The sequence below is a fragment of the Oryctolagus cuniculus genome, chromosome 11, assembly GCF_964237555.1.
Source record: "Oryctolagus cuniculus chromosome 11, mOryCun1.1, whole genome shotgun sequence".
Lineage (NCBI taxonomy): Eukaryota > Metazoa > Chordata > Mammalia > Lagomorpha > Leporidae > Oryctolagus > Oryctolagus cuniculus.
In genome coordinates, this window is record NC_091442.1 from 52,058,062 (window position 1) to 52,298,798 (window position 240,737).

General features: G+C 45.4%; 6 protein-coding genes, 3 non-coding genes and 3 pseudogenes across 34 annotated transcripts; 4 read left to right on the forward strand and 8 right to left on the reverse strand.

Moving 5' to 3' along the window:
* The first annotated feature begins 9,334 nt into the window (after window positions 1–9,334).
* Window positions 9,335–9,570, forward strand: LOC100349140 (CDC42 small effector protein 1 pseudogene; annotated as a pseudogene).
* A 26,563-nt stretch (window positions 9,571–36,133) lies between these two features.
* Window positions 36,134–37,069, forward strand: LOC100355528 (olfactory receptor 8S1). Its single transcript, XM_002711087.1, has one exon. The coding sequence runs from the start codon at window positions 36,134–36,136 to the stop codon at window positions 37,067–37,069; it is 936 nt and encodes a 311-aa protein (XP_002711133.1).
* A 22,876-nt stretch (window positions 37,070–59,945) lies between these two features.
* Window positions 59,946–99,218, reverse strand: LALBA (lactalbumin alpha). Of its 5 annotated transcripts, XM_051844878.2 has the most exons (6): window positions 92,266–94,644; window positions 91,811–91,934; window positions 64,048–64,199; window positions 63,270–63,428; window positions 62,386–62,461; window positions 59,946–60,279 (listed from the first exon to the last, which is right to left on the reverse strand). In XM_051844878.2, the coding sequence occupies exons 3-6, from the start codon at window positions 64,178–64,180 to the stop codon at window positions 60,222–60,224; spliced, it is 426 nt and encodes a 141-aa protein (XP_051700838.1). In that variant the 5' UTR covers window positions 64,181–64,199; window positions 91,811–91,934; window positions 92,266–94,644; the 3' UTR covers window positions 59,946–60,221.
* LOC127491264 (U2 spliceosomal RNA) lies at window positions 73,095–73,207 on the forward strand (annotated as a pseudogene).
* LOC127491007 (small ribosomal subunit protein eS12-like) lies at window positions 95,211–98,848 on the reverse strand (annotated as a pseudogene).
* Window positions 99,200–121,531, reverse strand: KANSL2 (KAT8 regulatory NSL complex subunit 2). 4 transcript variants are annotated; one of them, XM_070052185.1, is made up of 10 exons: window positions 121,388–121,531; window positions 120,635–120,893; window positions 119,705–119,883; window positions 119,183–119,297; window positions 114,956–115,119; window positions 114,225–114,391; window positions 112,395–112,491; window positions 106,037–106,188; window positions 100,787–100,906; window positions 99,200–99,914 (listed from the first exon to the last, which is right to left on the reverse strand). In XM_070052185.1, the coding sequence occupies exons 2-10, from the start codon at window positions 120,883–120,885 to the stop codon at window positions 99,783–99,785; spliced, it is 1,377 nt and encodes a 458-aa protein (XP_069908286.1). In that variant the 5' UTR covers window positions 120,886–120,893; window positions 121,388–121,531; the 3' UTR covers window positions 99,200–99,782. The 4 variants fall into 4 exon arrangements, with proteins under 4 accessions (XP_069908286.1, XP_002711238.1, XP_069908285.1 ...); XM_002711192.5 differs by having other exon boundaries at window positions 105,935–106,188; window positions 121,388–121,530; XM_070052184.1 differs by having other exon boundaries at window positions 121,038–121,415.
* Window positions 100,130–100,265, reverse strand: LOC127491231 (small nucleolar RNA SNORA2/SNORA34 family). The gene has a single exon (XR_007919820.1). It is a non-coding gene; the product is annotated as a small nucleolar RNA SNORA2/SNORA34 family (small nucleolar RNA).
* LOC127491230 (small nucleolar RNA SNORA2/SNORA34 family) lies at window positions 112,164–112,300 on the reverse strand. The gene has a single exon (XR_007919819.1). It is a non-coding gene; the product is annotated as a small nucleolar RNA SNORA2/SNORA34 family (small nucleolar RNA).
* A 2,888-nt stretch (window positions 121,532–124,419) lies between the features above and the next one.
* On the reverse strand, window positions 124,420–157,337 carry CCNT1 (cyclin T1). 2 transcript variants are annotated; one of them, XM_002711000.5, is made up of 9 exons: window positions 157,039–157,336; window positions 155,361–155,442; window positions 145,207–145,335; window positions 141,439–141,499; window positions 139,598–139,660; window positions 136,246–136,291; window positions 134,721–134,884; window positions 134,482–134,552; window positions 124,420–130,376 (listed from the first exon to the last, which is right to left on the reverse strand). In XM_002711000.5, the coding sequence occupies exons 1-9, from the start codon at window positions 157,197–157,199 to the stop codon at window positions 128,976–128,978; spliced, it is 2,178 nt and encodes a 725-aa protein (XP_002711046.1). In that variant the 5' UTR covers window positions 157,200–157,336; the 3' UTR covers window positions 124,420–128,975. The 2 variants fall into 2 exon arrangements, with proteins under 2 accessions (XP_002711046.1, XP_017197315.1); XM_017341826.3 differs by lacking the exon at window positions 134,721–134,884 and having other exon boundaries at window positions 130,198–130,376; window positions 157,039–157,337.
* Window positions 138,018–138,124, reverse strand: LOC127491282 (U6 spliceosomal RNA). Its single transcript, XR_007919853.1, has one exon. It is a non-coding gene; the product is annotated as a U6 spliceosomal RNA (small nuclear RNA).
* A 2,847-nt stretch (window positions 157,338–160,184) lies between the features above and the next one.
* ADCY6 (adenylate cyclase 6) lies at window positions 160,185–225,630 on the reverse strand. Of its 18 annotated transcripts, none has more exons than XM_070052174.1 (24): window positions 224,625–224,791; window positions 222,514–222,689; window positions 218,656–219,508; window positions 215,146–215,295; window positions 214,623–214,744; window positions 214,398–214,509; window positions 214,114–214,241; window positions 213,477–213,635; window positions 213,253–213,394; window positions 213,019–213,147; window positions 212,740–212,765; window positions 212,445–212,592; window positions 212,156–212,253; window positions 211,887–211,974; window positions 211,602–211,718; window positions 211,242–211,400; window positions 210,831–211,009; window positions 210,277–210,312; window positions 210,064–210,193; window positions 209,509–209,772; window positions 208,592–208,826; window positions 207,753–207,877; window positions 207,382–207,543; window positions 205,142–206,384 (listed from the first exon to the last, which is right to left on the reverse strand). In XM_070052174.1, the coding sequence occupies exons 2-23, from the start codon at window positions 222,642–222,644 to the stop codon at window positions 207,418–207,420; spliced, it is 3,657 nt and encodes a 1,218-aa protein (XP_069908275.1). In that variant the 5' UTR covers window positions 222,645–222,689; window positions 224,625–224,791; the 3' UTR covers window positions 205,142–206,384; window positions 207,382–207,417. The 18 variants fall into 18 exon arrangements, with proteins under 18 accessions (XP_069908279.1, XP_051701351.1, XP_069908277.1 ...); XM_051845387.2 differs by having other exon boundaries at window positions 208,622–208,826; window positions 224,625–224,789; XM_070052178.1 differs by lacking the exons at window positions 205,142–206,384; window positions 207,382–207,543 and adding an exon at window positions 160,185–160,472 and having other exon boundaries at window positions 224,625–224,793.
* On the forward strand, window positions 169,228–218,510 carry SPMIP11 (sperm microtubule inner protein 11). Its single transcript, XM_051845401.2, has 5 exons — window positions 169,228–169,571; window positions 196,281–196,403; window positions 204,204–204,348; window positions 204,725–204,796; window positions 211,864–218,510. Exons 1-4 carry the CDS (start codon window positions 169,493–169,495, stop codon window positions 204,771–204,773), a joined length of 396 nt encoding a protein of 131 aa, XP_051701361.1. The 5' UTR covers window positions 169,228–169,492; the 3' UTR covers window positions 204,774–204,796; window positions 211,864–218,510.
* Window positions 225,631–240,737: the final 15,107 nt, after the last annotated feature.

A 240,737-nucleotide genomic window follows, 5' to 3' on the forward strand; every position in this document is an offset into this window, starting at 1 on the left:
GACCTACCATATGATCTAGCCATCCCACTCCTGGGAATTTATCCAAACTAAAATAAATCAGTATATGAAAGTTACCTATACTCCCATGTTCATTGCAGCACAAGTAACAGTAGCAAAGATAGGAAACAAACCCAGATATCCATCAACTGTTGACTGGATAAAGAAATTATGGTATTTATACACGTTGGAGTACTATTCAGCTGTAAAATAAAAATGAAATCCTGTCTTTCACAACAAGATGGCTACAACTTGAATTCATTATACTTAGTGAAATAAGCCAATCCCAAATAGACAGATATCATATATTTACTCTGATCTGATGTAACTAATAGAATACCTGAAATATAATGCATTGGAATAAAACAGACACCTTGAGATTCTTCCATTAAGGAACCGTGTTTGGTTTGGTTTGGTTATCTTTTCTTTCACACTACTTATTGAGCTCCATTACTTAAAGTAGAGTTAGGTATATGATCATTAAGTATACTGAAAATAGATCATGGTAAAGGTAAAAAAAAAGTTGTATCTGTTAAAACAAATAAAAATTTTTTAAAAACTCAACAACTGAAAAACCAATACAGTTCAGAAATGGGCAAAAATACCTCAAAAGAAAGTTATCAAAAGAAGAAATACAAATGGCCAACAATACCAGCCATTAGGAAAATTCAAATCAAAACCACAATGAGATATCACTTCATGCCCATTAGAATGGCTTTTATCAGGCCAGCGCCATGGCTCACTAGGCTAATCCTCCGCCTGTGGCGCCAGCACACCGGGTTCTAGTCCTGGTCGGGGAGCCAGATTCTTTCCTGGTTGCCCCTCTTCCAGTCCAGCTCTCTGCTATGGCCTGGGAGTGCAGTGGAGGATGGCCCAAGTCCTTGGGTCCTTCACCTGCATGGGAAACTAGGAGAGGCACCTGGCTCCTGGCTTCAGATCAGCGTGATGCACTGGCCGCAGAGCACCAGCCACGGTGGCCATTGGAGGGTGAACCAACGGCAAAAGGAAGACCTTTCTCTCTGTCTCTCTCTCTCTCACTGTCCACTCTGCCTGTCAAAAAAAAAAGAATGGCTTTTATCAAAAAGACAACAGAAAGTCATAGATGCTGGTGAGGATTTGGGGAGAAGAGAAATCTTATAGACATTTGGAAAGAATGTAAATTAGTACAGCCACTGTCAAAAATATTTTTGAAGATCTCTTTAAAACTAGAAATAGAGGGGTCAGCGCTATGGCACAGTGGATTAACACCCTGGCCTGAAGCACCAGCATCCCATATGGGCACTGGTTCTAGTCCCGTCTGCTCCTCTTCTGATCCAGCGCTCTGCTGTGGCCTGAGATGGCAGTAGAGGATGGCCCAAGTCATTGAGCCCCTGTACCAGCATGGGAGACCTGGAAGAAGCTCCTGGCTCCTGGCTCCTGCCTCCTGGCTCCAGATCAGCTCAGCTCTGACCGTTGCAGCCATCTGGGGAGTGAGCCAGTGGATGGAAGATCTCTCTCTCTGTCTCTACCTCTCTCTGTAACTCTGTCTTTCGAATAAATAAATTAAAAAAAAACTAGAAATAGAACTGCCACATGATCCAGTAATCCCACTCTTGGGTATAGATCCAAAATACATGACATGACTTTATCAAAGAGATGCCTGCTCTACTATGTTTATTGTTCACAATATCCAAGATATGGAGTCAGCCTAAGTGTTCATCACCAGATGAATAGATAATGAGATTGTGTTGCATTATTCAGCCAAAACTGAATGAAATCTTGTGATTTGCAGCAGACTCGAGGGAAATGGAGGACATTATGTTAGGTGAAATAAGCCAGACATAGAATGCCTGATATCACACATTCTCCCTTATAGATGGAAGCTAAAAGGACCATCTGACCATAGAAGTGTGACTACTAGAGGCTTGGAGATACAGGAGGGATTGAGGGAATTTAGATAATGGATACCAAATCAGAATTAGATCAAAGGAATAAGTTTCTGGTGTTACTCAGCATAGTAAGGAGACTATGGTTCACCATAACCTAGTTATATATTTTTACAAACACTTAGATGATAGTAGCCCCACGCCTCTAATCATAAAGCAGTATAAAGGAAGGTGGAATATTGATTATTATTTTGCTTTGATCAGTACACATTTTACACATGTATTTAAATGTCACACTCTAGTCATTAAATAGGTCTGATTAGTTTTTATTTTAAAAATTTTAAAGACCATAAAATTTTTTTTATCTTTTATTTAATGAATATAAATTTCCAAAGTACGACTCATGGGTTACAATAGCTTCCCCCCCCATACCGTCCCTCCCACCCACAACCCTCCCCTTTCCCACTCCCTCTCCCCTTCCATTCACATCAAGATTCATTTTCGATTCTCTTAATATACAGAAGATCAGCTGCTTAGTATACATTAAGTAAGGATTTCAACAGTTTGCTCCCACACAGAAACATAAAGTGAAAAATAATAGATGATTTTTTTTACATGATGATGAAATCAGATCAGACCTATTGTCATGTTTAATCCCAGTGAGAGTCAAGTTGGGAATTGATAATTTCTTTTTTTTTTTTTTTTACAGAAGACCAGTTTAGTGTACATTAAGTAAAGATTTCAATCGTTTGCACCCCCATAGAAACACAAAGTGAAATATACTGTTTGAGTACTCGTTATAGCATTAAGCCTCAGTGTACAGCACATTAAGGACAGAGATCCTACATGAGGAGTAAGTGCACAGTGACTCCTGTTGTTGACTTTACAAATTGACACTCCTGTTTATGGCATCAGTAATCTCCCTATGCACCAGTCATGAGTTTCCAAGGCTATGGAAGCCCCTTGAGTTCACCGACTCTTATCTTGTTTAGACACGGTCATAGTCAAAGTGGAGGTTCTCTCCTCCCTTCAGAGAAAGGCACCTCCCTCTTTGAAGACCTGTTCTTTCCACTGGGATCTCACTCACAGAGATCTTTTTGCCAGAGTGTCTTGGCTTTCCATGCCTGAAATACTCTCATGGGCTTTTCAGCCAGATCCGAGTGCCTTTAGGGCTGATTCTGAGGCCAGAGTGCTATTTAGGACATCCGCCATTCTATGAGTCTGCTGAGTATCTCACTTCCCATGTTGGATCACTCTCCCCTTTATTTATTCTATCGGTTAGTGTTAGCAGATACTAGACTTGTTTATGTGCTCCCTTTGACTCTTAGTCCTTTCATTATGATCAATTGTGAACTGAAATTGATCACTTGGACTAGTGAGATGGCATTGGTACATGCCACCTTGATGGGATTGAATTGGAATCCCCTGGTATGTTTCCAACTCTACCAATTGGGGCAAGTCAGCCCGAGCATGCCCCAAATTATACATCTCTTCCCTCTCTTATTCCCACTCTTATGTTTAACAGGGATCACATTTCAGTTAATTTTCAACACTTAAGAATAACTGTGTGATAATTACAGAATTAAACCAGTCATATTAAGTAGAACAGACGAAAAAAAATACTATGAGGGATAATGTATTAAGTTGTCCATTAGCAGTCAGGGCTATGCTGATCAAGTCACCATTTCTCATAGTGTCCATTTCACTTCAGGAGGTTTCCTTTTTGAAAGACCATAAAATTTAAGAATCCTCTTCTGTTGAGTACTTCTAATCCTTGCTTATTTCACTTCAACACTTATGAAGTAGTTGTTCTAAACAGCTTTCTTCTTTCCTTCTCTTTTCTTCCATCCTTTTTATTGTTTCTCTTCTACTTTTTAAACTTTTCCCAGAGACACAGAATTGAATTGACATCACTATCTCTATCTCTCCCTCCTTCCCTCCCATCCTCCTTCCACTCCTCCCTTCCTCCTTCAGAAATAACATAAAAAGATACTCATTTCAGTGTAATAAACATAGGATGAGATGATACTTGAGATAAGCTAAATCCTTGTTATCTGAAATATGCTACTAGAAAAAGTGTTCTTATGTTGTCATTCCATACAACTAGGAAAACTAAAATTCCCATCAGGAGCAACATTCTAAGCTAACTTCTAGCTTGGTCACTCCTCTCTCCTTAATAATTCAGGACACTCTTTCTCCTACCAGTCTGGTTGCAGGCTCTGTTATCCAGATTTCAGTGTGAACTTCCAGAGGGGTAAGTGAACATAAGGAGAACAAAAAAATTATATGTGGAAGAATTGAAGTACTTACCTGTCTAATACTCAGAGAAAATTCCAATTCAAATTGCTTATTTCCTTGAAACCAGTGACCTCAATTTGCTGTTTTTCGTTTTTGCTAGTATAAACACCAAATAATTTATTTTCTTACAATATGATGTGATAAATTCAGAGATAGAAGTCTTCTCAAAAATTTATTTATACAGTATTTTTACAGTTGTTCCCCAGAAACACTGAATTATGGTTGATTTAAACCATTTAAGCTGCACACTAACTGTTAGGAAAATGGCACAGTTTTATCTATGGCGTGATCTACACGCTGATTTACATCCCAAGCTCTAGCCCCCGCCGACATTGCTGGAAGCCAGGTGGCCACATGGCCCAACTGCTGTTGTCAAGCTCCACCCCCATCCTAATGGGATTCGCTGCTCTCACCTCCCTGCCCACCCTCGGGCAAAGTTTTAAAAGGACCTGTTTGTGAACACGTGGCTCTCTTGGCTCTCTCTCTTGGCTCCTCTCTCTTTTTTTAACTTTTATTTAATGAATATAAATTTCCAAAGTACAGCTTATGGATTACAATGGCTTCCCCCCCCCCATAACTTCCCTCCCATCCGCAACCCTCCCCTTTCCCTCTCCCTCCCCCCTTCCATTCACATCAAGATTCATTTTCAATTCTCTTTATATACAGAAGATCAGTTTAGCATATATTAAGTAAAGATTTCAACAGTTTGCTCCTCTCTCTTGGCTCTTCTCTCCTGCTCACTCTCTCCAGCCTTCTCTCTCACTCCCCTCTCTCCTCTCCACTCTCCTCTTTCTCTCTTACTCTCCTTCTCCCTCTCTGCCCCTTCCCTCCAGTCTGCTGGATTTCCCCCAATAAACTCTTTCCCTTACTCCGGTGTTCGGTGTGTTTTGTGATGGCTAACAGAAATATATAACACTAGCCTAGTAGGAAAATCTTATATGTTAACTGATTCTAAGAAATTCTCGGGGCTGGCGCTGTGGCACAGCAGGTTAATGCCCTGGCCTGAAGCTCCGGCATCTCATATGGGCACCAGTTCTAGTCCCAGCTGCTCCACCTCTGATCCAGCTCTCTGCTATGGCCTGGCAAAGCAGTAGAATATGGCCCAAGTCCTTGAGCCCCTGCACCCGCATGGGAGACCTGGAAGAAGCTCCTAGCTCCTGGCTTCAGATGGGCTCAGCTCTGGCTGTTGTGGCTATTTGGGGAGGGAACCATCAGATGGAAGACCTCTCTCTCTCTCTCTCTCTCTCTCTCTCTCTGCCTCTCCGCTCTCTGTGTAATTCTGACTTACAAATAAATACATAAATAAATATTTAAAAAAACAAAAGAAATTCTCAGGGCTGGCATTGTGATATAGTAGGTTGACCCAAAAACAAAGAGGGAGAAGACCCAAATCAGTAAAATCAGAGATGAAAAAGGAAATGTAACAACAGATACCACAGAAATAAAAAAGAGTCATCAAGGATTACTACAAACAGCAATCTACCAACAATCAGAAAATCTGTGGAATACTACTCAGTGGTTTAAAAAAATGAAATTTTGTCTTTTGCAACAAAATGGATGACATCTTTATAACATTGAGTCCTCCAGTTTGCAAATAAGTTATAGCCTTCCATTTAGTTAGGTCTTTGCAATTTCTTTCAAAAAAATTATATAGGTTTTATTATATAATTCTTGGACATCTGTTTTCTAAAGATATATTTTATTTATTTGAAAGACAGAGTTACAGAGAGAGAGAAGGAAAGTCTTCCATCCACTGGTTCATTCCACAAATGGCTGCAATGGCCAGGAGTGGGCCAGGCCAAAGCCAGGAGCCAGGAGCTTCATCCCTGTCTCCCATATAGATGCAGGGGCCCAAGCACTTGGGGCATTCTCCACTACTTTCCCAGGCTCATCAGCAGAGAGCTGGGTCAGAAGTGGAGCAGCTGGGACCCGAACCAGCTCCCATATGGGATGTTGTCTCTGCAGGTGGTGGTTGAACCTGCTACTCATAGTGCTGACTCCCTTGTACTTTGTGAAATGTGTTGTTAGGTGTAATTCATTTACTAGGACCAGCATAGCAAAGTACCACATACTGATAGCTCAAACAACAGGAATATTTTTAAACACAAATCTGGGTAAGCTATAAATCAGACTCCAAAAAGCAACAGCCTTAATTCTTCAAAATGTGAGATGACCCTCAGAAATTGTGGAAATGTTACTCCTTCTCATTCTTCCTCCCAAACTTACCTCATTCTTTCTGTTCCAGTTTTCTGCACTAATTACTCATGATCAGGTCACATCAGAGAACTCAGGTGGTACAATAAGGTCCTAAGAAAGCACACTTTACCCAGCACCACAGCAGGAACCAGGGAAACTAATAGAGGAATAGAAAGAACAAGTTGCTTTGAAAAATTAAGCATTATTTTTTGGAGAAGCTATAATTAAAAGAAATAGGAATTTTTCTAGCAATGTAAGATGATTTGTAGAATCATCTAAATTTAGAAATTGTTGCCTTTGTTTTTGAAACAAAAAAAATTAATGTAAAATGAAGCCATTTTATCAGTTCCCTAGAAGACATAGTCAGACACATAAGCCAAAAGGTCTTAAAAATGGAATTAAAAGGAGCCGGCGCTGTGGTGCGGTGGGTTAATGCCCTGGCCTGAAGTGCTGGCATCCCATATGGGCGCTGGTTCTAGTCCCAGCTGCTCCACTTCTGATCCAGCTCTCTGCTATGGCCTGGGATAGCAGTAGAAGATGGCTCAAGTCCTTGGGCCCCTGAACCCACGTGGGGGACCTGGAAGAAGCTCCTGGCTCCTGGCTTTGGATCGGTGCAGTTCCGGCATTTGCGGCCATCTGGGGAGTGAACCAATGGTTGGAAGATCTCTCTCTCGCTGTCTCTCTGTGTAACTCTCTATCTCAAGTAAAAAGATAAATAAATCTTTTTAAAAAAAAAAGAAAAGAAAATGGAATTAAAAGATAACATGTATTTTCATGAATATTTTTGGAGATGTCCAAATATTATACATATATATATTTACCATATACATGGTGAACAAATGTCACGTATTTCATATATATAGATTTAATAGCATAATGATACTTCCTACCTCCCTCCCTCCCATTCTCCCACCCTATCTCCTCTTTCCATTCTTATTTTTATTTTAATTTTTACAATGACATACTTTCTTTTTTTTTTTTTTTCAAAAGAAAGAACTGGCAATATAGTGACTAATGAGGAAACCAGGATCAGAAAGAATCCAAGAACTCAAAGAAATAATAAAATATTCAGAAGTGCTTTTGTCCCGGAGACAAGAACAAGGTAAGTGTGTTTAACCTATGACTAGGAAAATGTGGGTGCAGCAAACCCCAGAAAGCCCTGCTTTTGCTTGGAGTCAAAGCTTGCTTCACACACAGCAGGCAATGGTGTTCTAAGAAACACAACAAAAGGATTCCATTACACTGTTTCCTAGTCATGGACTTCCCTGTATTAGCCAACCACTTATGCTGAAAATGACAACATGGGAGGAAACAGAAAGGCCAGCATATAATTCCTTCTGTTTTCAGCCCTTTCTTACTCATAGGTAAATTGAAGGTGGTGACAGACTATGCAGATACCGAGAAGTAACATAAATACAGGCAAGCTGTAAAATAGGAATTGTCATTTCAATTATTCCACACATGAGTTGAATGCTTTTGTATCTACATTTTAAGCTGATATTCTACAATGTAAAATTCATGCAAGTAATTTAAGTTATTCATTACTTAAAATAACATTAATAGCAAGTTAAAATGCCATGATCTATCAACCAATGAGAAAAAAGCTTCATACCTTATAAATATTATATTCGTAAATGTTCCTGTTAAAAGGTAAACTAGATACAAAAATCTTTATATTTTATCTCAATAGCACTTTTTCAGGCTTTTTGAATAAGGAGCTCCATGCTCCATTTTGCACTAGAACCCACACATTATCTAGCAAACTCTATAGCTAAGATTTTATCCTAAATAATGAGTATAAATTGTAGGTTATACACAAGAACACCCTATGATCTGAGTTGCATTTTTTTAAAAGATGACTCTGATTGATGTACATAGAGTGAAGATTAGGAGGTTAAAGAGGAAACAGGGTAGGAGTTAAAGCCTAAATACGAGGGAAATATTTTGGTGACTTGATAAACGTGTTTGCTTTAGAGACATAAGTGGACAGGTTAGATACCTTATGGATAGCTAATCTAATCTTGGAGAAAGCTGTCGGTTTTCCAACTTCAACACTGGGGCACAGCAGTGCCTGAGAGTGGAAAAACTGATAAGAGAGAGATTTCAAGAGAAATGATTGGTTTAGCTTTGAACGAGTGATATCCAGATAAACAGTGTGCAGGTTTTTGACAGAGCAGTTTTGACATAGCTCCCATGCCATGTCAGAGTGCTTGGATTCAATTCCTGGCTATGCTCCTGACTCCAGCTTCCTGCCAATGCACACAGCCTGAGAGGCAGTGGCCATAACTCAAGCAGCTGAGTCCCTGCACCAATGTGGCAAACCTAGAATGGGTTTCTTGGCCCTAGCATACAGCTGTTATGGGTATTTAGGGAGTGAACCAGTGCATTGGATTTCTCTTGCTCGCTGCCTCTCAGATAAATAAATTGTTTAAAATAACTAAATAAGCTTTTATAAATACTTATCAAACGGACATTCTGGGGAATCAAATATTCTGAGGAATCAAATATTACATTAGAATATTAGAAAGAGAAAGGAAAGAAGTAATAAAATTTGCTCAGAGCCCAGAGGCAGCTGTGCGCTCCGCTCCCAGCCGCATGCGTTTTGTAATCTCGTTGCCCCCCATTTCTGCCCTCAGCTCCCCACACCGCACCGAGAGCCAGCCCAAGAGCCCAGCACTGGCTGGCACCGAGCGGGAGCCCCCCGACCGGCTGCAGCTGGACGCCTGAATGCCCAAGAGGAGCTGGCTTCCACGCCTGGTGAAGACACAGCCTGGTACTTGGCTGCCCTGTTAGCCTCTCGGGGTCTCAATTACTGACTGCGTGGCGAAGGGTTCCAAGGATCCCACTATCTCTAAACCTGTCCTGCTGAGTGAACCCAGGGTTTCTTCGCACCTGGGGCCAGCGAGGAGTGGGTGGTCCCAGCACCAGGGCTAGAGCTGTGTGGGGTTAGAAGATGGAAGCTGCAACCATCAGGTTACATGAATGAATTTTGGCACAAACTGTGTGATAGAGAAACAAACCCCATCCCCCCAAGAAGAAGCAAAGGATTGACGGGGCCATGATTGGAGAACCAATGAATTTTGTCCAGGTGATTCATATTGGCTCTGGCGAGATGGGGGCTGGAGACACACTTATTATGGCAGGTGCTGTTCAGGAGCTGATGAGAGCCAAGGGAAATCAGGAAAGGCTATGGAGCAATCCTAGGGGCTTGTAGCTCCCAACAGGAATGTTCTGCCATCTTGAAGTCGCCACTCTGTGTCCAGCCCAGAAGAAATGCTACCCCCAACCCAGAACCCTCCTAGAAACAGTTACCCAAAGGCCTCTTTGTCCCTATCTGCTGAACAGGGCCTCAGAGGCTAGGGGGCTGGACTCCCTGCACTCCCTGTGGCTTCAGGCCCTGCTGGAGACAGGGTCCAGGCAGCAGGAATGACCAAGCAATTACTGGTTGGCCAGAGGAGCTCAGCAGTTACCCTGCATACCCTCAGATCTGAGAAAGGAGTTCTCTGGGAACTGCAATGCATTCCTGTTCTCCTGAAGGGTGGCCTGGGTGCCACTATTTTTTAACTCTTAACCTGGAACTCCCTTAAACTGGGTAGGTCATCAAGAATACCAAAGCTGAAGCCAGCTTTGCGGAAAAGCTCCCTACCTCACCGGCCCTCAGTTTGCTCCTGGAATGAGCAGACATCATATGGGGGCTTGGTGGGTGACCACCCTCTCCTCCACTCATTTGTCTGTAGATTTCAGAACTTAAGCTCACAGCCCCTTAATCTCTCTCTGTCAATCCCAGGGTCCTCTCTAGTTAAGTGTTTAATTCTGTTCCTGCATCATTGCCAGCTTCCCAGCACCTGTTCTTTAAAAAAAAATTAAAAGTTTAAGCTCTCTTAATTACCCCCATCCTACTACTGCCTCTGTGCTTAACCCTCCCCATCCTTGTTAGGAGCCTTATTGTTGCCCGTTGAGTAAGAGTTAAAGAGGTGGATCTTAACCTGATAACACTCCATTTAAGTCTTGGGGACCCTGACCTGCCTCTGCCAACCTCCCCACTGGCCTGGGTGAGAGTAAGAGGAATCTAGAGAGAAGTCCTGAATGCAGCAAGACGGGATTGGACTTCCTGGTCATTGAAGATGGGAAAAGATGGTGAAATACACAGGTGATGTGAATTTAGGGGTCTTAAGATCCTCACAGCATGAGAACAGGAGGCAGCTCTAAAACAAGGTTGCTCAACCTGAACACTTTGGATATTTGGGCTGGATAATCCTTCCTTCCCTTCCTTCCTTCCTTCCTTCCTTCCTTCCTTCCTTCCTTCCTTCCTTCCTTCACAATGCTTTCTAATGGAGGCTGTCCTGTACGTTGCTAAATGTCTTCTAAGGGCAAAATTGCCCCCACTTGAGAGCTGCAGCTCTGGAGCTCATACACTCTGAAGGGATTTCCATGCCCTGCCTTACACTCTCATCCACATTAAGCCTGAACCATGGATGATCTAGGACTCCTAGTCACATAGCCTCAATAGGGCTGCATATATATCTAAACAGTTACTCAGTGCATTGCTCAGGTTTCCACAGGTTCGTGTCAGATAGACATGCACCATGTTTCTCCATTCTTGCTCTCTAGAGGAAGGGGTCCCTGCGGGGCAGACACAGAAACAGCAAATGGTGGGAATGGGAGAAAAGAAGATGAAAGCATTAGAAACACCCCTATCCAGAGCCAGGAGCTTCTTCCAGGTCTCCCACGCAGGTGCAGGGGCCCAAGGACTTGAGCCATCTTCTGCTGCTTTGCCAGGCCATAGCAGAGAGTTGGATCAGAAGTGGAGCAGCTGGAACTTGAACCAGCGCCCATATGGGACGCTGGCACTGCAGGCAGTGGCTTTACCCACTATGCCACACCACCAGTGTGTTTTTGTTCTCTTTTGTTGCAGAGTAATTTAATTAGGAAGGCAAAACAAGACAGATGAGCTCTTGCCTGCTCCAAAATAAGAGGGCGGTAGTGTGTCTGTCTCATCAGCTTTGTAACCGGAAGCATCCTGTTTTACAGTACTGGGAGGGGATCAGGAACTGGGGAACTGGGATCCAGTGTGTTGACTCCACCATCCCTCCAGTTCATCCCCACTTACAGTGACTAAGGTTCTAAATTTTTTCAAATTTCAGTGTGTTTCCCTATTGTTTTGCAGCAGCTAAAATTGGACACAGAGACACATTCTTTAAAAAAAAAAAAAAAAGAAAGAAAAGAAAAAAGGTTTATTCAGCACTCTGGCCTCAGGATCAGCCCTAAAGGCATTCGGATTTGGCTAAAAAACTCATGAAAGTATTTCAGGCATGGAAAGCCAAGACTCTGTGGCAAAAAAAAAGTGGCCTAAATGAAAGATCTCTGTGAGTAAGATCCCAGCGGAAAGAACGGACCATCAAGGAAGGAGATACCTTTCTCTGAAGGGAGGAGAGAACCTCCACTTTGATTATGGCCTTGTCTAAATATGATCAGAGTTGGTGAACTCAAGAGGCTTCCATACCCTTGGCAACTCATGACTGGAGCATAGGGAGATTACTGATGCCATAAACAGGAGTGTCAATTTGTTAAGTCAACAACAGGAGTCACTGTATACCTACTCCTCATGTAGGATCTCTGTCCTTAATGTGCTGTACATTGAGATTTAATGCTATAACAAGTACTCAAACAGTATATTTCACTTTGTGTTTCTATGGGGGTGCAAACTGTTGAAATCTTTACTTAATGTATACTAAAATGATCTACTGTATTTAAAGAAAATTGAAAATGAATCTTGATATGAATGGAAGGGGAGAGAGAGCGGGAAAGGGGAGGGTTGCAGGTGGGAGGGAAGTCATGGGGGGGGGGGAAGCCAATGTAATCCATAAGCTGTACTTTGGAAATCTATATTCATTAAATAAAAGTTTTAAAAAAAAGAGTCAAAGGGATCACATAAACAAGACTAGTGTCTGCAAACACTAACTGATACAATAAAAAAGGGAGAGAAAGATCCAACATGGGAAGCAGGATACAGAGCATACTCATAGAAGGGCAGATGTCCTAAACAGCACTCTAGGCCTCGGAATCAGACCTTAAGGCATTCAGATATGGCTGAAATGCCCATGAGAGTATTTCAGGCATGGAAAGCCAAGACACTCTGGGGGAAAAAAAAAAACTAAATGAAAGATCTCTGCGAGTGAGATCCCAGTGGAAAGAACGGGCCATCAAAGAAGGAGGAACCTTTATCTGAAGGGAGGAGAGAACTTCCACTTTGACTATGGCCTTGTCAAAATAAGATCAAAGTTGGCAAGCTCAGGGGGCTTCCATGGCCTTGGCGACTCATGACTAGAGCCTGGGGAGATTGCTGATGCCTTAAACAAGAGTGTCAATTTGTTAAGTCAACAACAGGAGTCACTGTGCATTACTCCTATGTAGGATCTCTGTCCTTAATGTGTAGTTCAATGTGAATTAATGATATGACTAGTGCTCAAAAAGTATTTGGCAATTTGTGTTCTGTGTGGGGGCAAACTGATGAAATCTTTACTTAATATACTGAATTGATCTTCCGTATATAAAGATAATTGAAAATGAATCTTAATGTGAATGGAATAGGAGAGGGAGCAGGAGATGGGAGGGTAGCGGGTGGGAGGGACATTATGGGGGGGGCTATTGTAATCCATAAACTGTACTTTGGAAATTTATATCTACTAAATAAAAGTTTTAAAAAATTAAGGCCGGCGCCGCAGCTCACTAGGCTAATCCTCCGCCTTGTGGCGTTGGCACACCGGGTTCTAGTCCCGGTCGGGGCACCGGATTCTGTCCCGGTTGCCCCTTTTCCAGGACAGCTCTCTGCTGTGGCCAGGGAAGTGCAGTGGAGGATGGCCCAAGTGCTTGGGCCCTGCACCCCATGGGAGACCAGGATAAGTACCTGGCTCCTGCCATCGGAACAGCGCGGTGCGCCAGCTGCAGCACACCGGCCGCAGTGGCCATTGGAGGGTGAACCAATGGCAAAGGAAGACCTTTCTCTCTCTCTCTCTCTCTCTCTCTGTCTCCCTCTCTCTCTCACTGACCACTCTACCTGTCCGGAGGAGGCTATTGTGGTCCATAAGCTGTACTTTGGAAATTTATGCTCATTAAATTAAAAAAAAATGTGTAATTGGTATTATATTTAGTATACAATATGTTTACATTGTTTAAAAGAGTTGGTATATTAGCGTGTTTCATCAAATAAATTGTTGAGTCAATTTAAAAAAAAAAGAGGTGGGGGGAGCCTGTCGCTCCCCCTCTTCATGGAGGAACAACACAGGACCCTGCGTTGTTCATTTGTCTGCTTGGCCCTCCCCAGGTTTGCTGCTGGTTCTTCCCGGGTTGGCTGCCATCCCTTCCACCTCCGTGGAAGGGCGGTTCCCCCTGGCCACTTTCCCCACTTCCGCAGGGGAGCGGCACACCGCCGGCCGGCTCTCTTGGGGGCTGCACAGGTGTTCCTTCAGGTAGATGTTCCCCTTAGATGTTCCTGGTGCATGCCGTCTCTCTCCTCCTTTATAGTCCTCTTCCACCAATCCCAATTCTGCTACCCACACGCCGAGTACGCTGCTCTCCTCCAATCAGGAGCAGGTCCTACAGTTTATTGGTTGAACTGGAGGCAGCTGTGTAAAAGCTGCTTCTCCCTTCTCAGCGCCATATTGTGGGAGAGCAGATGCATAGAATAAGTCTTAATTCCAGTAACTTAGTCTAGTCCGGGTTGCTCCCCACAGAAGCCAAGATGGCAGAATAGTGAGGGCATGCACTGATAGTCCGGGAAAAGATAGTTTAATAAAAGTGGAGTTACGGTAGCCTCAGGAAAAGGATCAGGGAAAAATTGCAGATGAAACTCTTCCGGATCTAGTGGCTGTGACTCGGAGGACCTACGGGGAGAGCAAGGTCGCCCACCGCGTGGAAGCCAAGCCGTGGGAGCCACCAGGGCTGCTGGGGCTGCCAGACCCGCCGGACCCGCCGGAGGTGCAGAGTCTGAGCCCCAGTGCTGGAAGGGGAGGTGAGACAAGGACCTCTCGGTAACCTCAGACATTGGCAGGGAAAGGCAGAGAGATCCTGTGGAGAACGAGACCTGAAACCCCATTGGGGAAAGTACACCAGGCAGGCTGGAAGAGAGAAAAAAATTGAATAAATAAGGGGAACCAGCACAGACATTTAGCCTCTCTCTCCACTCACCTTACAAAGCCGAGCAAGACAAAGGGCAGGCGCCATTTTACGTAAGTAAAGCAGTGCGCGCCATTTTGCATATGTAAAGCGGGTACCCCTCATTAGCCAAGCAGAAAAACCTGACTCTGGTAAGCAAACAAATACCCACAGGGGCCAGATTTCATACATCAACTACTCTCAATTCCATTCAGCTGTGTGGAATTACATGCCAACTGAGTCAAAAAAAAAAAAAAGAGAGAGAGAGAGAGAGAGAGCAAGAGAACAATCAGGGTGAATCACCTTTGGCACACCCAAACCCTGTAGAACCAGAGCTCTCTGGCCACACCCATAACAGCCTCTAAGGATCCATCAAAAGCAGACAGTCCTCTTAATCTAGAGTCACAGTATAACGAGAAAAAAAAACAAAGAATATCTCCAATATGCCAAACAAACACAAAAGCCGAGGTAACAAGAACAAGGAAGACACTATGACGCCCCCAAATGAAATAGACACCCCAATTCAAGATTATGAAGATGAAGAGATAGAAGAAATACCCTCCCAACAAAGAAAAGCCCAGGACCAGATGGATTCACTGCTGAATTCTACCAGACATTTAAAGAAGAACTGACTCCAATTCTTCTCAAACTATTCAGAACAATCGAAGAAGAGGGAATCCTCCCAAATTCTTTCTATGAAGCCAGCATCACCTTAATTCCTAAGCCGGAAAAAGATGCAGCACTGAAAGAGAATTACAGACCAATCTCCCTGATGAACATAGATGCAAAAATCCTCAATAAAATTCTCGCCAATAGAATGCAACAACACATCAGAAAGATCATCCACCCAGACCAAGTGGGATTTATCCCTGGTATGCAGGGATGGTTTAATGTGCACAAGACAATCAATGTGATACACCACATTAACAGACTGCACAAGAAAAACCATATGATTATCTCAATAGATGCCGAGAAAGCATTTGATAAAATACAACACCCGTTCATGATGAAAACTCTAAGCAAACTGGGTTTGGAAGGAACATTCCTCAATACAATCAAAGCAATCGATGAAAAACCCACAGCCAACATCCTATTGAATGGGGAAAAGTTGGAAGCATTTCCACTGAGATCTGGTACCAGACAGGGATGCCCACTCTCACCACTGCTATTCAATATAGTTCTGGAGGTTCTAGCCAGAGCTATTAGGCAAGAAAAAGAAATTAAAGGAATACAAATTGGGAAGGAAGAACTCAAACTACCCCTCTTTGCAGATGACATGATTCTTTATTTAGGGGACCCAAAGAACTCTACTAAGAGACTATTGGAACTCATAGAAGAGTTTGGCAAAGTAGCAGGGTATAAAATCAATGCACAAAAATCAACAGCTTTTGTATACACAGACAATGCCATGGCTGAGGAAGAACTTCTAAGATCAATCCCATTCACAATAGCTACAAAAACAATCAAATACCTTGGAATAAACTTAACCAAGGACGTTCAAGATCTCTACGATGAGAATTACAAAACCTTAAAGAAAGAAATAGAAGAGGATACCAAGAAATGGAAAAATCTTCCATGCTCATGGATTGGAAGAATCAGCATCATCAAAATGTCCATTCTCCCAAAAGCAATTTCTACATTCAATGCAATACCAATCAAGATACCGAAGACCTTCTTCTCAGATCTGAAAAAAATGGTGCTGAAATACATATGGAGGCAAAAGAGACCTCGAATAGCTAAAGCAATCTTGTACAACAAAAACAAAGCCAGAGGCATCACAATACCAGATTTCAGGACATACTACAGGGCAGTTGTAATCAAAACAGCATGGTACTGGTACAGCAACAGATGGATAGACCAATGGAACAGAATTGAAACACCAGAAATCAACCCAAACATCTACAGCCAACTTATATTTGATCAAGGATCTAAAACTAATTCCTGGAGCAAGGACAGTCTATTCAATAAATGGTGCTGGGAAAACTGGATTTCCACGTGCAGAAGCATGAAGCAAGACCCCTACCTTACACCTTACATAAAAATCCACTCAACATGGATTAAAGAACTAAATCTACGACCTGACACCATCAAGTTATTAGAGAACATTGGAGAAACCCTGAAAGATATTGGCACAGGCAAAGAGTTTCTTGAAAAGACCCGGGAGGCACAGGCAGTCAAAGACAAAATCAACTATTGGGATTGCATCAAATTGAGAAGTTTCTGTACTGCAAAAGAAACAGTCAGGAGAGTGAAGAGACAACCGACAGAATGGGAAAAAATATTTGCAAACTATGCAACAGATAAAGGGTTAATAACCAGAATCTACAAAGAGATCAAGAAACTCCACAAAAACAAAACAAACAACCCACTTAAGAGATGGGCCAAGGACCTCAATAGACATTTTTTAAAAGAGGAAATCCAAATGGCCAACAGGCACATGAAAAAATGTTCAAGGTCACTAGCAATCAGGGAAATGCAAATCAAAACCACAATGAGGTTTCACCTCACCCCGGTTAGAATGGCTCACATGCAGAAATCTACCAACAACAGATGCTTGCGAGGATCTGGGGAAAAAGGGACACTAACCCACTGTTGGTGGGAATGCAAACTGGTCAAGCCACTATGGAAGTCAGTCTGGAGATTCCTCAGAAACCTGAAGATAACCCTACCGTTCGACCCAGCCATCCCACTCCTTGGAATTTACCCAAAGGAATTTAAATTGGCAAATAAAAAAGAGGTCTGCACCCTAATGTTTATTGCAGCTCAATGCACAATACCTAAGACCTAGAACCAACCTAAATGCCCATCAACGGTAGACTGGATAAAGAAATTATGGGATATGTACTTTTTAGAATACTATACCGCAGTAAGAAACAACGAAATCCAGTCATTTGCAACAAAATGGAGGAATCTGGAACACATCATGCTGAGTGAAATAAGCCAGTCCCAAAGGGACAAATACCATATGTTCTCCCTGATCGGTGACAACTGACTGAACACCAAAAAGGAAACCTGTTGAAGTGAAATGGACACTATGGGAAACGGTGACTTGATCAGCATAGTCCTGACTGTTAATGAACAACTTAATACATTATCCCTCTTAGTAGTTTTTTTGTCTGTTCTACTTAATATGACTGGTTTAATTCTGTAATTATCACACAGTTATTCTTAAGTGTTGAAAATTAACTGAAATGTGATCCCTGTTAAACATAAGAGTGGGAATAAGAGAGGGAAGAGATGTATAATTTGGGACATGCTCAAGCTGACTTGCCCCAAATGGTAGAGTTAGAAACATACCAGGGGATTCCAATTTAATCCCATCAAGGTGGCATGTACCAATGCCATCTCACTAGTCCAAGTGATCAATTTCAATTCACAATTGATCATAATGAAAGGACTAAGGGTCAAAGGGAGCACATAAACAAGTCTAGTACCTGCTAACACTAACCATAGAATAAATAAACGGGAGAGTGATCAACATGGGAAGCGAGATACACAGCAGACTCATAAAATGGCAGATGTCCTAAATAGCACTCTGGCCTCAGAATCAGCCCTAAAGGCATTCGGATCTGGCTGAAAAGCCCATGAGAGTATTTCAGGCATGGAAAGCCAAGACACTCTGGCAAAAGATCTCTGCGAGTGAGATCCCAGTGGAAAGAACAGGTCATCAAAGAAGGAGGTACCTTTCTCTGAAGGGAGGAGAGAACCTCCACTTTGACTATGACCTTGTCTAAACAAGATAAGAGTCGGAGAACTCAAGGAGCTTCCATACCCTTGGAAAATCATGACTGGAGCATAGGGAGATTACTGATGCCATAGACAGGAGTGTCAATTGGTAAAGTCAACAACAGGAGTCACTGTGCACTTACTCCTCATGTAGGATCTCTGTCCTTAATGTGCTGTACATTGAGGCTTAATGTTATAACGAGTACTCAAACAGTATATTTCACTGTGTGTTTCTATGGGGGTGCAAATGGTGGAACTCTTTACTGAATATATACTAAACTGATCTTCTGTAAAAAAAAAAAAAAAAGAAATTATCAATTCCCAACTTGACTGTCACTGGATTAAACATGACAATAGGTCTGATCTGATTTCATCATCATGTAAAAAAAATCATCTATTATTTTTCACTTTATGTTTCTGTGTGGGAGCAAACTGTTGAAATCATTACTTAATGTATACTAAGCTGATCTTCTGTATATTAAGAGAATTGAAAATGAATCTTGATGTGAATGGAAGGGGACAGGGAGTGGGAAAGGGGAGCGTTGTGGTTGGGAGGAATGGTATGGGCGGGAAGCCATTGTAATCCATAAGTCGTACTTTGGAAATTTATATTCATTAAATAAAAGTTAAAAAATAAAAAATAAAAAAAATAAAAAACTAAACAAAACAAAAAAAAGAAGAAATGCAAAAAGCAGATCTCAAAAAATTCGTAAGAACATTAAGAAGTTCTCAAAAACAAATTCTCAAACCACAGAAATCCTTAATGGACAAGATAGAAAATGAAATATTAAGGAGGAATCAAAATGAAATGAAACAACTAGTAGAAAATGAAACTGTGATAGTCACGAGAAATCATAATGAAATGAAGAATTCAATAGATCAAATGGAAAACACATTAGAGAGCCTTAAAAACAGAATGGGTGAAGCAGAAGAGAGAATATCAGACTTAGAAGACAGAGAACAGGAAAATATACAATCAAACCAAAGAAAAGAAGAGGAAATTAGAAATCTAAAAAATATTGTCTGGAATCTACAGGATACTATTAAGAAACCAACATTCGGTTTCTAGGAGTTCCTGAAGACATGGAGAGGGAGAAAGGATTAGAAGTGAGATACTACAAGAGAACTTTCTGGGTTTGGAGAAGGACAGAGACATCCTAGTACAGGAAGCTAACAGAACCCCTAGTAAACATGACCAAAAGAGATCCTCACCACGACACGTTGTAATTAAACTCTCCACAGTGAAACATAAAGAAAAGATCCTAAAATGTGCAAGAGAGAAACGTCCGATTACTCTCAGAGGATCTCCAATCCGACTCACAGCAGACTTCTCATCAGAAACACTACAAGCTAGGAGGGAATGGCGAGACATAGCACAGGTGCTAAGAGAGAAAAATTGCCAGCCCAGAATATTATATCCTGCTAAGCTCTCATTTGTGAATGAAGGTGAAATAAAGACCTTTCATAGCAAACAGAAATTGAAAGACTTTGCCGCCACTCGTCAAGCCCTGCAAAAAATACTTAAAGATGTGCTACACTCAGAAACACAGAAACACGGCCATCAAAATGAAAAAAGGTAAAGGAAGAAAACCTACCAGTAAAAGAGCATAGGAAGCTCAAAGCATATACTATAAAATATCTCCGGGAAAATGGCAGGGCAAAGTCACTATGTATCAATAGTCACATTAAACGTTAATGGACTTAACTCTTCAGTTAAAAGACACCGATTGGCTGATTGGCTTAAGGAACACAACCCAACTATTTTCTGCCTACAAGAAACACATCTCTCTAACAAAGATGCATGCAGTCTGAAAGTGAAAGGTTGGAAAAAGATATTCCATGCCAACAGAAACCAAAAAAAATCAGGTATAGCCATATTAATATCAGACAAAATAAACTTTAACACAAAAACTGTTAAGAGAGACAAAGAGGGACACTATATAATGATTAAGGGTTCAATTCAACAGGAAGATGTAACTATTATAAATGTATATGCACCTAATTACAGGGCACCGGTCTATTTAAAAGATATGTTAAGGGACTTAAAGGGAGACTTAGATTCCAATACAATAGTACTGGGGGACTTCAATACCCCACTCTCAGAAATAGACAAATCAACAGGACAGAAGATCAACAAGGAGACAATAGATTTAAACGACACTATAGCCCAAATGGATCTAACAGATATCTACAGAACTTTCAATCCTACAGCTAAAGACTTCACATTCTTCTCAGCAGTGCATAGAACCTTCTCTAGGATTGATCACATACTAGGCCATAAAGCAAGTCTCAGCAAATTTAAAGAATTAGAATCATTCCGTGCAGCTTCTCAGACCACAGTGTAATGAAGCTGGAAATTAGCAACTCAGGAAACCCCAGAAAGTATGCAAACACATAGAGACTGAACAAGATGCTCCTGAATGAACAATGGGTCATTCAAGAAATCAAAAGAGAAATCAGAAACTTTCTGGAAGTAATTGAGGATTACAACACAACATATCAAAACTTATGGGATACGGCAAAAGCAGTATTGAGAGGCAAGTTTATAGCAATAGGTGCCTATATCAAGAAATTGGAAAGGTACCAAATAAATGAGCTTTCAGCACATCTCAAGGATCTAGAAAAACTGCAGCATACCAGACCCAAATCTAGTAGGAGAAGAGAAATAATTAAAATCAGAGAAGAAATTAACAGGATTGAATCAAAAAAAATTACAAAAAATCAGCCAAGCAAAGAGCTGGTTTTTTGAAAAAATAAACAAAATTGAGACCCCATTGGCCCAACTAACTAAAAAAAGACAAGACCCAAATCAATAAAATCAGAGATAAAAAAGGATTCATAACAACAGACACCACAGAAATAAAAAGAATCATCAGAAATTACTACAAGGACTTGTATGCCAGCAAACAGGAAAATCTATCAGAAATGGATAGATTCCTGGACACATGCAACCTACCTAAATAGAACCATGAAGACATAGAAAACCTAAATAGACCCATAACTGAAACAGAAATTAAAACAGTAATAAAGGCCCTCTCAACAAAGAAATGCCCAGGACCAGATGGATTCACTGCTGAATTCTACCAGACATTTAAAGAAGAACTAATTCCATTTCTTCTCAAATATTCAGAACAATCGAAAAAGATGGAATCCTTCCAAATTCTTTCTATGAAGCCAGCATCACCTTAATCCCTGAGCCAGAGAAAGATACAGCCTGAAAGAAAATTATAGACCAATATCCCTGATGAACATAGATGAAAAAATCCTCAATAAAATTCTCGCCAATAGAATACAACAACACATCAGAAAAATCATCCACCCAGACCAAGTGGGATTTATCCCTGGTATGCAGGGATGGTTTAATGTGCACAAAACAATCAATGTGATACACCACATTATCAGACTGCAAAAGAAAAACCATATAATTATCTCAATTGATGCAGAGAAAGCATTCGATAAGATTCAACACCCTTTCATGATGAAAACTCTAAGCATTGGGTATAGAAGGAACATTCCTCAATATAATCAAAGCAATTTATGAAAAACCCACAGCCAGCATCCTATTGAATGGGGAAAAGTTGGAAGCATTTCCACTGAGATCTGGCACCAGGCAGGGATGCCCACTCTCACCACTGCTATTTAACATAGTTGTAGAAGTTTTAGCCAGAGCCATCAGACAAGAAAAAGAAATCAAAGGAATACAAATTGAGAAGGAAGAAGTCAAACTATCCCTCTTTGCAGACGATATGATTCTTTACTTAGAGGATCCAAAGAACTCTACTAAGAGACTATTGGAACTCATAGAGAAGTTTGGCAAAGTGGCAGGATATAAAATCAATGCACAAAAATCAACAGCCTTTGTATACACAAGCAATGCCACAGCAGAGAAAGAACTGCTAAGATCAATCCCATTCACAATAGCTACAAAAACAAGCAAATACCTTGGAATAAACTTAACCAAGGACGTTCAAGATCTCTACGATGAGAATTACAAAACCTTAAAGAAAGAAATAGAAGAGGATACCAAGAAATGGAAAAATCTTCCATGCTCATGGATTGGAAGAATCAACATCATCAAAATGTCCATTCTCCCAAAAGCAATTTCTACATTCAATGCAATCCCAATCAAGTTACCAAAGACATTCTTCACAGATCTAGAAAAAATGATGCTGAAATGCATATGGAAGCACAAGAGACCTTGAATAGCTAAAGCAATCTTGTACAACAAAAACAAAGCCAGAGGCATCACAATACCAGATTTCAGGACATACTACAGGGCAGTTGTAATCAAAACAGCATGGTACTGGTACAGCAACAGATGGATAGACCAATGGAACAGAATTGAAACACCAGAAATCAACCCAAACATCTACAGCCAACTTATATTTGATCAAGGATCTAAAACTAATTCCTGGAGCAAGGACAGTCTATTCAATAAATGGTGCTGGGAAAACTGGATTTCCACGTGCAGAAGCATGAAGCAAGACCCCTACCTTACACCTTACACAAAAATCCACTCAACATGGATTAAAGAACTAAATCTACGACCTGACACCATCAAGTTATTAGAGAACATTGGAAAAACCCTGAAAGATATTGGCACAGGCAAAGAGTTTCTGGAAAAGACCCGGGAGGCACAGGCAGTCAAAGACAAAATCAACTATTGGGATTGCATCAAATTGAGAAGTTTCTGTACTGCAAAAGAAACAGTCAGGAGAGTGAAGAGACAACCGACAGAATGGGAAAAAATATTTGCAAACTATGCAACAGATAAAGGGTTAATAACCAGAATCTACAAAGAGATCAAGAAACTCCACAAAAACAAAACAAACAACCCACTTAAGAGATGGGCCAAGGACCTCAATAGACATTTTTCAAAAGAGGAAATCCAAATGGCCAACAGGCACATGAAAAAATGATCAAGGTCACTAGCAATCAGGGAAATGCAGATCAAAACCACAATGAGGTTTCACCTCACCCCGGTTAGAATGGCTCACATGCAGAAATCTACCAACAAAAGATGCTGGCGAGGATGTGGGGGAAAAGGGACACTAACCCACTGTTGGTGGGAATGCAAACTGGTCAAGCCACTATGGAAGTCAGTCTGGAGATTCCTCAGAAACCTGAAGATAACCCTACCGTTCGACCCAGCCATCCCACTCCTTGGAATTTACCCAAAGGAACTTAAATTTGCAAACAGAAAGCGGTCTGCACCCTAATGTTTATTACAGCTCAATTCACAAAAGCTAAGACCTGGAAACAACCTAAATGCCAATCAACGGTAGACTGGATAAAGAAATTATGGGATATGTACTTTTTAGAATACTATACCGCAGTAAGAAACAACGAAATCCAGTCATTTGCAACAAAATGGAGGAATCTGGAACACATCATGCTGAGTGAATTAAGCCAGTCCCAAAGGGACAAATATCACATGTTCTCCCTGATCGCTGACGACTAACTGTGCACCAAAAAGGAAACCTGTTGAAGTGAAACAAACACTATGAGAAACCGTGACTTGATCAGCATAACCCTGACTGTTAATGAACAACTTAATACGTCATCCCTCTTAGTATTTTTTTGTCTGTGCTTCTTAATACTACTGGTTTAATTCTGTAATTAATACACAGTTATTCTTAAGTGTTGAAAATTAACTGAAATGTGATCCCTGTTAAACATAAGAGTGGGAATAAGAGAGGGAAGAGATGTACAATTTGGGACATGCTCAAGCTGACTTGCCCCAAATGGTAGAGTTAGAAACATACCAGGGGATTCCAATTCAATCCCATCAAGGTGGCATGCACCAATACCATCTCACTAGTCCAAATGATCAATTTCTGTTCACAATTGATCATAATGATAGGACTAAGAGTCAAAGGGAGCACATAAACAAGTCTAGTGCCTGCTAATACTAACCATAGAATAAATAAAGGGGAGAGCGATCAACATGGGAAGCGAGATACACAGCAGACTCATAAAATGGCAGATGTCCTAAACAGCACTCTGGCCTCAGAATCAGCCCTAAAGGCATTCCAATCTGGCTGAAAAGCCCATGAAAGTATTTCAGGCATGGAAAGCCAAGACACTCTGGCAAAAAAAAAGACATAAATGGTAGATCCCTGTGAGTGAGATCCCAGTGGAAAAAAACGGGTCTTCAAAGAAGGAGGTACCTTTCTCTGAAGGGAGGAGAGAACTTCCACTTTGACTATGACCTTGTCTAAATAAGATAAGAGTCGGTGAACTCAAAAGGCTTCCATAGCCTTGGCAACTCATGACTAGAGCCTAGAGAGATTACTGATGCCATAAAAAGCAGTTCAATTTGTAAAGTAAACAACAGGAGGCACTGTGCACCTACTCCTCATGTAGGATCTCTGTCCTTAATGTGCTGTACATTGTGATTTAATGCTATAACGAGTACTCAAACAATATATTTCACTTTGTGTTTCTATGGGGGTGCAAACTGTTGAAATCTTTACTTAATGTATACCAAACTGATCTTCTGTATATATATAGAAAATTGAAAATGAATCTTGATATGAATGGAAGGGGAGAGAGAGCGGGAAAGGGGAGGGTTGCGGGTGGGAGGGAAGTCATTGCAGGGGGGAGCCAATGTAATCCATAAGCTGTACGTTTGAAATCTATATTCATTAATTAAAAGTTAAATAAAACATATTCAAAAAAGAAAAAAACAGTAGACTGGATAAAGAAATTATGGGACATGTACTCTATAGAGTACTATACAGGAGTCAAAAACATTGAAACCCGGTCATTTGCAACAAGATGGAGGAATTTGGAAAACATCATGCTGAGTGAATTAAGCCAGTCCCAAAGGGACAAATATCATATGTTCTCCCTGATTGGCGACAACTAACTGAGCACCAAAGGGGAAACTTGTTGAAGTGAAATGGACACTGTGAGAAACAGCGACTTGATCAGCTCTTGTCCTGACTGTTGATGTACAATGTAATACTTTATCCATTTTAGTATTTTTTTGTTCTAGTACTATTGGTTGAACTCTGCAATTAACACACAATTATTCTTAGCTGTTTAAATTTTAACTGAAAAGTGATCCCTGTTAGGAATTTGGAAAACATTGTGCTGAGTGAAATAAGCCAGTCCCAACGGGACAAATACCATCTGTTCTCCCTGATCGTTGACAACTAACTGAGCACCAAAAAGGAAACCTGTTAAAGTGAAATGAACACTATTAGAGAAACGGTGACTTGATCAGCCCTTGCCCTGACTGTTGATGAACAACTTAATACTTTATCCCTCTTAGTATTCTTTTTTGTTTGTTCTACATAATACTTTTGGTTGAATACTGTAATCAATACACAGTTATTCTCAAGTGTTGAAACTTCACTGAAAAGTGATCATTGTTAAATGTAAGAGTGGGAATAAGAGAGGGAAGAGATGTGCAATTCGGGACATGCACAAGCTGACTTACCTCAAATGGTAGAGTTAGAAACATACCAGGGGATTCAAATTCAATCCCATCAAGGTGGCATGTACCAATGCCATCTCACTAGTCCCAGTGATCAATTTCTGTTCACAATTGATCATAATGATAGGACTAAGAGTCAAAGGGATCACATAAACAAGCATAGTGTCTGCAAATACTAGCTGATAGAATAAAAAAGGGAGAGAACGATCCAACATGGGAAGTGAGATACACAGCAGACCCATAGAATGGCAGATGTCCTAAACAGCACTCTGGCCTCAGAATCAGCCCTTAAGGCATGCGGATCTGGCTGAAAAGCCCATGAGAGTATTACAGGCATGGAAAGCCAAGACAAGACACTCTGGCAAAAAAAAAACTAAATGAAAGATCTCCGTGAGTGAGATCCCAGCGGAAAGAACAGGTCATCAAAGAAGGAGGTACCTTTCTCTGAAGGGAGGAGAGAACTTCCACTTTGACTACAACCTTGTCTAAATATGATCAGAATTGGTGAACTCAAAAGGCTTCCATAGCCTTGGCAACTCATGACAAGAGCCTAGGGTGATTACTGATGCCATAAACAAGAGTGTCAATTTGTTAAGTCAATAACAGGAGTCACTGTGCACTTACTCCTCATGTAGGATCTTTGTCCTTAATGTGCTGTACATTGTGATTTAATGCTATAACTAGTACTCAAACAGTATTGTTCACTTTGTGTTTCTATGTGGGTGCAAACTGTTGAAATCTTTATTTAATGTATACTAAACTGATCTTCTTTATATAAAGAGAATTGAAAATGAATCTTGATGTCAATAGAAGGGGGGAGGGAGAGGGAAAGGGGAGGGTTGCGGGTGGGAGGGAAGTTATGGGGGGGAAGCCATTGCAATCCATAAGCTGTACTTCGGAAATTTATATTCATTAAATAAAACTTTAAAAAAAATTAAAAAAGAAAAGAAAAGAGAGAGAGAGAGATTTTCCATCCACTGGTTCACTCCCCAACTGGCTGAAACAGTGCTGATATGAAGCTAGGAGCTTCTTTCCGGGTCTCCCACACGGGTGCAGGAGCCCAAGGACTTGGGCCATCTTCTACTGCTTTCCTAGGCCATAGCAGAGAGCTGGATTGGAAGAGGTGCAGCCGGGTCTCGAACTGGCACTTTATGGGATGCCAGCTCTTCAGGCCAGGGCATTAACCCGCTGTGCCACAGCACCAGCCCCAAGATACATTCTTAATTTACTCCGTCAAGCTTGTTGCTGTGAAGGCCCATCTTGTTGCCCTACCAAAGCTCAGTAGCCTGATGGATCTAGGGAGCTAAGAGGTTGGCAGGACAGGGCAGAATGGTGGGAGTCTCTTGGGATCTGGTCACCCTCATCTTCAGCCTCATTGTAATGCCGATTCTTTAGACCCAGTCTCCCCTTTGGTGCTCTTTCCCTTTAGCTACATTATACTGTCACTTTAAGAACAAAGTAATAGGAATGGTCAGAGAGTCATAATTTATATTAAAAAATTGTTGGACTTCTGAATACATTTTTAAATAAAAAATGGAAGCAAAAAAGTGCTCAAACACATACATGAGGATACTGAAATTCTCTAACAAAAATATTGAGAATATGAAACCCCAAATAAGAAAGGGGAACACTTACAACTGCTGGTAAGAATGTAAGTTAGGCCGGCGCCATGGCTCACTTGATTAATCCTCCACCTGCAGTGCTGGCATCCCACATGGGCGCTGAGTTCTACTCCCGGTTGCTCCTCTTCCCATCCGCTTCTCTGCTGTGGCCCAGGAAGGCAGTGGAGGATGGCCCAAGTGCTTGGGCCCCTGCACCTGCATGGAGACAAGGAGGAAGCACCTGGCTCCTGTCTTCGGATCGGCACAGCACAATGGCCATAGCGGCCATTTGGGGAGTGAACCAGCAGAAGGAAGACCTTTCTGTCTGTCTGTCTCTCTCTCTCTCTCTCTCTCACTATATCTCTACCTGTCAAATAAAAAAAAAGAATGTAAATTAGTGCAGCCACTGTGAAAAACAGTAGGGAGATTTCTTTTTTTAAGATTTATTTTATTTATTTGAAAGAGTTACAGAGAGAGGTAGAGATAGGGAGAGAGAAGTCTTCCATCCTCTGGTTCACTCCCCCAAGTTGCCATAATGGCCAAAGGTGAGCCAATCTGAAGCCAGGAGCCAGGAGCTTCTTCCAGGTCTCCCACGTGGTTGCAGAGGCCCAAGGACTTGGGTCATCTTCTACTGCTTTCCCAGGTGCATTAGCAGGGAGCTGGATTGAAAGAGGAGCAGCCAGGACTTGTACAAGTGCCCATGTGGGATGCGGGTGCTGCAAGCAGTGGGAATTGGGGAGGAAAGAGGAAGAAGGGCAGGAGTGTGGGTGGGTGGAAGGGAGGGTAGCGTGGGAAGTACCACTATGTTTCTGAATTTCTTTCTTTTTTTTTTTTTTTTTTTTTTTTTGACAAGCAGAGTGGACAGTGAGAGAGAGAGAGAGACAGAGAGAAAGGTCTTCCTTTTGCCGTTGGTTCACCCTCCAATGGCCGCCGTGGCCGACGCCCTGCAGCCAGCGCACCATGCTGATCCGAAGCCAGGAGCCAGGTGCTTCTCCTGGTCTCCCATGCAGGTGCAGGGCCAAGGACTTGGGCCATCCTCCACTGCACTCCCGGGCCATAGCAGAGAGCTGGCCTGGAAGAGGGGCAACCGGGACAGAATCCGGCGCCCCGACCGGGACTAGAACCCCGTGTGCCGGCGCTGCAGGGCGGAGGATTAGCCTATTGAGCCACTGTGCCGGCCTGTTTCTGAATTTTTATTTAGGAAATACATGAAGGGGCCAGCACTGTGGTGTAGTGGGTTAAGCTGCTGCCTGCAGTGCCAACATCCCATATGGGTGCTGGTTCGAGACCTGGCTACTCCACTTCCCATCCAGCTCTCTGCTATGGCCTGAGAAAACAGTAGAAGATGGCCCAAGTCCTTGGGCCCCTGCACCTGCATGGGAGACCCAGAAGAAACTCCCAGTTCCTGGCTTCAGAAAGGCACAGCTCCAGCCACTGCAGCCAATTGGGGAGTGAACTAGCTGATGGAAGACCTCTCTCTCCCTCTGTGCCTCTCCTCTCTCTGTGTGTAACTCTGACTTCCAAATAAACAAAAATCTTTTAAAAAAATAAAATAAAAAATACATTATATGTATATCTTAAGTTTTTTAAAAGTTGATCTAAATTGCATGTGTGAAATGCATGAAGTCTGTACACCTTAAATAAAAGGTTTCTAGGTTAAAAAACAAAAAAGTTGAATGTACAATTAAGAACATGTCATTCCTTCTAAGATCTCTTGTCTCTTTTCATCATTTGGCACTTCTTACTCAAGCAATGTTGAATGAGTGTTTGATTGACTCTTGCATCTCTTGAATTAAATTATTGTGGTAATTAATAAACAGACTTTAAAAAGTAATGTTTATGAACAAAATTGACATTTTAAGAGTTGATTATTGTTTATAGCCCTTGTCTATTCTCTGGAAGAACAGTGGGGTTTTTTTGTTTGTTTGTTTGTTTGTTTTACTTACTACTGTTTGAATTCTTTATTTAGTGGAGAGCTGAGCTTGTGACTATAAAATAAAATTAAAGTATATCATGGTAAAATTTTTAAAAAATGTAAGAGGGGCCCAGTGCTGTGGTATAGTGGGTAAAGCCACTGTCTGCAGTGCCAGCCTCCCATATGAGCACCAGTTGGAATCCCTGCTGCTCCACTTCTGATCCAGCTCCCTGCTATGGCCTGGGAAAGCAGTGGAAGATGGCCCAAGTTCTTGGCCCCTGCACCAATGTGAGACACCAGGAGAAAGTTCCTGGCTCCTGGCTTCAGATCAGCCTAGCTTTGGCCATAATGGCCATTTGGAGAATGAACCAAGAGATGGAAGACCGACCTCTCTCTCTCTCTCTCTCTGCCTCTCTGTAACTCTGCCTTTCAAATAAATTTTTTTAAATTTTTTTTAAAAAAGGTAATAAATGGAGGAGGGAGGTGGGATGGAAAGGATTGTTACAATCTTGAATCTGTATATATGAAATACATGAAATATGTTCATTTATACAGACATTTTTTAAAAAGAAGAATAAGTCCTCTGTGTTTGCTATTTATATGTTAACTCCACTGAAATTATGACTCCTCTCTGCCTCAAATAATAAATGAAAATTTTTGACATGGATGCTTTTAACAGTATGAACTATTAAAAGTAATTTATGGATGCCTTCATTATTTATCTCTTTAACAAATCCTTAAAATTCATCATATGTTCAATACAGAAACTCTACAACCTCAGGGCTCTATAATTTTCCTGCAGCGGAACTATCTCCTCTATTAAATCATAATGGACAATATTGTTATAAAAATAAGGAAAATGCAAATGTACATAAGAAAATGACCAGGAGTTCAGTAATCTATCACAGTCTCACTCCTTTGACAATTCCTAAAAGACATTTTCAGTCCCAAATTGCCATGATGAAAATGAAAATTTTTCAGATTAATTTTTCTTTAAATCCTTCTCATGTTATTTGGTATATATAATTGGCTCACTGAATTATAGATGTCTGACACATGACAATATACCCTTTTTTCCCCAATTGATAATCATTGTCATGAACCTGACATTCTGTGATGTCAATATTCCTGTTTTTGAGAAAAAAGTGAATATGTATATAATATCTATATATGAAGTGATTATTTCAATGTTAAAAATTGTTAGAGCTTAAGATATTAAAAATAGGCTGGCGCCGCGGCTCACTAGGCTAATCCTCCACCTGCGGCACTGGCACTCCAGGTTCTAGTCCCAGTTGGGGCGCCGGTTCTGTCTCAGTTGATCCTCTTCCAGTCCAGCTCTCTGCTATGGCCCAAGTGCTTGAGCCCTGTACCCACATGGGAGTCCAGGAGGAAGCACTTGGCTCCTGGCTTCAGATCGGCGCAGCGGGCCAGCCTTGGCGGCCATTTGGGGGCTGAACCAGCGGAAGGAAGACCTTTCTCTCTGTCTCTCTCTCTCACTGTCTAACTCTGCTTGTCAAAAAAATAAATAAATAAGTAAAATGTTAAAAAAATATATTTAAAATAAACACAATTGAAAAAATAAAATAAATTCCCTTATTCTCCCATTTTTCAGCCCCCTGAAACCCAACAGAGTTCTCATCTATGATTTAAATTATTGCCTTCACTTAGAAATGTTGTTACTGCTTTAGACAGAGTCCCTTGTGCCTCAAAGTAAGTTTAGCTTCCCAGTTAACTGGAAGTTTTGCAGTTGGCAAGTCCAAGGCTTGGCTTCAGGCTGAGACTGTAGGGAATACAGGATGTTGGCCCAGCTTCCCTTGGGGACCCAATCCAGCCCATGACTACTGGAGCACAGATAACCTGCTGGTTAGCTGTGTAGGAGAGCTCCTTTTTAAGATGACTTTAGAAAAGTGTTCCAAATCACAGAATAAGAAATAGAGAGCACATTACTGCATCTGAGATCTAATTAGAAGGTTTTAAAGAAATTACACGTAGTATTCAGAATACAAACTTTGTTAGAGAATATGACCCTAACTTTTTTTTTTATAGTGTCCTCCATTGCAGTGCAACATCAGTACAGGTTAAGGTGTTCAGAAGAATAGCCCTGAGTCTGTGACATATCTGCTGCTTACAGAGCTCAAATTATTCTGTGTTCTTTTCTCACTGACAAGAAAGAAAAACTGTCTACTCCAATAATCAAACTTCTGGAACAGGGGTTTAAGAAGACTCTACCCATAATAAGCTTGGGAAAGACAGAATGTGTACAGCTGCATCCTCCAAGAAAAGCCAGGAGAATGGTAAGAACCTCTAAGGTGGCCGGCGCAGCAGCTCACTTGGCTAATTCTCTGCCTGCGGTGCCGGCACCCCGGGTTCTAGTCCTGGTTGGGGCGCCAGTTCTGTCCCAGTTGATCCTCTTCCAGTCCAGCTCTCTGCTGTGGCCCAGGAAGGCAGTGGAGGATGGCCCAAGTGCTTGGGCCCTGCACCCGCATGGGAGACCAGGAGAAGCACCTGGCTCCTGGCTTCGGATAGGCTCAGCATGCCAGCTGTAGCGGCCATTTGGGGGGTGAACCAGCGGAAGGAAGACCTTTCTTTCTGTCTCTCCCTCTCACTGTCTAACTCTGCCTGGCAAAAAAAAAAAAAAAAACTCTAAGGGGATAACGGTGGCTACTGGAGGCCGGCAGTGTAGGGGAGGGAGGGAATGGGAGAGGTTTATCTGACACTGTGTTAGAGTTAGATATGCCTGAAAAGTTCTTGTGTTTGTTCCACAGTATACTGTATAGTTCTCTTTTTAAAAAAATTAAAAAGGATCTTTTAAGTTTTCACCTTAAGTAAATTTTAAATATTTGGGGAAATGAATACATATACCCTGATTGGACATTATGCGATATATACATTGTACCCCATAAATATCAACAAGTGTGACACATCAGTTAAAATTTTTTAGAAAGAAAAGGATCCATTACTTGGAAAGAACACATTTTATTCATCCATTGATCTGTTGATGGTCGTTTGGGTTGTTTCCATCTTTTGATTTTAAATAATGCTACTGTGAAATATTTGCATATGAGTTTTTGTGTGCACATTTCGATGTTTGTAATTTCAATGAAAACGAAATAAACTTCTAGTGAAAGATGCTAGCATTAACTTCAAATACCTGGGAATGTAAAATAGGCCAATGCTTGTCTCATGCATGCATATATTGCATAAGATAATATATAATGCATATATTGTCTCTGATAAGTAGGAGAAAATGTATATATATATATATATATAATATATATGTAACTCTGGATGCCATATTATGTGGTATATCCATGTTGTCTTCATTGAATTATACCCCTAACATACTAATATTTCCTCATTTTTTATATCCACACTGTTCTTTGTGTTTGTACTTCCCTGATCCTCAAACTTCCCAAATCTTGTTATTTGGATGTTTCTCTTACATATTGCGTACAGTTGGTGTGAATAATGTGAGAGAGCACGGGCAAGCACAGCTCTGAGAACAATTTTAAGTAAATGAAGTTGGGTTTTAGCCCTAATTTCTCCCATGTCAGATTGTTCCTCACGCACCAAGGGTCTGAACATTCACCCTCAACCCCCTGCATCCTTCAGCCACTGTGTGCTGGCTGGCGTTCCACACACATCCTTCCCTTACTCCTTCTCTGCAGCAAGAGCTTTCAGCCCCTGTGTGGGAAGGCTCTGTGCCAGGCCCTGCTGCGTCCCTAGTTTTATAGAAACCAGCCATCAGGTAGCTTTCCCTTTAAGCGACATTGGGCAATGAAGATTCGTTTCCCTCAGAGCTGTTTTCAGCTCTGGGCTTGATCCTTCAGGCAGTGAAACAACTACATGATTTTCTGCCTTAACATTTAAATTAGGGAAGATTATTATTTTAGTGGACTTTCTGAGAGTCACAAAATCATACCCATACCCAATATTCTACCTCATCTCTGTAAGGGTAATTAATAAAAATGACCAAGTGTACAACAGAAAAGAAGTGTCTGTGTTGGCAGAATGGTGAACTGGGAGTTTATCTAAGACAACCTAAAATTCTCTTTGGCGTCTTCAGCCCTGCCATGATCAACTTAATTGTCTTTCCCTTTCTTCACTTCCTGCTGTTATCCCATATTCTAAATCTGACACCTTTTATACCTCAGGATTACATTAAGCCAATCATTGTTATAGTCCATGCCTGTATTCCCACTGAACTAGGGTCTTTTGACTTTTAACTCATTGAACTGTTTATTTAGTGCAACATTAAGACACTGACCACCTTCCCTTCTGAGGAGCAACTGCAAGGTTGAATTTTTTATGCCTACTTGCCCTAGGATTTAAATTAAAACATTTTTCACTAAAGAAATCACCAACATTTGTTTGAGGTGATGGTCAGTGATGGAGGGATAGGGAGATGTCTTTATGAGAACTTGAAAACCAAGTGAGATAAGTCGCTGCCGACTTTGTTCATATGAAATGCAGATGAAGGGCAGAGGGAAAATGGGTTTCCAGCAATGCCACCATGTACTTGGAGTGAGCACTTGAAGCCCCTGTGGATGCGGTGGTCAGCTTCTCCTCGTAAGTGAAATTGCAAGAATGAAAGGAATTTTCTGCACAGCTCCAACCACAAATACTTTGAAATACTCAAAAATTTAGATAGAACATTCACCATTTGACTCTTCTGGTCCAGATTCCAAATGAAAGTGTTTGCTTTCCATTATGTTTACAATGTTTTCCGTGCAGGGTCCTCAAAAGTAATTTCTCAGGCTGACTGCACTTCACCATCGCAGGGTCTAAGCTAACACCCTGCAGGCGAGCCCAGGCGGAACTGCCCTGTCTTTCCAGCCACACAGGTAAACTAAACGTGGTTCTAAGATGGATTTGTGCTTGGACTGCTGGTTTGTTAAAGGGATCAGAATCTAAGCTTCTCTTGATGAGTTAACACCTGGCCACAGATTACTGGCGAAACCAGAGGGTCAGAAATAAGACTTTCTCAATGAACAAGACCAAATATTTGCATAGAAACAGAAGACTGTCATGGAAAAAGTGTAGGGGGCAAAAAAATAAAACTAGTAAATTAGCATGAAGTAAGTCTTTACCTAGGACAATGACTTACTGTATAACCCCATAAATTCAGGTTCAAAATGGGTTTATATATAGAATCATCATTAATATAAACTGTTCACGGTTCTGCCCCCTCTGACACTCAGCTGATACCTAGGGCAAGAGGATGCAGGACAATTTTAAAACAGAACTGTAAGTAATAGATCGTAGTTAAAAAATAAGAATGGGAATAGGAGAGGAAGGAGGAAGAGTGGTGGGAAGAATCACCATGTGCTTAAAATTGTAATTATGAAATGTATGAAGTTTGTATTCCTTAAATAAAAGGTTTCTGGGGGAAAAAATTTTAAAAATAGAACTGTAAGAGAGTTTTCACCACGTAACATAAAGTAACTGAGAGCAGGAAGCCAATGACTCGAACAGAGAGCTGTGCTCAGCGAAGGGAGCAGTCAAAACAGGCTATAAGAAAAAGCAGGTTTACAGGCGAAATTAGAAAGCCCATGAAAATTTGGGTTGGTGGAATTAAGGGGAAGATATTTTTGAAAGAAGTGAAGCAAAATCATAGGGAAAAAAATGGGTTTTTTGTTATCAAAAGTGACCAAAATTGGGGCAGGTGTTTGGCACAGTGGTTAAGGTCCTCCTGAGACACCCACTTCCTATATCGGTGTGTCTGGTTTCAAGTCCAAGCACCACTGATTCCAGCTTCATGTTAACTCACACCCTGCAAGACAACAGATGATGGCTCAAGGGCTTGGGTCCCTACAACCCATGTGGGAGAGATGGATTGAGTTTTGGACTCCTGATTTTGGTCTGGCACAGTGCCAGCTGCTGAAGGAATTTGGAAGTAAATCAGCAAGTAAAAGCACTCTGTCTCTGTCTCTCTTTATGCCTTTAAAATAAATGAATTTTTTTCCAAAAAAAAAGTCACCAAAATAACTGAAAGATTAAGGGTATATGAGGAAGAACTCTAAATGTCAAAGTTAGAAAAGTGTTGCTTTCCACTACGGACCAAGCCTGGACATTAGACTGATAAATAGGAAAAATGTAATGTATTTCTTGGTTCTTCAACTCGTCAACATGACATTGCAAAATATCCCTGAATATCTGGCTTCTCATGAGAAAGACAGGGATAAAATTCCCTATCACAGGTATAAGAATTTTGTGATAATTCTCAGAATTACTTGGAAACCAGTTGAGTTAGTGACTGAGAAAATGCTCTGTGTATAATAAAGTTCTGTTAAGTTAAATGTGCTGTTTATGAAGTAGGGAGCAGGGCCACATTGTGACTTCTATGAGCATTATATAGTTTTATCTTTGTGAGCCCCTTTTCTCACAAAAATTAAAATTCACATTTTACTTTTGCATTGTTACATATATAATTCAGCCTACATTATAGTCAATTTTTCTTCTGAGCTTAAAAGAAATAAAAACATTTCAATTGGCCATCAAAGACTTGTGGCCACAGGATTTGTGCTCTACTATGCCCAATGGGAGTCAGCCCTACTAAGGAGCCACTGGACGATTTTGACAAAAATAAAAATGATGACTGATAAATTAGAAAGAGAATGTTTACAGCTCCACTGTATGTAAGCACTAGAATTCTTAAGACTTCTGAACTATAGGAAGAATACAATAGAAGTTAAATACCATGAGTGTTAGGAGAGTCAGAGATACCTATTTTTCCATTAAATCCCAGTGAAGGGGAATAGAATTCTCAAAAGTATGTGAACATTGTGACCCAAAATCACAGAACAGGACAGAAACTCTTCCTGAGACATAGGAGCACAGAGTCTAGACAAACCAGGGGGACAAATGAGAAGAAGGGGACAGAACAATTAGATTTCAGACTTATTTCTGGTTTATTCCAAAGGAATATTCTCCACAGATGGCCCCGAGGAACCACAGCACTGTCGAGGAGTTCATTCTGACTGGGCTGTCCGAGGACCCGCACGTCGAGGCTCTACTCTTTGTACTCTTTCTGGGGATTTATCTCCTGACCATGACAGGGAACTTGATGATGCTTCTGGTGATTGGAACCGACTCCCACCTCCACACCCCCATGTACTTCTTCTTGAGTAACCTGTCATTCCTGGACCTCTGCTTCTCCACTGTCACTGTGCCCAAGCTGCTGAAGGACCTCTTGTCTGAGAAGAAAACCATCTCTGTAGAGGGCTGCCTGACTCAGGTCTTCTTTGTGTTTATCACTGCAGGGACTGAAGCCTTTCTGCTCTCAATGATGGCCTATGACCGCTACGCCGCCATCTGCCACCCGCTGCTCTATGGCCAGATGATGAGCATAGAGCTCTGTGTGAAGTTGGTGCTGGTCTCCTGGGGCCTGGCCTCTCTTAACTCAGTGGTCATTGTGCTCTTGGCGGTCAATCTGGACTTCTGTGAGGCACAAACCATCCACCACTACACGTGCGAGCTGCCCTCTCTCTTCCCTCTGTCTTGCTCTGACATCTCCATCAATATAGACATCTTGATCTGCTCCACCTTACTTCATGGGCTTGGAACCTTCCTCCCAATCTTCTTCTCCTATGCCCGCATTGTCTCCACCATCCTGAGTATGCGCTCCACCACAGGCAGGAGCAAGGCCTTTAACACCTGCTCCTCACACCTCCTTGCAGTGGTCCTGTTTTTTGGGTCAGGTTTGGTTCGCTATCTTATGCCCACTTCAGGCTCCTCCCTAGATTTACTGTCTTCCTTGCAATACAGTGCCGTCACACCCATGCTGAATCCCCTCATCTACAGCCTAAAAAATCAGGAAGTACAGGCAGCAATGCAAAGGACATTTGGGAAGTACCTACATTATTTTAGGTAATGGACAAGGACACAGAATAGGAAATGAGCTTGTGTTGCCAATTGCTTGGATGTAACGTAGAATTTGGTGTCACATATCTCTCTCTCTCTCTCTCTCTCTCCCTGGCTATATTGACAACGAAAAATAAATATACAAAATTATGTCCAGTTTATATATGTAGGCCTATAGTCTATTTTTCCTTTATTCTTCTCTCTCACACCACCACCACTGCTTTCTTTCAAGGAAGCATAGTTAGATGCTGTATCTCCTAAATTGATCATATATGTATCGTGTCTGTTAGTACTTAGTCTTTTTGTCTTAATGGTCTACTCTAATACATGTGCTACCCAATTTATTGTCTCCTGTAGTATTTAGACATCTGTGTTTCTGCTTTATTATTTTAAATAATAATCATAAACCTGTATTTATGAAATTCAAGTTTACCAAAAGATGTGTGGATACCTCCCATGAAATGTTATACATTTTCTTTACTCTGATACTTCAATTCTCCCTCCTGCAAACTTTTTCTACATTTTTGTACTTTTTGTTTCTGGAGTGCATCAAAAAGTTATTTTCTCTACATTCTATAACTGTTGAATCAATTAAATTCTAGATTCTAACTATAATTTGTATAGCTATTTAAGCTTCACTCTGTGTTTACATTTATTTAACATTCCTTCTGGCCAGCACCACGGCTCACTAGGCTAATCCTCCGCCTGCGGTGCTGGCACTCGAGTTCTAGTCCCAGTTGGAGCACCAGTTCTGTCCCAGTTGCCTCTCTCCCAGTCCAGCTCTCTGCTGTGGCCTGGGAAGGCAGTGGAGGATGGCCCAAGTGCTTGGGCCCCTGCACCTGCATGGGAGACCAGGAGGAAGCACCTGGCTCCTGGCTTTGGATCGGCGCAGTGCACTGGCCGTGGCGACCATTTATGGGGTGAACCAACAGAAGGAAGACCTTTCTCTCTGTCTCTCTCTCACTAACTCTGCCTGTCAAAAAAATAATAACAAATAAATAAATAAAAAGCATTCCTTGATGCTCCATTCACTGTATATTTCCCCATATTTACTTCCCGTTTGCCATAGTACAGTATGATGGTTAGAGCTGTAGTTCTAAGACACCAGTTTCCTTGGTTCATAACTGAGTTTGTCCATATATTTTTTAGGATTTTGGTAAATTAATTAACTGTTCTGTGCCTCAGTTTCCTAGAGAATTAGGATTAAAAATAACACCTTTGGAGGTACATATGGGGAACATGAATACTAACAGTCACCATTTGAGTGTTACCGATCATTATTCATGAGTTCTGTACTTATTCTGGTTTTACTTGGTTGGAATATCTGCTTTCTTAGATTTTTGGAGGGAAACAAGCATTACATCATATTCCAACACATTGCATATCTGAAAATTGTTTTATTCTAAGTCAATATATGGATAAAAAATTTGCCCTAGACATAAAATTTTAGGATCCCATAATTTTTATCTGTATGTATTGTATATTATCATCTGATATCTAAGGTTCTTCAGAAGTCACAGTATGACATTTTTAGGGGGAAACCTATCATTTTATTTTTTATTGTACGTATCTCATAAATACAATATTAAGAACATAGTAATTCTTCCCACTGTACCCACCCTCCCATTTACTCCCTCCCCCTTCCTCCTCCCTCTCCTGTTTAGTCTGAGAAAGGAAAAAAAGAGGGGCAACCGGGACAGAATCCGGTGCCCCGACCAGGACTAGAACCTGGTGTGCCGGCGCCGCAAGGCGGAGGATTAGCCTAGTGAGCCGCGGCGCCAGCCAGAAAGGAAAAAAAAAAAAAAAAAAAAAAAACAGAAAGAATGATAAAATAAAGAAATAATGGAATAAAAAAACTAAGAGAACTGTTCCTCAACAGTCTAGATAAGGCCTGTTCTATGTTATTGCTTCTCAAATGTGATTTCGCTTATTTTTTCCTTTCTTTCCTCTCCCTTCTTTCCTTTTAGAAAATTAATTGTCTAGATAGAATTAAAAAGGAGAGAATGATCCAACATGGGAAGCAGGCCACATAGCAGACTCATTGAACGACAAATGTGCTAAACAGCACTCTGGCCTCAGAATCAGCCCTTAAGGCATTCAGATCTGGCTGAAAATCCCATGAGAGCATTTCTGGCATGGAAAGACAAGACACTGTGGCAAAAAATTATCTACACAAATGATCTCTGTGAGTAAGATCCCAGTGGAAAGAGGGGCCATCAAAGAAGTTCTCTCCTCTCTGAAGGGAGGAGAGAACTTCCACTCTGCTTAAGGCCTTGTCTAAATATGGATTTGTGTATTCAAAGACTTCCATAGCCTTGAAAACTCATGACAAGAACCTTGGTTGATCACTGACATCATAAATAAGAGTGTCAATTGTTAAATCAGCAACAGAAGTCACTGTGCACTTACTCTCCATGTAGGACCTCTGTCCTTAATGTGTTGTACTATGAGAATTAATGGTAAAACTTACCTTCAAACAGTACTTTATATTTTATGTGTCTGTATGTGTTTGTATTCAAACTGTTGAAATCTTTACATAGTATATAGTTAATCTTTTGTATATAAAGATAATTTAAAATGAACCTTAATGAAGAACAGGATGGGAGAGAGAGTAGGAGGTGGGACGGTGTGGGGGTGGGAGGGTGGGTATGGGAGGAAGAACTGCTATATTCCAAAAGCTGTACCTATGAAATTTGTATTTATTAAATAAAATATTTCTTTAAAAAAAAGAAAATTGCCTTTAAAGAAGAACCCAAGGACGGTACATCTCTTGTGAGCTCTTAAGCACAACTTTAACTTATGAGACATAGCATTATCCTCCTTTTAATACACTAAAAGGAAGTGATTCTTGAGAACAAATTTTACTATGAAGTCTCACAATACAGCTCTTTGGGGACAGAGGTCCTGCATGAGAAGTTAGTGCACAGTGACTCTTGCTGTTTATTTAACAAATAACACTCTTATGTATGACATCAGTGATCACCCAAGGCTCTTGACATGAGCTGCCTCAGCTATGGAAGTCTTTTGGATACACTGACTTGACAAAGCCATAACCAAAGTGGAAGTTTTCACCTCCCTTAGAGAAAATGACCTTCAGAGAAATGACCTTCTTTTGTGGTCATTTCTTTCCACTGGGGTCTCACTCACAGGGGTCCTTTATGTAGGACTTTTTTTTCCAGAATATCTTGGCTTTCATTGCCTGCAATGCTCCTCCTGGGCTTTCCAATAAGATTGGAATGCCTTTAGGGCTGATTCTGAGGTTAGAGTGCTACTTAAAGCTATTGTCATTCTATGAGTCTGCATATGGACTGCTTCCCATGTTGGAACCTTCACTTCTTTTTAATTCTATTATAGTTTCCAAACACTTAGTCCTATTTATGTGATATCTATATGGTCACCTTACCACTTATTCCTACCTATTTGATCTTTTTTTTTTTTTTTGACAGGCAGAGTTAGACAGTGAGAGAGAGAGACAGAGAGAAAGGTCTTCCTTTGCCGTTGGTTCACCCTCCAATGGCCGCCGCGGCCGGCGCGCTGCGGCCGGCGCACCATGCTGATCCGATGGCAGGAGCCAGGAGCCAGGTGCTTCTCCTGGTCTCCCATGGGGTGCAGGGCCCAAGCACCTGGGCCATCCTCCACTGCACTCCCTGGCCACAGCAGAGGGCTGGCCTGGAAGAGGGGCAACCGGGACAGAATCCGGCGCCCCAACCGGGACTAGAACCCAGTGTGCCAGCGCCACTAGGCGGAGGATTAGCCTAGTGAGCCGCGGCGCCGGCCCCTACCTATTTGATCTTTATAACATTTAGGCTGCTATTTTTATCAGCCAGCTTATGGGACTTTGAGGTCTTATGACTAGTTGTTAAGCTGTACCCTTAGAAGTAAGTCCATAGGAATTTATAGGACTATATTGCTTTGCAGTTGCAAGCTTAATATTTTACCATTACAGCTTTAGGATCTTGGTAATTCTTCCCACTGTATCTGCCTTCCCACCACCCTTCCTCTTCCCTTTCTTATTCTAACACTTACTCTTTACTAACATCTGTTTACATTTAACTTTTTTGAATATTTATTTATTTATTTGAAAGAGTTACACAGAGCAAGAAGGAGAGGCAAAGAGAGAGTGAGAACAAGAGCAAGAGCGAGAATGAGAGCGAGAGAGAGAGGGCTTCCATCCACTGGTTCACTTCCCAATTGGCCGCAATGGCCAGAGCCAAGCCAATCCGAAGCCAGGAGCCAGGAGCTTCTTCTGGGTCTACCATGAGGGTGAAGGGGCCCAAAATCTTGGGCTGTCTTCCACCACTTTCCCAGAACATAGCAGAGAAGTTAAGCAGCCATGACCCGAACTGGCACCCACATGGGATGCTGGTACTGGAGGCAGCAGCTTTACCCACTGTGCAACAGCGCCAGCCCCATACATTTAACTTTATACATATGTGATTAGCATTTTGTTAAGTATAGCATTCAATAAATTGTATGAAACACAATTTTTATCACCCCCCCCAAAATAGGAGAGGCCAGTGCTGTGGCTTACCAGGTAAAGCCTCCGCCTGCAGTGCCAGCAACCCATATGGGCGCCGGTTAGAATTCCGGCTGCTCCACTTCCAATTCAGCTCTCTGCCATGACATGGGAAACCAGTAGAAGATGACCCAAGTCTTTGGGCCCCTGCACCCATGTGGGAGACCCAGAAGAAGCTCCTGGCTCCTGGCTTTGGATCGGCGCAGCTCTGGCTGTTGTGGCCACTTAGAGAGTGAACAAGTGGATGGAAGACCTCTCTCTCTCTCTCTCTCTCTCTCTCTCTGCCTCTCCTTCTCTCTCTGTGTAACTCTGACTTTCAAATAAATAAATTTATTTTTCAAAAAAGGAAAAAGCACCAAGTAAAAACAGTAAAAGGAAATAACTTCACAGGAAAATACAAAAGTATGTATAATATCATACATATATTATGTGTACATATACAATTATATACATAATGCATGTAAAGATAATGAGAATATAAACATCAATTGAAAGAAAAAAGTTTGAAGATTAAGTCAGACAAAATCTATAAGCCATACACAAAGATTTCAAACAGAGTGTCTCTTGAAGATTGAGAGTGTTTAAAAACTGTGCTAAGATCTAAACTATAAAATGTATATGAACAGAAAGAAGTTGGTAAGATATAGCACTGCAAAACTGAATTCAAAACAAAATATAGGTAGGCCGGCGCCACGGCTCACATGCTAATCCTCTGCCTGTGGCACCAGTACCCCAGTTCTAGTCCCAGTTGAGGTGCCAGTTCTGTCCCAGTTGCCTCTCTCCCAGCCCAGCTCTCTGCTGTGGCCCAGGAAGGCAGTGGAGGATGGCCCAGGTCCTTGGGCCCTACACAGGAGGAAGCACCTGGCTCCTGGCATTGGATCAGCGCAGAGCGCCGGTCGTAGTGGCCATTTGTGGGGTGAACCAATGGAAGGAAGACCTTTCTCTCTGTCTCTCTTTCACTGTCTAACTCTGCCTGTCAAAAAAAATAGGCAAAGAATCTAAAAAAATGACCAAGCATGTAGTAGGCTCAAATATTTGCTGATGAGATTCCAAAATGGCAGCATAGGGAACAACATACTAAAAAAAAAGTGTAGGAAGTGCTCTCTCAGGGGAGAAGTAGAAAGAAAACCACACTGGAAATTCTATGAAAGGAAGAGGAACACCGTGGACCTGTATATAAGATGTGGATGCACAGCACGAACACGGGCACAGCACACAAGCACAGCACACGAGAGCAAATGCTGGCAACAGCTTTGAGACAGAGGTGAGACCAGACTGCAGCAACCCGTGGCAATATAGTCAGAGGGAGAGCATAGCATGAGTCTGGACTGGAGCCCTAGGGACTAGTGATTACTAGCAGTTACCCTCAAATCCAGTGGAGGCAAAAAGGGGCATGTTTATCTCACACCAGCCTCCCCACAATAGCACCTGCTGCCTGGCTAAGAAAGGGCAGGCGCCATGTTGGGCTTCGATGGCTGCTGTGGAAGCCTTTGTGCATGCACATAGCAACTGGCTGAGACAGGACGTCATCTCCTCAGCAGTACTGGCGGCAGTGGCGGGAAGAGGGCAACATCTGGCCACTGGCTCTTGTATAGGCATGTGATCCGAAGAATCCAGCAGGGGAAAAAATCTAAAGTCCCCACTGACTTTTAGCCTGGCTGGGAGGATTGACAGGTATCTGGGCACCCCCATAGGATGGTGAGGTGCCCCCAGACTCCCAGCATGCCACAGCTCCAGGGCTCAAGCATCTAGGCAGAGCTCATTCAAGAACATCTGCCTCTCTGTCCACTGGACAGGCTGGCAGGGCAATCAGTTGGTGCAGCTCCACACTCTAAGAGCTCCTTGGTTGCCTGGGGCAGGTCATGGCAGCAGGAGCTGCTCAGAGCAAGGACTGTACAGATGATTTGTACAGTTCATACGGTGGCACAGATGAATGCTAAACCCACAGAGGGCTAACCCTGGGCATTGCTCAGCTTGGAGGAGAGGAGGTGAAGGGGTGATCACACCAACAGAGGTGACCATTCCTCTCTTCTGTTAACAAAAGGAGATCTACCACAGACAACTTAGGTGCAACTCTGCAAAATCACCCCACCCTGGAGCACTGAACAGAGCTCTCTGGCCACACCCAACACACATATTTGATATCTCCTGAAAGTGCAGACATTCAATTAAAGCACAAAGGGGCCAGCGCCATGGCTCAATAGCTAATCCTCCACCTGCGGCACCAGCACACCAGGTTCTAGTCCCGCTCGGGGCACTGGATTCTGTCCTGGTTGCCCTTCTTCCAGGCCAGCTCTGTGCTATGGCCCGGGAGTGCAGTGGAGGATGGCCCAAGTGCTTGGGCCCTGCACCCCATGGGAGATCAGGAGAAGCACCTGGCTCCTGCCTTCGGATCAGCACGGTGCACCAGCCACAGCACACTGGCTGCGGCAGCCATTAGAGGGTGAACCAGTGGCAAAGGAAGACCTTTCTGTCTGTCTCTCTCTTACACTGTCCACTCTGCTTGTCAAAAAAAAGCACAAAGGCATAGCTCAAAGATAAAAGCAATCAGAGGAAAAAACAAGTAACTCCACAAATGCCTAAAAATAAAAGCAGAAACTCAAGAAACAAGAATAAGGAAGACAACATGACCCACCCAAAAGGAACACAGCAACACTATAATATTAGAATCTGAAGATGAAGAGATTGACAAAATGCCAGAAATGGAATTCAAAATTAATCATAGGATTACTCAAAAGCAGTCAGAAGCAAATCCATGAATTAAAGAAAACCATACATGACATGAATGAAAATTTTCCCATGAAATTGAAATTTAAAAGAGAAATCAAAATGAAATATTAGAAATACGTAATTTAATAGATCAAATAAAAATGCAGTGGGAAGCCTTAACAACAGACTTCATGAAGCAGAAGAAAAGATATCAAAACTAGAATACAAATCTTTGGAAATCTTTCAGTCAAACAAAAAACAAAAAGAAATTAGAAAATTTGAAAAACAGTGTTAGAGATTTATGGAATACTATATAATGACTCAATATATGGGTTTAGGAGTTCCTGAAGGCATGGAAAGACAAAATGAATTAGAAGGCCTATTTAGTGAAATAATTACAGAAAGCTGGAGGAGGCAAGATGACGGAATAGGAAGGGAGCACACTGATAGTCCGGGGAGAGACAGTTTGATAAAAGTGGAGACACTGCAGGTTCAAGGAAGAGTAGGGGAGGAAACAGCAGAAGAAACTCTTCCGGAACACGTGATTCACAGTGGACATGCGTGGAGAGTGTGGGAGCCCACAGTTCGGGACACCAGCGGCAGACTCAACACACCAGCGCTGGAACGCGAGGTGAGCCTAACCTCAATAGCCTGAGACACCGGCAGGCAAGCAGAAAGAGGAGACTAGAGGGAATGAACCTGTGGGGGAAAGTTCACCAGGCTAACTGGAAGAGAGAGAGAGAGAGAAAAAAAGGTGACTGGTACGGACACGGGTTTCTCTCTCTCCGCTCACCTCTCAAGGGCGAGCAAGACAAAGAGCAGGCGCCATCTTGGACATACGTCATAAGCAGAGCGACCTCAGGTCTGCACCGGCCCTGAGCCTAGCAGAAAAACCTGACTCTGGGCAAGGCAAATTAACAGGAGATTAGGACCTAGTAAATTTGTGGTGCTACTGAACTGAGACTGTGAAAAAAGAGACGGTGGGGGAGAGAACTCACGGAATTCACGTGAGTACTCTCCAGAGACGCTACACTTCCGTAACTTTGGCAACCCAGTGGGAGACTGAAGGAGAATTTGAGCCCACTCTGAGGGCAGAACAGATTCCCTGTGGGGTCCTTGGGAAAGAGCTTCCGATCTCTGGCTCCTGAGGGTATATCATTTGCCTGCTAACTACCTCCTACTTCGTTCAGCTGTGCGGAATTACTTCCCTTTTGAATCAAAAAAAGAAAGAAAGAGAGAGAGATCTACCACGCCTAACCTGGGAGTGTCACATTTGGCACACCAAACAGAGCTCTCAGGCCACACCCATCTCAAGCCTCTAAGGCTCCATCAAAAACAGACAGTCCACTTAATCTAGAATCATAGTATAACAAGAAAAAGCACCACAGTGAAGAAACTAAATATCTCCAATATGCCAAATAACAAACGCAAAAACCGAGGTAACAGAAACAAGGTAGTCACCATGATGCCCCCAAATGAAAAGGACACCTCAATTCAAGATTATGAAGATGATGACATAGAAGAAATGCAAGAAGCAGATCTCAAAAAATTGATAAGAACATTAAGAAGTTCTCAAAAACAAATTCTTGAACTTCAGAAATCCTTAATGGACAAGATAGAAAATCTCTCTCGTGAAAATGAAATATTAAGGAGGAATCAAAATGAAACGAAACAACTAGTACAACAGGAAACTGGGATAGTGACGAGAAATCATAATGAAGTGAAGAATTCAATAGATCAAATGAAAAACACAATAGAGAGCCTTAAAAACAGAATGGGTGAAGCAGAAGAGAGAATATCGGACTTAGAAGACAGAGAACAGGAAAGGATACAGTCAAACCAAAGAAAAGAAGAGGAAATTAGAAATCTAAAAAATATTGTCGGGAATCTTCAGGATACTGTTAAAAAAAAAACAACATCCGGGTTCTAGGAGTTCCTGAAGGCATGGAGAAGGAGAAAGGATTAGAAGGCCTTTTTAGTGAGATATTAGCAGAGAACTTCCCAGGTTTGGAGAAGGACAGAGACATCCCAGTACAGGAAGCTCACAGAACCCCTAATAAACACGACCAAAAGAGATCCTCACCATGACACGTTGTAATTAAACTCTCCACAGTGAAACATAAAGAAAAGATCCTAAAATGTGCAAGAGAGAAACTTCAGATTACTCTCAGAGGATCACCAATCAGACTCACAGCTGACTTCTCATCAGAAACCCTACAAGCTAGGAGGGAATGGCGAGATTTAGCCCAGGTACTAAGAGATAACAACTGCCAGCCCAGAATATTATATCCTGCAAAGCTCTCATTTGTGAATGAAGGTGAAATAAAGACTTTTCATAGCAAACAGAAATTGAAAGAATTTGTTGCCACTCGTCCAGCCCTGCAACAGATGCTTAAAGATGTGTTACACACAGAAACACAGAAACACAGTCATCAATATGAAAGAAAGTAAAGGAAGGAAACCTCACAGCAAAAGATCACAGGGAATTCAAAGCATATATTAGAACTTATATTTGGCAAATGGCAAGGCAAATTTACCACTTATCATTAGTCACATTGAACGTAAATGGCCTGAACTGTCCAGTTAAAAGACACCGATTGGCTGATTGGGTTAAGGAACAAAACCCATCTATTTGCTGCTTACAAGAAACACATCTTTCCAACAAAGATCCATACAGACTGAAAGTGAAAGGCTGGAAAAAGATATACCATGCCAACAGAAATGAAAAAAGAGCGGGCGTAGCCATCTTAATATCGGACAACATAAACTTTACCACAAAAACTGTTAACAGAGACAAAGAGGGACACTATATAATGATTAAGGGATCAATTCAACAGGAAGATATAACAATTATCAATGTATATGCACCTAACTACAGGGCACCGGTTTATCTAAAAGATTTGTTAAGGGACTTAAAGGGAGACTTAGACCCCAATACAATAGTACTGGGGGACTTCAATACCCCACTCGCAGAAATAGACAGATCAACAGGACAGAAGATCAACAAGGATACAGTAGATTTAAACGACACTATAGCCCAAATGGATCTAACAGATATATACAGAACTTTCAATCCTACAGCTAAAGATTTTACATTCTTCTCAGCAGTACATGGAACCTTCTCTAGGATTGACCACATATTAGGCCATAAAGCAAGTCTCAGCAAATTCAAAAGAATTAGAATCATACCATGCAGCTTTCAGACCATAAAGGAATGAAGTTGGAAATTAGCAACTCAGGAATCCCTAGAGCATACGCAAACACATGGAGATTGAACAACATGCTCCTGAATGAACAATGGGTCATAGAAGAAATCAAAAGAGAAATCAAAAATTTTCTGGAAGTAAATGAGGATAACAGCACAACATACCAAAACTTATGGGATGCAGCAAAAGCAGTGTTAAGAGGAAAGTTTATATCAATAGGTGCCTACATCAAGAAATTGGAAAGGCACCAAATAGATGAGCTTTCAATTCACCTCAAGGATCTAGAAAACCTACAGCAAACCAGACCCAAATCTAGTAGGAGAAGAGAAATAATTAAAATCAGAGAAGAAATCAACAGGATTGAATCCAAAAACACATTACAAAAAATCAGCCAAACGAGGAGCTGGTTTTTTGAAAAAATAAACAAAATTGACACCCCATTGGCCCAACTAACTAAAAAAAGAAGAGAACAGACCCAAATCAATAAAATCAGAGATGAAAAAGGAAACGTAACAACAGACACCACAGAAATAAAAAGAATCATCAGGAATTACTACAAGGACTTGTATGCCAGCAAACAGGGAAACCTATCAGAAATGGATAGATTCCTGGACACATGCAACCTACCTAAATTGAACCAGGAAGACATCAAAAACCTAAACAGACCCATAACTGAGACAGAAATTGAAACAGTAATAAAGGCCCTCCCAACAAAGAAAAGCCCAGGACCAGATGGATTCACTGCTGAATTCTACCAGACATTTAAAGAAGAACTGACTCCAATTCTTCTCAAACTATTCAGAACAATCGAAGAAGAGGGAATCCTCCCAAATTCTTTCTATGAAGCCAGAATCACCTTAATTCCTAAGCCGGAAAAAGATGCAGCACTGAAAGAGAATTACAGACCAATCTCCCTGATGAACATAGATGCAAAAATCCTCAATAAAATTCTCGCCAATAGAATGCAACAACACATCAGAAAGATCATCCACCCAGACCAAGTGGGATTTATCCCTGGTATGCAGGGATGGTTTAATGTGCGCAAGACAATCAATGTGATACACCACATTAACAGACTGCACAAGAAAAACCATATGATTATCTCAATAGATGCCGAGAAAGCATTTAATAAAATACAACACCCGTTCATGATGAAAACTCTAAGCAAACTGGGTTTGGAAGGAACATTCCTCAATACAATCAAAGCAATCGATGAAAAATCCACAGCCAACATCCTATTGAATGGGGAAAAGTTGGAAGCATTTCCACTGAGATCTGGTACCAGACAGGGATGCCCACTCTCACCACTGCTATTCAATATAGTTCTGGAAGTTCTAGCCAGAGCTATTAGGCAAGAAAAAGAAATTAAAGGAATACAAATTGGGAAGGAAGAACTCAAACTACCCCTCTTTGCAGATGACATGATTCTTTATGTAGGGGACCCAAAGAACTCTACTAAGAGACTATTGGAACTCATAGAAGAGTTTGGCAAAGTAGCAGGGTATAAAATCAATGCACAAAAATCAACAGCTTTTGTATACACAGACAATGCCATGGCTGAGGAAGAACTTCTAAGATCAATCCCATTCACAATAGCTACAAAAACAAGCAAATACCTTGGAATAAACTTAACCAAGGACGTTAAAGATCTCTACGATGAAAATTACAAAACCTTAAAGAAATAAATAGAAGAGGATACCAAAAAATGGAAAAATCTTCCATGCTCATGGATTGGAAGAATCAACATCATCAAAATGTCCATTCTCCCAAAAGCAATTTATAGATTCAATGCAATCCCAATCAAGATACCGAAGACCTTCTTCTCAGATCTGGAAAAAATGATGCTGAAATTTATATGGAGACACAGGAGACCTCGAATATCTAAAGCGATCTTGTACAACAAAAACAAAGCCGGAGGCATCACAATACCAGAGTTCAGGACATACTACAGGGCAGTTGTAATCAAAACAGCATGGTACTGGTACAGAAACAGATGGATAGACCAATGAAACAGAATTGAAACACCAGAAATCAATCCAAACATCTACAGCCAACTCATAATTGATCAAGGATCCAAAACCAATCCCTGGAGTAAGGACAGTCTATTCAATAAATGGTGCTGGGAAAATTGGATTTCCACATGCAGAATCATGAAGCAAGACCCCTACCTTTCACCTTACACAAAAATCCACTCAACATGGGTTAAAGAACTAAATCTATGACCTGACACCATCAAATTATTAGAGAGCATTGGAAAAACCCTGCAAGATATAGGTACCGGCATGACTTCTTGGAAAACACCCCAGAAGCACAGGCAGTCAAAGCCAAAATTAACATTTGGGATTGCATCAAATTGAGAAGTTTCTGTACTGCAAAAGAAACAGTCAGGAGAGTGAAGAGACAACCGACAGAATGGGAAAACATATTTGCAAACTATGCAACTGATAAAGGGTTGATAACTAGAATCTACAAAGAAATCAAGAAACTTAAAAAGATCAAAACAAACAACCCTCTTAAGAGTGGGCCAAGGACCTCAATAGACATTTTTCAAAAGAGGAAATCCAAATGGCCAACAGGCACATGAAAAAATGTTGAAGATCACTAGCAATCAGGGAAATGCAAATCAAAACCACAATGAGGTTCCACCTCACACCAGTTAGAATGGCTCACATTCAGAAATCTACCAACAATAGATGCTGGCGAGGATGTGGGGAAAAAGGGACACTAACCCACTGTTGGTGGGAATGCAAACTGGTGAAGCCACCTTGGAAGTCAGTCTGGAGATTCCTCACAAACATGAATATAACCCTACCATTCAACCCAGCCATCCCACTCCTTGGAATTTACCCAAAGGAAATTAGATTGCCAAAGAAAAGAGCTATCTGCACCTCAATGTTTATTGCAGCTCAATTCACAATAGTTAAGACCTGGAACCAACCCAAATGCCCATCAACAGTAGACTGGATAAAGAAATTATGGGACATGTACTCTATAGAATACTATACAGCAGTCAAAAACAACGAAACCCAGTCATTCGCAACAAGATGGAGGAATTTGGAAAACATCATGCTGAGTGAATTAAGCCAGTCCCAAAGGGACAAATATCATATGTTCTCCCTGATTGGCGACAACTAACTGAGCACCAAAGGGGAAACTTGAAGTGAAATGGACACTGTGAGAAACAGTGACTTGATCAGCTCTTGTCCTGACTGTTGATGTACAATGTAATACTTTATCCATTTTAGTATTTTTTTTGTTCTAGTACCATTGGTTGAACTCTGTAATTAACACACAATTATTCTTAGGTGTTTAAATTTTAACTGAAAAGTGATCCCTGTTAGGAATTTGGAAAACATTATGTTGAGTGAAATAAGCCAATCCCAAAGGGACAAATACCACTTGTTCTCCTTGATAGGTGACAACTAACTGAGCACCAAAAAGGAAACCTGTTAAAGTGAAATGAACACTATGAGAAACGGTGGCTTGATCAGCCCTCACCCTGACTGTTGATGAGCAGCTTAATATGTTATCCCTCTTAGTATTTTTTTGTTTGTTCTACATAATACTTTTGGTTGAATACTGTAATCAATACACAATTCTTCTTAAGTGCTGAAACTTAACTGAAAAGTGACCGCTGTTAAATATAAAAGTGGGAATAAGAGAGGGAAGAGATGTGCAATTCAGGACATGCTCAAGCTGACTTACCTCAAACGGTAGAGTTAGAAACATACCAGGGGATTCAAATTCAATCCCATCAAGGTGGCATGTACCAATGCCATCTCACTAGTCCCAGTGATCAATTTCTGTTCACAATTGATCGTAATGATAGGACTAAGAACCAAAGGGATCACATAAACAAGCATAGTGTCTGCAAATACTAGCTGACAGAATCAAAAAGAGAGAGAATGATCCAACATGGGAAGTGAGATACACAGCAGACCCATAGAATGGCAAATGTCCTAACAGCACTCTGGCCTCAGAATCAGCCCTTAAGGCATACGGATCCAGCTGAAATGCCCATGAGAGTATTTCAGGCATGGAAAGCCAAGACACTCTGGGGGGAAAAAAATCTAAATGAAAGATCTCCATGAGTGAGATCCCAGTGGAAAGAATGGGTCATCAAAGAAGGAGGTACCTTTCTCTGAAGGGAGGAGAGAACTTCCACTTTGACCATAGCCTTGTCTAAATATGATCAGAGTCAGTGAACTCAGGGGGCTTCCATAGCCTTGGCAGCTCATGACAAGAGCCTAGGGTGATTACTGATGCCATAAACAAGAGTGTCAATTTGTTAAGTCAACAACAGGAGTCACTGTGCACTTACTCCTCATGTAGGATCTTTGTCCTTAGTGTGCTGTGTCGCTCCCCCTCTTCGTGGAGGAACGACACTGGACTCTGCGCTGTTCTTTTGTCTGCTTGGCCCTTCCCGGGTTTGCTGCTGGTCCTTCCTGGGTTGGCTGCCGACCCCCCCACCTCCGTGGAGGGGCGGCTCCCCCTGCCACTTTCCCCCACTTCCACGGGGGAGCGGCACACCGCCAGCCGGCTCTCTCGGGGGCTGCTCAGGTGTTATCCGGATGTTCCTGGTGCATGTTGTCTCTCTCCTCCTTTATAGTCCTCGTCCACCAATCCCAACTCTGCTACCCACACGCCGAGCATGCTGCTCTCTTCCAATCAAGAGCAGGATCAGCTCCTGCAGCTTATCAGTCAAGTTGGTGAGAGGCAGCTGCGTTGAAGTTGTTTACTCCCTTTCAGCGCCATATTGTGGGAGAGCAGATCCATAGAATAAGTCTTAATTCCAGTAACTTAGTCTAGTCCAAGTTGCTCCCCACAGTTCCCCCTTTCTTTTTATTTTTGGCGTTGATACGCGCCTGTCTTCGGTGCCCCACGGCACACACTCTGTTCTGCTTGCTAGAGTTGCCCACAGGTGCTTACAAGCCCTACCAATCAGGCAAACCGAATCCGGGTCCTCTCTTAGCCATGTTGTAAGGAGGTTTTTAGGCGCTGATGCGTGCCTGTGTTCGGTGCCCTGCAGTGCATGCTCTGCTCGAGCTGCCTGCAAGTGCTTATCACCTTACTAATCAGGCAGGCCGAATCCGAGCTCTCTCATTGCCGTATTGTGGGGAGACTTATTGATGTTGATTCGTGCCTATCTTCAGTGACCTGCGGCTCATACTCTGCTCGAGCTGCCTGCTGGTGCTTATCGCCTAATCAGGCAGACCGAATCCAAGCCCTCTCATTGCCGTGTTGTGGGGAGGCCTTATTTTTCTCTATTTCTCTATGTCCAGGCATTCCTATTTCTCTTATTTTACTTCTATCTGCCAGCATTCCTATTTCTCTCATTTTACTTCTATACTTCTGTTTCTCTTATACCTGCGGCTTCCCGGCGCCCGCCCCGAGGTGGCTTCCCAGCTCTGCGCGGCTTCAGCCCACGCTTCTCTCATCTGCGCAGCTTCCTGGCTTCGCGCAGGCTCCGCGGTCTCCGCGCCCTTCGCGCCCGCACCACGGCCTCCGCGCCAGCCCTGCGCTCTCCTATCTACTCACGCCCCATGCGCTCTCTCCGCTTGTGCCCCGCGCGCTTTCTCTGCGCTCGGCGGCTTCCGCGAATCACGGCCTAGCTCACGTTTCCGCTACCGGTCTTCAGTCTAAGTTCCCCGGGCTAACCTGACGAATTCCAACCTAGCTTATGTCTCCGCTTTTCGGTTTGGCTTCCCGTCTTTTTGCTCCCCAGGCTAATCTGACGGATCCTAATCTAGCTTACATCTCCGCTTCCAGTATAGTTTTTTCGCCTTTTGCTCCCCGGGCTAACTTGACGAATTCCAACCTAGCTTACATCTCCACTTCGGCCTGCCCCGCAGCTTCACTTTCCCTAGCTTATATTTTTCTCTACCCGGTATATTTCCTTTCTTCCAACAATATTTCTCTCTTTTCTCCTAGCTTCTCCCCACAGTCCATATCCGAGTCTGTTTCTTCTAGCTTTCACTTTCACTTTCAACCATAGATTTCTCCTAGCTTCCCCCCGTAGTCCGTATCCAAGTCTAAGTTTCTTCTGGCTTTCACTTTCAATCTTAAATTTCTTCCGGCACTTTTTCCATCCGGCTTTTCCCTAGGCTCTCTCTAATCTCTCTCCAGTATTTTCCCACTTTTTCCTGCTTCTTCCCTCCTAGGTTTCCTATCCGAGTCACGGCACCATTATGTCGCTCCCCCATTTGCGGAGGAATGACAGTGCTGTACATTGTGATTTAATGCTATAACTAGTACTCAAACAGTATTTTTCACTTTATGTTTCTGTGTGGGAGAAAACTGTTGAAATCTTTACTTAATGTATGCTAAAATGATCTTCTGTATATAAAGAGAATCGAAAATGAATCTTGATGTGAATGGAAGGGGAGAGGGAGTGGATAAGGGGAGGGTTGTGGGTTGGAGGGACGTTATGGGGGGGAAGCCATTGTAATCCATATTCTGTACTTTGGAAATTTATATTCATTAAATAAAAGTTAAAAAAATTAATTACAGAAAGCTTCCCCAATTTGGAGAAAGATAGGGATATCCACATACAGGAAGCACAGAGAACTCTTAATAGACATGACCAGAAAAGATCTCACCACCACACATTGTAGTCAAACTTTCAACAGTAAAACATTAAGAAAAGATTCTAGGAGCAAGAAGATGGTGGAATAGGGAGGGAGCTTACTGCTCCAGTCTAAGGGAAGATGGTTTTTAAAAAGTGGAAAGAGTACAGTCTCAGCAAAGAGGGATAAAACAACAAAGAAAAATTCATGCAAACTAGAGGGACACTGTGGACCTATGTAGAGGGTGTGGATGCACACAATTCAGGACCCCAGCAGCCAAGAGCCTCAGCACCAGCTTTGGAGAGTCTGCAACAGCCAAGCCACTGGCAATAAAGCTGCAGGAAGAGCCTGGCCATGGGCCTGGCTTGGAGCCCCAAAGGGGACAGTGTACCTGCCAAATTAGAGGAGAAAAAAAGGAGAGGCTTGTTTCTATCTCCCCAACTACCCTGCAACCAACATGCTGTAACAAGCCAATAGAGGATGGGTGCCATTTTGACATACATAACAACTGCACTGGGATATGTACAGCATGGAATATTACACACCAGTAAAAGAAAAATGAAATCTGGTCATTTGCAACAAAATGGATTAAACTGGAAAACATCATTCCTAGTGAAATAAGCCAGTCCCAAGGGCACAAATACCATATGTTCTCCCTGACCTGTGAAAACTAATATAGCACCTAAAAGGCAATCTGTAGAAGTGAAATTGACACTTTGAGAAGCCTACTTTGAACAGCCCTTATCTCAACTGTTGAGGAACAGTTTTTTTATACTGTTTATTGAACTCTTTACTTAACATAGAGTTAATCATATGTATATAAAGTTAATTGAAAATAGATCTTAGTAAAGAATAACAGAGGGAGGAGGAAGGGGGTGGAAGTGTAGGCGTGAAGGCAGGCATGGTGGGAAGTACAATCATGTTCCTAAAGTTGTAATTATGAAGTGTATGAAGTTTGTAGCTGTAAAGCTGTATAGTTCTGGATACACTCCTATGGACTTACTTCTAAGGGTACAGTTTTAAAACTTGCCATGGGACCCCAAAACCCCTTAAGCTGGGTGGCAATAATAGCATAGGATTAAGTGTTTGATAATAATAACAGATACAATTAAAAAGGAGTGAATGCTCCAACATGAGGAGAAGTCCATACAGCAGGCTCATAGAATGGCAATCACCTTAAGTAGTACTCTGACCCCAGAGCCAGCCCTTAAGGAATTCTGGTCTGGCTGAAAAGCCCAAGAGAGCAGTTCAGTCATGGAAAACCAAGACACTGTGGCGAAAAGTGTCCTACATGAAGGACCTCAGTGGGTGAGATCCCAGTGGAAAGAAGTTGTCATCAAAGAATGATGAACTTTTCTCTGAAGGAAGGAGAGAACTTCCATTTTGCCTATGGCCTTGTCTAAACACTTACCGAGTTTATGGAATCAAAAGTCTTCCATAAAAAAATTTAAAAACACTCATACTGAATAAAATCCTTAAAAACTTAAAAAAAATAAAATGGAGGAGGGGCTTCCATAGCCTAGGCAGCTCAAGTCAAGAGCCTCAGGTGATCACTGAGGTCATACGTAAGAGTGTTAATTGTTAAATTAATGACAGTAACTTCCTATGCAGGACCTCTGTCCTCAAAGAGTTGTATTATGAGAGTTAATAGTAAAACGTGTTCTCAAAGATTTCCTTCATTTTAGTGTATTAAGCGGAGGATATTCTTATGTCTCATAGTTGTGTCTAAGTGCTCTCAAAAGATGTATAATTCTTGGATTCTTTAAGTTTATTGTTTCTCAAAAGAAGAATGTTTTAAAAAAAGAAGTGAAATTAACTTCAAGATACAACATTGAACAGCCCTTATCTCAACTGTTGAGGACCAGGGTTTTTTTCATACAATCTGTTTAACTCCTTACTTAGTATAATCTTCATGTATAAAGTTAATTCAAGATATATCTTGGTTAAAAAGTGAGACTTTGAATAGGAGAGGTAGGAAGAATAGGGGTGGGAGTGTGGGTGGGAGGGCAGGTACGGTGGGAAGAATCACTGTGTTCCTAAAGTTGTATTTATGAAATGCACAAAGTTTGTATTCCTGAATTAAAAGTTTTCTTTGGGGAAAAAATAAAATAAAATAAAGAAATCTATCTTTTAAAAAATGCATATGTGAAGTATGTTCCCTTTATAGAGGTTTTAAAATTATTTTTTTAAAAAGGTGATCTTTTAAAATATGTTTTATAAATAAGAAGAAAAAGAAATCAGATGGGTCTGGTGCTGTGGTACAGTGGGTTAACACCCTGGCCTGAAGCACTGGCATCCCATATGGGCACTGGTTCAAGACCCGACTACTCCACTTCTGATCCAGCTCTCTGCTATGGCCTGGAAAGCAGTGGAAGATGGCCCAAATCCTTGGGCCCCTGCACCCACATGGGAGACCTGGAAGAAGCTCCTGGCTCCTGGCTTCGGATCAACACAGCTCCAGCAATTGCAGCCAATTGAGGAGTGAACCAGCGGATGGAAGACCTCTCTCTGTCTCTACCTCTCTGTGTAACTCTGTCTTTCAAATAAATAAAATAAGTCTAAAAAAAAGAAATCAGAAGGATCCAAATTTTCACTGGTACATGCTTAAAGATTTCACATCAAAAAACTGCAAAATGACCCTTACTTGATGAGAAGAATGGGAGCATTGTCATGGTAGAGAAGGAATCTGGTGAAACTTTTCTAAGCACATTTCTGCTAAAGTTTTGGCCAATTTTCTCAGTCTCCTAATAGCAGGGGTTAACATTCTTAGAGCTTCCAGAAACTCTATTGCCATGACCTTTGCTCTTGACTGGTCTGGTCTTGTTTTGGCTGACCACTTCCACCTCTTTGTAGCCATTGCTTTGGTTGTGTTCTGTCTTTGAGAACACCCTGGTAAAACTATGTTTCATCTTCTGTTCCAGTTCTTTGTAAAAAAATGCTTCAGCATTCTGATTCCATTTCTTAGAAATTTCCATTGAAAGCTCTGATCTCTGCAGCAGTTTCAAACACAACTGTTCTGGTATCCACTGAGCAGAAAGTTTGCTCAACTTTAACTTTTCAGATTTATGTAAGCTGGACCAACTAAGATGTTTGTGGCATTGGTTATTGTTTCTCCTGTAAATCATTGATCCTCTTCAATGAGGGAATGAATTGGACTAATTTTTTCCTTGAAAACGGATGTGGATGGTCTGCCACTGTGAGATTCCTGTCTTTTTATTACAAAAAACAGGCTTTTCCTTCAACATCACCCTTGTCACTCCTCAAAACGAGTTATTCATTTGCAAACCGCTTTTCTGAGACATTATCTCCATAAACTTATAAAGTATTAATTACTTCACCATTGTCTCCAACCTTCACCATAAATTTGATGTTTGCTCTTGTTCCAATTTTGCTAGAATTTATGTTATTCTAATAAAGAGTCTTTTCAAACTGATGTCCTTTTTCCCTGTTATTAGATTTCACATTTAACTTTTCATCATATTTTTGCCTCAAATCTCTTTTTAAAAAATTGAACGATTACCACCATAAGTAATATAAATAATACTTCGTCCTTTTTACAACTATCAAGCTTTTCCTTATTCTGACATTATGAAAGAATCATATTTGTTGTTCTTTTACCTCATCCTTCTTAGTGCCTCAAACTGCATCTTTTCAGCCATGTTACAACAAGTTAGTACAAGTTTATTTGGGTACAAAGGAAATATTTAAATCTACACAGAGTTTTTCATAATACATGATTTCCATAAATTTTTGGAAACCATATATATATATATATATATATATATATATATATATATATGGTGGAGCAGAAGATATTTGTAATGACTAAAACTGACAAAAGATGAGCCCTAAAACTCAAATGCAAAAGAATGCCAAAACAACAAAGGGGAAAACAGACAAAGGATAAACAGTGGTATATATGCAAGAGAAAACTCACATAACTGAAGAATATATGGAGCCAGCACTGTGACATAGCAGTTAAAGCTGCTGCCTGCAATGCCAATATCTCATATGGGCGCCGGTTCAAGTCCCAGCTGCTCCACTTCTAATCCAGCTCTCTGCTATGGCCTGGGAAGGCAGTAGAAGATGCACCGAGTCCTTGGGCCCCTGCACCTGTGTGGGAGACCCAGGGGAAGCTCTTGGCTCCTGGCTTTGGATCAGCACAGCTCCGGCTTTTGTGGCCATGTGGGGAGTGAACAAGCAAATGGAAGACCTCTCTCTCTCTCTCTCTCTCTCTGCTGCTTGTTCTCTCTCTGTGTAACTCTGAGTTTCAACTAAATAAATAAATCTTTTAAAAAAGAATATATGGAAAGATACTCAAACTCATTAGTGATTAAACAAATGTAAGGTTTTTTCTTTTTTCAATATTTTATTTCTTTAAAGTGAACAAATTTCATGTATTTCATGTATACAGATACCTGGTAAAATATACAGACGCTTCCCACCCTACTTTCCTCCCACCCACACTCCCACCCTTCTTCCTCGTCCCCTTCATATTCCCTCTCTTAATTTTTACAATGATCTACTTTCTGTTTACTTTATACTCATAAGATGCACCCTATACTAAGTAAACAGCTCAATTTTATCTTCTGAGCACTTAACGTATCACAGCTATGCCTAAGTAGATTCTAAAATTTAACCAAACCATAATCCAGTTGAACAGTTTAAGCTGTCTCATTATTCATCTCTTTCCAGAGGCCTTGTTTTCTCTTCCTCCATTACCACACACTCAGTCAAGGAAAAGGAAGACAGTCCCACAGAGAAGGTGGCACCCATTCACAGGGTCCCAGGTCTGCAAAAAAAAAAATATATATCCTCAGGCCCTCACTAGCCATTTCTATACTTACTGCTTTTTCCTTTCATTATTATACTTTCTATTATCCTCTTCCCACTCTTCCTCTCCTATTACTTTCATCTATGCACAAAGTGTAACTCAACCTAGCAAAGGACCAGCAAACCTACCAAACCATTTTGGCCAAAGATATAGTTACAGAGAGAGGTAAAGCCACAGAGAGAGAAAGAGGTCTTCCATCCACTGGTTCACTCCCCAGATGGCCGCAACAGCCAGAGCTGAGCTGATCTGAAGCCTGGAGCTTCTTCCAGGTCTCTCATGCAGGTGCAGAGGCCCAGGGACTTAGGCCATCTTCTACTGCTTTCCCAGGTGATAACAGAGAGCTCGATCAGAAGTGGAACAGCCAGGAGTCAAACCGGAGCCCATATGGGATGCAGGAGCCACAGGCCGGGGCTTTAACCTGCTGCACCAGAGCACAGCTCCAACTGCACAGATTCTTAAAAAATTATTGAGCTGAGTATAAGGTCCCTGTTCTATCCCTGGTTTCCAGAAAGAGTTCCTTCCACAGTTTGTCATGAGGATAAGGAAACACCTCAACTCTCTCAAGCCACCAGTTCAGGATTTGGGGTGCCCCTGCCCCTCCTGTTCCTTTCCCATCCCACACCTGTCAAAATCTCACCCACACTTCAAAACCAGCTCAAATTTTACCTCGTTCATGAATCCCTTATTCATCCCTTTTTCCACTTCTCCAATGAACATGAAGTATGTTTCCTCTTAGGAAGGATCATGGCACATTTTACCACTCCCATGATGCTTATGATACTATTCTTTATAACCATCAACAGCTTTCTTATCTCCCCCATTAGTCCTTGAGGAAGCAAGAATTTGACATTTTAGCAAATTTGGATCCCTCTATTGTTCCTCGAACACACTGGGTAATCAATAAAAGTTCGTTGAAGTGGTGCAGAAAGCAAACTGCTCCTCTCCCTGGTAAGGTCTTCAAGAGAGATGAACGGTGACCTTGTCCTGTGTCCTTGGTGACCACCCATTTACCCCGTTTCCTCCCTTCCCTCAAAGAAGAAAATACAACGGACCACTCCATATGAGGCCCTTTATTCAGTACAGAGGTGGGATCTGCTGCTGTAGTAAGAATGCCATCAAGGGCACTTAGCTGTAGTCTGAAGTCCAGTGCACCAATCACACATCATTGGAGAAGAGTTCGAAAGAGTCCAGTGGTACACTACAATGCTCAGGGATCAGGGACAAATCAGCTTTGGGGGGAGGGCAGGGGAGAAAAGAGGCCAACTGAGGTAGCATTAGGGAAGTGGAGTTCCAGGAGCATAGGTGGCAGGAGCGGCAAAGACAGCAGGAGCTCACTTCTTACAGACCCACTGTTCCAGGTTCTCAGAGCAGAGTGGTTTATGTGCCAACCTGATAATGGAGAAAGGGACAAGGTAAGTTGGTTATCTGCATCTTAGGGGGAAATTTCCATCTAGCCTCATTCTCAGAAGGGCTGAGTTGAAAGAGTGTGGGTGATAATGGATAAAAGATTTGCCTAGCCAAGTGGTGCTCTGAGCCATCTAGTGGAGTAGTCTCTGTTAAAAACCCAAGAAAAGTGTACAACTAGAAAAGGTGTGCAAAGCAGAGAGTAGCTAACCCTGACAAGGTTGTAGACAAAGGAGAACCTGTATACACCTATTGGTGGGACTGTAAATTAGTGTGTGCAGACACTGCGGACAACAATGTGGGCATTTCTCTAAAAACTAGAAATAGACTTGCCATGTGATCCCAAAAGACCTGAACACAATGTATCTAAGAGATACCTACACCACCATGTCTATAGCAGCACTGTTCACAATAGCCAAAATTTGGAATCAACCAAAGTACCCATCATCAGATGAATGGATAAAAGAAAATGTGGTACACATACACAATGAATATTATTCATCTATTTAAAAAAAGAACGAAATTCTATCATTTGCAGCAAAATGCACACAACAGGAGGATATCATGTTCAGTGAAATAAGCCAGACCCAGAGAGACAAATGTTGCATGCTTTTCTCTTATATGTGGGAGCTAAAATTTAAAAAGCAAACAAAAAAGTAGAAGGAAAGAAATGTCTATATGTATCAGTATTAGTAAAAATATGGTTTTGTAAAATTTTGTTTTATACTTCTGTCAAACCAATGGTTAAGAATGTTAAACTGGGGCCGGCACCATGGCTCACTTGGTTAATCCTCTGCCTGCAGTGCCGGCATCCCATATGGGCGCCAGGTTCTAATCCTGGTTGCTCCTCTTCCAGTCCAGCTCTCTGCTGTGGCCTGGGATAGCACTGGAGGATGGCCCAGGTACTTGGGCCCCTGCACCCGCCTAGGAGACCAGGAAGAAGCACCTGGCTCCTGGCTTCGGATCAGCGTAGTTCCAGCCGTAGCAGCCATTTTGGGGGTGATCCAATGGAAGGAAGACCCTTCTCTCTGTCTCTCTCTCTCTCACTGTCTAACTCTATCTGTCAAATTAAAAAAATTAAAATACTTACTAAAAAAAGAATGTTAAACTACCGTGGTTTAAGCCAGCGCCGTGGCTCAATAGGCTAATCCTCCACTTTGCGGCGCCGGCACACCGGGTTCTAGTCCCAATCAGGGCACCAGATTCTGTCCCGGTTGCCCCTCTTCCAGGCCAGCTCTCTTCTGTGGCAAGGGAGTGCAGTGGAGGATGGCCCAAGTTCTTGGGCCCTGCACCCACATCGGAGACCAGGAGAAGTTCCTGGCTCCTGGCTTCGGATTAGCACGGTGTGCCAGCCACAGCGGCCATTGGAGGGTGAACCATCGGTAAAGGAGGACCTTTCTCTCTGTCTCTCTCTCTCACTGTCCACTCTGCCTGTCAAAAAAAAAAACTACCATGGTTTAACGATTTGTGATTACTTTAAAATTTACTGTCTCTGTGAAATGGTCATTTTTTCCATTCAATTATTGTTTGTAGCCATTGTGCATATTCCCTGCTAACCTAGGGTCTTTTTGCTTTTCAGTTGTTAAACATCTAGTTCTATGAAGTATTAAGCCTTTTTATTGTAATGTAACTTTAAAATATGTTATCTGAAAAATCTAAAAAACAAAAAGAAAAGGAGAAGGAATGAGGATGGGAAGAAGGGGGGAAAAAGGAGGGAGTGAAGAGGGAATATCATTATGTTCTTAGAACTGTACCTACAAATCACAGTGAATCTGTTAGAAACTAATTAAAATTAAAACAAAAAAAAGTGCAATGATACAAAGGGCTTGAAGTAGGAGATGAGACTAGATGCCAGAATTGTATGTCCAAAGCCAGGTAAAGGGAGGTCTGGGTCTCAGCCCACCATTAGAGACCTGGAAGCTATGAGATCAAACAGGAAACTTAAAAATGAAAAGCTGAGTCTGCGAGAGGCATTTTGTTTTGGATATTATGTTCTGTATTAAATGATAAGGAGAGAAGAAAGTGGCACTGGGCCAAAGGGGTAAGAGGAAGGAGAGAAGGACAAAGTAAAAAAAAAAAATGAGAATTTACCAGTGGTCAATCCCTTCTTTATCCAGGATCTTCATGGCACACTTTACATCATCAGTAAGGTTATCATCCAAGAAATCTGGCAGGAGTTTCAGGGAAAGAAACCAAAGAGCTTAAAGGTGTTACCCAGAAAGGTTGTGGGTGCCCCTACTCCCTAGACCCAGTGGGTATGGGTCGTCTTTAAATTGAAGGCTTATGCTTATCATCTTTCTACATGAGAAGACCGATACGTGAATGCCTCTTGTGGGGATAAGACATTTGGTGTAGCAGTGATGAAGCCCACATTCTATATAGATGTGCTTGTATTTGAGTCTCCAACCCATTTCTGACCCGGCTTCCTGCTACTGTGCACTCTGAAAGGTAACAGGTGCTGGCTCAAGTGTTCAGGTCCTTACCTATAGTGAGTTTCAGGCTCTTGGCTTTGGCCTAGCCCAGTCCCAGCTGTTGCAGGAACTTGGAGAGTGAACTGGGAGATGAGATATCTCTTTGTCTCTCCCCTCTCCCTCTCCTTCTCCCACTTCCTCTCCCTCTCTCCTTCTCATCTCTCATCTTGAATTTTTTAAAAATACAATAGTTCCTTCCCCCGAGGAAGGGGCTTCCTTAGCTTCCCTAGGACATCTCTGGAAGAATCATCAACTTCCATGAAAATACAGATTATCAAACTTCAAGACTCTCAGTTCAGAATGCTTGCCTTTGAACTTCAGTGGGGACTATCTGGGGATTTGATCATGAAAACTCCAAACAGGTTCTTACTTAGCACTATAAATTCAAGTCCCAAGATTTTTGTAGAGTCCAACCAAATAATGAAACCAGAGGTGTGTTTGACACCAATAAAAGGAGATCATCGCCGGGAAAGGTCCCAAGGGAATAGGGCAGAGGCTGCTCACTTTCACAGGGGGTGTCACAGATGTTCTTCGACTGAGGGTTCTGTTTGCTCACACACCACAGCTTATCGCTGATCTGGAAGATTCCATATTCTGTGCTGCCATTGTTATTGACTGTAATCTTTGTGTCAAGGCCGCTGGTATGAAATAAGGTACATATCCCTGTGGAGAAAATGAGAAATATATATGACAGAGATGCCCAGAATCAGCAAAGATGAGGAAGTGTTGTTCCTAGAGAGAATGAGCCTTTCCAGCAAACCTCCAAAGATGGCAATACATCTAGGGTATTTTTATAATGCAGAGTTCCAAAAAGGATTAAGCAACTGAAGAAGAGAACAAATGGAATAAAAGAGGGGGCCAGCACTGTGGCATAGTGGGTAAAGTCACCTCCTGCAGTGCCGGCATCCCATATGGACATCAGTTCAAGTCCCAGCTGCTCCACTTCCGATCCAGCTCTCTGCTGTGGCCTGGGAAAGTAGTGGAGGATGGCCCCAGTCCTTGGGCCCCTGCACCTGTGTGTAAGACCCAGAAGTCCTGGCTCCTGGCTTCAGATCGGCACAGATCCGGCCATTGCGGCCAACTGGGGAGTGAACCAGAGAATGGAAGACCTCCCTCTCTCTCTCTGGCTCTCCTTCAATCTGTGTAACTCTCTCCAAATAAATAAGTAAATATTTAGAAACACACATACACAGATAAGCAGGGAATACAATATCCTTAGACAATTAACTGGAGAAGGGAAACAGATAAGGAATGCAATGAAACAAAGGAGCAAGGAACTCACACTCAGACATAGAGATATCTCTGTATCCATCCAGCTCCTTCAGCTTCTCAGTCAGCTCACACCTCGTCAGTTGTGTAGCCTGGATGCCGGGGAAGACGATGCTCACCAGGAGCAGAGGGACAAGAGGCATCATTCTGGCTGTCTCCAAGAACCTGAAATACGAGCTCCATTCAGTTGTCCCTCCTTTTATTCATGAAGAAAGCCTCAGGGGCCCTGGCATCAAGCCCTACGTCCAGGAAGAAGTTGAAGAGAAACTAGTCGTGCCAAGACAGAGACATAGAGCCTGCCAGTTTCCTTCCATCATTTCACCCTACTTTTCCTTCACCGCCTCCAACATCTAGACCATATCAGGTATTCTTCTCTGCCCAGAGACTTCCAAGCACTTGACCTTGTTTATATCTTTGTTTATTGTATGGTCAGTTCTCAGAAGCAGGATGTGCACAGCCCACTCTAGGAACAAAAGCCTCAGGGGCAGTGCAGGGGAGGTAACCAGAAAACACACTGAGAGTCCACAGCCAGCTCCATTTTCCCCAGGAAACACACACAGTGTGGAAAAGGAGTGTATGGCATCACATCTCAGGATGAGAATTGGCACTTGTCCAAAGAACCTATGGAACAAGGTCCAGAAAAGTCCCTTAATATAATGGTTTATGAAGATTCAGAAACAGGAATAAAATATGGGAACATAGACTATAAAAATCAGATGCAACTTGGAAATTTCTAGCATCCTATGAGCTGTTACCAAGTTTCCCACTTCAATTACCACTAGCATAAATATCCAGATACTATTTTGGCATTAAGATGTTATGTAAATACAAAACAACTAACTTGTAACAGACTTGTTTCTGGGTAGAATAGCTTTTATACAATCTCAGAACTGACCACAGAAAGTTGGAAAGAAGGTATATATCTGGATTTATCTGGAATCTTCTGATTGAGTCATAAAGTCAGTGGCCCTCAGCAAGTAGAGTTGAAGGTACTAGTCCAAATAATTGCTCTAATTTGCTGGCATCAGTTCTGATGTTACTGTGCCTATAGATGCTAGCCTCCTTCATGACAAGGCTCACCCTCTATTTTCCAACCTCTAAACCTTATGTCTTACATTTCGGGGATTATCTGTCCCAGCCAAAGTATTCATGACTTAAAAACTGAAGGTATGGCCGGCGTCACGGCTCACTAGGTTAATCCTCTGCCTTGCGGCGCCGGCACACCAGATTCTAGTCCCGGTCAGGGCGCCAGATTCTGTCCCTGTTGTCCCTCTTCCAAGCCAGCTCTCTGCTGTGGCCAGGGAGTGCAGTGGAGGATGGCCCATGTGCTTGGGCCCTGCACCCCATGGGAGACGAGGAGAAGTACCTGGCTCTTGCCATTGGATCAGCGCGGTGCACCAGCTGCAGCGCGCCAGCTGCAGCGGCCATTGGAGGGTGAACCAACGGCAAAGGAAGACCTTTCTCTCTGTCTCTCTCTCTCACTGTCCACTCTGCCTGTCAATAAATAAATAAATAAATAAATAAAAACTTAAGGTATTCCAAGTTAATATCCCCTCCAAGTTTTCAGTGTCAGGAAAGAATCCTGCCACTTTAATCCTGTCTTCTACCATCGACAAGCAGTGCAGGAGCTGGCATGGGTGAAATAGTGTGAAAGGACTTCATGTACCAAGGGAGGAGCAGAGCTATGTGTTCTGAAACAGCCAAAGCTCTGCCCCTGCATTTCTCTTCCTCTGAGTCCACTCAGAAGCATTGGGAGGGAACATAACAGGAAGGAGAATTCTAACAAACATGGGACGTGAAGATGACTTTGAACCATGTGGGAGAGGACAGTTAAGGAGGGCTAGTCCCGAAGACTTGTCTCTTCAGTAATGAAAACTTGGGTTAAAACGCCCCCCTTGACCAGTGCTAAGGAGCCAGTTCCTATGACACAGTAAAATGGTGGGTCAGAGTACCAGGAATCTCAGGGGCTTTCTACCTTCAGCCCAGTCAAGGCTTCTAGGGTAGCAGCCTGCTTGCCTGTAACTCTGCATCTCCCTGTAAGCAATAAAAAGCAACCTTCAATCAACTCTTCCCTGATTGATGGCTATTGCTACACGCAAGTAAAGTCTGGGCTTTTATTGCACAGTAAAGTGAAAGTAGATAGGGGCCAGTACTGTGGCATAGCGGATAAAGCCACCGCCTGCAGTGCCGGCACCCCATATGAGCGCCGGTTCAAGTCCTGGCTCCTCCACTTCTGATTCTGCTCTCTGCTATGGCCTGGGAAAGCAGTGGAAGAGGGCCCAAGTCTTGGGCACCTGTACCTGTGTGGGAGATCTGGAAGAAGCTCCTGGCTCCTGGCTTCAGATTGGCACAGCTCCGGCCATTGCAGCCATCTGGGGAGTGAACCAGCGGGTGGAAGACTCTCTCTCTCTCTCTCTCTCTCTGTGTGTGTGTGTGTAAGTGACTTTCAAGTAAATAAATAAATCTTAAAAAAAAAATAAAGCAGATAATGTTAATTTACCGCAAATTTCACTCATAAAAATAAACTACAAGATGGAATTTTTGGATGTTTTCACCATAACGAAATGTTAAATTCTTAAAAGGATAAATATATTTACACATATTTAATCTGATTAGACATTACACACTGTGTACATTTAATTAGACATCACATAATACCTCCATAAATCTGTATAATTTTAAATAACTGTTAACTTTTTTTTCAAAAAAATTTCAATAAAGGAACATTCAATTAGGACTCACAGCTGAGCACAGAAAAATAATAAATGAGCCTCATGTAACAGGAACCATCATTTCCCTGGAAATGTTTATAAACTAGGGTACCTGGGGAACATCTGAAAAGGGGGATGGAACATGTCTAATGGGAACAATTGCAAAATTCAGAGAAAGATACAGATTCTTAGAGATGGCCCAACAGTGAACAACAAACAATGATCACAGCCTTGAAAGAGGAAGTATATGGAAAAATGCAGTCACAGCTCATGGAGGAAAAGTAAGCAAGTGGTGGTGCAGAGAGAAGAACCTAGGGTCACCATTTGTAGACAACACCCTAGCACCAAGAATATCAGTCATGACTTCTGACAGTTAATATTCTTAGTTCTACTTCCTCTCATAATTCAGAAAAATTATCACCAGGTAGACAATGAGGCTAGATCTTGAACTTGAAACCAAATTTCACACAAGCACGTAATTGAATTAGAGACTTAGTTAAAGCAATTCTTTGAAGAGGCAATGGTTTCTACTGACATTTTCTTTTTTTTTTTTTTTTTTTTTTTTTTTTTTTTTTTTTTTTTTTACAGGCAGAGTGGACAATGAGAGAGAGAGAGACAGAGAGAAAGGTCTTCCTTTGCCGTTGGTTCACCCTCCAATGGCCGCTGCGGCCGGCGCACCGCGCTGATCCGATGGCAGGAGCCAGGTACTTATCCTGGTCTCCCATGGGGTGCAGGGCCCAAGCACTTGGGCCATCTTCCACTGTACTCCCTGGCCACAGCAGAGAGCTGGCCTGGAAGAGCTGCAACAGGGACAGAATCCGGCACCTCGACCGGGACTAGAACCCGGTGTGCTGGTGCTGCAAGGCAGAGGATTAGCCTAGTGAGCCGCGGCGCTGGCCTCTACTGTCATTTTCTTTTCTGGTTGTTCATACAAAGGTCTTCGCAAAGTCACTTAGTGCTCTGGATTAACATTCTGCATCCACACTGATGGCCAGCTCTCAATTTATATAGGGTTATTTTGAATTGTTCAGGCAATCTCTCAATACGAATGTCCAATTTTTGATTTTTTTTTTTTGCTTTATGTTAGTTCAAAGACACATACTCAGTAGAAACTGTTACTTCAGTTTTTGAATTTTGATCTTTCCTAGGCTAGTGATATCCCAGTATGATATTGCTGGGCTACAGCAACAACTCTCAGTTCTCAGGCATCCACGTGACCATGAGAGTAAACAACCAATAATCCATAGTGCACTGTATTGCTAAGCTATGCTGTTCAGTAGGCTAGCTGTATTAATGCATTCTGGATTTATGATATTATCAACTTATAGCAGGTTTATTAGACATAACACCATTGTAAGCCAAGAAGAACCTGTATTTGCATTACCACTTTTTTTTTTTTGACAGTTAGACAGTGAGAAAGAGAGACAAAGAGAAAGGTCTTCCTTTTGTTGGTTCACCCCCCAAACGGCCGCTATGGCTGGAGCTACACCAATCCGAAGCCAGGCGCCAGGTGCTTCCTCCTGGTCTCCCATGTGGGTACAGGCGCCCAAGCACTTGGGCCATCCTCCACTGCCCTCCCGGGCCATAGCAGAGAGCTGGACTGGAAGAAGAGCAGCTGAGACTAGAACCGGTGCCCATATAGGATGCCAGTGCTGTAGGTGGAGGATTAGCCAAGCGAGCCATGGTGCCGGTCCCTGCATTACCACTTTTAAAATTGCATTTTTACTTAAATTGAGAGCAGGCCATCAGTGTGGATACAGAATGACTGATATTCTTGGTGCTAGGGTGTTGTCTACAAATGGTGACTCTAGGTTCTCTCTCTGCACCACCACTCACATACCAGTTAGAGGGTTTTGTTTTGTTTTGTTTTGTTTTGTTTTGTTTTGTTTTGTTTTGTTTTTGACAGGCAGAGTGGACAGTGAGAGAGAGACAGAGAAAAAGGTCTTCCTTTGCCGTTGGTTCACCCTCCAATGGCCACCGCAGCCGGCGCGCTGCGGTCGGCACACCTCGCTGACCCGATGGCAGGAGCCAGGTACTTATCCTGGTCTCCCATGGAGTGCAGGGCCCAAGCACATGGGCCATCCTCCACTGCACTCCCTGGCCACAGCAGAGAGCTAGCCTGGAAGAGGGACAACAGGGACAGAATCTGGCGCCCCGACCGGGACTAGAACCCGGTGTGTCGGCGCCACAAGGCGGAGGATTAGCCTAGTGAGCCGCGACACCAGCCACCAGCTAGAGTTTAATGTGAGAAATGTGTTCTGAAGCAGACACTGCTGATTCTCTGACTCCTGGAAGTCCTCCAAAAATTGATTAACTTTTATGAACTAGGAATAGTATCAATCAAAAATGCAAATGTTAATAAGATAAAAATAATGTTTAAATATACTAAAATGAATTTTAAATTTTAATTGAATATTAACTAAAACAAACTGTAAACAAAGCCACCACCTGCGATGCTGCGTCCCATATGGGCACCAATTCGAGTCTTGCTGCTCCACTTCCGATCCAGCTGTCTGCTAACACACCTGGGAAAGCCGGAGAAGATGGCCCAAATCCTTGGGCTGCAACATCCATGTGGGAGACCTATATGGGAGTTCCTGGTTCCTGGCTTTGGCCTGGCCCAGCTCCGGCTATTGCAGCCATTTTGGGAGTGAACCAGTGAATAGAAGATATCTCTCTGTCTCTCTCTGTCTCTCTCTCTCTCTCTCTCTAACTCTGTTTTTCAAATAAACAATAAATCTTTTTTAAAAAACAAACTGAACACAAGTAATTATCAAGAAAAAATAAATGTGCAAATGTGTGTACAAGTTTATCAATATATTTTTCATTTTTAATTGATAATTTTTTATTTTTAAATGAACACATCTTTCTATAATTTCACACCTACATTTATTTGATAGAATCTCACATCCTTTTTGTTAATGTTACTTTTTTTCTTTCCTTACTAGATCAATTTCCCCCTTCTTAATTTCTTCCCTGACTGCCATCATCCAATTAATTAACATTAACAGTAAACCATGTATATGTCTATGTTTCTATCAATTACTGTATTTGTCTACATTCATATCATTTCTCCACATCCATTTTAAAATTTTGAATCCACTTAGATTCATTTTTCATCTCAGCTGATCATATTTGCTTATTTGAACACAAATATCTCATTGACTTCACTGCAGTGGGGCTTTTTGCTATATTCTGCTATCCAGTTTGATAAATATTCTTTGTTTTCTCTTCTTTTAGAAGATTCAACTTTGGGGCTTGGTGCTGTGCTATAGCAGGTAAAAGCCACTGCCTGTGACACCAGCATCCAAATGGGCGCCAGTTCAAGTCCTGACTGCTCCACTTCAAATGCAGCTCCCTGCTAATGTGGCTGAGAAAGCAGTAGAACATGGCCCAAGTGCTTGGGCCTCTGCACCTAAGTGAGAGATTTGGAAGAAGTTCCTGGCTCCTGGCTTTTGCCAGGCCCAGCTCCAACCATTGTAGCCATTTGGGGAGTGAACCAGCAGGTGGAAGATAACTCTCTTTCTGTCTCTTCCTCTCTGTGTGTAACTGAGTTTCAAATAAATGTTTTTAAACAAAAGATTAAACTTTGTATTGTCAAAAAGAATTCAAGGGGCAGGCATTTGGTGCTGCAGTAAAGGTGCCATGGATGCTTGCATCTCTGGGTTGGAGTCCTGGCTGCACTCTGTTTTGTTTTGTTTTTTTTGTTTTGTTTTGTTTTTTGGTTTTTTTATTGTTTTTTAATTTTATTTAATGAACATAAATTTCCAAAGTACAGCTTATGGATTACAATAGCTTTCCCCCCCCATAACTTCCCTCCAACCCACAACCCTCCCCTTATCCACTCCCTCTCCCCTTCCATTCACATCAAGAATCATTTTCAATTATCTTTATATACAGAAGATCAATTTAGCATATATTAAGTAAAGATTTCAACAGTTTGCACCCACACAGAAACACAAAGTGTAAAATACTATTTGAGTACTAGTTATAGCATTAATTAAACACCTAAGAGTAATTGTGTATTAATTACAGAGTTCAACCAATAGTTTTAAGTAGAACATTTAAAAAATACTAAAAGGGTAAAGTATTAAGTTCTTTTTTTTTCTTTTTTTTTTTTTGTTTGTTATATAGTTTATTTAATAAATGTGAATTTACAAAGTGCAACTTTTGTATTGTTGTGGCTTCCCCCCCCCCAACCTTCCTCCCTCCCGTGGCCCTCCTCTCTCCCACTCCCTCTCCCATCCTGCCCTTCATCGAGTTTCATTTTCAATTACCTTCATATACTGAAGATCAACTTAGTACATACTAAGCAAGGATTTCAACGGGCTGCACTCACACAACCACACAAGGTATAGGGTATTGTTCGACTAGTAGTATTGTCTTTTAAGTTTCATAGTAGAACACATTAAGGACAGAGATCCTACGTGGGGAGCATGTACCCAGTGACTCCCGTTGTTAACAATTGGCACTCTTATTTATGACGTCAGCAATCACCCAAGACTCTTGCTATGAGCTGTCTAGGCTATGGAAGCCCCTTGAGTTCACCAACTCTGAACTTGTTTAGTCAAGGCCGTATCACAGTGGAGGTTCCTTCCTCCCTTCAGAGAAAGGCGCCTCCCTCCTTGATGGCCTGCTCCTTCTGCTGGGGTCTTGTTCACCAGAATCTTTCATTTAGATTTTTTTTGCCACCGTGTCATGGCTTTCCATGCCTGTGAGACTCTCATGGACCTTTTACATCTTTTGCCTTTTTTTATAATAGTCATTCTAACTGGAGGGAGATGGTACTTCACTGTGCTTTGGATTTGCATATCCCTGATGGTTAGTGATAATGAACGTTTTTCATGTATTCATTGGCCATTTGTATTTCTTCTTCTGAGAAATGTTTATTCAGTCAGCCCTTAAGGCATGCGGATCCGGCTGAAAAGCCCATGAGAGTATTTCAGGCATGGAAAGCCAAGACACTCTGGCAAAAAAAAAAAAAAAAAAAAAAAAAAAAAACTAAATGAAAGATCTCCGTGAGTGAGATCCCAGTGGAAAGAACAGGTCATCAAAGAAGGAGGTACCTTTCTCTGAGGGAGGACTTCCACTCTATGACCTTGTCTAAGTATGATCAGAGTCGGTGAACTCAAAAGGCTTCCATAGCCTTAGCAACTCACGACAAGAGCCTAGGATGATTACTGATGCCATAAATAAGAATGTCAATTTGTTAAGTCAACAACAGGAGTCACTGTGCACTTACTCCTCATGTAGGATCTCTGTCCTTAACGTGCTGTACATTGAGATTTAATGCTATAACTAGTACTCAATCAGTATTGTTCACTTTGTGTTTCTATGTGGGTGCAAACCATTGAAATCTTTACTTAATATGTGATAAATTGATCTTCTTTATATAAAGAGAATTGAAAACGATTCTTGATGTGAATGGAAGGGGAGAGGGAGCAGGAAAGGGGAGTGTTGTGGGTGGGAGGGAAGTTATGGGAGGGGGGGAGCCATTGTAATCCATAAGCTGTACTTCGGAAATTTATATTCATTAAATAAAAGTTAAAAAAAAAAAGAAATGTTTATTCAGATCCTTTGACCATTTCTTAACTGGATTGGTTGTTATTTTTTTGTTGAGTTAGTTTTCTGAATTCCTTCTGAGTGTTAATCCTTTGTCAATTTGAAAAAATTTTCCATTGTGTTACATGTCTCTTCACTCCATTGATAGCTTACTTTGCTGTACAGAAGTTCCTTTGGTTGATATAATCCCATTTATCTATTTTCTTTTTTTATTATCTGTGCTTTTTGAGTCTTCTCCAAAAAGTTGTTGCCTATAACATTGTCTTAAAATGTTTCTCCTAATAGTTTCATAATTTTAGGTCTGAAAATTTTCAATCTTTTATCCATTTTGAGAGATTTGGAATAGAATGAGAGGCATAAGGTGAGAGGTGGGGAGACATTCTTGTTTCAAGTTTTGCATATAGATACCCAGGTTTCCAGGACCATTTGTTAAAGAGACTGCCTCTTCTCCAGTATATGCTTTTAGTTCTTTGTCAAATAAAAGTGATGTAGATGCGTGGATTGGTTTCTGGTTTCTGTTCGGTTACACTAGTCTATGTGTTTGTTTTTATGCCAGTGTCATGCTGTTGTGCTTAGAACAGCTTGAAATCTGGGATTGTCGTGCCTCCGGCTTTATTTACTTACTTACTTATTTATTTATTTATTTATTTATTTTGTTCATGATCACTTTGGCTATTCACAGCCTTTTGTAATTTCATATGAATTTTAGAACTGTTTTTTCTAGTTCTGTGGAGAATGTCACGGGTATTTTGTTGGAGTCGTATTGAACTTTGTATTGCTTCAGGTAATCTCTTCTTGGCCTTTTGGCTAAGATCAAGTGTAGTAAACAGCTTTGGGAAATATGAAAATTTCAATAATATTATTAATGATTAATAATATTATTTCAACATGTGAACACAGGTGTTTCTAATTTTTTTAATTCTGTTCAATTTCTTTTAGAAATGTTTCATAATTTTCATTGTAAAAGGTCTTTCACATCCTTGGTTAAATTTACTACAAGGTACTTTTATGGAGTGGTGAATAATATTGCTCTTATAATTTCTTTCTCAGCAAGTTGATTACTAGTGTATAAAAATGCTAATAGTTTTTGAATATTTATTTTGTACCCTACAACTTTACTGAATTTGTTTATCAGCTCTAATAGCTTCTTGGTATAGTCTTTTGGTTTCTCTCTATGTAGAATAATGTTATCTACAAACACAAATCATTTGACTTCTTTCTTTGCTATTTGTATGCTTTCTCTTGCCTAGTGGTTCTAGGTAAAAATTCCAGTATTATATTGCATAAGAGAAGTGACAATGGACATCCTTGTCTGGTTCCAGGCCTCAGAGGAAAGCCTTTCAGCTTTTCCCCATATAATATGATGTTAGCTGTGTGCTTCTCCTGGTCTCCCAAGGGGTGCAGGGCCCAAGGACCTGGGCCATCCTCCACTGCACTCCCTGGCCACAGCAGAGAGCTGGACTGGAAGAGGGGCAACCAGGACAGAATCCAGTGCCCAGACCGGGACTAGAACATGGGGTGCCGGTGCCGCAGGCAGAGGATTAGCTTATTGAGCCACAGCGCCAGCCCTATTTGTATTTCTGCGCATTGTTTTACTGGATTCCAGACATTACAGATGTTCTGTGTGGTGTGTCTTCATTTTGTTATCTTTCTTTGAAGAGTTTTGGCTTTGCACCGTACACAGCCATTTGAGGTTCAATTTAACCTTTTCAAAACTTGTTTTAAAGCTTTGTTGCTGGCACCGCGGCTCAACAGGCTAATCCTCCGCCTTGCGGCGCCGGCACACTGGGTTCTAGTCCCGGTCGGGGCACCGGATTCTGTCCCGGTTGTCCCTCTTCCAGGCCAGCTCTCTGCTGTGGCCAGGGAGTGCAGTTGAGGATGGCCCATGTGCTTGGGCCCTGCACCCCATGGGAAACCAGGATAAGTATCTGGCGCGGCGGCCATTGGAGGGTGAACCAATGGCAAAGGAAGACCTTTCTCTCTGTCTCTCTCTCTCACTGTCCACTCTGTCTGTCAAAAAAAAAAAAAAGCTTTGTTAAAATGCATCTAGATTGAGTCTGGCTTTGTGGCACAGTGGGTTAAGCCACTGCTTGTCATGCCAGCATCCCACACTGAATTGCCACTTGAAGTCCCACAAGTCAGAGATGGTGGAAATATTTGGGCCCTTGCAGTTCCAGACTCCTGGCATCAACCTGACCCAACCCAAGCTGGACCATTTGTGGAGTGAACAAGTGATGGAAAATCTCAATCTCTTTCTCTCTCTCTCTCTCTCTCTCTCTCTCTCTGCAACTCTGCCTTTCAAATAAATGAATGAATCTTTAAAAGAAAGTCAGAGTTACACAGAGAGGAGAGGCAGAGACAGAGAGAGAGAGAGGTCTTCTGTCAGATGGTTCTCCAGATGGCTGAGACAGGGAGAAAGAGAGAGAGAGAGAGAGAGAGAGAGGTCTTCCATCTGCTGGTTAACTCCCCATACGGCCACAATGGCCAGAGCTGTGCTGATCCAAAGCCAGGAGCCAGAAGCCTCCTCCAGGTCTCCCATGCAGGTGCAGGGGCCCAAGCACTTGGGCCGTCCTCTACTGCTTTCCCAGGCCACAGCAGAGAGCTGTGGATCAGAAGTGGAGCAGCCCGGTCTCGAACCGCTGTCCCTATGGGATGCCGGCACCTCAGGCCAGGGCGTCAACTTGCTGCACCACAGCACTGGCCCCATTAAATGAATCTTTTAAAAAAAAACCTAAATATTGGGCTGGCGCTGTGGCATAGCAGGTAAAGCCGCCGCCTACAGTGCCGGCATCCCACATGGGTGCTGGTTTGAGTCCTGGATGCTCCACTTCTGATCCAACTCTCTGTTATGGCCTGGGAAAGCAGCAGAAAATGGCCCAAGTCCTTGGGCTCCTGCACCTGCATGGGGGACTCAGAGGAAGCTCCTGGCTCCTGGCTTTGGATTGTCCCAGCTCTGGCTGTTGCAGCCATTTGAGGAATGAACCAGTGGATGGAAGACCGACCTCTCTCTCTTTCTTCCTCTGCCTCTCTGTAACTCTGCCTTTCAAATAAATAAATGAACCTCATAAAAAACTAAATTAAATATTTTTTGTTTTTAATAGCAGAGTTGTTGCATTTTACATGAAGTATAGTTATATTTTTTAACCATGATCCAAGACTAGTTTTGGAAGAAAATTGACCAGGCTATCTAATCTTCTTCATGAAAGATAGTTATTTCATGGCCGGCACCATGGCTCACTTGGCTAATCCTCTGCCTGCAGCACCGGCACCCCGGGTTCTAGTCCCAGTTGGGGCACTGGGTAATAGTCCTGGTTGCTCCTCTTCCACTCCAGCTCTCTGCTGTGGCCCGGGAAGGCAGTGGAGGAGGGCCCAAGTGCTTGGGTCCCTGCACCCACATGGGAGACCAGGAGGAAGCACCTGGCTCCTGGCTTCGGATTGGCACAGCTCCGGCCATTGCAGCCATTTGGGGAGTGAACCAGCAGATGGAAGACCTCTCTCTCTGTCTCTACCATTCTCTGTAACTCTGTTTTTCAAATAAATAAAATAAATCTTTTAAAAAAACAAATATGTACTCTGCTAACCAATTTGTGTTGCTCACTGCTCTATCTCTAGAGTATAAAACAGGTAAAAACATTCAATGAGTGCATTCAATTAACTAATGCTATGATATTTGTTTATACAAAAACATAATTTAATGCCTAAAAACAGTATATGGATCCTTCATGTATACTTTAAACTCATACATAACTCCTCAGAAAAAGAGCTGATAGGGCCAGTGTTGTGGTGTAGCAGGTAAACCCGCCGCCTGCAATGCCAGCATCCCATATGGACACCAGTTCAAGTCCCAGTTTTTCAACTTCCAAACCAGCTCCCCATTAATGTGCCTGAGAAAGCAGATAGCTCAAGTGCTTGGGCCCTTGCACCCTTGTGGGAGACCTGGAAGAAGCTCCAGGCTCCTGGCTCTTGGCTTTGGTATAACCCAGCCCTGGCCATTGCAGCCACTGGGAGAATGACCCAGAGGATGGAAGATGTCTCTTCTCTCTCTATCTCTCTCTCTCTGTCCCTTCCTTTCTCTGTAACTCTGCTTTCAAATAAATAAAATAATTTCTTAAGAAGAAAGAGTTTAAATTAAAATAAACCTTTAAGCACAAGTTGGATATTTTTATTACACTTATTATATGTTCTAAGTCAATAAATATTGACCTACCTAGAAAAGATAGAAAAGACTGATTCGTTCTCTCTCTCTCTCTCTCTCTCTCTCTCTCTCTCCTGGTAGCTCTCTCAGGCTCTTTACACAATGTAAGATCTAGGTTGGGGCCAGCATAATGCATAGCAGGTAACCACCACCTCCAGTGCCCACATCCCATATGGGCTCCAGTTCGAGACCCAGCTGCTCCACTTCCAATCCAGCTCCCTGCTACTGTATCTACTGTACCTGGAGAAGTAGCAGAAGATACCCCCATGTGGGAGGCCTGGAAGAAGTTCCTGGCTCCTGGCTTCAGCCTGGCCCAGCCCTGGTCATTGCAGCCATTTAGGGAGTGAACCAGCAGATGGAAGAGTTCTCTGTCTCTTCCTGTCTCTAATTTTGTCTTTAAAAAGACTTAGGCCTACACACTTTACTTTTAGCTAACGCCTTTTCTAACACATGCTAATTATCCCTTGCTGGTCACTTTTCCTCATCCAAGCCTCTCCACTCCTCTTCTGCTGAGGTGAGACCCTTGCCCAGTCCCTTTCAGAAAGGTCCATCCTTGTCTGCTGCTAGGAAAGCCAAGCCCCACCCGGACCCGTTCCTTCCTGCTCAGGTCTCCTTCCCCATGGAAGGGGTGTGGTGCTGTGCTCCAGTGGGAGGGCTCCTTGTTATACTTGTCATCCAGCTTCATTTTACTATCTGGACTTGGTTTATGCTAGTCTGGGCTGTTGGACTATTAAACCCAAAATAACTAACGGCAGCACAGAGCAGTCTCCTACTGTCTCTTCGTTGCTAAGAGCTCAAGAAGGACCCCAAGTCCTACATCACGCCAGAGTAAGAAGACTGCTAATCCAGTCTTGGAGCACAGACTTGGTTATCCACCCCAGTGCTCTAAGAATCAAACAGTTATTAAACAAGCTAACATTTGCATTATAAAGTGTTACATAAATATTGACTTTATTACTCTTGAGTCTTGTCAGCATTTCCCTGTCTCATAAGCGGCAAGTCACTAGATTTGAGTGAAACACCTGGATGTGGTCCCTGTGGACTAGAACATTCCCCTGGAATATAACATAGATGCAGCTGCTCCATTTGACTCTAAGTCACATTTCTTCTCCAAGGAGGCTCTTTTCCAGGCCCCAGAAGGAAGGGAGGCTATCTTGCTTTAGGAAAATCTTTAGCATCAATAACACCACAAACAGAATGGGGACCAGAGCCTTTTATGAGCACCATGCGGGTGGGGGGACCAATGACAGAGAGACACCACAGGGCTATCGGATGGCAGAAGAATAGAGTCCCAAGGTAAAGACATTCTAGAGAACAGTTCAATCTGAGCCCAGAGCAGGTCAGGGCCCCACACCACTGAGTATATGGTTCATCTGGGTCAATACTGCCCTCTGCTGTCTACAGAGAAAACCATCTCCAACCCAATCTAAATATATACAGAAGAGAATTTAACATTCTTTCAACACCCGTGTTTGTCCCATGAGGGTACAATGGAAGAGGTCCTTATTTGCCAACAAATCTCTGGAGGCCTGAAGAATAAACTCCATTTCCCACACTCTGACCCTATTCCCCGAACCTCATCCTAATTTCATACCCAAAAATAATGCTGTATGGAGCAATAGCTAACCCCTCAAGAAGGACCTCCAGGAAAACCAGAGATGGGTAGCCATGGATTCTCTGCCACAACCCACTTGATCCCGATTCTGCCCTCTGAAATACTGAATATGTGATCTCTATTTCTCATAAGAGTTCCTCAAATTTATGGAAATAAGTTTGGGATCCTTCCCTTTGCTTTCACTTGTCCAGACTTACAATCCTCATATTTCTTTATTTTTTTACTTTTTTATTTACATAAAGAGAAAAAATTTCATTTATTTTTATATATACAGTTTTAAGGGCATAATAATACTTCCCACCCTACTCTCCCTCCTCCTCCTTTTTTAATTTGTTTTTTTACAACTAACCATAACATGCAACAAGTAAAAAGTAGGAAGACTGGTGGAGTGCGGCAAGATGGCGGAATAGGAAGGGAGCACACTGATAGTCCGGGGAGAGACAGTTTGATAAAAGTGGAGACACTGCAGGTTCAAGGAAGAGTAGGGGAGGAAACAGCAGAAGAAACTCTTCCGGAACACGTGATTCACAGTGGACATGCGTGGAGAGTGTGGGAGCCCACAGTTCGGGACACCAGCGGCAGACTCAACACACCAGCGCTGGAACGCGAGGTGAGCCTAACCTCAATAGCCTGAGACACCGGCAGGCAAGCAGAAAGAGGAGACTAGAGGGAATGAACCTGTGGGGGAAAGTTCACCAGGCTAACTGGAAGAGAGAGAGAGAGAGAAAAAAAGGTGACTGGTACGGACACGGGTTTCTCTCTCTCCGCTCACCTCTCAAGGGCGAGCAAGACAAAGAGCAGGCGCTATCTTGGACATACATCATAAGCAGAGCGACCTCAGGTCTGCACCGGCCCTGAGCCTAGCAGAAAAACCTGACTCTGGGCAAGGCAAATTAACAGGAGATTAGGACCTAGTAAATTTGTGGTGTTACTGAACTGAGACTGTGAAAAAAGAGACAGTGGGGGAGAGAATTCACGGAATTCACGTGAGTACTCTCCAGAGACGCTACACTTCCGTAACTTTGGCAACCCAGTGGGAGACTGAAGGAGAATTTGAGCCCACTCTGAGGGCAGAACAGATTCCCTGTGGGGTCCTTGGGAAAGAGCTTCCGATCTCTGGCTCCTGAGGGTATATCATTTGCCTGCTAACTACATCCAACTTCGTTCAGCTGTGCGGAATTACTTCCCTTTTAAATCAAAAAAAGAAAGAGAGAGAGAGAGATCTACCACGCCTAACCTGGGAGTGTCACATTTGGCACACCAAACAGAGCTCTCAGGCCACACCCATCTCAAGCCTCTAAGGCTCCATCAAAAACAGACAGTCCACTTAATCTAGAGTCATAGTATAACAAGAAAAAGCACCACAGTGAAGAAACCAAATATCTCCAATATGCCAAATAACAAACGCAAAAACCGAGGTAACAGAAACAAGGAAGTCACCATGACGCCCCCAAATGAAAAAGACACCTCAATTCAAGATTATGAAGATGATGACATAGAACAAATGCAAGAAGCAGATCTCAAAAAATTGATAAGAACATTAAGAAGTTCTCAAAAACAAATTCTTGAACTACAGAAATCCTTAATGGACAAGATAGAAAATCTCTCTCGTGAAAATGAAATATAAAGGAGGAATCAAAATGAAACGAAACAACTAGTACAACAGGAAACTGTGATAGTGACGAGAAATCATAATGAAGTGAAGAATTCAATAGATCAAATGAAAAACACAATAGAGAGCCTTACAAACAGAATCGGTGAAGCAGAAGAGAGAATATCGGACTTAGAAGACAGAGAACAGGAAAGGATACAGTCAGACCAAAGAAAAGAAGAGGAAATTAGAAATCTAAAACATATTGTCAGGAATCTTCAGGATACTATTAAAAAACCCAACATTCGGGTTCTAGGAGTTCCTGAAGGCATGGAGAGGGAGAAAGGATTAGAAGGCCTTTTTAGTGAGATATTAGCAGAAAATTTCCCAGGTTTGGAGAAGGACAGAGACATCCCAGTACAGGAAGCTCACAGAACCCCTAGTAAACATGACCAAAAGAGATCCTCACCACGACACATTGTAATTAAACTCTCCACAGTGAAACATAAAGAAAAGATCCTAAAATGTGCAAGAGAGAAACGTCAGATTACTCTCAGAGGATCTCCAATCAGACTCACAGCTGACTTCTCATCAGAAACCCTACAAGCTAGGAGGGAATGGCGAGATATAGCCCAGGTACTAAGAGAGAAAAACTGCCAGCCCAGAATATTATATCCTGCAAAGCTATCATTTGTGAATGAAGGTGAAATAAAGACTTTTCATAGCAAACAGAAATTGAAAGAATTTGTTGCCACTCGTCCAGCCCTGCAAAAGATGCTTAAAGATGTGTTACACACAGAAACACAGAAACACAGTCATCAATATGAAAGAAGGTAAAGGAAGGAAACCTCACAGCAAAAGATCACAGGGAATTCAAAGCATATATTAGAACTTATATTTGGCAAATGGCAGGGCAAAGTTACCACTTATCATTAGTCACATTGAACGTTAATGGCCTGAACTGTCCAGTTAAAAGACACCGATTGGCTGATTGGGTTAAGGAACAAAACCCATCTATTTGCTGCTTACAAGAAACACATCTTTCCAACAAAGATCCACATAGACTGAAAGTGAAAGGCTGGAAAAAGATATACCATGCCAACAGAAATGAAAAAAGAGCGGGCATAGCCATCTTAATATCAGACAACATAAACTTTACCATAAAAACTGTTAAGAAAGACAGAGGGACACTATATAATGATTAAGGGATCAATACAACAAGAAGATAAAACAATTATCAATGTATATGCACCTAACTACAGGGCACCGGTTTATCTAAAAGATTTGCTAAGGGACTTAAAGGGAGACTTAGACCCCAATACAATAGTACTGGGGGACTTCAATACTCCACTCTCAGAAATAGACAGATCAGCCGGCGCCGCGGCTCACTAGACTAATCCTCCGCCTTGCGGCGCCGGCACACCGGGTTCTAGTCCCGGTCAGGGCACCGGATTCTGTCCTGGTTGCCCCTCTTCCAGGCCAGCTCTCTGCTGTGACCCGGGAGTGCAGTGGAGGATGCCCCAAGTACTTGGGCCCTGCCCCCCATGGAGACCAGGAGAAGCACCTGGCTCCTGCCATCAGATCAGCATGGTGCGCCGGCTGCAGCATGCCAGCTGCAGCAGCCATTGGAGGGTGAACCAATGGAAAAGGAAGACCTTTATCTCTCTCTCTCTCTCTCACTGTCCACTCTGCCTGTAAAAAAAAAAAAAAAAGAAAAAAAAAAAGAAATAGATCAACAGGACAGAAGATCAACAAGGATACAGTAGATTTAAACGACACTATAGCCAAATGGATCTAACAGATATATACAGAACTTTCAATCCTACAGCTAAAGATTTTACATTCTTCTCAGCAGTACATGGAACCTTCTCTAGGATTGACCACATATTAGGCCATAAAGCAAGTCTCAGCAAATTCAAAAGAATTAGAATCATACCATGCAGCTTCTCAGACCATAAAAAATGAAGTTGGAAATTAGCAACTCAGGAATCCCTAGAGCATACACAAACACATGGAGATTGAACAACATGCTCCTGAATGAACAATGGGTCACAGAAGAAATTAAAAGAGAAATCAAAAATTTTCTGGAAGTAAATGAGGATAACAGCACAACATACCAAAACTTATGGGACGCAGCAAAAGCAGTGTTAAGAGGAAAGTTTATATCAATAGGTGCCTACATCAAGAAATTGGAAAGGCACCAAATAGATGAGCTTTCAATTCACCTCAAGGATCTAGAAAACCTACAGCAAACCAGACCCAAATCTAGTAGGAAAAGAGAAATAATTAAAAATCAGAGAAGAAATCAACAGGATTCAATCCAAAAAAACATTACAAAAAATCAGCCAAACGAGGAGCTGGTTTTTTGAAAAAATAAACAAAATTGACACCCCATTGGCCCAACTAACTAAAAAAAGAAGAGAAAAGACCCAAATCAATAAAATCAGAGACGAAAAAGGAAATGTAACAACAGACACCACAGAAATAAAAAGAATCATCAGGAATTACTACAAGGACTTGTATGCCAGCAAACAGGGAAACCTATCAAAAATGGATAGATTCCTGGACACATGCAACCTACCTAAATTGAACCAGGAAGACATCGAAAACCTAAACAGACCCATAACTGAGACAGAAATTGAAACAGTAATAAAGGCCCTCCCAACAAAGAAAAGCCCAGGACCAGATGGATTCACTGCTGAATTCTACCAGACATTTAAAGAAGAACTGACTCCAATTCTTCTCAAACTATTCAGAACAATCGAAGAAGAGGGAGTCCTCCCAAATTCTTTCTATGAAGCCAGCATCACCTTAATTCCTAAGCCGGAAAAAGATGCAGCACTGAAAGAGAATTACAGACCAATCTCCCTGATGAACATAGATGCAAAAATCCTCAATAAAATTCTCGCCAATAGAATGCAACAATACATCAGGAAGATCATCCACCCGGACCAAGTGGGAATTATCCCTGGTATGCAGGGATGGTTTAATGTGCACAAGACAATCAATGTGATACACCACATTAACAGACTGCACAAGAAAAACCATATGATTATCTCAATAGATGCCGAGAAAGCATTTGATAAAATACAACACCCGTTCATGATGAAAACTCTAAGCAAACTGGGTTTGGAAGGAACATTCCTCAATACAATCAAAGCAATCTATGAAAAACCCACAGCCAACATCCTATTGAATGGGGAAAAGTTGGAAGCATTTCCACTGAGATCTGGTACCAGACAAGGATGCCCACTCTCACCACTGCTATTCAATATAGTTCTGGAAGTTCTAGCCAGAGCTATTAGGCAAGAAAAAGAAATTAAAGGGATACAAATTGGGAAGGAAGAACTCAAACTATCCCTCTTTGCAGATGATATGATTCTTTATTTAGGGGACCCAAAGAACTCTACTAAGAGACTATTGGAACTCATAGAAGAGTTTGGCAAAGTAGCAGGGTATAAAATCAATGCACAAAAATCAACAGCCTTTGTATACACAGACAATGCCATGGCTGAGGAAGAACTTCTAAGATCAATCCCATTCACAATAGCTACAAAAACAATCAAATACCTTGGAATAAACTTAACCAAGGACGTTAAAGATCTCTACGATGAGAATTACAAAACCTTAAAGAAAGAAATAGAAGAGGATACCAAGAAATGGAAAAATCTTCCATGCTCATGGATTGGAAGAGTCAACATCATCAAAATGTCCATTCTCCCAAAGGAATTTCTAGATTCAATGCAATACCAATCAAGATACCGAAGACCTTCTTCTCAGATCTGAAAAAAATGGTGCTGAAATTCATATGGAGGCACAAGAAACCTTGAATAGCTAAAGCAATCTTGTACAACAAAAACAAAGCCGGAGGCATCACAATACCAGATTTCAGGACATACTACAGGGCAGTTGTAATCAAAACAGCATGGTACTGGTACAGCAACAGATGGATAGACCAATGGAACAGAATTGAAACACCAGAAATCAACCCAAACATCTACAGCCAACTTATATTTGATCAAGGATCTAAAACCAATTCCTGGAGCAAGGACAGTCTATTCAATAAATGGTGCTGGGAAAACTGGATTTCCACGTGCAGAAGCATGAAGCAAGACCCCTACCTTACACCTTACACAAAAATCCACTCAACATGGATTAAAGACCTAAATCTACGACCTGACACCATCAAGTTATTAGAGAACATTGGAAAAACCCTTCAAGATATTGGCACAGGCAAAGAGTTTCTGGAAAAGACCCGGGAGGCACAGGCAGTCAAAGCCAAAATCAACTATTGGGATTGCATCAAATTGAGAAGTTTCTGTACTGCAAAACAAACAGTCAGGAGAGTGAAGAGACAACCGACAGAATGGGAAAATATATTTGCAAACTATGCAACTGATAAAGGGTTGATAACCAGAATCTACAAAGAGATCAAGAAACTCCACAAAAACAAAACCAACAACCCACTTAAGAGATGGGCCAAGGACCTCAATAGACATTTTTCAAAAGAGGAAATCCAAATGGCCAACAGGCACATGAAAAAATGATCAAGGTCGCTAGCAATCAGGGAAATGCAAATCAAAACCACAATGAGGTTTCACCTCACCCCGGTTAGAATGGCTCACATACAGAAATCTACCAACAACAGATGCTGGCAAGGATGTGGGGAAAAAGGGACACTAACCCACTGTTGGTGGGAATGCAAACTGGTCAAGCCACTATGGAAGTCAGTCTGGAGATTCCTCAGAAACCTGAAGATAACCCTACCGTTCGACCCAGCCATCCCACTCCTTGGAATTCACCCAAAGGAATTTAAATTGGCAAACAAAAAAGCGGTCTGCACCCTAATGTTTATTGCAGCACAATTCACAATACCCAAGACCTGGAACCAACCTAAATGCCCATCAACAGTAGACTGGATAAAGAAATTATGGGATATGTACTCTTTAGAATACTATACCGCAGTAAGAAACAACGAAATCCAGTCATTTGCAACAAAATGGAGGAATCTGGAACACTTCATGCTGAGTGAAGTAAGCCAGTCCCAAAGGGACAAATACCATATGTTCTCCCTGATCGGTGACAACTGACTGAACACCAAAAAGGAAACCTCCTGAAGTGAAATGGACACTTTGAGAAAAGGTGACCTGATCAGCATAGCCCTGACTGTTAATGAACAACTTAATACATTATCCCTCTTAGTAGTTTTTTTTTTTTGTCTGTTCTACTTAATATGACTGGTTTAATTCTGTAATTAATACACAGTTATTCTTAAGTGTTGAAATTTAACTGAAATGTGATCCCTGTTAAACATAAAAGTGGGGATAAGAGAGGGAAGAGATGTACAATTTGGGACATGCTCAAGCTGACTTGCCCCAATTGGTAGAGTTAGAAACATACCAGGGGACTCCAATTTAATCCCATCAAGGTGGCATGTACCAATGCCATCTCACTAGTCCAAGTGATCAATTTCTGTTCACAATTGATCATAATAAAAGGACTAAGAGTCGAAGGGAGCACATAAACAAGTCTAGTACCTGCTAACACTAACCGATAGAATAAAAAAAGGGGAGAGTGATCCAACATGGGAAGCGAGATACTCAGCAGACTCATAGAATGGCGGATGTTCTAAACAGCACTCTGGCCTCACATAAACAAGTCTAGTACCTGCTAACACTAACCGATAGAATAAAAAAAGGGGAGAGTGATCCAACATGGGAAGCGAGATACTCAGCAGACTCATAGAATGGCGGATGTTCTAAACAGCACTCTGGCCTCAGAATCAGCCCTAAAGGCATTCTGATCTGGCTGAAAAGCCCATGAGAGTATTTCAGGCATGGAAAGCCAAGACACTCTGGCAAAAAAAAAAAAAAAAAAAAAAAAAAAAAAAAAAAAAAACTAAATGAAAGATCTCCGTGAGTGAGATCCCAGTGGAAAGAACAGGTCTTCAAAGAAGGAGGTACCTTTCTCTGAAGGGAGGAGAGAACCTCCACTTTGACTATGACCTTGTCTAAACAAGATAAGAGTCGGAGAACTCAAGGGGCTTCCATAGCCTTGGAAACTCATGACTGGTGCATAGGGAGATTACTGATGCCATAGACAGGAGTGTCAATTGGTAAAGTCAACAACAGGAGTCACGGTGCACTTACTCCTCATGTAGGATCTCTGTCCTTAATGTGCTGTACATTGAGGCTTAATGCTATAACGAGTACTCAAACAGTATATTTCACTGTGTGTTTCTATGGGGGTGCAAATGGTTGAAATCTTTACTTAATGTATACTAAACTGATCTTCTGCTAAAAAAAAAAAAAAAATTATCAATTCCCAACTTGACTCTCACTTGGATTAAACATGACAATAGGTCTGATCTGATTTCATCATCATTTAAAAAATCATCTATTATTTTTATGTTTCTGTGTGCGAGCAAACTGTTGAAATCTTTACTTAATGTATACTAAACTGATCTTCTGTATATAAAGAGAATCGAAAATGAATCTTGATGTGAATGGAAGGGGAGAGGGAGTGGGAGAGGGGAGGGTTGCGGGTGGGAGGGACATTATGGGGGGGAAGCCATTGTAATCCATAAGCCATACTTTGGAAATTTATATTCATTAAATAAAAGTTAAAAAAGGCCGGCGCCGCGGCTCACTAGGCTAATCCTCCGCCTAGCGGCGCCGGCACACCGGGTTCTAGTCCCGGTCGGGGCGCCGGATTCTGTCCCAGTTGCCCCTCTTCCAGGCCAGCCCTCTGCTGTGGCCAGGGAGTGCAGTGGAGGATGGCCCAGGTGCTTGGGCCCTGCACCCCATGGGAGACCAGGAAAAGCACCTGGTTCCTGGCTCCTGCCATCGGATCAGCGCGGTGCGCCGGCCGCAGCGCGCCGGCCGCGGCGGCCATTGGAGGGTGAACCAACGGCAAAAGGAAGACCTTTCTCTCTGTCTCTCTCTCTCTCACTGTCCACTCTGCCTGTCCAAAAAAAATAAATAAATAAATAAAATAAAATAAATAAAAAAAATTTTAAAAAAGTTAAAAAAAAAAGTAGGAAGACTACAGTTCCATAGGCATTTAGCAAAGGATAAAAGTGACAATCATATCACAAGATGTCTGTTTCATTACTATGCATTTTTTGTATTCTATACTAATTGGCACATACGAGAGAAAACATGATATTTGTCTTTTTGATACTGGCTTATCTCATTAAGGGTAATTGTTTCCAGTTGCATCCATTTTGTTGCAAAAGACAAGATTTCATTCTTTTTTATGGCTGAGCATTTTTAGAAAGCTTTTTTCAAAACACTTTATCAGGCCAGCGCCGCGGCTCACTTGGCTAATCCTCTGCCTACAGCGCCGGCACCCCGGTTCTAGTCCCAGTTGGGGCGCTGGATTCTGTCCCAGTTGTTCCTCTTCCATTCCAGCTCTTTGCTGTGGCCCGGGAAGGCAGTGGAGGATGGCCCAAGTGCTTGGGCCCTGCACCCCCATGGGAGACCAGGAGGAAGCACCTGGCTCCTGGCTTGGGATCGGCGCAGTGCGCCAGCCAGAGTGGCCATTTGGGGGGTGAACCAACGGAAAAGGAAGACCTTTCTCTCTGTCTCTGTCTCTCTCTCTCTAACTCGGCCTGTCAAAAAAATAAAATAAATAAAATAAAACAAAAATAAAAAACTATTTATTTATTTGAAAGACTAACAGAGAGACAGGTATCTTTTTTTTTAAGATTTATTTGTTTATTTGAAAGGCAGAGTTACACAGAGAGAGAAGGAGAGGCAGGGAGAGGGAGAGAGAGAGAGAGAGTCTTCCATTTGCTAGTTCACTCCCCAATTTGCCGAAATGACCGGAGCTGTGCTGATCCAAAGCCAGGAGACAGGAGCTTCCTCCAGGTCTTCCCACATGGGTGCAGGAGCCCAAGGACTTGGGCCATCTTCTACTGCTTTCCCAGGCCACAGCAGAGAGTTAGATTGGAAGTGGAGCAGCTGGGAATTGAACCGATGCCTATATGGGATGCCAGCACTGCAGGCGGTGCCTTTTCACACTGCACCACAGTGCCAGACCCAAAGAGAGAGATATATCTTCCATCCATTGGTTCACTCCCCAAATGGCCAAAAAGGCCAGGGCTGGGCCAGGAAGAAGCCAGGAACCAGGAGTTTCTTTCAGGTCTCCCACATGGGTGGCAGGAGCCCAAGCACTTGAGCCATCTTCCACTGCTTCTCCCAGACCATTAGCAGGGAGCTGGACCAGAAGTGGAGCAGCCGGGCCTCAAACCAAAACCCATATGGGGTGTCGTTGCAGGTGACAGTTTTACCCACCACATCACAATGCTGGCCACCATTTCTAGAAATCTTACGTTGAGTGACATTGGCCTCGTGGCTTTATGGGATGAAAAGAGAAGTTAAGACATCAGGGGTGGGCCGGCACTGTGGCGTAGCAGGTAAAGCCTCCACCTGTGGCACTGGGAGCTCATATGGGCAGCAGCTCATGTCCCAGCTGTTCTTCTTCTTATCCAGCTCTCTGCTATGGCCTGGGAAAGCAGTGGAGGATGACCCAAGTGCTTGGGCCCCTGCACCTGCATGGGGACTCAGAAGAAGCTCCTGGCTCCTGGCTTTGGATCAGCCCAGCTCCGGCCATTGTGGCCATTTAGGGAGTGAACCAGCAGATGGAAGACCTCTCTCTCTGTCTCTCCCTCTCTCTATAACCCTACCTCTCAAATAAATAAATAAAATTTTTAAAAAAATACATCAGGGGTACAGACTCCTGACAACTATGGCCAAGGGTATAGGGAAGCTGGAACAGACACTCATTCAGAAGATACTTGACAGCAAGTAAGCATCTGGTCAAAAGATCTTCGACATCATCCATTAGGAAAAAACTAATTAAAACCTCAATGAGATATCACCATACATCCTTCAGAATAGTTCAAATTAAAAAGACCAACTTTTCCAAATGTTGATGAATATGTGGAGAAATGAACTCTCCTATACTACTGGTTCTTAATATTAATAATATTAGGAGGGCCGGCTCTGTGTAGGTTAATCCTTTGCCTGCGGCACCAGCATCCCATATGAGCGCCGGTTCTAGTTCCGGCTGCCCCTCTTCCAATCCAGCTCTCTGCTATGACCTGGGAAAACAGTAGGAAGTGGCCCAGGTCCTTGGGCCCCTGCACCTGCATGGGAGACCAGGAAGAAGCACCTGGCTCCTGGCTTCGGATTGGCGCAGCTCCGGCTGTTGCGGCCATCTGGGGAGTGAACCAACGGAAGGAAGACCTCTCTATCTCTCCCTCTTACTGTCTTTAACTCAATTTGTCAAATAAATAAAGAAAATCTTTAAAAAAAAAAAAAAAACTTTGGGAAATAATTTTGCAGGTGTTTTAAATTTTTTGCATTTATTTCATTTTTACATAAAAGGCAGAAAGGTGAGATCATCCACTCAACTGGTTCACTCCCCAAATGCCAACAACAACCCGGGATGGGCCAGGCTGAAGCCAGGAGCCCAGAACTCAATCCAGTTCCAGCTACTCAGCTTCTGACCCAGCTTCCTGCCCATGCGCCTGGGAAGCAGCAGATGACGGCCCAAGTACTTGGGCCTCCGTCATCCATTGTGGGAGACCAAGAGGGAGTTCTGAGCTCTTCTTGGCTTTGGCCCAGTCCAGACTTGACTGTTGTGGTCACTTGAAGAGGGAACCAGTGGATGGAAGACCTCTCCCTCTCTGCCACTCTGCCTTTCAAAATAAAATTAAATAGATGAAATCATAAAATTTATATAAATGGTTACCTATAAAGTGCAAGAGAAAGAGAGAAAATAGACTAGAAAAAAGGGGTGGAATTTATTTGAGGATGCTTTATTTTATAGCTTTGACTTTGGAACAATGTAACACTTTATATAATTTTTAAGCAATCCCTAAAAACTCAATAAAAATAAATGCACCTCAGTGTTTATCTGAAAAAAAATCACTCAGGAAGTAATCATGTCAAAGTGACTTTAAAATACAGTAATTACAGTGATGTGGGTGGGTGTTGTGGCACACCAGGTTAAGCTGCCTCTTGGGATGCTGGCATCCCATATCAGAGATTCAAGTTCCAGCTCCTCCACTTCTGTCCCAGCTTCCAGCTAATGCACCCACAAAGCAGTAGACGATGGCCCAAGTGCTTGTGTTCTTACCACCCCTGTGTGATCCCAAATGGAGTTGCTGGCTCCTGCCTGCTGGTTTCAGCTTGGGCCAACTCTGACTGTTGTGGGCATTTGGGGAGTGAATCAGTAGTTGAAAGATCTGTTACTCTGCCTTTCAAATAAATAATCAAAAATATATAAATATATAAATAAAATACCGTAATTTTGCTGAGTATTCCCCTTGGATTCTACCCTAAGGACAGAAGATCTCAAAAAAAAGATGTTTTGGGGCCGGCACTGTGGCTTAGCAAGTAAAACTGCCACCTGAAGTGCTGGCATCCCATATGGGCACCGGCTGCTCCACTTCTGATCCAGCTCTCTGCTATGGCCTGGGAAAGTAGTAGATGTCCCAAGTCCTTGGGTCCCTGCACCCACGTGGGAGACCCAGAGGAAGCTCCTGGTTCCTGGCTTCCGTTCAGTACTTGAGGCCAACTAGAGAGTGAACCAGCAGATGTAAAACCTCTCTCTCTCTCTCTCTCTCTCTCTCCCTCCCTCCCTCCCTCTCTCTCCTTTTGTGTGTACCTGTTTCAAGTAAAATAAAATAAACTTTTTAAAAAGATGTTTTCACTGATTTAATTTCTTTAATTTATTTGAAGGGCAGAGAAACAGACACAGAGTGATATTCCATCTACTGGGTCATTCCCCAAGTGCCTCCAACAGCCAGAGCTGGGCCAGGTCAAAGCCTAGAGCATAGAATTATATCCAGGTCTCCCACATGGGTGGCAGGGAACCAGTTACTTGAGCCATTGCCCTTTGTCTCCGAGGGTTCACATCAGCAGGAAGCTAGAATTGTGAAAGAAGGCGTGACTCAAACTGAGGCACTCAGATATATATGAGCACCCTAAGCAGCATCCTAACCACTATACCAAATGTCTTCCCCTTTATTGATCTAATAATCAATTTTGATGATTGTGTTATTTTGAAACTGTCGTGCTTATATGGTATAATAAATGAGCAATTAAGTTATATTCTAATTCTATCATCTTCGGTGTCCTGGAAATGGAAATGACGAGCATGACAAAAGAGAGCTGTATGGATGTAAGATAAAAAAGGTTCAGGTGAAATCCTTTAGTCCTTATGAAACCATGGGGCAGCATATCACAGCAACTGTTACAGTAGGAATGGGCATCCCTTGCACTCAGATTGTGAAACACGGCTTCCTATTAGAAAGGAACCAGGGGTGGGGAGGGAAGCTTGGCATTTAGCTCTGTGGCTGGAATGCCCACACCCTAAGTTAGAGTGCCTGATTCAAGTCCCAGCCAGACTTCCTGCTTCAGCTTCCTGCTAATGTACACCCTGGAAGGCAGCAGGTGATGGCTCAAGTACTTAGGTCCCTGTCACCCAAGTAGGAGACCTGCATGGAGTTCCAGACTCTTGGTTGGGGCCTCACACAGACACACCTGTGTGGGCATTTGTGGAGTAAACCAGCAGATGGAAATCCTCTGTCCCTCTGTCTTTCAAATAAAAGGTAGGTAAGTAAATAAATATGTACATAAATGGAATCAGTGTCACTTCTAGAAATGAGTGCTTCTGGACTTGGAACAGGAAATAAACAAAATGAACCCAAACCATCTTGACATACAAATGGCAAAGAAACTATCCAAGATTCTCAAGGTCACATGGAAAGACTTAGAGGCTAATTTAGAGACTATCCCTATGGCCAAAGCTAGGCTAACTTAAGTACTAACAAACATCTTCAGCGTAATAGACTGAACCATATCAAATACACTTAAATTTGTTTCAGAAAAACCTGGCATAGGAAACCAGCTGTTGAAGGTGGAAGTTACCATGAAACCAAAGAAAGAGGCGGACAAATCCAGGATTACACACAGTGCAGTTTATCAGAACCCTGTCCCAGGCAGTGGCAAGACCAGAGGAGCCCCACACCAGGAAGCACGAGAGAAGGGTTTTATAGAGAAAGGGGGTCTGTGTCTCACCAGAATGTACCTTAACTTTCTCAAGAAACATTAACATTCCAGGCGTCAGGCAGGAGACATTCCAAGATCAGATAAAAGTATCCAGCTATCCTGATGACTTTATCTGTAGGGTTTGGGATGACTGTGAGCACCACCTAGAGGGCAAGAAAGCAGCTGCAGCCAAGAGGACCGCAGCCAGACCAAGCCACATCCACGCACATTCACAAGTCCTTAGCTGTAATTTTTAAACTCTGATTACTTTTGAAGGATGCTAATAACTCACTGTTTTTTAAAATAGCAAGTACAGGAAAAGATTTAATGGGCATGCTCTGGGAACAGCAGTTAAGACACCACTGGGGATGCCCACAGTCCACATCAGAATGCTTTGGTTCGAGCCCCAGTTCTGCTTCCAATTCCAGCTTCCTGTTCACGTGCACCTGGGAGGCAGCAGGGGATGGCTCAAGGAATTGGGTCCCTGCCACTTACATGGTAGACTAGAACTGAGTTCTGAGCTCCTAGGTGCAGCCTGGCCCAGCCTGATTGCAGACATTTGGGGAGTGAACCAGTAAGTCGAAGCACACGCTCTCTCTCTCGCTCACTCGCTCTCGCTCTTGCTCGCTCGCTCCCCCCCTTCAAAGAAAAATGAAAATAACAGATGTTTTAAAATATTTGAAGAAAAATAATGAAGCATCATTATGGTCTGAATACCTGTGTTCCCTCCCCCACAAAATCCATATGTTGAAATCCTAATCTCAGAGGTGATGGTATTTCAAAGTGGAGCCTTTGCAGGGAGTGGCTGAGTTGGAGGGGAATGAGATCAGTGCCCCTGTTAAAGAGACCTAGAGAGTGACTAGGACAGAGCAAGAAGGTGCCCTCAGCAGACACTGTATGTGAGTGCCTGTGAGGAAGAAACGTGCACTGTGTATAAATCTCCTAGTGTGTAGTATTTTAACACACCAACCCAAAAGGACCAAGACGGGCCTTTATCCTGACTCTCCTATACCACTGGCTAGCCAGATCCAAGGTAAGGAGCAATTTCCCTTCATAGAGATTGTCCAGATGATAAATGAGGGACAAGTCATCAACTTGGAAGATCACCATTTTACAACTCTGGGAGTATCACTCCTGACAAAAGCAGACATCAGCACCCATGAAATAAACCTCTCAAAATAAGGAACTGGAATCTGCTCAAGGCTCTAAACCCAACTGCTGCATGGTGGTCAAGCGATCAGCCAAATTCAGAATGAAAATTCCACAGCCCACCCCATTTCCTTCAGGACAACAAAACAGGAAGAAGGGGAAAAAGTAACGTATAAAGAAACTCATGTTATCCACCGATCATATTGTGTAAACCTTTTACAATAAATTCAACTTTGAATTCCACTTTCCATGAACTTGTTTTTGCAATTATTTATGTCTTTGAGATGGGGGGGGGGGGGATCTTCCATCCACTGGTTTACTCCCCAGGTGACCACAATGGCTGAAGCTGCGCCAATCCGAAGCCAGGAGCTAGGAGCTTCTTCCGGGTGCAGGGACCCAAGGACTTGGGCCATCTTCCACTGCTTTCTCTGGCCATAGCAGAGAGCTGGATCAGAAGTGGAGCAGCCAGGACTCGAACTGGCACCCACATGGGATGCTGGCACTGCAGGTGGCAGCTTTACCAGCTACAGCACAGCACCGGCCCCTGAATGTCATTTTTAAAATCCTGCATCTATTAGGATGGTTATGATTGTTTAACTTCTGTGTCGAAAGATACAACAACATAATAATCTTTATTTAGTATAAAGAATTGCTATTCCGCATTAGAGAACCGAAAGGTCACAAGTGGACATTGCGATTTCACAGAATAATTGCAGGAAGCAACTAGCACCTAAAAGGACCCAGAGTTTGGATAATGGAGCTCCTTAGCTGCTACCACTGCCTCCACTGAGGGACTGTGCACAGGCTGACACAATGTATCTAAGAGGCCCTAGGAAAATGTTTCTGGGAGTGTGCAAACTGGAACCCACTGCATCTAGTACAATCAACTGATGTTACTGTCAGGGTGAGAAGCCACACTGAGAGAATGCTAACTGGGTGACTGGAAGAAGAAGCAAACAAGAAGGAAAAGTGTCCCACTTTCAGTCCTACAACCTGCCTTTCACAGCTCTCCTGGGTAGAGCCCACGGGCAGCTGGCCAGCTGGCAAAAGAGGAACATGGCTTATAGAATTTAGAAACAAGCATAGGGTCCGGCACTGTGACGTAGCAGGTAAAGCTGCCACCTACACTGCCGGCATCCCATATGGGCGCCAGTTCAAGACCTGGCTGCTCCACTTCCGATCCAGCTCTCTGCTATGGCCTGGGAAAGCAGAAGAAGGCCCAAGTGAACCAGCAGATGAAAGACCTCTCTGTGTGCCTCTGCCTCTCTGTAACTGCCTTTCAAATAAATAAATAAATCTTAAAAAAAAGAAAAAAAGAAAAGAAACAGCTGAGAATTCCTTAAAAGGAATCAAGTAGGAGGATTTTTCTCTACCAAGAATCAATACTTATCATAAAAAAATAGACAAAATTATGCCTGCACAGTAAGAAAGACAGTGTAATATGTAGCCATATGGGAAAATAAAAAACCATAAACTTGAACCCTTACCTCCCTAATAGAGTACACAATAACAAACTCTAGATGAGTTAAACCTAAAAGACAAATCTATAAAATTTTCAGAAGTTACATGGGAGAATATCTTTATGATTTCAGGGTGGAGAAAGATCAGACCCAAAAAGTACTAAACATAAAAGGAATAGCTGATAGACTAAATGACATTAAAATTAAGAAACTCAGTCCCTAAGAAATAAAACTAAGTTTAAAACGAAGCACAAAATGGAAATAATCCACAAAGGACTATACTCCACTATATATATATATATATATATATATATATATATATATATATATATATATATATATAAGAATTTCTACAAGTGATGAGCCAGGGCCCGGCACTGTGGTACAACAGATTAAGCTGCAGCCTGCAACTCTGGCATCCTATGAGAGCGTTGGTTCGAGACCCGGCTGCTCCACTTCCAATCCAGCTCTCTGCTAATGCATCTGGGAAAGCGGTGGAAGGTGACCTGAGTGCTTGAGTCCCTGCCACACAGATAGGAGACCCAAATGGAGTTCCAGGCTCCTGGCTTTGGCCTTGCCTAGCTCCAGCTCTTACAATAATTTGCAGAGTGAACTCAGCAGATGGAAGGTATTTCTCTCTCCACCTCTCTACCTCTCTACCTCTTAACTCTCAAATAAAAAAAAATCTTTAAAAAAAGAATTAGCTACAATGCCCTAGTAAAAACTAAGGAAGTACTTCTGGAACTGGATTTTGAGGGTGCTTGAACAAGGAGACAAGAAAGAACAGAAGACTGGGTAAGCAAGTCATTGGCTGAGTCATGGGCTACATAGGATTTAACATCCTGGCAAGGACACCTAGAAAAAGTGGTGCTAACACTCAGCAAAGAGGGAATTCCTGGAGCTCCCTGGCAGAAGTCAGAGTGAGGAATGAAAAAGGTATATGGAGGGGGCAGGCCGTGGTGGGCATTTGTCAGAACAATTAAGATGTCACTTAGGATGACTGCGTTTGAGCCCCAGCTCCAGCTCCCCATTCCACTTCCTGCTTAATTTTTTTTATTTTTTTATTTATTTTTTTATTTTGGACAGGCAGAGTGCACAGTGAGAGAGAGAGACAGAGAAAGGTCTTCCTTAAAAAAAAAAAGAAAAGAAAAAAAGAAAGGTCTCCCTTTTGCCGTTGGTTCACCCTTCAACGGCCGCTGCAACCGGCGCACTGCGGCTGGCGCATCACGCTGATCCAAAGCCAGGAGCCAGGTGCTTCTCCTGGTCTCCCACGGGGTGCAGGGCCCAAGCACTTGGGCCATCCTCCACTGCCTTCCCGGGCCACAGCAGAGAGCTGGCCTGGAAGAGGAGCAACCAGGACAGAATCCGGCGCCCCGACCGAGACTAGAACCTGGCAGAGGATTAGCCTATTGAGTCGCGGCACCAGCATCCACTTCCTGCTTATGCAGATCTGTGCATGTGTGTGGGCAACTTTAAAAAATGTGTGTTTGTATGTACACACACATACATATATACATATTTTCTTTTAAAGGTATGGCGTTGTGGCACAATGAGTTAAGCTGCCACTCCCGGAACCTCCACTTTTGACCCAGCTTCCTGCTAATGAGTCCTGTGAGGCAGTACATGATAGCTCAAGTGACTGGGCCTCTGCTACCCACGTGGGAGTTTCTGCCAGTGCAAGTTAAGCCACAGCCTGCAGCACCCCTGCATCCTATGTGGATGCTAGTTCAAGTCCCAAATGCTCCACTTCCTAGCCAGCTCCCTGCTGATGTGCATGGGATGGCCCCTGCACCCACATGGGAGACCTGGAAGAAGCTTCTGGATCCTGGCTTCAGCCCAGCCATGCCCTGGCCATTGCAGCCATTTGAGGACTGAACCAGCAGATCGAAGCTGTCTCTCCTCTCTCTGTCCTCCTCTCTGTAACTCTTTCAAATTATATTAAAAAAAAAAAAAAAAAAAAAAAAAAAAAAAAAAAAACCACACATCAGGAATGGAAGGTAGGTTCACACCATCAGGTAAGCTCCAGACCTGTCATCACTGACAACAAAGACCTGAAGGAATTTTTTTTTTTTTTTTTTTGACAGGCAGAGTGGACAGTGAGAGAGACAGAGAGAGAAAGGTCTTCCTTTGCCGTTGGTTCACCCTCCAATGGCCGCCGCTGCAGCCGGCGCACCGCGCTGATCCGATGGCAGGAGCCAGGAGCCAGGTGCTTTTCCTGGTCTCCCATGGGGTGCGGGGCCCAAGCACCTGGGCCATCCTCCACTGCACTCCCTGGCCATAGCAGAGAGCTGGCCTGGAAGAGGGGCAACCGGGACAGAATCCGGCGCCCCGACCGGGACTAGAACCCGGTGTGCCGGCACCGCAAGGTGGAGGATTAGCCTATTGAGCCACGGCGCCGGCGACCTGAAGGAATTTTTGAGTATTTGGTGGAGGAGGGTATTGACTACCAGTTGTGGTTCCAAGACAAACAGCAGCAAAAGGGCCTGTAATTCATCCTTCTAAATTTCTCCTAAAGCAGATCTCTTAGGAGTCATGGAATTCATGGAACCGGCAGCCAAGGCAGTGTGCCACCCAGACTGCTTCCAGAGGAACCAGCTCCCTCGCAGCTCCCTCACAGCACAGACACATCCCCTCAGGCTGCTGTCAACAGCGGAGCACAGCAGGGATACAGGTAGCCTTTGCTTGGGCCAAGACTCAGCAGCAAGGTGCAGTCTGAAGTCCATGTTACCCAGTGCTTGTCTTCCCTGTGCTGACGTAACCTTTAGAAAATGTTTGCTGTGGGTAATCTCCACTCGCCAGCGTCTGCAAGAATTTTTGCAGTACTGAGTACAGGTTCCCCGGCCTCCAGCCCTCAGAAAATGTTCATGGCCTGTTACTTGATTTAATCATTTAGAGCATTTTGTTAGAACTTAAGCAATTCTTCTTGAAGGAGCACTCAAGTTCTTAACACATAGTGGTATTAATGTTTGTCTCAGGGCCAGCGCTGTGGCTCACTTGGTTAATCCTCCGCCTGCGGTGCCGGCATCCCATATGGGCGCCGGTTCTAGTCCCAGTTATTCCTCTTCCAGTCCAGCTCTCTGCTGTGGCCCGGGAAGGCAGTGCAGGATGGCCCAAGTGCTTGGGTCCCTGCACCCACATGGGAGACCAGAAGGAAGCACCTGGCTCCTGGCTTCGGATCAGTGTAGTACCAGCCGTGGTAGCCACTGGGGGATGAACCAACAGAAGGAAGACTTTTATCTCTGTCAAATAAATTAAAAAAAAAAATGTTTGTTTCTGGATGACATTGTATTGCAGCAGGTTAAGCCACCCACCTGCAATGTCAGCATCTTATATTGGCACCAGTTCAAGTCCCAGCTGCTTCACTTTCAATCCAGCTCCCTGCTAATGCACCTGGGAAACCAGTGGAAGACGGCCCAAGTACTTGACCCTCCACCACACTCAGATGAGAGTTCCAGGCTCCTGGCTTCCAGTGGCCCTGTCCTTTCAAATAAATAACCAAACCACAAAACTGGAGCAGCAGGAACGACACACTGATCGCTATCACTCGAAGACCTATCAGAGGCAACCTCCCCAGGAATTCATCTGATGACCTTCCAAGAGTTACATTTTTGTGTGTGAGCCAAGTTTTCATTTGTTCATTTCTTGTATTTGAAGTTTTCTTCAAGGAGATCCTTGGCCTGAGATTCTTCACCGTAATCCCTAACCACTACACAACTGCAACTGACCACCTTACGGGGTCCCCCCTCTTGGTCAATCTCAGAGCCCTACCCATTCACCAAGTGTCTTGTCATCAACCTTAATGAGGTTGACCTGGGGTTCAGCACAGAGCCTCCCCCTGTAACGGCTCACCATAGTTAGACACAAGCATGCAAAGACAGGCTTGGTGCGTGTCTGAGGCTTTGGTGGCTCACGAATTCCACGTGCGAGGCCACTGTGGATGAGGGTGGCCTTCAGCACCTCTTGTAAAGCAGTATCAATGTCCATTTCATAGAATCTTTCAGCTTCCTGGTTATAGTGCACTGCAGAAATAAGAATTTGTAGCACAGCTACCTTAACCTTAACTGCTATTTTAACTCTAAGATGAAGCAGCAAAATATCTTGACAGTTCAGGCCCTATCTCAGTAACCTAGCAGCAGGCCCAATTTCTATGGATATCATACGTATATTCCTAAGTCCTGAAGAATTCTGAGGGGCACATTTTGCACAAACTTAAAGCACCACTTGGGACGCCTGCATCCCACACCACAGTGCCCAGGTTTCTGTCCCAGTTCTGCTTCAGTTCTGGCTTCCTGCTAGTTGCTCAACTCATGAGGTAGCAGATGATGGTTCAAGTCCTGGGGTCCCTACAGCTCTCATGGGAGACCTGGGCTGAGTTCTGGGTTCCTGGCATCAGCCTAACCCAGCCCTGGCTATGTGGGGCATTTAGGGAGTAAATCAGCAGGTACAAGTATCTGCCTCTGCCTTTCACAGAAAGTGAATATATTTATAATGCATAATTTAAGAAATAAAAATTTTTGACATACAACCAGGCATCAATTCTGAGAGGGAAACAAAGGGTACGGAACACACACTAGAGGGTGAACAGGAGGCTAAGTGGGACTGGTTAGCTTGAGTAAAGACGCCCCATACCTCTTCATTTATTATTTCTTCCAGGTGTTTACCTTATCCTCAAAACCAAAACAACAACTATTGAATTTACTTACTTCTTAGGCTGGGCCTGTATCTAATTTTCCCTTTCCCATCAGAGACAGCTCTCTAAAACCAAGGGGAAAAAAAAAAAGACACTCTCAAATACAAACAAAATATGCATTCAGGTCAGGTGACTGTTTTACATTTTCGTAACATTTAATAGAAACTATATACAATAAAGTTTTACTATATCTTACATAAGATAAATGACCACAGAAATTGACATAGGTTAGGAACAGATGGATAGTTAGGGAGAGCCCAGACCCGTGAGCCGTTTCCTCGGAGGAGGAGGTGTCAGATGGCCCAATTCAGCTGAAGAGGAAGGGCTACAATCCCCTTGGCCTCAGAGACAGCCAGGCATTGGGGCCACCAGTACTTCAAGGGCACCATCCATAAACAGTCCCCACCTGCGTGGATTCCTGACTGTGACTTGAGAAACCCCATTACAGACATGCATTCACTCCCAGAAGCTTTGACAAGGGATCCTCTTACTCCTTGCTCTTCCTTGCCCAGGGTGGGAAGAGCCCCACAACTCTGACAATACTATTCCACTCTCCCCAGATCTGGTTTCATGTCTGACTGCAGGACTTAGTAACCCAGAAGAAAACCAAGGTAGTCTGGATTGCCATATATAGTGAGAGATGATCAGAGACATTTTTCTGAAGAAAGGGAAATTAAAATCCACCAAAGTCAAATGGTTTTCAAAGCAAACTGTCAACTGATGGACGTAGGTTCTGGCTTCCCATTTGCAGTAGCCAAGCCACTCTGAGGCAACTGTGCAGAGGCTTTCTCAGGATTTTGAGATCCCTGGGATCTGCACCCTTCTCCAGCCATCTGCATCTGGCCCTGTTAAAACAAAGAAAGGCACTGTGGTTAGAAATTCATTAGTTCATTATGAAACATGAGCCTGACGTATCAAGGCCCATTTACAGCAGTAAGAACAAGACAATAGAAATAAAGCAACTCTGCGCAGTTCTCCGGTTCTTAGCTATGCCTGTCCCTTAAAGCCAGTTACTACTTACAGCATTCCTGAGGCTCTCCCACTGGGAGACAGAGCTATGGTTTGTTTCTTCTGAATCAAACAGCCATTCTCTGCCAAGGTTCCAGAGCAGCCAGCAGACACAGAAAGACCATACTTTAGGCCTCTGCTTGAAACCAACAGCCAGAGAGTAACTGCTGGTCTTCAGTCAGGGCCACTGGTACCCCACCCACAGCTCAGAGAGAGAAGCCAAATCATTCTATAGTCGGAACAGGCTCAGAGCTCAATTCCCTTAAATGGCACGATTTACCTAGATCCACTGTCTCAACTTCTTTCTGTTCAGTTAATACATAATGAATTTATTATTATTGTGAAGTAATCAAATTTTATCCTTCAATTCTAACTTCAAATACACTGACAATGAATAGGTAAAACTCTTTGGGTCTGTACTTATTTGGACTCAACCTTTTACTTCAATTCCTACTCTGGAATGAGGATTGGAGGCACCAGGTACTCTAAGGGCCCATCTGCAGGATTAGAGCAACAGGACACTCAGCAGCAGAAACAGGCTTTTTTTCAAGTACCTGCCTCCCATGGAAATTCACTGAGTGAAAGCCACCTTTCCAGGGCATCTTTATGGTCTACTTGTGATGACACCCACTTCCTGCCAGCCAGCACGGAGCCCTCTGCCTAACTCAGTCTCTACATGAGGGAAACTTGGCTGGGACTGTTCACTTGCCAAGATATCCGCTGGGCCTCCAGCCATTTCTTTGATTGAGTGATCTTCAAGGGCGAGTGAAGGATCAAAAAGCAGAGGTGACGGAGGGCACTGCATACCATCACCCACAACATCCAAGTCCTAGGGAAGAGAGAGAAGCTCATGAGCAACCAGAGGGAACCAAGAAGCCAATGCTGGCACATTCTGCAGCAAACTTCACAGCAACTCCACGGTCTCACCAACTCTCGCCAACTGTCAAGCAAAAGAGAATTTTACCAGAATGTCCAACAAACAAGATCCAAAATCACTGAGAACTTTTTCTTGCTGCCAAGTATAAAAGCAAAACCATTACAGTGACTTAAAAACAGCAAATCCCTGGGGAAATTCATAGTGACAAAGTAGAACAGTGTTTGCCAGGGACTGGTGGACAGGAGACAGAATTATTATTCAATCGGTATAGTTTTTCTGTTTGGGTTGATGGAAAAGTTCTAGAAAAGGAAGAGTGGTGATGGTTGCAGACATCGAAATTGTACACTTCAAAATGGTTAGAACAGGGGCCAGCAGTGTGGTGTAACGGGTAAAGATACAAGCTGCAGCACCAGCATCCCATATGGGCACCAGTTCAAGTCTCGGATGCTCCATTTCCAATCCAGCTTTCTGCTAATGCACCTGGGAAAGCAGTGGAAGATGGCCCAAGTCCCTGGGGTCCTGCACCCACATGGGAGACCCAGATGAAGCTCCTGGTTCCTGGCTTTGAATGGGCCCAGGTCCAGTAATTGCAGCCATTTCAGGAGTGAACCAGCAAATGGAAGACACCCCTACCACCCACCCCTACTTTCTCTCTGCCTCTGTGTCTCTGTAACTTTCAAATAAAATATATATATATATATATATTTTTTTTTTTTTAAAAAGGTTTAAACAGTTAAAGCAGTGTTATATATTTACCACAAAAAAGTTTTTTAAGAAAGCATATTCCCGGCCAGCACCACAGCTCAATCAGCTAATCCTCCACCTGTGGCGCCGGCACACTGGGTTCTAGTCCCGGTCAGGGCGCCAGATTCTGTCCTGGTCGCTCCTCTTTCTGTCCTGCTCTCTGCTGTGGCCCAGAAGTACAGTGGAGGATGGCCCAGGTGCTTGGGCCCTGCACCCGCATGGGAGACCAGGATAAGCACCAGGCTCCTGGCTTCGGATCAGCACAGTGCGCCAGCTGCAGCACACCTGCCACAGCGGCCATTGGGGGGTGAACCAACGGAAAAGGAAGACCTTTCTGTCTCTCTCACTGTCCACTCTGCCTGTCAAAAAAAAAAAAAAAGAAAAGAAAAGAAAAGAAAAGAAAAGAAAGCATATTCCCTCTGAACTGAACTACAGCCTACATCTAAGTTTACTAGTTGTGAATCTACCATGGACCAGCATGAACATAAATTAAACACTGCTTAAAACATTAGGCACGGCAAGATTGTCTGAGTAACACCCAAATAGCCAAAAGGAGACATGCCTGGGGAAGGAAGGCGTGCAGATCAAAAACTCAAGTTCCTCTGAATGGCCAACATGATTTTGGTTAAGTCCTTATCCCCTCAGAAAAGTCAGAAACCAGCTGGGACTCCTACCCACCAGGTAACTGAGAAAACATTCCTATCTAACAAGCGGGCAGAAAAATGCTGAGGCACACACCCCGACCCAAGTGCTATGCTATAAAATTGGGAAGGGAACCCCAAAACCCAGTTACTCCCTGTGAAGGGAACCAATTCTAAGGTTCCCCATGACTCACTGGGAGCTCAAGGATTAGACACAAGGCCTCTGTACCACAGAAATGGCAGAACACCTGCAGGAAACACCCAGGACTTCACCCCCAGAAGCAACTCCAAAAAAGCAAAGACCCAGGTTTCCTTGCTCACAACTTGCACCCCAACTTTATAACTTCCTCTGGGAGCAGAGGGATCTGGCATATATTTCTCTCTTCAGAGTACAGGAAGAACCATTTCCAGAGGCTTCATCCCCCCCACCCCCCCAGGAACAGTGAAGAGGCTTAAAAAGCACAGCCGTCCTCACTTACCAGCCACCTCCATTCCTGTCCCAGCTGCTCCACTTCCTATCCAGCTCTCTGCTATGGCCTGGGAAAGCAGTACAAGATGGCCCAAGTCCCTGGGCCCCCGCATCCGCGTGGGAGACCTGGAGGAAGCTGCTGGTTCCTGGCTTTGGATTGGAGCAGCCAAATGGGGAGTGAACCAGAAGATGGAAGACCTCTCTCTGCCTCTCAAATAAATAAATACATCTTTTAAAAAAAAAATCACTTATTTACTTAAAGTCAGAATTAGAGAGAAAGAGAGAGATCTTCCTTTCACTGGTTCACTCCTCAGATGTCCACAACTGCCTGGGCTGGGCCAGACTGAAGTCAGGAGCCAGGAGCTTCTTCTCAGTCTCCTACATGGATGGCAGGGGCTCAAAAATTTAGACCATCTACGCTGCTTTTCCCAGGCCACCAGCAGGGAATTGGATCAGAAGTGAAGAAGCTAGGCACAAACCAGCACCCATATGAGGTGCCAATGCCGCAGGCTTTACCTACTACCACAAAGCTGGCCCCATGTTTTGTTCTTATCCCAAAAATGACCCAAAAAGAGCCAGTAAAAGCTCAAAGTAATGGAATTAAGGAATTATGTTGTTATATTTGCCAGTCATTCTTGGATCAAAGGATAGAAAACAGCAAATATCCAGAATGAAAAGCCATATTTTTAGTATTTTTACCTAGAACTGTTCCCTGGTCTTCCCACAAGTAAAAACTTGCAGAACAGAGAGTACTTAAATTTGCTTGATAGGCCGGCGCCGTGGCTCAATAGGCTAATCCTCTGCCTTGCAGCGCCGGCACACCGGGTTCTAGTCCCGGTCGGGGCGCCGGATTCTGTCCCGGTTGCCCCTCTTCCAGGCCAGCTCTCTGCTATGGCCAGGGAGTGCAGTGGAGGATGGCCCAGGTGCTTGGGCCATGCACCCCATGGGAGACCAGGAAAAGCACCTGGCTCCTGGCTCCTGCCATCGGATCAGCGCGGTGCGCCGGCTGCAGCGGCGGCCATTGGAGGGTGAACCAACGGCAAAGGAAGACCTTTCTCTGTCTCTCTCTCTCACTGTCCACTCTGCCTGTCAAAAAAAAAAAAAAAAATTTGCTTGATGATATCTAGATAATTCAAAAAATTATTTTTCTAACAAGATTTATAACAAGTATATCCCGAATTTATGAGTACAAAAATTACCATAAACTGGATTTGTTTTAACATTTTCAGAATTATCCTCAAAGATTAAAACTGTGCTTTTTAATGACCAATGTGGCTTATCAAAAAGTACATTCATATGAACATACAGATGACCAATTACAAATAGATGATTGTCATTTTTAAACTTATAACAAAACTCCACTTAAAAACTCACTGGATTCTCAAAAATAAGGTTACTTCTCATACATTCATGCTGCAAAAAAGGTTAACTAACTTGATGGCATGTTTTTACAGTAAGATTCCTTATTGTCAGGAAACTGCACACAGAAATATCTCACATTCCTAGCTCTCCTTAAACATCCTCTAAAGAATAAACATGTCAGCCACTGAACACAACAGTCATACTTCTTAAAATCTGGATTCTCAAAGATTGGAGAAAGAAAACATCATTTAAAACTACAATGGCAAAAGTACAAAACTGTTTACATATAGCAGGTGGTTAAAAACTGGTGAAACAGGAAAAGTAAAAAGGTCAAAAAAGAAATGGCTCTAGAAATTATCAGAAAGGCAGCTAACTAGTATGTGTATATAAAGACTACAAAACATGCGAGTTTCCACACATACATTAGTATTTGAAGAAAATCGCTATTTTAACACTTAAAATCACTAACTTGGGCTATACACTTACTCTCTTCAATATAACCTCACTGGAAGTTTGGGAAGCACTGGAATATGTCACCTCAAAGGTCCTTTCTACTTCTCAAACTTGGTCAATCTATGAAAGAAACTTTTTCTGTTTAATTATTTGAGACAGAGAGGGCTCTAATCCTCTGGTGCACTCCCCAAATGCCTGCAACAGCAATGACTGGGCCACATCAAAGCTGATAGTCAGAAACTTAATCCACATTTCCCACATGGATACCAGGGACCCAACTACTTGAACACCTCCCAAGGGTCTCCATTAGCAGGAAGCTGGAGTCAGAAGGTGGAGTCAAGACACAAACCCAGGTACTCTGATATGGGATGCAGGCATTTTAACCAATATCATAACCTAATGTTGCTCACTCCCCAAATGGTGTCAATAGCCTGGCCAAAGTCAGGAGCCAAGAACTCCATCCGAGTCTCACATGTGCTTGGCAGGGACTCAAAGTTTCTGAGCCATCATCTGCTGCTTCCACACATATCTCAGCTCCACTGTCAACTCCAGCTTTCGCTAGTACACAGTCTAGGAGGCAGCATACGGTGGCTCAAGAATGTGGGTCCCTGCACATGCAAAGCTCAAATGGAGTTCTGAGCTCCTGGCTACAGCCTAACTCAGCCTGGAGAGACTTGGACTGAGTCCCCAGCTTCCAGCTCCAGCTCAGCCCAGTCCCAGCTGGCGTGGGCATCTGGGGAAGTAATCAGCAGACTGGGGGAAGGGGTGCTCTCTCTACCCCTCAAATAATTTAAATGTTAATTAATTCAGCCACAAAAAAAAAAAAATGAATGATATACTGACACACACATGGATAAGCCTTAAAATAATGCTAAGTCAAAGAAGCTGGACAAAGACCATATTTATACACCGCCCAGAATAGGCAGGCTTACACATGAAAGGCAACCAGTGTGCTGACAGGGTACAGGGGAGGAGAAATGAGGAGCGACTGCTAATAGGCTTTGGCTTTCTTTTGGGGGTGATGGTTGCGTAGCTTTATGAACATACTTTAGAACACTGACTCATATGCTTTCAAAGAGCAGACTTTATGGCATCTGATTATATCTCCAAAAAGGTAAGAAAACAAGCAAGAAAAAGTCAGAAGAAAAAGGATAGGACAGAACTCTCAAAATGAGCACGTTAACATACAAATATAACCACACATCTTATCACTTCAACTCTCCTGACCACAAAAAAAACCACCTTACTCTCACCACCAATAAATAAGGCCTTGTCTCCAGGGCCAAGCAGAGCAGAGCTTCTCTAACTTACATCACTGAACTCCAGAGGTAAACTCTCAGTGGGCTGAAGCTCAGAAGCACTCAAGTACAGATCCGTGGGGCCGGCTTCCAGATCGTCTGGCACAGACAGTACCTGCTCGGGCTTATACATCTGAGGAGGCAACTGGAAGTGCAGTGGGCAGCAGGGATCCTCAGAGAGGCTTACAGGAACCGGCTTGTTGCAGGGAACCTCTTCAGATCCCTGGCAGCATTTGAAGAGAACCTGATTCGTATCCTGACAGATATCTGGAGAAACGGTCAAGGGAAATAAAACAGGATCTATGAGAGGTACAAAGTAAGACAGAGTTGTCTACCCCTGTAAAACTCAAGGTCTAGACTACAGTAAATAATTTCAAATACATCTGATACAGAAAACCAAATGCAACTGATAATTTTCAGTTACTTCTCAAAACACAACTGTCATTTACTAGCACTTAATTCTCAATCAGTCCTCAATCTCATTAAATCAAGGACATCATACCTGTTCTCTCTTAGGAGAATGTTAGGTAGGGCTAATCAAACAGCACTAGTGCTCCTAGGAAAGTTAAGAGCTATTCAAAAGAATGACATTGTGGCAAATGTAAATAGCTTACATAAATCAACAGAAGATGGCCCAAGTGCTTGGGTCCCTACCACCCATGTGGAAGACCAGTATGGAGATACTGGCTTCAGACTTCAGCCTGGCCGGGTCCTGGCCATTGTAGCCATTTGGGGAGAAAATCAATCTCTCACTCTCTCTGCAACTCTGCCTTTCAAATAAATAGATAAATCTTCAAGAAAAAACAAAAGGAAAAGGATAAATATGCTTATAAGGGCCATAGTACTCCAGAACATTCAGTTAAGAATAGTTATATTTCCAAGATGGCAAAGAAGCTGTTAAGATGAATCAAAATTGAGATAATTGAAGTTCAAGTTACTCTACAAATATTTCATGCAAATGTTAACATTTCCCAAAAGCTTACTACATAGCTATTTTCCCTAGCTTACTAAATGGTATTTTACTTAAACTTGAAATTATCTTTAACTACAAAACACAATTTTCCACAAACTGATTATATAAGGATTGCAGAATTATAAATTTCTTCAAAAAAATTTTAAGGTAATGTTGCTCCTGAATATTTATTTGAAAGGCAGAGTGAGACAGAAAGATGTCTTCCGTCCACTAGTTCATTTCTAAATGACTGCAACAGCCAGAGCTGGGCCAAGCCGAAGCCAAGAATCAGGAACTCAATCCAGGTTTCCCACGTGAGTTGTAGGAACTCCAAAGGTACTTCAGCCATCACTCACAGCTTTCCAAGCACTTTAGCAGGGAGCTGAATCATAGCAGACTCAAATTGGCACTCCAATATAAGATGCAAGCAACAGCAGGTTTGCGCCAAGGTCTGCCCCTTTAAAATCACTTTTACAAATAAAAAATCAGGGCTGGCGCTGTGGTGTAGCAGGTAAAGCCACCACCTGCAGTGCCAGCATTCCATATAAGAGCCGGTTCGTCCCAGCTGCTCCACTTCCGATCCAGCTCGCTGCTATGCCCTGGGAAACCAGTAGTAGAAGATGGCCCAAGTCCTTGGGCCCCTGCACCCACGTGGAAGGCCTGGAGGAAACTCCTAGCTCCTGGCTTCGGATCAGCGCAGCTCCGGCCGTTGCAGCCAATTGGAGAAAAAACCAGCGGATCGAAGACCAGACCTCTCTCTCTGCCTCTCCTTCTCTGTGTAACTCAGTTAAGAATAAATAAATAAATCTTTCAAATAAATTAAAATAAATATCTTTCAAATAAATAATCTTTCAAATAAATAAATAAATATTTAAAAAGAATAAAAATTAAAAATCTAGTGTAATTCTAACTTTTAGACCAAATAAACCTACTTAGGGCCAGCACTGTAGCACAGTGGGTTAAGCTGCCACCTACAATGCTGGCACCTCATTATGGGTACTGGTTCAAGTACTGGCTGCTCTACTTCCAATCCAGCTCCCTGCTAATGTGCCTGGGAAATCAGCCAAAGATGGTCTAAGTCCTTGAGCCCCTTGAACCCACATGGGGACCTGGATAGAGCTCAAGGTGCCTGGCTTCAGTCAGCTGTTGCAGGCATTTGGGAAGTGAACAGGCAGATGAAAGACCTCTCTCTCCTTTCGTCCCTCTCTTAACTCTGCCTTTCAAATAAACAAATCTTTCTGGGGGGGAAAAAAAAGCCTTCTTGAACAAAGCTATTTCTTTCAATCCATACTTAAAAATAACTAGCCACTAAAGCAGGATTGCACAGTGTGCCACACTGACACTGGACACCAGGAAATGCTGTGTTGCATGCAGGCTGTTGGCAGCGTCCTTTTCTCTGTTCACCACATTGAATAGCCCCTACTCAAATTAGGACAGCCAAAACTTTGTCCACAATTGCCAAATGGCAGGCAACATAGCCCGAAGTAGACAATCACTATGCTGAAGGAACAGCAGACAGTCCAAAGTATTTATTCCTTAAACATTTGAACCTAAGAGCTGGCATGGTTGCACAGGGGGTTAAGCCACCGTCTGCAACACCATATCCCAAATGAGTTTGCCAATTCGAGTCCCAACTGCTCCATTTCCAATCCAGCTCCCTGCTAACGGGCCTGGGAAAGCAGCAGAGGATGGCCCAGGTACTTGGGCCCTGGCTACCCATGTGGGAGACACAGATGGAAGTTCCAGGCTCCTGGCTTTGGCCTGGCCCAGCCCTGGCCATTGTGGGGAGTGAACCAGCAGATGGAAGGTCTCTGTCACTTCCTCTAACTTTGCCTTTTAAGTAAATACATAAATCTTTTTTAAAAAAATACATATGAATCTATTAGGAACAGAGTTGTGCTCTACAGGCTGAAGAAAACTTAAGCATTATCTAATATATTAAGAAGCCTAGTTTTATATAAATAATTATTAGTATTTAAAATGCCAATCCACTGAATTCAATGTTTCAATCCAGGGGCCAGTGCTGTGGCATAGCAGGTAAAGCCACTGCCTACAGTGACTGCATTCTATATGGCTGCTGGTTTGAGTCCCAGCTGCCCTACTTCTGATCCAGCTCTCTGCTATGGCCTAGGAAAGCAGAAGAGGATGGCCCAAGTCCTTGGGCCTCCGCACTCACATAGGAGACCCAGAAGAAGCTCCTGGTTCCTGCCTTCAAATCGGCCTAGCTCCAGCTGTTACAGCCATTTGGGCAGTAATACAGCAAACATCAGAGCTCTCTCTGCCTCTGCCTCTCTGTAACTCTGCCTTTCAAATATTTTTAGAAATCTTTTAAAAAATGTTTTAATCTGAACTTTTTTCATAGGACTTAAAGGACTCACAAAAATCTCTTATTTAACACCACAATGGCCTGGAAAAACCCTTTCCCCATCTTCCTCCACCTCTTTTCCTTTCAGAAGGGGACAACAGAGACAAAAGGAAGGGAATGGTTGACCTACAACTAAGAGTCTGGGTCCTTCACTTTCAGTCCAGTGCTGTCTCCATTAGACCAGAATATATACAGGTCACCAATGGCAGTCGAGTCTTTCTCTGGGATAAGGACTTAAGGAAGGGTAAGTGACTTAGGCAACCATGGAGTGGAAAAGAAAAGAGCATAAAAGGAAAAACACTCCCCTTCTCTTTTCAAATTTCATTTCCAACTTTGCTTTTTAAAATATTTACAACCTATTTGAGCATAGTACTTTAAGAAACATTTAAAATTATACTTAAAATCTGTAGACTGTGTTTTTTCCTTTATAAAATTCAAGCCACCTTAAAAAAGAAAACCCAAGAAGTATTTAAAATACAACAAAAATAGGGTATTCACAACCCCATCATGTAAAAATAGTCACACTCATGTTACATTCCTTCCCAGTATTTCATTCCATGTAGTTAGCAAAACCTATTCCCAGGGCTGGAGCTGTAATGTAAGTGGCTAAAGCCACCAACCACAATGCTGGGAGCCCATATCGACGCCGGTTCATTACAATTTCCATCCAGCTCCCTGCTAAAGGCCTTAAAGCCCCAAAGGATGCCCCAAGTGTTTGGGGCTCTGCAACCAATGAGGGAGACCTGAATGAAGCTCCTAGCTCCTGGCTTTGGCCTGGCCCAGTACTTGGCTGTTGCTGCCATTTGGAGAGTAAACCACAGGATGGAAGATCTCTGTGTGTATGTGTATGTGTGTGTGTGTGTGTGTGTGCGTATGTGTCTTTCTCTTTCAAATAAATAAAATTTTTAAAAAATCTACTTTACAAAATCCCTATCCTATTTTTGTCACTGTAATTTTTCTGCTATTAAATTTTATAAAATATGCCCCACATTATGCGGTGCCATGATTTACTTCCTATTCCCATCTCTAAAAGTGTTAAGGCTGTCACTAGTTGGAAAAATTATTTTATGTAAAAATATTGATCTACAAACAACCATCATCTTAAATTTCCAGCGGCGAAATTACCCTATTGAATGATGTACTTTCAAACTGCTTTCCAAATAGTTTGCATCAATTTATATTCCCACTGGCAGTCTTACCCACCTTTGAAATTCACTCATTAAAAATTAAACTTGGCGGCATGTGTTTGGCCTAGTCAAGATGCCTACATCCCTTATCAGCACAACTGAGCCAAGAGTCCCAGCTTCCAGCTGAAATGCCCCCTGGGAGGCAATAATGGTGGCTCAGGTAGTTGAGCCCCAGCCACCCACATGGGAAGCCTGGATTGATTTCCCAGTTCCCAGCTGTGGCCTCAAAACTGTCCATTTTTGGCATCTGGGGAGTGAACCAGCAGAAGGAAGCTCTCTGGTTTTTTTAAATATATACTTATTTATTTGAAAGGCAGATTTGCAGAGAAACAGGGACAGAGAGACAGCTTCCATCTGCTGGTTCACTCCCCAAATGACCGCAATGCCCAGGCTGAGCCAGCCCAAAGAGCCAAAAATTCCAAGTCTTTGTGGGTACCAGGAGCCAAACACTTGAGCCATCTAGCACTACTTTCTTAGGCACATTAGCAAGGAGCTAGATCAGAAGTGGACTCAGCCGGCGCCACGGTTCACCAGGCTAATCCTCTGCCTGCGGCACCAGCGCTCCGGGCTCTAGTCCCGGTTGGGGCACCAGATTCTGTCCCAGTTGCTCCTCTTCCAGTCCAGCTCTTTGCTGTGGCCCAGGAAGGCAGTGGAGGATGGCCCAAGTGCTTGGGCCCTGAACCCGGATGGGAGACGAGGAGGAAGCACCTGGCTCCTGGCTTCGTAGCGGCCATTTGGGGGCTGAACCAACAGAAGGAAGACCTTTCTCTCTGTCTCTCTCTCTTACTAACTCTGCCTGACAAGAAAAAAAAATGTAAATGTTCAACAAAATTTTTTTTTAATTTTTAACACCTAAAATATAAAATACTTGGTATCTCGTTAGACAAATGATTTCTGGTAAAAGTTATGCCTCTCTAACAAAAGTCATCTATTTAACTACTAATAATGCTTTTACTATGCAAAAATTCTTAATAAATATCCACAATAAAGATGTACTTTCGGGGCCGGCCGTGGCTCACATGGCTAATCCTCCGCCTGCAGCGCCAACATCCCATATGGGCACCGGGTTCTAGTCCCGGTTGCTCCTCTTCCAGTCCAGCTCTCTGCTGTGGCCCAAGCAGTGGAGGATGGCCCAAGTGCTTGGGCCCTTGCACCCACATGGGAGACCAGGAAGAAGCACCTGGCTCCTGGCTTCGGATTGGTGCAGCGCCGGCCGTGGCGGCCATTTGGGGAGTGAACCAACAGAAGGAAGACCTTTCTGTCTGTCTCTCTCATTGTCTGTAACTCTACCTGTCTAATAATAAAAAAAAAGACTATTTTAAAAAAATATGTATTTTCACAATAAACAATTCAAAAAGTTTTGCAGCCCAATGATAAATACAGTTCTAGAGTAGAATCAAGAGATGTTATGGGCAGTTCAAAGGCAAGTTAAATTTACGAAGAAAAAACAGCATCTTATTTTTTGAACCATTGTTACTAATTTGAATGAAGTTTAAAATACATAAGAGTCTTGATCATACAAATTTATAATAATGGAAGTTCACAATGCAATATCAACATCATCATTTTGTTTTGGGTAGAAAACCCACCATTCACATTTTTTTGCTAATCATAATTTTACAGCATTATAATCTGATGAACAAGTTAAATCAAGAATCCAAAGATAAATACAAATATTTTAGAATCCCAGTACAACGACTAAAAATAAATATTAGCCCACATCTATCACCAACAACTCCATTGTTTCTTCCCAATGAATTGACCATTACATTTCAGAAGTTCTGAAATGGTCAACAGACCATAGAAAGACATTTCTTTAGGCTCCTGCTTGAAACCAACAGCTTCAGCACACTGCTGGTCTTGATTCAGGGCCAAAGTAAACAAGGAGCTTCAATTAAACAAGCCAGCAGATTCCCACTAGCTCTCAGTCTAGCAAGCAAATCACAGCCTGAACACAGTAAAAGGATACGAGTAAGGCAGTGTCTGGTCATAGGAAGAGACTGATTGGAACAGCGAACATCATCCACAAAGGCCAAACACCTCTGACTAGAACGAGTGGTATGCGCCTAAAATGGAAAAATTAGATAAACTCTTCAAAGAACATACAACCAATTATGATGAAAAGAATTATAAAGTACATCTTCACAGGGTAGAAAATTCAACATCTAATAAATGAATACACCAATATTACACATAAGAAAAAATGCAGAGGGTGGGCATTTGACATAGCAATTAAGACACCTTTTGCGTTTCCCACACCCCACACTGCAGTGCCCAGGTTTGTATCCCCCACTCTGCTTCCAATTCCAGCTTTCTGCTAATCTGCACCCTGGGAGGTAGCAGGTGATGGCTTAAGTGTTTAGGTCCCCCAAGCCCACATGGGAGATTCAGAAAGAGGTTTGGGCTCTTGGCTTCGGCCTTACCCAGCCCAGGCTGTTCAAACCATTTGGAGAGTGAACACCAGCAGATGGGAGATATCTGTCTTGCAAATAAAATCAAAAATAAAATTTTTTTAAAAAATAACAAATTCAAGAATGATCACGGGCCAGCGCCGCAGCTCACTAGGCTAATCCTCTGCCTGCGATGCCAGCATCCCAGGTTCTAGTCCCAGTTGGGGCGCCGGATTCTGTCCCGGTTGCTCCTCTTCCAGTCTAGCTCTCTGCTGTGGCCTGGGAAGGCAGTGGAGGATGGCCCAAGTGCTTGGGCCCTGCACCCGCATGGGAGACCAGGAGGAAGCACCTGGCTCCTGGTTTCAGATTGGTGCAGCACACCAGCTGTAGCGGCCATTTGGGGCTGAACCAACAGAAGGAAGACCTTTCTCTCTGTCTCTCTCTGTCTATAACTCTCTCTCTCTCTCACTGTGTAACTCTGCCTGGCAAAAAGAAAAAAAAAATGATCATGGGCCCAGCACTGTAGCACATCTACCCGCTGTAGCACAGTGGGTAAAACTGCCCCATTCAGTGCCAGCATCCCATATGAGCACCAGTTTGAGTCCCAGCTGCTCCACTTCCAATTCAGCTCCCTGCTAATGCACCTGGGAAAGCAGAAGATGGCTCAAGTCCTTGGGCCCCTGCACCCACATGGGAGACCTGGAAGAAGCTCCTGGCTCTTGACTTTGGACTGGCTCAGCTCCGGCCATTGCAGCTATTTGGGGAGTGAACGAATGGATGGAAGACCTGTCTTCTCTTTCTCTAACTCTGGTTTTCAAATAAGTAAATAAATCTTAAAAAAAAAAAAAATCACTTCTTATAAACCTAACTTCCTTACATTCAACTGCTTCTGTTCTATTTTCCCACTCTTTATAACAAGATTGTCAAGCAAGTTAGGCTTAACCTATGCTTACTTCTGAACTGAAGATTAGAGATCTATCCCAAATAATAAATCTGCAGATAAGTTAAGCTATTATGTGATCACAGGAGTAGTCAGAAGGGGACTAAGATTGGAACCCATGTCTCCTGACATCTTGGTTAGGTGCCTTCATTACAATCTAAGTCTAGTGAGTGAGATTACAGAGCCAGGATTGGATATAGTATTTTGACAACACTCCAAACTTCATAAATAAAGGGGCTATATATATACCTTAAAGCAGGAATATGGAATACTTGGCCGCTAAATAGCACCCACTAAATCATTTGGTCTGGCCTTGTCAAGGCAACTATATGTGGGACTCAAAATTGAGTAAACCTACAGCAGACTTAATTTTTAACTGGATAATTTTGGATGGCCCACAAATGACGTTATAAATACCAAAATGGCCCTTGACAGAAAAAAAGGTTCCCCCACCCCTACGTAAAATCACCTGTTGAGCGGCCCCATCTGTGGCTAGCATTCTGCGTTCCTTCAGCTGCCTGTGTAGTAACGCTTCGACTCCATAGCGCTGGCGATACCGCCGCAGACATTTTAATCGTTTCAAATTCTCACGTTCTTTGGCCAAAAGTCCCTCTGGGCCAGTCAGGAGACTACCACCTGGGAAGTCCCAAGAGTCAAGATGTTATTTGCCAAGCAATCCACAAAGGATATGTCTGCTAATCAACAAGAAAAGAGGAAAATCTTGGGACCAGTGCTGTGGCACTGCTATCTGCAGTCCATATGGGCACCAGCATGAGTGCCAGCTGTTCCACTTCTGATCCAGCTCGCTGCTGATGTGCCTGGGAAAGTAGCAGAGGATGAAGCAAGTGCTTGGGCCCCTGCACCCATGTGGGAGACCAGGAAGAAGCTCCTGGCTCCTGGTTTTGGCTTGACCCAGCCCTGGTCATTGCAGCCATCTGGGGAGTCAAACAGCAGACAAAAGATCTTTCTCCCTCTCTCTGTAATCTTTCAAACAATAAATAAATCTCTTTAAAAAAAAAAAAAGAGAGAGAGAGAGAAAGAGAGAGAGAGAGAGAGAGAGAGAGAGAGAAATGGCTATAAGATAAGCAATCCCAAAAGCAAATTCTCCCCCACTGCAGGTACTAAGACAGAAATAAATCTAATTACTACCAAATCCAAATGCTGAATCCACAACATCTGTGGTACTGGCATAAGACTTGCCTAGGGCTTCATGTTCCACTTTGCGGTTATGTAAGTACCGGCGCTTCTTCTCCTTCAGCAGATGCTGAAGTCGTTTAAACTGGTCGATGTACAAAGACTGCAAACGAATCAGCTTCTCGCGCATAATCAGGGCCACTTCTTCAGCTGTGTAGACACCAGCATGTCTGGAATAAAACAGAGATTCCAGCAAAGCATAAGAAAACATTGTAATAAAAACCTAAGCTTAGGAGCCAGCATTATAGCACATCAGGTTAAGCTGCTGCTTGTAACCCCAGCATTCTGTATCAGAGTACCAAGTCAAATCCCAACTGCTCAGCTCCCAACCCAGCACCTTACTATTGTGCATGGGGGCTGAGAATGGCCCAAATATTTGGCCCTGCCACTCACATGGGAGTTCATGCCTCCTGGTGTTCATCTGGCCCAGCCCTGGTTGTTACAGCCATTTGGGGGAGTGAACCAGTGGATAGAAGATCTCCTACCCACTTCTCTTTCAAAAAATAAATAAATAAATAAATCTTTAGAAATAATCAAAAAAGTGAAGGCGTGAATCCATGGTTGCAGTGCTTTAACCATTTAAAATAGAATAATCTCTAACAAGTCAGGACATCTTAAAGTGTAGACTGAACGTCTACATACGCATCAGTATACTTTAATTAAAGTATAAAAGATACCAATAACAAATGATTGGAACTTCTGATTTTTCAGAAAGCCTATCAGACAGGGCCGGCGCTGTAGCATAATAGGTTAAACCTCTGCCCGCAGCACCATCAATCCATATGGGTGCCAGTTCGAGTCCCAGCTGCTCCACTTCCAATCCAGCTCTCTGCTGTGGCCTGGGAAAGCAGAAGATGGCCCAAGTGCTTAGGCCCCTGCAGCCTCATGGGAGACACAGAAGAAGCTCCTGGCTCCGGACTGACTCAGCTCCAGCCATCACAGCCATTTGGGGAGTGAACCAGCAGATGGAAGACCTTTCTCCCTGTCTCTCCCGGCCTCTCCCTCTCTCTGTAGCTCTACCTCTCAAATAAATAAAATCTTTAAAAAAAAAAAAAAAAAGCATATAAGATACTTGAGCTATCACAGACCCCTAACCAACAATCAAAATGGCCTACAAACTACTCAGCAGTTTCTTGACAGTATCCCAAGTCAATCCTTAATAGCCAAATCCACAAAGGTCCATATCAACTTTAAACTTTGCTGCCAATTATAAACAGAACTTCAAAGCATGCCAGTAACTGATGCATTGAAAACTATGTCCTATTTCTGATTTTTAAACCTCAAAATTAAAAGATTAACTTCAAATTTTAAAGGTCTTAGGTTAACCAAGTCTTATCAGGCCATTACACTAACAGAAAACTTAAGTTCAATATACACCATACCTTAATACTAAGTTTCATATTTTCAGAGAAAACATTTCCTTTATTCAAAATTTGGTAATACAAAAAAATCACATACCTAATTAATTTTAAGTTAAAAAATTATGTTCTCTTAAAAAATAGCTGTTAAGTCACCAGAATACACAAAGCAAAATTAACTTTAGGACTGAAATCAAGTTTCTGCCAAAATAATTTTTATAAACGGGAGGGGGCCGGTGTTGTGGTACAGCAAATTAAGACTACTTACAATGCTGGCACTCCATACTGGAGTGCCAGTTCAAGTTTGAGTCCCAGCTGCTCTGCTTCCAATCTAGCTCCCTGCCAATGCACCGGGGAGAGCAGTGGAAGACAACCCAAGTACTTGGGCCTCTTCTACCCAACATGGGAGATGAGAACTAGATGGAGATCCAGGTTCCTGGCTTTAGCCTGGGCCAGCCCCAGCCATTTCAGCCATTTGGGGAGTGAACCAGTGGATGTAAAACCTGTTTGTTCCTCTAACTGTGCCTTTCATATAAACAAAATCTGTACAAAAGGGGGCAGGGGGGGCGGCACAGTGGCATAGCAGGTAAAGCCGCCGTCTGTAGCGCCGTCATCTCACATGGGCACCGGTTTGAGTCCCGGCTGCTCCACCTCTGATCCAGCTCTCTGCTATGGCCTGGGAAAGCAGTGGAAGATGGTCCAAGTCCTTGGGCCCCTGCACCTGCGTGGGAGACCCAGAAGAAGCTCCCGGCCTCAGATCGGTGCAGCTCCAGCCGTTGTGGCCATCTGGGGAGTGAACCAGCAGATGCCAAGACCTCTTTTTCTCTCTCTGCCTCTGCCTCTCTGTAACTCTGCCTTTCAAATAAATAAATCTTTTTTAAAATGTCCAAGGAAGAAAGGAATCAAGAACACATAAAGAAAATAAAAAGTACTTCATTAAATGAACACACTACTAATAAGCTAATAATGTCAACATATTAATTTATAACATTTAACAACTCGATGTACATCCCAAAATTGCATGTATTTAGTGGATCAAATTCTTTTTGGACAACCTCACTAGGAAAATTAAGCAGAGTCTATATAATTTAGTTGCCTAACAGTTAAGAATATTTGGAGCTTTATTTTCCCTTTTGAGTGTCTTTCTTCTTTGAGACTGCTATCAATTACCTTAGTCCTTTTGGCATTTTTACTTCTCATAAAATTGACTGATATTCTGGATTATACAGCAGTCTCTTGTGAATTAATGTATAAGAATGTGTCCCCTAGAGACTAAACCACTCTCCTGACAAAATCAAATTTCTGGACCTTCAAAGCTTAGTTTATTTACTGCATCAAAGGTCAGGCATTTTCTGACTGCACAGAGCACACACATCTGTAAAGCAAGTCTGGCCGCCCAGAATAACAACGGGGGCAAAAACATGTTCTATCTAATTACTACTGTGAAAGAATCCTGCTAGGAAACATTCTCTTTCAAACAACTTAGATGGACTTTCTAAACTAGTACTTCCTGAATAGCTGACTACCCTAAGATTACTCAACAGAAATGAAAGAAATCATTCTACTCAGAAAATGTCACCAGGGGCAACACTGTGACGCAGCAAGTTAAGCCACCACTTAAAATGCCATCATCCCGTATCACAGTGCCAGGATAAGTTCTAGCTACTTCCCATCCAGCTCCCTGCTAATGGCCTGGGAGGGCAGCAGAAGATGGCCCAAGTGCTTGGGCCTTGGCCACTCACATGGGAGACCCAGATGGAGTTTCTGAGCTCCTGACTGTTGCAGTCATCTCTCTCTTGACCTGCCTGCCAAATAAATACATATTTTTTAAACAGGAAAGAAAATGGGGCTGCTGCTGCAGTATAGCAGGTTAAGCCTCTGCCTGCAATGCCAGCATTCAATCTGGGTGCTGGTTCAAGACCCAGCTGCTTCACTTTCCATCCAGCTCCCTGCTAATGCACTTGGGAAAGCAGCAGAAGATGGCCCCAGTGCTTGGGTTCCTGCACCCACATGCAAGACCCAGAAGAAGCTCCTGGCTTCCGTCTAGCCCAGCCCCTGTCGTTGAGGCCATTTAGGGAATGAATCAGCAGATGGAAAATTGTGCTTCTCTCTCTTTCTCTCCCTCTCTGCCTTTCAAATAATATCTTAAAAAAAAAAAAAAAAAAAGAAAAAGAAAAAATGTAAGCTGGGTCAGGGGTTTGGCACAGCGGTTAAGACGGCCACATCCCATATTAGAGTGCCTGGGTTCAATTCCTGGCTTCACTGTGTCCAGCTTCCCCTGAGAGGCAGCAGGTGACAGCTTAAGTATTACTTGGGTCCCTGCCATCCTCCTGGGACTCCCAGATCAAGTTCCTGGCTCCCAGCTTCAGTCTGGCCCAGCCTCAGCTGTTGCAAACATTTGGGGATTAAGCCAGGCAGGGAGATCTCAGTCTCTTTGTCTTCCAAATAAAATTTTTTAAAAATCCATAAACACAGAGTTTTACAAAATAAGTAGTTATTACTCCAGTAGAATCACCTCATTATTCCTGAGGTTTAGGCCAAAAATCTGTTCACACCCATCTTCTCTTCTCTAATCCACACTAAGAATTTCTCAACCCACCACCCACTCTCATGAAATTTCCTCTTTTCTCCCCTCTTTTCTTATGTACAGAATCTAGTGTTCAAATTTTTTTCTAAATTACAAGACTTCTAAAAATGAATTTCATCCTGCCTTGAAGCAAGATGGTGATGAACCACGATATGCGAAGCTATCACTGCTCACAACAGCCATCTTGCCCCCCTCCTAAGGTTATTAATGAATTAACAGCATGCAGCACTACATTCCACATACTAACTAGATAAAACATTCAAAAGCTTTTGTGGAGTTACAACTTACTTTAGGGGATCTTCTTGATCACTGTCTATGCTATCAGCTTCACTGTCAGGGTCACCTCTCCATGTCTGATCCACAGTAATGGGTTCCTGCTCCCCATCACTCCAGCTGTCTTCATCTGAGGCAAGGGAGGGAGAGCAGCCATAAGACTTCCCACCTCTGTAACTCCACCACACAAAACTAGGTTACTTAACATATCAACTCAATACACAGGCACTGGCAAATAAAAACACAAGTATAGAGTGCTGATAAGATTATTTACAACTCAAGAGGTCCAAAAAAGTCAACTTAAAAAATTATTATTCTTTCCTGAAATAACCTAGCAAAGTGCTGAGCATAAAAACAGCAATGAAGGAAGAGTCACCAGCTCAGGAAAACAAACCAAAAGCAACACTATTTCAGATTTGAAAGAGTTGGTGAACATAGCAATCCTGGAATTCTCACCAGATTCCCAATAAATTAACAATACTGCCAGCACATTCAAGGCACTACCTTCCCTTTTCCACTACAGGGAAAGGCCCTTACCCAGGATGCGGCTGGCTTCACTGCGGCTACTTTCTGGAGTCTGGGAGCCCAGCTCCGACTTGGCATATGAGCTCAGCTGGCACAGGAGTGTTTCACCCACAGGCCCTGGGTTGGTCTTCTTCATCTGAGCATGAAGCGCCAGGGCATTCCTGCGGGCATGTTCCGCACAGAAGGACACCCTAAGGAGACAAAATACCAGTATTTCACCATAGTCCTTGATCCTCAAAGCATTTTTAAGCAATTCAAAGGACTATTTTATTCACTTCAAAAAGCCAATGAGTCAGAGGAATTTAACTGGCCCGAGATCAACTTAATTGTATTAAAGGAAAATGCAGATAACATAACCCAGCATTCCAACCAGCAAACAAAACATTCCAACTATAAAAATGTTGACATCATCTAGAAACAAATCAAAGAGATTCACTTTTCATCTTTCAATACTGGTTCCGGAAGGCACATTTTAATGCCAATCCACTGCAGGTTAATAAGATGTAACACACAGTTTTAAATTAGAGAATATATACAAATGAACAACCCCAGTTATATTTTTGCAGGGACGCCTCTGAAGTCATGAAGCCTCTTCCAGATTATACACACACACACACACAATTCGGCATATTATTTAACAAAGTTCACAGACACACCAAAGAGCCATACACCCCAAAGTAACAGTAATTTTCAGCATCCCTTCATTTTCAAGAAAAGGGGAAAGACTCCCTTCATTTTCAAGATAGATTGAAAGTAATTTCAATAGACTGAAAGATCCAAATTGAACTAAGTGATTCCAGTGTGTTTCCGGTTTTCACGATTTTAGTAATTTTCCAAGGATATATGCATAAGCCCGGTTTCACAAGGGCGTGACCGAAAACTCCACAGCTATGCAGAAGCCAACATCCCAGCACATTCCCTAAGAGGCACAAGTCTGCATACCCATCCTTCTTCTCTGGTTTCGGGGCAGCATTGGGACATCTTTTCCCATTCTTGGTCGAGATGTAACTGCACTGCTTGAAGGGCGCATTCTTGTCTTCAAGGATGTGCTTAATGCAAAATTCCTGCCCTTCCAGACGAGGCTGAGAGCACGGACGATGAGTGAACGAGCAAGACAGGGGCTCCTGAGACCTGGGCACCGGGGTGATCCTACCCCGACTGGTTGGCAAGACGTGAATCCGAATCCTATTCATACCAAAACCTGTAGGGTCACGCACAAGATCCAAGAGCCCTCAGCGCTCCTGAAAACTCCTGCCGCCGCCGCCCCCCTACATCCGGACGGACCACGTGCAGTCACTCCGCCTCGCCGCCCTCCCTCGGGCCTCCCGGGCACTTGCACACTTACCTCCCCGCCGAGTTCTCCCTCCAAGCCCGGCCCGCACCGCGCTGAACGCCTGTCCACGGCTCGCACGGCGGCAGCACGAGGCGAGCTCCGCAGGTTCGCGCCCGCCCCGCCTCCCCTGCGCACCGCCTTTGTCCAGGCCCGCCTCACAGCTCCCGCCCGGCCCCAGCGCCCATACAAGCGCCATTTTGTCCTAAGACCCTGGGCACCGGAGAACCAGGCTCCTGGGAGCCTACAAGAAAGGGGAAGGGTACAGACGCTGATACAGACGGGGCACCATGTCTGGGCCCACAGAAGGGGGTCTGCAGCAGCCCTCCGACGGGCACGAAGACCCAACAGCGCCGCCATCTTACCTCCACTGCCGCACTCTCCGGAGGAGCTCACCCTTCTCTGGCCGCGCCAGCCGCTCCTACCTCGGCCCGGCTCCTTTCCTGGCTCCCAACCGTTGATTGGCTACTGCTCCGCTGTAGCCGTGTCGCCATTGGCCGAGGCTCACTACCTATCAAGCCTGGAGGGGGCGGAGCGCTGAGAAAACGCGCGCTTCAGATGGCTGAGATGAACTGTCCGTCAGCAGCACCGCCCCAGGAGAGTTGCCCTGCGGCTGGCTGCAGCGTCCGCTGGCCGCGACTGTGGATTTTCTTTAAGACATGGGCCGGCCCCTGTGCTTGTGGTCTTAGGCTGCCGCTCCCTCAGCTTCCTTACACGGCGGGTGTAAAATCGGACAGAAGGACTCTTAGTATTTATATATGACAGAACTAGCTTTCTTTTATGAGTTCAGTACACGTACACGATGAACCTGAGGAAATTCAAGTATAAATTCATTTTCCAAAGCAGCCCTAAGGAGCAGAGGACCCAGGAGCACAATGGGCTATCTGAACCCAGCTATCCTGCGTTTTACTGCCTCTCACATGGTGGTGTGGAGCACTGGACCGAGAATAAGGAAACAGGAGTTTGGGGTTAAGCCTTGCTTCTCCTAAACTGTGCCCTGATAGCCTACACACCTTCCACAGGCACATGTTAAGTAATTCAGGTGTTATAGAAATGACACAACACCTGCTTCCCGCACACATGCTCGCTCTCTCCAGATCTTTCTTCCTCACCCAGTCTCCTGATCTCTCTCTCTCTCCACCGTATCAGACTTCCCCCATCAATAAACCCTTTCCCTTAACTCTGGTGTTTGGTGTGTTTTGTGGCGGCCCTACATCAACCTTTAAGGATTTTTATTAAAAACATCACATGTATCTCCATAACTCTTGTAGAAATGACCCAATACTGGAGGCCAATGCTGTGGCACAGCATCCCATTTGGCGCTGGTCCAGCTCCCTGCCAATGCACCCCGGGAAGGCAGGAGTAGATGGCCCAAGTGCATGGGTCCCTGCCACCCACATGGGAGACCCAGATGGAGCTCAGGTTCCTGGTTTAAGGCTGGCTCAGCCCTGGTCATTATGGCCATTTGGGGAGCAAACCAGCAGGTGGAAGCACACTCGCACTTTCTCTCCCCTCAACTCTTTAAAATACATCCTTTTTTTTAAAAAAAAAAAAAAATCAGTTTCGAGACAAGGAATGATTAAAACCAAATTGAGGAGTTGTGGTGAAATTGGATGGTGCTGTTTCCAGAGAGCAAGGCAGTCCTAGAAGGTGGCCTTTTCCTGAAATTCACACAACAAAGATTGTATTGAGCACCTAAGTGCCAGGCACTAGGGATACAGGGAAAACAACAAAACTTTTTTTAATCCTGCACTCTTGAACATTCTAGAACAGCTTAGGATTCTGAATACAAGTATCAATAGCGGTAATGATCTATATACAGAACAAACACTCCACACCTCAGAACGGGTTCAAAGATGTTTGTTACATACCCCCTTATAACTCAACCCTAGCTGGAGGCAGAAAATTCAGGAACCAGAATCTGCAACAGGGGCGAGTGGTGGGCTTTAAGCTGCTGCTTGGGATGCCAGCATCCAGTATCAGAGTGCCTGGGATTAACCCCTGCTTCCACTTCTGATCAAAATTCCTACCAAATGTGCCTGAGGGACAGCAGATGATGGCTGAGGTCCCTGGGTTCCTGCCACCTGCAATTTGCCCTGGCCCAGCCCTGGCAGTTGTCAGCATTGGGGCAGTGAACCTGTGGATGCAAAATCTCTCTCTCTGTGTCACTTTGACTTTCAAATATGTATTTTTTTTTAAATCCGCAAATATCCGGCCAGTGCTGTGGCATAGCAGGTTAATAAGCCTCTGCCTACAGAGCCAGTGGCCCATATGGGATCCCTGCTAACTGTCTGGGAAAGCAGAAGAGGATGGCCCAAGTCCTTGGGCCCCGGCACCCACGTGGGTGACCTGGAAGAAGCTCCACGGCCCTGGCTTCAGATCAGCCCAGCACCAGCTGTGGCTGCCATTCGGGAAGTGAACCAGCTGGTGGAAGACCTCTCTGCCTCTGCCTCTGCCTCTCTCAACTCTTTCAAATAAATTAATAAAGACTTTTCAGTATCAACTTTTTTCCTTTTAAACCCTTTAGACTACAACTATTGGTAATTTTATATAGTTTGGAGTACTTTTCATTAGAATTCTTTCCCTTTAAGCTCATAATCTTTTTTTTTTTTCTTTTGACGGGCAGAGTGAACAGTGAGAGAGAAAGGTCTTCCTTTGCCATTGGTTCACCCTCCAATGGCAGCTGCGGCCAGCACACCGCGCTGATCCGATGGCAGGAGCCAGGTACTTCTCCTGGTCTCCCATGGGGTTCAGGGCCCAAGCACTTGGGCCATCCTCCACTGCACTCCCGGGCCACAGCAGAGAGCTGGCCTGGAAGAGGGGCAACCGGGACAGAATCCGGCGCCCCAACCGGGACTAGAACCCGGTGTGCCGGCGCCACAAGGCGGAGGATTAGCCTAGTGAGCCGCGGCGCCGGCCTAAGCTCATAATCTTTAAGACTTGTTTTTTTGTTTTCCTATTCTAGGAAAAGAATGGGTATTCACTATCAGTTCTTCCAGGAACCATCAAGAAATTCTTTCTTCTAAAATGTTATTTTCTTCTGAATACATTGCTATACCTAACATTCCACGTTTTTCAAAGAGCTAGATATACAATTATGAATTATGTTGATCATGCTGCTATGTAGGCAGTGCCTGTTGTCAACTCTTGGAGCTATTGTATTTTTGTTGTTTATAAGTCACTCTTTCAAAGTATTCTCGCAACAATATAGAACGAGGGCTCTCCCCCACAAAACAACTACTAGGGTCACTGTGATGACCAAATCTTAGGTCTTTCCAATATACTCAAATTCCCACAGGATCTTGCACACTGACAACCTAGCACTAACACAAGTGAGAGAAAACTGTTATCAATAAAATGGCAGTTAAAGGCTCAGGACATATAAACAACAATCAGATAAGTGTTTTATCAGTAATATTTATTGATGGGATGGATAAATACAGAGAGAAACATACTTGACAGCAAGATATCAAACTGATAGCCAGACTATAAAATGTATACAATATCCTTTTTAAAATTTTTTTAAATTTTTAATTTTTTTTTTTACAAAGAGCCCTTATTATTACAATGGTCACTTACGTCCTATCATTCACTTAACAGCAGTAGAGATCCCAGGGGTAGCATCCAGAATTGAGGTGCCCCAAGGAGGACAGAGGCAACAGCACATAATTTGCTGACAAAGGACTCTTAAGAGCTATACAAAGAAAACACAAAATCTCACCACAAAATTGTACCTGAGTGACGTAGATTGGTAAAGTGTTTTACTTTTTGTTTTTGTTTTTTTCCTTTTTGCTCTTTGGTCTGATAAGAAAATGGACAGGTTCAGGTATATGAAGTAGGACTGGGGAAAAGGTCAGTTTCAAGTTAGAAATCTCGGTTAACACTAAGTTAGGCTGTTGTATTCTTTTCTTTGGGTACTTCAGCCAACTAGCACTTTCACTTTGTAACCAATTCATTATGATCAACGACTAATCAGTTCTAGTTACTCAGCTTTCAACCGAAGAGTTCTTGATGGAGACATACTTGCTCTGGCTTCAATTCGCATGCTGTCAAGCATCCCTCTCCACGCTTCCACGTGGCAACACAAAACCCGAGTCTTTCTCTTCTTTCCATTCAATCATGAATACACACTCATAAAGGAGAAGAGTAGACACTGCTTTTTTAATGAACATTCTTTTTCTTTCCCTCCCTTTTCCAATGCCAAGTTCATAGTTAAAAATTTAGACATTAAAATGGAGCGCTCCCACTTAAAAAATAATTCTTTGCAGATTACTCTGTAAGGAAGGATTACAGTACTGTGATGATTTCAAACTCAACGTTCACAGATAAAAAGGTAAAATAAAACTTGACTGTGAGGCAACATGAACATTTCCTAAACCATCAGAAACAAACACTCAGTTAAAAGCCGGGTGTTAGCAAGCAACACAGGAAATCTGGAGAGACATTAAAGTCACTGAAAGATTAGTGGGACTGCAGAAGGCTATTTGTCACCATCTGATGGCTTGCGCAGACTAAGCTCTCCCAAACCCAAGAGAATACTCGTATTCAAACTTCTATATGTCCTAGATACTCCCTTTTCCTAGTATTAGTATCAAAGTAACTCATCAATAGAAAATTTAAAAAAAGATTAATCAGTTCCCAAAGTAAAGGAAACACAGATATATTTGAAGTTCAACTATACTGGGATAGATATGGCCTCCCTAAATGCCTTTGTCCACAAGTAAGGTTTGAGAAGGATCCATTTTCAATATGAGGAATTAGGTAGCAGAGGCTTAAAGAAACCCAGCAGCGATATTACCATGATTTTATTTCTACAATTTAGCCCATTGCTGTTTGCAACTGGAGATTGAAATTTTTTTTCTATCAACACTGGTGAAGCCAATTATACAGAACTATATAGGATACACTAAATAAAACACTTAAGATGATTTTTTATGTGAAAAGGAAGGATCTGAAATATGGAAACACATTGATTCATGAGTGGAAACACTAGACTACCACCTAAGAATTTTCTAAACCCAAGAAGCATAACTGATAACGTCAGAAGATGAAATTGGCTTTCGATTCATGCTTCACTAGAGTTCAGCTAACAGCAACACAGATATCTGATTAAAAGCCCTAAGGACAATCCACAGGTATTTGTTTTTTCCAACATGAGAGTCAAACGAAGTATTAGGAATGAGATTTACAGAACTTGAGGCTCTAGGCCTGTTTATCATCACTTTCTTAACAGGCTCAAAGAAGAAACAAAAAGCCATGTTTAGTAGACTAACTTTGGCTAAATAAATCCCATTCTCACCATATGAAGGTGGGAAGGTAGGGAAGACACAGAGCTTAGAAACCACACAACCCTTAGAAACCTTATTAAGTTTATGGAATGTGGATGATATGCACGCTAATTGACATGCACATATGCTAACCCAAAGATAATGCAGCAGCTTCATGGAGAGTCCACAAGGAGTTTCAAAACATGTAAATCTACAGACAGACATTGTTGGTTATGTCAAGATAGTACCAGTAGGCATTAAAACACAAATGTCACAAAACAGACCTATTTCAGCAATGATCTATTTAGTGCAAAGGCCAAACAAAGCATTAGACCTGAATAAGCACTTTTTTTCTAGTTCATTTCTGACAAAGGTCTAAGAAAATTAACTACAGTCCTGTCAAGGAGTACTACTGTGAGACCAAGGAGTATGCTGATGGATATGTGCCTCTGTGGGGAGGGAGTGCACGTGATTAGGAAATATGTGACATTTGATGAGAATAATTAAAACACAACCAAATCAGCAACTATCAATTCCACAAAGATACACATGTAAACTAAACGTCGCATTCCCTTTCAGGAGATCGGGAAGGAAAGCGCATTCCACCTAAAGAAAGCTAAAGGAAAGCCTAAAATTTCGCAAACACAACCACACAGTTACCAGTTTACCTGGCACAACACAGAGAACATCAAGAAAGAGGAAATTATCATCTATTAAAGTGAAATGACACTCCAAGTATTACTGTTTACAGTCAGCAGAGAGCTCCTTATCTTACACAGCAATAGCAGGCAAGTACAGAGATGCAGGACGCTAATCCACCTTCCTACAAACTGCTTCCCACATTAGGCCAGCGTATCATCGATCCCTCTTGCCTCCGTTTCTTCCCCCAGCCTGATCCTAGAGCAGCAGTGCATGCATAACTTCCATCTGCCCCATAACTTCCAATGAAAATAATTTAGTTTCTCCCTACAAACTATTTGGCACACAGGAAGCTGCATTAAAAATGATAAATTCAAACAGTACCACCTTTTTCACCACAAGAAGAAATCTCACGAAGACCAAAGAATATGCCATCAAATTATCTGTAGGTAGGTGGCGCTTTCAGTTAGACAGCTTGGTCTCGAATTCTTTCTAGCCAAGATTTCCTTCATGATCAAAACTGTTCACTCCTAGTATCTGGTGTTAACGGAGTTCTCGTAACAGCACTCCTGGCCTGTTTAAGAAAAACTGTTAGAAATATCCTTACAAGCCTGTCTAGAATCTACAGCCACCACAAACTATACCTAACAGCGACCTGTTAGCAAAGTTCACTCATTCTCATGGCACCAGTACTCTTAAATAATTCACAAGCTCCAACCTCTGAAGTCATATTGGCTACAAAACATTAGGATGAAGCTGTTTCCCTTCAGATACACAAATAAAAAGCAAGTCTTACATTCATAATGCATTTTAAGATGTAACACTCTAAAAATTCTGAATCACAATTTCATTGCTTTTAATATCCTCTGGCTCTACAGCTTCTCCCAGAACTACTCTCATATATGGTCTGGGCTTTCACTTGAGGGATATATATCGCACATCTCCTTCCTTCCGGAGACCCTGCAACTGTTCTTACCTGAACCTTTCCCAAAGCCCTATCTGAAAAAAAGACACACCCAATTCTATAGGGCAGAAGCTGGCCCTGCTTGCCCAACCTTCCTCAACCCTATTTTTTGTTCTGCATCAAAATGAAAAATGGGGTGAAAACAAAGTTTTCAGTATGTAGCTAACAGTCAAGCCACCGGCTGCACTTACGGAAAATAGAAATAAGAGGAATACTGCTCAATTGCAACATAAAGGAAGAAACAGCCTGTCAGATAAAGGCATCATCTTTCCTTTAGGATCCCAAGGCCAGCCCTGTTCTCTCTAGTAGTAGACTGTTGGTAAGTGAAAAGTGGTAAGGGAAAGGGAGGGAAAGATCAAACATGATTTTCAGACACACACACTTAAAACACACACATACTCACACTTGCAGACGTACTTAAAGGTTTCAACACTTCAAATGGCCTGAGCCTATTTCAGAACTCTTAGCCAAAAGCCTACCCTCCCACCCACCCTGAACACATTCCCACCCTCCAATCCCACCCCGCAAGAGTTACTGCTATGTATCTCTTACACACAGCAAAATCTCAATCCCCTCCCCAATTATATAAAAAAACTAAAGATAACTTACTTTCTTTAAATTATTTAAAAGTCTTTTAAAAGATTTTGATGTTTAAATACTCCCTCTCTTCTGATATATTAAACACCAAAAGGATCCACAATTGCTTGATAAAACAAACTTTCCATATTTCAGTTCTGGCAAGAAGAGGGAAGATATCAACTCCAATCAACCTAATCAGGAAGTGGAGAGGCCAAGAATGGAGAAAGTGTTCTTAATCCTTCACAGCTTGAACACATTCCCACCCCTCTTATACCAGTAAAAACTAGAATGAAATAGTGAAAACGTAGGAGGCAGCACATATAATAACCAAGGCCACCCACCACCTTCCCACCTACTTCTCAATATCAATTTATTCCCTAGTCAAAGAAGGCTGACATATTTCATAAGGGAAGTAATTTTCTTAGTCCAGAATCAGTAGTAGAGAAAAAAAAAAAAAAAAAAAGCATGTTTTTGAAACAAGTTTTTTTCCTCCTTTTTCCTTCTTTACTTAGGAAGCGGTGGAAGTGGTGGAGGAGGTTCCGATGGCAGAGGTGGTGGCCGGGGTTTGTCTGTATTGCCAGCTCTGGAGGATATTCCACTAGCTCGTGGATTCAGATATTCACCATAAGAATGCACAAATTCAAATGGGGGTTGCGCAGGCTGAACACCCTGGGCACTAAGCAGGGAGTTAAGCATATTCACAGTATCTTGATAGTCTATTGTCTGAGCTGTATTGTGTCCATTGGCCCCAGTAGGGCCTTTATCCAGTTTCATATGAGGAACTCGAGTTTTACAGCTGGGCTGTGAGAAGGGAAGGCCACTTGTGTCTGAGCTATGCCCAGGCAGTTGGGCCATCGCAGGAAGAGGAGGGAAGGAGAAATTTATGGAAGATGATTTAGTACTCTTGGCAACCTTGGCTGGATGATCAAACACTGCCCCCGTCTCTTCAGAAGGGCCTCTTTTACGACTAGAACTAGAAGAGGAAAAAGAACTAGACAAGCTATAGGTTTTATGTGGTAAGGTGCTTGACTGGCTACTGTGTTTTGGGTCACCTGGACGTTTGTTCCCAGTACCAGCTGGAAGCTGTGAGTGAGAGTGCTTATGAGAGTGGTGATTGTGATGATGGTGATGATTAGATGGGTGAGTCTTGTGCTTTTCTTTGTGCTCTCGGCTTTTTGTAATGCTGTCCTCTACAGAATTGTGCTTATCAGTGGCAGCATGGACTTTAATGCGCATTTTAATCTCCTCTGGTTTCGAAGAGGCAGCTTTATCTCCACTTGCCACTGGTAGTCTCATTTTGAGAGCTGTTTTGTCAGCCTTTTCCAGAAAAGACCGCTCAGGGTTCTCTAAGCCTTCCACAGGCATCTTCAGAATGACTGAAGAATGGCTATCATGGTGAGACAACAGATTCTGGGCAGCAAACGCATACTGTGACTTCACGTTGGCCTCCATGTTCTCCAGTTGCCTCTTCTGAGCTGCCAACTCTTCTGCATGCTTGGCACGGTATTCCTTCAGCGACACTTTAGCTGATGGCACATTCTTACTACTTTGTTTCTGGGAAATGAATGTATTTGAACTGTCCTGTTGCAAGGAATGATCAACTCCTATAAGTGCTACATTGTCACTAGTCCGATGACCCTGAGCAGGTTCTAGTTTAAAAGGAGGTTGGGAGGACAGCCAACGCTCGCCCTGCAACATCTCCACGCTGGTTAAGTTGCTAGATGACTCTTCAGATACCGGAAGGGAAGGCACTACACTTGTGGTAGAAGACGCTGACATACTCATTAAACCTGCAATAGTTGTATCTGAAGAGCTTTGGGAAATCATGTTTAGAATTGTCTGCTCTGAAGTGTTTTCATCTGCTCCTCGGTCATCTGCTTTTGTTTTATTGGCAGCTTGGCATGCCTACAATGAAGCAAACAACATCTTTTCAATCCAGATAATTTAGTAAACAGAAAAACACCGAAATGAGTAGATTTTACTTGCAACACCACCAAAGTTCTGGAATTACCCATATGAGAGCCAATGAATCACTGCCATCAGAAGATTTTAAAACCTTCAGTCAAGAGCCACAGCAAGGGACCAGCACTGCCTGCGGTGCCAGCATCCCATATGAGTGCCAATTCATGTCCTGCTGCTCCTCTTCCTATCCAGATCTCTACCATGGCCTGGGAAAGCAGAAGATGGCCCAAGTGCTTGGGTCTTTGGACCCACATGGGAGACCCAGAAGCAGCTCCTGGCTCTTGGCTTTGGATCAGCCCACTCCGGCTGTTGCAGCCATTTGGGAAGGGAACCAGTAGATGGAAGACATTTCTCTCTCCCTCTCCCTCTCTCTAAATCTACTCTCCAACTAATAAATAAAACTTAAAAAAAAGTCACAGCAATCTATAACAATGTTACAGAACAACAAAAATCAATCAACAATCTGTGGGGCAGGCATTTGGCACCTTGGGAAGCAGCAGATTATGGCCCAAATACTTCAGCCCCTGCCACTCATTTGTTTGAGACTTGGACAGAGCTCCACTCTCCTGGATTCAGCCCAGACCAGCCCTGACTGCTGTTGTCATTTGGGGAGTGACAGAAGATGTGTGTGTGTGTGTGTATGTGTGTTGTGTCGCTGTACCATTCAAATAAATAAATCCAGAGTACCTGGGTTCAAGTCTCAGCTATGCTTCCAATTCTGGCTTATTGCTAGTGTGCACCTTGGGAAATATCAACTAATGGCTCAAGTACATGAATTCCTATCACCAGTGGAGGGCACCTGACTTGCAATCCAGGGTCCTGGCTTCAACCTGATCCAGCCCTGGGTGTTGAGGCATTTGGGATGTGAATCAGCAGATAGCAGACCTCTTAGTCTCTTTCAAAAAAATCTAACCAATAAAAATTTAAAATACTTTAAAAAGGGGGAAAAAAGCTGGTATTATCTAGAAATCACTCATGAATGTCTATGACTTTTTTTTTTTTTTTTTAAGATTTATTTATTTGAAAAAGAGAGAGGAGAGATCTGGGGCTGGTGCTATGGCGCAGCGGGTTCAAGTCCCAGCCTACAGCACTGGCATCCCATGTGGGCACCAGTTCGAGTCCCAGCTGCTCCTCTTCCAGTCCAGCTCTCTGCTATGGCCTGGGAAAGCAGTGGAAGATGGCCTAAGTTCTTGGGTCCTTGCATCCACATGAGAGACCTGGAGGAAGCTCCTGTCTCCTGGCTTTGTATCAGCTCAGCTCTGGCCATTGCAGTTATTTGGGAAGTGAACCAGCAGACTGGAAGACCTCTCTCTCTCTCTCATATAAATAAAATAAATCTTAAAAAGACAGAGAGAGAGAGAGATTTTCCATCTGCTGATTCACTCCCTAAATGGCCATAACGACTGGGGCTGGCCCAGGCAGAAGCCAGGAGCTTCTTCCAGGTCTCCCAACATGGGTGCAGGGACCCAAGGACCTGAGACATCTTCCACTGCTTTCTCAGGCCATTGACAGGGAGCGAGATCAGAAGCAGATTTGAAGCACAGCCAGGACTTGAACCAGTGCCCATATCCAATGCCAGCACTGCAGGTGGCAACTTAACCAGCTAAGCCATAGCACTGGCCCTCTATGGCTCTCCCCCACCCCCAATTTAATGTTTCCTTGGTCTAAATAGCACAACAGGCAGAGCTGAGCCAATCCGAAGCCAGGAGCCAAGAGCTTCTTCTGGGTCTCCCACATGGGTGCAGGAGCCCAAGAACTTGGGCCATCTTCCACTGCTTTCCCAGGCACATTAGCAAGGAGTTGGATCAGAAGTGGAGCAGCAGGGACTTGAACTGGCACCTACATGGGTTGCCAGCACTGCAGGCCAGGGTTTTAACTCACTGCACCACAATACCGCTGTACTTGGTCCACCAACAAATTCAAGCCTGCTTCTAAGAAAACTCATTTTCTGTAACTCACTGAACTGAGAAGAATGAAATTAACTTACTGCCCTGAATATATGAGATATGAGGGAAATATTTTTCATTGTTTATTATTCTTTTATTTGAGAAGCAGAAAGAGGAAAAGAGACAGTAAGAGAGTTTCCACCCACTGGTTCACTTCCCAAATACCCTCAATGGCTGGGATGGGGTGGGGTGGGGCCAGGCCAAGTTGGGAGGCAGGAAAACCATCTAAACAGGAGCAAAAAGCTGGAGTCAGAAGCTGAGTATCAAATGATGTGTGACAAGACATTTTAACTATAAGGCTGGGTGCCTACTTCCTAAAATTTTCTTTTTACATAAATTGCAATTTAAAATTGTACCTCAGGAGCTGGCATTATTGTGGTGTAACAGATTAAACTCCACCTGCAGTGCCAGCATCCCATATGGACACTAGTCCCAGCTGATCCATTTCCAATCCAGCTCCCTGATAATGCACTGAGAAAGCAGCAGACAATGGCCCAAGTCCTTGGGCCCCTGCACCCGCGTCAAAGAACAGGAAGAAGCTCCTGGCTCCTGGCTTTGGTCTGGCCAACCCCATCCAGTGCAGCCATTTGGAGAGTGAACCAGCAGACAGAAGATCTCTCTATATATCTCTCTCATTCTCTCTATAACTCTACCTTTCAAATAAATAGATCTTTTTAAAAAGTTAAAAGTTAAAATTGAACCTCAAAGTCTTATTTATGAATAATGAGATCATTCTTTTTTATTTTTTCCACTGTCAGATAGATTTTCAAGATACCCTAGGTCCATATCAGAATACTTGAGGTTGAATACCTGGCTCTAGCTCCTGACTGCAACTTCCAGCCATTGCAGATCCCAGAGGGCAGCAGCAATGGCTCAAGTTACTGGGTTCCTGCCGCTCACATGGGAGATCTAGTTCCCAGCTTCTGGCTTTGGCCTCAGGCCACCCTCAAACAAAATTGTTACAAGCATTTGGGGAGTGAACAGATGGGAGTTTACTCTCTATCTTTGTCTCTGTCTTTTTGCCTCTCAAAAGTAAAAAAAAAAAATTAAAAAATTCTAAAAATCATTTTAAAAGTAGGTAATGGCAGGAGCCGGTGCTGTGGCACAGCAGGTAAAGCTGCTGTCTGCAGTGTCGACATCCCATATGGGCACCAGTACAAGTCCCAGCTGCTCCACTTCCGATCCAGCTCTCTGCTATGGCCTGGGAAAGCAGCAGAAGACGGCTCAAGTAGTTGGGCCCCTGCATCTGTACAGGAGACCCAGAAGAACCTCCTGCCTCCTGGCTTTGATCAACATAGCTCCAGCTGTTGTGGCCATTTGGGGAGTAAACCAAGAGTTGGAAGAACTCTCTCTCACTCTGCCTGTCATTCAAATAAACATTTTTTTTTTTTAAATAGGTAATGTCAGGGCCAGCACTGTGGCATAGTGGGTAAAGCTGCTACCTGCAATGCCAGCATCTCACATGGGGGCTGGTTAGAGTCCCCACCACTCCATTTCAGATCCAACCCCCCTGTTAATACACCTTGGAAACCAGTGGGAGATGGGCCCAAGTTCTTCAGCCCTGAACCCACTCTGAGACCCAGAAGAATCTCCTGGCTCCTGGCTTTAGATTGACTCAGCTCTGGCTATTGTGGCCTCTTGGAGAGCGAACCAGCAGATGGAAGACCTCTGTCACTTCCTCCCTCTCTAAATTCTGCCTTTCAAATAAATAAATCTTTAAACAAATTAAAAAAAAAAAGGTAATGTCAAAGTCCAGTGTTAACATAATTCTATAACTTGATTCTACCAGAAGCCAATAAATGCTCTTCAAGGAAGCCATGGTGCTTTTTACAAGTGTTTCCACACAGAAAATATGCCATGAACATTGCTGAAGAAATGACCATATAACAGGAGTTCCATAATGCAAAGCAGATCCCACTATTGCCCACAGCCACCAACCTCGGGGCCAGTGTCCAGGCTGAGGAGTTCAAGTCATGATTACTGCGCAACCATTAAAGGGGAGATTCCAAACATAAAGTACACATCCAATTCTGCTGTATTTTCACTGGTGCAGTCAAAAGAAACTGGTTTTGTCCCACAAGCTGACTAGAATAATTTCTTACCCTCCAATTCCGAATACGTTTGAGCCTGCTGGGAGTTTTCTCCAGAATCTGTAGAAATTCGTGTGTCAGTTCTATGAATACAGAACAGAACATTCAAGAAAGACTCAGAGACACAGATAATAAAACAAGAATAACCTCAACTACCTCACTCTTTTCATGTAAATCAAGCCATCTTTGGCCAGATATGCGAAGGCAAAAAGTACATGTTTTTCAAGGTCCCTTACTCTTCTAAAACTTACCATCTAAAAGTTCCAGGGTCACAGTGGCGTCAACATACTCCCACCAGTGCTTCCCATCAGTTGAGACTGGGATCTCCCAGTTGGACCACTTGCAAGCCAGGTGAATGCAGACACAGGCCACCACAGGAGGTGTGTACTGCAGGCTAAATGTGGTCAAATGCAGGCTGACATTGGAGGGAAGGAAAAAGAGAGTGTCATGAGCTCTCATTTTTCAACCCAAAGCTAAAACTCTCCACTATTTAAAAAAAAAAAAAAAAAAAAACTAAAGAAACCCACAGAAGGGCAAGAATTATCCAATTATCAGTGCACTGAACTAGCATTCAATGTAATGATTTTTAATTAACCCTCTCCTCAGGTAACATTCCTAAATGTTTTGACTACACATTACTCAATCCATACATTGAGCAGGTACCCCCAAAAGGCTAGATTTTTAGAAACACTGATTTCTAAGGGTGGGCATTTGGTGCAGCAGTTAACTTACTGTTTGGAACACACAGATTCCATATTCGAGTGCCTGATTTTGAGTCCTGGCTACATCACTTCCAGATCAGCTTCCTACTAATGCACACCCTGTGAGGCAGTATGTGGTAACTCAAGTACTTGTGTCCCTGCCACCGATGTGGAAGACCCAGATTGACCTCTGGGCTACTGGCTTCAGCCTGGCCCTGCCCTGATTATTGTAAGCATTTGAAGAGTAAACCATATCTTTTGAATAAAATGAAAAATAAACAAAAATCTAAAACAAAAACATGGATTTCTGGTTTCTAAGCCCAGAAGTCAATGTTTAGCATGTATTTTCCTAAGGAAAAGCTTCTAACAAGGTAAACTATAAGCTTTTTGGTTTGCATAATCCATAAATCAAATACAAAAGGAAATGCCATAAAAGTTATCCTTCTCATCAATCACAGTTCTGTTCTATTTAAAATAATGAGCATTATGGGGTCGGCAATGTGCGTAGCAGATAAAGCCACCACCTGTGACACCGGTATCCCATATGGGCACTGGTTCAAGTCCTGGATGTTCCACTTCCAATCCAGCTCCCTATTAATATACCTGGGAAAGCAGTGAAAGATGGCACAATCCTTGTGACCCTGCACCCATGTGGGAGAACCTCCTGGATTCAGTCTGTCCAGCCCTGGCCATTGTGACCATCTGGGAAATAAGCCAGCAACGGAAGATATCTCTCTCTCTTTCTCTCTGTTAACTCTGCTTTCAAATAAATAAATCTTTAAAAATAAATAAATAAATAAATAATGACCACTCACTCACTCAAGTGTGGATTCATGGTATATTTCAAAAGTTTCAGGTTATCAAACTGAGCTTGTTAGCCCTGACAGTTACTGTGAATATCTTTAGTTACCATAAAAAACACAGGAAATCAGAGATGAGAATAAGCAAGGCGCTTGGTAATACAAGTTATATACCAATAATTTATTTGGGTTCTATAAATCCCTCAAAAGGTGACCATTCCAACCCAAGTAAAAACCAATTCCAAAAATAGAAGAGAAAAAATTAAAATTTAAACCTGTTAGTTGCCATGAAGTAAGACGTCTGTGCTAAGTCCTTGCTTGCTGAAAAAAAATAAATAAGGGGATTGAGGAAAGAGAAAATATTAGTTTCATTCATTCTCAACAAATATTTGCAAGGTACTATGAATACAGGGGTAAATGAGGCAGATGAAGATCCCTAACCACCTGATGTTTACACTCCACCAAAGGACACAGATTAATTTTTGATTTTTTTATTTTAATATTAATTATGCTACTTCCAGACCTAGGGACTCAAGCTTTACTCCATACCCAACGTCTCAAGGGTACTTATTTAAAATTCAATTCCTGAGTCTGCTCCCTAGAATTAGGTTCAACTAAGTGTGGAGAAGAATGTGAGCAATTTGAACTAACAGCCCAGAGATTCAGATGCAAGAGTTCACTGTGAAGCACCAAGGTAAAGGATGAACTAAGATGATCTGAAGGCAAGATAGAATCCAGAAGATCCTTATATTTGGGAAAAGTGACTTTTTCTGACAAAATAAAAGTCTTAAACTGAGTAGCCTGTTAGTTAATCCCCAAATCATAAATATTAATTGCTCTGGATGATAAAGCAAATTTTTATCTTCCTTAGAAAATAAGTCTTTTCAGTATTAATATATACCCATCTTTGGACCGGCGCCGTGGCTCACTTGGCTAATCCTCTGCCTGCAGTGCCAGCACCCCGGGTTCTAGTCCCAATTGCTCCTCTTCCAATCCAGCTCTCTGCTGTGGCCCGGGAGGGCAGTGGAGGATGGCCCAAGTGCTTGGGTCCTGCACCCGCATGGGAGACCAAGAGGAAGTACCCAACTTCTGGCTTTGTAGCGACGGCCATAGCGGCCATTAGGGGAGTGAACCAACAAAAAGAATTGTCTCTCTCTCTCTCTCACTGTCTTAACTCTGCCTGGCAAAAAAAATAAATAATAATATATATAAATACACACACACACACACACACACCCATCTTTGTTTAACCCTACCCAGCTGAATGTAAACATCTTAATACTTTCAAATTAAGAATTTGGGAGCACAGTGGTATCCAGATTTTTTTTTTTTTTTTATTTAATAAAAGTAAATTTAGGAGCTGGTGCTGTGGCATAGCAGGTAAAGTTGCTACCTGCGGTGCTGGCATCCCATATGGGCACCAGTTCGAGTCCCAGCTGCTCCACTTCCAATCCAGCTCTCTGCTATGGCCTAGGAAAGCAGTGGAAGATGGCCCAAGTCCTTGGGCCCCTGCACCCACGTGGGAGACCCAGAAGAAGCTCCAGGCTCCTGGCTTTAGATCAGTTTAACTCTGGCCATTGTGTCCATCTGGGGAGTGAACCAGAGGATGGAAGACCTCTCTCTCTCTCTCCCTCCCTCCCTCTCTGTACCTCTGCCTCTTTGTAACTCTACCTTTCAAATAAAATAAATAAATCTCTAAATCTCTTTAAAAAAAAAAAAAAAAAAGACTGCAGGCTTAAAAAAAAAGAAAATTTATTAAAAGTGCAGAAAACACTCTTGTTGGGCAGCTTAAGGAACAATAACAATGTGTCAAAGTGGCCAAATATATCTGCTGGCTCCATCACAAATGGCCTGACATACCAGGTGAACATGTTCTAATACCAAATACTGAAGTCATTAGGGTTTCAGAATCTCGAATGGTGACGGCCACCAGTCTTTGGGCGGAACATCCTCTGGAGACAGCCTCTTGTGCTGAACAGAAACCAATGCCACCTGAGTTGCACTCTGCACTCAGTACTCAAGCCTCATAAAGGTCGGGGCGCCATGCAAAAATATGGAATGCTTCACGACTTTGCCTGTCATCCTTCTGCAGAGGCAATGCTAATCTCCTCTGTATCATTCCAATTTTATTATACGTGCTGCCAAAGCAAGCACCAGATATTCTTTATTTATTATTATTATTATTTTTTTGACAGAGTTAGACAGTGAGAGAGAGAAAAGAGAGACAGAGAGAAAGCTCTTCCTTCTGTTGGTTCAGCCCCAAATGGCCACTACAGCCGGCGTGCTGCACCAATCTGAAACCAGGAGCCAGGTGCTTCCTCCTAGTCTCCCATGCGGGTACAGGGCCCAAGCACTTGGGCCATCCTCCACTGCCTTCCCGGGCCACAGCAGAGAGCTGGACTGGAAGAGGAGCAACCGGGACAGAATCCGGTGCCCCAACCAGGACTAGAACCCGGGGTGCTGGCGCCGCAGGCGGAGGATTAGCCTAGTAAGCTGCGGTGCCGGCACACCAGATATTCTTGATACAACTATTTAAACTAAAGAAAAGAACTGGGTTTCATTCAGTTTTAACTGTTATTATTAAGTCAGAATGAGAAAAGTCCTTCCAAGGAAATGTCAATCACGGAAATAAATTACCATAAACTCCCTACAATCTTCTAGATAGGCTTTGATCAATCCTGGATTTAAAATATGTTCACCCACTCCCAAGACTTCCTTAAAACTGCCATGACAGCACTTAAGACAACACTTTGGATTGCCTGCATCACACATTAAACTGCCTGGGATCAAGTTCTGGCTCCACTTCCAATTGTAGCTTCCTACTAATGTGTACCCTGGAAGGTAGCAAATGATGGTTCAAGTACTGAGTTCCTATCCACCCATAAGGGAGATCAAGATTTTGAGTTCTGGACTCCAACTATGGCCTGCCCTAGCCCAGGTTGTTGCATGCATTTGGGGAATGAACCACTGGATGGAAGATTTTTCTCAGTCTTGGTCTCTTTTTCTGCCTTTCAAATAAAATGAAACTAAAAAGTAAATAAAATTGCTGCTATATACTTGTGATTTGGTGACTTCTCAAAATATGCCCCCAGTTTAACTCTCCTTACCTGGAAAACATCTAAAAACATTAACTATGAGAACCCAATAGAAAAACTTCAATTCAGAACTACAGATTTTAAGCCAAACAGGCCTTCTAACTTTTGACCAAATAGCTGTGTTGCGGGATTTCCCATAACAAATCAAAGCCTCTAAACTGTAAAACAATTTCTTAAAGATTTATTTATTTGCAAGGCAGAGAGAGAGAGAGAGAGGCAGAGAGAGAGAAAGCAAGTGAGCGAGCAATCTTCCATCCACTGGTTCACTCCCCCAAATCTCTGCAACAGCCACAATTGGGCCAGTCTGAAGACAGGGGCAAGAACTCCATCCAGGTCTCCCACATGAGTGGCAGGAACCCAAGCACTGGGACCATCATCTTCTGCCTCACAGGCACATTAGCCAGAAGCTGGATAAAAGCAGAGGGAGGACTTGATTCCACACACCCTGACCCAGGATGTGGGAACCCACTGCGCCACAATGCCCAACACTGCACAGCAATCTAGACAGTCATCTCCGGCTGGGATTCCTTACCTCGAACAAGCTGAGTGCACTTGACCACATGTGTATGTGGGTGATCTATCGTTAGTTCAAAGCCTTCAAGAGAAAAAGAAACTGGTCAAAAAATGCTAAAGATACCGAGAGGATTTAAACTTCTGTTTATACTTTAGTGCTCATTCATTTCCCTCTCCCTCAACCACTGAGAGGCTAAGAGGCACTGTCTTCTCTCAGACCTATTGATTATCTCCAAAGTTGCTGATGCTTAGAACAGAGCCTGCAAGTACACAGGACCAATGAGTAAACGAAAACCTCCTTTTCTAGGGACAACAGAACACAATACAAAACTGGAATAAGTTGCTCAATAATGACCACCTCCCAAACCTTAATCTTGAAAAAGTTTTCAAGCCTTTCTTCTCTTAGCTGTTTTGTTCATCATCATCTCACATAGGTACCACTTACCATATCCAACCCCAAATGGTCTTTACCATAACTTGGCAAAATCAGTGTGCTATAAAAGTTATTTTTAAGTTTCTCTTTGAATATATAACTAAAATTTCCAAGAAAACATATTCTATTGTAAAATTTACATGATGTTAATTATTCTAATTCTGTGAATTAGATCTTACTGGTTCACACATTAAAACGTTAATAAAAATTTATTCCACCAGAGTATCATTGTCTTCCGAAGTATGATTACCTTGAAGAGGAATGAAGTTAACTAGCAAGAATTAACCTCAAAGATAAAAGAACATCATCAGAGTTGCTCATCCAATCCCTACTGCCTGAATTCCTACACTTCTACTCTACAGTTTTAAAAAACTGGCCCACATTGTGGCATAGTGGTGAGTCCTCACTACTCTGCTTCAATCTAGCTCCCTCTAATGGCCTGGGAAAAGCAGCAGGAGAGGGTCCAAGTGTTTGGGCCTCTGCCAGCTATATTGGAGACTCAGATGAAGTTACTGGCTTTGACTTCAGCCTGGCCCGGTCTTGGCTGTTGTGACCTTCTGGAGAAGGAACCAGCGGATGGAAGATATCCTTGCTCCCCACCGCCACCACTGCCCTGTCTCTCCCCCTTTCTCTGTAATTCTTTGAAATAAATAAATCTTTAAAAACTGGCTACCAATTTTAATAATAAATACTGTTCTCCAAACACAATGACAAGCAGACCATAACAATCCACAGAACTAAAAAGGTTCTGGAGACAGTTCTTGACAGTATTTATTTGGTTAAAGATTGGCAAACCTGGGGCTGGCATCATGGAGTAGTAGCTTAAGCCTCAACCTGCAGCACCAGCATTCTATATGGGTGCCACATATGGGTGCTGGTTCACATCCTGGCTGCTCCTTTTCCAATTTAGCTCTCTGCTAGTGGCCTTGGAAAGCAGTGGAGGATGGCCTAAGTCCTTCTGCCCCTGCACCCACAGGGGAGACCTGGAAGAAACTCAAGGCTCCTGGCTTCAGATAAGCCTAGCTCCAGCCATGGAGGCCATTTGGAGAGTGAAGCAGTAGATGGAAGTCCTCTCTACTCTGTCTCTCCCTCTCTCTCTCTGTAACTCTGCCTCTCACATAAATAAATAAATCTATTTTTAAAAAGTTTACCAATCTTAAAAAGCATACCATGAACCCTAGAATACGGAGAAAAAAAACCCACTAATTTATGCTTTTTCAAAGATCAACTGTGCCTATATTCTCTCTATGATACACACCAGGGTTAAAACTCTAAGCTCTACAACCTCTAAAACCCAGACACAGATGGATATTTTGCAAAAACCTTTCCAAAGGATTTTCTTCCTGTTTCCATCCGACAAACCTAAAAATCAGATGATTTAATTATGTGCATAGTTTTTGAGGTGTGTTGAAGGAAAATATACATACCTAAAGTTTGCAAAATTATGCTTTCTAAAATCACCAGATCTTGAACTTGTTGTAAGTAAGCCTAAAGATGAGAAGACAGAGAAATTATTTCCTGAAAAGCATAATATACAAAATCTAAACAATTCTAACAAGCTCTCCCAGAAAAAAATAAATAAATAAAAAGCAGGGATAAAATTAGAAGTTATAAGGTAGACGAGGAACTGGTGTGCAATCCTTATCTCCATGCCCATTCAACACATTTTCCTTTAAAAAAAAAAAAAAAAAGTGAAGCAATACATTGAGAAATAATTGTGTAGTGATAGAAAAAGCCCCAGAGATTTTGTTCATTGCCTTCTTACAGTACAGTAATATTTTAGTCAAATGTTTGATTCTCACTGAATAATTGGAGCAAAGCTAAATTTCTAAAAGTTAATACAAGAGTTCAAAGGATAAACAAAAAAAAAAATTGAGATTATTCCAGTCAAAAAAATTCAGATTTATCCTACATGGGCTAGTGAACACTTTATTTATTTATTTATTTATTTTTTTTTTTTGACAGGCAGAGTGGACAGTAAGAGAGAGAGACAGAGGGAAAGGACTTCCTTTTCCATTGGTTCACCCACCAATGGCCGCTGTAGCCAGCGCGCTGCAGCTGGCACACGGCACTGATCCGAAGCCAGGAGCCAGGTGCTTCTCCTGGTCTCCCATGGGGTGCAGGGCCCAAGCACTTGGGCCATCCTCCACTGCACTCCCAGGCCACAGCAGAGAGCTGGACTGGAAGAGGAGCAACCGGGACAGAATCCGGCGCTCCGACCGGGACTAGAACCCGGGGTGCCGGTGCCGCAGGCAGAGGATTAGCCTATTGAGCCACAGCGCCGGCCTAAATTACACACTAGATTTTAAAGACAGTTAAAAAAATAGAGAATACCTCAAGAAGTTTTTTGGTTTTAAGATTTTTTTTTTTTATTTGACAGGGTAGAGTTAAGTTATAGACAGTGAGAGAGAGACAGAGAGAAAGGTCTTCCTTCCATTGGTTCATTCCCCAAATGGCCTCAACGGCCAGAGCTAAGCCAATCCAAAGCCAGGAGCCAGATGCCTCCTCCTGGTCTCTCATGCAGGTGCAGGGGCCCAAGTACTTGGGCCATCCTCCACTGCCTTCCCGGGCCACAGCAGAGAGCTGGGCTGGAAGAGGAGCAACCGGGACTAGAACCCGGCACCCATATGGGATGCCGGCGCCATAGGCAGAGTTAGATTAACCTAGTGCACCACAGCGCCAGCCCCCTCAAGAACTCTTTAATATTGATTACATGTATGCTAAAATGGTAATGTTTTATATATACTGGGTTAAATAATTAAAATTAATTTCTACCTTTCAATGAGGATTTTTAATAAAATTAGATGAAAAGTTAATTCTTTTAAAATGCATATGCAGCTAGTATGGGCCCTGTGCTGTAGTGGGTTAAGTCACTGCTTAACCCACATCAACTGCATCTCACTATGGGAGAGCCTGGTTTGGGTCTGGCTGACTTTGTGCTTCTAATCCAACTTCCTGTTAATGAACCTGGGAGGCATCAGATAACTTGGAATTTTGGTTCCTTCCATGCATATGGGGGATCCAGATGGAGCTTCTGGTTCCTGGCTTTAGCCTGGCAAAACCTTAACTGCTGCAGGTATCTGGGGTATGAACCAGTGGATGGAAGACAATTGTGTCTTTATCTTCCTCTTTCTGTTGCTCTGCCTTTTAAATAAATAAACAAATCTCTTTTTTAAAGAATTATTTTTTTATATGATCCAGCATTCCAATATTCTAATATGGGATTTGGGCACCATAAGTGGCACCTTAATACACTATGCCATAATGCTGGCCCTCTTTTTTTTAAATCACACATTCCATATTGGTGCCAGTTTGAGTCCCAGTTGTTCTACCTGTGAACCAGTTCCCTGCTAATAAGCATGGAATAGCAGGGGAGGAAGGCCCAAGTGCTTGAGCCCTTGCATCCACATGGGAGACCCGGAGGAAGCTCCTGGCTTCAGTCTGGCCTTGTTCTGGCCGATAGGATCATAGGGGAATGAACCAGCAGATGGAAGATTTGTCTCTCCCTCTCTCTATAACTCTGCCTTTCAAATAAAATAAATAAATCCTTTAAAAAAAAAAAAAAAGGGCAGTGGGGGAGAAGAAGTAAACAAAAAATTATGTGAACATGCATAAAATAAAGATCTCAAAGAAAATATATCAAACTGTGATAAGTAATATCCTCTTGGAAGGAGATGAGTTTGTTGGTTTTTTTGTTTGTTTTTGTTTTAAGATTTATTTTATTTGAAAGGCACAGTTACAGACAGACAGAGGGAGAGAAAGACAGCAAGGTCTTCCATCTGCTGGTTCACTCCCCAGATGGACACAATGGCCAGGATGGAGCCAAGCTGAAGTCAGGAGCCATGAGCTTCCTCTGGGTCTCCTGCACGGTTGTAGGGGCCCAAGCACTTGGGCCCTCCTCCGCTGCTTTCCCAGGCACATTAGCAGGGACCTGGATTGGAAGTAGAGCAGCCAGGACTGGAATAGGCCTTCATATGGGATGCAGCCGCTGAAGGCAGTAGCTTAACCTGCTGCGCCACAATGCTTGGCCCAGAGATAAGCTATAAGTAAACTGTTTCTTAACTGTATTCCTTCAAACTAAGCTCACAGAATTTTTATAATTGCTTAGAAAAATTTTTAAAACTAGTAACAAGATTCACCTAAGGATTCATAACAAAAATCTGTAAGAACATTCTTCTTACAGTGATGAAAAGCCACAAATGACCTATACTTAATAGAGAATGGCAAAATATATCAACAGAGAGATACATTCCTACATATATGATGAAATACTATCTAGAAATTTTTAAAAAGTAAAGCAGACCCAACTGCTCCACTTTCTATCCAGCTCCCTGCTAATGTGCCTGAGAAAGCAGAAGATGGCCCAAGTCATTGGGCCACTGCACCCATGAGGGAGACCCAGAGGAAGCTTCTAGCTCCTGGCTTCAGACCAGCCCAATTCCAGCCATTGCAGCCATTTATAGAGTAAACCAGCAGATGGTTGATTTCTTTCTGTCTCTCTCTCTTTCTACAACTCTGAATTTCAAATAAAATAAACCTTTTAAAAATATAATAAAAAATTGAAAAATAAAAAAGAATAGCATGGAGTATTGTAAAAAAAAAAAAAAAAAATACAGAGTCAGCACTACAGTGAAGATTAAGCCTCCATCTGCAGTGCCAGCATCCCATATGGGCACCAGTTCAAGAACTCGGCTGCTCCACTTCCAATCCTGTTTCCTGTTAGTGTGCCTGGGAGAGCAGCAAAAGATGGCCCAAGTACATGGGCCCCCTGCACCCATGTGGGAGACCCAGAAGCCACCTCCTGGCTTCTGGCTTCAGCCTGGCCCAGCCCTGGCCATTACAGCCATTTGGGGACTGAACTAGGAGATGGAAGATTTCAATCTGTCCTCTCTCTGCACAAATAAATAAGTAAATAAAATCTTAAAAAAAATACATGCACATGTACCTATTCATAGAAAAGCTGGAAATAATAGTGGTTCTCATATATCTGTGCTTCAGCAGTCTAAAATATATCTATTTTTCTGCATTTTCTAATTTTACTACAATGAATACAATGAACTTGTATGATTCTTTTTTGTTAATAAAAAGACAAACACTAAAGTTTAAGTTCCAATTCAAATTTCAGTAAATTAAAGTTGCAAAATTTAGTTACAATCAAAATAAATAAAGAACAGATGTGTAATTGAATTTCCTACCTCACTTCTGGTATCAGGAAGTGACTCCTGTGGACGGAGACAAGTATGTGCCACCTTGATGACATGTTCCAATTTTTTTGGCTGTTCTTCTACTTTAGCTGCCAGAAACAAGGCTGCTGGAGCCACAGACTGCATAAAATGAGAAAAGAAATTATAATCATTATTTATTTATTTCTAGATCAAAGTACAACAAAAGAGGAGCTAAGTCTAAAATCAAGTTCTTTGCTTGGGTCATTGTCTTCCTCCTACTTATAAGATCTTCAACTCTCCTATGGATTAATCCATATCCACCTGCAAACACCAATCCTCCAACAAACTTCTAATAAAAGTTATGCATGGGAGAAGCTACTGATAGAAGCAGACTATATATATATATATATATATTTTTTTTTTTTTTTTCTTTTTGACAGGCAAAGCAGAGTGGACAGTGAAAGAGAGAGAGACAGAGAGAAAGGTCTTCCTTTGCCGTTGGTTCACCCTCCAATGGCTGCTGCAGCTGGTGCGAGACCGGCGCACCGCGCTGATCCAAAGGCAGGAGCCAGGTGCTTCTCCTGGTCTCCCGTGCAGGTGCAGGGCCCAAGCACTTGGGCCATCCTCTACTGCCTTCCCGGGCCACAGCAGAGAGCTGACCTGGAAGAGGGGCAACCGGGACAGAATCCGGCGCCCCAACCAGGACTAGAACCCAGGGTGCTGGCGCCACAGGTGGAGGATTAGCCTATTGAGCCGCGGCGCCAGCCAGAAGATTGTATTCTACTTAAAGTAAGTTTCCTGGGGCCAGTGTTGTTGTGTAGCAGGTAAAGATGCTGCCTGAGATGCTGGCATTCCAAATGGGAGCCGGTTCATGTCCCGGCTACTCCACTTCTAACCCAGCTCCCTCCTAATGGCCTGGGAAAATCAGCACAAGACGGCCCAAGTCTTTAGGTCCTTGCCACCAACATGTGAGACACAGACGCAGCTCCTGGCTCTGGCCTGGCCCAGCGCTGGCTATTGCAGACATCTGGGGAGTGAATCAGTGGATGGATTATCTCTCTCTCTCTTTCTCTCTCCCTAACTCTTTCAAATCAGTAACTAAATCATTTTTTTAAATCTTTAAAAAATTAGTTTCCTTATAAATTTGCATCAAATCACTATATTTTTTAAAGAAATAAATTGAAATGTCCAGAATAGGTAAATCCAGAGATTAAGTTAGTGGGTGCGGAAAGAGAGCAAATAGGAGTGAATGTTAAAGGTAAGGTGTTTCTACAGTAATATCAATCTCTTGGGATTAAGACAGTGATGATGGCCGCACAATTTTATAAATGTACTAAAATCAATGAACTGTATACATAAAACAATGAATTTTCCTATATGCAAATCATCCCAGTTATTTTTATAAGTATACATAAAATATTTTTTAAAAGAATACCAGGCATAGTGTTAAACTCACAAGATGATTTATAGAAGGCATGTGGAGGAAAAATTTCAAGCCAATTCAGACCTAAATTACATTAGAACAACATAACATAGATATGGCCTGATGATCTAGAAAAATCTCAGGAAACAGAACTTTTCTTGAATCTCAAGAAAACGTCAATGAATCAAAGATAGCAATGGGGGGCCAAGGTATGGCGCAGAAGGTTAAGCCTCCGCCTGCAGTGCTGGCATTCCACATGGATGCTGGTTCAAGTCTCTACTGCTCTACTTCTATTAAAAAAAAAAAAAAAAAAGATTTATTTATTTGAAAGTCAGAGTTACACAGAGAGAAGGAATGGCAGAGAGAGCGAGGTCTTCCAACCGCTGGTTCACTCCCCAATTGGCCACAATGACTGGAGCCACAAGGAACCAAAGCCAGTAGCCAGGAGCTTCCTCCGGGTCTTCCCATGGCCTGGGAAAGCAGTAGAAGATGGCCCAAATGCTTGGCCCCTGCACCCACGTGGGAGACCTGGAAGAAGCTCCTGACTCCTGGCTTTGGCCTGGCCCAGCACCAGCTGTTTAGGCCATTTGGCAAGTGAACCAGCAGACAGAGGACCTCTCTCTCTGTCTCTCCCTCTCTCTTCTGTAACTCTGCCTCCCCAGTGAGTAAAAAAAAAAAAAAAAATGACAGCAAGAGCTAGATCCTAAGAGCCAAAGGAATGGAATAATTTAATATCTATTTTATTTACTGACAAGAGCTGCCATTCTAATACTTATTTGTAGCTCCACTGTTACCTATGTTATTTTTCTATAATATATTTTCTTTTTTTTTTTTTTTTTAATTTTTTTTGACAGGCAGAGTTAGACAATGAGAGAGAGAGAGACAGAGAGAGAAAGGTCTTCCTTTTTCCGTTGGTTCACCCCCAAAGTGGCCATTACGGCCAGCACGTTGCGGCCGGCGCGCTGCGCTGATCCGAAGCCAGGAGCCAGGTGTTTCTTCCTGGTCTCCCATGCGGGTGCAGGGCCCAAGCACTTGGGACATCCTCCACTTCACTCCCGGGCCACAACAGAGAGCTGGACTAGAAGAGGAGCAACCAGGACAGAATCCAGTGCCCCAACTGGGACTAGAACCCAGGATGCCAGCGCCACAGGTGGAGGATTAGCCTACTGAGCCACGGCGCCAGCCTCTATAATATATTTTCTCCAGATAATAAATAACAATTCTTTTCCTTCACACTGGTTTCACCTGTATATGGAGCTGAGTGTGTATGCATTCCCCAGACTTCAGCATAAACAAAGCAGGGTGAGGGGGAAATGGCCTGAATAAAGGTTAGGGATTTGGGAACGAAGGCTATTTTTTTTTTGAACACTGCACTGAACAGTTAAATGAACTAGATAACAGCATATGGAGCACTAAAGATTTTAGAACAGATGTAGAATTTAATACCTGGTGCTGTGGTGTAGTGGGTAAAACCGCCACCTGCAGTGCCAGCATCCCATATGGGCACCAGTTCTCCACTTCCAATCCAGCTCTATGCTATGGCCTGGGCAAGCAGTAGAAGATGACCCAAGTGCTTGGTCCCCTGCACCCATGCAGGAGACCAAGAAGAAGCTCCTGGCTTTGCAGCAATTTGGGGAGTGAACCAGTGGATGGAAGACCTTTCTTTGTCTCTCCCTCTCTTTTGTCTGTAACTCTACCTCTCAAATACACAAATAAAATTTTTAAAAATAAAACTTTTTTTTTTTTTTTTTTTTTTTTTTACAGGTAGAGTGGACAGTGAGAGAGAGAGACAGAGAGAAAGGTCTTCCTTTGCCGTTGGTTCACCCTCCAATGGCCGCCGCGGCCAGCGCGCTGCGGCCGGCGCACCGCGCTGATCCGATGGCAGGAGCCAGGAGCCAGGTGCTTTTCCTGGTCTCCCATGGGGTGCAGGGCCCAAGCACCTGGGCCATCCTCCACTGCACTCCCTGGCCACAGCAGAGGGCTGGCCTGGAAGAGGGGCAACCGGGACAGAATCCGGCGCCCCAACCGGGACTAGAACCCGGTGTGCCGGCGCCGCTAGGCGGAGGATTAGCCTATTGAGCCGCGGCGCCGGCCAAAAATAAAACTTTTTAAAAATAAAATAAAGAAGCACTTGGGGGACTTTCAAACCTACTCCCTCCAGAGTCTGATTTATTTCAAAAAACAAAAAAATTCAGGCCCTGTGTTTTGGAATATAAAAAAATACAATATGGGGGCCAGTGCTCTGGTGTAGCGGGAAAAGTCCCGCCTGCAGTGCCAGCATCCCATGAGCGCCGGCTCAGTCCTGGCTGCTCCACTTCCAATCCAGCTCTCCTCTATGGCCTGGAAAAGCAACAGCAGATGGCCCAAGTGCTTGGGCCCCTGCAACCACATGGGAAACCTGGGAAAAGCTCCTGGCTCCTGATCAGCTCAGCTCTGGCCTTTGTGGCCATTTGAGGAGTAAACCAGCAGACAGAAGACCTCTCTCTCTCTGCCTTTCAAATAAACAATCTTTTTTCAAAAAAAAAAAAAAAAAATACAATATGAACACATACACACATCCCAATAGTAGTATAGCATTATTTATATTTCCCCCAATTCAATTAATGAGGTTAAATTTCTTCTCAAACAAGACTAAATGCAACTCATAATATAAATGAAAAAAAAAATGTGAGGGGCATGTGTTTGGCACAGCAGGTAAGCGATGGTTGGGACACTCATATCCCATACCCAAGAAAGGGTTAGTCCATGTTCTGCTTCCAATTCCAACTTCAAGCTAATGCACTCCTTGAGAGGCAGCAGGTGATGGTTTTTCCAGCCACATGGGAGACCAGACTGAGTCCCATGCTCCTGGCTTCAACCTGGTCCAGGCCCTGGCTACTGCACACATTTGGGGAGTAAACCAGCAGATGGGAGATTTCTTTCTCTGCTTTACAAATAAATAAATTTTAAATTAGTTATCTGTTTATTTGAAAGTCAGAATTAGAGAGAGAGAAATCTTCCTCTGCTGGTTCAGTTGAAGGCTCTTCCAGTTCTTCTGGGTCTCCTACATGGGCAGGAGGGGCCCAAGCACTTGAACAATCTTTTGCTGCTTTCAGGCCATTAGCAGGGAGCTGGATTGGAAGTGGAGCAGTTGGGACTCGAACTGGTGCCCATATGGGTTGCTGGCACTGCATACCATGGCTTACTCCACTATGGGGAGAGACAGAGAAAAAGGTCTTCCATCCACTGGTTCACTCTCCAAATGGCTGCAACAACCAGAACTGCTGGACCAATCCGAAACTAGAAGCCAAGAGCTTCTGCTGGGTCTCCCATGTGGGTACAAGGGCCCAAGCTTTTAGGCCATCCTCCACTGCTTTCCCAGGCCATAAGCAGAGTTGGATCAGAAGTGGAGCAGCTGGACACGAACCAGCACCCATACGGGATGCTGTCAAAGCAGATGGAGGCTCAGCCTACTATGCCACAGCACCAGCCCCGAAATTTTTTTTTTTACGAAAGAAACCAATGATTTAACCATGTCCACTAAAAAAATAAGATATATTTCAATGAAAAGGCAAGTACTCTACCTTCCAGGGTATTAGAAATACACTGTCTTTTTGTGTAAGTGGTGGTTACATTCACAAATATAAAAATTAAGAAATGATTTACATGCTTCTCATTTTTGTGCTTTACTGTTATACCTCAACAAAAACATTTCCAAAAAATGAAAGAAAGGCACGAGCTCTGGACTCCAAAACACTATAAACAAAGAGACAGAACAAAATGGAAAAAGTATTCACAAGTGCTTTGACCCCATCACCCATGTGGAACACATAGATGGAGTTCCAAGGCTCTTTGCCTGGGTAGCTCTAGCAGTTGTGTGCATTTGGGGAGTGTCATTTTACCATTTTGCCTTTCAAGTGGATGAAAAAAAAAAACCTCATATAAGTAAGATAATCAGGCTGGTGCCGAGGCTCACTTGGCTAATCCTCCACCTGTGGTGCCGGCACCCCGGGTTCTAGTCCTGACTGGGGCACCGGATTCTGTCCCGGTTGCTCCTCTCCCAGTCCAGCTCTCTGCTGTGGCCTGGGAAGGCAGTGGAGGATGGCCCAAGTGCTTGGGCCCTGCACCTGCACGGGAGACCAGGAGGAAGCACCTGGCTCCTGGCTTTGGATCGGTGCAGCGCGCCAGCTGTGGCAGCCATTTGGGGGGTGAACCAACGTAAAAAAAGGAAGACCTTTCTCTCTTTCTCACTGTCTAACTCTGTCCAAAAAAAAAAAAAAAAGATAATCAGTACAATAAAAAGAGGACAGAAAGAATCAACAGTAATTTTTACCCAGTTCTTCCATTTCATAGGAATAATGATCAAAAAGAAAAAGAAGCTCAACTTTGCTAACTTAAGAATTACTTTTTCAGATTTTATTGATTTATGTGAAAGGCAGAGTGACAGAGAGACGACACACATCTGCTGATTCACTCCCCAAATGACTCAACAGCCAAGGTTAAGGCAGGCGACAGCCAGGAACATGAACAGCAAGATCCCAAGCACTTGAGCCATCATCTGCCTCCTAGGTGTGTTAGCAGGAAGCTGAATCAGAAACACAGGGCAGCCAGGACTGTTAAACTGATGTGAGATAAACAGGCAGGAAGTTAATTTAGGATTACTGAGCTGGAAGTCACAAGCTCCCATGTGTAACTCTATCCTACTTGTCAATCAAAATGTCCCCTTTCCCAGGATGCATCCATTTCATACAGGAACTGAGGGAAGATGCCATGAATATATTATATCGAGCTCCACGATGAACTTGTGTAAGCGTCATATATTTCCCAGGTAGCTTCACACCTGGAGAGGCACCACACTGAGCTCATAAAGGAGACCAAAAACTAGAAAGGGCTTTCTCTTCTGCCACAAATCACAGCTGGAGAGATGGCCAGGCACTTCTGTCTCCCTCCCTCCACGTTTCTCCTTTCAGGCAAATCTTCTGACCCACTGCCGTTTCATGACAGGTGTTTCTGTGTGGGACAACCCATGTTCACCTGAATATGTGTGTGTTTACTTTCTCAACTTTTAAATACACTTTGTGTCAGCACTTAGAATTTGTATCTTTGTGCATGACAGGGACCTGGAGTTAAAAAATAAATACCCATACTCACCCACATCAAAATCAGGCACTTTGATATGGGATAACAGTATCCCAAGTGTGGCTTAACCTGCTACAACCCAAGACCCAAACCAATTTAAGATATTTAAGAAAGTAATTTAGGACCCCATGCATCTTATTCAACAATGTATCACTTGTACTTGACAATAGTTAGTACTTAGTAGTTCTTAGAATGATGAATATTTGTTGTCAAGGTATAGAAAAAAGGAACCTTACACATAGAAACAATGTTGATCTTTCAGTGGGGCAAATTGACACAACAAAAATTTTACACTCTCATACCTTTGGTCAAAGCAATTCCACCTATAAGAATTTAAATTAAGGGGCCGGGGCTGTGGCATAGTAGGTTAAGCCTCTGCCTGTGGCGCCTGGTATCCCATATGGATGCCGGTTCATGTCCTGGCTACTCCATTTCTGATCTAGCTCACCAATAATGCACCTGGGAAAGCAGCCAAAGATGACGCAAATCCTTGGGCCCTTCCCCTTCCAGGGAAACCTGGAAGAAGCTCCTGGCTCCTGGCTTTGGCCTGGCCCAGCCTTGGCTATTGCAGCCATTTGGGGAATAAATCTGTGAATGGAAGACCTCTCTCTATCTCTCCCTCTCTCTCTCCGTAACTCTGCCTTTCAAATAAAAAAGTAAACCTTTTAAAACAATAAGAAAGGTAAGGAAGGTAAGGGACAGTGTTGTAGCATAATGAGTTAGACCACTGCCTGTGATGCCAGCATCCCACAAGAAGAGCTGGTTCATGTCTGGGCTGTTCCACTTCTGATCCAGCTCCTGCTAATGCACCTGAGAAACCAGCAGAAGACATGCAAAGTGTTCAGGTCCAGCCACCATTTGGGTGACCTGGTTGGAATTCCAGGTTCCTGGCTTTGGCCTGACCCAGCCCCAGTCGTTGGCAGCCATCTAGAAAGTGAACCAGTAGATGGAAAACATCTCTCTCCACCACTGCCACCCCACCCAATCTATAACTCTGCCATTCAAAAAAAAAATTTTTTTTAATCTTAAAAATAAATAAATGAATAAATTTGACAGCTTTTAAAAATTTATTTATTCATTTAAAACATAAAGCAACAGAAAGAGAGAGAGAGAGACAGAGAAAGACACAGCATGATCTTCCATCCACTAGCTCACTCCCTAAAGGGCCACAAAGGCCAGGGCTAGGCCAGGACGAATGATGCCAAGAACCCAAAACTCCACCCAGGTCTCCTACGTGGGCTGCATGGGCCCAAGGACTTTGGTTTGCTGCTTTCCCAGGCATATTAGCAGGGAACTGGATCGGAGGCAAGGCAATCAGAACTCCAACAAGCACTTCAATAAGGAATGCCAATGCCTTAAGTGGCAGCTTAACCTGCTGGGATATAACACCAGCCCCACTTTTTAAACTTCATTTCCTTCCATTTATTTGAAAAGCAGAGAGAAACAGAGACAAACATTCCATCCACAGTTTCATTCCCCAAATACCCACAACAGGGTCTCCCACGTGGGCAGTAGGGACTCAATTACCTACTACCTCCAGGGATCACATTAAGAGAAAGCCGGGACTACAAGTGGACCTAGGACTCAATCCCAGTCACTGTGATATGGGATATGGGTGTTCTAAGCAACATGTTACTACTCTGTCCAACACCCACCTATAAAATTTTTCTTTAAAAATCAGGATTTTAAAGAGGACCAACAACCCCAAAGTAACTACTGGATTCTGGAAACAGTCATGACAGCTGAAAGATAACCCATTATGGGAGAACTGCCAGATCATTCATTAACAAGTTTACTGAAGGTGCTTTGGAGAATACATAGAAACTCTGTCCTTGCTGAACTTACTATATAGGAAATAAGAAAAGACACAATTCAAGGAGCAGGCATTTGGCACAGTGGTTAAGATGCCACTTGTGGGGTTGATGCTGTCGCGTAGCGGGTAAAGCCACCGCTTGTAGTGCCAGCATCCCATATGGACATTGGTTCCAGTCCCAGCTTCTCCACTTCCGATCCAGCTCTCTGCTATGGCCTGAGAAAGCAGTAGAGGATGGCCAAAGTCCTTGGGACCCTGTACCCACGTGGAAGACCCAGAAGCAGCTCCTACCTCCTGGCTTCAGATCAGCCCAGCTCAGGCTCTTCCAGCCATTTGGAGAGCAAACCAGGAGATGGAAGATCTCTGTTTCTCTTTGCCTCTGCCTCTCTGTAACTCTGCCTTTCAAATAAATAAACTGATTTATTTATCCCCAAATCGTCTATTTTTATCATAATAAAAGGGAAAAGCCATAGAAAATCTTCAAGTTAGGAAGGCAGCTATGAAGTTCCTCTTCAGTTTCACAATATCCCATCTGGTGCTGTCAGACAGAACGATTCTCTCCCAATAACAATGGTGTATTCTTTACAATCAGAGTAGGTATCAGGGCCAAAAACAGAAGAAAGTCAAGCTGGCTGAATAATCAGAGACAGTCAAGAATTCCTAATCACACCAAAGGGTGTCCCAATCTGGATTCTACCAATTTTTTTTTTTTATATATTTATTTATTCGGAAGGCAGAGAGAGAGGTCTTCCATCCTCTTGTTTACTCCCCAAATGGCTGCAACAGCCAGAGCAAGGCTGATCCGAAGCCAGGAGCCAGGAGCTTGCTCCAGGTCTCTCACGCAGGTGCAGGGGCCCAAGGACTTGGGTCATCTTCCGCTGCTATCCCAGGCCATAGCAGAGAGCTGGATAGGAAGTAGAGCAGAAGGGACTAGAACTGGCGTCCATATGGGATGCCGGCACTGCAGGCGGAAGCTTTACCTGCTACATCACAACATCAGCCCCTGGATTCTGCCCATTTCTTACTTTACAGGAGCTATATCTAGCTTCACAAACTCTCTTCCAAGAGCTTAAAAAAAAAAAGCTCAAAACCATCATCCCAAAGTAAAGCCTAAAACAAATTTATTCAAAAGCATAACCTTTTTCTTTTTACAAAATAATGAAATCTCTGATGAGCAAACCATATAAAGTGTTCCTCAAGCTTATCACCATTACCTTGGAATGTTTTCAAAACAAATACAGCCTTAGTGGACTACCACTATGCATTCACTTCCAAGCTACTTATAATAATCTTAAATAGGACCATTTCAGTTAGCAAAACTGAAAGTAGCATAATTTACAATCTGTCCAGGAGGGAAAAAAAGGTCTTTTACTGCTAACATCTTCTTTGTTCTGTTCTTAAAATTCATTTCTCGAGGCATTACCACATTTTGTACATTCCAGATCCTCTGGGCATTGATTGGAGTTTTGTAAAAGGCTTGTGAAAATCTAAATTACTTATATTCATTTGCTTTCCTGTGACATTATTTTGCCACTTTGAACGCTCTACTGAAATATGATTTCCACTTTAATGCCATCCCCCACAAAAACATCTTTACACGTTTGATAATCTATTTCATTACTAGAGAACCTACCTACTGTAAGGGTGCAGAAAACTACATTTCATAGGAAAATGGGAAAGCTGTATTCATAGCAACAGTGTGACACAGAATGAAAGTGAGCAGCAGAGTTCTCAAGTTCAAATCCCAGCTCAGTGGCAAAGACCAACCTGAAGAAACAGGTATGTAGAAGACTCACGAAGCGAACACCACATAAGAAAAGTCATACTCACATTTCGATGAAACTGAGTGAAGGATTGGATCATGTAGAATCGATGCACATATACTATAGCGGTGTTGATGGTCAGTTGCGAGCTGAAGTGCTCCAGTGAAGGCAAAAACAAGCAGGATACTTCCAGAAAACATAACATCTGGCCCCTTCCAGAAAGACCAGAAGACCAAGCATGATAGATGCCCTTAAAGGAAAACCTACTTACCTCTCCAAATCAGAAAGCAGCCCATTCTCCTCCGCCAAATTATTAACTGCCAACTGGCACTGACCACAATGCCTTCCACATTTACTTACACAAGTACTCACTACAAATTCACCGAATTACTAAGTTTCTCGGGCTGTGTGGCTCAATATGGCTTATAAACAAAACTATGTAATGAGCTCTTAAATGCTTTCACTCACCTTCTGAACACCCTGCAAAGATGATGCATTAGCTCGGGGTATCTCTTTAATCATCATTTACAAGGTCCTCCCTGATGCAGCCATAGCCCTGGGGAATATGTCACCACTATCTCCCTCAGCTTCTACACCCCAGCAATTAAGTTTACAGTTCCACCTCTCTCTGGTCACAGAGCAACCCCTGGGACTACCATTTTTCAAAAGGCCTGATATTCATTCGCTGAAAATAAAACTGTTTTCATGTCTTACATCTTAAGGCCGTCCCAAACAACATGAGATACAGAAATGTCACTTAGCAACAAGGTGAATAACACACATATAAAAAGTTTCAAGGATACACTGAAAACCGGATCTCAGACAACATGATTTAGCTCTGTACAGATCAGATGCTTAGGAAACAAATTTGATACGGAAAACAGGCTGGCAACAGAGGGCAACCCCTGCATTTCAGACTGGGCGCACCCCCACAAACACGACCAATTACATGGAAGCTGCACTTCAGAAAAAAGTTTTCAGCCCACGACAGAAGCAGCTTGAAAACGACATTCTTCCCTCCGACGCAAAACAAACGTCTTCCGACAAGCAAATACATTCGGGCGGAAAAACAAAGCACGGAATTCGCTCAATTTTGAATTACGAAAGGAACGAATACACACTCAAACTCGGCGTAGCGTTAAGCACCCAGAATCTCGCAAACGGTGGGAAACATGAGATCCACAGCTCTACGCATCCCCTACACACCTAATCTGCCATCTTTTCCTTCCTCAGAACTTCTAACAGCGCCCCCTTCGACGTCTGGCCCCCAAGCACCGTGGTGGACACGGAACCGAGGCGGGCCAGGACGGAGGAAGCCTCTGACCAAGTTAAATCAGCACGCGGGAGTCACAGATTCGGAACCACTGCTTGGACACGAATTCTAAGCCACCTGTGCAAGGCTTTCGGGTACTGAATCGCTAACACGCCGAGTTTAAGGGGGACAGGCGTCAACAGTGAACCCTCCACCAGACCCCGAGGGCGTAAGGGAAAGAACAAGCTCAAAGGCAGCCGGCAGACCACGAGAACCGGTGGAAACACAAAGCCGGGAAGGGCCTGCATTCCCGGCAAGGGTGAGCAAGCGGGAAACGAACTCCGCCTCGCTGCCCTGGCGCCAACCCCGACTTTCAACCCGCCCCGCGGCGCGCTCGCTCACCTAGCGCTCCGGCTCCTGCCCACCTCCCGTCCCCGCCCCGAGCCCGGCCGGCACCGACTCCCAGGCCCGAAGGCCTAGGCCGCAAGGATACACGAAAAGACGTTGACCCATGTCCTGAAGCAGATTGGCCGCCTGCTGGCGATAAGAAAGTTCCTTATCGGGGTCCAGGCCACACCGGCGGGATGGGCTGTTCTCCAGCTGTTCTCGAGTAAAATACCACCGCTTGTTGCTGTTCTTCCTCTCTCCCTCCATAGTGCTACAACCAGAAGGCAGCAGCAGAGGCTGCGAGCACTTCCCAGCGTCACCTACGCGGCGACACACATCCGCCGTGCGGGGGCAACTGCGACGTGACGAGTTTCCGCTAGGATTCGACGGCCGGCTTTGTGACACGCTTCCGCCGACGAAGCGGAAGTCTGAGCGCCCACTTCCGGAATGGCCCTCGCGACGCTCCGTAGCCGGCTGTGCAGCTTGCGTACCGCCAGGAAAGACCTTGAAGAGAGGGCGCAGGCGCCGGTCACGTGACCCCACCCCCACCCCACGCGCCGAGTAGGGCGGAGTCATACGTTTACGTTTAAAAACCGCGTCTCTTCCCGCGAGAACTGAGCTCGCGATGGTTGTTTGCGGGGGGGAGGGGGGTGCTGCGAGGCAGTTCCTGGGACTATTATGGTGGCGGCTCACGGCCACGTGCCGCTTGGTGGGTCCTACGAGAACTTTGCTCCTGGCTGAAGTGGCGACGTAAAATGGGACGGTGGCAGAGCTTTGTAGAATAGGTGAGAAGCGAAGAGCGTAGCCGCTATCGTACCGCGGAGATGTAAAGCCAGCAGAGGCGGGCTTTTTTTTTTTTTTTGACAGGCAGAGTGGATAGTGAGACAGAGAGACAGAGAGAAAGGTCTTCCTTTGCTGTTGGTTTACCCTCCAATGGCCGGCGCACCGCGCTGATCCGATGGCAGGAGCCAGGTACTTCTGGTCTCCCATGGGGTGCAGGGCCCAAGCACTTGGGCCATCCTCCACTGCACTCCCGGGCCACAGCAGAGAGCTGGCCTGGAAGAGGAGTAACAGGGACAGAATCCAGCACCCTGACCAGGACTAGAACCCGGGGTGCCGGCGCCGCAAGGCGGAGGATTAGCCTAGTGAGCCGCGGCCGGCCTGAGGCGGGCTTTTTTTAATATTGCTGGTGGGTGCCGAGCACTGCCACTCGTTTGAACATCCCCCTCCTAATAAGTAGCCCAAACCCGTGAGAACAGGAGCAGTGGTGCCCCGGGAAGGTGTAGCGTGAAGTTAGCAGCACTCACTCAGTGCTTGCAGGTCCCGAGCACGATGCTGACGTCTCCGTGTACCGTATGCCTTCGTCATCGTCATTCTTAGTAATATTTAATTCCCGTGTGCAGAAGGTTTCAAGCGGCACCCCTCGAGGCGGGAGGCTCCCACCACCACCCGCCATGGGCGCAAACTTGGGCCTTCCTGTCTCGTGGTGAAGTGGCTCCGACGTCTTGATGCTGGGCAAGATGCCTCATTTCTGACTCTTAAAATATGCAATTGTTAGTACCTACGTTTTAAGTATCAGGTTGTGAACGGCAGTAAATGAGAATTTTTTTTTTTTTTTTTTTGACAGGCAGAGTGGACAGTGAGAGAGAGAGAGAGAAAGGTCTTCCTTTGCCGTTGGTTCACCCTCCAATGGCCGCCACGGCCGGCGCACCGCGCTGATCCGATGGCAGGAGCCAGGAGCCAGGTGCTTTTCCTGGTCTCCCATGGGGTGCAGGGCCCAAGCACCTGGGCCATCCTCCACTGCACTCCCTGGGCACCTCAGAGAGCTGGCCTGGAAGAGGGGCAACCAGGACAGAATCCGGCTCCCCGACCGGGACTAGAACCCGGTGTGCTGGTGCCGCAAGGCGGAGGATTAGCCTAGTGAGCCGCGGCGCCGGCCAGTAAATGAGAATTTAAGTTTGCACTCGTACTTGAAATGGTCTGTAGGTCTCATTACGTTGCATAGTAGGCGAGAGCAAATGCAGGGACAGTGCTTTCATTTCTGTCCCTCCGGCTCCTGAGTAGTACAGCCCTGGCCCTTAGAAGATACTCAGACCATCAGCAAATAAACGTCCGTGACACCCTGGAGTATACAAACAAGCTGGTGGAATATCAAGGAGCTTGCCTTACATTATACTGCTAATACTTGTAGACTTTTTTTTAAAGATTTATTTACTTATTTATTTATTTGAAAGGTGGTGATAGAGAGGAAGCTGCATCAGAGGCTAAGCAACCAGAATGTCAGTGGCTGGTGCTGAGATGTAGAGGGTAAAACTGCCGCCTGCAGTGCCAACATCCCATATGGGCGCTGGTTCGAATCCCGGCTCCTCCACCACTTCCGATCCAGCTCTCTGCTATGGCCTGTGAAAGCAGTAGAAGTTGGCCCAAGTCCTTGGGTCCCTGCACCCGTGTGGGAGACATGGAGGAAGCTCCTGGCTCCTGGCTTCGGATCAGCTCAGCTCCATCTGTTGTGGCAATTTGGGGAATGAACCCATGGATGGAAGACTTTTCTCTCTCTGCCTCTCTGTAACTCTGCCTTTCAAATAAATAAATCTTTAAAAAAAAAAAAAAAAAAAAAAAAGCCAGCCTCAAGCAGCAGCTAACCTGCCATACCAAAATGCCAGCCCCTAAGTGTAGCTTTTTTTTTTTTTTTTAATTTATTTTATTTGAAAGGCAAAGTTACAGAGAGGTAGAGCCGAGGAGGGGGTCTCCATCCTCTGGCTCATTCCCCAAATGACATTAATGACCAGAGCTGAGGTCTCCCATGTGGGTGCAGGGACCCAAGGACTTGAGCCATCTTCCACTGCTTTCCCAGGCCACAGCAGAGAGCTGGATCAGAAGCAGAGCATCCAGGACTTGAATCGGCACCTTTATGGGATGTCGGCACTGCAGGCTGGGGCTTTAACCCACTGCACCACAGCAGCGGTCCTCTAAGTGTAGATCTTAAAAACAAATTATTCTTTGCATTCTGACAAGCTGCCTTCCTGCTTTTCTGGACCCATACTCAATTTACCTTAAGTTTGCACAGCTTTAGATAAAATTTTAGAATAGAATCCTTTGTTTTGCTTTTATATTTTGGGTTTCATCATTTCTAACATTTGATTCTAATTCATTCTCAGAAGTGTTTCGTTCCATTTGAGGCCCTGCTCTGCTGTATACTGCCCATAATAATTCACTTCAGGTTATAAGCTAAAAGAGCATTTGATTTTAAACTTCTTCTATCACAGACTTTTTTCTTTTAATAGACTAAGCATTTTTTCAGTCATGGAGTCATGTATTGTTTCTTAAACAGCCAAAACTATTTCCCCAGGATTCTTCTTGCCTATTTCTTTGACCTGTGTTTGATTCTCCACTTAACCTCTTGGATTAATGACTCCGTATTGAATTTGCCATTTCTACTGAGCATGCCATTCTTCCAGGAAAAAGTTCTGGTACCTGTCAGGCTCCAGGCAATGCAGCTGCTGCCCATGGCTTGCTACCCTCCCATACAGGACAGGGAGCCTGTCAAAGAAAAGACATATTCTTTTGTCTCAAGATGTAATTATTTCAAGTAGGAAACAATGATAACATAATGCTAAATATGAGTTTGTGAGACAGGCCTGTATTCACATCCCAACTATTCTTCCCACTCTCCCGCACTCCCCGCCCGCCAACCATCTTAACAATTTTAATTGTGCAATTTAGTGGCATCAACTTTATTCACATTGTTGTACAGCAGACCTCAAGAACGTTTTCATCATGCACTACTGAAACTGTACACATTGAACAACTCCCATTTTCCCTTCTAGCCCCTGGCAGCCATCATTCTACTTCCTGTTTCTGTGGTGCTGACAACTTCAGATGCCTCAGATACGTGTATATAGAGTATTTGTCGCCCGTGATTGGCTTATTTCATTTAGTATAAAGTCCTCAAAGATGCCAGCTTTTCTTTTGGTGTGATGTTGAATGATATCTCTGCATTCTGATAGAATACCATCCAGCACATATTAGGTATTCAATGCAAGTTATGTTGTAAACATAACATTAGCCTTCAGATACAGTGCCCTTAAAGAACCACTGACAAATCTTAAGTCACAGGAATTTTCCTTTTTTAAAAAAAATGTCAGTAGGATACAGGCATTGTGGTACAGTGAGTTAAGCTGCCCACGTGCATATTGGAATGTCTGTTCCAGTCATGGCTCCTCTCCTTCCAATCCAGCTTCCTGCTCATGCACCTGAGAAAGCCATAGATGATGGCCCAAGTACTTGGGTCCCTGCCTCCCAGGAGACCCAGATGGTGATCCTGGGTCTTGACTTTAGCCAGGCCCCGTCCTGGTTGTTGCAGGCATTGGGGAATGAACTAGCAGGTAGGAGATCTGTGTGTGTCTGTCTCTCCCTCCTTTACCTCTCCCTCTCTCCCTGTCACTCTCATCTTATTTTGCACTATGCATATGTCATCTTTTAATCATGTCAAACATTACCATTTCTACTCAACATTCATATAGTCTCCATTTAAAATATGAAAGGATGGGGCTATTGGCAACATTCCTCAATTCCATGATAGTTTAAAATCAACAGCACTGTGGTGGGGCCAGCATTGTTGCACAGTGAGTAAAGCCGCTGCCTGTGATGCTGGTATTCCATATGGACACCATTTAAAGTCTCATCTGCTCTGCTTCCAATCCAGCTCCCTGCTAATGTGCCTGGGAAAGCAGCAGAAGATGGCCCAAGTGCTTAGGCCCTTGCATCTATGTGGGAGACCTGGACAGTGTTCTAGATTGCTGGCTTCAGCCTGGCCTAGCCCTGGCTGTTGTAGCCATTTAAGGAATTAAACCAATGGATGAAGATCTTTCTTGTGCTCTCTCCCCTTCCCTCTCTGTAACTCTGCCTTTCAAATAAGTAAATCTTTAAAATCAGCTATGGTATTTGTATGTGTTGGTAACTTATTAATTGTCCATTAAAAATTATATATATATATGCATCTACGTTCATTTTAAAATCTAATATAAAGGATGTGTAGACCACAATTTATAAAACATAAAATTTATAATCTTTTATCATAAATTTCCAGTAGCGAGCTAATTTCTTGCAAAATGCTTTGAGGCTTGCCAACTTTTTTTTTTTTTTTTTTTTTTTTTCATTTTCTTTGAGAGGCATAGAGACAGACAGTTTCATCACTGGGCAATTCCTCAAATGCACACAATGACTGGGGCTGAGTAGGGACCAAAGCTAGGAATCGGGATTGCAAACTAGGACTCCCATGTTAGTGGCAGAGACCCAGTTGCTTAAGCTATCACTGCTGCCACCCAAGGTCTTCATTACCAGGAAGCTGGAATTAGGAGCTAGAGCCAGGTATTGAGCTCAGGTACTTCAGTGTGGGACACAGGCATTTTAACCACTGGGCCAAATGCACACACCAAGTTTTGTTAGATTCCTGAGTTAACTGTGGTTATATTTGACAATAGAGTACAGTGGATTTTTTTTTTAAGATTTACTTATTTATTTGAAACAGTTACAAAGAGAGATAAATCTTTCATCCACTGGTTCACTCCTCAGATGGCTGCAATGTGTCCCTGCAATGGCTGAAGCTGGGCCAGGCCAAGTCCAGGAGCTTCATCTAGGTCTCCCACATGGGTGGCAGGGCCCAAGCACTTGGGCATCTTTGCTGCTTTGACCAGGCCTTCAGCAGGGAGCTGGATCAGAAGTAGAGCAACAAGACACAAACTGGCACCCATATGGAATGCTGGCATCTCAGGTGGCAGCTTCACCAGCAGAAACCGAGACCTCCCATCTGCTGGTTCACTCCCGAAATACTTATTAACAGCTGGGGTTCTGAAAACAGGAGCCAAGAACACAGTCCAAGTCTCCCATGTGGGTGCAGGAACCCAGTCACTTGAACCATCACTGCTGCCTCTCACAGTCTGCATCAGCAGGAAGCTGGAGTCAGGAGAGAGAGCAGGGTATTGAACCCAAGTACTCCAATATGGGATATATACCTCTTAACCAGTGTCTTAACTGCCAGGCTGCATGCCCACCTCTCCTGATACACTTTTTTTTTTTAAAGATTTATTTATTTCACTTGAAAGTCACAGAAAAGGAGAGGCAGAGAGAGAGAGAAAGAGAGATCTTCCATCCGCTGGTTCACTCCCCAGATGCCCGCAACAGCCAGAGCTGCGCCAATCAGGAGCCAGGAGCTTCTTCGTGGGTCTCCCATGCAGGTGCAGGGGTCCAAGGACTTGGGCCATCTTCTACTGCTTTCCCAGGCCATAGCAAAGAGCTGGATCAGAAATGGAGCAGCCAGGACTCGAACCGGCACCCACAGGGAAGCCAGCACTGCAGGCCACGACTTTAACCACTGCACCACAGCACTGGCCCCATCACTTTTTTGTAAGGCTTTATTTTTAATTTGAAAGAGTGATAGAGCTAGAGACAGAGGGAGAGATCTTCCATCTTGCTGGTTTACTTCCCAAATGGCTGTGAAGGCCCCAGACAAAGCCAGGAGCCCGGAACTCCATCCAGGTATCCCACATGGTAACAGATCCCAAGTAGGTGGCCCATCTTCTGCTTCCCAGGCGCATTAGCAAGGAGCTGGGTTGGAAGCGGAGCAGCCAGGACTCAAACTGACACTCCAACATAGGATGCCTGTGTTGCAAACAACAGCTTAACCCACTGTGCCACAAGGTGGGCCCCCATCACTTTCTTAAATTGAGACAATCAACAAAAGAATTAAGTCAGGCTTGCTTTGTAACCTTTGTCAACTTCTGTGGGGTAAAGTCTGCCCCTATAGCTGATTTCAGGCTACCTGTATGATGTCACTGATCATTAAGTTGGGATGAGATGCACACACCATCACATAGTATTTCCTCCTGACAGATGCAAGAACAGATGGGTAATGTAAGCAGAGAGATAAAAACATAAAGAATAAACGACACTGTAGGACCGGCATTGTGGTGTAGTTGGTAAAGCCACTGCCTGCATTGCCAGCATCCCATATGGGCACCAGTTTGTGTCCCAGCTGCTCTACTTCTCATCCAGCTCCCTGCTAATGGCCTGGGAAAAGCAGCAGAAGATGCCTCAAGTGTTTGGGCTTCTTCCATCCACATGGGAAACCCAGATGAAGCTCCTGGCTGCTGGCTTTGGCCTGGCTCAATGCTGGCCATTGTGGCCATCTAGGGAGTGAACCAGCAGATGAAAGATTTCTCCCTCTCTCCCTGTTTCTCCCTCTCTATAACTCTTAAAAATAAATAAATAAGTCTTTAAAACAAAACACTGTAACATAAGTAAATGCCACTGGTGGGCTCATCAGTAGACGGTATGAAAACAGGTCCTAGAAACTTCCCAAACTGAAAAGCAAACAGAAAAAAGATTTTTAAAAAATCCAGATACACTAGCAGTAGACCCATAAGCATAGATAACAGTGAAATAAGGTAAAATAATTAGGAAGAGATGAACTTATTTAACTTTTTATTTCAAATAACTTTAAATTTGAAAAATAAAAATTGCAGAATTATATACAGTTCTCATATACCCCACATCCAGAGTCCCCTATTATTAACATATTACTCATAATTGGTGAACCATGCCGACTTCCTCTGCTTTTTCTCCAGACTCCCTCTTATCCATCTTACCCCTCTCAGCCTCTAAAAATCAAATTTTGTGTCCAGAATTGAGGCTGTTTTTTAGCTCCCACATATGAGGAAGAACATGAGGTATTTGTCTTTTTGTGTCTGACTTATTTCATTTAACTTGATATCTTCTAGTTCTATTCATATTGCTGCCAATGACAAGGAGTTTATTTTTTATGACTGAATAGTATTCTATAAGGTGAGTTTTTAGTATTTACTACTTTTACTCTTTTTTTTTTTAAGATTTAACGTTTATTGGAAAAGCAGAGCAAGAGAGAGAGAGGAAGAGACAGACCTTCCATCCACTTGTTGATTCCCTAAGTGACTGCAGCAGCAAAGTTTGGGCCAGCTCAAGAAGGAGCCAGGAATTCCATAATGGTCTCCTACATGAGTGGCAGGGGCCCAAGTATCTGGGCCATCCTCTGCTGTCTTCTCAGGCATGTTAGTAGGAAGCTGGATGGGACTAGAGAAGCTGGGACTAGAACTAGCGCTCCGGTAGAGAATACTGGTGTCACAAATAGCAGCTTAACACGTTGCATCACAATACCAGTCCCCTAATGGGAAAAGTAGACAACTAGCAAGAATATGTGGGTGATATAAGCAGAGATGAAATCTCTGAGAATCAAGCCGGCGCCGTGGCTCAACAGGCTAATCCTCCGCCTAGCGGCGCTGGCACTCCGAGTTCTAGTCCCGGTCGGGGTGCCGGATTCTGTCCCGGTTGCCCCTCTTCCAGGCCAGCTCTCTGCTGTGGCCAGGGAGTGCAGTGGAGGATGGCCCAAGTGCTTGGGCCCTGCACCCCATGGGAGACCAGGATAAGTACCTGGCTCCTGCCATCGGATCAGCGCGGTGCGCTGGCCGCGGCAGCCATTGGAGGGTGAACCAATGGCAAAGGAAGACCTTTCTCTCTGTCTCTCTCTCTCTCACTGTCCACTCTGCCTGTCAAAAAAAAAAAAAAAAAATCTCTGAGAATCAAAGGAGGTGCCAATTCTGTGGTGTAGAGGGTAAAGCTGCTGCCTGAGTGGTCATATGAGAGCTGGTTCAAGTCTCAGCTGCTCCACTTCCAATCCAGCTCTCTACTATGGCCTGGAAAAACAGTAGAAGATGGACCAAGTCCTTGGGCCCTGCAGCCAAGTGGGAGACCCAGAAGAAGCTCCTGGTTTCTGGCTTCAGATCAGTGCAGCTCCAGCCATTGCAGCCATCTGAGGAGTAAACCAACAGATGGAAGACCTTTCTCTCTCTCTCTGCCTCTGCCTCTGCCTCTCTATAACTCTGCCTTTCAAATAAATAATAAATAAATCTTAAAAGATTCAAAGGAAGTGCTCAAAGAAAGAAACACTGTAACATCAATAAAAAAATGCCACTGATAAGCTTATCAGTAGATGATATGACAAAGAAAGAATCAGTGAGTTTGAAAAAGTTTGAAAATAGGTCCTGGGGCCAATCAGGGAGAACATATGATATTTGTCCCTTTGGGACTGGCTTAATTCACTCAGCATGATGTTTTCCAAATTCCTCCATCTTGTTGCAAATGACTGGGTTTCGTTGTTTTTGACTGCTATATAGTATTCTATAGAGTACATGTCCCATAATTTCTTTATCCAGTCTACTGTTGATGGGCATTTGGGTAGATTCCAGGTCTTAGCTATTATGAATTGAGCTGCAATAAACATTAATGTGCAGACTGCTTTTTTGTTTGCCAATTTAATTTCCTTTGGGTAAATTCCAAGGAGTGGGATGGCTGGGTTGAATGGTAGGGTGATATTCAGGTTTCTGAGGAATCTCCAGACTGACTTCCATAGTGGCTTAACCAGTTTGCATTCCCACCAACAGTGTGTTAGTGTCCCTTTTTCCCCACATCCTCTCCAGCATCTATTGTTGGTAGATTTCTGAATGTGAGCCATTCTAACTGGTGTGAGGTGGAACCTCATTGTGGTTTTGATTTGCATTTCCCTGATTGCTAGTGATCTTGAACATTTTTTCATGTGCCTGTTGGCCATTTGGATTTCCTTTTTTGAAAAATGTCTATTGAGGTCCTTGGCCCATCTCTTAAGTGGGTTGTTTGTTTTGATGTTGTGGAGTTTCTTGATTTCTTTGTAGATTCTGGTTAGCAACCCTTTATCAGTTGCATAGTTTGCAAATATATTTTCCCATTCTGTCAGTTGTCTCTTCACTTTCCTGACTGTTTCTTTTGCAGTACAGAAACTTCTCAATTTGATGCAATCCCAAATGTTAATTTTGGCTTTGACTGCCTGTGCTTCTGGGGTGTTTTCCAAGAATTCATTGCCGGTACCTATATCTTTCAGGGTTTTTCCAATGCTCTCTAATAATCTGATGGTGTCAGGTCGTAGATTTAAGTCTTTAATCCATGTTGAGTGAATTTTTGTGTAAGGTGAAAGGTAGGGGTCTTGCTTCATGATTCTGCACGTGGAAATCCAATTTTCCCAGCACCATTTATTGAATAGACTGTCCTTACTCCAGGGATTGGTTTTGGACCCTTGATCAAATATGAGTTGGCTGTAGATGTTTGGATTGATTTCTGGTGTTTCAATTCTGTTCCATTGGTCTATCCATCTGTTTCTGTACCAGTACCATGCTGTTTTGATTACAACTGCCCTGTAGTATGTCCTGAAATCTGGTATTGTGATGCCTCCGGCTTTGTTTTTGTTGTACAAGATTGCTTTAGATATTCGAGGTCTCCTGTGTCTCCATATAAATTTCAGCATCATTTTTTCTAGATCTGAGAAGAAGGTCTTCGGTATCTTGATTGGTATTGCATTGAATCTAGAAATTGCTTTTGGGAGAATGGACATTTTGATGATATTGATTCTTCCAATCCATGAGCATGGAAGATTTTTCCATTTCTTGGTATCCTCTTCTATTTCTTTCTTTAAGGTTTTGTAATTCTCATTGTAGAGATCTTTAACATCCTTGGTTAAGTTTATTCCAAGGTATCCGGGGCTCACTTGGTTAATCCTCCACCTGCGGCTCCGGCATTCCTTATGGGTGCCGGTTCTAGTCCCGGCTTCTCCTCTTCCAGTCCAGCTCTCTGCTGTGGCCTGGGAAGGCAGTGAAGGATGGCCCAAGTGCTTGGGCCCTTGCACCCACATGGGAGACCAGGAAGAAGCACCTGGCTCCTGGCTTCAGATCTGCGCAATTACGGCTGTAGCAGCCATTTTGGGGGTGAACCAACAGAAGGAAGACCTTTCTCTCTGTCTATAACTCTGCCTGTCAAATAAATTAAAAAAAAAAATAGGTCCTGAGGCTGACACTGTGGCACAGTGGGTTAAGGCCCTGCCCTCAGCGCCAGCATCCCAAATAGGCACTGGTTTGAGTCCTGCCTGCTCCACTTGCAATCCAGCTCCCTGCTAAATGTGCCTGGGAAAGCAGCGGACAATAACCCAGGTCCTTGGGCCCCTGCACCCATGTGGGAGACCCAGAAGGAGCTCCTGGATCCTGGCTTCGGCTCAGTACAGCTCTGGCCATTGAGGCCATCTGGGGAGTGAACCAGCGGATGAAAGACCTCTCTCTCTCTGTTTCTACCTCTCTCTGTGACTCTATCTTTCAAATAAGTAAAATAAATAAATAAATAAATCTTAAAGAAAATAAAGAGAGAAAGAAAATAGGTTCTGGGAGTTTCCCAAACTGAAAAGTAAAGAGAAAACGGACTTTAAGAAAGCAAAGACGTGGGGCCAGCAGGTAGCAGGGGCCCAAAAGCTAGGCCATCTTCCACTGCCTCCCCAGTCACATTAGCAGGGAGCTGGATTGGAAATGAAGGCTCTGGAACTCAAACCAATGCTCCAGTGTGGGATGCTGGAGTCACAAGCAGTGGCTCAACCCATTGCACCACAATGCTGGCTCCTAAATTGTTTTAAATCTTTGTGTATTTGACACAGAGAAAGCTCCCAACCACTGGTTTACAACCCCCATGCCTGCAACAACCCTTGACTGGGACCTAACTCACTCCACATCATCCAGGTAGGTGTTGGTAACTTCACCACTTGAGCTATCACTGCTGCCTCCTAAGGTCTGCATTAGCAGAAAGCTGGAGGCCTGTAACAGAACCAGGTGTCAAACCCAGGCACTCTGGTGTGAGATGTGGGCATTCCACCTGGCATCTTAACTGCTAGACCAAAGGCCCACCCTCATACGCAAATCAAAATATTGCCTCTTAAGGTTCTGTTAGGTGCTAAATAGTACGATAAGGAAATTTGCATGTATTAGCTAATTTCATTCTTAAAATTATGAGATAGATTTTGTCATAATTTGACATTTCTTTTAAATTAGAAACATAAGCTTAGTTAATCTATTCAAACTCAAACCTAAAATATGACAAAACTAAGATTTGCACCCATATCAATGCTCTCTTTACTGCCTTCTGAAACAATATAAGACTGTTGTGGCAAAGCAGGCTAAGCCACCTCCTGTAATGCTGGCATCTCATATGAGTGCAGTTTCCAGTCCTGGCTGTTCCACTGCCGATCTAGCTCTCTGCTAATGTACCTAACAAAGCAGTGGAAGTTGGCCCGAGTGCTTGGGCCCTGCACCAACATGGCAGACCAGGATGGAGTTCCGGGCTCCTGACTTCAGTCTGGTCTAGCTGTTGAGGCATTCGGGGGAGTGAACCAGTGGATCTCTCCCTCACCCTCTGCATCTCTGACTTTCAAATAAGTAAATAAATCTTGGAAAAAGAAAAAAAGACTGAGTCAAGAAAAAGGTGTACTGACAATTCCTTCATTGTTTTGAGATTGTACAGCTCTCCCTCATTCCAACTCCACTGTGAACCCAAAAATCCTGTCCCTCATTAGACAAAGGGAGTGTCAGTCATGGAAATTCTTTGTGACGTTACCGTGGTTACCAAACACAGACTCCCCAGTGCTCCAGTGGAGACATTCTAGAAGAGCACAGGGAGGAGCTGAGATGGCCTTCTTCAACTTATACCTAATGGGATATCAAAATGCCTTTCGGAACAAAAAGAGGGACACAACTGAAGAGACAAGTAAGGGGAATATCGCACAGAGGTCTGGGAGAGCCATTTCCTTGCCACTCCCTAGCCATTTCTTTTCCCACCTTGGTTAGAGATATCATCCAAGCCCAATATGGTGTAACCACAGAATCCATTCAGCTTCACTTCCCTGTTATTTAATATCCTTTTTTTTTTCTTTTGGATTTTATTTATTATTTTGAAAGTCATTGAGTTCCAGAGAGAGGGAGAGATCAAGAGATTGATTGATCTTCCATCCTCTGGTTCACTCTCCAAATGGCCACAATGGCCAGGGCTGGGCCAGGCAAAAGCCAGGAGCCAGTAGCTTCATCTGGGTCTCCCAAATGGATGCAGGGGCCCAAGGATGTGGGCCATCATCCCCTGCTTTCCCAGGAGCATTAGCAGGGAGCTAGATCAGAAGTGGAGCAGCTGGGCCGGCGGCAGTGCGCCAGCTGCGGCGGCCATTGGAGGGTGAACCAACGGCAAAAGGAAGACCTTTCTCTCTCTCTCTCTCTCTCTCTCTCTGTCCACTCTGCCTGTCAAAAAAAAAAAAAAAAAAAAAAAAAGGAAGTGGAGCAGCCGGGACAAGAACCAGCACCCATATGGGTTGCAAGTGTCACAGAGCCAGCTTTACCTGCTACACAACGCCGGCCTCTATCATTTTTTTTTTTAAGATTTATTTATCTACATGAAAGTCAGAGTTAGAGAGAGAGACAGAGAGATTTTTCATCCAGTGGCTCACTCCCCAAATGGCCACGTCATTCAGAGCTAGGCCAGACTGAACCATGAGCTTAATCCAGGTCTCCCATGTGGGTGCATGGGCCCAAAGTACTTGGGCAATCTTCCACTGCTTTCTCAGGTATATTAGCAGGGAGCTGGATTGGAAATGGAGCTACCAGGACAAGCTGGCACCCAGATGGGATGCCAGCATCATATGTGATGGCTTAACCTGCTATGCCACATCACTAGTCCCTTTATATCCTTATTAAGGTCACAATTTATTCAGCCAAATAAATGTATTCTTATTCATTGATTTGCTCATCAGCCAACATTTATTTAGCACCAGCTATGTGCCAGGCTTTATGCTGGTGACTGGAGATAGAATAAGGTCTATGTTAAAAGGCAGCTGACTATATGAAGAGGAAGATGAATATGGAAACAAAATAATTGCAATATAGTATATGACTAAGTTAAATATGGAATGTTACGGAACTACAAAGGATGAAGTACGTAATACTATTGGATTTGGGATAAGAATGGGGAGATCCTTCAGAAAGTTCCCATACAGGAAGTGCTTCCAGAAGTGAGTGTTAAAGAGTGATTAGGCTTCACTTAATGAACATGAAAGGGATATAGCACAGATAAGAAACAGAGACCCAAGAGAGAGTGTAGCCATCTAGGGAGTGAACCAGTGGATGGAAGACCTCTCTCTCTCTCTCTCTCTCTCTCTCTGCCTCTCCTTCTCTCTCTATGTCTCTGACTTTCAAATAAATAAATCTTTTTTTAATTTTTTTATTTTTTGACAGGCAGAGTGGACAGAGAGAGACAGAGAGAAAGGTCTTCCTTTGCCGTTGGTTCACCTTCCAATGGCCGCCGTGGCCTGCGCGCTGCGGCCGGTGCACTGCGCTGATCTGATGGCAGGAGCCAGGTGCTTTTCCTGGTCTCCCATGGGGTGCAGGGCCCAAGCACCTGGGCCATCCTCCACTGCACTCCCTGGCCACAGCAGAGAGCTGGCCTGGAAGAGGGGCAACCGGGACAGAATCCGGCGCCCCGACCGGGACTAGAACCCGGTGTGCCGGCGCCGCTAGGCGGAGGATTAGCCTAGTGAGCCGCGGCGCCGGCCCAAATAAATAAATCTTTAAAAAAATTCACAATGCCTAGCCTTCCCCCATAATATTATTTGTTGAGTAAATGAATGAATCAATGATTTTGAATGACTATAAAGCAGGAAGTTGGGGGGGGGGGCTTTGCAGAAGATATGACGATAAATCTAGGAAAAGTGAAGGAACTTAAAGATAGGTGGAAACTGAAGCAAATTGTACTCAGGTGGGGAAGAAGTGACTGCTAAAGTATAAAAGCACAAAGTCAATATAGTGGAGGAAGATTCACTTTATAAAAAATGGAAGCCTTGGAGTAGGTATTTAGTATGGTGGTTAAGTCCCATACACATCACATCCTGGAGTGTCTGTGTTCAAATCTTGGCTCCTCTGCTTCTGATCCAGCTTCCTGCTAATGCACACCAGGAAGCAGCAGTGACCATTCAAGTACTTAGGTCTCTTGCAACCCACACAGGAGACCCAGATTGAGTTCCAGGCTCCTGGCTTCAGCCTAGATCAGCTCCAGCTATTGCAGGCATTTGGGGAGTAAACCAGCAGATAGAAAACCTGTCTCTGTCTCTCTGCCTTTCAAATACATAAATAAAATTATTTTAAATTAGTATCCTGATGTCATCTGCTTACCCACTTTCTTAGTCTGGTAGCAGAGCCTCGGAGGCAGAAGGCCAAAGTAAGGTTAAGAGAAAGACTGGACAATAAATTTGCTACCCATATTCTTTGCTCTCTTCCCACCACTCCCAGCTTCATACCCTCTTAAGACAGAGGATAATTTCTAATTAATCCATACTTTTTTGCCTCAAGCACTTAGTCAACTATTTATCATTATGTGCAGTGTGCCAGGCATTTATTAGGCATTCTACATGCTTAATTTAACCTTCTTAACATTCCTGTAAGGAACTACAATCCCCCCCCCCTTTTTTTAAAGATTTATGTATTTACTTCAAAGAGTTACACAGAGAAAGAAGGAGAGGCAGAGAGAGAGAGAGAGAGAGAGAGAGAGAGAGAGAGAGGTCTTCTATCCGCTGCCTCACTCCCCAAATGGCCGCAATGGCGAGAGCTGCACTGATCCAAAGCCAGGAGCCAGGAGCATCTTCTGGGTCTCCCACATGTATACAGGGGCCCAAGGACTTGGGCCATCTTCTGCTGCTTTCCCAGGCCATAGCAGAGAGCTGGATTGGAAATGGAGCAGCCGGGTCTCAAACCGGCACCCACATGGGATGCCAGCACTGCAGGCAGTGGCTTAACCTGCTACGCCCCAGCGCAGGCTCCCCAAATTGTCTTAACATCTCCACCTGTGGTCTTAAATACTTTGTTACTTATAGAGTTCTATTACACAAGTCTTTTCCTGTGAACAGGCCACTGTACAAATGATTGATGATCAGCGTTCCTAGGAAAAATCTATTAACCCCAAAATCCAGAGTTCAAATGTCAGATGGACTTTCTTATAGCTATTTGCTGTTCCCTAACAAGTGGTCTCAAGATTGCCAAGAGTCCACCATTCACTGTAGCTGAATGGTAACTTTGCCACACTAATGGTCAAACTTGTTGAGTTGAGACCTCCTATATAAAGTCAAAACCTTGCAGGCTCCCCACATAGCCCCTATGCAGCTTAACAACTTTTGGATAGCATTCTGCAAGCTACTGGAAGGGAAAGAATAATTGGATGAGTTTTTTCTGATCTCTCATTCTCTCATATACACATCAGAGAATCATCTGCTTGTGATCCAACTCTATATGCAGAAACCAAAGCAATAATTCGATTCATTTTCTGTGCTTAAACTTTACTGGAATTATTGGTGAAGACTCAGTGCTAGGAGTTCATCTGCACATATCCTTATTCCTCCAAAGAAAATTCAGGAGTTTTACTTCTGGGATAAGAATTTAGTGAAATAGCTGGCACTGTGGCATAGTGGACTAAGCCTCTGCCTGCAGGGCCAGCATCCCATATGGGCACCGGTTCTAGTCCTGGTTTCTCTTCTTCCGACCCAGCTCTTTGGTATGGTCTGGGAAAGCAATGGAAGATGGCCCAAGTGGGAGACTGGGAAGAAGCTCCTGGCTCCTGGCTTCGAATCAGCCCAGCTCTTGTCATTGCACCATTTGGGGAGTGAACCAGTGGATGGAAGACCTTTCTCTCTGTCTCTGCCTCTCTTGGTCTGTAACCTCTCAAATAAATAAATAAAATCTTAAAGAAAAAAAAAAGAATTTAGTGAAATAACCATTTAGCATGGCAACCAATTACCATTGATCTCATCCTTCAAGGAGGCATCTTGAACTAAATGTGGCCCGTCTGACCCTGGGCTGTGACTCACCTGATCCAAAAACTTCTAACCACCACTACATATACTTGGTATAAACATATCCCAACCAAGCTAGCAGATTTGAATCGATTACTAAGTACTATTTGATAAAAGTTGAGTATAAGTACAATAGAATCTCTCATCACTGACAAACAGTTGGGCAGTTAAATTTTTCAAAGGTTAAAATGTAAGTTGGGAAGAAAAAACACATACATACTTTGTTTTCACTTAGTATGTTTAAATGTGGGTTCACTTACCATTTTTTTTTTTTGGTATAGTGTCAAAGAACTTCCTTTTCTTGGAAAACGTGTCCATGAATGAGGGTCATAACCTCTTGTCTCTCAATGCATCATCTATAATTTCAGTTTGATTACAAATTTGCAAACCAATCTGATTTTTAAATTTATTTTATGATTTTCCCCAAATATTTTATACTTGCTTTCCCTAAATCTAATGTAACAAATATTTATCTTTTTTTATTCTTTTTCAGAGTAATTTTACATGTAAAGAATAGTGTTAAAAGTCTCTTAAAGGGCCAGCGCCATGGCTCAATAGGCTAATCCTCCGCCTGTGGCGCGGGCACCCTGGGTTCTAGTCCCGGTTGGGGCGCCAGATTCTGTCTCGGTTGCCCCTCTTCCAGGCCAACTCTCTGCTATGGCCCGGGAGTGCAGTGGAGGATGGCCCAAGTGCTTTGGCCCTGCACCCACATGGGAGACCAGGAGAAGCACCTGGCTGTGGCAGCCATTGGAGGGTGAACCAACGCCAAAAAAGGAAGACCTTTCTCTCTGTCTCTCTCTCTCTCACTGTCCACTCTGCCTGTCAAAAAAAAAAAAAAAAAAAAAAGTCTCTTAAAGAAAAACAAGAGTCCTCTGCCTCAGCCTTCTCATCTGCTCTCTCTAGAGACAATCATTTTCAACTCTTTTAATTGTTTATTTTGGAATTTGCCTTTCTAATTCTAAAGAAAATGTGTATATTCTGAATATTATCCATTTTTGGTTGTGTATACTGCTTTCCCATATTATCCATTTTTGGTTGTGTATACTGCTTTCCCATTAAGACAGCTCAGAATTTTGCTTTCCAAAACTACATACTTTCCATTCCTGACCCTTCTTTTTCCAGTACAATTGTCCCTTGGTTTCTACAGGGGATTGGTTCTTCCAGGAGCCTTCTCAGATGCCAAAATCTGAGGATAATCATGTCACTTAAATGAGATGGCACAGTATTTGCATATAACCTACACATATCCTCCCTTATATTTTAAATCATCTCTAGATTGCCCATAATACCTAATACAGTGTAAATACTATGTAAATAGTTGTTATACCATATTGCTCAGAGAATTATGACAAAGAATAGAAGCACTGGGGCCGGTGCTGTGGCACAGTGGGTTAATGCCCTGGCCTGAAGCGCCAGCATCCCATATGGGTGCTGGTTCGAGTCTTGGCTGCTCCTCTCCTGATCCAGCTCTCTGCTATGGCCTGGGATAGCAGTAGAAGATGGCCCAAGTCCTTGGGCCCCTGTACCCATGTGAGAGACCCAGAAGAAACTCCTGGCTTCAGATCGGTGCAGCTCCGGCTGTTGTGGCTATCTGGGGAGTGAACCAACGGATGGAAGACCTCTCTCTCTCTCTCTCTCCATCTCCTTTCTCTGTGTAACTCTGACTTTCAAATAAATAAAAATAAAAATCTTAAAAAAAAAAAGAAAATAGTTTTCTTGGGACAGGCATTTGGCCTAGCAGTTAAGATACTGCTTGGGACACCCACATCCCATAATGGAGTAACTTCTGTTCTCTATTCCAGCTTCCTGCTAATGTACAACCTGGGAGGCAGCAGGTAATGGCTCAAGTAGTTGACTCCCTGCCACCCACATGGGAGACCTAGACTGAGTTCCTGGATTCTGACTTCAGCCTGGCCAAACCCCAGTTGTGGCAAGCATCTGGGAAGTGAACCAGCAAGTATCTGCTTCTTTCTCTGCCTTTCAAATAATAAGTAATAAACAAAGAAATAAATAATTTTTTAAAAATATTTATTTACTTGAAAGAATTACAGAGAAAAAAAGGAGAGACAGATTTTTCCATCCACTGGTTCACCCCACAAATGGCCACATCAGCGGTGGCTGGGACAGAACAAAGCCAGGAGGCGGGAGCTTCTTCTGGGCCTCCCACACGGGTGGAGGGACCCAAGGACTTGGATCCATCTTCTACTACTTTCCCAGACCATAGCAGAGAGCTGGATAAGAAGTGAAGCAGCTGGGATTCGAACTGGTGCCCATATGGGATGCTGGTGCTGCAGGCCGGGGCTTTAACCTACTATGCCACAGTGCTGGCCCTTAACTTATTTCTGAAAAGAAAATGTATCTTCTCAGAAATCTGAAGATATGTTTTTGTTGTCTTCCATCTTCCAATTAGATTCTTTTGTATCTAATTTCTTTGTGAAGGCTTTTAATTTTCTTTTTTATTCCCTAGATTTGTGAAATTTCAGAATCATGGGACTTGCAGTAGGTCTTTTTTCATCCTTGTGATGGGCACTCTGATGAGCTCTTTTATTCTGGTAATTAATACCTTTCATTTCCGAAGAAAATTTTTTTTCTTTTTTATGACATCCTTAATTGATCTTTTAACTTAATAGCCTTTCTCTATGTTTTCTTGTTTTTATTATCCTCTATATCCTCTCTTCTATTTCTTTTTTAAGAATTATTTTATTTATTTGAAAGATAGAGTTACAGAGAAAGCTAGAGCCAGAGAGAGAGAAAGGTCTTCTATTCCACTGGTTCACTCTCCAAATGACCACAACGGCCAGAGCTGAGCTGATGTGAAGCCAGGAGCCAGGATTTTCTTCAGGGTCTCCCACATGGGTGCAGGGGCCCAAGGACTTGGGCCATCTTCAACTGCTTTCCCAGGTCATAGCAGAGAGCTGGATGGAAAGTGGAGCAGCAGGGACTCAAATGGGCGCTCATAAAGGATGCAGGCAGCGGCTTCACACCACAGTGCCAGCCCCTACGTTTTCTTTTATTAGTAGTATTTGCCCTTTGAGGAGGCTTCCTGAATGTTATCTTTCATCCTTCTATGTTAATTATCTTTTGTTGAGTGACACATTCCCCTAGAGTTATGCTTACAACAACAATCATTACATCCTTGTAATATGTCCAGGAGCAGCTCAGATGGTTCTGGGCCAGGGTCTTTCATGGGGTTGCAGACAGGATGTCATCCAGGGCTGTATTTATATAGACAAGGTGAGCCTGGAGGATTCATTTCCAAGATGGTTAGAGCCCTCAGTTCTTTGGCTAGTGACAGGACACATCAGTTTCTCACTTTCTCACTTTACTTGAGCGTTCTCAGCTAACTCTCCCCAGAGCAGGTGATCAGAGACAGCAAGGGCACTAAATAACTTTTTATAACCTGGTCTCAGAAGTGACTGTCCCTGGCCGGCGCCGTGGCTCAATAGGCTAATCCTCTGCCTTGCGGCGCCGGCACCCCGGGTTCTAGTCCTGGTTGGGGCGCCGGATTCTTTCCCGGTTGCCCCTCTTCCAGGCCAGCTCTCTGATGTGGCCAGGGAGTGCAGTGGAGGATGGCCCAAGTCCTTGGGCCCTGCACCCCATGGGAGATGAGGAGAAGTACCTGGCTCCTGCCATCGGATCAGCGTGGCCACGGCAGCCATTGGAGGGTGAACCAACGGCAAAAGGAAGACCTTTCTCTCTGTCTCTCTCTCTCTCACTGTCCACTCTGCCTGTCAAAAAAAAAAAAAAAAAAAAGTGACTGTCCCTCCCACTCTTTCTGTTAGAAGAGAGTCACTAAATCCAGCCCATACCCAAGCTCCTCTTCTTGAAAGGGACAATATCAAAGAATGTATGGCATATGTGAAAACCACTACTCACATTAGAATATTTTATTTTGGTTATTACAGTACGAGATATGTTCCAAGGTCCCCAGTGGCGGCCTGAAACCATGAATATTTTCAAGCCTTATATGTACTGTGTCTTCTCCTAGATACACATACCTATGAAGGTTTACATTTTAAGTTAGTTACAGTAAAAGTAACAATAATAACTAATAAAATGGAATAATTCAAATGATATACTATGGTAAAAGTTATCTTTAAAACTTATAGATTGTTTATTTTGTGAATTTTCTTTGTAGTATATTTGGGCCATGATTGACGGCAAGTAGCTGAAATGACAGAAGGCAGAACTGTGGATAAGGGGCAAGTGCCATGTTTTTGTTTTTTTTGTTTTTTTTGTTTTTTTTTGTTTTTTTAATTTTTTGACAGGCAGAGTGGACAGTGAGAGAGAGAGAGACAGAGAGAAAGGTCTTCCTTTTTTGGCGTTGGTTCACCCTCCAATGGCCGCCGCGGCCGGCGCACTGCAGCCGGCGCACCGCGCTGATCCGATGGCAGGAGCCAGGAACCAGGTGCTTTTCCTGGTCTCCCATGGGGTGCAGGGCCCAAGCACCTGGGCCATCCTCCACTGCACTCCCTGGCCACAGCAGAGAGCTGGCCTGGAAGAGGGGCAACCGGGACAGAATCCGGCGCCCCAACCGGGACTAGAACCCGGGGTGCCGGCGCCGCTAGGCGGAGGATTAGCCTAGTGAGCCGCGGCGCCGGCCAGTGCCATGTATTTTGATTTCTAAGGGACATTCTTGGCCTTTTGGTTTTCCTTTTCATATTTTCTCCTTTTTCTCTAAAGATATTATAATTTATTTGAAATTGTCTTCTGTTTTCTACATTAGTTCTGTTTCTTCTGAGTCCTTTTTCCTGTGAGTTTATTTTGGCCTCTGTTTTCTCATTGATTATTGCCCTCAAATATCTGTTTATCCTCGCCTCCCCTTTAATGAAGAAGCTGACTAGGAGCCCATGGAGGGAGCTGCCCTTTTGTGGGCTTCACTGGAAGCTTCCCTCTGGATCTGCAGTTTTTTCCAGAGAAGAATCCTTGGGAGATTGGTTATGTGCTCGTCTATTGGCATCCTCAGACCAGGACAGGTGAAGCAGGTTTTGAGAGATCTTTTGGGGATCTGGCTTTCACTCCATCATCAGACTTTCATTCTTGCACCATATGCCAGCCTTTGCAGTGAATCCTGTCCAGGGATGCATTGCCTCCTAGATTGAGCTCTTCTAGGGAAATCTTTCATATCCTTGGTAGGGCAGAGTGATGTGCCTGATTATGCTAAATGCTCTGTAAACAGCTTCAGTAATTCTCTTCTATTGATGTGAAAGTCAGAGTTACACAGAGAGAGAGAGAGAGAGAGAGAGAGAGAAAATCTTCGATCTACCGGTTCACAGCCCAAATGGCCATAAATGGGGCCAGGCCAGGCCGAAGCCAGGAGTCAGGTTACTCTCCTATATTTTGTGAAACATGTTACATTCTAAATTTTGGGCCTGTAAGATGAATTAGCTTACTTCTAGATGTATCCTTCACCACAGACGTAGATAAAAACTTTCTCTCTGATAGGTTACTTGCCAACCCTCTATCTGCTTTCTGTAATAGTTAAGAAAGGGCCTACATATATATACAAGCTGTTTTTTTTTTTGTTTGTTTGTTTGTTTGTTTTTTTTTTTTTAAGGCAGAAGGACAGAGAGAGGGAGAGACATAGATCTTCCATCTGCTGCTTCATTCTCCAAATGCCCATAGTAGCCAAGGCTGGGACACACTGAAGCCAGGAGCCAGGAACTCCATCTGGGTCTCCTTCTTGGATGGCAAAGACCCAACTACATGAATCATTATCTGCTGCCTTCCAGTGTGCACATTAGCAGGAAACTGGATCAACAGTAGAGGCGGGAATCCATCCTAGGCACTCTAATATAGGGGAAAGGCATCCTAAGCAGTGGCTTAACCTGCTGTCCATTGCCCACCCCATCTTCTTGAATAACTTGAACAATTCCTCTACTTATCTTTTTTAATATTCAGTCTTTTTAAAAAATATTTGTTTATTTATTTGAAAACCAGAATTACAGAGAGGCAGATGCAGAGAGAGAGAGAGAGAGAGAGAGAGAGAGAGAGAGGTCTTCCATCTGCTGGTTCACTCCCCAGATGGCCACAGATTGGCCCGGAGCTGGGCCAATCCGAAGCCAGGAGCCAGGAGCCAGGAGCCAGGAGCTTCTTCCAGGTCTCCCACGCCCGTGCAGGGCCCAAGGACTTTGGGCCATCTTCTTCTGCTTTCCTAGGCCACAGCAGAGAGCTGGATCGGTAGTGGAGCAGGGGAGACTGGAACCAGTGCCCATATGGGATGCTGGCACTGCAGGTGGTGGCTTTACCTGCTACACCACAGCGAAGGCCCCAGAAAAGTTTCTATAACCAGTCTTTGATTCTAAGAATATTCTGGTTTTTTCCTAATGTTTCTGTAGGACTACTTCATACGTTTAGTTCTCTAATTCATCTAGAATTTATTTTTAAGCATGACGTGAGGTAGGAGATCTTTATTACACTAAGAAATACCCCTTTATTCTTAATTTTCAAATAGCTTTTTCAAAGAAAGGCAATGCATATTTTTAGTTTCTAGTGGTCTATGTTCTCTGTTTCCCCTGAAAGCATTCTAAAAGAGGCCTGAACCACTCCTGTTGCAGCTGAGAGCTATTCTGGCATGAATAAAAAGGTGGCCCAAGTCCTTGGGTCCCTGCACCCGCATGGGAGACCTGGAGGAGGCTCCTGGCTCCTGGCTTCAGATCCACGCAGCTCTGGCCGTTGTGGCCACTTGGGGAGTGAACCAACGGAAGGAAGACCTTTCTCTCTGTCTCTCTCTCTCACTGTCTAACTCTGCCTGTCAAAAAAAAAAAAAAAAGAAAGAAAAGAAACTTTTTATTAGAAGACATTAAGCCTAGATGACTAAAAGACTGACAGTTTTTACTGAATACATTCTAAGTTCGCATCAAAAGACATCATAGAGTTAAAAATAGAGAGACTGGGAAAAAATGTGTGCTATATAAAGATATATGTATAGCGATATCTATCTACACAAATATACACATGTATAAAGACCATATACATGCACATATGTACATATCTATGATTCATGTGTACAATAATATTCAGAATATATTAAAAAGAAAAAGCTCCTAAGAAAGGCACCAATCCAGACCCCATCTCTCATCCAACAACTGACATTAACTTATTGGGAACTGACTATGCCAGGCACTGTGTTAGGCACTAGATATACTTCAGTGACAAATATAGATAAAAGGTAAATAAGATACAGATTATGACAAGTTCAAGGAAGGAAATAACAGGGTAATGCAACAGAAGAGAAGTTGTAAACTGCTGCTCTTGGGGCCAGATACAGCCCGGTAACATGTTCAGCCTGCAGAATGTTTCCCAGAAATTCGGACAAACACTTAAAGTCAGGAAATATTATATAAAACCACATTTCTGACTTCTTAAAAAAATTATATCTGGCCACATTGGCTCTAAACTGTGATCCTAAATGACAAGTAACAGAGCAGTGTAGCAGCTGTTCCTTCAGGTAGGGTAGGTTTCTTACCCAGCTCGCTCTACTCATAAGCATTTGTCTGGCCCTATGGGTGACTAAATTGCAGATCCCAATATGGAGAATAACTGGGAGAGGCTCACCTGCAGTGAAGATAGAGTAATCAAGGAGGTGATGTCTGTGCAACACCCTGAAGAATGAGAGCAATCTAGGGGTGTGTAGAGAGCTCAGGCCCGAGTTTCATCTTCATAAAAGCAAATTTCAAAATCTTAACAGCTCAAAGCCAAAAATGTAAGAAGGCACCTCCACGTCCCACTTGGATTGTACTGCTTTCACTGCAGCCCAGCAAGAAGCCTGAAACCCACCTCCCACTTCTAGCCTTTTTCTTGTGCAAACCCTGACATACCTATGCAGTCTGCCCACTGTCCATGACCTCATAGCAAAAGAAAGCGTACAATAATATTTGTGATGCCTCTACGCTTTCCATAAAGACTTTGAGCCAGGGGGCCAGCCCTGTGGCATAGTGGCTTAGGCTGCTGCCTGCAGCGTTGGCATCCCATATGGGTGCCAGTCCAAGTCCTGGCTGTTCCACTTCCAATCCAGCTCCCTGCTAATGTGCCTGGGAAAGCAGTGAAGGATGGCCTAAGTTGTTGGCCCCCTGAACCCACATGGGAGACCCAGAAGAAGCACCTGGCTCCTAGATTCAGCCTGGCCCAGTCCTGGCTGTTGTGGCCATCTGGGGAGTGAACCATTGGAAGGAAGATCTCTCTCTCTCTCTCTGGCGCTCTCTCTCTCTCTCTGTTGCTCTCACTCTTGCTCTAACTCTGTCTTTCAAATAAATAAATCTTTAAAAAAAAAAAAAAGACATTCAGCCAATTTGGCTAACCTCTGCCAAGTTTGGTTTCAACAATTTCAGCTACATCAGTCAATCTTTTACCTGGAAATTCTATTCAATAGTAATTATGGTCCCTCCCTAAGAATTCCTTAAAGGCACATGAAGTACCCCTGAGCTGAACTCTGGTTCTGCATGGCAAGTTTTAGGGCATATAGGCACTCAAGGAAACTACTCCAATAACTTTTCATTTATTTATTTATTTTTGGTATTAGTTTTTCCATTTCTTTCTTACATCTTTCTTTTTAAAAAAAAAGATTTATTTATTTATTTGTTTATTTATTTGAAAGGCAGTGACAGAGAAGAAGGGATCTTCTGTCTGCTAGTTCACCCCCCAAATGCCCATGACAGCCAGGACTGGGCCAGACCAAAGCCAGGAACTTGAAACTCCATCCAGGTCTCCCTCATGGGCAGCAGTGGCCCAAGTACCCGAGCCATTATCCACTGCCTTCCCAGGCACATCCCAGGAAGCAGGATAAGAAGCAGAACAGCTGGGACTCCAATATGTTGACTGCCAGCATCAGTGTCACAGTGGTAGCTTACCTGCTGCACTCCAATGCCAGCCCCTCTTCCTTGTGTCTTGGAACCCCACATTCACTATTTCCATGGCCCTCCCCAACCATACAGCAAAATTCCTGGAAAGAGTTTCCTGTTCTTTGTTGTCTGATTGTTCTGCAATTCTTTCTTTTCTTTTCCCTTTTAAAGATTTATTTATTTATTTGAAAGGCAGAATTATAGAGAGGCAGAGAGAGAGAGAAAGAGAGAGAGAGAGAGAGAGAGAGAGAGAGAGGTCTTCCATCCATTGGTTCACTCCCCAAATGGCCACAAAGGCCAGAGCTGTGCAAATCTGAAGGCAGGAGCCAGGACTTTTTCCAGGTCTCCCACATGGGTGCAGGGACCCATGGACTTGGGCCATCCACTACTGCTTTCTCAGACCATAGCAGAGATCTGGATTGGAAGTGGAGCAGCCAGGACTCAAACTGGTGCCCTTATGGGATGCCAGCACTGCTGACAGTGGCTTTACCCACTACCAGCTACCGGCCGCCTGCAACTCTTTCTTGAGGCCAGGCTCTTTCCCCAACCACTCCACTACAACTGCGAGTATCCAGTCACTAGTGACTTCCATCCTTCTAAACAGTAAACTGTTAATTCTCATAAGGTCAGCAGCTGGGGGTGGGTCAGGGTGGGGGGACCGGCGCTGCAGCATAGCGGGTAAAGCTGCTGCCTGTGATGCTGGTGTCCTGTATTGGAGCCTGACTGCTCTATTTCTGATCCAGCTCCCTGATAATGCACCTGGGAAAGCAGTCAAAGATGGCCAAAGTACTTGGAACTCCACATATACTTGGAGACCTGGAAGAAGCTTTTGGCTCCTGGCTTCTGATCATCAAATACCTGATGATACCATCACTGATACCTCCCAGTATGTGCATCAGCAGGAAGCTGGAATGGAGAACAGAGCTGGAACTTGAACCCAAACACTCTGATGGGAGGGGGCCCATCCCAAGTGGCAGCTTACCCATGAAGCCCATGCATAATTCTTTTCTAACACACATTTCTATGAACTCTTTTGAAAATCCATTGTAGAAATTAAGTAGAAAGTGGAAGTGGAGTCAGGACTTGAACCCAGGCACTCTGCTCCGGGATACAGGCATCCCAAGAAACATCTTAACCACTGCATCAACCTCTGAATGAACTTTTAAGTTCCCTCCGGTATGTCTGCTAGTTGAAGGAACCCACAATTCCTGACTATATTCACTCTTAGTTCCACAAGCCAGACAATCCTGAAACACTGTCTTTTGTAATCTACCCTTGTCTCTAGAATGATTACTTGGTATCAGTTTTTTTTTTTCCTTTTTCTTTTTGACAGGCAGAGTGGACAGTGAGAGAGAGAGAGAGAGAGAGAGAGAGAGGTCTTCCTTTTGCCGTTGGTTCACCCTCCAATGGCCACCACGGCCGGCGTGCTGCAGCCGGCACATCGCGCTGATCCAAAGCCAGGAGCCAGGTGCTTCTCCTGGTCTCCCATGCAGGTGCAGGGCCCAAGCACTTTGGGCCATCCTCCACTGCACTCCCGGGCCATAGCAGAGAGCTGGCCTGGAAGAGGGGCAACCGGGACAGAATCCAGCGCCCCAACCAGGACTAGAACCCAGTGTGCTGGCGCCGCAAGGCGGAGGATTAGCCTATTGAGCCATGGTGCCAGCCGGTATCAGTTTCTTCACCTAGTTACTACAGTAGTTTCCCCTTATCCACAATATTGCTTGCTGTGCTTTTAGTTCCCCACCATCAACTGGGGTCCAAAAATACTGAATGGTAAATTCTGGAAACTACTAACTCCCAAGTTTTAAATTGTGTGCAATTCTGAGTTGCCTAAGAAACCTTTCACCGTTCCACTCCATGCCACCATGCACATGGGTCATTCCCTTGTCCAGCACATCCACACTGTATATGCTACCCGCCTGTTAGTCACTGAGTAGCCATCCCAGTTATCAGATATTGCAGTGTCACTGTGCTTCAGGTCGAGTAACCTTTATGTAAGTAGGCTACCTCCCAAAGTCTCTGTCATTCACTCCATCTCATCACATAGGCATTGCATCATCTCCCAGCAACCCAAGAAAGGTAGGTCATATATTTCAAGAGACTATACTTATATAACTTCTATTACAGTATATTGTTATAATTATTCTGTTTTATTATTAGCTGTTGCTAATCTCTTTCTCTGCCTAATTTATAAATTAAGCTTTATCATGGGTATGTATATAGGAAAACATATAGCAAATATAGGATTCAGTGCTATCATTCATGGTTCATATTCCTATTCATGGTTGTAGGCTTCCACTGGGGATCTTGACATTTATTCCTCACAAATAAGGGGGGAAGAGGGTACATACACACTTGACTCACACACACTGCACCTGCTCTGGCATGTCAACCTGTTCTTATGATCATATCAGCCACATTCTTACCTGCTCCTCAGATAGGCCTTAAAGAGCAACTGTAACAATGAACCTATTCATACTCATACCTTTCATTCTTAGTACTGTATCATGATAGTTTTAATCATTCATAATTTTTCTTTCAAGGACGGGGTTTTTTTTTCTCCTCGTAGGTGTAAGTATATGAACATTCAACTCAAAATGGCCCACTCAAGCTGATTCTAATGAAAACTCAGAGCTGACTCAACCACACGTAATCAAATATCCTGCCAGTCTCTGCCTCCTTCCTAGCTTCTCCTCCTGATAAAGAGCCACAATAGAAAAACCAAAGGAGAAAAACAGGTGCAGGAAGCATACTTCAGTCTATTCACAGATTCAGAAACCCAGTTTGTTATCACTATTATGATTTTAAATTTTTATTTATTTGAAAGGCAGAGAGAGACAGAAAAAGATCTTCCATCTGCTGGTTCACTCCCCAAATGCTGCAATAGCCTAGGGTAGACCAGGCCAAATTCAGGAGCCCAGAACTCAATCCAGGTCTCCCACATGGGTACCAGGAACCCAACTACTTGAGCCATTACCACTGTCTCCCAGGGGGTGCATTGGCAGGAACCTGGAATCTGGAGTGGTGTCAAGATTCATACCCAGGCGCACTGATAGGAGATGCAGGCATCCCAAGCAGCATTGTAACAACTCTGCCAAAAGCCTACCCCTGGAAACTCAGCTTTATCAGGTACTCAAAATTGTTCAGAGCTGGAGGGTGGGGGGACTAACTCACACTAAGCAAATGCACAGAGCCTCCATTTCCTCACTTGTAATTGTAAATAATGTCTGTATTACAGATTTGTTATGGAGATTAAATAATGTATGTAATGCACCTCAGACATAGCATATACAATTGCACAATAGATTATTGGAGAAAAAGTTATCCATTGGATCCAGATAACTATTTACATACAGAATATATAGCTTTCCTATAAATGTCCACTATTTAAGACATCTTTGCCAGGATAGAATACTTGAAAAGCAGTATTTTTAAGGGGAAGGACTCCTTGAATAGTGAAAGCTTCTGGCTGCCTTTATCCAGGCTCTAACAAGATCTTAGTCAGATACAACTGCCTACAAAGAGTACCTTGCACACTGATCAGAATTCTTAGGTCCACCAATGCGTAGATTGCTATTCCTCCCAATTCATGCTTTCTGACCCTGAAATGAATTGCTCCTGCAACTTCAGCCCAGCTTCCAGTGTTCCAGAGTTTGTCCACCTTATGCCCTGATATGATGTACTCTCTCTCTCTCTCTCTGTCGATTTGTTTACTTGAACAGCAAGAAAGAATGAGAGATAGAGAAAGAAATTTTGAATCCTTTGGTGCACTCCCCAAATGGCTTCAAAGACTAAGACTGGGCAAGACCAAAGCCAGGTGCCTGGAACTCCATCTGAGTCTCCCATGTCGGGGGGAGGGACCCAGATACTTGAGCCATCTTCTGTGCTTCCCAAGCACATGAGCAGGGAGCTGGATTGGAAATAGAGCAGCCAGGACTCTGATATGGGATGCTGGAGTCCCAAGTGTCAGCTTAACCCACTGTGCCACAACCCCTGCCATGGTCTCTCGAGTACCTAAGCTTTCCTTTCTGTCCTGCACAGGAGAGCATGGTAATCTCTCTGATTTTTCCTCTGATAATTCTATCTCACTATCTGCTTTGAACCCTGCTCTCTTCTCCACCCTTAGCCTCATACCTAGATAATCCTGTTAGTCTAGAAGTGTCTTGGTTTGGATTTCAGATAAATTCCCTCTAATCTGGCCCTTTTCGGAGTTAACTCTCTTGCCCTATCTTAAGAAAATCCTAGGTTACCCCTGTAGGCTAGATCTCATCACAACACAAGTCCAGGCACTCAGGATATTGCTCAGTGCTAGGAAACTCAGAGGCCCATTGATAGGGATGAGTAGTAGGGGAGAGATCAGGCTTTTTTTTTTTTTTAAAGATTTATTTATTTATTTGAAAGTCAAAGTTACACAGAGAAGGAGAAGCAGAGAGAGAGAGAGAGAGAGAGAGAGAGAGAGAGGTCTTCTATCTGCTGGTTCACTCCCCAATTGGCTGCAATGTCCAGAGTTGTGCCAATCTGAAGCCAGGAGCTTCCTCCAGGTCTCCCACACGGATGCAAGGGTCAAGTACTTGGACCATCCTCCACTGCTTTCCCAGGCCACAGCAGAGAACTGAATCAGAAGTGGAGCAGCCGGGACTCGAACTGACGTCCATATGGGATGCTGACACTGCAGGCAGTGGCTTTATCCGCTACACCACAGCACCAGCCCCAATCAGGCTTGTTCTTAAGACAAACGACCTCTCCCTGCCAGACTGTCCAGCGAGTACTCTCTAGTCACACTCTGACCACTAAGCTCTTCACAACCACATGGCTTTACTTCAGCTTCCTCCATGGCTGCCCTTACCCTTCTCTTCCCAGAGGAATTCACTCACACACCCTGCCTAGAAATGGTCTCACTTCCAGCTCCAAATGAATTGCATCAAAGAGAAGCTTAACCCTTAAGTCTCCGATAAAAGATGCATGCATCTCACTTGTGTCCTCATTTTCTGAATCCTGCAGGAGAACTCAACAGGTGGTTTTCCCAATCATGGCCAGCATGTCCTTTGCTCAACCTCCCAGTTCTCCTGGCCTCTGAGCTGCCTGTTTAGTCAGGAGACAGCTGGAGATGCCATTTACTTGGGCTCCAGCAGAGGGCACCATAGTTCTGGTTTTTCAAACAAGAGCATGAATGGCACAATTCAGCCAACAATTTCTGAGCTGTCCAGAGCCTCTGGACCCCTTGGCCTTTCTTAATGTAAAGGTGTCTTGGAAACAACCCATATGTGCCTTCTACATACTACCAGTCCTGATCCATGTGAGACTAGAGGGGAAGGGGAAGGGGAAGGTACTATGCTACTCAGAGCTACACTTATCAAAACCAAAGATGTGGGTCTACCTCCAAACTAGGTGTCTGCTGCAGCAAACATGCCACTTTTCCCATAGGGCTCAGCCTTTCTGGTCTTCCCCACTGCACCTGGTCCAGTCCACTGGCAGAGTGACCCACTAAGTTCCAGACCTCTACTCCCCCCAGTACTGGCCATAGGAAATGATAGTTCACATTTCAGTAGAGCTCAGTGAGGCAAGGTTTTGGTTCTGGATCAAGGCAATCATGTTTTGTTTCCCCACCCAACTCAACATTGCTCCAGGTGAGCACACAACCTTAACAGGATCCCCAGTGAGCTATCCACCGGTTAGCCCATCAGGAGGCTGGATGCACCTTTTCAAATCCTTGGTCTTTTCTGGAAGCCATTTAAATTATTTCAAGGTGCAGTTTAGTTTGGTGGTTAAGTGTGTGGGCTTGGGGGGAGGATGGGACAGCTGTTAGGAGCTGAATTGTAAGATACTTCTTGGAACAGCACCACATTCTGTATTGTAGGTTACTTGTTTGAAGTACTGGCTCCACTTCTGATTCCAACTTCCTGCTAATGTACACCCTGGGAAGACAGCAAATGATGGCTTAAGTATGTGGGTCCCTGCTACCCATGTAGAAGACCCTGATTTAGTTCCTAGCTCCTGGCTTCAGCCTGGCCCAGCCCTGGCTGTTGTGGGCATTTGGGGAGTGGATCAATGGATGGATTTCAATATCTCTCTCTCTCTCCCTCTCTCTCTGCTTTCAAATAAAAATGAAAATAAATAGGCCGGCACCGCAGCTCAATAGGCTAATCCTCCACCTAGCGGTGCTGGCACACCGGGTTCTAGTCCCGGTCGGGGCGCCGGATTCTTTCCCGGTTGCCCCTCTTCCAGGCCAGCTCTCTGCTGTGGCCCGGGAAGGCAGTGGAGGATGGCCCAAGTGCTTGGGCCCTGCACCCCATGGGAGACCAGGAGAAGCACCTGGCTCCTGGCTTTGGATCGGCGCGGTGTGCCGGCTGTAGTGGCCACTGGGGGGTGAACCAACGGAAAAGGAAGACCTCTCTCTCTCTCTCTCTCACTATCTACTCTGCCTGTCAAAAAAAAAAAAAAAAAAAAAAAGAAAGAAAGAAAATAAATAAAATTTAAAAATTTTTAGACTATGGAACCAAACTACTTGGGTTAAACTTATGTCTCTGCCATATGCTAATTATTGAACATAAGCAAATTACTACACTTCTTTGTGCCTATTTCCTTTTTGTAAAATAGTAATAGTACCAAGCACATCCACTAAGTACCAGCTGTTTTCATTGTCATCACATCTAGAAAATCCACATACTCCACTTTACACCAGCAATCTACAACCAGCACCAAATTCCATGTTATCTCATGTCCCATGGTTTCCCATGTTCAAAATCCTGAAGAAGTGTACCACTTGGAGGATGGCATATTCTGGATGTGAAAGCAAAGGACTGCTACCCTGTGGAAAATGGGCCCTGAGGTTGGTCTCATTCACTGGGCTCAGGCTTCTGTCCATTTTCTCCCTAAGTATTCATAATTTCCTTCTATCAGGGAAGGCAGTAAGTGCCAGAGAGCCTTCCAAACACACTTCAGCCAATTTCAGCACATGTTAATACTCCATCCAACTTCAAGGGATTAATGTCCAATATTTGACATGACTTCCTAGGCAGGAGTCACTTACTATACCATAACATTTTCTCTCAAACTGATCTGGTATGAATTTCTAGTTGCAGCACCACCACCTCCAAGACAACTGCAAATAATGTGTGTTTGATATTATCACCATAAGGACCCATGCCCTACTCTGAAGTCATACTTCTGGAAGCCACTGGGAAGACCCATTCCAAAAAGTCTTCAACCTAAAACCATTGTTGCCAGTCAGCCTCAGCTGTAACAAGCAGAGGCATGGGGAAAAACAGTGGATAACGAAAGTCTGTATGACCACCCCTAGAACACAAGGAAGTCTGTAGTACTGAAAAATCTGCATCATTCAAATGGATGGAAAATCCACTCCAGTGCTTCTATTTTTTTTAAAGATTTATTTATTTATTTGAAAGTCAGAGTTACACAGAGAGAGGAGAGGCAGAGAGAGAGAGAGGTCCTCCGTCCGATGGTTCACTCCCCAAATGGCTGCAACAGTTGGAGCTGCGCCTATCTGAAGCCAGGAGCCAGGAGCTTCTTCTGGGTCTCCCATATGGGTGCAGGGGCCCAAGGACTTGGGCCATCTTCTACTGCTTTCCTAGGCCACAGCAGAGAGCTGGACAGGAAGTAGAGCAGCCGGGTCTCGAACCAGCGCCCATATGGGATGCCGATGCTTCAGGCCAGGGCGTCAACCCACTGTGCCACAGCACCAGCCCCAGTGCTTCTATTTTCCATTTGAATTTTTTGATTAACATACAATACTGTACTTTTTTTTTTTTTTTTTTGAGACAAAGAGAGAGACACAAGTCCCATTTACTAAATCATTCCCAAAATGCCCACAAGGGTCAGGGTTGGGCCAGGCTGAAGCTGGGAGGCAGGAATTCAATCCAGGTTTCCCACATGGGTCACAGGAACATGAATGCTTGAGCTGTCACTACTACCTCCCAGGTCTGCAATAACAAGCTAGCTGGAATTAGGAGCAAAGCCAGAACTCAAACCCAGGTACTGCAGTAATGGGATGCAGGGTATCCCAAGGGGTGTGTGCCTACCCCAATATTTGTGCTTTTTTATTGGGTACTGTGTTTATTTTAATACATGCATATAACATAAACAGATTAAATCAGGCAATTGATATTTCCACTTCCTTATCTTTCTTTCATGTTCGGAGCCTTATTAGCTCTTCTATTCCAGATATTTCTACAATATATAGTAATTATTGTGAATTATAGTAACCCCATTGTGCTATGGAACACTAGAACTTATTCCTAACACCTGTATTTTAGTACCCATTATCCAATCTCCATCCACTCCCCTGCCCGCTGCAATAATCACTAATTTAAGTTCAGAGCAGTTTTTGTCTAACTTCCACATATCAGAGAGAACATGCAGTAGTCTCCATGTCTGGCTTATTTCTTAATATAATGACCTTTAGTTCTATCTGTTAGCTGCAAATACCAGGATCTCATTTTTTTTTAAGATTTATTTATTTGAAAAGCAGAGCTACAGAGGGAGAAGGAGAGAGATCTTCTATCTACTGGTTCACTCCCCCAAATGGCTGCAACAGCCAGGGTTGGGTCAGGCCAAAGCCAGGAGCTTCATCCAGGTCTCCCATGTGTGTGGCAGGGGACCAGCTATTTGGGCCATCTTGCGCTGCTTTTCCCAGGCACATTAGCAGGGAGCTGGATCGGAAGTGGAGCAGCCAGGACTCGAATTGGTGCTCACATGGAATGCTAGCGTTGCGAGTGATGGCTTAACCCATAGTGCCACAGCACCAGCCCCAAGAACCTCATTCTTTTTTATGGCTGAATAATACATTGTGTTATCCAAGTGCTTTTATACCACCCAGGATGTCCTTTGCAGTGCATTCAAAGCTCCACACGTGGTTTTCTAACAGCTCCCACTGATGGCCCAGTTCTAGAAGAAGCTATTTAAAGCACTCAGTATTTATTTGCCAACAAAGACAGTATACAGCATGGTATTAACTGGGTGGATGAAGAACCTCTTGTATCACCTGCTAACAAAATGACTGATTGATTCACCTTGCAGCAGTGCAAATTTACTCACAGAGGGCTCATCTCATCCCTCTACTCAGAACTTTTCACAATAATTGGGCCATGATTCTCATCCACCCCCTGCCACTCATCACCCCAGGTGCCTTCCAAACTGTGGCAGCTTGGTGAAGCTATGGGTTACAAATAACATCTCCAAGCTTTGACAAAAATGAATACAAGGTGTTTGCCAACTGGTGCTTGATTCAGGAGGAAGGCATCCAAGTGGGCAAGACTCTCCAGCAACATATCTCGGCACAGAGTAGCAAAATGGCAAGCTGGGAGCCTACTAGTTACACACTGAGATAATAGAGAACATCAGCCGGCTGGATTTTTTAAAGATTAATTTATTTATTTGAAAGGTAGAATTACAGAGAGAGCTGGAGGAGAACAGAGAAAGAGATCTTCCATCACTTGTTCACTCTGCAAATGGCCACAATGGGTGGGCCAAAGACAGGAGCCAGGAACTCTATCTGGGATCTCCCACATGGCTGGCAAGGGCCCAAGTATTTGAGCCATCATCCACTTTCATACCAGATATATTAGCAGGGAACTGGATCAGAAGTGGAGTAGCTAGGACTCAAACAGCACTCTGATAGCATCGTAGGCAGCAGCTTAGCCTGCTGTACAATAGTGGGAGCACTAGCTGGCTACATTCCTAAGGGCAGTTTGAGTCCTCAAAATCAGATAAAGAGCTCAGACCCACTAGGATATCATGTTCTTTTTTAAAATATTTATTTATTTATTTATTTATTTATTTATTTATTTATTTATTTGAAAGGCAGAATTGCAGAGAGAGAGAGAGAGAGAGAGAGAGAGAGAGAAAGTCTTCCATCTACTGGTTCACTCCCCAAATGGCCGCAACGGCCAGAGCCAGGAGCCAGGAGCCAGGAGCCAGGAGCTTCTTCCCGGTCTCCCACAGGGACCCAAGGACTTGAACTGTCTTCCACTGCTTTCCCAGGCCTTAGCAGAGAGCTGGAGCAGCCAGGACTCAAACCAGTACCCATAGGGAATACCAGCACTGTAGGTGGCGGTTTTAACCACTATGCCACAGTCCACTCGTGTTCTTTCTTCTCAATTGACATCTATCTGCCCATGGACATTCTGCCACCCCCACTTTGCCTAAAGTCAAACCAACCAAGCTAGGGGCCAGCGCCGTAGAGTACTAGGTTAATCCTCTGCCTGCAGCCCCAGCATCCCATATGGGCGCCGGTTCTAGTCCCAGTTGCTCCTCTTCTGATCCAGCTCTCTGCTGTGGCCTGGGAAAGCAGTAGAAGACGGCCCAAGGGGCTTGGGCCCCTGCACCTGCATGGGAGTCCAGGAAGAAGCACCTGGCTCCTGGCATCAGATCGGCGCAGCTCTGGCCATTGCAGCCATTTGGGGAGTGAACCTATGGAAGGAAGACCTCTCTGTCTCTCTCTGTCTGTAATTCTACCTGTCCAATAAATAAATAAAATCTTTAAAAAAAAAAAAAGCTCAAATGACACTTCTTCCAGGAAATGTCTTTTCATTTCTGTAACCTATGCTGAAGTACAAACCTCCATTCCAGTCCAGGTTTGAGAACTAACTCTATATACTAACCAAGGCCACCACTCTAAGTTCCCAACTGAACAGAGAAGAGACTCAAAGTATACCCTACTCTGCAATGTCATTCTCTCACATTCAGAATTTTTTTTAAGATTTATTTAATTACTTGAAAGGTGGAGTTACAGAAAGGGAGATGCAGACATAGAAAGTCTTCCATCTGCTGGTTCACTTCCCAAATGGCCACAATGGCTGGAGCTGGGCCAATCTGGAGCCTGGATCCAGGAGCCAGGAGCCTCTTCTGGGTCTCCCACATAGGTGCAGGGGCCCAAGCACTTGGGCCATCTTCTACTGCTCTCCAAAGGCACATTAGCAGGGAGCTGGATTGAAGCGGAGCAGCCAGGATTTGAACAAGTGCCCATATGGGATGCTGGCACTGCAGGGGGTGGTTTAATCCACAGTGCCACAGCTATGACCTCTCAGATTCAGAATGTTGAAGGGCATTCTGAGTGGAGGGGGAAAGGGAGTGGGGGAGGGACCAGAGGATGAATGAGTAGGGTTAAGCTAGGAAGGAGGAGAAACAGCAGGAGCTAAGGAAGAACTCCAGAACAGAAGTGTCATCCCCACCCTCCACCTGAGATGACTCAGCTATCCTCACCACTCCCATCCAGAGCGATGGCAAACGCTGATCCAGTTCCTGCCAAGCAAGATACAAATCTGAGCCCCATGAAGATGGAAAAGAGGTCCTTAAAACAGCAGATGTGCATCCAGATTTTATTCTGTACCTGATACTGGCTGAGGAAGACAGGAAGAAAGGTGTTTCTCTCTCTCTCTCTCTCTCTTTTTTTCCCTCTCTGTAACTCTGCTTTTCAAACAAATAAATCTTTAAAATATAATAATAATACTGGGAAGCACATACAAGCTGCAGGAGGGGTGCTGGCATTGTGGCACATTGGGTTAAGTCACCAGCTGCAACGTCAACATCCCATGTGAACGCCAATTCTAGTCCTGGCTGCTCCACTTCCAATTCAGCTCACTGCTAATGGCCTGGGGAAGCAGCAGAAGATGGCCCAAGTCCTTGAACACCTGCCACCCATGTTGGAGATCCAGATGGAATCTCAGTCTCCTGGCCCAGCTCCAGCCACTGCAGCCATTTGTTGAATAAACCAGTTGATAGAAGATATCTTTGTCTCTCTGCCCTTCTCTCTCTCTTCTGTAACTCTGCTTTTCTAATAAGCAAATAAATCTTTTATATATATATATATATATATATATATATATATAAAAATGTTTCAGGAGGAATGGAGAACTGAGCCTGGTAAAGAGCAACCAGAAACAGTGCTTAGAAACATGCCACAGACCTGGGCTGTCCCAGACCCTATTGCATTCATCACTCTGATAGGCACTGCTGGTGCCATGGGCCCAGGCCCTGGGACACTGCTACAGGACATAAGATACACCCTCACTGCTGTCACTTCTATCACTAGCAAACTTTCTATGGCCAATGCTTCTTTTGCAGCCTCATATGATTCAAAATCTGCCTGGAAAAATTAGTTTCCCATGCCCTTGCTGCAAGACAGATAGATGGGACCAGAGTTGTGGCGTAGCGGGTAAACCCATGGCTTGTGCCACTGGCATCCCATATGGGTGCTGGTTTGAGTTCCGCTTGATCCATTTCCCATCCAGCTCCCTGCTAATGGTTCAGAGAAAGCAGTGGAAAATGGCCCAAGTGCTTGGGTCCCTGCCACACATGTGGGAGACCCAGATGAAGCTCCTTGCTCCTGGCTTCAGCCTGGCCCTGTCTTGGCTGTTGCAGCCATCTGTAGAGTAAACCAGTATATGGAAGATCTCTTTCCTTCTCTCTCTGTAAATCTGGATTTTGAATTAATAAATAAATCTTTAAAAAAAAAAAAAGAAAAGAAAGAAAGAAAAGAGGGGCCAGTGCTGTGGCGTAACAGGTAAAGCTGTCACCTGCAGTGTGGCATCCCATATGGGCACCAGTTCAAGTCCTGGCTGCTCCACTTCCAATCCAGATCCCTGCTATGGCCTGGGAAAGCAGTGGAAGATGGCCCAAGTCGTTGGTCCCCTGCACCCACGTGGGAGACTCAGAAGAAGTTCCAGGCTCCTGGCTTTGGATTGGCCCAACTCCAGCCATTACAGCCATCTGGGGAGTGAACCGATCCAAAGCCAGGAGCCAGGAGCTGCTTCTGTGTTTCCCATGTGGGTGCGGGGGCCCAAGCACATGAGCCATCTTCCATTGCTTTCTCAGGCCATAGCAGAGAGCTGGAATGGAAGAGGAGCTGTCGGGACTCGAATTGTGACCCATATGGATTGCCAGCACTGCAGGTGGAAGCTTAGCCCACTACACCATAGCACCAGCCCCTGGAGGGCCTCTCTCCCTATGCCTCTCTCTAACTGCCTTTCAAATAAATAAATATATCTTAAAAAAAAAAAAAGAAAGAAAGAAAGAAAAGAGACTGGGTAAGAAAGACCACAGCAGCCTCTCAAGCAGGGGTGGGAACATTGGCCCGCAGGCCAGGTAAGTCCGCAAAAGTATCTGGTCTGGCCAAGTCAGCTGCAGGCAGGACTCAGTCCAATAAATGCAGAGCAGGCGATGTTTAAGTTGATAATGTCATATGGCTTGCGGATGATATTCTAAATACCCAAATGCTCTTGGCATAAAAAAGTCTCCCCACCACTGCTAAGATAGAGGTTTTGCTTCCCAAGAGGCAATTCCCAAATACAAGAAGTGTTTGGTAGCCTCTACTCTGTATTATCCTACCTTTCCTATCTCCATGCCTCTCTCCATCCCCCAGCCCTCCAGGCTCCAAATCAACAGAAAATGCTAACATTCTCTGCATCCCTAATGCTTCTAACACACTTACCCTCACTGCTGCCAGAAATGCCCTTCCTGATTCTACTCAAGCTCATGATCTCCAGATCTTCCAAGACTTAGCTCAAACACAGCTTCGCCTGTTTGACCATCTGAACTCTGGGCCATCTTTCACTGTTTTCCCAGGCCATAGCAGAGAGCTGGATCAGAAGTGGCGCAGCCAGGTCTTGAACTGGCGCCCACATGGGATGCTGGCACTGCAGGCGGCGGCTTTACCCACCACGCCACAGCACCGGCCCCAGGGAGTCAGAGAACCAGATGATTGCCAAGTACTCAGAACAGTTCTGTTTTCTTTTTCAGACCAGAAGGAGCCAGGGATTCCTAGGCTCCCTCCCATTGTCTCAGAAGATGGGAATTATCCTGTGCACCACAACAGCCACACTAAGTACCACGAAGCTGTACGGAAGGTGTGGTTGAAGACATGTAAGTATCTCAGAACGGGCACAGTTCCAGAGGAAGACAACACATGTCTAGAGTTCCTAAGGAATGGCTCAGATGCAGACAGGGCATGGATTTAGGGCAGAGAGAGAGAGAGAGAGAAAAAAAAAAAAAAAAAAAAAAAAAAACAAACAGGAAGAGAGACTGAGAATGGAGTGGGAGGAAATAGAGTTGAATGGTGCGTTGAGCATGATATAAATAGACAAATAAATAAACAGTAAGTCAGATTCAGAGAGGCAGAAGATCCAGATTTGAATCCCAGTTTGTTCTGCCTGTTTTTAGTTACCTCACCCTGGGTAAGTCACTTCTCTTGATATTAAGCCGTTTCCTCCATCATTTAAGAGAGAATGAGAATGCCTGTCCTACTGCAACACCAATCATATAGAATTGTTGTGAGGCTCAAACCAAAAATGAAACCATTTAAGAAAGTACTTTGTATATTATCATTGCGTGATCAGTACCAGCTTTGGAATTTGCACTGAGTTTAAACTACAAACAAGTTCTGTGGCCTTAGGCAAATTCCTCTTCCCGCTTAACCTCTTTATCATCTGAAAATGGAGATAATACCCATAAGCACTTTGTAAAAGTTAGAGAAAATGTACACTTTAAAAACAACATCTGGGGCATCCCATATGGAAACACCGGTTCAAGTCCCAGCTGTTCTGCTTCCAATCCAGCTCCCTGCTGAAGTCCTGGAAAAGCAGCAGAAGATGGCCCAAGTGCTTGGGCTGCTGCCACACACACGGGGGACCCAGATGGAGTTTCGGGCTCCTAGCTCCAGGCCTAGCCCTGACCATTGCGTTCATTTGGGAAGTGAACCAGTGACTAGAAGATCTCTCTCTCTTGGTCTGGCCCTCTCTCTGTAACATTGCCTTTCAAGTAAATAAATAAATCTCTAAAAACAAAAACAAAACAAAACAAAACAAAACAAAAACCCTGGGGGCCTAAGTTTTGGCCTAATGGTTAAGTGCCTGCGTTCAAAACCAGGCTTGCTATTGACTTCAGCTTTCTACTAATTCAGGCCCTGGGAAGCAGTGGTGATGGTTCAAGTAATTGGGCTCCTGCCTACCCAACAGGAGACTGAGTTTTGGCTCCTGGCTTTGGCCCCAGCCCAGCCTCAGCTTTGTGGGCATTTGGGGAATGATCCACAGAAGGGAGCTCTCAAATAAAACATCTAGGACAAGCTCCTGATACAAAACAGTAACATATCAGGAACCTCCAGGGAATTACGCTATGTAAAGAAAGACAATCCCATGGGGCCTGCACTGTGGCAGAGAGGGTTAATGCCCTGGCCTGAAGCACCAGCATCCCATATGGGCGCTGGTCCTAGTCCCGGCTGCTCCACTTCTGATCCAGCTCTCTGCTATGGCCTGAGAAAGCAGTAGAAAACGGCCCAAATCCTTGGGTCCCTGCATCCACGTGGGAGACCTGGAGGAAGCTCCTGGCTCCTGGCTTCGGATGGGCACAGTTCCGGCCGTTGTGGCCAACTGGGGAGTGAACCATCGGATGGAAGACCTCTCTCTCTCTCTGCCTATCTTCTCTCTGTGTAACTCTTAATTTCAAATAAATAAATAAATCTTTAAAAAAAAAATGAAGAAGAAGACAATCCCGAGGAGGGCGTTGTGGCACAGTGGGTTAGACCAACACTTGGGCCATCCCTTAATAGGAATGCACATCCAAGCACAACTGCTCGGCTTCCAATCCAGCTTCCTGCTAATATGCCTAGCTCTTGGATTCAACAAATGCCCCAGCTGTTATGGGCATATAGGGAACTAAAACAGCCAATGGACAATCTCTGTCTCTGCCTTTTTTTAAAAGATTTATTTATTTATTTGAAAGTCAGAGTTACACAGAGAGAGGAGAGGCAGAGAGAGAGAGAGGTCCTCCGTCCGATGGTTCACTCCCCAGATGGCCACAACTGTCGGAGCTGCGCTGATCTGAAGCCAGGAGCCAGGAGCTTCTCCCAGGTCTCCCACGCCCATGCAGGGGCCCAAGGACTTGGGCCATCTTCTACTGCTTTCCCAGGCCACAGCAGAGAGCTGGATCAGAAGAGGAGCAACTGGGACTAGAACCAGTGCCCATATGGGATGCCGGCGCTTCAGGCCAGGGCGTCAACCCACTGAGCCACTGAGCCACAGCGCCGTCCCCTGCCTTTTTTTTTTTTTTTTTTAAGATTTATTTATTTTTATTTGAAAGAGTTACAGAGAGAGAGAGAGAGAGAGCACAAGGTCTTCCATCCACTGGTTCACTCCTCAAATGGCTGCAATGGCTGCGCCTATCCGAAGCCAGGAGCCAGGAGCTTCTTCCAGGTCTCCCGTGTGAGTGCAGGGGCCCAAGGACCCCTGGGCCATCCTCTACTGCTATCCCAGGCCACAGCAGAGAGCTGGATCGGAAGAAGAGCAGCCGGAACTAGAACCGGCACCCATATGGGATGCTGGTGCTTCAGGCCAGGGCATTAAGCTGAGGCGCCACAGCACCAGCCCCATCCTTTTTTTTGTTTGTTTGTTTTTCTAATAAATCTTTAAAAAATAAAAAAAGGCAATCCCACAAAGATCACTTACTATATGCCATGTATATAATATTCTTAAAATTACAACATTATAGAAATGATAAATAGATAATTGGTAACCAGAGTGGGGTGGTAGGGCAATGAAATGGCAGTTCCAGGATTGAAAGGTGATGCACCTGTTCTTTAGCAGCATATCAATAACCTAGTTGTGGCAGTGTGCATACTATAGTTCTATAAGTCATTGCCCTTGAGGGGAGTGGCTACACAGAAACTCCCTGTATATTTTTTTTTCAACTGTATGTGAATCTGTAATTATCTCAAAATTAATTTAAAAGATTCATTTTAATTTATTTGAAAGGCAGAGTTATAGAGAGGAACGGACAGAGAGACAGAGATCTTCCATGTCTTGGTTCACTCCCCAAATGGCCAGCAGCCAGGAATTCCCTCAGGGTTTCCCATGTGGGCCATCCGGCTGTACTTTCAAGAGCTGGATAGGAAGTGGAGCAGCTGGGACTGGAATGCGTGGGTGGGAAAGCTCACAGGCAGCAGATTAACCCGCTGCACCACAACACCAGCCCCAAAAGGTAAGTTTAATTTAAAACACTAAAATACTCTGAGAGTGGCGGGCATTTACACACTGAGTGTCTGGGTTCAGTACCCAGCTCTGGCTCCCAACTCCAGCTTCCTGCTGTTGCAGCCCTGGGAGGCAGCACTGATGGTTCAAGTAACTGGGTTCCTGCCACCCACATGGGAGACCTGGACTCAGTTCCCAGCTCTAGTTCTGGCCCAGCCCCAGCCATGGTGGGCATCTGGGGAGTGGGTTATCATATGGAGGTTCTCTTTCTCTGCCTATCCATCTCTCTGCCTCTCAAATAAACAAAGTTTTTAATATTCTCAGAAATCAAAATAGACATGTGCAGGAAGGGGACTACTTATGAGTGATTTCTAATAGCAAACTTTCTTTTATAATTTTTCCCCCAAGGTTGATTTTATTTTTTTAAAAGATTTACTTATTTATTTGGAAGTCAGAGTTACACAGAGAGAGGAGAGGCAGAGAGAGAGCGAGAGAGACGTCTTTCATCCTCTGGTTCACTCGCCAATTGGCCGCAACAGCTGTAGCTGCGCTAATTCGAAGCCAGGAGCCAGGAGCTTCTTCCAGGTCTCCCACATGGGTGCAGGGGCCCAAGGACTTGGGCCATCTTCCACTGCTTTCCCAGGCCATAGCAGAGAGCTGGATTGGAAGTGGAGCAGCCAGGTCTCAAACCGGCGCCCATATGGGATGCCGGCGCTTCAGGCCAGGGTGTTAACCCACTGCGCCACAGCACCGGCTCCAGTCTAATAGCAAACTTTTTTAAAGTCTACTGTTAGGGGCCAGCGTTGTGGCGCAGCAAGTTAAGCTGTCACCTGCAACACTGACATCCCTTATGAGCACTGGTTTGAGTTCAGGCTACTTCACTTCCCAACCAAACAGCTCCCTGCTAAGGCACCTGAAAGAGCAGCAGAAAATGGCCCAAGTCCTTGTGTCCCTGGACCCACATGGGAGATCCAGAAGTAGCTCCTGGCTCCTGGCTCCTGGCTTTGGCCTGGCCCAGCTCTAGTCTCTATGGCCACTTAGGGAACAAACTAACAGATTCTCTCTCTCTCTCTCTCTCTCTCTCTCTCTCTCTCTCTAACTCTTTCAAATAAATAAGTCCTTAAAAAAATTTACTATTAGTAGGAAAGTCACTAAGTAAAAACACAACATCTACTAAATAATTAGAGATTTTAAAAAATTATCATAATGGCCTGAGATAGCAAACTAGAATATTAAGTTATAATTCTCTAAGTTTAAAAAATATATAGGGGCAGGTGTTTCATAGTAGTTAGGACACTGGTTGGGATGCCAGTGTCCCACGTGAGAATGTCTGGATTCAAGTCTCAGTTCCTCTCCTGATTCTAGCTTCACACTAGTGTAGACCCAGGAGGCAATAAGTGATGGCTCAAGTGACGGGGTCCCCATCACCCACATGGGAGACTTGGACTGAGTGCCCAGCCCCTGCTGTTGTGGGAACTTGGGGCGTAAACTAACTCTCCTTTTACTCTCTCTTTGCCTTTCATAAATTAAAAAAAAACTTTTTTCTAAATGAGTTTCTCCTTTCCTTTTGCTATACTGGAATTAATATTATGACCTTATTCATAGTCCTCTTGAGCTCATTTTTTTAAAAGAACTATTTATTTGAAAGGCAGAGTTAGACAGAGAGAGAGAGAGAGAGAGAGAGAGATCTTCCATCACCTCGTTCACTCCCCAAATGGCCACAACAGCTGGAACTGGACAGATCTGAAGCTAGGAGCCAGGAGCTTCTTCCGGGTCTCCCATGTGGGTGGCAGGGGCCCAAGGACTTGGGCCATCCTCCAGTGCCTTCCCAGGCCATAGCAGAGAGCTGGATTGGAAGTGGAGCAGCTGGGACTCGAACCAGAGCCCATATGGGATGCCAGCACTGCAGGCAGCAGCTTTACTGGCTATGCCACAGCGTTGGTCCCTAAAAACATTTTTTAAATACAAATCTGAGGGCAGTTATTGTGGCACAGTGGGTTAAGCTTCCACTTGGGACATTGCATCCCATATGAGAGGGCTTGGGCCATCCTCCACTGCACTCCCAGGCCACAGCAGAGAGCTGGCCTGGAAAAGGGGCAACCAGGACAGACTCTGGCGCCCTGACCGGGACTAGAACCCGGTGTGCCAGTGCCACAGGCAGAGAATTAGCCTAGTGAGCCACGGCACTGGCCTAAATACATATTTTTAAAATTAAAAACTTTGGGGCCAAGCTCTCTGCTGTGGCCAGGGAGTGCAGTGGAGGATGGCCCAAGTCCTTGGGCCCTGCACCCCATGGAAGACCAGGAGAAGCACCTGGCTCCTGCCTTCGGATAGGCGCAATGCGCCGGCCGCAGCACACCAGCCACGGCAGCCATTGGAGGGTGAACCAACGGCAAAAGGAAGACCTTTCTCTCTGTCTCTCACTGTCCACTCTGCCTGTCAAAAAAAAAAAAAAAAAAAACCACCTTTGGGGCCAGCATTGTGGCATAGTGGATAAATCCACTACCTACAATGCCAGCATCCCATATGAGCGTCATTTTGAGTCCCAGCTCCTACACTTTGGATCCAGCTCCCTGCTAATGCGCCTGGGAAAGCAGTAAAAGATGGTTCAAGTCCTTGGGCCCCTGCACCAATGTGGGAGACCCAGAAGAAGCTTCTGGCTCCTGGCCTCAGCTTGGCCAGGACCTGGTCATTGCGGCCACTTGGGGAGTGAACCAGTGATGGAAGATCTCTCTCTCTCTCTCTCTCTCTCTCTCTCTCTCTGATTCTGCCTTTCAAATAAACAAACATTTCTTTAAGATTTATTTTAAGGCCAGAGTTACAGAGAAAGAGGAGCTCCTTCCAGGACTTCCATGTGGATGCTGGGGACCAAACACTTGAGCCATCTTCTGCTGCTTTCCTAGGCACCTTAGCAGGGAGCTGGATGGGAAGTGGAGCAACCGGGTCTCAAACCAGCACCTATATGGGATGCTGGCATCACAGGCTAAGGTTTTACCTGCTACACCACAACACTGGCCTCATCAAATAAAGAAATCTTTTTAAAAAATAAAATAAAAATTTTATATACTAGAATTAGATTTATCCAAATAATGAAAATGTATTTTTTAAAAATCTAGGTAAGCCCAATATTATTTCTTTTTTTAAAAAAGATTTATTTATTTGGAGGCAGAAAGAGAGAGAAAAAGAGAGATCTTCCATCTGCTGTTTCACTCCTCAGATGGCTGCCACAGCTGGAGCTGTGCCGATCCGAAGCTAGGAGCCAGGAGCTCCCTCTGGGTCTCCCACGCGGGTGCAGGAGCTCAAGGACTTGGGCCATCTTCTACTGCTTTCCCAGGACATAGCAGAGAGCTGGATCAGAAGTGGAGCATCAGGGATTCAGACAACTCCCATTAAGGCTGCCGGCACTGCAGATGGCAGCTTTACTCGCTACACCATAGCACTAGCTCCGCTTAATATTATTTCAAAATTTTTAAAACATCAGGGCTGGCTGGTGCCGCGGCTCACTAGGCTAATCCTCCGCCTGTGGCACTGGCACCCCGGGGTTCTAGTCCTGGTTGGGGCGCCGGATTCTGTCCCGGTTGCTCCTCTTCCAGTCCAGCTCTCTGCTGTGGCCCAGGAGTGCAGCAGAGGATGGCCCAGGTCCTTGGGCCCTGCACCCGCATGGGAGACCAGGAGGAAGCACCTGGCTCCTGGCTTCAGATGGGTGCAGCGCACCGGCCGCAACACGCCAGCCGCAACGCACCAGCTGCAAGTGGCTGTAGCAGCCACTTGGGGGGTGAACCAATGGAAAAAGGAAGACCTTTCTCTCTGTGTCTCCCTCACTGTCTAACTCTGCCTGTCAATTAAAGAAAAACACACACACTCACACTAGTACTGGGGCTGTGGCGTAGCAGGTAAAGCTGCCATCTGCAGTGCCGGCATCCCATATGGGAGCTGGTTCATGTTCTGGTTGCTCCCCTTTCCATCCAGCTCTCTGGTATGGCCTGGGAAAGCAGTGGAAGATGGTCCAAGTCCTTGGGCCCCTGCACCAATGTGGGAGACCCAGAAGAAGCTTCTGGCTCCTGGCTTCAGATTGGCACACAGCTGGCCGTTGCAGCCATCCAGGGAGTGAACCAGCAGATGGAAGAACCCTCCCATCCCCCACCTCTGCCTCTCTGTAACTCTGCCTTTCAAACAAATCTTTTAAAAAACTAAAAGAAAAAAGAAAAACACCTACTACAACATATAGGACATGATAGGCACTTGATAAGTGACATCTATTTGAGGTTTCTAACTGTGAGATGGTATCATTGTTATATTTCAAAGCATGGCCCGCACTCAGCAAAGCAGGCATTATTTCAGAGAGGAGACAAGGGAATGAGGATGATTAAGCTTAGGAAAAAAAGAAAAGGAAACTAATGAATCGGTGTAATTTTCCAAAATGGATTTTACCAGTTACTTCTCTACCATCTAAGCAGTTGGGGGAAAGCTCTTTGAGATGGCCTTCCTAGGTAGCAAAAAGAACCCAGACTGATTCATCTGACCAGGAGGGCAGGAGAAGATACGGTCTGGAAATTAAGGAGGGTGTGATGACCACATCTCCAGGATGTCTCAGTACCAATCAGGTTCAATTGCAGGGCTGGGCTTTTGCTGCACTAAGGCAGAAAAGTAAGCAGTGAACTTGAAGGAATTTGGTAACCGGCCCTTCCCCCAACCCATTCAGTCCCCAATCAGGTCTACAGAGTCCCTTTGACTGATGCTCAGAACTTCAGTTTCTGGCGGTCCCACGATCCGGGAGTGCGCCCAGAGGAAGCCATGCCGTGGATCCGGAGCCCCTGCCACTGTCTCATTAAGAGCCCGATGACCAGGTTAGGCTGGGAAGGGTCAGAGTGCAGAGACCAAGGCAAGCACTTGGTCTGCTCACGTCAGTCCTTAGAGACTGCCCGGTTGGGGCACAGGAGAGAGTTGGATCTTACCACAGAAAACTGGCCCAGGATCTGAGTGTCCCACCTTGCAGGTGTGACTTCTGAGCAGGCACAAGCATCCCAGAGTATTCCTGTTGGGCCCAGGATACATCCACCTCTTTCTCTTGCCACCTCCCCACTACTCCTGCAACCACAGCCTGTTGGTGGTAACCCTGCTTCTTCATCACTACCCTGAAGCACTCTTAGGGGCTATTTTTACAGACGCCCTCCCCCCCAAGCCTGGCCTGGCTGAATCTAAGATCCTGTCTCTCCCGTCTAGGTTTATGGATCACTGTATTCTCAATGACAGAACCTTTAGTCTATACTGAAGACATGACCGCAGAAGGACAAGGTAGACTGCGCAAGGAGTGGAGTGTCAAGTGGGGAGAGTGGGTGGGGTGTCCCAATTCAGGTGGGGACTGGATGGGAGGGGTTTGAGAAATCAGAGTAAACAGATGGGACCAAAAGTTGCCTGGATGCCTGGGGGCAGTGGGAGGCAGGGTTATTCCAATACCCCAGACTGCAAGTGCGTGAGAGATTCTGCAGAAGCCAGATCTGGGGAGGAGAGGTTTGAGAGGGGCGAAGGCCCTGGAAAGACAACCACACAGATCCCTTGGACAGGAGGGTTGCCACCTCCGCCAGACTCTACCACTGCTGACCCAACCCAGGGCCCAGAACAGCTGCAGAGAACAGGGAATTTTACAAAGAATTTGATTTTATTGATATTTAAATATATTAAATATTTCACTGAAATACATGGTATGCCACCCTCCCCCAACCTCCCACAGTGGTTACATTGTAAAACCAAAGCCCACAGCCTCCCATCCCCCGACTCATCCTCCAGCATCGGCAGCCTGGGGGGAAGGGCACAGCTGGCATGGTGCTATGGGGAGTAGGGGGGCTAGGAGGTGGACAGGCCCCAGCCACCTGGCAAGCAGCAGAGACAGGCCACCCAGGACTGAGGTCTTCCCACTCTGGTTTGCTGACACTCACATGCCCACACCATGACACCAAGCATCCCCCTTCCTAGTCAGAGATACGGCTTGCAGAAGGGAAGTGGGTTTCCCATCTGGATCAGCTGCCTTGGCTAATGAAGCGCCTAATGGCCCACTTGGTTAATGCGTGAGAAACGCCCAAGGCAGGCAGTACCGAGCCAGAGACAGGCTTCTGCAGGGAGCTGGTATCAGAAGAGTATTGAGGGGAGGGTAAGAGCGCCCTCTGCTCCCCGAACCCTGCAACTCTAGGGTTTATTCTCTTCTCTCTTTAGTCTCTTTGTGCAGAATCCACGCTATTGCCTCTGGCTTAACTAGGTATAGGCAGAGAAGCCAAGGCACCAGCTAATTCAGGCCAGAGTCAAGGCGATTACAGGGAAAGGAGTGAGACAGGATAGGAAGAGAAGCTGGAGTCCAACTTACTAACCCTCTTCCATCCCTCACAGGCTTCATGGGGCTGGGGAGGCAGGAGCAGGCTAGACCCAGGCAAAGGCCTAGTGTAAGATTCCCCTGCCCCACCCCTTAGTACCAGTAGCTGGGTCCTCAGAGGGACCCCAGACTTACCCTCATCTTAAAGCATACCACATCCCAGGACACAAGCTGGGGAACCCAAGAAGATTCCTGCAAAGCCTGCCCAACAAACCCTAAACAGGCAAAGTGCCCAGGGCACTGAGGCTCAGGCAGGCACCTGTGTCCCTGCCCTAGGCAGGGAGACAGTCATGCTGCACACGTGGCCCCCAAATGGCACTTAGGGATTTGGCACAAAAAATAAAAGACTTCTCTCCCAGGCCACCCTCCTTCTGCTCCCACTCCTGTGCAAATCTGGGCACCTCTCTACAGCCCTGGAAAGAGGAAACCCTGCCTTATTCCCAGAAGACAGAGGCCCACAGGAGAGAGGCCAACTCGGACTGGAGAGCTGAGGAGCAGGAGCCAAGGACACACACAGACCTGGAAGACAGAATTACACACAAAGAGCAACACACACAAACACACACACACACACAGGCCCTCCCCAGTGCCAGAGGAGTTGGAAAGATGGGTGTGAGACCAGGGTCATCTTCCTCCAAGCCCTGACCCTCTTCTATTTGGCAAATGAAGGGGCAAGAGACACTCATGCCCCCTTTCCAGCAGACAACAAGCAAGCACTGGGGCCCAGTGACCTGATCTTGACCCCACTGGGGTCTCTGATCAGCATCTGGCAATACCCCATCCCAGGCTACCTGCTCTCTTTGGCACCTGCAGGTGAACCTCTAACTCCTGACATCCCCACGCACAGGCCTGCTCTCTGGTTGGGCGTTTTCACAGTACCAGTGAGGCCAGACACTGCTTTTCCCCAGAGCACACAAGAACTGGGGCTAAATCTGAGCTGTCAGAGGTCCCTTTGTTCCCCTTTGGGGACAGATCTTGGGACTAGGATTTGGCAAATGGAAACATTCCCCGGAAACGTGGACAGAGCTGGGCCCCTAGAGCCATCTCCCTCCTGTGCCCTGGCTGCAGCAGGGGCATACCCAGGACCAATGTCAGGAACACAGGCATACCACAGGCAAGCGTGGAATAGGCACTTTTCATGCCTGCCCCAGTCTTTGTACGAAATATTCCCAGGGAAAAGAGAGACAAGGAAGGGCCCAGCCCTGAGCCTGTTTGCCCAGGCAGACAAAGGGTAGGCATGGCAAGCTGCCATTGTGATCTCTTGGGCAGGAGTGCTGCTCCTGCCTCCACAGCTGGGAGAGGAGAGGGAACAGCCCTACCCCAATTAAAAAGAAAGCCACTTGCATGATCCTCTTGTTATCCACTTGTGCGCCAGCCCCAAGGCAGACAAGTGTGGCCCAAGTCCAGCCTGCCTGGGGAGCACCCTTTGACAGTCAGCAGGGTCTGGAGGCTCAGCGCTACCCCACCCCACCCCCACAGCTCCTCCCAGCGAGCACAGAGTCCACTCAATGCCCACCTTGGTCCCATCAGCTGCATTGGTAGCTGGGCCCCGCTAACTGCTAGGGCCCCCATTGAGGAAGTAGGTGGTCATCTCCCCTTTGCCCTTCACCTTGACCACCCCTCGACACTCCAGCTGGTAGCCCTTGGCAGCTAGAACCTGGTACAGGTCCGTGGTCACCTGGGGGGAGGGGGAGGGGAGGCCACTTAGCCCGGAATCCTTCCTGGTGCACTCGCAGGGGCCCAGGGCTCTCTGAGCCAGGCTAGATCCCTGCCCACCAACCACAAAACACTGCCATCCCTACCCCGTCTCAGTGGACCACACAGAGAGAACTGTGGAAACCCTCTGGACTCATGTCCCTCCCAGCTTCCACTGAACATCCCCCTCACCTGGATTCGGTCAGGGACCCCTGTGCTGTCCATACGGCTAGAGACATTCACCGTGTTCCCCCAGATGTCATACTGCGGCTTCCGGGCCCCAATGACACCGGCCACAACTGGGCCCATGTTCAGCCCTGAGGTGGGGAGAACAGCAAGAGATTTAAACTAGTAGGATGCTCCAGGATCAGCCCAGTGGGCATCCCACTTCAGGGGACCTTTAGAAGGACCCCAAGGAAAACAAGTGGAAAGGGGGTGAGCCTTCTGGTCATGAGCCTACAGGTCCTAGCAGGTCAGCCAGTGGCAGAGCCCCCCGGGGCAAGACAGCCACCGCCACCCCAGGAGCTGGTCTTACCCGCGATGCTCCCTCTGCCAACCACACGAGCATTTTACACAGCTTCATCCTCTCAACACCTCTGAACAGTCATCCCCATTTCACAGATGAAGTTCAGGGATGGTAGGTGACTCACTCAATAAGCCAGTAGAGGTGGAGTAGCCAGAATTCAAACCAGACGGCCTGATCCCAGAACCTAAGCTGTGAACCACTGCCAGCCACCAGTCCATCTAGGAGGAGAGTGGCCACAGACAAGGACCAAGGTAATGGAGTTCAGATAAGCCCAGTTTTAAATCCCAGTTCAGCCTCTCCCTACCTCGGTCTAATTATTTAATTCTCTCTAGAATTAACCTCTTTATCTGGAAAAGGGGTTAATAACATGAGGATTAAGATATGCGCCAAGATGTTTAGCACATAGTAGGCCCTCAAGAAATGACCTCAGTAAGCCCTTAGTATGAGACTTGATACAGGAGGTGGGATGGAAGGAAACCCGCCCAGGAGCCCTGCCGGGAAACACCTGCCAAGTGGCCAGGCTCTCCTCTCTCACCGATCTTCATCTGGAAGTTGTTGAAGGAGTGCTCATTGATGTGCTTCATCTGCTCCATGAGCCGCATGGCGTAGTCAGCCAGGGCGGTGACGTGGGAGCGGCCCACCTGGTCATAGGTGCTGGCATTCAGCCCCGAGGCAGCCATGTAGGTGCTGCCTATAGTCTTGATCTTCTCCAGCTGCCGGAACTGCTCCTCGCTGATGATCTAGACAAACGCAGGGGGGCCTGGCTGTCAAGGCAGAGCCCAAAGCCCAACCCACCCCAACGCGCATGCCCGGCCCATGCCTTGGTTCCTACTCTTGTTTCAATGAACACCCCTCCTTCTGGTGAGTGAACCCCGACCAGGCACAGCTGCAGGAGATCAGCCTCAATGGCTCACTCCTGAACAGAATTTCAGGGGAGAAGCTAAGAATCAATTACTCCAGCCCCTCACTCTCTGGGAATCAGGGTCCCAGGATGAGGCAGCTGATATCCCACCTGAACAGCAGAGGGCCCAGCTCTGGCCAGGACGTTCAGGACAAATTCTCACATTTTGCTTGCTCGGTCTCAAGGGGCTCTACCCTCTTGCCTGCCTTCTTCAATGACATCCACTGGTCCCTATCCTGACCTGGCCCCCTCCCAGAGATCCTCACGTCCTCCCTCTGTTCCCCACTGGGAGCTGGGGCTGGCCCCTTGCTGCCTCGGACACCTTCATGGGTCCCTGTCCCCGCCTCCTCAATCCCTACACTCACCCCCAGTGCTGACAGCTCTCAGTCCCGTTAAAGCTCCCTTTCTCCTGCTAGCACCCCAACCTGACTCCAATCCTGACTTTCTCATCCAAAGTTCTCTCTCCTCTCCTGGTCCCCAAATCCCTCCACTCTCCCGGCACTGGCCAACAGGACAAACACCTCGTCAAAGTCAGCGATGATCTCGTTGAGCAGCCGCAGGCACTCGACGCCCTCATTGTTGGCCTCCAGCTCCACGTAGAACTCAGAGAAGTTGGCGATGGAGGCAAACATCACGGCCACACACTCACACGACTGGTAGTAGAGCTCATCATTCCGGCGCTCCCTGGCCAGGAAGTGGGCAGCCACATCCTTGGGGAGAATGTTATGCAGCAGCCGCCGGTTGTACGCCTGGAGCTCCTCCATCTCCTCCTTCTCCCCTGTTGCCTGTAGACACCACACCCATCACCCACTGCCCGTCACTCACAGGGTGGGTGCAGAGACCAGCGCCTGGGATGGACATCAGAGGGAATGGCATGGAGGAAGAAGGGTACGGACGGGTTTGGCCTGAGGAACAGGCAAAGGGATAGAGGGGGCAGGTACAGGATGAGGCAGGGGAAGGAGGTGGGAGCAGAGAAGGCACAGAACCAATGTGGATTCAGGGTGCCTGGGCTAGCAAGAGATGCGTTTATGGCTCGGCAGAGATTCTGCCCTGCTCCCGGAGGCCCACCCAGTCACCTGCAGTTTCCAGAGGAAGTCCAGACGAGCTGTAGACTCCACCTGCTGGGCATGCAGATACAGTGCCAGCGCAAACACCAGCAGGATCACAGGGGTCATGTATTTGAGGGCCACCCTCCCTGCAGCTGGGCTGAGGGTGAGCAGAGATGTGCTTGGTGTCTGAAGGAGGCATCCGGCAGCCCTACCCTTCGCTGCCTCAGAGCCCTCACTTACCAGTCCAGCCCATCCAAGGTCTCATTAGAAGAAGCCCTGGCAGGAAGGCAGAAGAGACAAAGTTACTGGTGGTTGCTGGGGGCAGCAGAAGGGGGAAGACAGGGACATGGAAGGGGAGACCGAGAATGCATTACTGGGCACATGCCAGTAAGTCAGCTTTGGGCCAGGGTTTTTACTAATATTAACTAAGAGCAGCGATTAGGAAAATCTCTGCTCTTGGTTCCTCTCTAAGCCTCTGCCCCCTCATCATTAAAACAGGAAAGAGATCTAACAACACATGTGAAAGGCTTGGCCCACAGATGTACCAAGCAAATGTGAGAAGCAATTTTTTTAAGGTCTATCATAAAGATACAGGGATTTCCCAGGCCTGGGACTTTCTTGGGGCAGCTATTTGAGGTCATATGTCAGGAGCTCCTCCATCATCATTTCCCTCTCTCCCAGCAGTGAATTGTGGCACTCCAGGGACACCAGGGAGGCTCACCAGGGACCCAGAGGGTCAAAGAGCTTCCTGGGTCGGGGGAGGGGGGCATTCAAGGGACTGAGAATCAACTCACAAGCCATGGACGCTAAGCAGCAGGTCATAGTTGTCAAAGATGGTGGCTGGGGGACCCAGAAGAAGCAGCACCAGATAGATGAGCCCCAAGACTAAGATCATGGCCAGCTTCCCGATGCTGCTGATGTGCAGGAAGACAGAGCTGGCCAGGAGACTCAGCAGCATGTTCCCAACGAAGTACTGGGGACAACATCACAGGCAGCACTGGGTGAGGGCAGAGGCCATGGGAGAGCCTTCCACCTCCATGCCCAGCCCTATACCACACCAGGACCCCTAGCTGCTCATAGACATGGAGACTCTGGTGAACTCCTGTGTCCCCGGGGTCCATCCACAGGACTGGCCTAGATGGCCCTATAACTGTGCCAAGATCACCCTCTCCCACCCCATCGCTGCCTGAGCACTGCTCAGATACCTCAGGGAAGCTGCAGGGGGGTGTGGTGCCCTCACACAGGGGCGCATCCAGGTCCAGAGAGTAATTGAGCTGCTGCAGGTGGCAAGCAGTAACGTCGGAGGGAGTTAAATTCAGCATCTGGGCCACGCACATCCGTATGGGGGTGTGGCTGCAGTTGAACTGTAAAAGTGACGAGGATATCAGGGTAACTAGGGAGGGGAAAGGGCTGCAAGGGCCATGCCCAGGTGCCTGACACCCCAGAGGCCAAAGTTCTCACTCAGGGATGACAAGAGGAGGGGAGCAGGGGCAGCCCCACCCACCCCACCCTCGGAAGAGCAGGCAGTAAAGGTGCTACACAGAGAGTTCCCACGGGATCCTCACCATGTTGGCGATGGCGGAGGTAAACACAAGCAAGACTGAAAAGATGCCAACTGCTGTGCTGTGTGCCCGCGAGCGGACAATGCCGCGAGACAGGCGCTGCAGCACCCTGGGGAACCGCTGGAGGCAGCAAGAGAGGGAGATGTGGCGGCCGCTCAGCCAGGGAAGAGGGCCAGCCAGGCACGGGACCCAGCAGGAGAGGCATGGCCACCGCCTGCCTGCCTCCCTATGCAACTCCTCCCAGCCCTCCTCCCTCCCCACACAGCCCTGGGAGTCTCCACTACGTACAGAACCACAGGAGTACACGGCACAGGTGAGCACAGTGACCAGCAGGAACAGGAAGATACCGGCATAGATCCCGAGCATCAGGGTTGAACTGGGGCAGAACAGGGCCGGGGGCAACTTGACCCTGGGAGGTCAAGAGCATCCTTGTCCCACCCCCCGGAACAGGTTGGGGGGTAGCCTCAGGGACAGTGGGTGTACATGGGTAGGTTTAGGACAGTTCAGGGAGGCAGGGGAGGAGCAGGGAGCCCAGTGAGGAGGGGCAGGGATCTCACTGGGGGAAGACGAGGAGCTGGATGAAGCAAATGAAGCAGAAGACGAGCAGGGCACAGGCGACGTAGGCTCCAAAGCGGGGGTCCACCTTCCGCGAGTACTAAGGGAGAGGAGGCTGAGCTGGGTACGGGGCCCTGCCTTGGTGGAGGCAGGGATGACCAGGGGCCCCAAGGGGAGCAGATTCAGTCGTCCTGCCCTGCTCTGTGGAACCCTCCCCATTCCCCAGAAGTCCCTCCAGCTCCCTCCCTCCTCTCTCCTCCCCTTTTCCTTCTGCCCTGGAATTCTCCAAACCTTCTTCTCTAGATCCTCTCTCTGGAAGGTGAGCAGGAACCGGCGCACGTGGTCCTTGCGCAGCTGATCGATGCTGCGGGCATCGATGGCACGGCCCAGGAATTCATCTACCTCATCCTCAGGGTTCAGAGCATCCTGGGCACCCCGGCTGAGGGCAGGGGACGTGGCTTCACCGGGTGCCCACAGGAGAAGCAATGGGAAGGGAGGGGTGTGTGGCTCCTGCTCCCTACAGTACCATCCCAGGGAGCTGGGACCTCTCCACTCCAGGTCCCCCTTCCTCAATGACCCAACTTACTTGTCTTTGCTGGAATCATCAATGCCCTGGAGAAAAGGCACACGGTACATGAACGAGGTGAAGGACCAACCACCCTCACCTCTACAATCCCTTCCCTCGCCCCCAACACAAGCCAAAGGGTGCTCACTGTAGACTTTGGGGTACTTGGAACCCCTGGGAGGAAACCACAGCTCCCACCCCCAGTACCGGACAGCACACGCACACACATGCGCGCGCACACACACACACACACACACACGCAGTGCTGAGGGAGACAGAGGTGGGGCCCCAGGCACTCACCATCTGGCGGAAGGCCTTGGAATCCTTGGTGCGGGAGAAAGTGCGGTCAGGCACCCAGCGTGGCATCAGACCCTCCATGGAATTGGCCCGCGTCCGCTGTAGCTTAGCCAGCATGGCCTTTTCCTCTTTCTGTGGCCAAGGAGAACGCCAGCTCACAAAAGGGACCCACAGAGGCCTTGAAGGAGCCTGCACCTGCCCGCCCCCAGCCCCCCGCAGCCCTGCCCTGGCCCTCACCCGTTTCTGGCTGGCACCCAGGATGAGGAAGGTCTCTATGTGCTGCTCCTTGAGGTATGCATTGCGCTCACCACCACGGCCAGGCTCCACCTCGTAGTCCCCGTTCAGGTACTGCAGTGTGGCCCGAGTGATGTGGATGCGGCTGGGGGGTGGTGGCGGGAGGGTGAGACTCAGTTCTCTTCTCCCTGGCTCCCATTCCCCACTGCCTGAACCCCTCCACTCACCCGGCCCGGCCCCCGGCCTCCATGTGGTTGGCCAGGGTCACGTCGTTGGACCACACATCGAACTGCCACTTCCGCAGGCCAAGGACACCGCAGTGCACACGACCACTGTGGATACCCACGCGCATGTTCACATTCACACCTGTCACCTCACGCACTAGCCTGGGGGGACACAGCTCCAGATCAGTGTCTGGCACAGCTCTCCCTTCCCCCCACCCCCCCAGCCCAGAGCCCGGTACACAAGGACAGACCCCAATACAGGGGACAAGAGCACAGCTTGGGCTGGACATGGGCGACGTGGGGCTCAAAGGACATGCTTGAGAACTCTGTTCAGCAGCAAAGGCCTTGCGGTATCTTGTGGGGCTAAGTTAGGAGAGGAGGACTCACTGTTCTCACCTCTGGCCCCATTCCCCACTGCCCCTGGGCTCCCCACACCCCAGTCCAGGCTGGCTGGAGTCTAAAGCTGCACAACGGGTCTTTGCACAGGCTGGAGAAAGATCCACTTCCCTCCTCAACGACAGAGAAAGCTCAAAGATGAAGAGCCAAGACCAAGGAAAACTCCTAAAAGCACACACGGAGAAGTAGGAGCAATGTGGGGCACCCACAGTTCTAGGAAGCCCAGGAATGGGGCACTGCTTACGAGATGGCCTCGATCATGTCCACCCCCATCTCCACACAGCAGTGGGCATGGTCTGCCCGGGCCTCTGGCAGCCCTGACACACAGTAGTAACAGTCCCCTAAGATCTTGATCCTCAGGCAGTGATTCTCCTAAAGGGGCAAGAGTTGGAGGGAAGGGTCACCTTGACTCTCTTGCCCACCACCCTCACCTGAAGACTTTCTCTGCCCCCGCGCTCCCAGCTGCTGCCAGCAAAGCTGTGCTCTTTCACCACAGTCAGCACTGCCCCCAAGCCCCAGCACCCTCACCGCGGCCAGTTTGTCAAACCGGGCAAAGAGCTCATTCAAAGTCATGACCAGCTCCTGTGCGGTGCACTGGGAGGCCAGGCTGGTAAAGCCCTCGATGTCGGCAAACAGGATGCTGTGGGTGACAGCAGAGGACACACGTGGGTCCCGGCGCCCTCAGAGGCTCCCCAGGTCTCCCCCACTCCACCCCCGCCGCCTCCTCCTGGCAGGCTCCCACTCCCACCCTACCTGACATTGTCATGCTTCTGGATGTAGATCTTGTGGAACATCATGTCTTCCTTTTTTGTGTTAATGTCTTCTTTCATCTCCATGGCAACATGCTGGGGCAACACGGACAGCAGCAGCCGCTCCTAGAGCAGTGATTGCAATAGGGTTCCACTCTCCTCCTGGCCTCACATGTCCATGTCCATGTCCTTCCCTCCTGGTCCCTCCTCATCCCCGGAGCCCTCCCAGGACTCTCTGAAGAGTGGAGCCTCCATTCTGGACCGCAGCCTCACTAACCCCACCAGGACAATTGGCACACAGATATCTCAGCCCTTTCTGACCACCCCTAATGCCGTCTTCCCAAGTGCTCCTGTCTACCCATTCCCCACTCTCAGAAAGGACAGAACCCTGATTGTCACAGGGCCTCTGAGACACACAGACCAGAGGAACCCTTCCCACACTGTGAACCACAGCAGCAGATCCAACCTGAGAACCACCTGGGGATCACGAGGGGGAAGGCCCCCTGGCCAGGGAAAGTGGCCCCCACCTGCTGCCGGTTCTCGTGCTGCAGGTGCAGCCGGGCCTGGATGTAACCACGGGTCTCCTGAAAAGCCTGGCGCTGAGACACCTCGGCTGGGTAGTGTGTGCAGATACCAATGAGGTTGGTGCAGAGGAACAGCAGCACGTTGGCACCAAGCTGCAGGAGGGCGGCAGAGGCAGATGAGTGACCATTCCTTCCTCCCTGCCCCCAACACTCACGGCCGCAGACACTCAGGCTGGGGTCCCTGGGCTCTCTCTGGACCTGCTCCTTTCGGGAACGAAGTCTGACTCCTATATAACCCGTCTGTCCCCACTGCTGCAATACATCTCCCAGCCCTCGGCCTGGATCACTCTGTAGCCACTAAGACGATCTAATCACTGCTAGGGCCAGGTAGATCATGGGGCCTGCCCCACTACCCTATAACCACCTCCCCTCTAACCACCCAAAGAAAAGAAAAATGCTGCTGCTGCTGCTGCTGCTTGCATGTGGTTCTCCTGTAGGACAGCACCCAGAAGACCAGAGCTCTATGTCCCTCTGTGAGTGACCCGGGACAAGCCACCTCCTCTCTCTAGGCCTCTGCTTGCTTATTTATAACCCAAAGAGGGGGAACAGAAGATCTCTGATGTTCCTCCCTGCCCTGACATAATAACAGTAATTACATTATGATGATTATGATTAGCGGTTACTTTGTTGGCTGTCTACAATGTGCCTGGATTCTATGGGTTTCTTCTATACTCTTTCTTTCAGCTGTGACAGAAGGGGGAGGGACTCAGGCATAGAGGAGCTCAAGGTCGCACAGTTGGTAGTGGCCGGCTTGAGACTTGAGTCCAGGACAGTGGGACCCCAAAGCTTGTGCCCTAATACTACCGTCTAGTGCATTCCGGGTTTCCAAGAGTCCTTCCTCCATTGACTCAAGATTTGGGATCCAGCAATTCTAGGAATACAAAGACCCCTCCCTAACCAGGGATGGGGTGTCACAGTGCCTGGCCACCTCATTGCCCCCGTCCCCAGGGATAACTCTTGACAGTTGGCCTGCCAAGACCCCATGCTCAGGACTCCCCCACCTTAGGGATATGCAGCCCCCAGTCACCACTGGTGCACTGGCTGGGGAGCCGATCTAAGGGGAGCTGGCCGGCTTCAGTGTTCTGGAAACTCAGGGGTTAGCCTGGCATTTGCGGCTCCAGGTCAGAGTTGCATGGGGCAAGGCTCTGGTTCAGGGAGCCGGGAGGGAAGGAGTACAACTGGAAGCCAGGTGTTCCGGGCACTGCCCTGCACTAGAACCAGTCCCACAGATGTGGGCAGGCCACTTGAGCTCTGGAGCCTCATTTTCCCCTTGGGGAGGACCTTTCCCCCTGGGTCCTTCTCACTCTGGCCCTAAGGACTGGCCTCCCACCTTCCCTTCCTAGTTCAGCTCCCAGGGCCCTGGGTGCCTGTGCACTGAGCTCCACCTCCCAGCAGCAGGGGTGAAGTGGGGGTGCACTATCTCCCCTGGGGGTTTCTAAGAATAGCCCCCAGTGGGGGAGAAGGAAAGGGGGGGCAAACCAGGCAACTTCCCTTCCTGGCCCCAGGAGCCCAAGAGGAAAATGTGAGTCACAGTGGAGGGAAGGGGAAGGGGGATGAGGGACTGAAATAACTCTGCACACACATCCTTATCCAGCTATGAGGAAAAAATGGATGCCAGGGCCTGAAGGAGGCTCCGGGCTGGCCTGGGTCACTGGGTGAAACTGCTCAATGCATCTGAATGGGTGAGCCAGGCAGGAGGCTCCTGGGAGCGGGAACAGGAGCAGGGCTGGGGTTGGAAGGGCTGCCCGTGAAGGCCACCAGCGCCCTGCAGGAACCCACAGGCCCAAATGGGCACAAGAATTGTTCTGCGATCAGAGGAGGCCCCAAGGACTGGCACAGGGGCAGCAGCGACTGTCTCCATCACCCCAGAACGTGCCTGCCTAGACCCACTGGGTGAGGCGACAGCCGGGCACCCCAAGGAGGCAGGAGACTGGCACACTCCTGGCCTCCCCCGTCGGATACAGGGCCCGGCTCTGGGCATCACGCCAGCCAAGAGCAGGGCAAAGATGCCCACCCACCCCCTGGTGAGCTGCAGAGGAAGGCGGAAGGGTGGCAGCACCTTTACTAAGCTCCTCTTCCCCAGGAGAGCGGTCCAGCCCCCAAGCCCAACCTGAGAACCAACCTGGAAAAGCAAGGTAGGAAAAAAAAAAAGCAAGGGCAGAAGGACCTGGCCCTTCCAGAGCTCCCATAGTGCCCTGTGGGCACGTGCTCTACAAACAAACGGGCTATAAAGTTACTTTTAAAAAGGTACATACCGTTCCGGAGCCCAGGCTGGGTGGGGAAGGGCATCATGCCAGAGCACCCAACTTCTCACTCAGGGAGCCCAGAGCAACTTCCTCCCTGGGGGTGGGGCCAGGGTGGGCTACAGGCCACCAGCCCTTGGCAAGGCAGAGGCCAGGCCCTCCAACCTTGAGCGAGACGGAGGAGGGTGCTTCCTGGACCGGGTGCCAGCGAGGGCCTCGTGAGGTGTGCCACCTGTGGGGCTGTGCCTGCAGCCTGGTGGCTGCTCCCTGGGCAGGGGGTGAGGTGACATGGCGGATTCCACCCACATCTCTGAAAGGTGCCTTCCCAGCAGCCCCTTGGCTGGGCATCACCTCTGCAGCCCCTCCCCAACCTGCCTGCCCCTAGGTGGGGCCCTGCTCTGCTTCACCCTGGGGACAGGTAGGCTCTCATAGCAGCATCCTAAGGTGGCTGCTGTTTTTCATCCAGTTTTGCAGACTGGGAAGAGCCTGAGGCCTGGAGAGGAGAGACAGGCTGTCTAAGATCACAAGGAAGAATGCAGCCCACTGGACAGCCTGGGGTCCCCACGGCCATCCTCATCTCCACGAAGAACTCACAGGCAGCAGCCAGCGGGGCAGAGGGCTGGCAGCATGAGGTGGTGGGGTGAGATCTAGCCGTGCACCCCCTCTCTTGTAAGGTTCATGCCCTATCAAGTCACTCCCAGGGAGCAGAATGGATCCCAGCTCGTCACCTCCCCTGACCTCTCAGAACCAGCTCTGCTCCTACAGACACGTGACTCCTCCTCCCCCAGCCAATGCCAGCCAAAACCTGCTCAGTCCCTCTCTGGGGAAACACCACCAAGAACTGACACTTAGGGGTCCCCTTGGGGGCAAGGGATACCAAAGCCTGGACACAACTGCACTGCTTCCACATCCCTATTTGCAGCCCTCCACCCCCGACTCCCCACCCCCCACTATGGGCTGCACCACTGCGGTGGGCACAGGCCACTGGGACCCACAGTGCCAGAGTACAAGCTTGGGCCCTGGGGCCTTGCCCTCTGCCCCAGATCCCAGTGGAGGCTGACCCCCGAAACCTGGCCTCCTGCCTCAAGCCCCTCCTCCCAGATGGAGCCACATGTCTCCATACCCAGCATCCGCCCACGACTGGACCCCACCACCCCTCCCTACCACCACGGCCCCTTCCGATTCCCAGCCTGGTGCCCTCTACACCCACCTGCTTCCAAAGCAAGGCATCGCCACGGTTGAGTTGCCAAGCTAAGATCAAATGCAGAGTGGAAAGGCCAAGGCCGCTGAGAACGGCAGCCCGCATTCGGATGGGCAGGAGGGTGTAGGTGATGTAGACGAAGAACATGGGGCACCAGAGGCCCGCAGACGGGCTGTGCGGGTCGGCTGCCAGGGCGCCCCCGACCTGCACGGCAGCCAGGATGCCCAGCACCACGTAGCTCACCACCCACATGGAGTCCTGGCGGAAGCTATGCCGATTACACACCACCATGAGCGCTACGAACAGGGTGGCGGCCCCAGCCAACAGGGCCACGTAGGCAGGCTGAGGGCTGCCAGGCACAGCGTGGAAAGCCAGCAGCACAGCCATGAGCAGCACCAGCACCGCCATCAGCAGCGTGAGGCTGCTCTGGTTCATCTGGAAGAAGTAGCGCTGGTATAGGCGCTCCAGCTTGGCCGAGCGGAACTGCTTGGACTGGAACACCTGCGCCAGGCGGCGCCAGCACGATCGCCCGCGCCGCGGTGCCACCTCAGTCACCCCCGTCGCTGCCGTCAGCTCCGCGTCCTCGAAGCCCAGGGCCACTGCCCGCAGCCCCAGCTCCACGCCCTTCCCCGGGCCCGGGCCCCCCCTGCGGATGAAGGCCTCATCCTGCCAGGGGCACCTCCGGGGAGCGGCTGGGGTAGGGCTGGGTGGCTCTGCATCCTGGAGGCAGCTCATATAGCGAGGTGCGCAGAAGCCGGCGGCCCGAGTCCCACGGCGCAGGCGCTGCTGCCCATTGCGTTCGCCCCAGGCTGTTTTCCGCTCATCCACTTTGGGAACCAGGAGACCGCTAAACCAGGACATGCTATTGGGAGAAGAAGGGGAGATGGTATTAGCAGCACCACCACCCAAGCGCTTCCCACGGCCCAGCTAAGCTCTCCAGCCAATACACCATCCTCACAAAATCACTCCAGGTTGCACAGTGGCACCCCAAGTCAACAGGGAAGGAAGCCGAGACGTAAGGAGGTGACCCAAGGCTGGGGAGCCACGTAAGTGGGAAAACCAGGATGTGCCAGGTTTGTCTGACTCCAGCAAGAGTACACTTAAAAAGTCACCTCGGGCCGGTGCTGTGGCATAGTGGGTAAGGCTGCCACCTGCAGTGCCGGCATCCTATATGGGTGCCAGTTCAAGTCTTGGCTGCTCCACTTCTGATCCAGCTCTCTGCTATGGCCTGGGAAAGCAGTAGAAGATGGCCCAAGTCCTTGGGCCCCTGCACCCGCGCGGGAGACTTGGAAGAAGCTCCTGGCTCCTGGCTTTGGATGGGTGCAGCTCCGGCCGTTGTGGCCAACTGGGGAGTGAACCAGCGGATGGAAGACTTTCTCTCTCTCCTCCTTCTCTCTCTGTGTAACTCTTTCAAATAAATAAAATAAAACTTAAAAAAAAAAGTCACCTCACTGTGTCAAAGAGACAGATATGGTTCAGGAAAACTAGGTTGTCCCACCCCTAGTATGGGACAACCACCACCTAGCACCAGGTGTCCCAGTGGGGCTGGAGCTTCTGACTGTTTGACAGAAGCTAAAGAAAAAAAACATCTGTAGTTCAAGGCATCATCAGCCTATTTTGAAATGCTGGTACCTAAGCCACATTTTCAACGTGAGTGACATCTACAGAATGAGTTCTGCCTGTGAGGTCCCAATCACTTCCTTCCTTCACACTCATTCTCACCAAGCGAAACTCAGCTTTTCCCACCGGCCTCTTAGATCTGACTTCCTTTGGGAGGTTTCCCAGCTCGGTCCCATGGATCCTCTGCACATCCTTTTATTGCCATTGCAAGCACACCAGCCCACAGCTGTGAATGTCTCTGCCCCCTGATCAGCAGCTGCCTGATTCAGGGGTACCCTACCTGAGGGCAGGGACACAGCTATTCTTTAGGGCCCCCATGGCCAGTGCCAATCACTGGCCCTGGTTCACAGCTGGAACACTACACACTGAAAAGCTAGAATGCGAACAAGCCCAAGGACCCAGACGTGGAGCGGAGGACACATAATAGTAACTGTCAGTCCCGCAATTTTTCATCTTCTCCACTGCACCAGTCACAGCAGCCCACACACCAAGCCCAGGCCAGCCTGGGACCCTGGCACTTGCCACTCCCTGTGTGCAGCAGCTCTGCAAGTCACAGCCCTTGAGTTTCCTTATCAGTGGGACTTTCACTGAGCGCCACATTAAAATAGCAAACCCTTTCTCAGGGGCTGCCTGTCTCTCTTCCCCGCTTTATCCTTTCCTTTTCTCCATAGCGTTTACCAGCACCTGCCACCCTGTATCTTTTTCTGACTTGTTCATCTCTCCTAACCGCAGTATCAACTCCCGAAGACAAGAATTTTGACCTGTTTTGCTGACCGCTATATTCACAACACCCACGAGGATCCGGACAGATGTTCGCTGAGTGGCTGCAAGCCTGTTTGCATGGATGGATTACACTCGCCCCCATGTGCTGCCTCTGGTTTAAAACTTTTCAAGGTCTTTCACAGGACAATCCCATTTGCTCTTCGGCAAAACCCTGTAAAGCTAGTTCTGTGGACACTAGCAACACAGGGCAGATTGGACAGGGAAAAAAAAGGGGGGGGCCAGCATTTGGCATAGCTCCTAAGTCTTGGGGCGATGGCACTGTGGCACAGTAGGTTAAAATACCTGTATCCCAAGTACGAGGGGCCAGTCTAGCCTCCTTCCGATCCAGCTCTCTGTGAATGCATCCTGAGGGTCTAGATGATGGCTCAAGTCCATTGCCACCCACATGGTTCCTAGCTTCAGCCTGGCCCAGCCCCAGCTGTTGAGTGAACCAGCAGGTAGAAGACATTTCTCTCTCTCTCTCTTTTTTTCTCTCTCTCTCCTTCTCTCCGTCTCCAGCTTTCAAATAACTAAAAATGAGTAATGAGACCAGCGCTGTGGAATAGCGGGTAAAGCCACCGCCTACAGAGGTGGCATCCCATATGGGCTCCGGTTCAAGTCCCAGGTGCTCCACTTCTGATCCAGCTCTCTGCTACGGCCTGGGAAAGCAGTGGGTGATGACCCAAGTCCTTGGGCCCCTGCACCCGTGTGGGAGAACCAGAAGAAGCTCCTGGCTTCTGGCTTCAGATCAGCTCAGCTCTAGCTGTTGCACCCAATTGGGGACTGAACCAGCAGATGGAAGACCTCTCTCTCTCTGCCTCTCCTTCTCTCTGGGTAACTCTTTCAAATAAATAAATAAATCTTTTTTTAAAAAAAAATGAGTAAATACTCATTAAAAAAAAAAAAGAGACCCAGCTTGGTACATCCACATCCCTACCAGCGTACACAGGTTCAAGTGCCAACTCCACTTCCAATTCCAGCTTCCTGCGGATGAGCTCCTGGGAGGCAGCAGTGACGGCTCAAGTCCTTGGGTCCCTGCTACCACACGGGAACCCAGACTGAGTTCCAGGCTACTGCTTTGGATGTGGGTGGCATTTGGGGAGGGAACCAGTGGACGGGAGCTCTCTTTCAAATAATTGTTTAATTCCATGGTAATATTATAAGGCTGGCCCAAGTTAGCGAGATCACAGGTAACCAAATTTGTCACAGATCCTACGTTTCCTAAAGGAAACATCTAGAACTCTGGGCTCTGCCTTCAGCAGCCCTGGGGACTGAGAGCTGAGGGCACAGGGCCTTGACAGGGCCAGGAGGACCCCCCACTCCCCGCCAAGACAATACCTTCAACTTCTGGCTGAGCCAAAAGTTAAAAGACACCCATGTCCCAGCAGGCCACGCTCCTCCATGCCCACTGGATGCCCCGTGGAGCTACCTGCACTGACACTTGCACTCACCAGGAGAAAAGAAGCCAGAGTACGCAACGCTCACCCCAGACGGCCAGAGAGCCGGATGCTGAGGCCAGAGGAGCGACACTCCAAGAGGAGGCCAGGTCCGGGACTTCTCCGCGCACACTCTAAAGCCCCATCCCAGGGCCACCCGCAGACGAGTTCAGCCAGCATCCCTTTTACAGCCCACAGAGCTGCCTGCCTTTCAACTCCCAGCGCCTGCAACAGCACAACAGGGCTTCGAGTGAGCGAGCACTTGGAGAAGGTCAAAGGCAAGGCTGGCTCCCGAGAACAAGTTCATTTAGAAGCGGGACCAGCTGCTAGCTGCATGGCCTCGGGCATCTTATTTCACCTCCTCTGCATCAGTCTCCTTGCCCGTAAAATGGGACTAATGGTCCTGCAGAGAGAAGCTACTGATGCCTGTCGCGCAGCGTGCATCTGCTGGTGGTGCTGGTTCTTGTCCCCATGCCACAACACCCTGAGGCCAAACCTCTACCAGTGCCCAAGAAAGAGAGAAAGCAAGAGAGTCGTGGGCAGGAACACACATTTCTCCAGCCAGCCAGGCGGAAGCCTGGTTCTATCTCATTCCTGTGTTCTCAGAGCTGTCAGGCTCCAAAGCTGCCAGGGACAGAGCCCAGAGCAGCAGGTTTTCCACTGCTTCCCCCATGACACTCTGCTTCAGCCTCCTCCCATGTGCCAGTCCCCTGCCCTGGTCTTATCTCGCTCCCCCCACCCACTCCACCCCTGCCACTGCCTCACGCCACCCCATCACTGACCCAGACCTCTGTTCCCAAAGGACCTGTTTGGGGCCATGTTCCCAGCCCCCTGGAAGTGCATCCTGGCATCTGGCTTGCACTCACAAAGGAAGGGGCAGAGACAGTCCCAATAACACTCTGACTCCCCCATCTCCACTACAACCACCACCACCAAGGGGACAGCTTCACCAACTGCAACCCCTCACCCGACCCCCCACTCTAGGTGCTGCCCAGTGCTCCCAGCACCCCATGCCACACTGGTACAGCAGGAACAGGGCAGGACACTGTTCCAGGTCACATGGTCCCTCAACCCTGCCTGTCCTGGAACCATCGCTGGGAACCTTGGGACAGTGTTAACAACCTCCTCCTTCATCCACAGCCCAGCCTTGCACCCCCCACCGTCTCCTCCCTTTGCTGCTCCTCGAACCCCCAGCTCCCAGGTCCTGTGCAGACCTGCAGGCCCAAGCCCAAACCCTTATCCTTCAGCCTCAAGGGTAGAATCTGAGGCAGGCCAAGGCCCAGCCCTAAGGAAGGCTCTGGCCACCTCCCGGCCATCCAAGCCCCAGGGAACCTTGTGCCCCTGCCCTCCTTGGCAAAAGGAGGATCCAGGGGACGGAAAACGACTTGGAAAAGTTCATGGGCGAAGGCGCTGCCCAGGCGTGGCCCAGCGTGCCAGCACCGCCCACCATGCTGGGACGTGGGCCTCCATTCCGGGCCATTCCAGATGTAGAGCAGCCTCCCCAAGGCCTGTGTCGGGAGGTTCGGCTCCGCCTTCTCTCTTCCCCAGCCCAGGCTGCACTGGGCGCCCACACTCAGCACCCCCCCCACCACCACATAGCACACAACCCCCACGTCAAGTCTCTCAGGCTCCCAAGGCGCCAGGCTCTGGCCAGGGGAGGGTCCCGGAAAGGGTCTCCCAGTGCCTGCCTGCTCTGTACAGTCTGTCCACCGCCCTGCGGGTCTGCGGGAGTCGGGGGCTGGCACCACCCGCGTCGTGCCAAGGATTCCGGCCGAGGGCAGGGAGAGGATCTCCCAGGGACGCAAGGCAGCCTCCGTCTGCCCTAGCAACGGTCTCACGCGGCCCCCAACTCGGAGCCTCAGCCCACAGCCCCTCCCCCAGCACATGCTTTTTCCCCCTCCTCAGAGCCAGCCTGGAAACTCCAGCGAGGGAAGGCTGTGACGCGCGCGAGGCAGCTGGGGAAGGCGGGGAGCCTGCAGCCCGGGACCACCACCACCACCACCCCATCTCCTCCTTGGCGCCCCTCTGCCAGGCACTGGTGGATAGGACCCCAGCCCAGGCTTCAGTGCCCCAGTGGGAAACTCAGGCTCAGGGCGCTTCAGCCCCCTGCGAGCCCGGGCGCTGTGCGGCCACGTCCCCTACCCCGCCCCACGCTCTCACCTGCCGGCGGGGGTCGGCGCCGCCCCCGCGGGCTCCGGCCGGGCGGCCGCCGAGCCGTCCTCCTCCGTGCAGCCGGTCAGCAGTCCCCCCCACCGCCGCCCGGCGTCCGCCCGGCCCTCGCCCCCTCCCTGTTGTCCAGCGCAGCGCCCTCTACCCCGGATCCAGAAGTCCCCTCCCCGCCGGCTCCCGGACTCCCCGCCTTAAAGGCACAAGCTCCTTTTGTCCGGGGTCCCCCTCCCCCCCCTGCAGGAGCCGCGCTGCCCACAGCCTGCGGGAGAGCAGGGTCGGGCGCTGGAGCTCGAGAAAGGGGAGCCCCACCACCACCGCCCTCCCTGCTCCGCACGCCCCCCTGCTCCCCTCCGGCCGCTTCCTCCCCCAGGCTCGGAAAACAAGTGGCCACTGTTCTGGGATCAGGACCCCGGGGAGGGGGCCGTGCCACCCGCTCCCTCCCGCCACTCGGAGCTGCGCCCTGCAGCCTCCCACTCCCACCTCGCCCCGGGGTCGCTGCGCGCGCGCCCGCGGGCAAATCCACCGCCCCCCGGCGGCGACCACCGCGCTCCGCCCACTGAGGGTCGCAGTCCGTCCCGACCCAGTCCCCGAGGGGCCGAGCTGGCGCCCAGCGCCCCTCCAACACCCCTCCAGTCCTGTGGGCCCCCGCCCCCACCCTGCCATTCCCGCCCTCGCTGCCGCGGCCCAGCTCCCTCCCGCGGGAACTCAGTTTAATAATTAATTAAGATTTCATTCCACAAGGCGCCAGGTGTGTGCGGCCTGCTTGCCCGCACGCCTCTTCTGTCCTCTTCCACCAGCCAGCCCCCTCGGAGGCTGCGACCCCAACGTGAACCTGCCGCACCAGAGCCCAGAAAAAAGGGGTCGGGAACCCCTACGCTGCCCCCCGCCCCGCTCTCTGGGGAGCCCTACCCCCGAAACCTGCAAACTTACAGGGGCCCTCCCCTTCCCCCTTCACCCAACGCTTTCTGCTGCGCTGCTGGGCGTTGCACGGGTGGAAAGTGGTTTGGGACTTTTACTTATTTCCCGCAAGAAGCGGCCGCCCAAGTTACTGGGCGGGGAGGGGGCGGGGGGGGGAGGGGGATGGGACAATCCCCGTGAGCGCAAATTGAACCCTAGGCGGGCGGCTCCTCCCACCAGCACAGTCCGCCCTTGGTCCCTGGGCCTGGAGACCTGGAGACCCTGCCCACGGTGCCCAGCTCCTGTCCACGCAAAGTCCCAACAAGGCTGCCTGAACCCCAGGGCAGAGCTTGAAGCAAGGAAAAATTAGGAAAAAAAAAAAAAAAAAAAAGAGTTTCCATTACTTAACAGCAATCTACAGCCACAAACTATATATGGAGTCCTCACCAAAAAAAGTCGTGGAAAATACATATTATCAAGAAACTAGCCAAAGATTTTTTTTTTGGTGCCCTAATAAGCTTACATTTTAGTTTTTCCAGAAAGGCAATTTTTGAAATTTATTTGTATTTACTTGAAGGAGAGAGACAGAGATCTTCCATCTGCTGGTTCACCCCTGAAATGCCCACAATAAGCAGGAACTCAACACAGGTCTCCCCTGTGGGTAACAAGGACCCAACTACTTTTTTTTTTTTATATTTCTTTTTATGTATTTGAAAGGCGGAGTTACGGGGGGGGGGGGGATAGAGAGAGAGAAATCTACCAGCCACTGTTTCACCCCACCCCCACCTCAGCTGGGGCTGGGTCAGGCTGAAGCCAGGAGCTTCTTCCAGGGGTCCAAGCACTTGGGCCATCTTCTACTGCTTTCCCAGGTGCATTAGGAGGGAACTAAGGGGCCAGCACTGTGGCGCAGCGGGTTAGCGCCCTGGCCTGAAGCACCAGCATCCCCTATGGGCACTGGTTCAATTCCTGGCTGCTCCTCTTCCCACCCAGCTCTCTGCTGTGGCCTGGGCCCCTGCACCCACATGGGAGACCAGGAAGAAGCTCCTGGCTCCTGGCTCCCGACTCCTGGCTTCAGATCGGTGCAGCTCCGACCTTTACAGGAACTAAATCAGAAGCGGAGCAGCCGGGACTCAAACTGGCGCCTATATGGGATGCTGCATTGCAGGCACAGGCTTAACCTGCTGCGCCACAGCGCTGGTGCTGGACCCAACTATTTGAGCTATCAAATAATAGCTCAGGGTTCACATTAGGGCAAAGCTGGCATCAGAAGTGAAGCTGGGGCTGAGGCCCAGGCACTAGAATACATCTGGGATACAGGTGTCCCAAATAACCTCTGAACCAGCGCACAAAAAAACTACCCCGCCTCAAAATGTTCGAAGTACTTTATTTTTTTAAGATGTATTTATTTATTTATTTATTTGAAAGGCAGAGTTAGAGAGGCAGAGAGAGAGAGAGAATCTTCCATCCTCTGGTTCACTCCCCAAGTGGCCGCAATGGCTGGAGCTGCACCAACCCAAAGCAAGGAGCCAGGAGCTTCTTCCAGGTCTCCCACACAGGTGCAGGGTCCCAAGGACTTGGGACATCTTCCACTGCTTTCCTAGGCCACAGCAAAGAGCTAGATCGGAACTGGAGCAGCTGTGACTGGAACCGGTGCCCATGTGGGACGCCAGCACTGCGGGTGGTAGCTTTACTTGCTATGCCACAGCATACTTTAAATAAATAATTGCACATTCTATTGGAGCCTTATAAATCAAACAGAGATAGATCATCTGCTTTGTCATTCCTTTCTCATTGCTTTTTCAAACAGGAGTTTTCAGGATCAGATAGGGAAACATTAATTATGTTTGGAAATGAGAAAGCTATGGTTTCTTCTGCCATGTAGGATTCTCACTTGTGCAGTCCTGACCCATAATTTTACTTTTGAGGGCCTCTGTTTTGCCTTATTTTTTCTTTTAAGTTGCCAATCACCATGATCAAAATGTCATCTCAGGGGCCAGTGTTGTGGGGCAGAAGTGGAGCAGCTGCTCCACTTCCGATCCAGCTCCCTGCTAATGCATTTGGGAAAGCAGCAGAAGATGGCCCAAGTCCTTGGGCCCCTGCATCCATGTGGGAGACCTGGAAGATGAAACTCCTGACTTCAGCCTGGCCCAGCCTTGGCATTGTAGCCATCTGGGGATTGAATCTCTCTCTTGCTCGCTCTCGCTCTCTCTCTCACTTTGACTTTCAAGTAAATAAATAAATAATTTTAAAGGGTAAGCCACCACCTGTGACCCTGGCCTCCCAAATGAACACCAGTTTGAGTCCCCAAGTCTCCAGCTGCTCCACTTCCAATCCAGCTCCCTGCTGATGCGCCTGCCCAACTCCAGTCCTGAACCAGCGGATGGAAGACACCTATCTCTCTCTCTCTCTCTCTCTCTCTCTCTCTCAGCCTTCAAGTAAATAAAATAAATCTCTACTTAAAAACTTATTCTGGGCTCTTTGAAGAAGTGGTACCTCTAGCAGAACACAATGAAATATTTCTATTAAAATAACTCTGTTATTTTAATACACATCACATAATTTTGTGCTGTGACAAATCTAAGAATCTGAAAGAGTGAGCACCAAAAGTTTTAGAAAACAATATAAAAAACAACTTCAAAACTGGAAAAATCCTATCCATTATTTTTCTTTGACCCAGAACAAGGAGGATACTATTCAATTTTCATGCAGAGCACCTTGATCAGGTGTGGAACACCAGCCCTGGCAGACCTAGTGTGAAGACTATTGCATTAAGTACCATATTCCGTAAACACCTCCTTGCCAAGGATGGAAAAAACATGGGAATTTATTGGAAGATTTTTATCCTGACAGAAGCGGGGCGGGGGGCTTTTGGCTTGACCACAGCTTGAGACACCCATATTCCGTATCAGAGCACCTGGGTTTCACTTCTGGTTCTACTTCTGATTCCGTCTTCCTGCTAATGCTCACCCTGAGGGACAGCAGCTCTGGCTCAAGTACTGGAGTCTCCGCCACCTACATGGGAGACCTGGATTGAGTTTCAGGCTTCAGGCTTCTTCTTTTTTTAATATATATTTTATTTATTTATTTTGAGAGGTAGAGTTACAGACAGAGAGAGAGGTCTTCCACCTGCTGGTTCACTCCCTTATGGCCGCAGCAGCTGGAGCTGCATCAATCTGAAGCCAGGAGTTTCTTCCAGGTCTCCCAAGTGGATGCAGGGGCCCAAGGACTTGGGTCATCTTCTACTGCTTTCCTAGGCCATAGCAGAGAGCTGGATCGAAAGTGGAGCAGCCAGGACTCGAACTGGCGCCCATATGGGATGCTGGCATCATAGGTGGCAGCTTTACCCGCTGTGCCACAGTGCCAGCCCCCTCTTTTCTATCTTAAAAGGTCACATTTCTGCACATTTAATTTCCTGAATTTGTTCATTCAGCCCGGCAGGCTTGCCCTGTCCATTTCACCACCCTTGACATGGTCGCCCCTGCCACCAACACCGCTGCAGACACTCCCAATCCCCCTGGGTCCCTGGTGGCAGGAGGCTGTGGCCAATTCATCTCAACCACCACCACGCATGTGAATGTAATTTTTTAAAATTGTTATATGTTTATTTGAAAGAGAAAGATCTTTTGCATCCGCTGATTCATTCCCCCAAATGTCTGCCACAACCAGTGTCTTAGGATTCAATTCATGTCTGTCATGAAGGTGGCAGGGACCCAGGTACTTTTTTTTTTTTTTTTTTTTTGACAGGCAGAGTGGACAGTGAGAGAGAGAGACAGAGAGAAAGGTCTTCCTTTTGCCGTTGGTTCACCCTCCAATGGCCGCCGCGGCCAGCGCGCTGCAGCCGGCGCACCGCGCTGATCCGATGGCAGGAGCCAGGTGCTTTTCCTGGTCTCCAATGGGGTGCAGGGCCCAAGCACCTGGGCCATCCTCCACTGCACTCCCTGACCACAGCAGAGAGCTGGCCTGGAAGAGGGGCAACCGGGACAGAATCCGGCGCCCTGACCGGGACTAGAACCTGGTGTGCCGGCGCCGCAAGGCGGAGGATTAGCCGGGACCCAGGTACCTGAGCCATCACCACTGCCTCCTTGGGTGCATATTTGCAGGAAGCTGAATTGGAAGCTGCAGAGCTAGAACTCGAACAAGGCACTCGCTCTCACTCTCACACTCTCTTTTAAAGATTTATTTATTCACTTATTTATTTGAAAGTCAGAGTTATACAGAGAGAGAGAGAGAGAGAGAGAGAGAGAGAGAGAGGCCTTCCATCTGCTGGTTCACTCCCCAGTTGGCTGCAATGGCCAGAGCAGCACCAATCCAAAGCCAACAGCAGGATCTGGGCAGCGGGAGCAGCTCATGCAGCGAATGCCTAAGGCAACGGCAGGCAGGCTCCCTGTGCTCAAGAAAATGAGTGAAAGAAAGCCAGCAAGGCTGAAGACTGGGCGGCAGAGGGGCGGGCGGGAGATGAGGTCAGAGGGGCAGGCGTGCCCCAGCTAGTGTGCAGGCTCCTGGGCAGGCGAAGGGTTGGATTCCATTCAAAGCGTAATGAAAAGCCTTTGGAAGGTGTTAAGCTCGGAAGTGGCATGATCTGATTTATGGTTTTAAAAGATCATGCTGGCTTCAGGCTGGAGAATAAATTGTGGGATGGAGGAATGTGAGGGAAACCACTTAAGAGGCTATTACAGTGGTCCAGGTGGGAAAGGCCATTGGCTTGGAGAGCGGGCTGATAAGAATGGAACTCAGGAAGGGAGCTGGGGGGCCCTCAAGAGCCTGTCTTGGTTTCCTCTGCGAGGTCCATCCACATCAACTAATTGTCGACATTGATCAACATCTACTGAGCACCTGCTGGTGCACTGTGCGCCACACTGCTCCCCTCCCACCCCTGCTGCCGTAGGAAGTCCTGCCCTGAGGAAGCTCTGGCCCGTCCCCACCACTGCAGGGCAGAGGTGCACCCCTCCCTGCACTCTGCTCCAAATGCGGAGCTGGGGTTGATGGGATGCTGGGAGTGTTTACAGTTGCAGAATGGATGCCATAAAACAAGAGTCCAAAGTCCTCCGGAGATCTCACAGCCAAGACCTGTGGGGATCCCCAAACTCCAAGGGTGGGGAGACGGGGCAGCCAGGCCATGAACACTGCCCGTCCCTCTCTGAGTGCCCAGCGCCCAGCTCACCAAAGCCCTGGTCAGGCCAGATATCCTCAGCACCAATTTGCTGGCACCCTCTTGGTAAATTTCTGTGTCTCGTGCGCCCTCTGGTGGCAATCTTCTGGTACTGCGGCCCATAATTAGTTTCTACTGCTCACGCCACAGTCTTCTATCTTATAAGCTGCCCGGGGCAGGATGGAAAATTTTGGAAGGCTGGGAATGTCACATCCATTTCTGAGCCTTCAAGGCATGAACTAGGCCTCCATCTGTCCTGTATGTGACTCCATATTTGTCTTTTGTTTATGAGTTAACTAAACCATTTTTGAGCACCTACTGTGAGCCACACAGTTTTGTAGCTGACCCCAAGCTCAGGTCACTAGGCAGTCACCTGGAAGGCTTTGAGCTTGCACCTGGCAATATAAAGAAGCTAGGGCCGGGCTGGTGCTGTGGCACAGTGGGTTAAGCTGCTGCCTGCAGCCCCAGCATCCCACATGGGCACCAATTCCAGTTCTGGCTGCTCCACATCTGACCCAGCTCCCTGCTAATGTGCCTGGGAAAACAGGGGAAGCTGACTCAAGTGCTTAGGCCCCTGCCACCCTATAGGAGACATGGATGGGTCTTAGACCTGTCCCCACCCCCAGCCATTGTGGCCATTTGGGGAATAAACCATCAGATGGAAGATTCTCTCTCTCTCTCTCTCCTCTCTCTCTCCTCTCTCCTCTCTCCCCTGCTTTTCAAACAAATAATTAAAAAAAAAAAAAAGTCCATATCGGCCGGCACCATGGCTCACTTGGTTAATCCTCCGCCTGCGGCAATGGCATCCCATATGGGCGCTGGGTTCTAGTCCTGGTTGCTCCTCTTCCAGTCCAACTCTCTACTGTGGCCTGGCGGGGGTGTGGGGGCAGTGGAGGATAGCCCAAGTGCTTGGACCCCTTTATCCGCGTGGGAGACTGGGAAGAAGCACCTGGCTCCTGGCTTCAGATCAGCGCAGCGCCAGCCATGGCAGCCATTTGGAGGGTAAACCAAAGGAAGGAAACCTTTCTCTCTCTCTCACTGTCTAAAACTCTACCTGTCAAATAAAAAAAAAAAAATGCCCATATCCCATATTGCTGTGGTGTCTAGTTCAGTCAGTTAGGGCTTTAGTCTCATCTGTGGTTGCAGTGAGAAAGGGTCCAACCCCAAAGCTTACATGGTGATTGACAGGAGTCAGTTTCTGGCAGGCTATTGGACCAAAGGCCTCTGCCGGTATCATGGTGGCAGCTGATTTCATCCATGCCAGCAAGGTGTGCCTGCTCATATGCACTGCAACCAAACAGGAGCCAAGTGTAGAACCTACTAAAACAGGGGCCGGCGCTGTGGCGCAGCGGGCTAAAGCCCCAGCCTGAAGCGCCAGCATCCCATTTGGATGCCAGTTCTGGTCCCAGCTGCTCCACTTCTGATCCAGCTCTCTGCTGTGGCCTGGGAAAGCAGTGGAAAATGGCCCAGGTCTTTGGACCCCAGCACCCTCATGGGAGACCCGAAAATAGCTCCTGGCTCCTAACTTCGGCAGTCATTTGAGGAGTGAACTAGCAGATAGCGGATGGAAGATGTCTCTCTCTCCCTCTCTCCTTCTCTCTCTGTGTCTCTGTCTTTTTTTTTTTTTTTTTTTTTTTTTTTTTTTTTTTTTTTTGCCAGGTAGAGTTAGACAGTGAGAGAGAGAGACAGTGAGAGAAAGACAGAGAGAAAGTTCTTCCCTCCGTTGGCTCGCTCCCTCAATGGCCGCCACGGCCGGCGCTGCACCGATCTGAAGCCAGGAGCTGGGTACCTCCTCCTGGTCTCCCACGCGGCTACAGGGACCCAAGCACCCGGGCCATCCTCCACTGCCCTGCTGGACTGGAGCTGGACTGGAAGAGGAGCAACCAGGACTAGTACCCAGCGCCCCAACCGGGACTAGAACCCCGGGGTGCTGGCGCCACAGGCGGAGGATCAGCCAAGTGAGCCACTGCACTGGCCTCTGCCTTTCAAATATATAAATAAATCTCTTTAAAAGAAATATGCACACATTACAGAATGACTAAATCAAGCTAATTAACATACGCATATGTGTATGTGTGGTGCAAACACTTAAAATCTACTCCCCCGGGCTCCCCCGGGCAATTCACAAGAATACGATGTGTTGCTATGAGTCAGAGTCCTCACCGTGTGGTACAATAGATGGCTTCAGCCTGCCTCTGCCTCACATCCCAGCCCTACTCCAGCCCCATGGCACCGTTGTTCTAATCTCTACTTCTCTGAGTTTGGCTTTTTCAGATCCGCAAGGAAGGGAGATCAGGCAGTATTTATTTGTCTTTCTATGTGTGGCTTGCTTTATGGGTGTACCTTGGCACTCTAAGTTTATTCATTTTGTTGCAAATGAAAGGATTTCCTTCTATTTTAATGTTAAGTGGAAGGTATTTTACTTATTTTTTAAATATTTATTTATTTAATATTTGAAAAGCAGAGTTACAGAGAGGCAGAGGCAGAAAGAAAGAGAGAGAGAGAGAGAGAGAGAGAGAGAGAGGTAGAGAGAGAGAGAGAGGTCTTGCATCCACTGGTCATTCCTCAAATTGCTGCAATGGCTGGAGCTGCACCGATCCGAAGCCAGGAGCCAGGAGCTTCTTTTGGGTCTCCCACACAGGTGCAGGGGCCCAAGGACTTGGATCCATCTTCTACTGCTTTCCCAAGCACATCAGCAGAGATGATAGATTGGAAGTGGAGCATCTGGGACTCGAACCGGCACTCACATGGGATGCCAGCCCTGCAGGCAGCTGCTTTACCCGCTACGCCACAGTGCCGGACCCGATGCCTTTGTTTTCTTTGGAGAACTGGAGAGGAGTTAAGGACAGGCTCACAGGCACCTCTCCCCTTGTCTCCCAGCCTCCCTGGCTGAGCAGTTGCTGTGGAAACAGTTGGTGTTTGCTGCTCGCCTGCTAAGAAGGCAGCTCCCAAGAATGTCTAAGAGGTGAGAGGCACAGAAGGGAATTTGCCGTGTCACTGGCCTCAGAGGCTCCTGCTGCCAGCGCCTTCCAGAGGTCAGAAATCCTCGCCTAATGAGGATTGCCCCAGCTGACACTCAGCTCCTAGCCAGGAGCAGGAATCGTGGCCACTTTGTGCAGCCTTGGCCCCCCAGACAACTTTGCAGTAACAACGGCCTTTCCACCTTCTCCTCCTTGGTCTCTGCTTCATCCCAGGAAGCTGTCCCTTGGCCCACCTCCTCGCTGAGCTGGCGTCCTCCGTAGGTAAGAACCGTGACAGGGACCCCGCCTTAACCAACTGATCCGACTTAACAGCCCCCAAAGTGGGACAGACGGACATCACATGTCCCCTGTGTGCTGCCCTGGGAAAGCCACAGCATCACCCAGCCGGCGTTCCTCCCAAAACTGGCCAGCTCCAGGCTCATCACGGGAAGCCCCACGAGGGACACTTTGGCACCGCGATTAAGACGCCCGTTGGGGTGCTTTGGGTTTGAGTCCCACCTCCGCTCCCAATGCAGCTTCCTGCTAAAGCAGACTCTGGGAGGAAGCAGGTGATGGCTCAAGTACTGCCTCCCCCACGGAGAACACCAGGATTGAGTTCTGGGTTCCTGGCTTCAGCCTGACCCAGCGCCAGCTGTTGCGGGCATTTAGGGAGTGAACCAGCAGATGAAAGATCTCTCAGGGATGGCGCTGTGGCATAGTGGGTAAAGCCACTGCCTGCAGTGCCGGCATCCCATATGGGCGCTGGTTCGAGTCCCAGGTGTTCCACTTCCAATCCAGCTCTCTGCTATGGCCTGGGAAAGCAGTAGAAGATGGTCCAAGTCCTTGGGCCCCAGCACCCAACTGGGAGACCTGGAAGAAGCTCCTGGCTCCTGGCTTCAGATTGGCGCAATTCTAGCTGTTGGGGCCAACTGGGGAGTAAACCAGTGGATGAAAGACCTCTCTCTCTCTCTCTCTCTCTCTCTCTCTCTCTCTCTTTCTCTCTCTCTCCTGCCTCTCCTCTCTCTGCATAACTGAATTTCAAGTAAATAAATAAATCTTTTTTAAAAAATCCTCTCTCTCTCTGGATGTGTGTGTGTGTCTTTTTCAAACAAAATGAAAAATAAATTTAAAAAAATTTTTTGAAAACCAGCATATAAAGACAAATGAGGAAACTCATAGTTTTAATTAACTTATACATAACTAAATGCAATGCAGGATGCTGGATCAGATCCCTTATGTATGTGTGTATGTATGTATGTATGTATGACATAAAGAGACAGAGCGGGGCTGGCGCTGTGGCATAGCAGGTAAAGCTGCAGCCTGAAGTGCCAGCATCCCAATATGGGCACCAGTTTGAGACCTGGTTACTCCACTTCCAATCCAGCTCTCTGCTACGGCCCGGGAAAGCAGTAGAAGATGACCCAGGTCCTTAGGCCCCTGCACTCATGTGGGAGACCTGGAAGAAGCTCCTGGCTCTTGGCTTCAGATTGGTGCAGCTCTGGCCATTGTGGCCATTTGGGGAGTTTGGAAGACCTCTCTCTCTCTCTCTCTCTGTCTCTACATCTCTTTGTTCTTCTTTCAAATAAATAAAATAAATCTTTAAAAAAATACGTCATAAGATGTTATTGGTACAGTTGGAGAACCTGAGATTAGACAATAGCATATCCACATGAAACATCCCGAGTGTGGTATCTGTCTTACAGTTCTGCAGAACTGGCTCTGTTCTCTGTAAATACATGATGATCTCGTTAGTAGTGAAGCTGATGCCTGCAAACAACCCCGCCATGGTTCAGCAAAAACACACAGCTACACAGAGATGGAGCAGACCCGATGTGATGTTAGCTGCCAGTGAATCCAGGGAAAAAGTATATGCCCTCACTGAATTATTCTTGCACCTTTTCTGTAGCTTTAAAATTCCTCCAAATAAAACATTAGGGAAATACTGAGCCTTCTGAGTTTTTATACCATAAGAAAATGCTCCAAGGACTGACACTGTGGTATAGCAGGTAACACCGCCACCTGCACTGCTGGCATCCCATATGGACCCAAATTCAAGTCCTGGCTGCTCCACTTCTGATCCAGCTCTCTGCTGTGGCCTGAGAAAGCAGTGAAAGATGGACCGAGTCCCTGGGCTCCTGCACTTTCGTGGTGGGTGACCTGGAAGAAGCTCCTGGCTCTTGGCTTCAGATTGGCACAGCTCGGGCCGTTGCAGCCAATTGGGGAGTGAACTGACAGATGAAGACCTCTCCTCTCTCTCTCTCTCTCTCTCTCTCTCTCTCTGTAACTCTGCCTTTCAAAATAAATAAATAGATCTTAAAAAAAAAAAAATAGAGGCCAGCGTCATGGCTCAATAGGCTAATCCTCCGCCTGCGGCGCTGGCACCCCGGGGTTCTAGTCCTGGTCCGGGCGCCGGATTCTGTCCTGGCTGCTCCTCTTCCAGTCCAGCTCTCTGCTGTGGCCCAGGAGTGTAGTGGAGGATGGCCCAAGTGCTTGGGCCCTGCATCCACATGGGAGACCAGGAGAAGCACCTGGCTTCGGATCAGCACTGCCGCAGTGCGCCAGCCGCAGCGGCCATTGAGGGGTGAACCAATGGAAAAGGAAGACCTTTCTCTTTGTCTCTCTCTCTCACTGTCCACTCTGCCTGTCAAAAAAAAAAAAAAATAGAAAGAAAGAAAGTTCCAAATGAGGAAAGTGTTTTCCCTAAATTTCACATTTCCCCTGCAGGGGAGGTAGGGTGCAGAGTTAATGGCACCCAAGAGGTGCTGGGAGCGCTCAGTTCTAGCAAAGCAAAAGCACCGAACACCATTTATTTAGAAACAATTTGGTGCTTGACATTTTCCCAAAAATATCGAATTTACCATGGAAAATTTCAGAATCTTCCTAGCCTCCTTGAACTTTTTTGCAGTTGAAAACTTTAACTGCACGTGGGAAACAGCAAAGTCTTTTTGAAAACTGTTTATTTCTACTTTTATCTAGTTGAAAGGAGAGAGAGAGAGAGAGGGAGAGAGAGAGAGAGAGAGAGAGAGAGAGAGAGAGAGAGAGAGAGAGAGAGAATCTTTAATCCCAAATGCCCACAACAGCCAGGGCTGGACCAAGCTGAAACCAGGAGCCCAGAAGTCAGTCTGCACCTCCCTTGTGTGTGGCAGGGACCCAGGCACCTGAGCCATCATCTGCTGTCTCCCAGGATGCATTAGCAGGAAGCTGGATTAGAAGCAGAGCAGTTTCCAATATGGGATGTGGATGGTCTTTGGCTTAATCAATTATGCTGAATGCTCACACCTTTAGTACTTCTTAATTTTTTTTATCTACTTGAAAGAGTAACAGAGAAAGAGAGAGAAAAAATCTTTTAAAAAAAGATTTTATTTATTTATATGAGAGGTAGAGTTACAGACAGTGAGAGAGAGAGAGGGAGAGAGAGGTCTTCCTTCTTTTATCACTCTCCAGATGGCCACAATGGCCGGCACTGCACTGATTCGAGGCCAGGAACCAGGAGCTTCTTCCAAGTCTCCCATGCAGGTGCAGGGGCCCAAGGACTTGGGCCATCTTCCACTGCTTTCCCCGGCCATAGCAGAGAGCTGGATCAGAAGTGCAGTAGCCGGGACTCGAACCAGCACCCTTATGGGATGCTGGCACTGCAGGCACAGCAGAGCACATGTGTCCATGACACCCTTGTCATGGAGGAGATTCAGGTGCATCCTGGGAAGGCGGCTGAGCTGATGTGACATGCCAGGGGCGGTGTTGGCTGCAGGACTGGAGACAAGAACTGCGGGAAAAGCTCCCGATCCTGTGGTTCCCTACCCAACCTCCTGCCCAGCCTGAGCCACCATGAGAAATTAGAACTTTATATTTTAGTCTCCCTTGGGCTATTTTAGAGTTCATGCATTTTCCTTAGTTATTTCTTTTTCTTTAATATTAGGTAATGTGTTTTACTTGTTTCTTTAACAGGAGGCTGTCTCCACTATATTGAAAAGAACCAAGACAAGAGGACCATGGGGCAGAGCTCCTAGGGGAAAAGAGAGCCTTCTAGAGTGCCCCTTGGACAAGGGTGGTTTTCCGAAAAGCCCCTCGCCACGGCCAGCTTCATGGCACAGCAGGTTAGGCTGCCACCTGCAATGACAGCATCCCACATCAGAGCCCAGTCTGCGCCCTGATTGTCATCCCACCTCTGATCCAGGTCCATGCTAATACTACACCAGAGAGGGGCCGGTGCTGTGGCGTAGTGGGTAAAGCCTGCCACCTCCAGTGCCCACATCCCCTATGGGCACTGGTTTCAGTCCCAGCTGCTCCACTTCCAATCCAGCTCTCTGCTATGGCCTGGGAAAGCAATAGAGGATGGCCCAGATCCTTGGGCCCCTGCACCCGCGTGGGAGACCTGGAAGAAGCTCCTGGCTCTTGGCTTTAGATCAGCCCAGCTCCAGCCATTGTGGCCACCTGGGGAGTGAACTAATGGATGGAAAACCTCTCCCCCTCTCTCTCTGCCTCTGCTTCTCTGTAACTCTGCCTTTCAAATAAATAAATAAATCGTTAAATAATAATAATAATAATAATGTGAAGATAGCCCACTCATGTAGGAGACCTGGAGGGAGTTCCTGGCTCCTAATTTTTGACTTTGGCTTGGCCCAACCCTGGCTGTAGCAGCCATTTGGAGAGTAAATCTGCGAATGGAAGATCTCACTTTCCGTGTGTGTGTGTGACTCTGCCTTTCAAATAAATACATTTTCTTTACAGACAAGATTCCTGCATTGTAGGGGCCAGAGAGGAGAGGAGGAACAAGCAGACACGTGAATGAGAAAATACAAGAGCATGCAAAGTGTGTGGCATCCTAACGTGTGACCCCAAGTACCGCGTGTGATGGTCTGGGAAAGGCAAAACGATGCAGACAGTTCCCTGGGTGCGAGGGACACAGGCATGAGTAGGAGGAGCTGGGTGGGTCTCCAGAGCACCAGCCACCATGAAAGACAGAAGTGGCGCAATGCTATGGCGACGACATCTGTGCGTAGCTTGCCTCTCCGTCCAGCCCCACACATGTGCAGCGCACCTGTGGACTTCGGGTGATCACCAAGTGTCCACGAAGCTTCCTCTGCAGTGCAGGATGTTGGGAACGGGGAAGCTGAGCATGTGTGGAGCCAGGAGGGGCTTGGGGACTCCACACTTTCTGCTCATTTGCATGGTGAAGCTAGAACTTGTTCAGAAACCACATCTAAAACGGTGTGGCAGGAAACTAACATGCAATAAAGGGTTGCATGAGGGACACGCTTCCAGGAGGGGCAAACAGAAGCTCTTTTCTCCATGTTCTTGCTTTTCTCCAACTCCTCTTTCTCTCCATTCCCGCTTCCTGTCATCCACGGAGGAGGCCCGGATGGAGTTTCTGGATCGTGGCTTTGGCCCCAAGTGGATGCCATTGCAGCATTTGGGGAGCGAGCCAGCAGACAGGGAATCAATTAATCTCTCTCTCTCCCTCTCTCCCTCTCTCTCTCTCTCCCTCTCTCCCTCTCTCCCTCCCTCCCTTCCTCTCCCTCTCTCTAAAAGCAAAAATAAAAAATAGCTTTATCCCATATCCCATAACCTAGTAATTCCATCTGTAAGTACATATCCCAGAGAAATGAGCTAATACGTCTATCAAAATACATGTTGAAAAATGTTTCACAGTGATTTTGTTCATTCCAGAAAAAAAATCAGAATGACCTCAGGTGTTTCTCAACAGGAAAATCAATAATTAAGTTATGGTATAGTCTAACATTGGAATACTACACAGCAATGAAAAACAGCATGATGCTGATAAATGCAGTAAGGGTGACTCTCAAGAGGTGGAAAGAAGCCAGACAGGGGACCAGCACTGTGGTATAGCGGGTAAGGCCGTCACATGCAGTGCCGGCATCCCATATGGGTGCCAGCTCATGTCCAGGCTGCTCCACTTCTGATCCAGCTCTCTGCTATGGCCTGGGAAAGCACTGGAGGATGTCCCAAGAACTTGGGCCCCTGCACCTGGGTGGGAGACCTGGAAGAAGCTCCTGGCTCCTGGCTTCAGATTGGCACAGCTCCGGCCATTGCGGCCAAATGGGGAGTGAACTGGCAGATGAAGACCTCTCCTCTCTCTCTCTCTCTCTCTCTCTCTCTCTCTGCCTCTCCTCTCTCTCTCTGTAACTCTTTCAAATAAATAAATAAATTTTTTTAAAAAAAAAAAGCCATTCACAAAACAGTACAGGTAGCAATGTACTGCTCCTTTTATATCAAGTTCAAGAACAGGCCAAGGTAACCCAGGATGACAAGAGTCTCAATAGCCATTTCCCCAGGGGCTGGACAATGAGTGGGAGGGGCATGAGGAAAATTTCTGGAATGAGAAGAATGTCCTGGATCTCAGCTGGGATGCAGTAACACAGACATACAGATATAAATTCAACAAATCATCCCATTGTACATTTTTTAAAGATTTATTTATTTTTATTTGAAAATCAGAGTTACACGGGGGGAGGGGGGTCTTCCATCCACTGGTTCACTCCCCAAATGGCTGCAACGTCAGGAGCTGCACCCATCTGAAGCCAAGAGCCAGGAGCTTCTTCCAAGTCTTGTATGTGCGTACAGGGGCCCAAGGACTCAGGCCATCTTCTACTGCTTTCCCAGGCCATAGCAAAGAGCTGGTTTGGAAGTGAAGCAGCGAGGACTCGAACCAGTGCCCATATGGGATGCCAGCACCACAGACGGTCGCCTCACCCACTACCCCACAGCACCAGCCCATAGTTGTACATTTAACACTTGTGTACTTTATGCACTTTTTTGAGTTTACCTTGGCTTTTAAATTTTTTAAGATTAAAAAAATCCAGATGATTATACAGAAAGTGTTCACAGTAGTCATTATAGAATGTTTTCATTTCTTTTATGGCTTCTTTGTTTTTATTAATTTTCCATAACCCACAGGTATGGCTTCTGTAATAATAAAAGGTATATTAGGGGCCTAGGGGTTAAATCGCATGTGCATCCCATATCCAAGTGCCTGGGTTCAAGTCCTGGCTCAAGCTCCCAACTGCAGCTTCCTAACAGATCCTGAGAGGCTGCAGGTGATGGCACAGACATTTGGATTTCAGCTTTAGCCAGGGCATT

Excerpts from the sequence above, each read along its gene's own strand:
- LOC100355528 (XM_002711087.1), top strand. The coding sequence starts at position 36,134 with ATGGCCCCGAGGAACCACAGCACTGTCGAGGAGTTCATTCTGACTGGG.
- LALBA (XM_008256394.3), bottom strand. The coding sequence starts at position 64,180 with ATGATGCCTCTTGTCCCTCTGCTCCTGGTGAGCATCGTCTTCCCCGGC. Across the intron at positions 62,462-63,269 it reads CTGTGACACCCCCTGTGAAA|ATTTCTTGGATGATAACCTT; the intron begins GTGAGCAGCCTC and ends AACTCCTGCCAG. Across the intron at positions 60,280-62,385 it reads AAAGAAGGGATTGACCACTG|GTTGGCACATAAACCACTCT; the intron begins GTAAATTCTCAT and ends CTCCATTATCAG.
- KANSL2 (XM_008256402.4), bottom strand. The coding sequence starts at position 121,221 with ATGGCGCTTGTATGGGCGCTGGGGCCGGGCGGGAGCTGTGAGGCGGGC. Across the intron at positions 114,392-114,955 it reads AGTGGAACATGAAGCCCTAG|GTGGTAGTCTCCTGACTGGC; the intron begins GCAAGTCTTATG and ends GGGACTTCCCAG. Across the intron at positions 106,189-112,394 it reads GACCAGACACTGCCTTACTC|ATATCTGTCAGGATACGAAT; the intron begins GTATCCTTTTAC and ends CCGTTTCTCCAG.
- CCNT1 (XM_002711000.5), bottom strand. The coding sequence starts at position 157,199 with ATGGAGGGAGAGAGGAAGAACAGCAACAAGCGGTGGTATTTTACTCGA. Across the intron at positions 155,443-157,038 it reads ATGGGTCAACGTCTTTTCGT|CTCGCAACTGACCATCAACA; the intron begins GTATCCTTGCGG and ends GGAGCACTTCAG. Across the intron at positions 145,336-155,360 it reads TCACTCAGTTTCATCGAAAT|TCTGTGGCTCCAGCAGCCTT; the intron begins GTGAGTATGACT and ends CATTTTATGCAG.
- SPMIP11 (XM_051845401.2), top strand. The coding sequence starts at position 169,493 with ATGGCCTTCTTCAACTTATACCTAATGGGATATCAAAATGCCTTTCGG. Across the intron at positions 196,404-204,203 it reads GAAGGTGTGGTTGAAGACAT|TCCCCAATCAGGTCTACAGA; the intron begins GTAAGTATCTCA and ends CAACCCATTCAG. Across the intron at positions 204,349-204,724 it reads ATTAAGAGCCCGATGACCAG|GTTTATGGATCACTGTATTC; the intron begins GTTAGGCTGGGA and ends TCTCCCGTCTAG.
- ADCY6 (XM_070052174.1), bottom strand. The coding sequence starts at position 222,644 with ATGCTGGCTGAACTCGTCTGCGGGTGGCCCTGGGATGGGGCTTTAGAG. Across the intron at positions 214,745-215,145 it reads AGCACGAGAACCGGCAGCAG|GAGCGGCTGCTGCTGTCCGT; the intron begins GTGGGGGCCACT and ends TCACTGCTCTAG. Across the intron at positions 210,194-210,276 it reads ACCTTGGATGGGCTGGACTG|CCCAGCTGCAGGGAGGGTGG; the intron begins GTAAGTGAGGGC and ends GCTCACCCTCAG.